General features: G+C 46.0%; 3 protein-coding genes, 1 long non-coding RNA gene, 2 other non-coding genes and 1 pseudogene across 11 annotated transcripts; 4 read left to right on the forward strand and 3 right to left on the reverse strand.

The window, feature by feature from the left end:
- The first annotated feature begins 2,328 nt into the window (after positions 1 to 2,328).
- Positions 2,329 to 103,437, forward strand: PAQR5 (progestin and adipoQ receptor family member 5). 2 transcript variants are annotated; one of them, XM_025389910.1, is made up of 9 exons: positions 2,329 to 2,430; positions 39,673 to 39,832; positions 57,010 to 57,175; positions 76,698 to 76,825; positions 80,878 to 81,083; positions 84,794 to 84,920; positions 93,121 to 93,217; positions 95,978 to 96,119; positions 100,337 to 103,437. In XM_025389910.1, the coding sequence occupies exons 3-9, from the start codon at positions 57,125 to 57,127 to the stop codon at positions 100,576 to 100,578; spliced, it is 993 nt and encodes a 330-aa protein (XP_025245695.1). In that variant the 5' UTR covers positions 2,329 to 2,430; positions 39,673 to 39,832; positions 57,010 to 57,124; the 3' UTR covers positions 100,579 to 103,437. The 2 variants fall into 2 exon arrangements, with proteins under 2 accessions (XP_025245695.1, XP_025245696.1); XM_025389911.1 differs by lacking the exons at positions 2,329 to 2,430; positions 39,673 to 39,832; positions 57,010 to 57,175 and adding an exon at positions 76,273 to 76,422 and having other exon boundaries at positions 100,337 to 101,331.
- On the reverse strand, positions 27,085 to 27,212 carry LOC112628184. Its single transcript, XR_003120355.1, has one exon. It is a non-coding gene; the product is annotated as a small nucleolar RNA SNORA77 (small nucleolar RNA).
- A 6,396-nt stretch (positions 103,438 to 109,833) lies between the features above and the next one.
- On the forward strand, positions 109,834 to 144,600 carry KIF23 (kinesin family member 23). 4 transcript variants are annotated; one of them, XM_025389906.1, is made up of 24 exons: positions 109,834 to 110,167; positions 111,742 to 111,811; positions 113,211 to 113,339; positions 117,569 to 117,674; positions 117,918 to 118,054; positions 118,246 to 118,355; positions 119,090 to 119,260; positions 121,195 to 121,236; positions 121,971 to 122,083; positions 122,233 to 122,354; positions 124,988 to 125,090; positions 131,643 to 131,722; positions 131,852 to 131,971; positions 132,342 to 132,465; positions 132,774 to 132,932; positions 134,449 to 134,606; positions 136,095 to 136,268; positions 136,499 to 136,678; positions 136,952 to 137,263; positions 141,009 to 141,260; positions 142,222 to 142,304; positions 142,499 to 142,577; positions 143,086 to 143,156; positions 143,969 to 144,600. In XM_025389906.1, exons 1-24 carry the CDS (start codon positions 110,157 to 110,159, stop codon positions 143,982 to 143,984), a joined length of 2,922 nt encoding a protein of 973 aa, XP_025245691.1. In that variant the 5' UTR covers positions 109,834 to 110,156; the 3' UTR covers positions 143,985 to 144,600. The 4 variants fall into 4 exon arrangements, with proteins under 4 accessions (XP_025245691.1, XP_025245692.1, XP_025245693.1 ...); XM_025389907.1 differs by lacking the exon at positions 121,195 to 121,236 and having other exon boundaries at positions 142,496 to 142,577; XM_025389908.1 differs by lacking the exons at positions 121,195 to 121,236; positions 136,952 to 137,263 and having other exon boundaries at positions 109,937 to 110,167; positions 142,496 to 142,577.
- LOC112628004 lies at positions 130,626 to 131,498 on the reverse strand (annotated as a pseudogene).
- A 4,249-nt stretch (positions 144,601 to 148,849) lies between the features above and the next one.
- RPLP1 (ribosomal protein lateral stalk subunit P1) lies at positions 148,850 to 151,286 on the forward strand. 2 transcript variants are annotated; one of them, XM_025389912.1, is made up of 4 exons: positions 148,850 to 149,055; positions 149,706 to 149,780; positions 150,914 to 151,031; positions 151,168 to 151,286. In XM_025389912.1, the coding sequence occupies exons 1-4, from the start codon at positions 148,984 to 148,986 to the stop codon at positions 151,245 to 151,247; spliced, it is 345 nt and encodes a 114-aa protein (XP_025245697.1). In that variant the 5' UTR covers positions 148,850 to 148,983; the 3' UTR covers positions 151,248 to 151,286. The 2 variants fall into 2 exon arrangements, with proteins under 2 accessions (XP_025245697.1, XP_025245698.1); XM_025389913.1 differs by lacking the exon at positions 149,706 to 149,780.
- Positions 151,287 to 153,931: 2,645 nt separating this feature from the next.
- On the reverse strand, positions 153,932 to 154,146 carry LOC112628213. The gene has a single exon (XR_003120376.1). It is a non-coding gene; the product is annotated as a small nucleolar RNA U3 (small nucleolar RNA).
- Positions 154,147 to 254,638: 100,492 nt separating this feature from the next.
- Positions 254,639 to 267,448, forward strand: LOC112627825. The gene is made up of 5 exons (XR_003120232.1): positions 254,639 to 254,780; positions 260,130 to 260,328; positions 260,616 to 260,830; positions 262,224 to 262,557; positions 266,607 to 267,448. It is a non-coding gene; the product is annotated as an uncharacterized LOC112627825 (long non-coding RNA).
- Positions 267,449 to 287,186: the final 19,738 nt, after the last annotated feature.

Here is a 287,186-nt window from a genome sequence, read left to right on the forward strand (position 1 = left end):
TCACCTGCTGTCTCACTGGGTCATTTGGGCGTGTGCCTCTCCCACGCCTGTATCTTCCCAACTGGTGTCAGCTTGAAACCCTCTGTGGTCTGCAGTGCTCCGCCTGGCTTTCCAGGTCTGGGCAGCTCCCTCCTTCCAGATCCTGCCTGTGATTCCAGCTCCTTTCCCTTGCTGTACAAGGTTCCCACCTCTGCACTTTGCCTCCCTCCTTCTTCCTGCCCACGGGTACGTATCCCAGTCCTTCCCGCACTTCAGGTCACCCTCGGCTGCACAGGAGGCCCAAATCCAGCATAGATTCTTGAAGTCCTGGGTCCAAGTTCCAGCTCTGCTACTAACTTCCTGTGACTGTGTGACCTTGGGCAGGTCACTTTCTCTCTCTGGGCCTCCATTTCATCACTATGAAATAGGAGTGTTGAACACAATGCTCTCTAAATGCATCTCCATGTGGTCTAAGTACCCCCCTCCCCGCCCCCTCCCTGCCCTTCCCCCTCCTCTGATCATCCTGTGTGCTTACCATCCACAATTCCCTTTCCTGGCTCCACGTTGTTCTCCAAAGGGTTCAGGTTCAATCATTCAGTTAGACTTTAAGCTCCCTAAGAGCAGAGGAGAGTGTTTTTGGCCAAGACGTGCAGATCGATTCGCTGGTAATCCACTGACCACCTCCATTTAGGTTGGGAGCCTCTTTGCCTTCCCTCTTTAGTTTCTTCAAGGTGCACACACAGATGCCTACAGGAGTCCAGGTGGGGCACCAGGCATCTCTGCTCACCTTGGCTGCTCTGCTGGTGGTGGGGTGCCTGCCTGTGCTGTGCATGCTGCAGCTTTGGCAGGGTGGTCAGTCAGGCCAGTGCCAGCCTTTGCCCCCAGAGAACTCTTCACACCCTATTCTTACCCCAAACCCATCACTGGCCCAGGCATCAAAAGGTGGCATCAAAAGTACATATCCCTGTGCTATTCCCCTTCAAAAAGCTTCATTTCTAATATCTCATTGAGTCCCCCGACTAGCCTTGGAAAGGCAAAACAGGTATTATTAATCTCCATTTTGTAGATGGTGAGGGACTTGTCCAAGGCTGCTCTGAATTCAGCACAGAGCTGGGACTGGGCTGCACTCTCCTGGTGTCCAGTCATTCTTGTCAAACTCTGGTCTGCGGAAAATACATGCCTGCCTCTGTGTAGGCCCCAGTCTCTTTCTCTTTAAGAACTCAGGTCTGAGAGGACAAGCGCATGCGCGCATGCATACACACCCTTACAAGATGCACAACCACCAAAAAGCCTAATAAAGCAGGGTGCCCAAGACCACGGTTCAGGATCCATAAAAACGGCCGGAGATAATTGACTGCAACCTATTCACTGCAAACGGGGCAACTTAGGCCCACAAAGGGCCAGAGACTTGACGCAAGTCACAGAGTAGACTAGAGCCCAGGTCTCCGGACTCCCAGTCCTGTGCTCTCTCCACTGTCTGCGCCCTCGGCAAACAAGGCAAGGCAGGGAGGAGCAGGAGCTCAGAGAGCCTGGGGCTGAAGGGTGGGAGGAAGGAGCCTGGTGGGGGACCAGTCTGCAGAGGTGGATGTTCCAGCCTTTCTCTAGCAGGGCCCGGGTGGGGGTACCAGGCAGCTGCAACCTGTTCCTTCAGCACCTGGGAGGACACAGAGTCTGGTTCCATGAAGCCAAATGTTTCTTCTTTGTCCTCTGTGTCCATTCATCTCTTATCGCTGTGTCCACTGAGTGGCAGAGGTCCAGGCCCAGCATCTTCCAGTCTAGGAGCCTGTGACCTGGGACAGGATCCTTGGAGAAAGAGTGAGGGCTGGCAAAGGGTCCACCCCCCTGAGCACTCCAAGAGACAGTGGTGGAACGCACTTCAAGGATTCAGAGCGGCCAGGAGCCTCTCCCACCGGCCAAGGGGACACTGCCGTGGGGCTGCGGATAGCCAGTTGTTTATTCCTCCTTCCCTGTGCTCCACCCCATGCACTTTTCCGAGGGGCAAGCTCCGCAATTCTCCCATCAGGGAGGCTCTCCAGGGTCCCTGTCGGCCTTCGGCTCCTGGGGTGGAGGTGGGCCTGGGGTACATGAGCCCTAGGAGAATGGGGTGTGAGAGACTCCCGTGGGCTCCTGGCTTGGGTTGCACCTCAGGCTGTGGAGTGCGGTGGCGAGTCTTTGGAGGTCACAGAGCCCAGGGTCGGTGACACGTGATGAGGCGCAGGCCTGGCTCAGGGAGTGGTGCCCACGGCCCTCGGCTCCTCCCCCGGGGCCGCCCCGCCCCATGCGGGAGGGGACGGGCGGGGACCGGCAGGGGTAGGCGCGGCGACCAGCAGGGCCAGGTGCAGGGCCCGAGAGTCCGGGGTCGCCGCAGCCCGGGAGAAGTGACCGGTCTCCGGCCTGCTTGTGCTGTCCCCACGCCCTGTCCACTGGACTCCCGAGACCCTCGGAACCCAGGTAACCGGGGGCGGGACTCCCCGCCGCGCGCCGCCTCCTCACCTCCTGGTCCACGCGCACCCGCCCTCCGCGGCCGCCCCAGCCGCTCTGCGCCCGTGGAGCCCGGGTGGCCACTCCAAGGGCGGGTCTGGGAAAGTTTGTGCCGGGGCGGCCCTGATCCGGCGGCGGCGCGGCGTGGCCACTTTCACCGCACGCGGGGCCGGTGTGAAGGTGGGGCGGCCGCCGCCGTGCAGAAGGCTCTCTGCTGCAATCGAGGCCGGTGAGGGGGACTGTTGCCTTCTAGCACCTTTTCTCTCAGTCTCCAGGGCGTTTGCGCCGCTTACCCTTCGTCCACCGCCCCCCTCCTGCCACCCCCACTTTAATAAAACCCTTGGATTGGGGCTGCACAGTTGGCGATTTCTTTACACCTGTGCTTCCCGCCTCCTGAGCCCAGATGCGAGCCTGGGCTGAGCAGGACCGTGTGGGTGAGGGGCGGCCCTCTGCCTGCGGGGGCCCCTGTTGAAGTGGGTGCCCAGCTACAGGGAGTTCCCCGTGCTCTGTCATTGGCCTACCCCCTGGCCACAGCCCCCAGCTGGACATCTCTTGGCTCCCCTGGCACTTCCCAAGTCCCAGTGGGATAAGCCCAGGAGAGGGGGTGGACCCCAGCACCAGTGGAGCAAGAATTCAGGAGCCCGGTAACTCTCATCCGTGAACAGAACCGGCTTCCTCCCGCTTAGGTTGGGAGGAGGGCTCAGCTTAGTGGGAGTTGGGGGTGACAACTGCCCCTTCCCACGCAGAGCCATAGAAAAGAGATGGGGAGAGGTCAGGGGATCTGAGAAGAACTAGCAGCCAACAGGGACACATCCCTGACTTCATTTGAACCTAACAAACCAATGGCAAGTAGATATTAGCACAGGGGCAGATGAGAAGACAAGGAGGCCCAACGAGACTCAGACATTTGCTGGAGAAACTGGTGGACTTTTCTCCACCACTGAGTGGCGGATTTCCCACCACATCCTTCCAGAGCCGGATGGTTGCTTCTGCATTCTTGCAGTGCCCTTGACTCAGCAGAGGCTGGTTTCTTTCCCCCTACTCCCCACCCCGCTAGGTTCTTCCTGTGAAAGAAGTTCAGGGGAGAGGGCACCTCCAAACAGGCACAAACTCCAGTCAGGAAAGTCCTCCAAGAGCCAGCCAGAGCCTTGCTAAGCTCCCAGAACTCCAGGAGGGCAGGGACCTGCTTTGTTCCCTGCCGTAGCCATAGTACCTGGCACACAGGAAGGTGCTCTGTGAGAATGGAATGATTAGTCTGCAACAGCAAAGCTTCTTTTCCAACTGCCTTACCTCTGCCCTTGGCAAGCAGAAAGGGCACTCTGAAAAGTTGGATCAGAAAGGTGTCCAGCCCCACCACTGAGATCCCTTGGCACCCTTACCCACGTGGGGCAATATTTTTCCTTTACACCAAGAGAATATCCTTAATCCCATGTGCTTTTCTTTCTTTCTTTCTTTCTTTCTTTTTTTTTGAGACTGAGTCTCGCTCTATCACCTAGGTTGGAGTGCAAGGGCGAGATCTTGGCTCACTGCCACCTCCGCCTCCCAGGTTCAAGCAATTCTCTATCACGCCTGGCTAATTTTTGTATTTTTAGTAGAGGCGGGGTTTCACCATGTTGGCCAGGTTGGTCTCGAACTCCTGACTTCAGATGATCCACCCAAGTTGGCCTCCAAAAGTGTTGGGATTACAGGTGGAAGCCACCTCGTCCCGCCCCCATGTTTTTTTCCAGAGAGACAGGGGACTTTTGCTTTACCCTGGTCCTGCCAAGGAGAGGCCAGGGCTGGTGGGTTCCATGCCCAGCTTGGCCCTACCCTAGATTGGAGGCAGAGCAACTGTGTCCCTTTATGTAGAATTCTTACGCATCCCTCCAGGGGTAAGAATTGGAATGGAATTATTTGGAAACATTAATCTTCATTGTCTCCTCTCTCTCCTCACCACTCCATGGGGCAGCTACTATTGGGGCAAGAGAAGGTGCTTTTCTGGGTCTCAATTTCCTCATCTGTAAAATGAGATCAACAGGCTTTGCGTGGTTTTAGGACATAGTAAGTGGTTCCAAAGGACTCTGTGGGCTGCAAAGCAAACTGTAAGTGCGGATTGCTATTTTCTCATGTGTGTTAGCCCGGCCTCCCCGGTTGGCGGTAAGTCCTTTCTCAGCATCTTGGTATCCCTTACTCATCCTGAATACACAGAAGGTTTGCAATACATATTTTCAAAAATAATCCCTACAGGAAGAGAAAAATTGTGAATTCATAAGAAATGGGGGGAGTTTTTTTTTGTGTGTGTGTGTGTGTGTGTGTGTGTGTGTATTTTTTAGCCCAGTGTTAGGAGCCAAGAATGGTGGCAGGAAACTGGGCAGGGCCATGCATGAGTACAGGGACAGCTCTCAGGGGTGGTGAGGATGCTAGGTTTGTGCACAGGCTTGAGCCCCAGTCAGTTTCTCAGCGACTTCCTCCAGGAAACGGAACTGACCAACTCTGGGTTGGTCAGATATATATATTCAAGACAGGGTCTTGCTCTGTCGCCCAGGCTGGAATGTGGTAGCATGATCTCTGCTCACTGCAACCTCCACCTCCTGGGCTCGAGGTATCCTCCTCACCTCAGCCTCCTTAGTAGCTGGGACTATAAGCATGTACCCTCATGCCCAGCTAATTTTTGTATTTTTTGTAGAGGTGGGGTCTCACTATGTTGCCCAGGTTGTTCTCGAACTCCTGAGTGCAAGTGATCTGTCTGCCTCTACCTCCCAAAGTGCTGGGATTACAGGTGTGATCCACCATGCCCAGCCAGAACTTTCAAATTCCTCTCCCTCCCTCCCCATGTAAGGGGAGGGGAGACCCTACCATGCAGAGGAGGATCAGTAGGAGGAAAGGCAGGGTCTGAGAGCCCCTGTAGTTGGAGGTGGCCAGTGTCTTGTTCATCGAAGGCCACGGTAGAGTGAGGGATGTAGAAGAGTCCCTGGCAGTGCTCTGAGGATGTCGCCCACCTTGCTTTGAAGAAATCCTCCCCTCAGTCAGGACTTTTGGGGCCCTGCCAGGAACCCTGTGTGACTCCTGGACTCCTCAGCAGACCCAGTTGCCTGCCTTTGAGGACAGGCCAGCATACCCGGAGTTGGTCAGTTCTGTTTCCTGGAGGAAGCCGCTGAGAGACTGACTGGGGCTCTAGCCTACCATCCCCACCACCCCTGAGCGCTGTCCCTGTACTCACGCATGGCCCTGCCCAGTTTCCTGCCACCATTCTTGACTCCTAACAAGGATCCAGCAGAGTAAGAGCTTTAGACTCAGAGTCTCTAAGCTAGACTAAGCCTTAGCAGCCATGTCCCCCCGCTCCTTCTCTGCTTCATTTTCCATGGCTCATATTCCCTTCTGACAGCCTATAGATTTCACTCCTTAATCTTGTTTGCCATCTGTCTTCCCTGTTAGAATATCAGCTCTGTGAGGGCAAGGCCTTTTGTCTCTCTCGTTCCATGGTCTCTCCCCAGAGATCAGAGTGTAGTAAGTGCTCAGTTAACATGTGCTGAGTAGATGAACACATCCAATGCACCATTTCTCAGTGCACAGATGGGGAGACTGAGACCCAGAGGTGAGGAGTGACTCTTGGAGGCAGAGCTGGAGCTTTTCCTAATTAGACTCAAGTTAATTCAAAGTTGGGTCTCTGTCCCCTACTTTGAATTACCTTGGTTGCTAGGGGTGCTTAAGAGGCCCCTGGCAAGAACCTTCAGGCCAGCTGCCTCCCGAGTTACCCAAAGGGGCAGCTCCCAGATTGAACGGACAGCTGCCACATGAGGCGATTGGAGAGTTCCGGGAAGGAGTCATCCCCATCAGACCTCCATCCTCAAAGGAAACCTCCCAGGGCTGCTCTCCCAAGGCAGCCAGTTCCTCTGCTAGTGAGTTCTCTCTTGGTGAAAATAGTGCCCTCTGCAGGCAGCCTTTTAAAATTCCCCAGAGCAATTAAATAAATAAATAAATAAATAAATAAATAAATAAATAAAATAAAGAAGCACATCCAATAAATAAATAAATTCTCCAGTGCACGAGAGAACTAAGGAAGTCCAAAGCCAGGCTCCTGGCAGCTGTGGGAGAAGGGGTGGCATTCTCATGGACTTGGGCTAGGGATAACCGACCAGTCTGAGAAGTGCAGCCAGAGGCCCAGGGAAGTCTTGGGATTCTGAGGCCTCACTTGGGAATCTGGCAAGACAGCCTAGAGGACACAGTGCTCAGCACGCCCCACAGAGGAGCAGATCTTGTGCGGGCCTCTACATTCCCTCCATGGGGAGCTTTGGCTTTTCCCCCCAAGCCCAGCTATTAACCCCAAACATCTTTTTCTGTCGTCATTGCGGTCTGCCAAATTCAGGGTTGGAATGCACCTGAACCTTGGAACTGGGGGAAGGACACCAGAAATTAGGCCTTGAAGGATATGTAGGAGTTTTCCAACTTGTTGGAAAAATTAGGGAGGAAGGGGACAGGCAGGTGAGGGAGCTGTGATAATGCTTTGCCTGAAGAAACGAATCTGTAATGGGGTTTTCTTCTGTAACTGAGGCCATTGTAGGCCCTCCCCTACCCCACCATCCTTGTCCCCACCACCCTCTATGGGCTTCCTGCTCCTGAAGAGGGTGAGGCCCTGACCTAAGACAGAGCTTCATGCACTGCTGCCCTGGCCTTCTCTTTATTACCGCTGTTACTACAAGTTTACTGACTTTCAGCCACAGTGGATGGAAAAGTACGCCTGTTGCAACATGACGTGAGTCAGTTGTTCATAAATAATGGGATTGCACCGTCAGCTCTGATGCCCTGGTGTCTGGCCCACAGTTGGAGACGTGGTGTTGGCTCCTTGGAGAAAAGGGTAAGGGTGACTCTAGACGTCAGTTTGAAATTACGCAGGATGGCAGTGAGGATCCAGCAGGTGCGGGAGATACAATCATTTTTGGCACCTAGGAAAAAAGATAGTGCCCCCAAAGCAGTGATCCAAGGTTTAATTCTTACCCATGCCCTGTCCTCCAATCCTGGTTTGCCTTACACAGTCATCCTCTCTTCTGACCTTGACCTCAGCCAGGACCACCCCCAGCATGCTATGGACTTAAAGGGTGGGTTTTGCCCAAGCCTCAGATAGGGTTATTCTGTCTGGACACACCACAGTCCCTTAAGACAGTCCTCCTCTGATTATTTGGGAACCCTGTGACCAAGATGGTCAGGCTCATCTTGGTGGGATTCATTTGGAGCCTGCCAGAGACACAGAGCCCAACTATGATAGCTTCTAGACCCCAGAGTCCCAAATTCAGCCACTCCACTAGCTTGCCACTTGTCTTCGAGTTGGTCACTGTACTCCTGGGAGCTGAAGGCTAGTGTTGGCTGGTAGAGAGCCCTGGATTCTAATTCTGACATTATCTAATGCATAGTGTGACTTTGATCCTGTCACTTCCTCTGCCTCAATTTCCTCTTCTGTACAGCTTGGATTCATCATGGTGTCTCACCCTCAGTACTGTTGACTTTTGGGACTGGATAATTCTTTGTGGGGTGGGGGGTGCAGAGGTGGGATGTGCTGTGCATTGTGGGAGGTTAGCAGTAGTCCTGGCTTCTACCCATCAGACACTGCACCATCACCTCCCCTTCCTTTCCTGGCAACCAAAACTGTCTCCAGACATTGCCCCATCTCTGGTTGAGACCCCTGGGTTCAATGATCTATGAAGTTTCATGAATGTGGACTGTGTGTGAATGAAGAGTCAACAGGTGGGGCGTGCAAGGACTTATGGGTGGAGGGGCCCCCTGGACCTCATGCTGAGTGCCAAGGCCAGTTCTCTTCGCCTTCCAGACCTTGGGTTACATAAGTCGGGGTGGGGAGTTGAGGCTCAGCATGAGGGGGAGAGAGGCCTGTGGTCCGGGCCCGCACACTAAGGTCAGTGACCCTCCAGTGCGGGGCAGCATGGTGACTAATCATCTATCCATGCCCTAGGACTCAGCATTCCCCCCACTTTCCCCTCTCACGCTGCCTGGGAGGGCCACAGGAAGTGAATCAGCCCACCCATCAAGCAGAGGAGGGAGAGAGGGTGGAGTGTGGTGTTGTTAGACGCAAGGGCACGCCTGCGCCGGCCTACGCTGGGTTTTATTTTGTTTATTCCTCCCAAGTTAGCTGTTTATTAACTTTGTCCGTGGAAACCCCCTTCTGACCTTGTTGCTCACTGGAAGGGCAGACAATCTTTGGCAGGGGGAGGGGTTTGTTGATGAATATTAGAAGTAAATCACCGTTCTGAGAATAACAGGCTGTGAGGTTTGGGATAGTACTAACCCAGAACTATTGGTTTGGGGGATTCATTACTTCACTGAAGAAACTCTGCTCTGGACTATGGGCTAGACGTGGGGCAGGAGAAGGGAATGAGACATAGTGCCTGCCTGCAGAACCCCTCAGTCTCAGAGGGCAGACATAACTGTCGGGCTGTCCCTACCGGGTACTGGGAATGTTCATGGAATGCATGGAGCGGGGTGTGGGCAGCTGCACCTGGCTGTGTTTCGGGGAATTGGGGGTGGGTGGCTGGGGCAGCACACGTGTTTGGGGAGGTGGCGGGAATGTCCAGGCAGCTTCCCGAGAGGAAGAGGTGGATTTTTTGTTGCATTATTTTGTTATTACCTTTTGTTATTATGGCAAAACATACAAAACATAAAATTTACCATTTAACCCTTTTTTTTTTTATTGATATGGTCTTGATCTGTCGCCCAGGCTGGAGTGCAATGGCACCATCTCAGCTCACCACCACCTCTGCCTCCTGGGTTCAAGCAATTCTCCTGCCTCAACCTCCTGAGTAGCTGGGATTATAGGCGCCCACCACCACACCCAGTTAATTTTTGTATTTTTAGTAGACAGGGTTTCCCCATGTTGGCCAGGATGGTCTCGGTCTATGGACCTCGTGATCCACCCACCTCGGCCTCCCAAAGTACCGGGATTACAGGTGTGAGCCACCGCACCCCGCCCATTTAACCATTTTTTAAGTCTGCAATTCATTGTCATTAAGTATGTTCACATTGTTGTGCAACTGTCACCACCATCCATCTCCACCCCTTTTTATCATCTCCCAATTGGAAGTTGGTACCCAATAAACAATAATTTCCCATTTCCCCTCCCCCAACCCCTGGCAACCACCATTCTCCTGTCTTTTTATGAACTTGAGTACTCTAGATAACTCTTGTAAGTGGAATCATGCTGCACTGGTCTTTTTGTGACTGGCTAATTTCACTTAGCATAGTGTCTTCAAGTTTCATCCATGTTGTGGCATGTGACAGAATTTCCTTCCTTTTTAAGGCTGCATAATATTCCATTATGAATACTCCACATTTCTTTTTTTTTTTTTTTTTTTTTTTTGAGATAGTCTCGCTCTGTCACCCAGGCTGGAGTGCAGTGGCATGATCCCTGCTCGTTGCACCCTCCACCTCCCGGTATATACAACATTTTGTTTATCATTTGTTACTGACACTTCAGTTGCTTCACCTTTTGTCTGCTGTGAATAATGTTGCTATGAACATGGAAATGCAAATATATGTTTGCGTCCCTGCTCTCACTTCCTTTTGATGCATGCCCAAAGTGGAGTTTCTGGGTCATATGGTGGTTCTATGTGTAAGTTTTGAAGGAACCATCATAGTATTAAGGAAGAAGTGTTTGATTTAGGTTTAAGGATGAGCGTGGGATCTCTGGGCACCTCAGAGGGAAGGGGAGGGGAGAGGAAGAAAAGAAAAAGCCCAGGCTGTATGAAGAAAGTGGCGCGGAGGTGTTCGTGCCTGGGGCTGGAGATGAGGCCATGAGTGTGGGAGGGGCTGGGGAGAGTATAGAAGGTCTTGCACCCTTCATCCCCTGCCAGGCTGGGGAACTTGGGCTCTGCCCTGTGGACAGCGAGAAGTGTCGAAGGAGTTTTCATCAGGAAGTGAGACAGGCCAATGGTCATCTTAGAAGGACATAGTTGGGAGGGATGTCCCAGGTGGACTGAGAGGGAAAGAGCCTTCAGACAAGAAGACCAAATGGGAGAAAGCTGGGGGACCCTGTGGCTGTCGGTGGGGAGGTAGAGGGAGCAAGTCTGAAGGGTGCTGTGCTGCACGAGGGTGCCCAGGATTCTGGTTTGTTGGCTGGGTTGATGGTGGTGCAGGCACCTGAGTAAGCTCACTGGAGGAGCAGCCGGCTTGACAAGATGAGGAGCGGATAAACTTGGGCCTGGTGGCTTTAAGGGGCCCACAGAACCACCTGGAGATGAACTTAGAGACGAGGCATTGACAAGTGTGAAACAGCACTGCAGAGTTAGTGGCTGAGTACAAGGTGAGAAGCCAGTCAAGGGCCAGGGCAAGGACTGCCGTCAGATGACCTGGAAGGCCCTGCGGAGTTGAAAGCCAGGACACAGGGTGGCCTCTGCTCAGTGTGGCTCAATCCCTGCCCTGGCTATGTCATATCAATCCACACATTCTCAGTGCCAAGCTCGAGGCTGCATACTTGGTTTGGGCACTGTGGGTAGAGACCCAGAGATCAACATGACCCAGTGACTTTAATTCATTTATTCATCCCATAAAGCTCAGAGAATGGAATCTGGCCAATACTTTTGCACAGCTAAAGACTGAACGTCTGCAGGAGAAATGGAGTGTGTTATGGAAATGTATCATGGGGACATGACAGGCTAGAGCAGGATTTCTCACCTTGGCCCTGCTGACATATTGGACCAGACAATTCTTTGTCGTGTGGGACTGTCCTGTGCACTGCAGGGTGTTTAGCAGCATCCCTGGCTTCTATGCAACAGATGCCAGTAGCCATACACACCCCCTCCCTGCTTGTGACAACCACAAATATCTCCAAACTTGCCAAACGTCTGCTGGGGAGCAAGACCACCCCGCAGTGAGATCCATTGGTCTAGGGGTCAAAAAAGGTTTCTTTGGGGTAGTTATGTTAATCTGGGTTCCAGAATATAGATAAGAATTAATTAGAGTACAGCAGGGGTAGAAAGTGGAGGAGAGTATTCAAGGCACAGGTTCCAGCAAGTACAAAGGCCCTGAGGTGAGAAAGAGCATGTAGGCAGCAGTGAGGAACCTGGTGTAGCTTCCTCACTGAATGAATGCGAAACGCTTTCATTAGGCAAGCAGTGGTGAAGGTGGGAGAGAAGGGTCAAATTCTAGGGATCTTCAAGAGGGAGCACTCTAGGTTCTGATGACCAAAAGGGTTTGGACATGAGATTACTAGGGAAATCCCCCAGGTGCAGAGAAGGAAACCAACTAGAAGCTGGTGAATTGCATTTGGAGCATGTTGGGTTGGAGATACCTGGGAGACAGCAGGTGGGGTCCTGAGCTCAGAAGAGAAGTCTGGTTGGAGATACACAGTTGGAAGCTACATGCATACAGGTGATGAGAGAAGCCGTGGGGTGGATGGGACAGCCCTGGGAGCGCCTGCAGAGTGAGAAGTGGAGCATGGAGAGGATGGCCTGGCAGGAAGCAGCAGGAGCTCCAACATTTAGAGATGGAGTACGAGTTCCGAGAGAGATAGTGGAGGACCGTATGGAGAATGGTGCTGTGGAGGCTCATGGAAGAGTGCTCCAGGCGCAGGGCCTCGCCCACTGTGAAGCCTGTGGTGCACGAGCAAGTGGATGAGGACTGAGAAGTGGCTGGGGATTTTGGAGTGCTACGAGGAGGAACCAGACTGAGATGATTGAGGAATGGGCAGCAGGTGGGAAGAGAGGCAGCTGGCAGACAGTTTTCCAAAGATGTGTCAGTAGACATGAGGAGAGAGTGAAAAAGCCAGAAAGGGAAGTGGGTTTAGGATCTCACTGGGAAGAGTTTTCATCCCCCAATCTCCCTGGATCTCCCCATTCCCTCCCACCTTGGAGGCAACGTTACCAGTTCCATGCACGTGTTAGGAAAGACATATATAGATTCCTTCCTCTGGATGGTGGCACATGCATGCACTCTGCCCCTGAGTCTTAATTTTTCCACCTAGCTACCTACGTGAGGCTTTTCTGTATCAGTACATAGAAAGCCGCTTCTCGGCCAGGTGCAATAGCTCACACCTGTGATCCTAGCACTTTGGGAGGCCGAGGCGGCGGATCACCTGAGGTCAGGAGTTTGAGACCAGCCTGGCCAACAAGGTGAAATTCCGTCTCTACAAAAATACAGAAATTAGCCAGACATGATGGTAGGTACCTGTAATCCCAGCTACTGGGAGGCCGAGGTGGGAGAATCACTTGAACTCCCCAGGAGGTGGAGGTTACAGTGAGCTGAGATCACTCCACTGCGCTCCAGCCTGGGTGACAGAGTGAGACTCCATCTAAAAAAATAAAAACAAAAAACAAACAAACAAAAAAGAAAGCTGCTTCTTTCTTGCTTATGGATGTCACATAACTTATTTAACTAATCTGTTTTTTGGACATGGAGGCGGTTTTGAGCCTTTTGCCACCATAAATGATTTCCCACAGGATCTCCTCGTACTTCAGTCATTTGGCAAATGTAGGTGGCTATAGGTAGGATAAAGTTCTAGAAGTGGAATTGGTGATTCCAGGGTATGTGTGTTTATATTTGGAATGATATTGGCAATGTGCTGTCCATAGAGTTTGTAAGAATGTACCTGCCTACCAGCAGTGGATAGGGATGCTCATTTACCACACCCTCCAACAGAGAGTGTTACCAAACACACCAATATTTGCCAATCTGGGAGACAAAAATGATTTCTTGATGTAGTTTAACCTGCATTTTGAATAAAGTTAAATATATTATTACAGATGTAAAAGTCATTTGAGTTTCCTTTTCTGTGAACTGTCTATAAGTTTTATCAATTTTATTTGAAGTTGTTGATCTTTTTCTTTTTTTTTTTTTTTTTTTTTTTTTTTTTTTTTTTTTTTTTTTGAGACGGAGTCTCGCTCTGTCACCCAGGCTGGACTGCAGTGGCCGGATCTCAGCTCACTGCAAGCTCCGCCTCCCGGGTTCACGCCATTCTCCTGCCTCAGCCTCCCGAGTAGCTGGGACTACAGGCGCCCGCCACCTCGCCCGGCTAGTTTTTTGTATTTCTTAATAGAGACGGGGTTTCACCGTGTTAGCCAGGATGGTCTCGATCTCCTGACCTCGTGATCCGCCCGTCTCGGCCTCCCAAAGTGCTGGGATTACAGGCTTGAGCCACCGCGCCCGGCCTGATCTTTTTCTTATTAGAAGAATCAGAGGGAATCTTGATGTATTGGGGAAACTAGTCTTTTGTCTGAAATAGACATTACACGTTTTTCCCTTCCTCATTTGGTCAATAATTTATTATTATTATTTATTATTGCTGTTACTGCTGTTTTTTAAGAATTATGAATGTTGATGGAAGAGATTCACCAGAGAGGGGATCTCCGATATGGAGGTCCCTGAGGAAGCATTGAGGTGAGTTCCAGAATGGACCAGGGCTTGTCCTTAGGCAGGAAGGGAGATACCTCACTGTCATGACAGGGAGAAGGGAGGGAAGAGGGAGCTGTGTGCCAGGAATTGGATGGCTACACGTTGAAAGAGTGAAGGAGATCGTGAGTTCGTCTACGGAAGGGGCTGCGTTCACGAGATAGGAAAAGTCAGAGGGGTGAGAGAGTTCACTGAGGCAGCAAGAGAGTGACTGGACTGCTGAAGCCTGGAACCTGAGTTAGATGAAGGGAGTGAATGGATGGTGTTCTGACGTTGTTTGCTTAGATTTTGTATTTGTTTGTGTGGCGTTTGTTAGTCACAGGGCCTAACAACCAGCCCAAGTTTTTCCCGTCTCCCCTGCAACTTAAAACCTATGCTCTCAGTCACTTCCTTATCGAACTCTGATGCACCCTGCCAATCTTTCCCTGCCCTTGGTCGCCCAGGCCTAGGTACCAAAAGACTTGGGACAGCTTCTATGCCCCAGTGCCCACGGGGGTTATTTAAACTAGCCATTCCTAACCTGCTCAACCTGCCCTGCTGTGCTTTTCCCATTGAAACCCAAAAAGGATCTGACCGAGGCCTCCCGCTCACTGACCAAAGCCTGGTGATTCCCCTGCAGCCATACACTGAGTTTGGTGTGCCCCCTCCTCTTGGGAAATGCAGGTAATACATTCTTTCAGCAGCATTGCCTCTCTCTGTTATCACTCAGTTGCCTCCATCAATTAAAATCCTGCAGGTACAATTGAGACCACAGAGGACCCTCAAACAGGAATAGAATGTAAGGGTCAGTAAACTGCAGGCCCAGTGAGGCTCCAGAGCCATCAGAGCATGAGTGGTTAAATAAGCAAGCTCTCTGGGAAGACTTCCTGGAGGAGGTGGGCTGGGGAGATGGGTTCTGAAGAATGGAGGTGAGGAGATGCCTTGTAATGGGACTGGGGGTGGCGGTGCAGGGGAGTGTGTGGGTGTGTTTGGGGGTCTGGGAGGACAGCAATCAGAACTGAAGGAGGCTGGAGGAAAACCTACAACGAGGAGGTTAATCTGATGGTGTATAGAGGAGGCAGGGACGATAGGGTCCAAGAGGTAGGGTGGAGCCTGCAGATGCTTTTTGAAAACAGAATTTTTCTTTCCAAGAATGATTTGATTTTGTGGTAACTCCTTCTGGGGGCTCACGGTGGCGCTTGAAGATGCCTATGATGAAGGACCTAGATGTGCATTCCAACCTTGCATTAGGTCCAACTTGACTCTCACTATATAGTAAACCCCTCTACCCCGCTACTTTTTGGTTATCACATTGACAAAACCCCATTTCTGGCTGAGCTCAACCGTCTGGCTTTGCCCTTCAACCCTGGCAAAAGTCATCCTCTTCTCTCTCTTCTGCTTGTTATAGCAGCAGGGGAACTTCCCTCCTATCTGAAGTGAGCCTCAGCCCTCTTGGTGCCTTCTTCCTCCCCATGAAAACCCCCCTTCCCCTGTCCAGTCCCCCACTCCCCCAGGATCAGCTGCGACTGCTGATCCAGGGGCATTTGACTTGAGAAAAAACAAAAAACAAAAAACTGAAAGACTAAAAAGTCTTTAAAGCACGAAGACTCAAGCAATCCTGGTTGGATGATGGGGGCTGGCATTGCTGTACTGAAGCCTGAGGCCCTGTTCCACACTGCCTCAAATCACAGAGACTCTTTTTTGGGGGTGGGGATTTGCCTGTTCTAATAACGGTGGCCTAGGTCACAGTCCTATGTGCTATAAATCAGTAAAGCCATGGGAAGTTCATGAACGCATGCACTTATTTGGCGATTGCTCATGCTACCTTGGGATTTCTCTTGTATTGTTGCTTACACAGTTATTTACCTTTTTAAGAGTGGAATTTGTGGGGAAATCATCTCATATTCAGCAAGTGCTTGCCTAGTTCTCATGAATCCTGAACTGGGCCAGGTGGCATGGATCTTAAACCTTTGTTGTACGTGTTTTACGTCCCCGGTAAAGACCCTGTCACGACTCCCTGATATGCCCTATAGTCCCCATTGCCAATGCAGAGAAAAGGGAATTCAGCCAGGCATGGTGTCTCACTCCTGTAATCCAAACACTTTCAGGGGCCAAGGAGGGAGGATCCTTTGAGCCGAAGCATTTGAGACCAGCCTGGGCAACATAGTGAGACCCCCATTTTTACAAAATTTTAAAAATCAGCTAGGTATGGTGGTGTGTGCCTGTAGTTCCAGCTACTCAAGGGGGCTGAGGTGGAAGGATCACTTGGGCCCAGGGAGCAAAAGCTGCAGTGAGCTGTGATTGCGCCACTGCACTCCAGCCTGGGCAACAGAGTGAGACTGTCTCAAAAACAGCAACAACCACCACCAAATAAATAAATAATAAAGGGAACCTAGATGGGCTGTGGTTGGCAGAGAAGATTTCTTGAAAAAAGGAAGAGCTTGAGCAGACAGTACGTCTAGAAAAGGTAGGAAAGGGGAAGGAAGAGAAAAGGAAGTCCACCAAGGAGGCCCCATTTCTGGCACTCTACAGAGCCAGGTATCCCCGAGGGGAGGTTGAGTGTCAGCCCTTCAGGGTGGCCAGTGGACGGCGACTGGTCACCCTGGGGTGGGGAGAGAGGGGGTGACAGGGGAGCCGCCTAAGAAGGAAAGGGACAGGAGGCAATGGAGTTCCTGCCAACAGTGAGGGTGGGGGTCTGTGAATGTGGCCCCCTCTCTGCCAGCTGGGGAGTCCTGGAGGGCTGCAAGCTGGATGGACCGGGTGGGGCGTGGGCGGACTCAGGGACCTTGCCTTTCTGTGAGGGACTGAAGTTCCTCCACAGCCGCCTCCCCAGGCGCCCCATGGCAGGGAACAACCGCTCTCCCAGATCAGGGCTCACTAAACCTCCTGCCTGGAATCCTGGCTTGCTGAAAGGGAGTGACAGGGAGCAGGGATGCCGAGAGGAGGGCTTCCGTTTCTGAAATAGGGGATGTCAATAGTTCATTTCTTGGATGTTTTTGGTACACATCCTCTCTAGAACCTGACTAATCATTTTTTACAAATTGTAAGTGGGAAAAAAAAATAAAAGGAAATTGTGTGCAGGAGGATGAAAACTTTGGCTTCAGCACAGGCTTCACCAAGCAGGAAGGGAAAGTGACTGGCCCAGTCGCCCTTCTCCCTCCTCTCCCTCCTAGTCTGGTTTTGTTTAATCTTCACCTTTGTCCTAGAGGCAGTTCCAGACACCCGGTTGTTGGAACATTACTTCTGGGTGTAGCTTAACAAGACCATGGCCTCTGGACTTACCCTGTGATCAGCTCGCTGTGTGGTCCTGCGCAGCCACCCAGCATCTCTGGGCCCTGGATTCCTACCTGGCCTCTCTTCTGGATGCATTTTTGCCTGTACGTATCTGGACTATTCCCTCCCATGGATGATAAAGTTTTTGCTTCACACCCTCAGGATTACCTTAAGGTCCTGAAAAGGACAGAGGAGGAGTCTGAGGAGGTGAATTCCAGCCATGCTCTTGCAGGCTGGCCGGGCAGTATGCTGGGGAGGAGAGGGAGCGCCGTGTCTGGCTGGGCCTCCACCAGGCCTGGTGTGCTGGGAACACCCCACATTGTCCCAAGGCCTCAGATTTGACTTTCAAAGGGAAAACAGCTCTCCTGATAAGGTGGGTCTTGTTCTATGAAAGATGGGTTTGTTCCAGTGTCCTGCAGGTATGTGAAGAACAGAGGCTGCACCAGGTCCCTAGGGGGTTAGATGACTCCTGCGGGCGGGGGGAGCCGAAGGGTTTCAGGCGCCCGGGCTGTGCCAGGTTGTGCCATCAGTATCGCCGTCTGGGCGCCTGCTGGTGCCAGGCACTCTATTAAACGTGATCTTAGGGACCACTCTGGAGGAGCAGAGCAGGAGTGGTCATCTCCATTTTCTCAGCCTAGGATGAGGAAACCAAAGGGTGTGCAGCTTGTGCAGAATCCCTTGGGCTTCCCAGGGGACAGCTCAAGTCAGACTTGAACCACGTCTTAGGACTCCTTGCCCAGAGCTCCTTTCCCCACAGACTGTTTACGATGGGCCTTCACATGACTGGGACTGCATTCTCTGCCCTTTCGCTCCACCCCTTCTGCTCTCATGCGTCCCCTACAGCATCAATGGTTGCCAATTATTGAGGAAATGAATGCACTTTGTTCAGCGAGGAAGATCTGGGTCTTTGTGTGAAAAAGAAAAAGAAAAGTTTGCTCTAATAATTCCAGCGAATCCCCACAACACCTCCCCTCTCCCCAAAGCATCAGAATGGCTTCAGGTTTTCCAGCATCCTTGAAGACCCAAGGAAATGGGTCTCGAATGGTGAAATCTCCAGTCTCAGGGCATAGGGGCTGGCCCCTGACTCACACTGCAGAGGTGACCACTTTTCTACCTTCTTACCCAGCCTTACCTTCTTACCACAGCCAGCTCTGTGTGACATTCCTGTGCCAGGAAATACAAGGACCTATCTCCAAGTGTGTTTCACCTTGACCGGCACTTTCCACCTCACATACCCAGGGACGCGTGTTTGGGAGAGCTGTCTAAACTACGGAAGTGATTTCTTTGCTTCTCACTTTTCATGTAGAGGCCCTGCTTTTTCTCCCTGTGCAAACTGAATCATTTCCCATGACAAGCAATGGCAGTTGGAGCTCTGGGGGGAGGGACTACCTGGGTTTAGGGACAGTTGTAGTAAGAGTCCTCCCCTCCCGCCCCTCCGCTGTCATGCACTTGCCAGTTCCATGCCGCTTCCTTCCCCTTGGGCTCTGGGAGGAACTTGGGTCAGGAGCTTAAGGCCAGCCTGGAACCTCAGAGGTGGTCCTGGGCTGTGAAGGCTCGGGCAAGGCGGAGGGCTTACTATTTACACCTTCTGGGCTCGGGCTGCACGCTATTGGGGGCTGATTTAGATGAACTGTTATTCTCATTATTTATAGGGTTTTTTGTTGTTGTTGTTTCATTTTTTTGAGACAGAGTCTCCCTCTGCTGCCAGGCTGGAGTGTAATGGTATGACCTTGGCTCACTGCAACCTCCGCCTCCTGGGTTCAAGTGATTCTCAAGCCTCAGTCTCCAGAATAGCTGGAATTATAGGTGTGCTCCACCACGTCCGGCTAGTTTTTGTATTTTCAGTAGAGACGGGGTTTCGTCATGTTGGCCAGGCTGATCTGGAACTCCTGACCACAGGTGATCAGCCCACCTCAGTCTCCCCAGGTTCTGGGATTACAGGCGTGAGCCACTGTGCCCGGCCATAAGGTTTTAAATAATGCATTTTGCCTCAACTCTTTGAAAAAAAGCCTGTGCTGAATAACGCTAGAATAATTACTGTGTGTCACATTTCAGCCACTGGGGCTCTTAATCCACCACTGCGTTCAAATATTGTGAAATGTGTTACTTATGACATTGGGTTAGCAGGACAAATAATGTCCTAGCAAGAAGGAAGGAGAATACATTTTCCATTCTATCTCGTAGCCTGGGACAGGCCAGAGAAGGCATGTCCCTGGTCATAAGTTAGAATGACAGTTGCTCTTTTTGAGAGTCCCAGTTGTGCCTCAAGGACTTACACATGGGGCTTATGCTTACTGATGCTTGAAATACCCCACAGAGGTAGTTGCTTTGGGGATTACAAAAGTGTCCATCTTAAAAAAAAAAAAAAAAAAGTGTCCACCTAAAGAGATGCTGTGAAAATTAAGTGGGGGTGTAAAATGCCCATAAGGGATTGATTTATTTATTTATTTTGAGATGGAGTCTTGCTCTGTCGCCCAGGCTGGAGTGCAGTGGTGGGATTTTGGCTCACTGCAATGCCCGCCTCCTGGGTTCAAGCAATTCTCCTGCCTCAGTCTCCCGAGTAGCTGGGATTATAGGCGCATGCCACCCGGCCCGGGTAATTTTTGTATTTTTGGTAAAGACGGGGTTTCACCATGTTGGCCAGGCTGGTCTGGAACCCTTGACCTCAGGTGATCCACCCACCTTAGCCCCCACAGTGCTGAGATGACAGGCATGAGCCACTGCGCCCAGCCCATAAGGGGTTTAGAATAGACTGAGTGCTCAGTAGTGGTGTTTCAAATCAAACACCATCATCTCCATTTCACAAGGGAGGAAAGTCAGACCCAGAGGGGCTTCGGGACTCAAAGCCAAGGTGAGCTGACTCTGGAGCCCAAAATGCCACACACACCAGGGGGAGTGGCTGTACATTATGCAGGCGGGGGCATCTGCCCAGGCTCCCCCACCCCATCTAAACTCCCCATTGGCTGTGGGGCCACTTGCAAGTCACGCCCTTTCCCATCTAGGTCCTGAGTCCTTCTCTGACCTCTAGTGCCCTGCAGTCTCTGCTGAGGGTCTGGGCCCATGCCAGTCCACCCCCCTACCCAGGTCCATGCAGGCTTCTTCCCTCTGCCAGTTCACATCTCCCTGGCTTCTTGGCTGCCCTGACCATTTTCCCCTCACCTATGAGGTATGCTCTTTGGGTAATGATTACGTGAAATGGCTCACCTACAGCTTTATAGGTTAACAATGCCCCCCACTCCCAGCAGGTAAAGCTCAGTTAATGATTGCTGGAAAAGCTTCCCACAAATGCAAATCATCTAGGGAGGTGCAGCGGCTCCCTGGATGGTCCCTCACTGGCCTGGCATTGAAATGTACCCATGGTGCTATGTCTTGGCCTTCTCCACGTGCCCACCCTCCTTTCCCCTTCTCCCCATGCTGTGCTCCCGCCTCTTGCCTCTCTGAGCTCAGCACCAGCAGGCCTCCCTCCTTGCCGTCTGCCAGCCTGCCTCCCTGCCTTGTGCCTCTGCTGTCCCTGGGGACATCGTTCCCTCTTCTGCCAAAGCAAGTCCTCAGCCTCTTTGGTATCCACCTAAAGCACCGCCTCCACCAGGAGCCTGCCCTGACTGCACCAGCATCCTTGCTCAGGGTTTCTTCTCTGAACTTCTCCGAGCTACCAGGCAGATCTTTTCTGAGTGCTGTCCCATACGTCAGGCAATGTTTAGTTGCGAGGACTCAGCAGTGAGCAAGGCAGGAGCCCAAGGAGGGGCATTAGTGTGCTCTGGGAGTACCCAGTCAGCCTGAGCCACAGCAGGGGCTCAGAGAAGAGGGGTGCGCTGGAGGCTGATGAAGTGGGGCTCAGGCTGAGACAGAGGGTGTGGTGGAATTGTCTAGGCAGGCGAGGAATGCATCTTGAAGCAGAGGGGTCAGCTTGTTCGAAGCACAAGGCAGGATTTGGTGTCAGATAATGACTCAACTGCAACCATGTCATGTTTGAGACACCTTTTTAACACCCAGGTGAAGGCAGGTGATCCCTCAGAGATGTCTGTCTCCCTCTCTCCTGTTACCTGCTCATGGTCCACTGGGTATGTCTGTCTCCTCAGAAAGATGGGGTTCTCTTTGAGGGCAGCCAACATTTCTGACACTCTGCCCAGCTCGGACCCCAGCACTGAGCACGCACTCACTGCCGAGATGTGGGACTGAATTTAAACTCACCTCCATCATCCATTCTGCCTCCTTCTTCTTGGGGCACCTGCTTTTCACCTTGTCCTGCTAGTACAGTAGTCCCCCTTATCTGCAAGGGAGATGGTCAACCCCAAGGGACCCTGATTCAGAAGGTTTGAGATAGGCCTACCTTGGTGGCTCTGGGTGCTGACAAGCCCCTAGGTTATTTGGATACACAGCTGGGCTTGGGACTTGCTGCCGGAGAGGTTTCCAGGCTCTTGTCTCTACCCTAGCTTTAACTAGTCCTCACCTCTTCCCAGGATTAGAACCTTAGACTCGATCTGGACATTTTTGGAGTGGGGAGCTCAGTGCCCATGGAGCAACCATCCTCATGCAGGTGGGAGCAGTGCCTTGCCTCTGTGGATTGAGCTGAAGCCTGTCTCCTAGAAGCTCTTGTCTGGGGGTCTTGGTTCTGCTCTCAGGGGCTGCATGGCCTCCTCCAGGTTCCCAGTCTGCTGCCCCTGGACATGTGAAGGCACTCACCCTCGCCCCAAGTCTTCTCTGGGTCTCCGTCCTTTCCTTCCTCTGCGGTCTGGTCTGGCTTCCACAGGCTGGCAGCTTTATCTCAGACTTCAAGTTTCCAATCAGATTAGAACTTGAGAGCAGGGTGGAGATAGGATCTCCCCTTCCCTAGCAGCCAGAGACTTCTCTGCTGGGGTGAGGGGAACTCAACAGTCAGGGCCTGGAGTCACACCTTCCATCAGCCTGGCAGGGGCTTCGCCCTTTCCCAGCCTTGGGGGAGGACCCCACCTGCTGCACTCACACTGGAGGCCAACTAGCTGGGTAGCATAGAGCCAGAAAGAGCCCAGGCTGGCGTTCGGCACCCTGGTGCTAGCTCTACAGGGCTCAGCAGCAGACTGGCTCCAGGTGGGCTCTGCTCCTCTTACCTGGGACTAGCTTTGCAGTCACTGACGTGGGTTCCATTTCCCCTCTCTTGACCCTTGGTGAGCTGGATTTAAATGAGCTGGGGTTGGGCCTGGGCATTAGTATTTTTTAACTTTCTGGGTGATTCTGATGTCCATCCAGAGAGGTGCCTAGCATCCCCTTCCAGCTCTGACAATGCATGGAAATAGTTATTACATGCTGGGGTACGAGCACCAGCGCTGATAATATGCGTATCATATAATGCTGAAATCAGAATTTTTATTTGACAAAAAGGTATTTAAAAAATGTAAAACAGGAAACCCAAAGATTTAATAATTTTAAATATAAAAATGCTTTAGAATACCAATAAAGGTTGACTTAGAAAAATACACATTCTCATTCTGGTCTATGTAGGCAGATAAAATAAACAAAAATGAAATATTCAAAACATTAAAACCTATCCACCTCAAAAACTCAAAATTCAGTCATGGAAAGTTCAAGAAGGGATACTATTTGATCCCTTTAAAGCAGAAATTTAAAATCAAAGGATGTTGGCAATATCATTATGTCACAAGTATGTTTTTTTCCCTGTAAAATTTTCTAGAAAAAGCTTTTCCTGACTCTACCCTAGTTGGGGAATAGTGAGAAGATATATTTGTGTGATATCTTCGAATATTTTCCGCTGACAAGGTCTTTTGGCTGTTTTTCAGAGACTGCCGTCTTTTATTTATAAGGAGCCACGATTTTTGTTTCTAAAGCATTTCCGATTTGCCTTTAAGTTCTTTGGTTTTATCTTGTTCAGATGGAGACTCTGATGCACACTTCCTGTATCAGTTTCAAAGCTGTCATGTTGATATCCCACATGTTAGGAAAGTCTGTGAATAGAGTGATAATTATTCTTGCAACAGAGTTTTGCTTTGTCTATAGGCATGCAATGCCTGAGAAGGACTCAAAAGCCATATTTCACATTTCAGGGTTTTTTCTGACATTGTTATTCTCTCCTTTTCAAAGCATATACAAAGATTGAGAGATTAGTATGATTAGTTTCCATGCCTGGCTCCAGCAATTACCAACTCATGGCCAACGTTTTTCATCTATACTCTTACCCAGTCCTCTGGATCCCTACCAGATTCTGTTACAGCCAGTCTGAGACATCATATCATTTTATCTGCAATTACTTCAGTATACATCTCCAACGGAAAATGGCCCAATAAAACACATAACCACAGTGTTATTACTGTACCTTAAGAATTGAGAATTCCTCATTATCATAAAAAAGTAAATGTTCACATTTTCCCAGTTGTCTCCTACATTTTGTTTTATAATTAGTTTGTTTGAGATTTCTGACGTTTAAACTTTTGAAATAAATATCTTTGGACCGAACAGATACACAATTTTGGCACCGAAGTGCAGTTTTCGTGAACACAGCATGGCAACCACTGGGTAGAAGATGCCAGACAACCGGGCCAGATCCTGCCTCTAGGGCTCAGAGTGCAGTGGACAGCAGAAGTCATTCAGTGGCTCAGCAAACATTCATTCACTGAACAGGAACACTGAACAGTGTTCCTGGGCTGGGCACCACGGGCACAGCAATGACCAAGACAAGCTCAGTCTGTCTTGACCCGATGGAAACCAGGACACTGGCATCTAATTGAAGTTTGCAAATGAAATGATAGATACCCTTGTACTGGAACCCAGAAGAGAGTGGAAGCTAATTTTGCCCTAGAAAACATTATAGAGCAAGTGACATTTGCGTTTAGCCATAAGAAAAGGAAGAACTTTGTCAAGAAGACAGGATTACATGCCTGTAATCCCAGCACTTTTGGAGGTCAAGGTGGGAGAGTCACTTGAGCCCAGGAGTTCAAGACCAGTCTGGGAAACATAGCGAGACCCCATTTCTACAAAAATAAAATAAAATAAAGTAAAATAAAAAATAAAACTAGCCAGGGCCAGGTGTGGTGGCTCATGTCTGTAATCCTAGCACTTTGGGAGGCCGAGACAGGCAGATCACCTGAGATCAGGAGTTCGAGACCAGCCTGACCAACCATGGCTAACATGGTGAAACCCCATCTCTACTAAAAATACAAAAATCAGCTGGGCATGGTGGTGGGCACCTGTAACCCCAGTTACTCGGGAGGCTAAGGAGAATTGCTTGAACCCAGGAGGCAGAGGTTGCAGTGAGCCGAGATCGCACCACTGCACTCCAGCCTAGGTGACAGAGTGAGACTCCGTCTCAATAAAACCAAAAATAAAAAACAACAAAAACCTAGCCAGGCATTGTGGCATGTGACTGCGGTCCAAGCTACTCAGGAGAGAGGCTATGGTGAGAGGATCATCTCAGCCTAGGAGGTGGAGGCTGTAGTGAGCTGTGTTTGCACCACTGCACGCCAGGCTGGGTGACAGAGTGAGACTTGGAAGAAGAAGAAGAAGGAGAAGGAGAAGGAGAAGGAGGGGAAGGGGAAGGGGAAGGGGAAGGGGAAGGGGAAGAATTTCATCAAGAAGAGATGGAGGAAGAGATGTCTCATCCAGTGCAAGTAGCAAGCACAAAGAGCACATGGGGGTGGGAAGTTCCTGGTGCACTAAGGACTGAAATGAGAGGTGGGCGGGTATATGGCAAGGCTGGTGGGAGGTGGGACTCAGGGACTGTGGAGGGCTTGAGGATATGCTAAGGAGTGGGGTTTCCAGGGCCTACTGCTGGGGACTGCACTATTCTCTTGTTTGAACATAAAGTGTGGACCATGGGGCAGGAGAAGAGAACCCTGCAGGAACAATGAGAAGGATTTGGATTTCCAAGCCCTTCCCGGAGCCCTCTGTCCATTAGGCTAAGAGTCTACCTGGATCTCCATGAGTCTCCAGGGATAACACAGAGGCTGGCACACAGTGAGTGCTCAATATAGGCCTACTAACAGATGGCCTCTGCCATTGCTCCCAGTGAGAGTGCTCCCACCGGCCTCCACCTTCACACAGGGTGGTGAGGGAGGGACCCTCGTCTTTATGCCTTTGGCTCAGGGAAATGGGGTGGCTTTTCCAAATGCATGAGCTGTTAGGCTTTCAGACTTGGTCCCCAGCTTCCCTGAATGGCCAGTGGTGCTCCTAGGCCAGCAGGCAGGATGGGAGCACATAGAGTAAGGCTCACCTGTGACCTTCTCAGGTGGGTGTACAAGCAAATGCCAGCATTTGCAAACCATGGACTGGCTGACACAATTAATCCCTTTAAGACTGGCCAAGAGTTAGAGGAGTCATTCATTTATTTTCTTCTAATAGCAATGGCTTAGAAGAAAGAAAGAGAAAGAAAAAGAAAAAAGAATTCACATGCTCATTGTCAGCAAATGAGTTCCTGTTGTTACAGAAACGGAGAAAGAGTAAAGCAAATCCCTAGATTTTCTGATCTACCACTACCATCTAGAGAGAGCCACAGTGAACAGCCTTCAAAATCTTCTTCTGTTCATAAATACGAAGCAGTTAAATGTAACACCATTTTATATAGACAGTATTACGGGATTTAGGCTGTTCTATAACCTGCTTTTTTTCCTTTAACAACTTGTCATGACACCGTTTCCTGTCAGTTACCACAGATCTGTGCCATTTTTAATAGCCCCACGGTACAGTTTTGCATGGATGTGCCGTAAGTTACCCAGCCAGTTCTCTGTTGCCAGAAATGTGGATTGTTTTCCGTTTTTCTCTGCAATGTGCTAGGGAATATCATTCAGCTTTTTCAGATGTGTAATAATCGCCTAGCAGTAAATATTTAGAATAGCTGGGATAGCTAGGGCTGAAAAAAAAAAAAGAAGAAGAAGAAGGAAGAAAAAAGGCTCAGTACACTCAGAGTCCTAAGCCAAGCTGGGAGGTCACCATGGCAACCCCTGCCATCCTCACACAGGGATCGCCCCTTTGCCATGGCTCCAGCCAGAGAGGTGGGTCAGAGCTGGAGGAGAAACAGTGTTTTCAAGTGGTTTTATAAACCAAGGGCAGAAGGCACAGGAGAGAGCATTAATGCATACCTGAGACAGCTTAAAATGCAATGGTGATAATAGCCCTTTATTGAGTCCCCGTCATTTGGTAGATACCATGGTTTTTCATCCTCACTGGAGCCGTTGAAACTTTTATGATGCTCATTTAAGTGATTAGAAACTCAGAGACTAAGGAATCTGTCCAAGGGCACACAGTAAATGATGGAGCCAGGGTTTGAAATTGGTCTGCATTCACTCCTCAGCATTCTCCTGGCCACCACAATTGGGGTGGCCAGCCTCTGTCTCATCACCATCCCTGAGGTTCAGGTCCTCTTTTCCCAGTCCCCCTAGAGCATTCATTCCCACCTCATTCATATGCAGCTCACACCAATTCTTCATCTGGCCTCTGTTTTCTGGGCTCCACTCTGGCCTCCTGCCACTCCATACCCTGTATACTTCCGTGCTGAACTACAGACAGGACCTCGAATGGCACACCCTCTTCCTACCTCCATGGCCCTGTCCTGCTGTACCCTCAACTCTACCCCATAACTGTGGCACTCCTGTTGACTCTTCAAGACTGATCCCAAGCTTTCTTTCCTTTTTTTTTTCTTTCCTGAGATAGAGTCTTGCTCTGTCACCCAGACTGGAGTACAGTGGGGCGATCTTGGCTCATTGCAATCTCTGCCTCCCAGGCTCAAGTGATTCTCCTGCTTCAGCCTCCCAAGTAGCTGGGACTACAGGTGCCCACGACCATGCCCGGCTAATTTTTGTATTTTTAGTAGAGATGGGGTTTCGCCATGTTGGCCAGGCTGGCCTCGAACTCCAGACCTCAGGTGATCCACCTGCCTCAGCCTCCCAAAGTGCTGGGATTACAGGCGTGAGCCACCGCACCCGGCCCCAAGTTTCATTACTTCAAGAAGTCTCCCCTGACTCCCCAGCATAACGCTCTCCTCTGTGTTCCCCTAGAGGCATAACCACTATTTTTTAAGCACTGTCTATCTCCAGGCAGCTGCATTGCCCTTATAAGTCAGGTGGCCACAGCACGCTGGAATGTTTGTTTCTCTGGAAGAGGGAATGAGCAGCCACCTGGTGATGCAGCCAGATGCATAGTGAGTCTGCCATAACCACTGCTTTACTATTAGATATGCCGTGTGGCAATTGTTAGTGCAGATCTACACTAGAATGTGAGCTCTTATGGGTTAGAACTGTTGTGTCTGCTTCTTCATCCCCATATCTTTCCTACCAGAGCTTTGGATATAGTAGGTATTCAGGAAATGTGTGCTGAATGAATGAATGAATGAATGACCAAGCATATTCCTGCCCGCTTTCCGTTTCTGCTACCAGCCCCAGGGCAGGTGCGAACTCAGACTACATTAACCCAGGCAGCCTATCAAGTTCCCTGCCTCTCATCTGGCTGGTTCCTGACCACTCCCCAAACACCTGACCCCTCCTGTCTCCTTAAGCCTTGTCTACCTCTCCTCCCACCACAGTTTCTACTCACAGCCATCTGCCCGGGAAACTAAGGTTCCGGGTGGACTCTTATCATCACCTCTACCACATCATCCCATGAACCTGCTTTTTCTTATCCCTTCGGCTCCCCTGTCTGTATTCCTCTCCTTGGTGGAACCTCAAGTATTCCCTGGGCTTTGAAAGTCACTTTTCTCTCCCTCTGAAATTTATCTGCAGCCTCAACTTCTCCTCCAAGATGCAGTCACGTATTTTTTTAACTGCAAATACGTGCAAATCAAATTCAACTTGTCTGAAAACTGTCCTGATTTTCCTCACTTTCTTCATCATTTCCCATTTGATATCATCATTTTCCAGCACCTGGGGAAATGGTGCTCCAGAGACCCCAGCCAAATTTGCCTGTCTGATTCTCTGTGATCAGACACCTGACTTTTATCACCAGGGCCCCAAACTCCCCAAAGCTCCCAGCCAAGCCTGGCAGGAGTAGTGAGGCCTCAGCAAACCTAAGGGTGACTACCCATGTGAAGGAGCTGTGTCTCCTGGGCTGCAGCCTGTTCTTTCCATGTGCAAATTCAGCCCAGGGCTGTAGATCTTCAGATTTCTCAAAAGGAACTGGGAGCAAGGTTTTTATGTTGACAGCTCTTGGTCTTTTAATACTGGCTTCTTTTTTTTTTTTTTTTTTTGAGAGGCAGTCTCGCTCTGTTGCACAGTCTGGAGTGCAATGGCATAATCTTGGCTCACTGCAACCTCCGCCTCCCAGGTTCAAGCAATTCTCCCTGCCTCAGCCTCCTGAATAGCTGGGATTACAGGTGCCTGCCTGTAATCCGGCTAATTTTTGTATTTTTAGTAGAGACAGGGTTTTCCTTGTTGACCAGGCTGGTCTCAAACTCCTGACCTCAAGTGATCTGTCTGCCTCAGCCTCCCAAAGTGCTGGGATTACAGGCATGAGCTACCGCACCTGGCCTTTTGTTTTCTTAATAGATTTTATGTTTTAGAGCAGATGTAGGTTTATAGAAAAACTGTGCATAGTTCCCATTCCCTCCCTCCCCACCCCCCTGTTATTAACATCTTGCATTAGTGTAGTATGTTTGTTAAAACTGATGAATCAACATGGATGCATTGTTATTAACTATTGTCCCTCCTTTACATTAGGGCTCATGCTTTCTGTTGTGCATGCTGTGGACTTTGACAAATGCTTAATGTCATGTTTCCACCATTACAGTATAACGCTCTCCTCTGTGTATTTTTTTAGACAAGGTGTCGCTCTGTTGCCTGGGCTTGAGTGCAGTGGCAGTAACATCGCTCATTCGACCATGTTACTCGACCTCAGGCTCATGTGATTCTCCTGCCTCAGCCTCCCTAGTAGCTGGGGCTACAGGCATGCAGCACCACACTTGGCTAATTTCTTTATTATTATTATTATTATTATTATTATTATTATTATTATTGCAGAGATGGAGTCTCACTATGTTGCCCAGGCTGGTCTTGAACTCCTGGACTCAAGTGATCTTCCTGCCTCAGCCTCCTAAAGTGCTTACGGGTGTGAGCCACTGCGCCCAACCCATGCGAATTATTTTTTAAACACTTTAGGCATCAGAAGTCTCTGCTTTCTACACTCTTTCATCCTAGTGTGCCCCTCCTTCTCATCTTATCTACCCCACAGTATTCAGCTCTTCCCCCCTCTCCCCACTCCTTAGAGTTTCCTGTCCTTACACACGGTCAGCTTTTCATTTGTGTCATCTTTCTATCAAACTCTAAGCTCCTGGAGGCACTTGGAGGTTTAATTTAGAAGTCTCAGTCTCCCCAGTGCCTAGGGTGCTTTTGAGATTCACTAACATCCACCTGCAGGCATATTGAGCAAATGCCTGCAGATGTGTTGGCTCTGAGGCTTCCAGGAAGATGCTTTAGGGCCTGTTGACAACAGAGAAAGTGGGAGCATGTGGCAAGGGATGAAGACTTGGGCACATCTCCAGTGGCAGTGGCTGCAGGGAGGAGAGAGGAGGTGTTCCAGCAAGAACAGTTTTAGAGAGAGGAGAGGTGAGGACAAACGGCTTTGAGTGGGAGGATGCTTAAATCCTTGGGAGCTGCCCCATAGAATGCCCAAGTTGGGATCGCAGCCTCCCAGGGCCCCCCCTCTCCTGGGAGAAACACTGAGGTCAGAGAGGGGAGGGGAGTTTATCCAAAGCCCCAGAGCAAGTTTGCGGCAAGCAAGCTCAGAACCCAGAGCTCTCTCTGCCTCTTGCAGCCTTCCTGGATGGAGACAGTCCTCCATCACCCCCACCTTCTTGATGAATGGCCTATAAGAAGGGGGTGCCCAGTGTGGGGCCGAGGTTTTCTCCCCAAGCAGAGCAGAGAGAAAGCCCAGGATATGGCCGGCAAGCCATGTGGGGCAGGACAGGGAGGAGGTAAAAGGGATGGGGTGGGGCCACGTACTCCACCTTCCCCTTCCCCTGCCTGTCCCCAGCAGCAGCCTCCTTCGGGAAAGTGAGTTTGAGAAGGAAAACAAAGGCAGAACCCCTCCTCCTTAGTGGGGCTGTCCTCCCAGTCTCCCCAGGCAGCCTGGGTTCTCTCCCACCCACAACTCACCCAGCTCTGCCCTAAGTAGCCAGAAGAGGAAACATACCTTCCAGTTGGCTAAAGGGACCCCAAGGGGTGAGTGGCTGTTCCCATGACATGCCCCCCACAGTCACACCTCTGTGCCTTTGCTCAAGCTCTCCCTTCGGCCAGCGTGCCCTCTCCCTTCCCGAGCTGACAGATTCTTCATGCTCTCCTATGCTCCATTCACACGCCATCTCCTCCGTAAAGTGACCCTAAGCCTGCTTCCCCCACACATGAAGGTGTCCTTGCCCGGATGCCTCCGCAGCACTTTTGTCTCCACCATCCACACAGCCTCTAGCACATGGGCTCACAAGTTTGTATGTCTCCCCTGTTCTGCAGGGAGCTCCCCCAAGGCCCAGGCTGTGTTTATTCCCCTGTGTCCCCAGCTGTCAGCAGCGTGCCTGGCACAGAGCTGATGCACCACATGGAGGAGTGGATGAGTGGACGGACAGATGGATGAATTGCCAGTCTCTGAGTAGAACAGTCAACATGTTCCATTGAGTCTCTTATTTTTTTTTAGACGGAGTCTCGCTCTGTCGCCCAGGCTGGAGTACAGTGGTATGCTCTCGGCTCACTGCAACCTTCACCTCCTGGAGTCAAGTGATTCTCCTGCCACAGCCTCCCAAATAGTTGGGATTACAGGCTCCTGCCACCACACCCAGCTAATTTTTTTGTATTTTTAGTAGAGACAGGATATCACCATGTTGGCCAGGCTGGTCTCAAATTCCTGACCTCTGGTGATCCGCTGGCCTCAGCCTCCTAAAGTGCTGGGATTACAGGTGTGAGTTACCTCACCTGGCCTAATTTTTGTATTTTTAGTAGAGACAGGGTTTCACCAGGTGGGCCAGGCTGGTCTCGAACTCCTGGCCTCAGGTGATCTGCCCACCTCAGCTTCCCAAAATGCTGGGATTACAGATGTGAGCCACTGTGCCCGTCCAAGCCTCTTCTTCTATAATGAAAATAGATCTAGGTCCTGTCTTTCAGGAATCTAAATTGTGGCTACCAAAATGATAACACTTAAAATAATCAGAGAATGATATAAATCAAGCTAATAATAATAATGATCTTTGATTGAACTGTTTGCTGCCAGCCACGCTCTATGCAAAGAACCTTATGTACATTATTTCATTTCATCTTTATGCAGCTTATAAGCTAAGGACAGAGAGGCTGAGAAAGCTAAGAGCAAGACTGAGAAACTTAAGCAACATGTTCAAGGCACCAGTCAGTGAGTAGAGAAGCCAGGTCTGAAACCCAGACCAGTGTGACCCTGAAGTCTGGTCTCAGCCACTTCCCTACAGCTAGAGGGTTCAGGGAGGAGGAGAGCAGCAGGAGAGGAGTCTCTGGAGCCTGTGTCCCTCCTGGAGGAGGCCGACTGTGGGCTGGGCCTGAAAGGCTGCCAGGGAACTGGCCAGCTAGAGGGTATGGGAGGCTTGGGGGCAGGCCTGCAGCCTGGCCAGCCTGGAAAGACTCCCAGGGAGTTGCACGGGATGGGAGTGGGGGTGGCCCTTATCCCAGCCTCACCTGAGTGGCCCACAGTGACATGGATGGCAACCCTTCCTTCGGGCCCTGCCAGGTTCCTGTTGCCTCTCCCTCTGTCACCCCTCCCTCTGGGTCTGCAGAGGAGAACCAGGCCCATTGCTTCCGGTGTGGCCTGGGTTGCCTTGGGTGCGGACTTTACCCAAGTTGGAGGGCAAGGCCAGTGCAGCCTGTAGAGCCACTTCTCCCTGGATCACACCTGCTGAGGGAATGCCTCTCCCAGCCACCAGACCAGTTTCCAGTTTCCAGGGTGGGGCAGCCAGGCAGAAACAGGTTTCTGTGAAGTGACACTCCCTTCATTCACTGACTGGTAGCATGACTCTGTCCCACCACTTGGAGCCATGCCAACAAATCCTGCCCTGGATTGGGGATTCCGTCTGGACGCCAGGTTACCCTGGGAATGTGGCTTTGCCCTTATTCACCAGGCACTGCAGGGGCTGGTGGTTCTGAACCTTTCCTGGCTCACAGATGTCACTGAAACTTTGTTGAAAGCCGTGGCCCCTGTCCCCAGTGACAGACACACACACACACACACACATTTACACTCACCCACACATAATTTAACCAATAATTTGATAAATTCCCTGAGGCCCATCCATGGATTTTCATGGACCTCAAGTTAAAAACCCCCATCCTTGAAGATAGAGAGTAGATTGGTGGTTACCAGAGGCTGGGAAGGAGGTGGGGGATGAAGGGCAGAAAAAAAAAATATAAATATATTTCCAATCACTGAACTAGATGGTAAATTATATATGTATATTTTACCTAAATTTCTTTTTTCTTTTTTTGGAGAGAGAGCCTTGCTCTGTCACCTCGCTCTGTCTGATTGTCACTAGTGCAGTAGTGTAATCTCAGCTCACTGCAACTTCTGCCTCCCAGGTTCAAACAATTCTTGTGCCTCAGCCTCCCAAGTGGCTGGGACTGCAGGTGTACACCACCACACCTGGCTAATTTTTTGTATTTTAGTAGAGACAGGGTTTCTTCATCTTGTCCAGGCTGGTCTTGAACTCCTGAGCAGGCAATCTGCCTGCCTCAGCCTCCCAAGGTGCTAGGATTACAGAAATGAGCCACTGCAAACAGCCTCAATTTTTGTTTTTTAAATCATCCTAAAAGTTTTTGCAGCTGATGGCTCACTCTCCTGAATGTGTTCTTTGTAGTAATAGTAGCCACAATAGTAGCCGTAGTGGTAAATACCACTGGCATTGAGTCAGTGTTTTGTAGTTCATAAAGTTTGTTCACATCTATTATTATTTCATTTTAGCTCCCCCATACCCCTGGCCAGGTAAGTATTAATATGTTTATTTCACAGATGACAAAAATGAAAGTCATTTGGAACAAGCCCAGCCAATTCATACCTAGGAGACGGTAGAGAGGAGACCTGACCTTGGTGACCCCAAATCCCAACTCTATGTGCCTCTCCCCATCTTCATAGAACATTCTCCAAGTTTAGGCAGTCCAGGGTACTTGTTACCATACACCAGGGAACGTTAGTGAAACCACCTTTGCAAAATTATGACTGAGACAGTGAAAGAGATCTAACTTAACTAACTCCGTCTTGCTTCTAACCCCAAACTGTCTTTGTTCATTCCTGGGCATAGCCTGAACTTACTTTGGGAGAAACTTGGTTTGTAGTGTATAGTTTAAACAAAAATGGTAACAGCCCTTTCCCAAAGCAGACCTCCTTCTTGCCTGGGGACTAGATTAACATTAGCCACAGGATTAGAAATTATGGTTTAGGAGTCATGCAGTTGGAGGCCACAAGATTCTGACCCTCCCTAGACTGCTCCTAAGATCAGTACTCGGGATATTTTGCGGACCCTGCATTTGATGGATCAGCTGGCACCACCCAGATCAATGAACTGGCCCCTCTGATCTTGTGGCCCCCACCCAGAAACTGACTCAGTGCAAGAAGCCAGCTCCGAATCCCTATGACTTCATCCCTGACCAGCACTCCTGGCTCATTGGTTACCCAGCCCCCCACCACCAACCAAGTTATCCTTAAAAATTCTGTTCCAGGAATGCTCAGGAAGACTCATTTGAGTATAATGAAACTCCGGTCTCCCACACAGCAGGCTCTTTCTCTATTGCAATTCCCCTGTCTAGGCAGGGGAATCGGCTCTGTCTAGGCAGAGGGCAATGTGAACCCCTTGGTCACTTACAAAGTTGGTGGCTCATCTGGGATTGCCCTTGTGGCTACCTGCCCATGGTTCAGTGGCCCCACTCCAGTGATGGATCGAGAAGCCAGCCCAAGCAGCTGCCTAGTTCTCTTGGACTGGGGCTGACTCTGGTACTCTCTGTACTGGTGGGGTGCTGCTGACCCAGTGTGCATGGATCTAATTGCAATGGAGAAATAGTCCTGGGGCAATGTCCCTTAACTGTAGCCCTATCACAGGTTGTCTATATAGCCCCATGAGGGGGTATCTGTCTGTAGCCCCATTGTGGGGTGTCTGGATTGGTGAGTATCCTAGATGCTGTCAACACCTCCTTTCTTCTCCCCACTGGTTCTGTAACCCTATGGTGTGGTGTCTGTAGCTCCACCATGGGGTGTCTTGTGTCTGTAGCCCCATTGCAGCATGTCTGTTCAGCTCCTGTGGGGTCTCGGTTGCTTCTTTCTAGCTAGTAGGAAGAGTCTTGGTTTGAGAGACTTATCCTCAATCAGGAAGATTTTGAGGAGGTTTCTCAGATGGATAATAGGAGGATAGTTTGGAAGGGATACTCTTGGAGTTCTTGGTTAGGGATCTGATTTGGAAGGCCTTCGGTCCGTCTCGTCTTTATGTGTGTTTGTATATGTGGAAGGGATCTCAGGAGGGGTTGCTAATGGAAGTCCAGCAGGTCTAACTCAGAGAACGCTCCTTATTTGTCTAGTTACATTTGGTGAGCCCTAAAGAAAGCTCAATAGGCCTGTCTCTTGGGGTGACTATCTGGTCTTTGCCTTGCCCAGAGGTCTTATTGTGAATTACCATTTGGAGGTCACCCCTCCCCACCTGGAGTGGATCAGAAATAGGGAGCAATGGGAAAAAGTTTGAGCTTTCCCTGGCTGATATTGGGTGCTGAATGAGGTGACTGATGTCTGTTTTGTTATGTGTATTTTGCTGGGATGGAAAATGTTAATTTGGTTCCACATGCAGCCCATTGGGCAGCATCTTGCAAATTAAGAATCTTGCCTATGGTTCCATAAAACAGCAAAGTGGCTTTTTTTTTCTCTTGTAAAGTGGCTTGAACCCCACAGCTATAGCACAAGCGAGCAGGGTCATCAGAAGCCACTCCGTTCTTCTGGAAGCTGCAGAGAAAGGGAACCCAGAAACCTGATGTGCCAGTAAAAAGGGTAAGAAATTCTTACCAGCCAGATTTCTGATCTCTCTTTCTCTGTCTGGGTAAAACAGTAAACTATTGGTCTCTTCTGCAAGGGTTTGATTAATAGAAAAAAGGATTTGTGAGATTAGTCTTAGGCGGTAGCCAATCTGCTATACTTTGTGCAAAGAATTTGTCTTTCTGTGTTCTGTAGTGGAGAGAGGGGTATCACAGGATAGAATGTGGGTTTAAGATCCCTATAAGCTCACTTTTCAAGCCAGCTTGCCAGGCTGGTCAGTTACAAACCTTGCTACGGGTCCCTGAAACCAATACTGGATGAAATTTCTCTGTCTTGCTTTGTGCCCTTAAGAGCTTAACTTTGTGACCATGTGGGGATACTTTCTCTTGGTTTCTGCCATCCAGAGGACAGGAATTTTGGGGTTCATGTCATAGTCCTAAAAAATGTTTCTTGAGCAGTTAAAAGCCTGTGCAAGCTTGAAATTGGTTTTTCTAATCTCCTTCTGGGGAGAGCGATAGAAACTGCTCAATGCTGTAACTCAGTAGTTGAGGCTTTGCCTTTTGACAATGGCGGCCTGGGTTTTAGTCTTGGCTTCTGGAATGATTCCTTTCTGGGTTTTATTTATGAAACTTTGCCATTTATCGAGGATCCCCCCCACCGCCCCACCCCAGCCAACCCATGGATAGCTTCTGATTCCCTGTCTTGAATTTTCCTTTCTCTAAACTACCCTGGGGGAGATTCTAAATCTTGTTCAAAAACAAAAAAACAAAAAAGAAACTGCTTACCATCTCCTTGAGACATGTATGTGTCTATGGTTAAGTTATAACCTTAGCTAAAACTTATTAATTTAGTGTGGGAAGTTAACTGTGGTAGAATTTAAAAGCCAAAAATATTGGTCGCTTAGTGTGGCTAAAGTTGGGTAATAAAAATTTTTTAAGGATTTTTTTTTTTTTGAGATGGAGTCTCACTCTGTCGCCCAGGCTGGAATGCAGTGGCCTGATCTCGGTTCACTGCAAGCTCCGCCTCCGGGGTTCACGCCATTCTCCTGCCTCAGCCTCCAGAGTAGCTGGGACTACAGGCGCCCGCCACCACTCCCGGCTAATTTTTTGTATTTTTAGTAGAGACGGGGTTTCACCGTGTTAGTCAGGATGGTCTCAATCTCCTGACCTCGTGATCCGCCCGCCTTGGCCTCCCAAAGTGCTGGGATTACAGGCGTGAGCCACCGCGCCTGGCCCTTAAAAGGATATTTTTTTAAAAATGCTATGGTTAAACATCAGCTTAAGTAAAAGTGGATAAACAAGCAATAGGTATATTTAAAAGGCCTTTATGTTTTTCTCTCTTTGGATCTTGTTTTTTTCCTGGAAATAGGTTTTTTTCTTCTCAGTCAACTGAATTACTTTTTTCCATTTTTTTGTCTTGCCACTCCTAATGCACACACGAGAGGCCCTAAGATAACTTCTGGTAGCCTGGGACTCCTTGGGAAAAACAGAGGAGGTGCCACAGACCCCGTTTTGGAAAAAGCTCTGTTTTTCTCATGGAGCCCCAGGAATTAAAAGCGGATAGATCCCTCTCAAAATCAAAGGCTCTGTTCTGTTTTGCATTGTGTTATCTGACAGTTTTGAGTTTTGGGGGTATCAGAAATTACTTCTCATTATGAGAGAGTTTTGGTGTGTAGTAACTAGGTAGGAAATACACTTTAGGGGATGGCTAACAGTAGTTGTGGAGGGATACTTGACTCTGCACACTTGGATCAGAGACGCCTGCTCTTGGCCACCTGGAAGATAAGGAGACATCCCTGCCCCGACTGGGAGATGAGACTCCCCTGAGAGATGGGCCGATTACAAAATGGGCTGATTGGCTTTGGCTGCCGTGAATGGAATGCAGGGTAGAAGCACTGCGCGGTCTTCTCCCACAGTATTTCCCTCCTCTTGGGGATCCAGGATCCAGTATAAAATGGCACCATTAATTCTGGGGATCTGTCTTTGCCTTCAGCTGCTTACTTGCTGCTTATTTGGCCCTAGAAACGCATGCTTTCCTGGCCCTGTTCCTCCAAGGGCTCCACCCTGAAGCCAGTCATCCAATTAAGAAACAGGCAAATAAGGCCAAGCACGGTGGCTCACGCCTGTAATCCCAGCACTTTGGGAGGCTGAGGCGGGCGAATCACAAGATCAGGAGATCGAGACCATCCTGGCTAATATGGTGAAACCCTGTCTCTACTAAAAACACAAAAAACTAGCCAGGATCGGTGGCGGGTGCCTGTAGTCCCAGCTACTCTGGAGGCTGAGGCAGGAGAATGACGTGACCCCGGGAGGCGGAGCTTGCAGTGAGCCGAGATCGCACCACTGCACTGCAGCCTGGGTGATAGAACAGGACTCTGTCTCCAAAAAAAAAGAAAAAAAAAAAAAAAAAAAAAAGAAAGAAAGAAACCGGCAAGCGAAAAATCTTACAAATGCTGAATCTTCTGTCTGTCTGTATTCATATGTGGGGTGTGTGTGTGTGATGTTTGTATAAAAGAGCTCTGATTAAATGGCTTAGAAATATAAGCATTTAAATCAAACATTTTAATAGAGAAATAGGAACTATAATACCTTTTTGTTCACATGACTCTAGTAGTCTTTTGGAAATAAAGACAGTTGTTTTTGTTTTTGTTTTTTCTTTGAGACGGAGTCTCGCTCTCTCACCAGGCTGGAGGGCAGTGGCACAGTCTCGGCTCACTGCAACCTCTGCCTCCCAGGTTCAAGTGATTCTCCTGCCTCAGCCTCCCAAGCTGCTGGGACTACAGGCGCCCACCACCATGCCTGGCTAATTTTTTTGTGTTTTCAGTACAGACGGGGTTTCACCGTGTCAGCCAGGATGGTCTTGATCTCCTGACCTCATGATCCACCCACCTCGGACTTCCAAAGTGCTGGGATTACAGGTGTGAGCCACCGTGCCCGATCCCGGAAATAAAGACAGTTTTAAAGATTATTGGTAAAATAAAAAGTCTTGAAAATGTAGACATTTGGTCTAAATTAAGGTTAGATATCAGATTTGCTAAATGCTTCATGGTCAAACTGTTTCTTTGACTTTTGAAAATTATTCAGTTTCCCGTGCTCGCTTCGGCAGCACATATACTAAAATTGGAAAATTATTCAGTTTCCCTACTTTGGAGCATTAGATGATAGATAAGGCCTGGGGACATATGGAGAGCCAGGCCCGCCAGCTATGCTAAGAGTCAGACCTTATCTTCATTTCTGGCTGATGTCCTAGACTCCACCCCAGTACATAATTAAAATCAGTTACTTATCAGGTTTTTCACTAAAAATAAAAGTTGCTAAGATTTAACATTGTAACATGTAGTTGAGACCACTGGAGAAACAGTTTTATATACTAGGTGTGTGGGGAATGTGTTTTTGGTAAAAGATGATAAGAAGGCATGGGAATATGGCTTTTGTGAAAGGGAATGTAGTTTTGTCCACTTCAGAGGGTTTTAAAGATTGTCTTAACCTAAAAGAGTAACGGAACAAAACTGAAGGTTTAAGCAAAGGGAAAAGTGTTTGTAAAGGTTTGATCTTGTAAAAAAAATTCTGTGGGTATAAACAAGTTGGCTAAGATTTAAAAGAAATTGGCTGGGTGTGGTGGCACTTTGAGAGGCCGAGGACGGGGGATCCCTTGAGGTCAGGAATTCAAGACCAGCCTGGCCAACATAGTGAAACCCCATCTCTACTGGAAAAAAACAAAAATTAGCTGGGCGTGGTGGGAGGCGCCTGTAATCCCAGCTACTCGGGAGGTTGAGGCAGGAGAATCGCTTGAACCCGGGAGGTGGAGGTTGCAGTGAGCCGAGATTACACCACTGTACTCAAGTCTGGGCAACAGAGTGAGACCATGTTGCAAAAATAAATAAATAAATAAATAAATAAATAAATAAAATAAAAAAGATTTAAAATAGATTTTAGCTTTTTTTTTTGAAACGGAGTTTTGCTCTTGTTACCCAGGCTGGAGTGCAATGGTGCAATCTTGGCTCACTGCAACCTCTGCCTCCTGGGTTCAAGTGATTCTCCTGCCTCAGCCACCCGAGTAGCCTGGATTACAGGCATGTACCACCACACCCAGCTAATTTTGTATTTTTAGTAGAGGTGGGGTTTCTCCATGTTGGTCAGGCTGGTCTCGAACTCCTCGCCTCAGGTGATCCACCTGCCTTGGCCTCCCAAAGTGCTGGGATTACAGGTGTGAGCCACCATATCCAGCCTTTTTTTTTTTTTTGAGATGGAGTCTCACTCTGTCACCCAAGCTGGAGTGCAGTGGCGCGATCCGGGCTCACTGAAAGCTCCGCCTCCTGGGTTCACGCCATTCTCCTGCCTCAGCCTCCCAAGTAGCTGGGACTACAGCTTTAAAAACTGTGCTATTGGAATAGAGGAAAAAAGGAAACTTCTAGGACTCTCATGGAGAGCTTGTGTGTTAAACATTGCTAATCCTTTTGTTTTCAGAGTCAAGGTTACTTATTTCTTTAGAGTTATTTGCAACTTTTAACAAGTGAGTAAAATATACTCCTGTGGAAAATTTTGGAGCATATTTGTTTCTCTCTACCTGATTGCTCTAGAATTTGGAAACCATTTGTGTGTATTCTCAATTTATGGCAGTATAGTTAATTGCATAAGTGCAATAAGAATCTGTTTTCTTTTGTAACAGGACACCATTGGAGAAACTGGTCGTTTTACCAAGGATTTGACTGGAATGGCATGCTTCCTTTAAAGAATTAAAGTTGACTTATAGAGCCAATTAAAGCCATTTGGGGAATCTGGCCTCATACCTTGTCCACAGAGTTCCTGTACAAGGTTCCTGAGTTGTGGTAAGTACAAAATGTCACTTTCTAACAGGCCCAGGAACCCCAAGTTATCTTGGGACCTCAAGAGGAGAGGACTTTGCTCAACTCATAGGTATTTGAGGGTACAAACTGATGGCTGGGCTCAGCTTTTAAAAAATTTTATCTGAGATTCTTCATGGAACAGAGTTGTATCAAAGCCAATTTAAAAAGCCTAAGTGAAAAATAATTATTCTTGCTGTACTTTATGCAAATAATCAGGCCAAGTAGAGTAAGACTAAAATTTATTTTGTAAACTGTAAATCAGTTCTATCATGATTTACTTTTAATAAAAATGGTGACTGAAATCCCAGCACTTTGGGAGGCCCAGGTGGGTGGATCGCTTGAGGTCACGAGTTCAAGACCAGCTGGCCAACATGGTGAAACCCTGTCTCTATTTAAAAAATACAAAAATTAGCCAGGCGTGGTGGTGTGCACCTGTGGTCCCAGTTACTTGGGAAGCTGAGGCATGAGAATTGCTTGAATCCGGGAGGCAGAGGCTGCAGTGAGCTGAGATTGCGCCACTGCACTCCAGCGTGGGTGACAGAGCAAGATTCTGTCTCAAAACAAACAAACAAACAAAGCAGAAACAACAACAACAACAAAAAGATTGTTGTGGGAGGACTAAGGCTACCAGGTACCCAGACAGATGCATGTCTGGACAAGAAGCCCCTCCTATTGTAACTGCCCAAGGGGTTCACCTTGTCCACTGCCTAGTGACAAAATTATGCTCCTAAAGAAAACTATAGTGTACTGTTGTTAGCTGTTCTTGAGGTTTTTTTGCTGCAGGTTAGACTAAATTCTAAATTCCTTGTGGGTTAGAAGTCCCCAAGCTAATGCTTTCAAATCTTTGCTTTTAAAATCCGGGATCGTACTCATCGTAGAACTCGTGATTTACCTTATAGGAGGCTGTTCACTTAAACACTGTAGTAAAACTATAGATGAAAACACTAATGTTTTTCACACACAAGCCTTGGAAGCCCAGCCAGGCCTGCATGAGTACACTTAGACAGTTACAAAGCGTTTCCATTCTTCTCACCTTGGGGTTCACTCCCATTCCCACAATGTCCCTCGTCAGCAGGAAGAAGCCAGAGCGATTGACAGTGTTTTCCCATCTTCACAGCCTACACCTTAAGATGAAAGTGTTACAAAATCCAAAGGGAGCGATTGAGACCGCCTTTGCAAAATTATGACTGAGACTATGAAAGAGATCTAACTTAATCGACTCCATCTTGCCTCTAACCTCCAAGCTGTCTTTTTCATTTCTGGGCATAGGCTGAACTAACTCTGGGAGAAACTTAGTTTGTAGTTTATAGTTTAAACAAAAATGGTAGCAGCCCTTTCCCAAAGCAGACCTCCTTCTTGCCTGGGGACTAGATTAACATTAGCCAAAGGATTAGAAATTACGATTTAGGCATCTTGCAGCTGGAGGCCACAAGATTCTGACCCTCCCTAGACTGCTCCTAAGATCAGCGCTTGAGATATTTTGCAGACCCTGCACTTGATGGATCAGCTGGCACCACCCAGATCAATGAACTGGCCCCTCTGATCTTGTGTCCCCCACCCGGGAACTGACTCAGTGCAAGAAGCCAGCTTCAACTCCCTATGATTTCATCCCTGACCAGTCACCACTCCTGGCTCACTGGCTCACCCCACCCACCAAGTTATCCTTAAAAACTTTGCTCCCCGAATGCTCAGGGAGACTGATTTGAGTAATAATAAAACTCTGGTCTCCTGCACAGCCGGCTCTGTGTGAATTACTCTTTCTCTATTACAGTTCCCCTGTTTTGATGAATTGGCTCTGTCTAGAGAGCTGGCAAAGTGAACCCCTTGGGCAGTTACACTAGGAGGGGCTTCTTGTCCAGTCATGCATCCGTCTGGGTACGTGGTGGCCTTAGTCCCCCCACAACAATCTTTTTGTTGTTGTTGTCGTTTCTGGTTTTTTTTTTTTTTTTTTTTTTTTTTGAGACAGAGTCTTGTTCTGTCACCCAGGCTGGAGTACAGTGACGCAATCTCAGCTCACTGCAGCCTCTGCCTCCCGGATTCAAGCAATTCTCATGCCTCAGCTTCCCAAGTAACTGGGACCACAGGTGCACACCACCATGCCTGGCAATTTTTGTATTTTTTATTAGAGACAAAGTTTCATCATGTTGTCCAGGCTGATCTTGAACTCCTGACCTCAAGTGATCAGCCACCTGAAGCCTCCCAAAGTGCTGGGATTACAGGCATGAGCTATTGAGCCCGGCCTCTCCACAATTTATCTTTAGAATGTACCACAGCATGTGTGACTCTAGGTAGAAAAAAAATCCATGGCTCTCCATAATCAATACAGGTGACCTGTGACATTAGCATCTTTTTTTTTTTTTTCTCCAAAGACAGAGTTTCGCTCTTGTTGCCCAGGCTGGAGTGCAATGGCACAATCTTGGCTCACCGCAACCTCTGCCTCCCGGGTTCAAGCGATTCTTCTGCCTCAGCCTCCCGAGTAGCTGGGATTACAGGCATGTGCCACCATTCCCGGCTAACTTTGTATTTTTGGTAGAGACAGGGTTTCTCCATGTTGGTCAGGCTGGTCTCAAACTCCTGACCTCAGATGAGCCGCCTGCCTTGGCCTCCCAAAGTGCTGGGATTACAAACAGGAGCCACTGTGCCTGGCCTCACATTAACACCTTTTTTCCAAGCTTTTTTGATTATGGCTTTTAGTAAGCCATACCTTTTGTCATAATCTAGTACACACATACAGTCATACATAACATAGTAAGCAATATCTATAAACATATATAACAAATATCACAAAACAGTACTTACCTTTACTCTGCAATACACTGGTATTTTCTGTCTATTCTTTTCCATACGATTCTACCTTTAAATGTTAATCATGACTCACTAAATAGATTTCATGATCCATTGAGAGGTTGTGACCTGCAGTTTGGAAAGCACTGCGTGAGCAGACATAATCATGGTTTTAATGAATGGCAAACTACTTGGGAGTTGTTTATGATCTTGCTGAGGTGGGCATTTGACCCATGCTACAGGGAGGCTCAAGTTCAGGCATGTGTCATTCAGCTGATGAGTGACCTCAGCTTTTCCCCAGCTCCCTGCCCTGTGAGTTGGTCCTTTTCTCCCCATGGTGGATTCACGCATTGGCATGGCAGGATGGACTTCTGGTCCTTCCAACTCTAGGACCCATGCACATATTCCCACTGTTCGTTAGAGACCTTCCTTATTTTTGACTTTGCCAGGCCCTCACTGAGTGACCTCAAACAAGTCATTTCCTATCTGAGGTTCTCAGATATAAAATAGGAAGAAGGGTGGATTGAACTAGCCTGTGCTTCTCACAATAGCGGGGGAGGCAGTTTGCAGCAACAGGATGTGTATAATATGTATTTTTTTCTGGAAGATTTGGAGAAAATAAATTTTTGTGTTAAAACAACTTTAAATTACGGAGCAGACTACAAAGAGCACATGCTTTTTTATGATACTTTTTTATTGTGGTAAAATATACATAACATAAAATGTATCATGCTAAGCCCTTAAAAATGTGTAATTCATTGGTATTGAGTACATTCACATTGTTGTGCAACTATGACCACCATCCATCTCCACAACTTTTTCATCTTCCCAAATAGAAACTATGTGTCCCTTAAACACTCATTCCCCATCCCCGCTACCCGCCTCCCTGGCCCCCATGCCAGACTGTCTTTACATAAATGTCTCTATAAATTTGTCTATTCCAGGCATGTCACCTTAGTGGAATCATACAATACTTGTCCCTTTGTGTCTGGCTTATTTGACTTAATGTTTTCAAGCCTCACCCACGTTGCAACACGTATTAGAATTCTAGTCCTTTTTTTTTTTTTCTTTTTTTAAGAAATAGGGTCTTGCTCTGTTGTCCAGGCTGGAGTGCAGTGGTGTGATCACAGCTCACTGTGGCCTCGTTCTCCTGAGCTCAAGCAGTCCTCCCACCTCAGCCTCCAGAGTAGCTGAGATTACAGGCATGAACTACCACATTGGGCCTTTTATTCTTTCCTAAGGCTGAGTAATATCCTGTAGTATAGATATACCACATTTTGTTCATTCATTCATCTGCTGATGAGCATTTGGGCTTCCACCTTTTGGTTGCTGTGAATAATGCTGCTGTGAAAATTGGTTTAGAAACACCTGCTTCAGGCCGTGCACGGTGGCTCACACCTGTAATCCCAGTACTTTGGGAGGCCAAGGTGGGCGGATCACTTGAGCCCAGGAGTTTGAGACCAGCCTGGACAATACAGGGAGGCCTCATCTCTACAAAAAATACAAAAATTAGATGGTGTGGTGGCATGCGTCTGTGGTCCCAGCTACTTAGGCTGAGGTGGGAGGATCACTTAATCCCAGGAGGTCAAGGCTGCAGTGAGGCACTTTCAGGCTGGGCAACAGAGTGAGACCCTGTCTCAAAAAAAGAAAAAAAAAAATATGTTTCAGCCCCTTTCACTTCTTTTGGGTATATACGTAGAAGTGAAATTGCTGGATTATATGGTAACTCTGTTTAACTTTCTGAGAAACTGTCATACTGTTTTCCATAGCTATTGCACCACTTCACAGTCCCACCAGAAATGCATTAGTTTCAATTTCTCCACACCCTTGCCAATACTTACCTTCTGTGTTTTTTGTTTGTTTTGTTTTTTGATAGCAGTCACCCTAATGGCTGTGAAGCGGTATCCCATTATGGTTTTGAATTGTGCTTCCCTAATGACTAGTGGTGCTGAGAATCTTTTCACCTGCCTGTTGGTTGTTTGTTCTTTTATTATTGTTATTATTATTATTTCTTTTATATTGGTTGTTTGCACATTTGGGGAAAAATATCTATTCAAGCCATTTGCCCATTTTTGAATTGGCTTGTTTGGAATTTTTTTGTCAAGTTCTGGGAATTCTTTATATATTCTGGATATTAGTCTCTTGTAGATATCTGATTTGCAAATCTCCCATTCTGTGGGCTGTCTTTTCACTCTCTTGATAGTGTCCCTTGATGCATACAGGTTTTTTATTTTGATCACATGTTTTAAGGTAAAATGGTCTGAAAGCAGCTGGGGCCCCTGCTCCTAGGCTCTGCCTCCCTCCATCCTCCCCCAGGGTGCTCTTCAGTCCTTGGAGGTGGTGAGGACTGCCAGGGCCTTCTGGCACAGTGATGGGATCAAGACTCGGCCGTGGTCACCTCCTGGGCTCTGTGCTGTTTTCTGTCCACATGAAGGAGATTAGACAGGAGCCCCAGGGGAAGGAGAGGATCAGAAGTGTGGCTCAGCCACCCAGAGCCCGCCTGAACGCAGGACCTCCCCTTCACCTCTCACTCTCTGTTCTTCTCCAGCCATGCTCGGACCCTGCACCTTGCAGCGCTGGCTAAAGAAGCCAACTCCTCCTACCACACGCAGGAGGCATTCAGACCACTCTGAGGAGAAGTAGAAAGGTGATGCTGGCTTCTCTCTCCCGACATCTCCTCGCTGCTTCTCACAGAACCTGAAACCCCTCTGTTAGCCTTGCCTCTTTGGGTCAAATGTATGACCACTTGTCTGAAAGGCCTTCAACAAAATCCAGACATCCAGTGGTGATTTAGACTGGATGGCTTCTCAGAAGCTTCCTGGTCTCGTGTTTCCATTCTAAAGCGAGCACAGAGAAATTGCCTACCAGTGTTCTTTGCCTTTGCTATGCGTTACCCGACTATGAGTTGAGTGTTTTGTTTTCCAATATGTTTTTCAGGAACAAGGAGGTGGCATTACAGCTGGGTCTATCCAGAGTTTTTCATATTCAGGGTCACTGCATTCCATTATTAGAATAGGCTGTCTGGGGGAACATGGGTGACCCTGGACTTTCCCAGTGAATACTTATTTGGAATCCTTTCAGAAGGCACTTGACACAATCAGGGAAAGAAATAGAGGCAAAAAAATGTAACACAGATTGAGATTTATTCCCAGGAATATGGTCTTCCAGTTGCAAATCCTGGTTTTGTGGTAAAAGAGTCTCTAAAGCTTCCTTTAAAGAGCTGAGTAGTGAGTTTGGAGAAAGTAATCATTGCAGATGAACTTAGGCCGACTGCTCATTTACAATGACTATTTCATCAATCAATTTCAACATGCACTTTTTTTGCGACATTTTAACAGCTCTGAAATCAAGATTCATTTCCTATCAGTGGTGCCTCATGATAAAATTGGCGACATTTGTGTGTGTGTGTGTGTGTGTGTGTGTGTGTGTGTGTGTGTGTTAGTGGTAGGCAAAAATAGTGGCATGACTTCCAGCTGACAGTGTCTGAAGTTGATTGAAATACAGTCCTAGGCTCATTCTATCTGCAGGCACCTGAGAACTAGAAGGACCCCCACAATCTCAGCACCAGGTAGCACAACACAATGCAACATTCAGGGTGAGTTCCATCATGCATATCTTTTTTTTTTCTTTTTTTTTAGCAAGCAGACAGAGAAACAGTATAATGACCTAGCAAACCCCAGCAAGCTACTCTTCCTCCTGTGGCTGGGACCACAGACACATGCCACCATGCCCAGCTTATTTTTGCATTTTTGGTAGAGACAGGGTTTCACCATGTTGCCCAGGCTGGTTTTGAACTCCTGGACTCAAGCAATTCACCTGCCTCGGCCTCCCAAAGTGCTGAGATTACAGGCGTGGACCACCATGCCCGGCTACAGCAAACTACTCTTTTAGGAACTCTTAGGCACACCTTGCTTGAAAGTTCGTGCATGACTGATGTGACAGCTGTCTTGTGGCAAGCTTCAGCTGAACTTCTAGTTGTATTCAAACCATTGACTCTTCCCTAAAAGGCTTATCTGGACTCATTTCGAGGAGTGGCCTCTTTGGGGTATACCATAGCTGTCACGCAAGAGAGAGGGAAGCTTCTCACTCATTCACATATCTCTAATTCCACTCATTTCTCCAAAGAAACAGCATTCACTCTGCTAATTAGTAAACCCTCTGGCGTTGATTAAAAATAACCTCAACTGAATCCAAGCTGTACCCTCTGGAATGTGTGTGTGAGTTTATGATTCGTCTCTCAAATGCTAACTAACCACCTCCACCAGGGGTATGGATTAAAACTAACATTTTCATATCATGTTATCTATGTGAAGTATTTGAAAGCAAACTGCAAACAGCATAATAATAGCGAATGAGGACTTGTGACTTGGGACACATTTTTCAGCAATTAGCATTAAACACAGCTTTAACAAGTATAGATTTCAAACAACTTTGTTGGCGGTGAGAGTATTTTTCAAGTAAACTGTGTGAAGTGACTCAAAAGAGTGGCCGTAGTTGTGAAGATGCTCTTGCTGATTTTGAATACACTTATTTCTACGAAATATGAGTGGAGGCTGGGCACCGTGGCTCATGCCTATAATCCCTGCATTTTGGAAGGTCAAGACAGGTGGATCACTTGAGCTCAGGAGGTAGAGACGAGTCTGGCCAACATGGTGAAACCTTGTTTCTACCAAAAAATACAAAAATTAGCTGGGCATGGTGGTGTGCTATAGTCCTAGCTACTTGGGAGGCTGAGGTGGGAGAAACTCTTGAACCTGAGAGGTGGAGGTTGCAGTGAGCTGAGATCACACCACTGTACTCCAGCATGGGTGACAGAGTGAGACCCTGTCTCAAAAGAAAAGAAAAAGAAAAAAGAAAAGAGACAGAAGAAAGGAAAGAAGGAAGGAAGGAAGGAAGGAAGGGAAATATGAGTGGAAAAGCTACTTTAAAATTGATATATTGAATATGTAATATTCAATACTCATATAAATATATGAATATATTTAGGGGTTCTGAATATGTATGCCTAACTAATTAAAAAATTAATGCTGTGAAGAGACTTTTTTAGTTTATTTGTATTACTAGAAGTTAGTAAGTTTTTGGACCCTCTCACTGGGAAAATAGTCCATAGGCTTATAATTTGGCCACCTTTTATGTAAACATATTTGATAGGTTATGAAGTTTGCCAACTGTGTCCTTCAAGGCCTAAGATCCACAGAGTGTAGGCTGAAGTTCACTGTTGGGGGATCTTTATGGATGGGCCCCTAGCCTAAGAGGAATGAGACAGCCAAGTGCAAATTTCACCTCTTAGTAATTTTGCTTGGTCTTGAATGGAAAGGTTTTAGCTTGAAACCTCCTGAGGGTGATTTTGCCGTTGATTTGCCTGTTTTGTTTTCTTTTTTAAGGCTATTTCAGGGGAGCTCAGCATGTCCTGGAGAGTGTATTAAACACACACCCTCTTTTTGTTTTGATTTTTTTGAAGCTATTTAAAACTTATTTTAAAGCTTCGGAACTCTCTTTTAAATGAAATCTTACATTCAGGATTTGTATCCTAGGTAAAAAAAGAAATCTTGCATAGCCGGGGGTGCCTGTAGTCCCAGGTACTTGGGAAGCTGAAGTGGGAAGATGCTTGACGCCAGGAGTTCGAGGCTGCAGCGTGCTGTGATCACACCTGTGAATAGCCACTGCACTCTAGCGTGGGCAACAGAGTGAGACCCAGGGCTGGGTTCCCTAAGGGAGGTGGACACTACTGAAAATGTATACTATTATTCTTTCTCCCAGCCTTTGCCAAAGGGACCTGTGGCCCAGGGTAAGGGTGCATTAGGAAAAGGAGGTAATCAGAGCTTTCATGGACGGCTATACACCAGCTCTGCGCGGACGTTGATTCCAGGAGGCCCAAAATGTTACTGTGGCCCTCTAGTCAGAGGCGAGGCTCATAGAGGTGAGATGATCAGCAAAGTTGTAGCTTGGGTCTGACTCACAGTGAGTCCAAGGGAATAGACAAACCTAGAGGCTGGCAAGAATCCCCACATGACTTCCCTAACCTGTGAGGGGAGGGCTATTGTGGTGGAAATGGCCGAATGAAAGCCATTAGAGCTGTCTCTACCTGGAAACATAATAAATCAAAAACAATATCGCATCCCTGGAGGGATTGCAGAGATTAGTGCTACTATCAAGGACTTGAAGACACAGGGGCGGAGATTCCCACCACATCCTCATTCAGCCTGTGCAAAAGACAGATGGATCCTGAATAATCCAGAAGACAGTGGATTATCATAAGCTTAACCAAGTGGTGACTCTAATTGCAGCTGCTGTACCAGGTATAGTTTCATTGCTTGAGCAAAATAACACATCTCCTGGTACCTGGTATGCTGCCATTCATCTGGCAAATGCCTTTTTCTCCAACCTGTCTCTAAAACCCACTGGAAGCAACTTGCTCTCAGCTGGCAAGGCCAACAATACACCTTCACTGTCCAACATCAGGGGTATGTAAACTCTCCCGCCCTTTGTCTTGATTTAGTTTGCAGGGCACTTGATCACCTTATCTTTCCACAAGGTATCATGCTGGCCCAATACATTGATGGTGTTGTGCTGACTGGACCCAGTGAAGTAGCAGCCACTCTGGGTTTATTTGTAAAACATTTGCTTACATAGAGGGTGAGAAATCTGACAAAATTGAGGGGCCTTCTACCTCAGTGCAATTTCTAGGGATCCAGTGGTGTGGGTCGGGTATCTTGAGATATCCCTTCTAAGACGAGGGATAAGTTGTTGCATTTGGCCCCTCCTACAACCAAGAAAGAAGCACGTGAACACCTTGGGCTTGTTTGGATTTTAGGGACGCGTGTTCCTCATTTGGGTATGTTACTCTAGTCCATCTACCAGGTGACCTGAAAAGCTGCTCGCTGTGAGTGGAGCCCAGAACAGGAGAAGGCTCTGCAACAGGTCCAGGCTGCTATGCAAGCTGCTCTGCCACTTGGGTCATAGGACCCAGCAGATCGATTGGTGCTTGATGTGTCAGTGGAAGATAAGGGTGCTCTCTGGAGCCTTTGACAGGCCCCTGTAGGTGAATTGCAGCAGAGGCCCTTAGAGGGCCTTTTGGAGCAAGGTCTTGCCATCATCCACAGATAAATACCCTCCTTTTGGGAGGCAGCTCTTGGCCTTAGTAGGACTGGGCCTTAGTAGAAACTGAATGCTTGACCATGGACCACCAATTTACCACATGACCTCAGCTGCCTATCATGAACTGAGTGTTATGTGACCCACCAAGCCATAAAGTTGGGCATGCACAGAAGCATTCCATCATCAAATGGAAGTGGTTTATACGTGACCAGGTCTGAAGAGATCCAGAAGGCACAAGTAAGTTATATGAAGTGACACAAATGCCCATGGTTTCTACTCCTCCCACTCTGCCTTCTCTCTTCCAGCCTGCACCTATGACCTCATGGGAAGTGCTGTACAATCAGTTGACGGAGGAGGAGAAACAGGGCCTGCTGTCCAGATGGATCTGCGGGAGATACAGGCCACCTGAAAATGGACAGCTACAGCACTATGGCCCTTCTATGAGGCATCCTTGAAGGACAGTAGTGAAGGGAACTCTCAGTTGGCAGAACTTCGAGCAGGGCACCTGGTCATGCACTTTGCTTGGAAGGAGAAATGGCCGGGTGTATACAGTATACTGATTCATGGGCTGTAGCCAATGGTTTGGCTGGATGGTCAGGAATATGGAAGAAACATGACTGGAAAATCGGTGACAAGGAAATTTGAGGAAGAGGTATGTGGATGGACCCCTCTGATTGGACAAAGGAGGTGAAGATATTTGTGTCTCATGTTAATAGTCACCAAAGAGTGACCTCATCAGAGGAGGACTTTAATAATCAAGTGGATAGAATGACCTGTTCTATAGATGCCAGTCAGCCTCTTTCGCCACCCATCCCTGTCATCATCCCAGAGTCTCATGAATAAAGTGGCCATGGTGGCAGGGATGGGGGTTATGCACTGGCTCAGCAACATTGACTTCCACTCACTGAGGCCAACCTGGCTACAACCACTGCTGAGTGCCCAATCTGCCAGCAGCAGAGACCACCACTGGGTCCCTGATGTGGCACCATTCCCTGGGGTGATCAGTCAGCTACCTGGTGGCAAGTTGCTTACACTGGACTCCCTCCATTGTGGAAGAGGCAGTGTTTTTTCCTTACTGGAATACATATTTAATCCAGATATGGATTTGTCTCCCCGAATGTGATACTTCTGTCGAAACTACCATCCATGGACTCATAGAATGCCTTATCCATTGCCATGGTATTCCACACAATATTGCTTTTGACCGAGAAACTCATTTTACAGCCAAAGAAGTATGACAGTGGGCCCATGCTCATGGAATTCACTGTTTTTACCATGTTCCTGTTATTCTGAAGCCGCTGGCTTGAGAGAACAGTAGAATGGCCTTTTGAAGTCATAGTTACAGAGCCAGCTAGGTGGCAATACCTTGCAGGGCCGGGGCAAGGTTGTCCAGAAGGCTGCACATGCTCAGAATCAGCGTTCAATATATGGTACTATTTCTCCCACAGCCAGGATTCACAAGTGCAGGAATCAAAGTGTAGAAATGGAGGGGGGTGGGGGGCACCACTCGCCGTTATCCCTAGTGACTCACAAACACAACTTTTGCTTCCTGTTTCCAAGAAGACTTGATGCTCTGCTGGTCTAAAGGTCTTAGTTCCAGAGGGAAGAATGCTTCCACCAGGAGACACAACAATGATTCCACTGAGCTGGAAGTTAAGACTGCCATCCAGCCACTTTGGGCTTCTCGTGCCTCTGAATCAGCAGGCTAGGAAGGGAGTGATGCTTTGGGCTGGGATGATTGATGTGGATGACCAAGAAGAAATTGCCCTTCTACCCGACGATGGGAGTGAGGAAGAGTATGTCTGCAATACAGGAAAGCTCTTTGGGCCTCTCAGTATTATCCTGCTCTGTGATTAAGGTCAATGGGAAACTATAACAACTCAATCTAGGCAGTACTAACAAATGGCCCAGACCCTTCAGGAATTAAGGTTTAGGCCAACCCACTAGGTAAAGAACCATGACTAACTAAGGTGCTTACTGAAGGCAAAGAGAATGCAGAAGGGGTAGTAGAAGATGATAGTTATCAATACCAGCTACAAACATGATCAGTTACAGAACCAAGGACTGTAATTGTCATGAGTAGTTCCTCCCTGTTTTGTTAAGAATATGTTTCCAGGTGTATGTACATATATTAATAAATAGCTTTGTTTTTGTGCTTCTTTTATTTCTTCATCATGTAATATAAGATTCATTGACCTTGTATCAGTAGTTAAGTATTTTTAATGTTATATCATAGTATTTAAGTCATGAGATATCAAGAGAAGAGTAAATATCACCCAAGAGCTTTACCTCCTCTTCTGTGGAAGGGATTAGTGCGTTTTGGGTTGTATGCAGGATGATTGTATCATGTTATGCAGAACTATTTTCTTGTTATTGTCTTTATTTGGAGATTAAATATGATTTAGGAGATGCAGATTGGTGCCAAGTTGACAGGGGGTAGACTTATGATGGTTAATTTTGGGTGTCCACTTGACTGGATTAGGGAATACCTAGAGAAATGCTACGAGTGATTTCTGGGTGTGTCTGTGAGGATGTTTCCAGAGGAGATTGGGTTGTGAGTCCATGGACCAAATGGGGAAGATCCGCCCTCGGTGTGGGCAGACACCATCCAATCAACAAGGGCCCAGATAGAACAAAAAGAGGAAATTCAAATTCTCTCTCTCTTTCTCCTGGAGCTGGGGCACCCTTCTTCTTCCCTTGGGCATCAGAACTCCAGACTCTCTGGCCCTTGGACTCTAGGACTTGCACCTCCACCCCACAGAGTTCTCAGGGCCTTCTGCCTCAGCCCGAGGGTTAAACCATCAGCTTTCCTCATTCTGAGTCTGTAGGACTTGGACTGAGTCACACTGCTGGCATCCCAGTGTCTCTAGCTTGTTAGACAGCCTGTTGTGGGAATTCTTGGCTGCTATTATCACATGAGCCAATTCCCCTATCACCTCTCTCTCTCTCTCTCTCTCTCGCTATCTATATATCTACCTACCTATCTACTTAGTTCTGCCTCTCAGGAGAACTCTAATACAGGTGTATATTTGTCTTATTTCTTCTTTCTTTCTCTTTCTCTTTCTCTTTCTCTTTTCTTTTCTTTTCTTTTCTTTTCTTTTATTTCCTTCCTTCCTTCCTTCCTTCCTTCCTTCCTTCCTTCCTTCCTTCCTTCCTTCCTTCCTTCCTTCCTTCCTTCTCTTTTTCTTTTTATTTTTTTTTCTTGAGACAGTCTCACTCTGTTGCCCAGGCTGGAGTGTAGTGGCTAGATCTCGGCTCACTGCAACCTCTGTCTCCCGGGTTCAAGAGATTCCCCTGCCTCAGCCTTCCAAGTAGCGGGGATTACAGACATTCGCCACCACACCCAGCTAATTTTTGTATTTTTAGCAGAGACAGGGTTTCACCATGTTGGTCAGGCTAGTCTCGAACTCCTGACCTCAGGTCATCCACCTGCCTCAGCCTCCCAAAGTGCTGGGATTACAGGTGTGAGGCACTGTGCCCGGCTTGTCCTATTTATTTATTTCTTTTTTATATATTTCTTGGAGACAAGGATAGTCTTATTCATCTTTTTTCCCCTGTGCAATGAAGCAATAGAATGATACAAAGCATGCCTACTTCCCTCTATTCTGCGTATCCCAAACTTAAACCATTTTTATATCAGTTAAATTCTCAGCTTTTCCTTAAATCTGCGGCAGCCCACAGAGAATAATCAGCTATTCACTTATCCCTTACCCTTTCTTGCCACATGATTAAAATGCAGTAAGCAGTGAATGAATGAAGAAATTAATGAATCCTACACTACTTTGTATTTCCCCTTAGTTTTGCATGGCTAATGTGGTCATCCTACCTAGATAGTGTGACAGGAGGGACTGTGTGTTTCTTATTCTTCCCATGATATTGAGTCAAAGCCAGGGAGAACTAAGAGACCTAGGTAGGCAGGTCTGTGGAGACCCAGCCTTGATTTCTATTGTTGTCTAAGGCTTCTCTGGTGTGTTTGAGTTTCCCTATTACTGGACTTTTGCCTCTTGTCCTGCCATTAAGTGGATTAGTGGTACTTCTGTGAGTGTGCAAGGCTCGGTGATTTAGCCATGAAAAACTAAGTGTACCACGGCTTATTTACATCAGTGTTGTATTTTTTGCAAAGTATTAACTTTCATTTTTTAACCTGGGCAAAATGTAGGTGAGTTTTAAAAAGTTATTTTCTTTATTATTCTATAATTTTGAAATCGTATGTCACTATTTTATTGGTATAAAATATACATAACATTTAGCATTTTAACCATTTTGAAGTGTGTAGCTCAGTGGCATTAAGTACATTGGTAGTGTTGTGCAACCATCGCCATCATCCGTCTTCAGAACATTTTTATCATCCCAAACAGAAACTCTGTGTCCTTTAAACACCAACTCCCCGTTCTCTCCCCCCAGCCCATGGTAACCACCATCCAGCTTCCTGTTTCTAGGAATTTGACTACTCGGGGTGCCTCGTGGAATTGTACAATATTTGTCCTTTTGTAAGTGGCTCACTTCACTTAGCTTAAGGTTTTCAAAGGTGTGTCCTGGCTGTAGCATGTATCAAAATTTCCTTCCTTTTTAAGGATGAATAATATTCCATTGTATGTATAGTTCACTGATATAGTTTGAATATTTGTCCCTGCACAAATCTCATGTTGAAATGTAACCCCCAGTGTTGAAGGTGGGGCCTGGAGGGAGGTGTTTGTATCATGGGGGCAGATCCCTCGTGGTTTGGTGCTATCTTTGAGATAGTGACTTCTGTCAAGATCTGGTTGTTTAAAAGTGTGTGGCATCTCCCCACCCACTATCACTTTCTTTCTCTCTCACTCCTGCTTTTGCCATATGACTTGCCAGCTGCTCCTTCGCCTTCCGCTGTGATTGTAAGCTTCCTGCAGCCTCCCTAGAAGCTGAGCAGATGCCAGCACCATGTTTCCTGTCCAGCCTGCAGAACGTGAGCCAATCAAACCTCTTTTCTTTATAAATTACCCAGTCGCAGGTTTTGTTTGTTTGTTTTCTTGTTTTTGAGGCAGAATCTTACTCTGTCGTCCAGGCTAGAGTGCAGTGGTGTGATCTTGGCTCACTGCAACCTCCACCTCCCAGGTTCAAGCAATTCTCCTGACTCAGCCTCCTGAGTAGCTGGAACTACAGGCGTGCACCACCATGCCTGGCTAATTTTTGTATTTTAGTAGAAATGGGGTTTCACCATGTTGCCCAGGTTGGTCTCAAACTCCTGACCTCAGTTGATCCACGCACCTCAGCCTCCCAAAGTGCTGGAATTACAGGCATGAGCCACCGCGCCCGGCCTCAGGTATTTCTTTATAGCAATGCAAGAATGGACTGATACCACCACGTTTTATTCATTCATCCTTTAACGAACACTTGGGTTGCTCCCACCCTTTGAGTATTGTGAATAATACTTCTATTACTGTTTTTAAGAAAGAATCCTATTTACAACAGTGAAATAAACAGATTGTATTTTGCTGCATAGTTCCAGAAAGCACTTGGAACATAAATATAAGAAGAAGCAAAAGTAAACAAACCACAAAAATCAGAACGACTTCAAGTTCAAACTGTGAGCATCATTGCTTCATTAAATAAGCATTTGCTGAGGCCCAGGGTGGGCCAGGCATACACCCCGAGTTTCCAGCCAGCTATGGGAGGCTTCTTCCTGAGGGAGCAGACAAGGCCTAGAGAGTTAGCTGTGACTATAGGTACGATGTGGTTGAAGTTAGCTGTGACTATAGGTACGATGTGGTTGGTGCCGCAGGTACATACAAGCAAGGTCTCTGCGTGTTCAGAGGTGGGGAAAGAACCCCTCTAGTTGACGGGGACTATGAGGAGGGCTCTCAGGAGGTGGTAGACTTCGGCCCAGTGATGATAGAGGTAGAGGAGGAAATTTACTACGGTCAATTTCCAACTCTGCTCTTCTTTGCTAAATCCAAGGTGTATTTTTCTGTTTCTTGGACCTGTTCCAAGGGTTCTGGGTCTCTGTGGTGCACATTACTCACAGCTGTTAAGTGGTCTTCATCCTGCATTTAAGCAATCTTGTTACTTACTCTTGAGTTGGTCTGTCTCCAACAAGTGCCTTGGATTTATTTGCTTGGCTTGGTTCTTTTGTGTGTCTCAGGGCAACCGAACTCTGGTCAGCTTTCTGGAAGAGTTGAGTTGCTTCTCCTTCTGGGATCTGGGGCAGCTCCTGGTCCTCTTCCACCCACTGGCTAGACACAGACTTAAGATCCCACTGTCCATCCAGGCGCTGCCTCTGGTGGAGTGGAGCAGTGAGCAGCCCAGCTCTCCCACTGCGTTGCTGCCTTGGGAAAGTTATTCCACCCCTCCCACCTTCATGTGTAACATGAGAAGACTGGGTGACTTCTAAGACCCTTTTCAGCTCTGTGGCTTTTTCTTTTTTTTTTTTTTTTTTGGAGACAGAGTCTTGCTGTATTGCTCTGGCTGGAGTGCAGTGGCATGATCATGGCTCACAGTAGCCTGGACCTCCTGGGCTTAAGTGATCTCACTTTAGCCCGCCCTTGAATAGCTCGGACTACAACACCATGCCCAGCTAATTTTAATTTTTTCTTTGTAGAAACAAGGTCTCACTATATCGCCCAGGCTGGTCTTGAACTCTGGGGCTCAACTGATCCTCCCATCTCAGTCTCCCAAATTTCTGGGATTACAGGCATGAGCCACCACATCTGGCCTTAGCTCTGCAATTTTATGATCACTGTCTTAGTCCATTTGGCACGCTATCACAAAATACCCAAGACTGGGTAATTTATAAACAACAGAAATTTATTGCTAATAGTTCTGGAGGCTGGGAAGTTCAAGGTCATGGTGCCAGCAGATTCCCCATCTGGTGAGGGCCCATTCCTCATAGATGTCTCCTTCTATGTGTCCTCACATGGTGGAAGGGGCGAACAAGCTCCCTCATACCTCTTTTCTATGAGCACTAATCCCACTCATAAGGGCAGAGCCTTCATGATCTAGTCACTTCCCAAAAGCCCTGCTCCTTGTCACCACAATGGAGATTAGGTTTTGACACATGAATTTTGGGGAGACACAAACATTCAGACCATAGTAATTGCCCATATTATTATTTCATTACTTCCCTCCAGCACTCTTGGAGTGGATGACTCAGCAGTCTGATCGTATTGCTGTTTTTAAGGAAGCTTGATCTTGTGCCATCACGTGTAGCAAGTATATGTTCAATAGTTGAACAAGCGGACTGTCCTGACCCAGCTGGAGTTAGGCTGAAACTGACTGGGTTTCTTCATGCTGTCCTCTTTCAGGGAAGCAGCACAGCACCAGCTAGGCAGAGACGCCCCAGGCCATGTCAGAGCTTTGATCGAGGCCTGGTAACAGGGAGGCTCTGTCACCCACTGGCCTTGCCAACCCAGCTCCAAGATGCTGAGCCTGAAGCTCCCCAGGCTGTTTAGCACAGACCAGATACCACAGGTATGTGCTCTATTTATTATGATGGTTCATTTCCAGGGTGTGACCAGGGCTTGGCCTCTGCAACGGGGGACTGTTGTCTTCACCTAGTCTGTTCTGTACAGGCCCATTCTCTTCAAGGATCCCCTCCCACACTTCCTTGGAGGATATTACAGCCTCCTACTTCCCCCACCTACCTTGAAATGGAAGTATTCCCAAAGTTGTTTAAGTTATAACCCTTCCTTATAACATCTGTGTTTTATCCAGAAGCAAAGTCATTACTGAGATTCAACCTGAAGAGATAAAGCCAGCAGCAGCTGGCTGGATAGGAGGTTTATTTTTTTAGGACCCTCCTATGGGTGCTTGAAAGCAGACTATGGGCAAAAGCACACGAGGGCATGGCTTTGCTCATCCCTGTTACTTGCAGGATGCCCAGGCCAGGCCTTCACTGGGGTGATGGGGAGGGTTGTTGAATGGGCCTTAGCACTGTCTTGACTTATGGGCCTGGGAGCTCATAGGCATGTACCCTGAAATATGTGAGACTCACTGATGATCTGCTTTAATAAGCCATAGGTGAGCCTGGTTGTGTACAACAGAGAACTGGTGCACTTCCTCCTTCCCTTGCAAAGGACACATCGTTGTGTTGCACCTCTTTGTTGATGTCAAATTTCCTTCCTTTTTGACTAAGAAGAGTGGGTGTCATTTCATGGTGGGAAGTTTCATTGGGAAGATGTGACAGAGTGGAGGAGAGTTCTACTTGGCTGATGGCCAAGCACTTATGACTTGCCCTAGAAAAATAATTTCAAAATAAACTCAACATCACCAATGGAAGGTTGAGGGGGAAACTGCCAAACCCTATCCCTAAAAGCCTGTGAAGCCAGGTGATTCCAGGAAGATGGCATGGGGGAAACCATAAGGGATGCAGAGTTGTTTGGTGGGGTGAGCTGAGGAATGTGGCAAGTAATAGGCAAGCTACATGTGTGGCTGGCTCCCATGATACTGGGCAGAGCGCCTGCCTCTGTTCTCACATGGCCATCACCTTCTCTTCTTGGTGCGCTTCGCTGGTTGGTTCTACCCACAGAGCATTAGCAGCTGTGATTAGTGGGAACACAGTGTGATTCTTGAATGTATTTACTCATGAAATTTGTATTGACTGCCTATTATGTGCAAGGGATTCAGTGAATAACTACATACAAATCCTGTCCTTGCCTGGCTCATATGCTGGTCAGGAAGATTTTTAAATGTGCATGAGAAATTCTTTCCTAAAGTGGGTTAGGGTCTCTCTTAAGACAGGGTGATTGTTTCAGAGAAGGGATTGGTCACTTCCATCACGGGGGAGTGTATTAGTTCATTCTCACATTGCTATAAAGAACTGCCTGAGACTGGGTAATTTATAAAGAAAAGAGGTCTAATTGACTCACAGTTCTTCATGGCTGAGGAGGCCTCAGGTAACTTACAATCATGAGGGAAGAGGCACGTCTTACATGGCAGCAGGTGAGAGAGAGCACGATGTGAAGGAGGAACTGTCAGACACTTATAAAACCATCAGATCTTGAGAGAACTCACTCACAGTCTGGGGGACAACACCCCCATGATCCAGTCACCTTCCACCAGGTTCCTCCCTCGACACATGGGGATTATAGGGATTACAATTTGAGATGAGATTTGAATGGGGACACAGAGCCAAATTATATCAAGCAGGAAGGGATCAGGGAAGTCTTCATGAAGGGGGTGATCTGTAAGACAGATTTTGAGGGATGGACAGGATTGTGGAGCTGGGGAGAGCATTCCAGGTGGAAGGAGCAGTGTGAGTAAAGGCCTGGAGATGGGAGATCATGGGACAGGTGGTGATGGCGGGAGGACTGGGGAGCCTCTTTCAGGTAGAGGTTATGGCAGTCTGCTTATATATCTTTCTGGACATTTTGGTCAGGGTTGGGTTCAGAGTATGTCCACAGGAAAGAAGTGAAGGGGGCAGAGTGGTATCAATAGGTCTTTTGGGTAACCTGCTGGGAATCTGAATGTATGGAGATGCTGAATGTCAGGACTGGACAACCAAGGCAGAGGCTAAGGGAGAAAGATGAATATGTCCTCTCTGTCCAGTTTTTCATAAGTTAGAGGATGATAACATCTTTTAGTGAAATGGCACTAGCTAGAGGCAGAAGACCAGCATCACACCTTGCATCCACCATTTGCTTCAAAATCTTCCTTGGGCTCCAGCATCCACTATTGGGTTTTTGGGCATCATACCCAGGGTTCATGAAGCCATAGAGAAAATACAGTGGCTCTGCCTGCCTGGAGGGTAGTTTTGCCTGAGGATTTGGTGCAAAGACATTTATTAGTATTAAAACAGATGCACGCATATTAAAAATGGAATGCACTATTTACATGAATATTTAAAATAGGATATTTCATACAATTGTTAAAGCTTACCTTTGGTGGGCTCTGTGGGTTCCAATACTTGGCTTTTAGAGTGGCCTCAAGCAAGATAATCTCTCTACCTCAGCTTTTGCTTCTGTAAAAAGGGAATGAAAATAGTATCTGCCTCCTGGGGTTTTGAGAATTAAATGAGATGACCCAAGTGAAGTGCCTGGCACGTGGTGAACAATTAATAATGTTGGTTGTCATTATTATCATTCTCTCCTAGGCTCTCTAGGGCACTTTGAGGGATACAGCATGCTGGCAGGAGACTTCAGAGGCCCTGTCCATAGACTAGAACCCCAGCTCCCCAGCCTGCTGTTCACCATCTTCACCAGCTTGATCCCTCCCCACCTCTTCCACCACGTCCCATCCACAGACCCTCTTCTTTTTATTCTCCCCAGCAGATGCAACCTTCACTTGTCTTGATTTCTGTTTGAAGAAGGCTTTCCTCTCCCCAACCTTTGCTCCCCCTTTCTGGCTTCCTTCTTTGTGGAGTGGCACGTGCTTACTCCCTTCCCTGAGCTCTTTCAGCTGTTGGTTGTACTTCTGCAAGCTGCTCTGTACACCTGCCTCTCCTGTTGTATATCAGCCAGCTATGTGACCTGGGCCACTTCACTACCCTATCTGGGCCTCAGCTATCTATAGGGAATGGTGTGCCCACCTCTCTGCATCATCAGAGTTGTAATCTTGGCCCATTCTTGGTGCATTCCTGGCTGATAGATTGTTCGTGGAAAAGGGCAGTTTCTCTCTTCCCTCAGAAGGCAGAACTTGTGTGTATGCCTAAATAAATAATATTTAGTCTCCCTTGTGTCCAAAACTAAGCCTGGGTACATTAGAGGGTTATTAAAGAAAAAAGACAAGTTCATATGCAACATGGCATGACACTTTGCCAGGAAACAAGAACATCGAGTGTCAAATTACTAATCTGTTTTTTTGTTTGTTTGTTTGTTTGTTTTTGAGACAGAGTCTCGCTCTGTCACCCAGGCTGGAGTGCAGTGGCACAACCATGACTCACTGCAACCTCTGCCTCCCAGGTTCAAGCAATTCTCCTGCCTCAACCTCCCAAGTAGCTGGGACTACAGGTGCATGCCACCACGCCCAGCTAATTTTTGTATTTTCAATAACAACAGCGTTTCACCGTGTTGGCCAGGCTGGGTCTCGAACTTCTGACCTCAAGTGATCCGCCCGCTTCGGCTTCCCAAAGTTCTGGGATTACAAGCGTGAGCCACTGCGCCCATCCAAACTGCTAAGCTTTAATTAACCACAGCCTTTACTCACAGGCTACAGGTAAACACATCCCATAGTCCCAGATGCCTTAGTTTAGGGGCATGGACAGGAGGATTCCCTGAGGCACTGGTCTACACAGAGAGGAAAAGCAACGCTGTTTCCAGACTTGCACTGCAGCTCTGCCACCCAGTCATAACCTCAGTCTCAGTGTTCTCATCTGTAAAATGGAGGTGACTCCTGTTAAGTCAGTCTCACAGGGCAATTGTGAAGATCCAAGAAAAATGAGATAGAACAGTGGGATTATTATGAACGAAGGAAGCATAGCCAGATCAGTGGCTGGCATTGGTGTTTGGTAGGTGGGCTCAGGCACTGGGAACAAGGAGCCATCTCAATGCGTAAATGGTTTCTCCAGCCCAGGGCTGTTCGGAGAGGGTGCTTAGATCACCAATATCAGAATCACCTGGTAGCTTACTAAAATATGATAGGAGCCGGGCTTGGTGGGTCACACCTGTAATCCTAGCACTTTGGGATGCCGAGGTGGGTGATTTTAAGGCAATCACCATTCTGTCTCAAAAAAAGAAAAAAGAAAAAAATATATATATATATATGTATAATAGGAGTTGTGATAGCAGGCATCTTTGTATTGTTCTTGGTTTTAATGAAAAAAATGCTTTTAACATTTCACCATTTAGTATATTTGCTGTGTGTGTATGTGTGTATATATAATAAATAATCTTTTCATCTTTATCAGATTAAGGGTATTTTTTTTGGAGATGGAGTCTCACTCTGTCACCCAGGCTGGAGTGCAGTAGTGAGATCTCAGCTCACTGCAACCTCTGCCTCCCAGGTTCAAGCAATTCTCTACCTCAGTCTCCCAAGTAGCTGGGATCACAGGTGCCCGCTACCATACCAAGCTAGTTTTTGTATTTTTAGTAGAGACGGGGTTTCACTATCTTGGCCAGGCTGGTCTTGAGCCCCTGACCTCGTGATCCACCTGCCTTGGCCTCCCAAAGTGCTGGGATTACAGGTGTGAGCCACCGTGTCTGGCCTTCCCTTATGAATTTTATTTTGTTATATTTTATTTTATTTATTTTGCGACAGAGTCTCACTCTGTCACCCAGGCTGGAGTGCAGTGGCACAATCTCGGCTCACTGCAACCTCCGCCTCCCAGGTTAAAGCAATTCTCATGCCTCAGCCTCCCAAGTAGCTGGGACTACAGGCAAGTGCCACCACGCCCGGCTAATTTTTGTATTTTTTAGTAGAGATGGGGTTTCATCATGTTGGCCAGGCTGGTCTCAAACTCCTGACCTCAGGTGATCCACCCGCCTCAGCCTCCCACAGTGCTGGGATTACAGGCGTGAGCCACTGTGACTAGCCTCCTTTATGAATTTTACAGAACTCTTTTTTCCAATCAGTATCTTTTGAGATGATCATATATGACTTATTTAAGTTGTTAACGTGGTGATTACATTGATTGATTTACTAATGTTAAACCAATTTTTTGTTCTTGTTTTAAATACAGTTTGGTTATGATGCAATATCTCTTTAATCTATTGCTAGAGTCAGTTAGCTAATATTTTGTTCAGGATCTTTAAGTCGATTTAATGAGTTGGCTTATAATGTTTTCTTCTTATGCTGTCCTTGCCTGGACTTGGGATTCAGATTATGCCAACCACAAGTGAGTTGAAGATTGCTGCCTATTTATTCTATGGGGAAAAATGTCTAATATTAGAATTATACATTCCTGAGTGGTTGGTAGAATTTATCGGGGAAATTACCTGGGCAGAGCCACCATATTGCCCAACTCTAAGGCGGCACCATTTCCCTTTTAGTCTATGCGAATGGCAACCTCTGGAGTTGTACAGGGAACAACTTGGCCCTACAGCTGAATTTTCTTGATGGAAAGATTTTTTTAATAACAGCCTTGTTGAGATACAATTCACATATTATAAAATCCACCCTGTAAAAGCGTACAATTCAGTGGGTTTTCGTATGTTGAACACAGATTATGTTGCACAAAACCATCACCATGATCACCAGTTTTTAGAACATTTTCATCACCCCAGAAAGAACTGCACTCGTTAGCAGCTATTTTATATCCCCTCAGTTCCTGGCAACCACCTAACCTACTTTCTGTCTGTATGGATTCGCCTGTTGTGGATATCTCACGTGAACGGAATGGTGCAATATGTGGCCTTTTCTGACTGGCTTCTTTCACTTAGCAGGATGTTTTCAGGGTTCATCTACGCTGTAGCATCTATCAGTACTTTGTTTTAATGGCCAAATCATAGTCTATTGAATGGATAGACCCTAGTTTGTTTATCCATTCATTAGTTGATGAACAGGTGAGTTGTTTCTCTTTTTTGCCTATTATAAATAAATATTTATAGTCATTTAGGTGGACAAGTTGTCAGTCTCTTTGGTGAACAACCCAGGAGTGGAGTTGCTGGATCATATGGTAACTCTATGCTTCCAAGTATATGGAGTTTTTATACTATTGATTTAACTTAATTGATCTTGGTCTGAGAATGCCCCCTGTGTTATTCCAATCCTTGATGTTTGTTCAGACTAGCTTGATGGCCTAGCATATGAATAATTTTCATAAATCTTCTCAGTGTGCCTATAAATAATGTATAGTCTCCAGTTGTTGGAGGAAGTATTCCATATTTGTCCATAAGATCAATTATCTTTATATTTTCACTAATTTTGTTCTACTTGATCTATGCATAATTGAGACATGTTAAAAAAAATCTGCCATTATAGTGGCAAATTTATAAATTACTTCTTGTAAGTTAATTTTTGCTTTATGTATTTTGAGCCTGTGTTTTTTAGGTATATCCAAGTTTATAACTGTCCTATTTTCTATCTTCCTGGTGATGCAAAGGTATGATTTTGTAGTGATTATCTTTATATCTAGTAATGATTTTTGCCTTGGAATGCATCTGATATTAATATAACCACTCTAGCTTTTGTTATCATTTGTTTGGCTTATCTCCTTCCTTTGACTTTCAATCCTTCCCCATGATTATATTTTAACTGTGTCTTTTGTAAACAGCACATGGTGAGATTTTATTAGTTTGACAATATTTGTCTTTTAGCTGACAGTTTAGTCTACTTATATTTATAATGATTACTGATATCCACATTTATTTTCATTGTCTTAAATGCTTTTGTCTTGTTTTCTCTATTTGTTCCTTGTTTCCCTTACTTTCTTGGATTGAGTTTTACATTCATCTTTTTTTTCTTTTCATATGCTATTTTTCCCTTCTACCTGTTTTATAATTAATGTGTTAGAAATATGCTCTGTGGATTAGTTTAGTGGTCACTTCAGCTATTTTAACATAAATAGCTGTACTAGACAGGGTCAGGCTATGCTGAGTTAAAAATTACCCCATATAGCTCAGTGACTTAACATAGCAAAGGTTATTTCGCATCACACTACGTAGCTAAGTGGTCAGTGAGGGACTGAGACATCTCCCAGCTGCAGCCTCCGAGGTCATCCCAGAAGGGGAAGCAAGGGTCTACAGCCATACCACCCTGAACACGCCTATCTCGCCTGATCTCAGAAACTAGGCAGGGCTGGGCCAGGTTCCAGCTTGGATGGGAGGAGAAGAGAAAGTTAGTTTCCCTAGAAACAGACTTTGAGAAAAAGATTCGGGCACAGGAAGTTTATGGGGGAGTATTCTCGGGAACACCTGCAAGGATGTGAAGGAGGCAGGATGTGCAGAAGGAGAAGCTGCGTTAGAAGCCTCCATCAGTCACTCAGGAGCTCTGGGGGTTAGCTGGCCTTTCAGAGTTGTCCCAAATGGGAAAAGGAGGCCAGGACCTTGATCCCTCATCAGTGGATGTACACAGCCCCCGGGGAGGAATATAACTAGTGCCCGTTGGCCAAAAGCAATTCCTGGGGCATGATGAGTGGCTCAGTATTGAAGAGTCCCTCCGAAAGGTCCTTCAGAAGTGTGTAGTGATATCTGCAAGAAGGCTTTCTGCTTTTTTTTTTTTTAGACCAAGTCTTGCTCTGTAGCCAAGGCTGCAGTGCAGTGGCACTCTCTTGGCTCACTGCAACCTCCGCCTCCAAGATTCAAGCAATTCTCCTGCCTCAGCCTTCCATATGGCTGGGATTACAGACATGCACCACCACACCTGGCTAATTTTTGTATTTTTAGCAGAAATGGGGTTTCACCATGTTGGCCAGGCTGGTCTCGAACTCCTGACTACAGGTGATCTGCCCACCTCGGCCTCCCAAAGTGATAGGATTGCAGGCATGAGCTACTGCGCCTCTGCTTTTAACTCTTCTGACCTAGAAGTAACATTAACCAGAAATAGTCACATGGCCCCAACCTAACGTTGAGAAAGTCTGAGGAATGTGGGAAAGCACATGTAATATTTGGTGAACACCAACTGTCTACTTAACCTCTTGGATCTGAAGACTGATGACTCAATAATTCCAGAAATGTATCAGTTATTTCTTCAAATAGCACATCAAAACCATTTATATTTTCTCCTTCTGGAGAAATGTTCTCTGTGTCTCTTATTAGATTTTTCATATTTTCTATCTATTACTCTCTCTGGACTGCATTCTGGGTACTTTCTTTGGATCTTTCAGTTGACTAATTTTCTCTTCAGACAGGTTTAGTGTATTGTTTATTCCTTTGATGTATTTTAAATTTCAATTATTATTTTTTAATTTCTAAAAGTTATATTAGGCTCTTTTTTTTGAGACAGGGTCTTGCTCTGTCACCTAGGCTGGAGTGTCGTGGTGCAATCATGGCTCACTATAGCCTTAAACTCTTGGGTTCAAGTGAAGCTCCTGCCTCAGCCTCCCCAGTAGCTGGGACTACAGCTCTGCTCCACCATACCCAGCTAATTTTTTTTTTTTTTTTAAATTTTGTAGAGATGAGGGTGTCTCACTGTGTGGCCTAGGTTGGTCTCAGACTCCTGGGCTCAAGCAATCCACCCACCACGGTCCCCAAAGTGTTGGCATTACAGGGTTGAACCACTAAGCCCAGCCTGTTTTTTCAAATTGGCTCGTTTCCTGTTTATCTTTATTTCTTTAAATATATTAAACACAGTTATTTTACATTTTAATATTTGTACTTTGATCTCTGTCTCTGCCATCTACTGTTTCTGCTGTTTCTCTCTCATGGTGTTTTATTTCCCTATGTGTGCATGCCTGTGTTAAAGTAGAAATCCGGCTGGGTGTGGTGGCTCACGCCTGTAATCCCAGCACTTTAGGAGGCCAGGGCAGGTGGATCACCTGAGGTCAGGAGTTCAAAACCAGCCTGACCAACATGGCGAAACCCTGTCTCTACTAAAAGTACAAGAATTAGCAGGGCGTGGTCGCACGTGCCTGTAATCCCAGCTACTCAAGAGACTGAGGCAGAAGAATAGCTTGAGCTTGAACTCAGGAGGCAGAGGTTGCAGTAAGCCAAGATCATGCCATTGCACTCTAGCCTGGGTGACAGAGCAAGACTCTGTCTCAAGTAAAAAAAAAAAAAAAAGTAGAAATCCTTCAGAGAGGATTTGTGTTTGCTTTTGTAACTTACCAGAGGGAACTACAAAATGTTAACCTCTTTCTATTTGTAATCACTTTAATTTTTTTCACTTGAGATTTCCTGGACCACAAAAGTAGTACGGGCTTGGACCACAAACCTATATGAAGACTATTTGATGGTTATGAATTTTGGGAGAGATTTTTTTTTTTCCAGAGAAACAACTTTCCTTATTGTCCTCTTCTGCCTAGTTGAATTTATTTCACACTCACTTATCTTTAGACTCCTAGCTTTATTGGCAAAGTCTCCTATTAGATTCCCTGCCTTTGCTGGGCCTTGGGTTTCATCCCTTGTTTACAAAATCTGGCAGCAGAGAATCTGATAGTGAATGCAGCTTACCTCACAGGGTTCCTGGTTTCCCTCTGTTTTGGGGCTTTGTGACTTCTTTACTTTTGTGTCATTTTGCTGATATACTGGCTTATGATGCATACTCCAGACAGCATATTAATTGCATTAATCAGAAGGATCCTTCATAACATCTAATCGACCATCATTTGGCCAGAACCGGAGTCCCCCAGTCATTCTTCCAGGTCCTTCCTTCATCCTCAGTGATTACTTCCTTCTGAAAACTTTCATGACCCTTAGCGTTTCTATAAAACATGTTTGTTTGTAGCAATCTTTAGTTCCACCAGCTGGGTGCTGTGAAGCACACAGGGGTTTTGCAATTTAAGACTAGGGTTTGCGTCTTGGTTCTGGTATTTATTATGACCTTGGAAACTTCGTCTCACTGAGCTTCTGTTTTCTTATTTCTAAAATGGGTCGACAGTCCCTACCTTGCCATGCTCTCATGATGATCAAATGAAACCAGACCTGCCCTTAATATATACTAAGTCTGAATAAGGAGGACAAATGCAGGCCATAGGCTATATGTCTAAATACTTAAAAGTTATAAATGAAGCCAACAAACAGTTATGTATAATGGTTCTATTCTACCGTAACAAATGCCCCTTTATTTATTTATTTATTTATTTATTTATTTATTTATTTATTTTGAGACAGTTTCGCTCTTGTTGCCCAGGCTGGAGTGGAATGGCATGATCTTGGCTCACTGCAACCTCTGCCTCCTGGGTTCAAGCAATTCTCCTGCCTCAGCCTCCCGAGTAGCTGGGATTACAGACACCCACCACCATGCTCAGCTAATTTTTCGTGTTTTTAGTGGAGATAGAGTTTCATCATGTTAGTCAGGATGGTCTCAATCTCCTGACTTCAGGTGATCCACCCACCTCGGCCTCCCGAAGTGCTGGGATTACAGGTGTGAACCACTGTGCCTGAGCTGACTAATGCCCCTTTATAAGGACAGAAAAAGTGAAACTTTGATTTTTATATAGCTAAAGTCAGCAAAATATGAAAAACAACTGAGTTTAATTATTATTGCACGTGTCTAAATGTTACATTGATGAATTACTTATGTTTGGAAGAGTAATAAAACAAAAGCATGCATAATTTATAAATTATTACGTGTGTTTATTCCATATAATTCATTTTACTTCTTCATTTCAGTAAAATTGAGTTATAGTGTTGTAATCAACATTACCATAAAATTTGTGTTCTATTGACAATGATGTTAAATTAAACCACTATTCCTGAGTCATTGTAGTTCTTAGTTTTGTTTCTTAAATTAATTTCATTTGGGAGAATCTTCTGCTGAGGTTCCATTCAGTTTTATTGAGGTAGAACAGCTGGAATTACAAAAAAAAAAAAAAAAAAAAAAAAAAAAAAAATTATTAAGGCCACATTTTGAATCAGAAATGAATTATACATTTTTTTCTTTTTTTTAAATTGAAGCCAGTTTGAGCAAGAAAATTATAAATTTTTCATATGAAGTTCAAACATTGTAATGAGGCTGCATCATATGATAATTATATTAAGCAGAAAAATTATTAAATATTTTAATTCCATACAGATTACCGTCTCATCTTGCTATCTTTACTCTCTCAAAGTAATGTCTAGATTAGTATTCATCTATTTTATTAAGAAAAATATAAAGAGATAGTATAAGGAAAACTGAAAACAGTAGGCCTTTACTCTGTCAAAATTATACCTTAGTCTACAATGTCCAGAGAAATAATCCCTACAGAAATTAATTTCAGGATGATCTGTATGTGAATCTTCTCTTTCATAGTCCAGAGACATTTTTGTTTCCTTTTTTGGATTTTATCTTATTGGAATGTCACCTTTATTATGTATTTTACGTGTGACTCCTTTGGTTTAGAGTCCTATACATATTTAAAATAATAAATATGTATTTTTAATCCCTTTAAAAATGAAATAGCCAGGCCTAGATTTTTTTGTAGGCTTTTGCTAACACTATCTCGTAACAAATATCAGTTGAGAGCTCAAATTCAAAATTAATGTTATTTCCCACTAAAAATAGAATATTCTGTTACACTGATTTCTTCCCATCATCCTATATCTTACCTAAATTAAACCTAAGTGTTTAACAGCACAGATTTGTTATTCCCATTGTGTGAATGAGAGTAGTTAAGGTCAAATTTGGTATGTGTTTCAGCAAGATGTCCCATTTGGGAGAAGATTCAGAGAATGTCATGTATAATCTTTGAACTATTCCATAGAAAATCTAATTGAGAGCCTAATCAATTTTAGTAAGCAATTCAAACCATGTGCTACCATACCCAGCACTAAGAATACTTTTAAAGCCGCCTTACATGTTTGACCAGAAGAAATTTACCATTGTCTTCTGTAAATAGTGTGCTGTACGTACAAAAAGCATTCTTGGCCAGGCACAGTGGCTCACGCCTGTAATCCCAGCTCTTTGGGAAACCAATGCAGGTGGATCACTTGATGTCGGGAGTTCGAGACCAGCCTGGCCAACATGGTGAAACCCTGTCTCTACTAAAAATATAAAATTCTCTGGGCATGGTAGCACATGCCTATAATCCCAGCTACTCGGGAGGCTGAGGCAGGAGAATCACTTGAATTCAGGAGACAGAGGTTGCAGTGAGCCAAGATCATGCCACTGCACTCCAGGCTGGGCGACAGAGTGAGACTGTCTCAAAAACAAAATAAAAAGCATTCTTTTGCTTGACTGAGTATTGGACACATTATTTTTTGAAAACCATCACACCACTGTTGTAAGTTGGCATTTTGCTGTAATTATTTCATACCAACAATGGCTGGTTATTAATTCAGCCTATTTAAAGTTCTAGTAATTGCATGTGTGTTGTGTATAAGTGATGTTTTATGTTCTTTTAATTGAGAGCACAATCAATTCTCCTAGTAAGCAATTCAAACCACGTGCCACCATACTCAGCACTAAGAATACTTCTGGATTTTTGGTCAAATTCTGACCTTGCATTAGTTTTCTGTTGCTGTTGTAACAAATTACCACAAACTTAGTGGCTCAAAAAACAAACAAACAAATATATGATCTTACAGTCCTGTAGGTTACAAGTCTGACATGGGGCTCACTGGATAAAATCTAGATTTTGGTGGATGTTGTTGGGGAGAATCTGTTTCCTTACCTTTCTAGCTCCTAGAGGCTGCCTGCTCTCCTTGGCTCCTAGCCCCTTCCTCCATCTTCACATCAGCAATGTTGCATCTCTCTGACCTTATTCTGTGGTCACTTTTTCCTCTGAGTCTCTTTTTCTACCTCCATCTTCCATTTTTAAGGACCTTTTGATTATACTGGGCCCACCTCGGTAACCAGAGAATCTCCCTAATTTAAGGTCAGTGTATTAGCAACTTCAATTTCACCTGGGACATTACTGCCCCTTTGCTGTGTAACCTAACATATTCACTGGTTCTGGCAATTACGATGTGAACATCTTTGGGGAGCCATTATTCTGCCTACTGCAGACTTAGCAACCATGTTATACTATTATCACAAGCTTGCCCATGGCAACTTTGGAAATCAATGCCTAAAACTGAAAATAGTTTTTCTACTTCTTAAATCAAAGACTGCATTTTTACAACAAATGTAAAACCGATGGAATTGCTCTGTTATTTCAACTTTCTTACTTTCTTCTGCTGTAGATCAATACTGTCTATAATGCTAGTCATTCAATAGGACTTTTCTTCCCTAGTACACACTACCTGAGTCCTATTTACTTTTCTTTTTTTGAGACAGAGTCTCACTTTGTTGACTAGACTGGAGTGCAATGGCATGATCTCAGCTCACTGCAACCTCTGCCTCCCAGGTTCAAGCGATTCTACTGCTTCAGCCCCCAGATTAACTGGGACTACAGGCAGGCACTACCATGTCCAACTAATTTTTGTAGTTTCAGTAGAGATGGGATTTCACTATGTTGGCCAGGCTGGTCTCGAACTCCTGACCTCAAGTGATCTGCCCACCTCAGTCTCCCAAAGTGCTGAGATTACAGGTGTGAGCCACGAATGCCCAGTGCTATTTACTTTTTAAAAACATTTTGTGTATCATTTTTTAACTTTATTGTCCATTAAATTATTAATATCCTTTGGTTCCTCCATCTCTGATATTGATCATTTATTTCATTACTTTTTATCCATCTTACATGTTCAGCCAGAAGAGACTTACCATTGTCTTCTGTAAATGTTGTACTGCATGTACAAAAAGCATTCTTATGCTTGACTGAATATTGGACATGTTGTTTTTTTAAAAAACATCACAGCAGTGTTGTAAATTGGCATTTTCCTGTAATTGTTTCATACCAACAATGGTTGGCTATTAATTCAGCCTATTTAAAGTTCTAGTAATTGCATGTGTGTGGTGTGCAATTGTTGTTTTATGCTCTTTTAATTGAGAGCCTAAGTATTTCTGTCCTGCAGGAACTAAGCATGGTCCTGCAAGTGACGTGGCATACTGTCCAACCTAGAGCCTGGTGCACTGCAGGTACCCAGCAAATGATATTTATAACCAGCAGGTTATAACTGCTGCAGCAAGGCCGGACATGGTGGCTCACACCTGCAATTCCAACGCTTTGGGAGGCCAAGGCGGGTGCATCACCTGAGGTCAGGGGTTCGAGATCAGACTGACCAACATGTTGAAACCCTGTCTCTACTAAAAATACAAAAATTTAGCTGAGCATGGTGGCAGGCGCCTGTAATCCCAGCTACTCGGGAGGCTGAAGCATGAGAATCACTTGAACTCAGGAGGCAGAGCTTGCAGGGAGCCGAGATCGTGCCACTGCACTCCAGCCTGGGCAACAGAATGAGACTCTGTCTCAATAATAATAATAATAATAATAATAATAATAATTGCTGCATCAATGCATGGCCTCCCCCTTTTCCCTCTCATTCTTCCCCTGCCCTCTGCCAGCAAACACCTCATCAGACTCCCCACTGGCCTCTAACTATTCCCTGTCCTGGCTTTCCCTGTCACCATGTCCCTCTTATGTAGAGGGATCTTCCTCTTCTGTAGGGAACTGGATTCTGGGCAGGAAGGTGACAGCACGATGCTAGGGTGGGAGTCTGGCTTTGAAGCCAGAGGCAGTTGTAGCATCAGCAGGCCCTGGGAGCTGATTAGAACTGCAGACTCTCGCCCCAGCCACCACACTGCAGTAAGGTGCCCAGGTGCTCTGCACACACTAGAAGAAAGTTTGAGAGGCGCTGGCTTGCACAACCTCACCGTTTGTGTTAGTTTGCTAGGGCTGCCACAACAAAATACCACAGACTGAGTGGTCTAAACAACAGAAAGTTATTTTCTCACAGTTCCGGAGACTGAAAGGTATTCAAGATCAAGGTTTGGACAGGGGGAAAGCCTCTATCCTTGGCTTACAGATGGCCACTCTCTTGCTGCCTCTGTACAAGGTGACCACTCTGTGGGCGCTCATCCCTGGTGTCTCTCTGTGAATTCAAATGTCCTCTTCTTGTGAGGGACACCAGGCAGATTGGATTAGGACCCACTCTAATGGCTTCTTGAAAGACCTTATCTCTGAATGCAGTTGCATCTGAGGTCCTGGGGGTTAGGACTTTAACTTAACAGATGAATTTTGGGAGGGACACAGTTCCCTCCCAGATTTAGTTCATAATGGCAGTTTAAAGAAGAAGAATCTAAGGCTCAGAGAAGTATGTCACAGTCCAAAATCACAGTACAGCTCAGGGGATAAGGGTTTTTATCTCTTGACAGAGCCCTCCCCAGGGGAAGCAATGAAGGACAGTGCACAAGAGGGCAGGGAATGGAGCCTGCTGTCTGCATTTAGGTTTCAGCTTTGCTTCTGTTACTTTTGAGAACTTGAATAAGTGCCCTAACCTCTCCAGGCCTCAGTTTCCTTTTCTGTGAAATGGGGACAACAAAAGGCTCTTCCTCACAAGCTGGTTGTGAGGATTCAGTAAGCAGGAATTACAGAATTCATGTGAATAGCGCCCGAGGCCCCCTGATCCCACTCTGCCTCTTCCCTTTCCCTGCTATCAAAATCTGCCCTTATTTACAGCTGGGCAAAAATGCCCAGCTATTTTCTCCAGGTGGTTTGCAGTTTAATAGCTAGAAAAACCAAAAGCTTTTAACTGTCACGGTGGAATTGTAGGCATCGGCTAGCAGGTGCATGCAAGTCTTGGCCATGCAAGAAGACTTTCCTCGATGCTGAGCCTGGGGCAGGAACTGAAAGGGAAAACTTGCTGATGTGCCCTTCCGCTCCTAGTTCCTGGAGGTTCTCAGTTCTAAATAATAGGCTTCATATGATTGGATTTCATTTCACTCTAAATTGCTCAGCCTGCAACTAGGGGTGCAAGGTGGAGTCCTACAAATCAATTCTGCTGTGCAAATAAGCAAGCACTTGCTTACTTGGGGGCGCTTAGAAATGAGGCCAAGCTACGAAGTGTTGAGGAAATGATTGCAGTTTTCCTTTGGGGTCAAACTGGGTTTGGAATACAAAATTGTTGTCAAATATTTAGTTTGTCCTTTCAATGTATGTACCCTGCATTCTATGAAGGTCTGCTCTAGGCAAAGCACTTTGCTAAGTGGGAAGACAGAGAGAATGTTTCTCCTTTCCTGTGCTCACAGGAGCTCAGGGCAGGAGTACAACTAAGAACTAGCAATGGGGTTTGATAGACAGAGGTTCAAGCTGGGGAGGGCAGGGACAGGTCAGTCTTCTTAGTCTAAGCTAGAACATCACTGTCCCGGGACAGAGGGACTCCTTTTACTACACTTTATCCATCCATTTATTTTTTTGGAAAGGCTGCTTTGAATCCTGCCCCTTTTGCATGGCCAGTATTGGGCTTCCCATCCTTTTCTGGGGTCAGCGTAGCAGGTCAGATGGAGGCAGGTGTTTTTAATCTGGGCCCAGCCCTGGCTTTGGTGGCAAAATATCCTCCCCAGGTCTGGGGCCAGATTCCTAAATGAGGTCAAGTTGTCCAGCGTATGGATTTCCCTTCTGTTCCCCGCTGGCTTTTGACGACATCAGTCCCCCGGTTTTGCCTGCTGGAATGCCGGGATCCACAGAGAGAAGGGAAGTCGTCACAGACTGTGAGTGACCTTTTCCTCCAGCTTCTGTTCAGCCACTGCCACGGTGGCTGTCACAGGGTCTGTGCTCTCCTGCAGCCCTGCCCGGCCTCCTCCCTGCAGGCCACCGTCCCCACATTCCCAGTGCTCTGAAATGTTTCTGCTCTCACTGGCCCCTTGTCACAAAGTCTCTTGGTTTATAGGATCTGCTAGTCTAATTCATATGAAGGAATAAATAGTGATTAATGGAGTCTGCATTGTAACCAGTGGCCAGTGCTTTAATAAATAATTATAAAACAACGACTTAAAAAGAAGAGAGAAAGAAGCTTGAAAGGTAGAAGGACAGACCCAGTGTGGAGCTCCTGGGAGCTGTTATTTCTGCTAGAAGGCTTTCTGAGTCCCGCCAAGCACATGCCGTCCTCCTCCACAGGGATCAAAGGCTGAAGGCCATTGGCCTATTTGCCTCCTTGTCATCAGCCTTGGTGGGGTGGAAATCTGCAACTCAAGATTCCTGCTGCCCATTATAGGAATCTGTCCACCATAAACCGGGGCGTCAGCAGAATTGAATGGTGAATCAAAAACTGGAACAAATCGCTTTAATTACCTAAGACCCAAACCGAATTCATAGTATTTCTTCATTGGACCATGAGCCAACTTCATTATATCCCCTCCCTCTAGTTGACCAGTTTAACCCAGAACTGAACTAAGAGTTCTCTAAAACTTGGAGTTAGTGCTGGAAGGGAATGTTCCGACCATTCAGCTAGCCAAGCCCTCTCATTTTACACAGAGGCCCTGAGAGCTGTGACCCAGGGCCTCAGCTTCACTTTTCTCAAGGCCACATGGTGCCTTGGGGGCCCAGATTTGACTCATTACTCTGGCAGCCCCTCACCTTCTGCACTGTTCCATGTGACTACTTGACTTGGAACCCCAAGAAATAGCACAAGGCTGGGCACAATGGCTCACACCTCTAATCCCAGCACTTTAGGAGGCCAAGATGGGAGAATCACTTGAGCCCAGGAATTCAAGATGAGTCTGGGCATCATAGTGAGACCTTGTCTTTGCAAAAAATAAAAAATTAGGCTGGGCATGGTAGCTCACACCTGTAATCCCAGCAGCACTTTGGGAGGTCGAGGTGGGTGGATCACTTAAGGTCAGGAGTTCGAGACCAATCTGGGCAACATGATGAAACCCCGTCTCTACTAGTAATACAAAAAATTAGCCAGGCGTTGTGGCAAGCGCTTGTAATCCCAGCTACTTGAGGAGCTGAGGCAGGAGAATTGCTTGAACCTGGGAAGCAGAGGTTTCAGTGAGCCGAGATCACACCACTGCACTCCAGCCTGGGTAACAAAGTGAGACTCCGTCACAAAAAAAATAAAAAAAATAAAAAAATTAGCTGACCACGGTGGCACTCCTGTAGTTCCAGCTACTCAGGTGGCTAAGGTGGGAGGATCATTTGAAGCCCAGGAGTTTGAGGCTGCAGTAAGCCATGATTGCACCACTGCACTCCAGCCTGGGCTTCAGATCAAGACCCTGTCTCAAAAAAAAAAAAAAAAAAAAAGAGATAGCACAAACTCTGGTATTATATATTGTATATTTTTTAAACAGAGAACCTCTCTTACACTAAGATGTTGGCACCCCAAATGAGAAACGGGTGGCTAGATTGAAGTTCCTCTAGCCTTCCCCTCACAGCCCTAGAAATTCAAAGGAGAGGCTTTGCAACTTATTGTGACCTGATTTAGGTTATGATTACTAACATTATCATTGTTATTATTTGCTTCAATTACCCTACTCATTTATAATTTACGTTTCAAAGGGTATGGCAACACTTATCTAAATCAGTGGTCCTTACCTGGGGGCGACTTTAGCCCCCAGGGGACATCTGGCAATATCTGGAGACATTTCTGTTTGTCACAACTTGGGGGGTAGGGTGCCGACAGTGTGTGCTAGTGGCGTTTAGCAGATAGAGGCCATGGATGCTGTGAAAGGATGCACAGGTTGGCCCCCACAACAAACAATGATCTGGCCCAAAGTGTCAATAGTGTCAAAATTGAGAACCCTTGGTCTAAATCAACAGAGAAGGGGAAAACAGGTCTCCTTCCATCCTACTACCTCAACAAATTAAACACCACTTTTCTATGTTCCTCCCAGCCTTTGCCCCACGGTGTAAACTTCAATTTCCCAAGCTCTTCTAACCATGGCAGGAATACAGTTTAAATTCCATGTTTCTTCCCTTCTTATTGCATCCTGGGCTGTTGTCCCTCTGGCCTCATTATCTTCTCACCACTTTTAGTGGATATAATACAATACTCCAGGCAGGTTGATACCCCATATTTCACCTGATCAGTCCAGGTTTCTCATTGGGGGTGTTTTTTGTGGGGGGACTTGCCAAATGGGCTGCATGGGGGTGGCAGTGGTTTGAGTAGCCGTGCTGTGGGCAGCCACCTCCTCTTCCTGCAGCCCAGGCATCAGCATCACGGTCCTCATCATCAAAAGCCCTTTATGAAGCACCTTGGTGAATATATCCTGGCACCGGCGACATCTTCTGCAGAGTTCTTCCCACCAGCCCCTGACATGCCGGGCTTGCCAGCTCAGACAGACAGCATCTATGTCAGCTCACCAAAACGGCGTCCAAAAACCGGGCTGTAGGCCCCAGGCAGAGGGGTAGGAAAACGGATTCTTAGGCAAGATTCATGCCAAGAGTAAGTACGCCAGGGAATGCAAAGACAGGCTGGATTCCCAAAGGGAGCCTGGCCCTTGAATTCCCTCCTCCAGCTGGCTGGAGGCTTCTTGGAGGATGTGGGATTTTAGAAGCCACTGTGAGGGAAGGAGAGAGTGAGGGGAACAGCTTAACAGGTCAAGGACTTGGGGTCAAGCGTTCCAGGCACACAGTGCACGGCCTGGAAGATGTCTCTCCAGAGACCTTCGTGCTGCCCTCTGGTCTCACCTCAGTGTCCTTTTCCTTTTGCCTCTGCAGGTGTTCCATGAGCAAGGCATCCTCTTTGGCTACCGCCATCCACAGAGTTCTGCCACTGCCTGCATCCTCAGCCTTTTCCAAATGACCAATGAGACTCTCAACATTTGGACTCACTTGCTGCCCTTCTGGTACCTTCTGGCCCCCTTGACCAGCCTGTCTCCTTCAGGAGCCCTGGAGATCAGGGAGTCTTAACACAGCTAGTGTTGAGATGGCTGAGATTCTGTGCTGGGGTTTGGGGATCCCCCATGGGTACACATGGGTGAAGGGGGTGTGTGACAGAGGGAAGAGACATTGGGTGTGCCACTGGGATGACCTTTAAGGCATGGACTGGGGTAGGATTTGAGGGAAAATCCCCAAATTGCCTCAGTCTTTCCCGGCTCCCTGCTCTCATGCCTGATATGATAGCATTTACCTTCACCTCCTTCAGTCTTGGAGACTTTCCAGGTTTTTCAGGAGCCTTGGTTAAAATGTCACTAGTTTGAGGAAGTCAACCTCTCTGAGCCTCACATTTTCCTACCTGCAAAGTAGGAGTGATGGTCCGCACCTCCCCAAGGGTTGCTGTGAGAGTTTCGGGAGAAAACATTGGCAGAGGCATCCGGCACAGAGCTGTGGGTGTTCCGTAATCATTCTGGGAACCATGGCAACTGGGAGGCACTTCATCTGGCAGCCTGTAGGTGGAGCTAGCTAAGAGCAAAGCTCCGGGAAGCCTGTGCGCAGAAATGGGAGTTGCCAGGGAAGCGAAGAGGGGCCTTGCTGAGAAAGGTGGGGGATGAAGGCCAATGTCACACACTGCGCACCTTTGCTTGATGAATGAAGGATGGAGACAGGGTCAAAGCACCAAATCACAGTGGATCTGAGCTGGAAGAACTCAGAGGCCATTCAAGCCAGTGTCCCACTCAGACCACCATTGGTCGACGTAGACACAGCCGAGAGAAGGGGTGGCTTCCTTATGTCATGCAGGGGCGCTGTGTCACAGGCTGGTCACTGGACTCCCTCTAGTCACGGTGAGAAGAGATTAGGAGTGTGCCATGCGTGCAGATGGGCCCAGGCTCCCCGCACAGGGGCAGCCAGCCCGACTAAAAATCAGAAGACAGACACAGGGCCAAAATGCAGGGGCAGGCTGTTTGGTTCCAGCAGCCAGCTCAGTGGAGAGAGGAGAGAGCTCAGTCTGGTGTGGACTAGGGTGATCTGTAAAGGGGCGTGGCAACCCTGGGCCTGCGGACTGGGCAGGGGTGGCAGCACAGCCCTGCTCCAGGGGCCATCTGTCATTTTTAAAAGTATACGTGCTTATAAATTATAACCCTTCAGAAGGGAATAGAGTCAGGCTCTGCCACTGGCCCCAATTCTCCTCCCTGGAGTGGCCAGGGGGACCTGCTTCCTGTGTGTCCTTCTGCAGCTTTTCTGGGGGCTCAGGAGCATCTGTGCTGTGAGTGTCCCCAGCATCTGCCTCTTTCCCCGCTGCCCTCCCCTGACTTTCCTCCCTTGGAGATCTCACTCTGTCAGCATCTGCAATCTGCATGTCTCCTGGACTTTGGAACATCTGCCTGGTGTTCCATTTTCTGGATGAATCATGGTTGATTTAGGCTGTTTTGAGATTTGAGCTGCTAAAAGGCTACCGGCCTGTCCATCCCTGTTGTGGGTCTTGTGCTGCATGCCTAGATCCCTGTAGGGTGATTTTTTTGCTATTTTACAGCTGAGCCAAGCTGGGTGAGCCGCACCCCCTCACCCCTAGCACTGCCTATGCACCTCTACACTGTGCCAGGCTCTCAGAGATGATCCTGACTGAGCAACAGAGAGTAGCAGGAAGGACTTGGGAAGGTCTGGATCAAGATGCCCTAGGGAAATGGGACCACCAAAACATTGAAATGACTGAAGGATACGTTTTGAGAAACAGCAAATAGCTTAAGCTTTACTTCTGCTGGGACAAAAATGAAAAGACCACAAGTGTAGCTGGAAGGATTTAGCAACGCTCCTTCAGCTCCTATATATGAAAAACTTTGTAGAGTCTCCTTCCTTGGAGGAGTTAATGGGAAAGGGAGCCAGCTCTCTAGGCGTGGGTTGTGGAAGTGAGGTGTTCTGCAGGTGGGACCTCATGTGTGGATTGCAGGTCAGGCAGATCTGGTGAAGAATTGTGAAGTGTCTCTGCATAGAGATCTAGGCTCTGCTGAGAGTCAGCTGTGGGACTAGCTATTCAGAAAAGTGATTGTACTCTTAGTGGAGGAACAGTGTGGAGGAGGAGGGAGAAAATAGTCCTCTTGTCCTCTGGGCTTGCAAGGTTCCACCTGGGGCATTGTTTCTATTTGAGGAGCCTTCCTACAAGAGGGACACAGATAAACTACATGGAGCAAGGACAAACCACAAGGATGGTAGTAACGCCAAATTTAGATCCTGCAAGGAATGGCTGAAGGAACTGGGGTTGTTTAATGTGAAGTTCAAGGAGGTGGGAGGGGGTTAGAAAGACTGCGTTAAAATATTTGATAGGCGGCCGGGCGCAGTGGCTCACGCCTGTAATCCCAGCACTTTGGGAGGCCGAGGTAGGCAGATCACGAGGTCAGGAGATCAAGACCATCCTGGCCAACATGGTGAAACCCCGTCTCTACTAAAAATACAAAAATTAGCCAGACGTGGTGGCGGGCCCCTGTAGTCCCAGCTACTCGAGAGGCTGAGGCAGGAGAATCACGTGAACCCAGGAGACAGAGGTTGCAGTGAGCCAAGATTGTGCCACTGCACTCCAGCCTAGAGACAGAGCAAGACTCCATCTCAAAAAACAAAACAAAACAAAACAAAAAAACAAAAAAACACATACACACACACACACACACACACACACATGTTTTCTGTGATCCTGGTGGAGGGAACTAGGCCAACCAAATGGAGATAGATACAAGGAGGATAGATTTGAGCCAATGAAGGAGAACTTTCCAGCCCTCAGAGCTGCCTTGGGAGGTAATGAGCCCCCCATCCCTGGAAGCATGCAAGCTGAGGCTGGAGAATCGCTAGGGGATTGGACTAGATATACATAAAGCTTCTCTTCTTACTTCACCTGCCCATTCCCAACATACTGCCTCCCAATTAAAAAAGGATGCCCCCCCACCTCCCTAACACACCATATTTCCCCAAAGTGAGAACACAAAGGAATTGGTCATCGCGAGGGAATGGAGACAGTAGATAGGTGAGGATCTAAGAGGAGCTTCTATCATGGAGGGCGAGTGGGCCCTCTGTGTTCATGATGGAGGGCGAGTGGATCCTCTGTGTTCACGATGGAGGGCGAGTGGGTCCTCTGTGTTCACGATGGAGGGCGAGTGGATCCTCTGTGTTCACGATGGAGGGCGAGTGGATCCTCTGTGTTCACGGTGGAGGGCGAGTGGATCCTCTGTGTTCACGGTGGAGGGCGAGTGGGTCCTCTGTGTTCACGGTGGAGGGCGAGTGGGTCCTCTGTGTTCACGGTGGAGGGCGAGTGGGTCCTCTGTGTTCACGGTGGAGGGCGAGTGGGTCCTCTGTGTTCACGGTGGAGGGCGAGTGGGTCCTCTGTGTTCACGGTGGAGGGCGAGTGGGTCCTCTGTGTTCACGGTGGAGGGCGAGTGGGTCCTCTGTGTTCACGGTGGAGGGCGAGTGGGTCCTCTGTGTTCACGGTGGAGGGCGAGTGGGTCCTCTGTGTTCACGGTGGAGGGCGAGTGGATCTTCTGTGTTCACGGTGGAGGGCGAGTGGGTCCTCTGTGTTCACGGTGGAGGGTGAGTGGACCCTCTGTTTATCGTGGAGGGTGCGTGATCCTCTGTGTTCATGGTGGAGGGTGAGTGGGTTCTCTGTGTTCACGGTGGAGGGTGAGTGGGTCCTCTGTGTTCACGGTGGAGGGTGAGTGGATCTTCTGTGTTCACGGTGGAGGGTGAGTGGGCCCTCTGTGTTCATCCTGGAGGGTGAGGGGATCCTCTGTGCTCATGATGGAGGGTGAGTGGACCCTCTGTGTTCATGGTGGAGGGCGCATGGGCCCTCTGTGCTCATCGTGGAGGGTGAGTGGGCCCTCTGTTTATCGTGGAGGGTGAGTGGGCCCTCTGTTTATCGTGGAGGGTGAGTGGGCCCTCTGTTTATCTTGGAGGGTGAGTGGGCCCTCTGTGCTCATCGTGGAGGGTGAGTGGGCCCTCTGTGTTCATCGTGGAGGTGAGTGGGCCCTCTGTGTTCCAGGTTCTTTGCATGGAGGTTTGTGACTGCACTGTATGTGACAGACATCAAGAATGACAACTACTCCTGGCCCATGCTTGTGTACATGTGCACCAGCTGCGTGTACCCGCTTGCGTCCAGCTGTGCACACACCTTCAGCTCTATGTCCAAGAATGCCCGGCACATTTGCTACTTCCTGGACTATGGCGCCGTCAACCTCTTCAGCCTGGGTATGTGAGGCCTTGTTCTTGCTTTCCTTCCCCTGCAAGTGGGCTGTTTGCCCCTTCTCCTGGGAGCTAAGGTCACTGGAAGGCTTCGATGAGCTTGCAGAAGAGTCCAGGGAATGCCAGTGCCCCTGTCCAGGTTCCCAGTGGGTTTTTTATAAGAAACTGTCCATAAGCACACTGCTAAATATTTAGCCACAACAGCCCTGATCTGTGGTGTTTGCCAGTTTCTATGGTGTAAATCTTCCCATCATGGCCAGCTTCAACCTACCAACATGACATCACAGAACACAAGGGTGGGAAGAGATATGCATAGCACACCATTATAGAAATTCCACCATGCAGATACAGTAGATGTAGTCATTGAGTACTCAGTACTTTTGTTAATAGGATTTATTTAATTGCAAGTTTATGTGATTTAATTTTTAATGATGGCTGTGTTCAGCACTCAGCTCTCTCACAGGCCAGAATGAACTGAATCTAGTACATCAGTGCTAGTCTCTGTCATGCTAGGCAAGAGGAGGAGGGTGAGCTCATAAGCCTCATATGTCCAGAGGCTTAGAGCAATCAGAGAGATGCTCAGAGTGTGCAGGAATAGAGCAGCAGCCTAAGCTGGTGAAAATGGGTACTGACTGTCCCCTCTTCCTTGTCTTTTTCTTTGACTATGATGCGCCCTCCTCCAGCCTTTTCTCCTCTCCTCCCCTTGTGGGCATGCATCTGTCCCTAAGGATATGAGTTCTAGATTCTTCCTCCAGGTCCCATTCTAGGTGAGAAAACCAATTATTGTCTTCCTTGCCCAAAAGGTTGTCCATGAGGAGCCTACCTTCATCCTCTTTCTTCATATACACACACTCACACTCACACACACACTCACATACTGACACACATACAATGCACTCACACATACACATACACTCACCACATATACACAATACACTTACATGCACACACTCCACACACACACACCACATGCCACACATACACACTGACACACACACAATACACTCACATACACACACTCACACCACATACACACAATACACTCACAGGCATACACACAGTCTCAGACACTACGCACACACCACACATACTGACACACACACAATACACTCACATACACACACAATACACTCACATACACACACAACACATACACACAATACACTCACATGCACACACACATACTCTCAGACCCTCCACACACACTCACATCCACATACACACCACACATACTGACATATACACACAATACACTCACAGACACACTCACACCACATACTCACATGCACATATATGCACACATACTCTCAGACACTACACACACATTCACACACTCACACTCTCACATACATCACACACACGCACCACACACATGCACATCACACACACCACATACATACACACACACCACACATACACACATGCTCACTCACACACTCACACACATACACACACATTTTCCCGCTTCACTGCCCACTCCTCAGTGCTCTGCTGCCCAGTCCGCAGCATTCACCAGACCTTGCCCCTTTCCATGTGAGCCCGGCTTACCCTCAGGGTTTGATGGGTTTGCAGAAGAGAGCAGGGAATGTGCGTGCCCCTGTCCAGGGTCCCAGCCTCCTGACTGCCGAGATTGACACAGGGGTACTTCAGGCCTCCTCGGTGCCCCTCTCTTTCTCTGGTCCCTGTCACATCTCTCCCTCCCTCCTGGGTCCCCTCCCACCCTCTGGATTCCCTCTTACCCTCCATGTCCCCCCTCCCCTGGGCTGGCTCCCCTCTGCTTTCCAGCACACATGGGCGGGGAGGCTCAGAAGTAGTCCTTTGACCTCTCCTCTCACATGATCTGGCTCCCCAGGGATCTCCTCCAAGCCTAGTGCATCTCTTCCCACCTCCGGAGAAGCCCTGTCTCCAGTGTAGACCTCTTACCTGAGGTCCACACCACCTCAGAGCCATGAGACAAGAACTGTACCTGCTCCTGCCCCTGCCCCTACACCTGCTACCATTCTGTATGTCCAGCCTGACTATGGTCACGCCCCTACTCCTTCTCCCCAGTCAGAAGCCTCGCTAATCCTCGGGGTCCCCTTCCTCTCACTCCTCGCCCACGCCCATCCTCTGGCCAATTGGTTATTAAGGCCAGGTGACTTCTCTCCTACCTGCTGTAAGTGGCACTGCCCCTTCGTCTTGACTCAGGCCCCGGCCTCTCACTTGCACAGTTATCACAGCCTTCTCCACCTCCCCCGGCCCCTGGAGGCTTCCACAACACCTTCTACCACAGGTGTTCCCAGGCTCCCAGGGGTTCCTCCCTCAGGCCATCCTGTGCGCTTTCACTAGGTTTTGGTCATCAAAATCCTTCATTGACTCCCTTAGTGCCTGAAAGAGGAAGTTCCCTTTCCCTAGCCTGCACCCAAAGCTGAAAGCCTCCCTGCCCTCAGGCTCCTGTCAGAATCCCAGATGACCTGCCAGGCTTTGTTCCAAGATCAGCTCCTGTGCCTTGTGCTCCACCCATCCTGAGCGCCTGCCCCACACTCCCTCAGGCTCTGATCTTTTGCTTCTGGCTGCGGTTCTGGGCAGGGACAGAGGCTCCCTGGCTCTTGTATGGCCCACAGCTTGCCCCAGGTGGCATCTGCTGAGCGAATGTGTCCCAGTCCAGAAGGGAACCCCCTCCCAGTATGGGGCCAGACGAAGGCCTTGCCTGTCCCTCTGGAGGCAGCTTCCCACTGAAATCTCGCGTGCTGCCTACTGGAGCTGGGAACATGGGACCAGGAGGCTTTGCTGTTCACCCTCTTTGCCTGTGTGGCCAGCTTCGCTAGATCCACCTATCAATGGGATAAAAGACAGAGATCAACCTGTATGGCCTAAGGCCTTGTTCAGCCCTGAGCTAGGACTCCATGGTTCCTGATGTCTTTGGAATGACAGGTGTCCTAGGCATGGCCATCAGGCCCTGGGCTGCCTCCCTTGGGGGAGACCTCAGGAGGTGAGGGTGCAGGTCCAGGCCCGTCTCCCCAGCTGAAGCACACCTGGCCCCTTTGAAAAGGACAGTGATCTCCCCTGCTCTTCCAAATAAATGCTTCAGCAAACAGGTCTCTAGAAGGTCCTTAAGCAACCCTTCTCTCACAAACTCCAAAACCTAAAACACAATGCAACACCCAGCCTCTCAGCTGGCCTGTCCCCCAGCTGCTGATATGACATCCTCATCTCAGCAAGGGCCCTCTCTCCAACACTGATCTTTCTACCAGGAGCACCCATGTCCCTGGGCAAGTGAGATGTGCACACTCAGAGTGGAGCTTGGCTCGCTGGGTCTGTCATCGTGGACCACAGCATGTGGCTAAAAGCGGGGACTGTCACTAACCTGCCTGGGTTTGAAGCCCGTCTTTGCTAACTCCCTAGCTGCAGGACCCTGGATGAGTGATTAAATTCCCATCTGTGCAATGAGGATAAGTACAGAGTTATGAAGGAGGATGGTTGAAGTGTTATGTGATGTCATATATGTAAAGCCCTTGAAGCAAAGCTAGGCTCACAGTAAACTCTCAGGATGGGATTTGGGTGGGCAGAGAAGAGAGAGGAGGACATCCTGGAAGGGGGAATGGCCCCAGCAAGGGCACAGAGCCGGGACTATGGGAATGATGGGGGCCAAGTCAGATGCTGGGGATGGTCTTTGCAAGGGGCCTACATGGTAGCAAGGCCTGGCTCCTCTCCCAAGGCTGGTGTTTCTTCCCCAGGCTCAGCCATTGCCTATTCTGCATACACGTTCCCAGACACGCTGGTGTGCACCACCTTCCACAACTACTACGTGGCCATGGCTGTACTGAACACCGTCCTCAGCACAGGCCTCTCCTGCTACTCCAGGTACTGAGTCGCTCTGACCTCAGATGGGAGGGGAGGGAGGGTCTTTCGTGCAGCTCCCTGTGCTCTTTGAGGGAGCTGGGGAAGAAGTGGGCTCAGTGGAAAAGGTGCTTGGGAACCTAGGACTCTGTTTCAGGTGGACTTCCTATTGCTGGCAAAACCAGCTTCCTGGGCATGCAAGCTCCAGGCCTCCATGCTCAGAGAGCCTCATACTTGCTGCTAATACTCTGCTGCCTTTTTTTTTTTTTTTTTGAGACAGAGTCTTACTCTGTCACCCAGGCTGAAATGTGATGACACAATCTCGGCCCACTGCAACCTCCGCCTCCTGAGTTCAAGTGATTCTCCTGCCTCAGCCTGCCATGTAGCTGGGATTACAGGCACCCGCCACCACGCCCAGCTAATTTTTGTATTTTTAGTAGAGACAGGGTTTCCCCATGTTGGTCAGGCTGGTCTGGAGCTCCTGACCTCAGGTGATCCACCCACCTTGGCCCTCCAAAGTGTTGGGATTACAGGCATGAGCCACCATGCCTGACTTGTTTTTGTTTTTTTTTTTTTTTGAGACAGGGTCTCTCTCTGTGGCCCAGGGTGGAATGCAGTGGTGGGATCTCAGCTCACTGCAGCCTCGCCTTCCTGGGATCGTCTGCTGCATTCTTAATAATTTGTAATAATTTTTGAACAAGGAGGTCCCTGCTCTTTGATTTGGTACCAGGCTTTACAAATGATGCAGCTGTTTCAATTGCTGGACAAGTCGCTTATCCACCTCAAACTTCAGTTTGCTCATCTATAAAATAAGGCTGTTACAAATACCCCTAAGGCAAATGGAAGAATTACAGGTAATGTACCCAGGACACTTAGCACAAGCCTGGCACAGAGGAGGTGCCCCACAAATGTGCGGTCACTAATGGTGACTAGGTGTGCCTGCCTCTGGGCATATGTGATGGATGATGGAGTTATTCAAACGCCCTATGTATCCCTCATCGCTGTGAGTCAGGCCCAACTCACTGGCTCTAATTCCCACTGGCTTTTTTTTTCTTTCTTTCAAGAAAACTCACTGGGGGCCGGGCGCGGTGGCTCAACCCTGTAATCCCAGCACTTTGGGAGGCCGAGGCGGGTGGATCACGAGGTCAGGAGATCGAGACCATCCTGGCTAACATGGTGAAACCCCGTCTCTACTAAAAAAATACAAAAAACTAGCCGGGCGTGGTGGCGGGCGCCTGTAGTCCGAGCTACTCGGAGGCTGAGGCAGGAGAATGGCGTAAACCCGGGAGGCGGGGCTTGCAGTGAGCCGAGATCGCGCCACTGCACTCCAGCCTGGGTGACACAGCGAGACTCCGTCTCAAAAAAAAAAAAAAAAAAAAAAGAAAACTCACTGGGGTGTGAGTGTAGAGAATGTTGTTATGTTGTTATGGGGATAACTACACCTGTTTATTCAGCTCTTTGTAGAAGAGAACTGCCCGGAAGTTCCTTTTCCCTAAAATACTCAGGGAATCTCCCAAATGGTTGTGTTGGGGTGACAGCCCTGGCTGAAGAGTGCCAAGGCCAGTACTTTTGGGCTGGAGGCCTTTGGTGCTGGTTGGGAAAGGTAGGCTAGCAGGTACATCTGAGTTCTCTGTCCTCCGCAACGGCAACTCCAGCGAGCCAGTGGAATCTCCCGGCCTCCACTCGCCCCCGTCTCCCCAGGAAAAAACAGGGAGGTGAAATATGCCCCATCCGGTAACTTCTCCAGAATGATTTTGTCTCCACCTTCCTTTGGGTGATCCTTGGGATGTGTGGGGCCAGCAAGTTTCACAAGGGAGGGCAGGCAAGTTTCACAAACAGGACAAACCAGTTTTTTTTGTTTTTGTTTTTTATTTTTAAATGGAAGGATAGATTCTGAAACAGCATCGGGAATACCTGTTCCAACTCGCTTTCCATTCGCCTGTGCTGAGGCGGGTTGGAAATATGGAGCTGCCTTCCATGGGAGTAAAAGTCTCTTTCTAGGAGTCCCTGCCATGGATGAAGGGAGGTGTAGCACACATAGAAAAGTAATAACGCTGGCCGGGCGCGGTGGCTCAAGCCTGTAATCCCAGCACTTTGGGAGGCCGAGACGGGCGGATCACGAGGTCAGGAGATCGAGACCATCCTGGCTAACACGGTGAAACCCTGTCTCTACTAAAAAATACAAAAAACTAGCCGGGTGAGGTGGTGGGCGCCTGTAGTCCCAGCTACTCGGGAGGCTGAGGCAGGAGAATGGCGTAAACCCGGGAGGCGGAGCTTGCAGTGAGCTGAGATCCGGCCACTGCACTCCAGCCTGGGCGACAGAGCGAGACTCTGTCTCAAAAAAAAAAAAAAAAAAAAAAAAAAAAAAAAAAAAAAAAAAAAAAGAAAAGTAATAACGCTGCAGAAACAAGTCCAGCAGAGATGAAGCAAGCCCTGGAGGCCTGGGTGCATAGACTTGTGGACCGGCCATGGTCCAGGAACCTGGACACTCTTGGACCTGGTCCTTGGACCAGTCACTACTCCTGTCTGTTGGCTCTCCTAGGGCTGTGTGACTCTGATGTTTGAAATTTAGGATTAGACAGGGAGAGCACCATAGGTTGAGAGGGCAAAGGAGGAAGAGAAGGCGTCGTGAGTGTGGAAGAAAGTCTCCAGAGTGAGGCTGGGCGTAGTGGCTCACACCTGTAATCCCAGCATTTTGGGAGCCCCAGGTGGGTGGATCACCTGAAGTCAGGTTTCAAGACCAGTCTGGCCAACATGGTGAAAACCTGTCTCTACTAAAAATACAAAGGTTAGCTGGGTGTGGTCGTGGGCGCCTGTAATTCTAGCTACTCAAGAGGCTGAGGCGGGAGAATCGCTTGAACCCAGGAGGCAGAAGTTGCAGTGAGCTGAGATCATGCCACTGCACTCCAGCCTGGGCAATGGAGCAAAGAAAAAAAAGAAATTGTCTCCAGAATGGATGATCCAAGATGGTTTCCCCAGGAGCTCATAATTCAGATTCTTAGAACACTTGCTGGTTTTAATTTTTGTTTTGTTTTGTTTTTAAGGAGAGACAGGGTTTCGCCATGCTGGCCAGGCTGGTCTCGAGCTCCTGACCTCAGGTGATGCACTCTCCTCGGCCTCCCAAAGTGCTGGGATTACAGGTGTGAGCCACCCTGCTCAGCCTAGATTGCTTTCTTCTAGCCAGGAGTCTTCCCTGATGGTTCAGATATAACAGATGGGGTCTTTTGGATGTGGCATGCCTGGTGTCTTTGGAGGAACTTATCCGACAGGGCAGCTTTGCCAGACATATCCTGGGTGCCTGAGTTTGGGGGCTTCTCCCTTTGCCAATGAAGTGGATTATTTACTTGTAGAGTGCATCTGTGGCTATTCCATCCATCCACGCATCTACACGCCCACCCACCCATCCAACATTCCTTAAATACCTGCCATACTCCAGGTACCACGTTAGGAGCTGGGGGTGCCAGAAGGATGCCCTTGCCTTCAGAGAGCACCCAGTGCTGTAGGAGAGAGACTGCAGATGCCCCTAGAGGCCCATGAGGCCATCATTTCCTTCAGAGTGTAGCGGGAGGGAGTGTAAACAAATAATGATAAGGCAGAATGACACCTGCTGAGATACACAGGGTTCTGAGAAGTGGCATTAGGACTGGATATTGAAGGAGGTCGAACACTTTAGCTGAAGAGGAGGACAGAGCAACCAGCCAGGACAAGGATGAAGATTACAGAGAGGGTGGGCCAGGGTCGGGAAGCAGCAAGGTGCATCAGAGTTGCCAGAGTCTGCAGGAGTGGATAGAGGAGAGCAGCTGCAGAGGGACTTGGATGGTGGGCTGGGGGCTTGTGGGTCCTATGAGGACTGGTCCTTTGCTCATGAAGGATGAGAGTCTCCTAGGGGAAAAAAAAAATCCTATGCACTCAGCTTCTGTGCCCTGAGGGGTTTCCAGGCATGTTAACAGCCACAGAAGTGGGAGCTGAGGGAGAGGGAGGTGGTGGGCTATGTTGGAAGCAAAAAGGAGGAAGGGAGCACGTGCCACACTTTTGCACCCAAAGGTAGAGTGGGCATTCCAGCTGTGGCCCTTCCAGTGCCCTTTGTACCTCGTCCTCGCTCCACATTCCCCTGTCTGTGGTTTTGCTGCTCTTACAAGCTGTCCTCCACTCTGTTCACTCCCTATCTCTGCCTTTAGTGTCTGGAGAGTGAGAAAGCTGACTCGTGCAGAAGTGATGCTGGCCCTGAGTAACTTCAGGAGAAGTGGGTAGAGAGGAGGGTCTGGGCATCTGGAGGCCTGAATTTCAACCCTGCTTCCCCAGACTTGCTGTGTGGCCTCAGGGCAGTCACTGTCCCCTCTGGGCCTCAGGGTCTGCATCTTCAGTGAGGGCATCTGAAACAACATCCTCTGGGTCCTCTCTGGTTTGGGCATCCTGCAATGCCAATGCCTTAGTGTCTTCTCCAAGCTTCCTCTCCCAGCTGTCTTCCTCCCCCAGGCTCCACCCCTGCCTCTCCCTCCTGCTCTATCCAGCTGTAGTTGGGCAGAGCAGGAGAGAACCACCTTCCCCTCCCAGGAGCACAGGGGGAGACCAGGAACCTCAGTATTAGCTTGATAGTTATCTGATGCTTGCCTGAAAATCAGGGTTGAAATGGCATTCGTTCCATTATAAGGCAGACCATTAAGGCCAATCTCAACATAGCTTTGTCGTACCCTGAGTGGTTTTTGGTTCTTACTATCATGGACTTTGGTTCAATTGAATATGTTCCAGAAAACTGCCTTCTCATTCTGTAGCATTTGAGAGGGGAAATGAGAGAATGCATGCCTTCATGGTTCTTGGAGCAAGGTGGGGGTGGCCGAGGCCCTGGCCTGCTCATGTCTGCACAGGAAAGGGCTGCCACTCCCTTCACGAATGTCAGTTACACAGCGAGTGCTATATATCACAAATCATTGTCCATCTCCATCCAATGCGTCCAACTATTGATTGCTTTTTTTTTTTTTTTTTTCAAAGAGCGGAGTGAAAAACCCGCTGGTCAGAGCTGTGAGGGCGAGAGATTAATTTTCACTCATGAGCTCTGCTGTAAGGACAGCTTGGCAGTTGCTGAGGCAGCTCAGAGGGGTGGAGCTGACCTGGAAGGGGTTTGAGGTCAGTGCAGGAGGTAGAAGGCTCAGCAGACATGGTTCTCAGAGGATTGGCCAGGTACGGGCATGGGGAAATGTCCACATTCCTGCAGTTCTCCAAAATAAGACAACTCCTACACAAGAAAACAACCATAACCACCGCCCTTATGTACACACACACGTGGACTCGTGCGTGCGCCTCTGCAATAAAATGATTTTTCCGAAGGCCCGCTATTTTCAAGCCCTAGTTTCCGGAATTCCAGTTGCCAGTCCTTTCAGCTGTGTTGTCAGGGTTTAGAACAGACTATTGAATCAACCCTCTCTTAACGAAGGCTTCTCCCGCAACTCAGTGTGCCTTGCCAACCTCGTTCTGAGCAGAGACCTGACTTCCTGTATAGCAGCCCCTTAGCCCTCTGCTGCGGGACTGCCCTAAGCCCAAGCAGGCTGGGCTGTGGGGCCGCGCGTGGGGCGCCTCTGAGGATGCTGTGGCTGCGGCTCTGCTCTGGCTGTGGCGACATCGCGTGGCCTGATGCGGAACTGCAACTTGGCAGCGGGCGGCCCTTCTCCCAAGCTACTGGCCCTTCTGCCTTTTTCTCTCTGTTGCTGTCTCTCTTCTATTCTGCTTTTTCTCCTCTTTTCCCTCTAGACTCGGCTTTGCAGCTGGAGAGGCTGGTCCGTTTGCCCCTGGGGAAACACTTTGTCAGGCCGAGCGAAATGTTGTCTCAAGTCACAGAAAATCCATGCTTTGGGGGATGGCCTTCGCCAGCCAGAGCCAGATTTCTTCGAGTGTAAGTGGCCACAGGGGCCCTTTAAGAGCCAGCCTCTCAACCCAGAGAGGGCAGGCCGTGGCAGGGCACAGGGCAGGAGGGGGCGGCCTGCCGCGGCCGGGCAGGGTCTGCTGGAGGACTAAGAAGGCCGGTGAGGCAGGTACCTGGCTCTCGGGATGGCAGGAGTGTATGCCCTCTGCTCCAGGGGCAGAGCGGGCAGGGAAGGGTGAAGGCTGGGCGGAGTCTGAGGCTACCCAGCCTACTGCCCGAGGCAGAGAGGGTGACACTTGGGAACCAGAAAGCCCAGGGTTTATATCCTAGCTCTGCTTCTTATTGACTCATCTGACTTCAGGCAAATCACCCAGAACCTGTTTGTTCCCTCCTGTTCCTATTTTCTGGACCAACATCGATACAAGGTGGGGCGGGGGAGAGAATGGAGCTCCACGATGCATGTTTTTTAAAAGCTGCTATTTAGTCTGTGTGACTGTACCATGCACAGTTCTAAACACCTCACGAGCATCGTTTCATCGAATCCATACAACAAGGCTGTGACGAGGCACAGTCATTGTCCCTGTGTCACCCGTGAGGATCAGGAGGTACACAAAGGTTAGTGACCAGCCGAGGTCACGTGGTTGTGAAGGGCAGAGTCAGGATTTGAACCCAGTGTGTCCCGATCAAGCTCTCCACATGAAATCACAGTGCTGCTGCCTCACCTCTCCTAGAGTTTGGTTCTTTTTTGGGGGGACGATGCATCCTAGTCCCTTCTCATTGAGCTTCTCACCTGGCACGTGCCATGTGCCATGTATGACTTACAGGGAGGCCGTGAGGCTTCTTGGGGCACACAGTGGTATCCCTTTCCCCTGAAACAGGAATCTCTGGGTGGGCCGTTTGTGCTCGGATGCCCTGAGGACTGAGTGGAGCACACTAGCCTGGACAATGTCCACATCCTTAGACCTGATTCTGTGCTGGGTCCCTGGGATCCAGGCCTGACCAGACCTGGCGCCTGCCTGAGGAGCGTTCCCTAACTGCCCGATGTGGAAGTCCCTGCATACTCCATGCTGAGGGATACAGGCAGCAGCCAGGTTTATGGTCAGGTAGCTTTACTGGCTCATACGAGATGTGAACAGCCTGGCCACGGGAAATGCGTCTGGGCTCAGAGGAAACAGCAGATGGCATTTGAAGGAGAAAGAACAGACTTGTGAACTGGGCCCGAGGTTCTTGGGAGCAGAGTGGGAGCCACAGCAGGACCCAGACCCCATCGCTCCAGTGTGATGAGGGGCAGAACTGTCAGCAAAGGCTGAAAGGGCCCAAATGCACGCATTGCCTTTACAGACTGCATCAGAACAGCCATCCCAAGAGCCTCAGCATGTGGCTCTGCATCCCCTGTGCTGGGTTCCTTACCCTGCAGCCCTGTGGGCCCTGAGGGAGGACACAGCCCTCCACAGTACACCTCAGCATTGATGTGGGGACTGTACCTGTCCCTACTACCTGGCCTTGGTGGCCCAGCCAGGGCCCATGAGCACTTCCTTACCCAGGCCTCAGTTCAGGGCTGTGGTTTTGTGCAGAGATCCTCCTTGCCCATCCCCATGTCCTCCCAGTGTGCAGCCTGCCCTCTGTGCGGCCCAGTTCCCCATACCCTGAGCTGCTGCCCCAGGCTGGGCCCAAGTCAGCTGAGGTCCTGTCATGTTCTGTCTGGGGGGACCTGCCTCTCAACAATCAACATCACTTGTTTTAATGTTGCTATCAGCTGTCTTGGATTGGAGGTTGGGTGAGGGTGGCAACGAAGGAGAGAAGGAAAGACTTCATGTTTATTTAGTTTTCCCAAGGCAAGTATCCCTGTGTGTAGTATAAATATTCCAGAAAGCTCTCCAAGGATCAAATGCCTACTTCAACCCAGGCCTCCTTCGTGATAATACCTGGGCTCCAACTAGATGGGTGCATCTCAGCCTTTGCAGAGTGTGCCTCCCAAGAGTCTGTGGCAGTGGATCCCCTGATGCTCCGTACTCATTCCCTGTCCTGGTAGCAACTAGAGTTTTAAAAGGCTCTTTGGCAGTTATGTAACTTGGCCCTCAAAGGGTTTCTGCCCAGCGCCTCCTTTCTGGCTTAGTCTGGACACCACTGCTTCCCATGGTCTGGAGATGGTGTCTCTGGAGATCTTTTTGCATCTGAAGTTTTGTCACTTCCATTGGGGTGGGAGGAATGGATGAGGCTGGTGGAGAAGCTGCTGGCCACAGGAGCTTGTACAAAAATGCTTGTCCTCTGTCGATGACCAGGCCCTCGGTGTGCATGCATGTGCGTGTGCAATTTACTGAGACTCTTTTCATTCCATTTCCTCCCCACTTTCCTTCCCTCATTTAGGTTTCTTGAAATCCAGAAGCCCAGACTCTGTAAGGTGATTCGTGTGCTCGCCTTTGCTTATCCGTACATGTGGGACTCCCTGCCCATCTTCTACAGGGTAAGGACTGGCTGTATCTCCTCTCTGCCTGTTGGCAACACCAGGAAGTCAGTTGTTTTCCTGAGCTTCTGGGGGTCACAGCACTGCAATGGGAACTGTAGAACAAAACAGGAGTCGAGACCTAGGTGAAGGGGGCCAGCGCCTCCACACCTGTGGGTATTCCTCGTCAGGTGGGACGAGAGATTGAGAAAAGAAATAAGAAAAATTTTTCTGGCTGGGCGCGGTGGCTCAAACCTGTAATCCCAGCACTTTGGGAGGCCGAGACGGGCGGATCACAAGGTCAGGAGATCGAGACCATCCTGGCTAACATGGTGAAACCCTGTCTCTACTAAAAATACAAAAAACTAGCCGGGCGAGGTGGCGGGCGCCTGTAGTCCCAGCTACTCGGGAGGCTGAGGCAGGAGAATGGCGTAAACCCGGGAGGCGGAGCTTGCAGTGAGCTGAGATCCGGCCACTGCACTCCAGCCTGGGCGACAGAGCGAGACTCCGTCTCAAAAAAAAAATAAAATAAAATAAAAAAAAAAAGAAAAATTTTTCTTAGTACAGATCAAAATGGAATTTCTTATGTCTTCCTTTTTCTACATAGACACAGTAACAGTCTGATCTTTCTTTCTTTCCCCTGCACCCAGGTGCTGCCTTGGTGGCACTTGAGGAGTGGTTAGGAGATGGCATAAGCACAGAGGCCCTGACTGACAATATGACTGGGGGCTCAGGAATGTCATAGAGCCAGGCAGAGCAGGCAGCCTGGGGCTGAGTGGAGTGAGCAGGAGAGTGAGCTCTGCAGGCAGGTCTCCAATGCTTGCTGTCAGTCCCTGGGCCAGTTCTCTATGCCTCAGTATCCCTCATCTGTAAGCTGGGCTTGATAACACCTCATGGGCTGTGGGGAGGATTACACGGAGAACATGTAAAGTGCTGACTGTTAGCAAGAGTTCGGGAATGCATTGTTCCATCATCAAGTAGTATACTGTTAATATTGAAGGAAAAGGCATGAACGAGGGTCTTAAACAAGCGATGGGAACGAGATGGAGAGCATAAAGGAAGAGGTTATAGTAGGGACAGCAAGTAGGACAAGAAGGGGAAAGTCCATGCACTTTCAAACCATATGGGCTTGAGTTCAAATTCTAGTCCCACTGCTCACTGGCTGTGTGACCTCAGGCAGGGCACACAACTCTCTGAGCCTCAAATTAGTTTCCTCATCTGTACATGAGGGTACCAGCCCTCCTTTGTAGGGGGTAATGAGGATTAATCAAAACAATGGATCTGATAGGCTCTGCAGTGCTTATCCAGTACCTGGTGAGTGAAGTTTCCTCCCAGAGGTGGTGTCCTGTGGGCTTGAAGAATAAAGCCCAGATGGCAGGGCTGAGGGACAAGGGGAGGGGCTGAGCTCCACCCAGCAGCTGGGGCATTGAGCACGTTCTCTGTGCTCTGCCTCTGTGGGTCTGGAGGAGCACCAAAGATGGGGCTGTAGCCCATTCCCCTCACTCCTTCCTCGAAGGCGCAGACCACACACAGGAAACCAAGAGCACTCAGAGCAATTCTGTCCCATGTGCCTCCAAATCAGGCAGTGTGAGTCCTGTGTTGTGACAAGCGTTGCGTGCTTCTGGCACGTGGCTGAGTCAGAGGAGGGCAGAGGGAAGGGGAGGTCCAGTTCTAAGTGCCGATGTTGATGCTGGAATCAGCCTGCCTGGATTCAGATCCTGACTTCACTTCTCACTAAGTGATATGCAAGTCACTCTCTGGCCCACTCTCCTCATCTGCAAAATGGGGAAAATGGAGTCTGCCTTATGATAATTGTGGCTCAGGTGAAATGATGCACGTAAGAGGCCTGGCTTGCTGCCCTCGGTAAGTGGCGGCTGCTATGACTGTTTATAACAATAATACAAAAACTACACTTAGCTCTGAAACAGTATAGTGGCCATGATTGATACTTTTGGATGACTCAGAAGGCCTTCCAGGGATTTCTAGGCCTTAAAGCCTTAATTAGGAGCACCAGTTCAGTGGATGTGCTGATAAAAAGTGAGTTCCAGCGTGAATCCACTATACAGTTGACCCTCAAACACGGGTTTAAACTTATACATGGGTTTTCTTCCACCTCCGCCACTCAGGAGACAGCAAGACCAACCCCTTTTCTTCTTCCTCCTCCTCAGGATTTTCTCAATAATACTTGCTTTTCTCTAGCTTACTTTACTGTAAGAATACAGTATATAATATATATACAAAATATGTGTTAATTGGCAGTTTGTTACAGGTAAGGTTTCCAGTCAACAGGAGGCTATTAGTAATTACGTTTGGGGGAGTCAAAGTTGTACATGGACTTTTGACTGCAGGAGGTCAGTGCCCCTAGCCTGTATGTTAAGAGTCAATTGTACTTACATTTTACCCCCAGAAAGAGTACCAATTATCTAGTAGGATTTTTGTCTTTCTTTTCCTTTCCCATTCCTTCCTTCTTTCCTTTTTCTCCCCGCTTCAGTAAGTAAATAACCCAAAAGACTCTCATGAGCATTTGGGGGACTGAAATACAATAGTCTCGAGTCTCAATCGACCACACTCAGGATAGGAGTTCCGCTCACATGGTGCCTGAGTTTCCTCTCCCAGGCCACAGACCTGAGGAGGTGAGGGCCTTGGCCTCTGGAGTTTGTGTGTGTGCTGACGTGTGTGGGTGTCAGAGCCCCCAAAGTCCCAGCTGCAGGTGCTGAGAAGGAAGAGGGCCTGCCTCAGGCCTGTCCTCTCAAGACCTGATGTTTCTTTAAACACCTGCAGCTATTCCTGTTCCCAGGGGAGAGTGCACAAAATGAAGCCACCTCCTACCACCAGAAGCACATGATCATGACCCTCCTGGCCTCTTTCTTGTACTCTGCACACCTGCCGGAGCGCCTAGCCCCAGGACGCTTTGACTACATCGGTGAGTGGGCAACAGCCCTGCTGCTCTGCTCATTGCCCACCTGGCTGGGCAGGGTCCTGTCCCTGACTCTAGCGCATGGAGCTGCAAAGGGCAGGGAGGGGCAGGGAGAGAGGCCAAGGTGAGTACCACTGCAAGTTGACAGAGGCCAGGGTGTCCGCAGCAGGTGCACTGTTAGGTAGTATGGGCAGGATGAAGGGCAGGTAGGCCCAGGAGCCTAAAGCATTCTGATGGGGTATGGAGCCAGTGTGTCCTACTGGCATCCAGAACATGGATCTCATTGTTAAATGAACATTGGGGCTGGGTGTGGTGGCTCACGCATGTAATCCCAGCACTTTGGGAGGCCAAGGTGGGCAGATTACTTGAGCCTGTGCTCAAGACAATCCTGAGCGACACAGCGAAACCCTGTTTCTACAAAAAACACAAAAATTAGCCGGGTGTGGTGGCGTGCGCCTGTGGTCCCAGCTACTCAGGAGGCGTTGGCTTGAGCCTGGAAGGTTGAGGCTGCAGTGAGCCATGATGGTGCACTGCACTCTAGTCTGGGCGAGAGAGATCCTATCTGAAGAAAAAAAAAAAGTACATTGGGGGCAGCCGAGGACAGGAAGAGGAAAGACAGGATGAAGATGGCTCTGAGGGTACCAGATAACAGGGGGCTGTGCAGGAAAGGGAAAAGGGGAAAGCATCCTTCTTTGTCTTGAGCATGGTGGGCAGGAGGGGGCCAGGAGTTCATGGTAGAACAGTGGTTTCTCAAGGGGTGGTCATCAGCCAGCAGCATCAGCATCATCTGAGAACATGCAGATTCTCAGGCCCCACCACAGACCTCCTGAACCAGAAACTCCAGGAGTGAAACCCAATACTCACACAGAGGCCGAGTCATCCTCCAGATGAACCTGAGCTCACTGAAGCTCCAGAGGATGTGGTGGAGAGAAGGTGTCGGAGTCACGGGGGTTTCCACCTGCTGGCAGAGTTCTTTCCCCGCTCTGTCTAGGGAAGGAGGGACGGGGCCCTGCAGAATGTGCCTCCTCTGCTCTGGCTCTGGGACTGGCTAGGAGGAGGCATCCTTGCATCACTTCTGGTGAGGATGACAAGACTTTGGGGTGAGAGTTCCTTAGATGAGTACCTGGGAATCAAAGGACCAGTCATTGTCCCCACCAGGGTGGGAAGCTTGCTTCTCTCCAAGCCCATTTTGTTCCTGATTTTCCATCTCCTCCCACTAAGAGATGTGGTCAGATGCAGTTTGTTTGATCTGATTCAAGTTTTTATCTCTTTTCCCACTTTTGTTGTGTCAGAAGGGGTTGTAACTAGCAAAATGCTTAGAGAACAGATTTCCAAAAAGGAGGAAAAGGAGAGGCCAGGGAATCGGAGTGATCAGCATCCTGACTGCCATGTCCATCTCCCCAGCCCCCTTGACAAAGTAGAGGTGTCTGTGTAGCAAGTTTTGGGGTTGCTGGAAAAGTAGCCCTGAGCCTTCTTTTGCTACCACTCAGGTTTCTTAATAACATTTTATTTATTCAACTCTGTCCCATCTTCTTGGGCCTAGGGATACAGAACTGAAAAACACCCCTCTGGGGGACATTTCCTAGACAATAGTTCATGACAGATCATTAACAAGATTTGGGACATTCTCAGTCCTTAACTGAGTCTGCTGGAGGTGGGAATCCCTCTCTGGCCATGAGCCCCAGGTTTCCTGGGAAGTGCTGGCCTGGCATGGTTTGGCTCAGAGGAAGCTCCTCCCTATTCCTGTTAGGCAGGATTGTTGAAATCACTCTTCCTGCTGCAGCCACATTTCAGATACATCCAATGCTGATGGCTCTTTCTGTCTTTTATCTCATGCCCCAGTGGAGACAGGTTTGAGCCTCAGCTGGAGAAGGTGGCTAGTTACCGCTCTGCTTTGCCCTGTGTCCTGAGAGCACAGCTCTCTGCTGGAGATGAAATCACTTTGCTGCATCACATACACATTTGGAAATCATACACAGCCCATTAGTATAGCTTGAGTAAGGCAGGCATGGCAGCTCCAGGCACACCTTCTTCCTGGAGACAGATACTGGGGGCCTCACAGCTCCCTGCTGTAGGAAACTTGTCAGACATCCACTTGAGAATCCTCAACCCTTCTACATTCTTATTCCTAACTCTGCTCCTGCTCAATAGTAGAGGTGGCCAGGCTGGATCAAGTCCTAGGACACATTTATTGCGTATTTCTTCTGAGATAGGTCCTGAGGGTGCAACACTACATTTTCAATTTTTCTAGAGATAGGATCTCACTGTGTTGCCCAGGCTGGTCTCAAAAATCCTGGGTTCAAGCAATCCTCCTGCCTTGGCCTCCCAAAGTTCTGGGATTACAGGTGTGAGCCACCATGCCCAGCCTTTTTATTTTATTTTTTTTAAACCAAAAGAGAATCCTTATTTAACTTTTATGTTGTATTAGTTTGCTAGGGCTGCCATAACAAAGTATCACAGATTGTTGTGGCCTAAACAACTGAAATTTATTTTCTCACAATTCTGGAGGCTGGAAATCTGAGATCAAAGTGTTGGCAGAGTTGGTTTCTCCAGAGGCCTCCTCTTTGGCTTGTTGATGGCCGTTCTTTCCATCTGTCTTTACATGATCTTTTTCTCTGTATACATGCATGTCTGTGTCCTAACCTCCTTTTTTTTTTTTTTTTTTGAGACAGAGGTCTCTGTCTGTCGCCCAGGCTAGCGTGCAGTGGTGCAATCTCGGCTCCCTGCAAGCTCTGCCTCCCGGGTTCATACCATTCTCCTGCCTCAGCCTCCTGAGTAGCTGGGATTACAGGTGCCCACCACCACGCCCGGCTAATTTTTGTATTTTTAGTAGAGATGGGGTTTCATTATGTTAGCCAGAATGGTCTTGATCTCCTGACCTCATGATCTGCCCGCCTCAGCCTCCCAGAGTGCTGGGATTACAGGCGTGAGCCACCGTGCCTGGCCTAACCTCCTTTTCTTATAAGGACACCAGTCACAGTGGATTAGGCCCATCATAGAGACTTCATTTTTACCTAATTATTTCTCTAAAGATCCTATCTGCAAATATGGTCTCATTCTGGGGGTTAAGACTTCAGCACATGTATTTTTCAGGGACATCATCCAGCCCATGACACATGTGATCTCCTCCTTACTCCTGGGGTCTGAGGGTTGTCCCCCAAAGCTGCCCCTGACCCTAGGCATTGGACTTGTTTCCTCGCCAACCACCAACCACCCAGCATGTCCCTGTCCCTGTCACTCCCACTACCCTCTACTCTGCTCCCAGGCTCTGTGATGAGCACCATGTAAGATGGGTCCAGCATGGCATTGGCGAGGAAGAATCCTAGTCATATCTGTGACTAACTGGCAGTAGGGAGAGGTCCACTTGGTTAGTGGCCAACAGAAAATTCAGCCAGCTTCTCCCTGAGCATTGAATGAAACTCTGAGCTGATCAGTGCTGGCTCTCCAGAGATGACCTTTGGTGCCTAATTTTTTCATCTGAAAAATGAGACTGGTGGATAGTTGTTTTAAAAAAGAATTTGGATTTGGTTTTCTCTGATGGACCTTTTATTTTTCCCATATTGCTTCTTAAAAATAAATTTATTAAGGTGTATATCACATATTCAATAATTCCCCAATGTCAAGTATACAATTTAATGATATTTCAGTAAATTCACCATACATCAGTTTTAGAACATTTTCATCCCCTCCATCAGACCCATGCACTGTTAATCCCTATTCTCACCCCCTGTTGAAGCAGCCACTAATCTACTCTCTGTCTTTATGGATTTGCATATTCTGGAGATTTCATATAATATGTGGTCTCCTGTCTGGTTTCTTTCACTTCGCATCATTTTTAGCATACATGCCATAGCATGTATCAGTACTCATTCCTTTTCTTTTTTTTTTTGAGACGGAGTCTCGCTCTGTCGCCCAGGCTGGAGTGCAGTGGCCGGATCTCAGCTCACTGCAAGCTCCGCCTCCCGGGTTCACGCCATTCTCCTGCCTCAGCCTCCCGAGCAGCTGGGACTACAGGCGCCCGCCACCTCGCCCGGCTAGTTTTTTGTATTTTTAGTAGAGACGGGGTTTCACTGGGTTAGCCAGAATGGTCTCGATCTCCTGACCTCGTGATCCGCCCGTCTCAGCCTCCCAAAGTGCTGGGATTACAGGCTTGAGCCACTGCGCCCAGCCAGTACTCATTCCTTTTCATTGCTGATCTTGACGGCCTTTTGTGTTTGCCATAGGTCACAGTCACCAGCTGTTTCACGTGTGTGTGATCCTGGCCACGCATATGCAGATGGAAGCCATACTTCTGGACAAGACTCTGAGGAAGGAATGGCTCCTAGCCACCTCCAAGTCCTTCTCTTTCTCTCAGATAGCCGGAGCCATACTTCTGTGCATCATCTTCAGCCTCAGCAACATAATTTATTTCTCAGCTGCTCTGTATCGGATTCCCAAGCCAGAATTACACCAAAAAGAAACATGACTCAGACCATAAGCTCTTCATGCCAAATGTCAACATAAAGCTGCAACACCAAGCCGGAGACGGTTACAACTTACCATGGCCTAAAATATTCATAATGGTTGGTGTCTTTTGAATGAATTCACGTCAAAAAGGTATTCAGCTGGTGAAATTTCTCCAAATGTACACTGGTTCTGTGTGTGTGATTTTAAAAGGAGAACATGGTTCAAGCAAGTCCTTGTTAAGGCAAACTACTGATATTTCATTAATTTTAAATTTACTTAAAATGGGGTTTTTTATTCTATTTAAACAATTGGATTAAGCATATTACCTTGGAGCTTTGTAATATTTTTTAAAAAATGAATCTTGCTTCATTTGATGAATTTCATGTCACAAAGCTTCTCTCAAGAGCTCTCGTAGTGGCCTGTTGACTTCTTCGGGAGAATGAGTCAGGTCAGTCACTGGGAGGACCTGTGAAAGGAAGTTGGTCACTGAGCACCTTGGGGACTGGGAAAACATTCCAGAATGAAGAGAGCTGTTTGGGGAGAGACCTTCTTCCCTTCTCCACCTAGTGAAGGGAGAACAAAAGGGGAGTCCTCTCTTCCCGCAAGTCCATTCTGCCTTCAAAGTGCAAGTTCTCATGTCATTATGGATTTGGAATTCGTCAGTTTTTTTCTTAAAAATCCACAGCAGGGTGTCATGTGTTCTGTTATGCTGTTTTCTGGTTGCCAGTTTGATCTGCAAAGTATTATTCGGTGCAGGTAAAATGTGTTAAACTCTAAGAATTGGCTGAGTTAATCCCAATTGGTTGTGCTCATCTGCCACCTTTTAAACCAAAGGAAATTGCTATATTTGGGGATGTCATACATTTGATATTGCTTCAAGATTTCAAATATGCTGCAAAATTCAGTATCCATATGCATAAGATGTTAATGACCTTGCCAGTGGGATGGTCACATATAATGTTCTCAAGCTTTACTGTGAATCAGAAACATCTAGTAAGCTTGTGACAAATGCAGACTCCTGGGGAAAACCAGGGGGTTCTGCTTCACTAGGTTAAATGTAGGTTTTGTAGAGGAGATCTGCACTGGAGCAAGTCTCCCAGATGGTTCTAATACAGGAGGGCCAGAGGCCAAACTTGAAGAACTGCTGGTGTTACACATTCCAGAAGGCACTGGACCTATCACCTTCGCTTCACCTGATCTCAAGTTTTAGCAACTCACCAACTAAGGCGTACCCCCCATTTTATGTTCCAGAGTTTTCTGCTCTGAATAGTTCTAAAACACTGAGCATTTTCTCATTTGTTGTATTACTGATTAAAGTTCAGTATTTCATGGTGTTTTCAGGGAACACAGAAATGCGGATGCAAAACACTTTTGACAGAGGCCCATCAAACCCTGATCTGCACTTGTTAATGACTTAAGGGGCCTTCCTCACAATGCAAGATCCTCTTTGCTGACTCAGGAATACCCCACATCTTAGACTACTGCCTCTACCATTAACTAGCCCAGACATTTGAATGCCCTTATAAATAGCTCACTGTCTAATCCTCGAAGGACAAGTAACAATTTATATTGGATGAGAGTGGTCAAGAAATATGATTTCGTTAGTTTTATTATCTGTTTACTTCCTCTGGGGAAGGCAGATGATAAAACTGTATGGGCTGGTAAATTTTCGGTACATTAATTGCAAGCTGCATGACAAAATTTGCTTTTTTGGCAACAATCTGACATTATTAGTGGAATTCCATACCAACAGGGCCGTGGGCTTCCATTTCATCTTACTGTAACTTCAATTTTATGGCAACAAAAGGTACAAAGTTTAAATACCCCTTTCTGGTAATGCCAAAGACATACAGTGTTTTAAATTCTCTACTTTATAGATAACAAAATAATGTTTAGCTCAGTAAGAAATGAAGTAATGAGTGATCAATTTGAAGGATTTTTAGATTATTTAATCTTTGCTTATGTTGCTTTTTCACATGATTAATGATGAAAATGAAATGTTAAATCAACAAAATAACATCCAGTGTTTCATAACATTTTTAGTAAGTTTGGTAAACTTTAGTCCCATTATATACTTTTGGGGACAGTGTTATAAATCAGAATTTTACAACAGTTTGCAGCACACTGATTTGAAAGTTTCCACTGCAAAATGAGAAAGGGTTCAAATATATTAATTATTATTAAGTATTAAGTGATAGGCATTAGATGTCTAATGTGAGTATAATTTCATCCAAGCCATTTCAGAAAGTCTAAAAGGTTGGCAGGGGTCAGCTGAAGACCTCACTGGAATGGGTCTCAATTTTTAAAAAGTGTCTGACTACACTTAAGAGATGTGACACATTCCCATTGGTAACAATTGCTCACCATGGCATTGTCTCAAAAAAGGCTATGGTGGCGAGGGTGGCACATTCCTAATGGAATGTACCTCTCCTCGCTCCCCTTGCTTAAGAAGCGCTACTCTAAAATTTACCAGACCTTACAACTGTGATAAAACTTGAATATGTAGGAATAAGGCCATTCAGTTAACTTTACCTCCCTTTACCCATTGAAGGGGTTCCATTGCTTAGTTTTTAGAAAATAATTCTCATCTTTTTTCTAAAGAAATGAATTTTTGGCTGGTATGAAGGTAGTGAGTTAGCTCAATTGATTGTTCACAGTCAGTTATAGGTCAAGCTCCTTGTTCTACTCTTCCCCTCTTCTCACTACTGCACTTCACTAGTCTTAAAATAAAGAACGAATGAATGAATGAATTAATCTGTAGCTGGATGCAGCGGCTCATGCCTGTAATCCCAGCACTTTGGGAGGCTGAAGTTGGAGGACTGCTAGAGCCTAGGGGTTTGGGACCAGCCTGGACAATAGAGCCAGACACTGTCTCTATTAAAAAATTTTAAAACTAGCTGGTTGTGGTGGTGCATACTTGTGGTCCCAGCTACTGTGGAGGGTGATGTGGGAGGATTGCTTGAACCCAGGAGTTGGATGCTGCAGTGATCTATGATTGCACCATTGCACTCCAGACTGGGCAACAGGGTGAGACCCTGCCTCAAAAAGACAAAAAAAGAATTTGCAATTGTTGGTAGGATGTTGTGGGAAATTTAGAGGCCTTCTGAGTATAAAGTGGTTTAAATACTTGGTCTGCTGAAGTCTTTCTGGAAGTGTTGTACAGCACTTCAGAACATATTATTTGAATGTCAGCCTCTGATTTTCTAGTCAACAATCCATTAAGGCAAAGACCTGTTTTCAAACTCAGATGTTCTCCAACTTACACTAATGTCTGGTTTCTTGAACTATGTGAGAGAAAAAAATAAACAGAATTTATTTATTATCATAAAGTCATCCTGTTTGCCACTTAATTTGGTTATGTTTTATCTACCACACTGCAAGCGTGTTCATTCACCATGAGAAACAGATCCCTGTACACATGTATATCAGTAAATCATCAATGAATAGTTAGTGCTTAGGATGTATAGAATGGCCACTGTCCTAGGAACTGGGGATACGCAAATGAAAAAAACCTATAATGTCCCTCCCTGAAGAGGCTAGTGTTCTGGTTGGGCAGGCAGACAAGATATATAGATGAATCCGGATAATAAGTGCTGTAAAGAAATTAAGCCTAGTAGGGGATGTGAATTGATGGTCACTCTGATAAGCTGACATTTGAAGAAGACTTGATGGGCATAAAGGAGCCAGTCTTGTCAGCTTGTCGGGGGAAGGCACTGCAGGTTGAGCTAAGTAGAGGGGTCCCAAGGCTGGCAGGTACTTATTCTACTGGAAGGATGTTAACTCCAGAAAATATCTGGATGACTTGACTTTTGAAGAATTCTGAGATTTGCCTGATTTTTTTTCCCTTGAGAAATTGCCTATAGGGCTTTCCTATGTCTCTTGGTACTTGCATGGAATGTGTCAACTCGTAAGAAATGAACTTCAGACAGTTGCCACGCTCATTCTTTTAATGCTAAGCAACAGATTTCTGAAACAGGCTGAACTTTTTTTGCCTCCTCCAGAACACAGAAGGAAAGGCCTTCTAAATAGTCACAGTTACCTGGGTTTTTTCCCCCTTTCTATGTATGTTATTTATTTGAAATATAGTTCAAGTCATTTGTTTCTTTTTGTGTAAATATTACAGTCCCCCAACCCCCCAACACACACACACACACACACACACACGTTGATTTTATTAATTTGTGTTTTGTGTATGTAAACATTAACATCTAACCATCCATGTTACAAATGGCCTGGTGAGAGAGATTCATGGCCTGGGAACCTGAGACAATGTTTCCAAGGCCACTGAGTGACCAGCATGCCCTGGGAGGGAACAGTGTGCGCAGCATGTCCAAGCTCCCAAGGCAGTGCTGTCTCCATTTTACTGCCTCCCCTCAAACACTCTGGGCTTCAGCAGTTTCTGGTCATTGGTGTTTACTGGGTTCCCACAGCTGGACTTGCTTATCTGGGTGTTTGGATTAACACATGGTTTCAAATTTGTGTAATGTCAGCCCCTCTTCAATGATTTGGATAAGACTCTCCTGGTCCAATTTAATAGTTTCTAATAAAGTTAAACTTACCATAAGACCCACAATCCCACCTAAGACAAATACAAACACACCTACATAAAGACTTTTACACAAATAATTATACCAGTTTCATAATCTCCAGAAAGTAGAAACAGTCTAAATGTCCAACTGGTGAATGAATAAATTGTCCTGCATTCACACAGTGGAAAAGACTCAGCAACAAAAAGGGAACAAATTACTGGTACATGCAACATGTTGTTGAATATCAAAGCATTATGCTGAGTGAAAGAAAAGACATGCTGGAAAAGGCAAAAGTATAGGGAAGAAAATCAGAAAAGTGGCTGCCAAGGCCTAGGAGTAGGGGCAGCACAGAGAATTTTCCACTGTGATGGAAATATACATTTGATGTGGTTACAGCATACTATATATTTGTCAAATACATAGAACAACACAACTAAAAAGGGTCCGTTTTACTGTATGTAAATTATACCTAAAATACTTGACTTTAGAAAGAAAAAAGCCCCTCAGTTCTCCTCTCCCCGCCCTCCTACCCTCACTCCTGCTCTGGATCTCTAATTCTGTGGTAAAATGCAAATCTTTTAATGGCTACAGGGAGCCCTTTGCTATTTTTGAATAGAGAAATGATGTAATTATTTGGTAGTTTTAAGGAAATTAATAAGCCAGAGAGCTTTAATACAGAAGTGAGGGAGGAAGAAGAAACTGACCTGAAGAGAAGCTGGAGGTGGTGCAGTGTAACTGGGTCCTCAACTGGAGTGTTCTTTGAAGGGATGATTCATTCATCCCCTTCAAGCCATGTATGGGGCACCTGCACTGCGAGGCACTGGGCATGCAACAATGCCATCTAGTGAGGCTGTGGGGATAAGCCAGTAGAGGAGACAGGAATGAATAGTGACTGCCAATTGGAATGTGAGTGCTGAAACAAGTCAACAGGTGCAGTGAGTGGGAAAGGGCAGTTTTGGGGGCATGGGGGCTGTACCACAGGACCCAGTATCCACAGCAGGGTAGCTGGCAGATCTGCAGAGAACTGAAGGCAAGGCATTGTCAGAGGAAAGCAGGGAGAAGAGCGTGTTAGCACAGAGAATGGCATGTGAGCCCAGCGTGTTCAGGGCACTGCAATTCAACATGACTGGAAGGGACGGGGCAGTGATGGGTGATGGGCCCCAGAGGAAGCGCCTCAGGGCCCTGTGGTGGGTCTCCAACAATGGGGAAGCACTGCAGAGTTTCATACAGGTGTGTGACATAATCAGATCCGTGATTTGGAGGTGAGCAAAATGGAAACTGGATTGGAAGGTGGCAGCAGAGAGGCCTGTTAGGACACTGCTGTCTTCATTAGACAAGAGATGATGGTGGCCAAGGAGATGGAGAAAAGTGGAGCGGTTTGGAGGTTTGGCTACTTAGTATGTAGAACTGTTAAGATTTAGTGATTGAATATTGAGACAGAAGAAGACAGAAAAGCCAAAAATGGTGCCTTAGACTCTGGCTTGGCAGATGCCATCCACTGAGAGGGAGCAAGTTTGGGAGAAGAGATTAGAATGTGTTAGGATGTGAGATGAGATTAGAATGTGAGATGCTTGTGGGATATCAAAGTGGAGACTCCAGAAGACAGTTGGATATATGGCTCTGGAGCTCAGAAGAGCAAACATGAATGGTATGTGAAGCCATATGAGTGCTTGAGAGTGCCTAGGGAGAAGGTACACCTAGTGACCAGCTCTAAACCCTGAACCACAACATTTAAGGGAGAAAAAAAGAACTCACAAAGGAGACTGAGAAAGAAGGGCTAGACAGCTAGGAGAAAAAATAAAGGCATGATAAGAAAGGAATGGGCAACATTTTTTAGTGTTGTTAAGAAGTCAAGACAGACAATAGTCAATTAGATTTAGCATCGAGGAAGTGGTAATTTTGGTAACAAAAGGTCCAATGGAGAGTCTGAGGTAGAAGCTAAACTGAAGAGCAACTAGGAGATAAGTAGTCAGCAACCAAGCCCAATTCCGAAATGATAAACATTCCAAACTCTAGGCCAGGCGCGGTGGCTCAGGCCTGTAATCCCAGCACTTTGGGAGGCCGAGGCAGGTGGATCACTTCAGGTCACGAGTTCGAGACCAGCCTTGCCAGCATGGTGAAACCCCATCTCTACTAAAAACACAAAAAAAATTAGCCAGGCATGGTGGCACACGCCTGTAGTCCCAGCTACTTGGGAGGCCGAGGCAGGAGAATCGCTTGAACCCCAGAGGCGGAAGTTGCAGTGAGCCGAGATCTCGCCACTGCACTCCAGGCTGGGTGACAGAGACTCCGTCTCAAAAAACAAAACAAAACAAACAAACAAAATAACACTCCAGGCTGGGTGACAGAGACTCCGTCTCAAAAAACAAAACAAAACAAACAAACAAAATAACACTCCAGGCTGGGTGACAGAGACTCCGTCTTAAAAAGCAAAACAAAACAAACAAAATAAACTCTAGCTTGACAACAAAATCCTAATGATTCAAAGACTTCCACATAAGAAGCAAAGCAATAAAAGCACTAGGAAACAAAAAATGGGAAATAAAATAAAAAACTCAGAATGGATGTATTTTTCTAGTATGACACAAAACAGAAGCCATAAAAGACAGACAAATCTGTCTACCTGAAATTTTTTCTAAGCTGTCACAAAACATATACAAATAAAAATAACCTAAATGTGAACAATAAAAATATTTAAACTCGTATTTTGAATAAGGACCAATTTTTTTTTTAATATAAGAACTTTCACAACTCATTAAGAAAAACTAACAACCGATAGAACAAAGAGGCAAAGAATATGAACACAGTTCATAGAGAAGGAATCAAAAGGGCTCTTAAATATATGAACAGACAACATCATTTATCTGAAAATAAATAAAAAGTTTAACTACATGTTTTTTCTCACCAGTTGATAACAGATATCAATAGATTGATATCTACTAAAAAGTTTGATAACACTTTGAGAATTGTGGAGAAATAGGCACTCTCATACAGGCTGGTGGGAGTGTACATTTGGACAGCTTATGGAGAACAATTTGCAATATCTGTGAAATGTTACACATGTGTATACTTTGACTCAGCAATTCTGTTTCTAGAAATGTGTCCTACATATTTACCTGCATTGTATAAATTTCCAAGTTTATTCACTATAGCTGTATCTGTAATAGCAAAAATTGGAACCATCCTAATGTGCAATGTAGGGGTGGAAAAGGTGTGATACTTTTCTTTACCCATCTTAAGGGTCACAGCTGACATTACCATAACAAAAGACAGGTTAACAAGATAAATGGATAACTAATTTATTGAATCACAGTTTTATGTGGTGTAAGTGCCTTCAGAAATGAAGACCCAAAGACCCAGGGAAAGCTGTCCATTTTTATGCTTACATGAGATGAAGAAAGGACAGCTGTGTAGAAATGTGATTGGACAAAAGGAGTATGATCTAATGGTAACAGACTGAAGGAGGAACCCAGCAAGTCCTGTCTGTTCAGATTCTTGTTGGCCTCTCTGTGTAGCTTTCCTTCTTCTTGAATGTAGGGCAAGACCCTTTTGGAACCAGGGTCTTATGACAAGGTACATCAAAGAATTTCTTTATGGCCAGCTCTTACACAAAAAGGTGGGGGAAGTCTAGATTAATATTTCTAGGTTTTTCTAGAATAATGTTTCTGGCTTGCTTGGGTGAAAAGGGGTTCTAGTTTCCATGACCCGCCTTGGGGAACAGAAATTCTGATTTCTATTATTTGCTTTAGGAGACACGGAGGGGTGGGAGACAAGAAGGCAGGAGAAAGTCAGAGAGAGACTTTGCTTTTAAGGCTTCTCTGAGGCACTTTCAATCTTCTTTAGTTCAAAGCACTCAGTGTGCCAAAGAGCCATACTTTGGGGTGTTGCTTCCTGAGCACCAACGATATGGGCCAAGGATATTAAATTGTGACTATCCTTACCAGTGCTGTGGTCCTTTAGGAAGTTGATAAGGGGCTAGAATTCAATGAGAGCCCAGGTGTAGATGTGTATTTGATAGTCATCAGCTTAGGGTCAAAGACTGAAGTGATACAGAATCAGTTCATCTAAGGCAAGAGAGTAGGTTCTATAGGGCAACCCTTCAAGGGTAAGGACCAAATTTTATTCATCTCCGTGAGGCCAGGATCAAACACAATCAAGATTTGATAAAATAGGCCGGGCGCGGTGGCTCACGCCTGTAATCCCAGCACTTTGGGAGGCCAAGGTAGGCGGATCACCTGAAGTCAGGAGTTCCAGACCACCCTGGCCAATATGATGAAACCTCATCTCTACTAAAAATACAAAAATTAGCTGGGCGTGGTCGTGCGCGCCTGTAATCCCAGCTACTTGGGAGGCTGAGGCAGGAGAAATGCTTGAACCTGGGAGGCGAAGGTTGCTGAGGTGAGCTGAAGACTGCAGTCCAGCCTGGGCGACAGGGCAACTCCATCTCAAAAAATAAAAAAGGAAAAAAAAGATTTGATAAAATAATGTACATATAGGACAGAGCTGGAGGGAAACCCAGGAAAGTTGAATCAGAGAGAGAAAAGAAGCCAAGATAATGTGGTGACTTGGAAGTCAGAGAGAGGGAGCCTGAGACTCGGAGCAGGGCACAGCACAGGAATACAACACTTTTCACCAGAACGACATTCCGACCTCTGAATCAACCCTGGAAAGGCCCCTCCATTGAACTTCTTGTGATGGAGGAAAAGAAACCCTCAATTTCCTCATCGAAAGGCGGAAGAGTTTAAATACCATACCTCAAGATCGCCCTCCAGCCCTGACACACAACTTCGCAGCCCTTTCAGCGTCGGTCGCCTAGGAGACAAACGCCACTTCCGGTAGCGCAGTCACTTCCGCGGAGGTCCTGCCGCTCCCTGCGGACGGGCGCTGATTGGCCCGTTTGAAATACGCCAGGCGGGAGCTCACCTGGGCTCTTAGCGCCGCCGCCGGCTTCTCCGAGCACCGCACTTTAGCCGCGGGGTCCCAGTTCTTGCTGCCGGTCCTAACGTCCGGCAGTCTTCGCCAGCCCGCCGTTCCGCGCGCGCGTTTGGGCAGCGTGGAGCCTGTTGCCATGAAGTCAGCGTGAGTACCAGGCCACCGAGCAGGGAGGGAGGGCGGACGGGGGCCGGGGCCGCGGGGCTTGGACAGGCGTCTCCACGCAGGCCGCGGCCGGATGCGGGCAGCGCGGACGGCGTCCCGCTCGGTGCTGCTGCGGCCGCGACCCCAAAGTGGGAACCTTCACGTGTGGCCGCTCCGCGGGAGCCTGGGCGCGGAGCCCCCTGCCGCGTCGCCCCCAGCCGCCCCGACTGGGCCTCCAGAGGCCAGGAAGCGTCGGCTTGAAGCCGGGGGTGTTTTATGCGGCACCCGGTTCCCGATAGCGGGGCTATCCTCCTCGGGTCCCCGGGACAGCCTTCCCCTTCTCAAGTTCCCCTTCTCCCTCGCTGGCTGCCGCCGCCGCCGCCGCCGCCGCCGCCGCCGCCGCCTCCAGAGCGCAGTTGGCCGACTGAGTGCGGATCGGGGGTGGTCTCGCGTGTGGAGCCGAGCGAGTGTGCTGGGCAGTGGTTAGGTGGGCTCCGTTTCTGGAGAGCCCTGGCACCGGTGATCGCCGCGAGCTTTTTTTTAGCCCAGCACCCTGTCCTTGAGGCCGAGCCCATCCGCTTAACACAGGCCAGTTACTTCTGCTGTATTTTGTGGCCGCAGAGAACCCCCGCCCACATTCCAAAGCCAATATTTTCGGCGCAGCATCGTTCCTGGGTAAAGAAGTATTTGTCGTGCAAAGGAGAGGATTGGCTTTATTACCATTTAGGGAGTTGTTTGCAAAAGGCCACTTGTTTATTAAGAGGCCGAAGTCAAAATCTTTAGATGAAAAAAATTTATATATAAGAAATATACGTTGAGTTTAAGTTAAGCCCACCACAATGTGTTTGCACTGAACAACACGAATCTGCTTGTGTTTCATCTGAGAATATGTTTTGAAAAATATTTTTAAATTACAGTCAAAGCCAATAGTCTCACTTAATTTTAATATGTTAAATGTATTTCTAGCCTCTAGGTAAATGTGAAGGGAAAAAGATGAGATGCTAGAGAAACGGTGAAATCAATCAAAATAACTTTTTGATTGCCCCTACTTAAGAAACCAAGAAATTGGCAGTTTGGGACCGGATTTTTTTGGAGACAAAGAGTAATCGTTTTGAGCATTCAATGACTGGTTGTTCCTTGAAAGTACAGGCATAAATCTTGTCGAAAGAATGGATTCCTCCGTGTGCATTTTTATAGTGTATTGAAGTTAATCGGTTGTCAGTCTGTAAAGTGTGGGCAGTTATTTGTAGATTTTTCAAATTTGTAGTGCCTCTGTTAAATTGTTGCTCAAGAAAATATGCAAGCTATTTTAAGTATAGAACTAATCAGAGAATAAGTAGGTACATTTGGTACCAAAAATGTGTTCTAAAGCAAATTTTAATTACTTTTGGATTACGCATGCCATAAACACTCTGCTACTATGATTATTATTCATGTTATTTGGGATGCAGTGTTTTGGAACTGCTAACGGATAATTTACAGATAACCTAGAAAGATTGTGTAAGTTTTAGGTGAGGCTTTTGTATTAGTGTTGAACTGAAAAAAAAGTTATTGTTATTTTTTGAATCTATGACCAGGAGAGCTAAGACACCCCGGAAGCCTATCGTGAAAAAAGGGTCCCAAACGAACCTTAAAGACCCAGTTGGGGTAAGGTCTCCCTGTGAATTTATGTGTGTGTGTTTAAGAAACTTATCTCTTCAATCCTTTCTGTCTTATGTGTTTGCTTGGAAGGGAAGGAAGAAGACATGTGGAAATATAATCAAAGAACAATTAGTTAAATGGATGTACTAAATTCTGTAAAACTAGTTCTAGCTGTGAAATTTTCTCTGTAAGATTAATTAGTCCAGTAAAATGAAGTCTTTGGTTGTCAACTGCATACCTTCTGTAATTATAATTTGGCGAGTTAGATAATTAAAAATCTCCAACTGGGTTCATATTCATCCCAGAGAATATGAAGTGAGTTCATATGAACCCAGTTCATGCCATACAGTAACTGACGGCATGAAGGAGAGTTCCAAACTTCTTGGGACCGAGTTTAATTCAGTCTAATATCTACTCCTAATTCAAGTACTTCACTAGTTTCTGGCTTGGGAACTTGCTTTTAAAAGCAAATGTTAAATTATGAAAGAAAAATGAAGCAGGCAAAAGGAATAAGAATTTTGAAACAAAACAGCAAATGGCAAACAAAAAGCGTTCTTTGCTCTGAGGTATTTGAAATCTACCCCTCGCTGCCACTGGAGTGGGTCGCTGGCTCTGACTTAGGGGAACCAGGTGCTTTGCACACACCTGAATGAGTTTTCCTCAAGCCCCCTCCCCTGCTTTCAAAAATGTCTCTGTAGGTCGGGTGTGGTGGCTCACGCCTGTAATCCCAGCACTTTGGGAGGCTGAGGCGGGTGGATCACCTGAGGTCAGGAGTTCGAGACCAGCCTGGCCAGCATGGTGAAACCCCATCTCTACTAAAAACACAAAAAAATTAGCCGGGCATGGTGGCACATGCCTATAGTCCAGCTACTCGGGAGGCCAAGGCAGGAGAATCACTTGAACCCAGGAGGTTGCATCGAGCCAAGATCACACCATTGCACTGCAGCCTGGGTGATGAAACTCTGTCTCTAAATAAATAAATAAATAAAAATGTCTTTGTATATTAAATGTCAGGTTAAGCTGACAAGTTTTTAAATTGACATCGATTTCCAAGAAATTCTAACAGTTTTAAAAATCTTACTGTGTGACATGTTGACTTTTAGAGATATTAGTATAACTATTATTTGTGTACAATATAGTAGTAAATACACTGCAATTTGATTTTTATTATCAAAATTTATTTTAATTTTGTGTGTATTTAAAGTCTTCTCGTATCTAATATATGTTTGTATTTGTCAATCTCAAGTAGCAGATTTTAATTTTCATAGCTCTTGGAGATACAGAGCTCTAAAATTGAGAGACCACAAATGTTTGTTGAATGAATGAAGGAATGAATGAGAAGCTTAAGTGAAAAGTCAGGCAAAAGATCAAACTTTGTTCTTTAAGCACCTTCTTATTTCTTCAGGTATACTGTAGGGTGCGCCCACTGGGCTTTCCTGATCAAGAGTGTTGCATAGAAGTGATCAATAACACAACTGTTCAGCTTCATACTCCTGAGGGCTATAGACTCAACCGAAATGGAGACTATAAGGAGGTAATTCTGATTTGAACCAAGTTGTTTTTTCTCAATATGTTGTTTCCTGAATGACTTACAGTTTTAAATGTAACAAAGTTCATTTGTGAGCCCATATTTTCGAAAGACTTATTTACTTCATTATAACCACTGTATCTAAAGTGTTTTTGACTTCTGCGATGCACAGACATATCTTTGGTATGCTGGAGTTAGAGGATTGCTTTTAGCAGATAATTTCTTACCCTGAGTATTATTGGTTTTTAGAGCATGTGTTAGGGATGATTTAGTGTGGAATGATACATGATTGTACTAGGCAGTTTTATATATACAACTTCATGTGTGGAAATTAAAGTAACATTTAATAATAGGCATTGTATGCTTGCATCAATCTCCTAGGCAGTGTTTTTATTTTTAGTAAAATTTTGAACCAACTCAAAAATATTTAGCAAATGTGCTAAGCTAATAGCTGGAGGCGGGAAGGAGATTTTAAAAAAATAAGCATGATATACTCCTTGCCTTTAGAAAGTCTATAACTTAAGACATATGGTAAACAAATAATTCTCATATAAATAAGACAGAAAGTTAGGTGTGCTAAAGATGAGGGGACCGTGGGAATGCAGTAGGATTAATTCAGGCAGGCTACCATTTCTACTTCTAGCTATCACTCACTCTTTTGTGCCTACTATTCCTGTGAAATTGCTCTTCAGAAGAATACCAGTGGCCTCTTTGCTGCTAAATTTGATGTATACCTCTTCATCCTCATTATAACCTGTTTGTCAGCAGCACTCCCCTGTTTCCCGCTCCAGCTCTCCCTGTATCTCCAGCCGAAACCTTTTCTCTGGCTCTAAACATTCAGCCACTTACTTGATATCTCTGCTTGGATGTCACATGTGCATCTCAAATTTTACATGCCCAAAAAGGAGTTCTTGATTTTTCTTATTCCCTTTTTAAATACTTCCTCCCTTGTTTTCTTCTCAAAGAATGGCACTGTCATCTGTCCAGTTGCTCAAGCCAGAAACCTGGTACCTACTGTTTACTTGCCCCTCCTCATAACTAGTTCATTAATAGCTCCTATCAGTTATATTCCAACATGTGTCTTGAAACTGTCCTTTCATTTCCATCTCCACTGCCACCACCCTAGTCTGAGCCCCATTATTAACCACTGAGACCAGTGCTACTGTAATGAAGGAATAGCTTTTTTATTTTTAATGCATCACAGCTGGGACTTTTGTACACTGTACCCGTGTGATTTAGACAACAGGGAACTAGTTCATAATCTCTTCATAGAGATGAGCCTATTGAATACGGGCTGAAATACTGATAATTGGGCAGTGTCAAATGCCTGTAAAACTTTCTAAACATTTGGCCGGGCGCAGTGACTCATGTCTGTAATTCCAGCACTTTGGGAGGCCAAGGCTTGTGAATCACCTGAGGTCAGGACTTCAAGACCAGCCTAACCAATATGATGAAACCCTGTCTCTACTAAAAATACAAAGAAATTAGCCGGGCGTGGTGGGGCGTGCCTGTAATCCCAGCTACTCGGGAGGCTGAGACAGAAGAATCACTTGAACCCGGGAGGCGGAGGTTGCAGTGAGCCGAGATCGCACCATTACACTCCAGCCTGGGCAACAAGAGTGAAACTCCATCTCAAAAAACAAACAAAGAAAAAACAACTTTCTAAACATTTAAGTAGTCTTGTAACAGTTCTCAGACAGGCATTGGTTTGCTGAGTGTGCTTTGGGTATCATTGACAAGACTGCCAAAGCCCAACTGCCTCCACTTGACATCTTCTCTAATCCATTTCTACAGAGCAGACAGTGTTCTTTTAAAACATAAAGTCTCATCATTTTCCTATTCAAAACCTTTCAAGGAATAAAATCTTTAAACAGACAAAATCCTGCTTCATCCGCCTCCCATCTGTCTCTCCACCCTCCACCCTCATTCATCTTTTAGTATTTATCCAATCCTTTGAGTTCCTTGGATAAGGCAGAATCCTGGCTGTTAGCTGTTGCCTTAACCCGGACTTTTCCTGGACCTTAGCATGGGTCATTCTTGGGTTTCAGCTTAAATGTCACCTCAGGTCGTATAGACTGCGCAATCAGAAACAGCACCCCACAGCCCCTCTCCCCTGATCTGTACTCTGTGTACCTCCTTTATATTACTTAACCACAATCTATTTATTTACCTGTTTATTGTCTTTACTATAATGTAAACTTCCAAGGAATATGTACCTTATATGTTCTGTTCATCAGACAGTAAATATGGCTTCAGCAAGAATGCATGGTCTGGGGGTGTTTTATGGAGGAGCAGGTCTTTGAGGATATAATATGGTTAAACACTGATTTACTGAGTTTTACTTCTTTAAGTAAATTTCAAGTATGTATAAATAAAGGTATCAAGTAGGTATAAAAAGGTTTGATGGGGATTAAAAATAATCACTGCTTTCTGACAGAAGGCAACATTATATAATGAAAAGAGCATTGCGGCCCGGCATGATGGCTTACACGTGTAATCCCAGTGCTTTGGGAGGCCAAGGCAGGCGGATCACCTGAGATCAGGAGTTCGAGACCAGCTTGGCCAATGTGGCGAAACCCCATCACTACTAAAAATACAAAAGTTACCCAGTGTGGTGGCAGGCGCCTGTAATCCCAGCTGCTCGGGAGGCTGAGGCAGGAGTATGGCTTGAACCTAGGAGGCAGAGGTTGCAGTGAGCCGAGATCCCGCCACTATGCTCCAACCTGGGTGACAGAGCAAGAGGCTGAGGCAGGAGTATGGCTTGAACCTAGGAGGCAGAGGTTGCAGTGAGCCGAGATCCCGCCACTACGCTCCAACCTGGGTGACAGAGCAAGACTCTGTCTCAAAAAAAAAAAAAAAAGAAAGAAAGAAAACAAAAGCATTGCACTGATGATGGCTTTGATACTAATTAACTCCATGAGCTCAGAGAAGTTTCACCTTTGGGCCTCAGTTTTCTTTACCTTGAAGGGAGGGAGTCATTCATGAGGACTGTGAGGTCATCTATCTTCTCAGTATTGTCCTATGTGTATCCTTTCAGTTCCAAGATTGTTTGTTCTTTTTGAACTCTAAAGCTGTTTTTACAGGATATTTTATTAATCGTATTTAGAGAGCCTTGATAATTGAAGTGTTCTTGCTTTCTTAAAGGTCACAATTTATTTAAAATGTATTTCATGTAAGAACTCAGAGATGAGATAATATTCTGATTTTAAAGTATAGTACATCAAAATGTGGTATTATGCTACTATGCCATTTTATTTTATTTGTCTGTTTTGTTTTTCTTTTTTGGGATAGGGTCTCATTCTGTTACCTAGGCTGGCGTACAATGGTGTGACCACAGCACACTGTTTTTTGCGGGTTTGTTGTTGTTTTTACTTTTAAAATTTTTTATTAGATGAGCTTACCCAGGCTGGTCTCTTAACTCCTGGCCTCAAGTGATCTTCCTGCCTCAGCCTTCCAAAGTGCTGGGGTTATAGGTTTGAGCCACTGTGCGCATGCTATGCTATTTTAAATGACACCTTTATAAAGAAAAACCAGGAAACAGTAAAGTCATGTGTGACATAATGCTTGTAGATTTCCACAAATCTGTGACCGTGACTCATTATAATACCTTTTGATCTTTGTCACTTAATTAAAACAAAATCAGCCTTACATTAGAAGTATTAGTGGACTTAAGATTTTCCTACATTTTTGGCTGGCTGCTGTGGCTCACGCCTATAATCCCAGCACTTTGGAAGGCTGAGGCAGGTGGATCACCTAAGATCAGGAGTTCGACACCAGCCTGACTAACGTGGTGAAACGCGTCTCTACTAAAAATATAAAAATTAGCCAGGTGTGGTGGTGCGTGCCTGTAATTCCAGCTACTCGGGAGGCTGAGGCAGGGGAATCGCTTGAACCCAGGAGGTGGAGGTTGCAGCGAGCCGAGATCGTGCCATTGCACTCCAGCCTGGGCAACAAGAGCGAAACTCCATCTCAAAAAAAAAAAAAAAAAAGGTTTTCTACATTGTCTTTAGTAGTTGTGACTGAAAACATTTACCAGTTTATAATTGGTTTAATATAGGTATGTCATGACTTTTTAGTAACTAAAAAACTAAGGGTTCCAACTGTAAAGACCATTTATATTTTTTCTTTTCATGCTTAGATCTTAAATGTCATAAACACCTTGAGTTTAAGTAGATGTATTTTTAGCCTAGATAATAGTGGAATTCCATTTGGTGCATTTTTTTCTCTCTCCACAGACTCAGTATTCATTTAAACAAGTATTTGGCACTCACACTACCCAGAAGGAACTCTTTGATGTTGTGGCTAATCCCTTGGTCGATGACCTCATTCATGGCAAAAATGGTATGATATGACTCTTGGAGTTTTGTTGGATTTTCCTTTTTCTCCTCTTCTGATAAAACTTTTTTGATATTTATATATTTGATTTATGTTTGGCATTGAATCCATTTTTAATTTGTTAGGGTGGTGCTAAACTTGCCTTTTTTGATTCCTCTGGCTAATTGTTAGTGTTTTCTAATGCAGTGAAGAAATATTGTAAGTGGGGAACTTCTAAGATACAACTCATTGTGACTTGTTACACTGTAGGTCTTCTTTTTACATATGGCGTGACGGGAAGTGGAAAAACTCACACAATGACTGGTTCTCCAGGGGAAGGAGGGCTGCTTCCTCGTTGTTTGGACATGATCTTTAACAGTATAGGGTCATTTCAAGCTAAACGATATGTAAGTATGATTCTTTTGTGTTGTGACTATCTTGCTGGACTAAGACACCTATGGATACAGAAGTAGTAAAGAAGAACCAAAGCACTGGATTCATTTTGAAACCTTAACTGTTCCTTAGTTTTTAAGCATGTTTCTTACTATTTAAGTTAAATTCTACAAAACGTGGTATGATTTTTTTGCCCCCACTTCAGGTTTTCAAATCTAATGATAGGAATAGTATGGATATACAGTGTGAGGTTGATGCCTTATTAGAACGTCAGAAAAGAGAAGCTATGCCCAATCCAAAGACCCCTTCTAGCAAGTAAGTAATTATATTTGTCTGCAGCACTGGCCTTAGGGGCACAGGATTCTTTCCTGTGGTTTGCCCAGACATGAGGAATGGTGAACATTAAATAGAGAAGTTGACTTTTGTGAGATTAAAGTTAAGGAATGTTCTAAGTTCTTTGCTCAGATGTTTTCTCTTTGGCTGTGAGCACATTTTGTTTCAATCACTGTTTTAAGAAGATGCCACTGTGGGTTGGGAGAGGTTATAAAAGCCTTTGTTGTGTGTTTGGGAGGACGTGGGAATACTGCTGGCAAACTGTGAGTATGAATAAAGTTGCTTTGTGTATTTCTGCTTGTAATTGCAGGTATTTATTGTATCTGTTAGTTTCCCCTTGGGATCATTTACTTTTTTTTTTTTTTTTTTTCTTTGAGATGGAGTCTCACTCTGTTGCCCAGGGTGGAGTGCAGTGGCATGATCTCGGCTCACTGCAACCTCTGCCTTCCAGGTTCAAGCGATCCTTCTGCCTCAGCTCCCCTAGTAGCTGGGATTACAGGCACGCGCCACCATGCCTGGCTAATTTTTGTATTTTTCGTAGAGACGGGGTTTCACCATGTTGGCGAGGCTGGTTTCGAACTCCTGATCTCAGGTTATCCGCCTGCCTCGGCCTCCCAAAGTGCTGGGATTACAGCCGTGAGCCACTGTGCCCGGCTGGGATCATTTACTTTTAAAATGGACTTACAATGTATACAATTGAACTTTTTTTTTTTTAGACGACAAGTAGATCCAGAGTTTGCAGATATGATAACTGTACAAGAATTCTGCAAAGCAGAAGAGGTTGATGAAGATAGTGTCTATGGTGTATTTGTCTCTTATATTGAAATATATAATAATTACATATATGATCTATTGGAAGAGGTGCCGTTTGATCCCATAAAACCCAAGTAAGTAGTGAAGAGAGACCCTTCTTAGCTGTTAATGTTGGGGAAGTTACTTTGCCTCAAGGAGCTTTAGTTTCTTCAGTTATGAATGAGAATAATGCTTGCATTTGTTTTCAGAATGAAATGATATAATTTGTATATCACATGGTTTGGTGTTTGAGTATGTTTATCATTAACTAGATATGTACCTGTATTAGGGAACTAGTGGGTTAAAGCATGTAAGGAGAAGAGGGACCCAAATATTCATCTTAGAGATTACTTTTGAAAACTCTGGGCCCTGGGCTGTTTTGAAAAGGATCTTAATTATATAAGGAAGTGTCCCTATTGATGTGTTCTGGGACTACCTTTCAAGAACCTGACACAGTAAAGGGAGTTTTGTAGCCTCTTTAACCACCTGTGTCTTGGTGATTTCTATAGACTGGAGCCTAAAGCTGTTATCTGTACAAGTAATAATTACATACCTTCTATCATTCGTTAATATGGACTGATATCTGCACTGTAATTCCACCAGAGTTGAAATACTACCTCCTAGATTTCCTTGGGTCTTGCCTTTCTGAGACGTAAGACTGGTTACCACTTGGCATCACAAATGATAAATCTGCATTTGTGCCAGAGTTGACCCCGGAATCTTATGTTTCATATTAGTATCTTGTTCCTGAGTTGATGGCTTTGTTTTTAAGCCAAAGGCTTGTCTTCAATGCTGTCTTTATTAGGGCCTCTCAGAACATAAATAATACAAGGACTTGTGTCTTATATTTAACTGTGTGTATATCTAATGGAACATTATTGGAGAAACAGCTGGATTTAGAAAATCATTAGACTGAGAATACATACCAGTATATATCCGCTTTTAATTACATGAAAAATTTGTGGACTCTGGTTGAGGCCATACTTGATACAGGTATTTCTGTGGTTCTTAGTGAGTCACATTTTGATACAGTTATCTTCACCACAGTCCTTGAATTTTCATCACATTGATTGGGAAAACAATTACAATATGGCTAAGTAAGCTAAATGTAAAATTATTAATCCTAGGAGTTTATGCCAAGGAAGACTCTTTTGCTCTATTTAACCTTTCCTCAAGTGAGAACTTTATTTACCCTTGGAATGTTGGTAATAGTAAAAATACTTGGGATAGGTTGTGGAGCAATACATGTGAGAGTTAAGACCTTGTGAGACAGTTACTTTTTTTACTTTTTTTTGAGACAGGGTCTTGCCCTGCCGTATCAGCTCACTGCAGCCAACCTCCTGGGTTCAGGTGATCCTCCCACTTTAGCCTCCTAAGTAGCTGGAACTACAAGCACAAGCCACCATGCCTGGCTAATTTTCTAATTTCTTGTAGAGATAGGAGTGATAGAGGTCTCACTATGTTGCCTAGGGTGGTCTCAAACTCCTGGCCTCAAGCAGTCCTCCCACCTTGGCCTCCCAAAGTGCTGGGATTACAAGTGTGAGCCACCATACCCGGCCTGACAATTACTTTTGATATCAAACTAATTACTTTCCCATTTGTTTTAAAGTGTCAATTGTCTTGACTCTACTCTTGAGTATATCCATTTTCATGTATGCTCACATGCCAAGTTTTTGTTTGTTCTAAATGAGATTATTTTCAAAGGATCATATCTTGGCTTTATTTAGTTATACAAAAGAAGATTGACAAAAATACCTTGTGTGCTTTGTAACCTTTTTGGGTAACTCCTTGAATGAACATACAAGGGTGCTTGTTTGGCAGTGAATTCAGATTTAATTTGTTAGGTTGGTGTTAGACCTGCTTTTTTAAGCTAGTTAACTTTTAGTAGTTTTTAATACAATGAAAAACTGTTACAAGTGGAGGGTTTTTAAGATATGACTCATTGTGAATGTCACGTAGTCTGGACTGAACATGTTGGTGTGAGATGGCTGCTGTAGAAACAGTAACTTCTACCTTATTCCTTTGGTAGGTGGAACAGTTGCAGCACACCCATGAGGAACACAGATTTTGTGTATGTGATGGTGTTGGCTCTTTTCTTAAGGAGAAGGGTGCAGTTATACTATGGTTGGCATTCCATGGCATGTTTGCATGTAGATTATTTTCCATTGTCACTGGGCTGGCTGCTTTCTCTAAGCCCTCCTTGCTTCCTGACAGATCTGCTATTGACTATCAGTGATGGTGGCTGGTAAATGTCTCTACCCTCACCATTCACAAAACTAAGAGCAAACAGGTAGCCACCTTCATCTTGTCATACAGACAAAAACTTCATAAGCCACTTTGGAAGGATTGCCACTCCTGGTATATACCAAACTCTTTCTGAATTTGTTTTCTGCTGTTGCAGAGGAGGTCAGAACCGGTTCTATCTGCTAGTCTTTTAAAATTAGGAAAATACTAGATTTTGATGCTTAACCTGTGCATGTGTTGTTGCTGTAATACTACTTTGGTCTCTAAATTGTTTAGTAAGTATTATTTCATGTGCTTTCTTAGAGTAAATTAGAGCAAAGCTTTTAAAACAAAATTGGTTTCTGTTATCTTGTTATGTAACTAATCTTGACTATTTAGCTTTACAATCTTATCTAAGTTTAATATTTCTCTGGAGTATTATACATTATATACTTATTATAAAATATATATAATTTTCATTAGAAGAGTAACGTCATGTCACTTGGCATTTTAGTCCTAGTCCTAAATGAAGGTACTGGCATCTCATAATTTAGGAAACTAATCTTTTTTTCTTTCCCATAGACCTCCACAATCTAAATTACTTCGTGAAGATAAGAACCATAACATGTATGTTGCAGGATGTACAGAAGTTGAAGTGAAATCTACTGAGGAGGCTTTTGAAGTTTTCTGGAGAGGTTAGAAACATCTAGAAATAGAAAAATACAGAATGATAAATATTACCTAGAGTTGCTACTAAATTTAATGGCAATCTTTTTTGACTTATTAGCATGTGTAATGAAATGACTGAGTTCAGGTTTGACCAATGATTTCTCTGTTGTCATAGGCCAGAAAAAGAGACGTATTGCTAATACCCATTTGAATCGTGAGTCCAGCCGTTCCCATAGCGTGTTCAACATTAAATTAGTTCAGGCTCCCTTGGATGCAGATGGAGACAATGTCTTACAGGTAAAGTTGTAGTATGTAGAGTTTTTCTGGTTCTAACTCTATCCTTAATTTTTGGAATTAGAGTAATCCCACCAACATGGTGAAAGCCAGTCTCTAGTAAAATTGGAAAAATCAGCCAGGCATGGTGATGCACTCCTGTAATCCCAGCTACTTGTGTGGCTGAGGCAGGAGGATCACTTGAACCTGGGAGGCAGAGGTGCGATGACCTGAGATCGTGCCACTGCACCCCAGCCTGGGCAACATAGTGAGACCCTGTCTCGAAAAAAAAAAAAAGTTAAATTAGGGAGGTTTTATTGCAATGAAGATTGCTCTAGAATAAATACACAGTTGGTTCTCTGGATCTGTGAGTTCTACATCTATAGATTCAACCAACTGCGGATTGAAAATATTCAAAAATAAAATGCTGCATTTGTGCTGACCATGTACAGACTTTTTTTGGTCATTATTCCTTAAACAATACAGTATAACAAAGTGTTACATAGTGTTTACATTGTATTAGATATTATAAGTACTCTAAGTATGATTTAAAGTATATAGGAGGGCTGGGTGCATGCGTGGCTCATGCCTGTAATCCCAGCACTTTGGGAGGCCAGAAGTTTGAGACAAGCCTGGGCAACAAAACAAGACTCTGTCTTTGCAAAAAAATAAGTAAGTCTAAAAAAAATTTAAAAAATAGAATTTTAAAAAGTGTATGGGAGGATGTACATAGGTTATATGCAAATACTACGCCATTTTGTACACGGGACTTGAGCATCCATGGAATTTGGTATCTGAAATTTAGTATCCATAGGAGACCCTACAGCTAATCCCTTGAGGATACCGAGGGATGACTCTGTATGTAGGTGATGACATTAAAAACTTTTTTTCCCCATTATTATAGTTTTGGGAAGTTGGATATTGAATCTTAGAGCCTGAATTTTGCTGTGAAAAAAGTTTGCAGATCTTTAAAAATCTCTTTGATAGAAGTGATAAAATAAGACTATGATTGTTTTCTCTCTGGTGACTTATTCTGTAAGTGGAAATTCAGTTAATGGTTTTAAAATGTCATTAATTCATTTTTCAGGGTAGGTATAGTTTAGGAAGTGGCCAGTGTTATAAGTTGTTCATCTCTTGGCTGATAGGCCAGTAGGGTCCCCCATATGCAGATCACTATTTACTGCCGGGCCTGCCACACTACAAGGCTTGTGTCAATTAGTAACAGCAGATGAGTCTGAGTATACATAATCTAATAACTGTAATGCATTAAAGTGTAATTTATTCAAACTGTATCATGAAGTTATGGCATTCTGAAGGTTTATAAGTGACAGGAGTGGTATTGAAGACCTCCAGGATTTGAATGCTGATTTCTATTTATTTACTGACTAGCTATAATAAAACCTTATAAGGTTGTGAGAATTAAAGGAGGTAATGCGTGTAAAGTTCTTAGTCCAGTGTTTAGCTTATAGTCAACACTCAATAATTGTTAGCTAGAAAATAGTTATAAGGGCCAGGTGCGGTGGCTCACGCCTGTAATCCCAGCACTTTGGGAGGCCGAGACAGGCAGATCACGAGGTCAGGAGATTGAGACCATCCTAGCCACCATGGTGAAACCCCGTCCCTACTAAAAATACAAAAATTAGCTGAGCATGGTGGCACGTGCCTGTAGTCCCAGCTACTCGGGAGGCTGAGGCAGGAGAATTGTTTGAACCAGGGAGGTGGATGTTGTAGTGAGCCAAGATCACGCCACTACACTCCAGCCTGGGTGACAGAGCGAGACTCTGTCTTAAAAAAAAGAAAAAGAAAAATGATTATAAGTCAGCCTTCCATATATACCTGATTTCCATTGAATCACATCTAATATTATAGCATCAGTTAGGTGCCACTTGGCTTTCACTTCTTTTTATAAGAATTATCTGCTGGGCATGGTGGCTCACCCCCGTAATCCCAAGCACTTTGGGAGGCTGAGGCAGGCAGATCAACTGAGGTTAGGTGTTCGAGACCAGCTTGGTCCACATGGTGAAACCCTGTCTCTACTAAAAATACGAAAAAAATGAGCTGGGCATGGTGGCGCGTGCCTGTAATCCCAGTTACTCGGAAGGCTGAGGCAAGAGAACCGCTTGAACCCAGGAGGGGGAGGTTGCAGTGAGTGTAGATGGCACCACTGCAATCCAGCCTGGAGACACAGCGAGACTCTGTCTCTCCTGCCCCCCCCAAAAAAAATTATTTATAGCATTATGAAATTAGGTTATAAGATTATTAAACATCTGATTATAGAAGAATTTAAGATAATCCTGTTCTAGACTCTTATTCAGCAAATATCTGTGGAGTTCCTACTGAGTGGTAGGCACTGTGCAGCATGCTGGTGATAAGGTAGTAAAAGACAGAGTCCCTGCTCTCAGGGACCTTACTGTTTGATGCAGAAGGAAGACCAGCCAGTTGACAAGTAATCATTAATGTCATGAGTATATTTATCAAACTCTTTTAGCAAACTCTTCGCTAAAATATGAACCCTTTGCCTATCCTGTGCATTTTGTTCTGTGCAAATGTTCATTAAGACTTAGCTTGTTGATATGAATCTATTTAAAGAACATTGTAAACCAGTTATAACCCATTTTAAGTTATTGGCTTTGTGATTGGCTTTGTGATCTTTTTAGGAAAAAGAACAAATCACTATAAGTCAGTTGTCCTTGGTAGATCTTGCTGGAAGTGAAAGAACTAACCGGACCAGAGCAGAAGGAAACAGATTACGTGAAGCTGGTGAGTAAAGCATAGTATTTATTTATTGCTCTAACTTTCAGAAACTTGCAACGCCAGTTTATTATCTGCTTATCAATGGGTGGGGTTTTTTTTTTTTTTTTTTTTTTTTTTGAGACAGAGTCCCGCTCTGTCACCCAGACTGGAGTGCAGTGGCTCAATCTCTGCTTACTGCAAGCTCCACCTCCCGGGTTCATGCCATCCTCCTGCGTCAGCCTCCTGAGTAGCTGGAACTACAGGTGCCCGTCACCATGCCCGGCTAATTTTTTGTATATTTAGTAGAGACGGGGTTTCACCATGTTAGCCAGGATGGTCTCGATCTCTTGACCTCGTGATCCGCCCGCCTCGGCCTCCCAAAGTGCTGGGATTACAGGCATGAGCCACTGTGCCCAGCCCGAGATGGAGTCTTGCTCTGTCGCCCAAGCTGGAGTGTAGTGGCGCGATCTCGGCTCACTGCAAGCTCTGCCTCCCAGGTTCACTCCGTTGTCCTGCCTAAGCCTCTCGAGTGGCTGAGACTACAGGTGCCCGCCACCACGCCTGATTTTTTGTATGATTAGTAGAGACGGGGTTTCACCATGTTAGCCAGGATGGTCTTGATATCCTGACCTCATGATCCACCTGCCTCGGCCTCCCAAAGTGCTGGGATTACAGGCCTGAGCCACCGCACCTGGCCAGTGGGTGGTTCTTTGTTTTTTGTTTTGTTTTTAAATTTTTATTTTATTGAGACGGTCTTACTCTGTTACCCAGGAGGGAATGCAGTGATGTGATCATGGCTCATTGCAGCCTCAAACTCCTGGGCTCAATTGATTCTCCCATTTCAGCCTTCTGAGTAGCTGGGACTACAGGTGTGCACCATCATGCCTGTCTAATTTTTAACAATTTTTTTGTAGAGATGGGTTCTCCTTATGTTGCCCAGGGTGGTCTCAAATTCCTGGGCGCTCTCTCACCTTGGCCACCCCAAAGTCTTGGGATTACAGGAATGAACCACTGTAACCGGCCTCAATGGATGGTTTAAGCATAATTGTCCTCCATTAGATAATTTAGAGGCTAAGTTTATAGTTATACTGGTTTGGTATCAATGTATTACAATACCCTGATTTCTTTAAGAATGAGGAAAGTTGTATTCAATTAGTCTGGGTGCGGTGGCTCACACCTGTAATCCTGGCAATTTGGGAGGCCAAGGCATGTGGATCACTTGAGCCCAGGAGTTCAAGACCAGCTTTGGCAACATGATGAAACCCCATCGCTACAAAAAATACAAAAAATTAGCTGGGTGTGGTGCATCTGTAGTCCCAAGCTACTTGGAGGCTGAGGTGGGAGAACTGCTTGAGCCCTGATCTCACCACTATACTCCAGCCTGGACAACAGAGAAGCTGTCTCAAAAAAAAAAAAAAAAGTCTATTTTTAGTATTGTAGGTCAGTATTGGGTCCTTGAAATGTTATTTCAGTATTTATTAGTGGTAAAAATTGGCTTCTAGAGATGGGAAAATTCTGAACATAAGCCAGTTGAAGGCTTTAAATAGATATCTAGCCAATCTATATATGTGTTTTTTAAAATCTATGCATGTTATGTCTCGTTACCTTTTTGTAGTTTTTTAAAAAATTAATAGAGTTGTACATACTTTTTGGGTATATGTGATATTTTGATAGATGTATACAGTGTGATCAAATCAGTGTAACTGGGTTTTCTGTCACCTTGCATGTTGTGTTTTATGTTAATAACCATGTATTGAGTACCTACTGTGTGCCAGGAATTAAACACAGATACAAAGGACACAGTCCTGCTGGGGAGAGCCCATCCTAGTAGAAAAGATCAGTAGATAAACTAGATTTTTTGAGTAGAGTATGATGGGAGTGCAGGGTAGGGCTGCCTAAACCAATCTGGGAGTGGGAAGGTGACAAATTGAGTAGGAGTGAGCTGTATGAAGAAGGATAGGATTAAAGGCAACATTCCTGTCCCAGGAGGCAGTTGCTTAGTCCTGAGATAATATGGCAGAGTCAAAGTAGCTGAAGTAGAGGATGTAGGTTGGTGAACTGTGAGAACTGAGGCAGGAAAGCAAGGCAAGGTCATGAAGACCCTTGTCTTTCATACCAAGAAGTTTGAATTTTATCTTGAAGGAATAATGTTAGCTGCCAACTATTAAGGGTCTAGTGTGTATTGTAGTATCTAGATACAATAGATAGGTAGGATTGTATCATACCCATTTTACAGATGAGAAAATGGGTTTGGGAAGGTTAAATTTCTCAAGGCTGGAGCCAGGTTGGTTGGACTTTCACAGCTTGTGTCTTTATACTGTGTCATACAGCCTCCCCTTAAAGAAGGATTAGTCTTTTAGAAAGATCATTTTGCCAGTGTAGAGAAATAATTTACCAGGGGCGAGCCTGAATATATGAAAGAGCAGTTAGGAGCCTTTTGCAGCAATTCAGGCAAGCAATTGTGTGACCTGGAGGCAAAGCTCAGACAACACTGAGAGCTACTTAGGAAGTAGGTCCACCTGGATGTGGAGAATAAGGAGGTGTTTGATTGAGGAGAAGCGGTTTTAGGAGCAGGTGTAGGCAGTTAATGAGTTGTGTTTGAAATGTTCAATTTATGCAAGTGAAAGTGCCTTGTAATTGGATGCAGAGGTACATGGATTTGGAAGGAGAGAGATTTGACTTGAGGTTTGTAGGTTTAGGCTTTGCCAATAGAAAAATGATTGAAGCAATTGGGTGAGATTAAAATAATTCATAGCGAATGGAGAGGAACAAGCTGAGAGCAGAAGCTTGAGGAACAACAGGCCCTTGATTATTAGCTTGGGAAGGACAGAGAAGGGTGATAACTAAAAGGGATTTGAGGGATTATGCAACGATGAAAAATACACACACACATTATATATGTATATTAGAAGACAGTAAAGACTTGAGTTTATTCATATGCTGAAGAGATGTTTAAGTCCAGCGGTGAGAAATGGGGCCTTTAGAGCTGCCCCTACCCTGGGCCAAAGGACCCTTACAATTTGTCTGAATCACTTGAATTTAATGAGAGTGGACTGTGTGTGTGCTGTCTGTCATTGTCTACCCAGTGCCGCTTACCTACTAGGTGTTAATAAACATGAAAGTGATGATTATTGGTGGAGCATGATCCCAGAAGTGGCAGGAAAATCTGAATCTAGATTCAAGAAGAAGGATTAACTTTGATGGGACAAGAGTTGGCTTGGGAAGAAAGTTAAAACTTGAAGTTTTGGATGCTTTGGGGAAAAGCTAGAAAGGACTGTTAGTGTAAGTATGGGTAAGGTGCAGGTATGATAAGGGTTAGGGAGTGAGAGCAGAAAAGGATATTGTAGTTGGGGCATATGGCAGAGGCTCCAGGTTCTTAGAGGTGGTACACTTCTGAGGGATAGGGTTTGGCCTGTCAGCTGTAATGGAATAGAGATAAAGATTTACCGGAGTTGGGACATTGGGACCCTGTGACTACAGCATATGAGAATGATTGTTGTTCTCATGGATACCGAAATAAACCAGGGGCTGGCATGTAGGAGGAACATTTCAAGGCGATAGGGAGGAACTAGGAAAATGTTGCTGGCCTCTCCCTCTGTTTACCATACTTGTAGAATGTCAGCCTTTAGAAACCAAATAGCTTTTTTTATTCCAAAAGTCTACAGGGCTGCAGCAGGGGATAAACGGTTAGGTTGCAGGGCTGTATGCCATGGATGTAGGGTGAAGCCTATGGACCTTTCCTGGTATAGTATTTCTGAAGGTATAGCACAGAGAGAATTACAGAGAAAACCAATTGCATTGAAATGTGTTTTAAAAGTATTCTTAAGTTTGTCATACAGAAATTTGTGTGCTTCTTTATTAATACCTTAAAGACACAGCAGCAGGTCTGATTAAATAAATGCAGTGTAATGATGAACATAAATATCTTGATGAGCAACAAACTGTAATGTGCTATAAAAATATCTGTAGTTTGTATTGATACCAATTACAGGTACTACTAATGCTGTGATTTTTGGCCTGCATTCATGATTGAAGGAACTAGTGAATTCCAGTTAGAGTTTGGTAAAAATAAATAATGTAATTTATTTTCCATCTAAGTATGCAGACACCCCATAATGTTCCCCTGGACAACGTCGACCTCAAGTTAAGAACCCCTGACCACTAGGGAAAGCTATCAATGGATTATTTTGTGAGAGATTTGAAGTTGCAGGGAAATCTGTTAATAAGAACATGAGTTCCTGAGAGCACAGTGGAAGAAGAAAGAACATTAGGAGTTTGGGTCAAGGAACATAAATCATGAATCATGGAATATTACAGAGGTACAGATGAGTTCTCTATTTTGGGAGTTGTATCAACGATCCTCTGTATCCTTGGGAGGCCAAGGGTAAAAGCATAATCGAGTTAGCTGACCTCAATCAAAGTTCCATAATCAACTCATTCTCATGGGGTCTAATCAGATGAGAGCTGCATTCGTGAATGCTTGATTAGACTGTTAGACTTGCCTTGGCTCAGAAATCCAAATAAGAGCGGTCAGAAGTAACAAGTATGCCACCTAAGAAATCCTTGCTGAGATGTAGAGGGGACAGAGTTAGCTGATTCCGAAGACATTTGACTGTTAGAAACAGCAGGAGAGCCCCTGTAGATGCAGGGAGAGCTTCAGACTCTTGCATGCTTCCTATGAAAATCTAATACCTGATTATCTGAGCTGGAATGATTTCATCCCAAAACCACACCCCCCAAGCCTCAACCCATCTGTGTGAAAATTGTCTTCTGTGAAACTGGTCCCTGGTGCCAGAAAGGTTGGGGACCTGCTGCTTTAGAGAATATTTTTTATTTATTTATTTATTTATTTTATTATTTTTATTTTTTAGCCACATAAAAGGCAGCACACAGTAATTTCAAAATCATCTCCTGAACTCAGAATCGATGGGTCAGGGTAGACACCCTAAGTACATAGGTGAAATCTTCATTAATTGTTCACTTCTTAAGTACAAATTTAAATTAATAGATTGTGTACAGCAGTGTTTTTCCACATTTCCCTGATAAGAATCATTTGGAGTGCTCTGTAAACACAACTTCACTGGAGATTAATCCCATCAAATTGATTTAGTGGCTCTGGAATAGGCCAGTAATTTGGAAATTTTTATTTTTACAAATGCTTCCTGATGATGACCAAGTCCAAGGAAATTTGGGAAACACTGATCTGGAACATAACTTTCGGTTTTCTCTAAAGTTTTTAAGTCTTGAACTACTGATCATCTTAGAGATAACCCACTGAAAAGTCTTCTCCAATCCAGTTTTATGAAAGAAAACTCTTTAGAACATTTGGTTTGATAAAATTTTTTTCAAAGCACCAGAAGTATTTTACTTTGGCTTTTTAAATTTCTGGCCCATCCGTTCTAGTTCACATTTTCTTGAAGAATCCATCTTCTTTGAGTTGAGCTGTAGCAATCTAATCATTTTTTAAAAATAGTTGGTTTCTTATTAAAGATTTGTGACATTTACTAGCTGTTGCTTGCTTTTGTCTTGCTCCCATCTCCCTGAAACTTCTTAAGAAATGACTCAATATTCTGGCCTTTCCACCTTAAATCTCATACTGACCATGCCGTGTATGCCAGCCTGGATCTCATCGTTTTCTTTAACCGGTCCAACTCCCTTTGGTGTCCCAGTCAAGATAATATTTCCTTCCAAGGTCATGATCTTAGAAACATGGTTGATGATGTAGGAGGATGGAAAAAATCATGGAGGATGTCTCACCCTCCTGTCTTGAGTTCGCCGTTGACTTTGAGTCACAGCCTCAGGTTGGGAGGATCAGGGATCTTCTCCTTGGGCACAAACGTGCTGACCGGGCAGGAGGCCGTAAAGCTCTTAGCCAGAGCCCAGAGCAGCCCCTTCTTCTCACACTCGTCCTGCACGTCCCTGGCAGTCATGTCCAGGCACAGGGCATAGCTACTAATGTAGTCCATAGCTGTGCGGCCATGCTTGCCTATCATCACACCCAACTCCAGCTTGTGTTGCAAGTTGGCGACTGTACGCGGGCATGCGGATGGGCGAGCCCTCAGGTGTATAGGCCATGGACAGTTTCAGGAACAGCATGGGCTCATTCAACACTGCGCTGTCATCTCCCTGGCATGGTCCCCGTAGTTCCTCCCCACGCAGATGATATTCTTCCCCACCCCAAGAATCGGGACAGTGGCCTGGGGGTCGCCATGATTCCTGCCAATTGCCTAGAGAATATATTTTAATATGAGGATATTAAACATCTGTATCAAAGATATTCCTTCAGAGAATTTAGGATTTGGAAGAAACCTTATAGTCATTAACTGTAATGTTGCATTTTGTGGAAAATCCTGTTGATAGAATCCCTGAAGGATGGCTGTTTAACCTTCCCAGAAATACTGCTATTGAAAGAGAGCCTGGACCGTGCATAGACATCTCTTTATATTGAGCCATAAAAATTTGTTATTTATAATTTCTATCTAATAGTTGTTTGAAGTTGAGATTTTATAGGCAAACAGAACACACTCTAGCTACTATATTGTTGTTCTAAAATAGTGTCTATGTATATTTTTCTGTCAGGTAATATTAATCAGTCACTAATGACGCTAAGAACATGTATGGATGTCCTGAGAGAGAACCAAATGTATGGAACTAACAAGGTAAGCAGCAGCCTTCTCTGATCTTTTGTATAGTTTCATTTGTGTGCATTTTTTTGCTCTGATCTTTTGTGTAGTTTCATTTGTGTGCATTTTTTTGTGTAACACATTTGGATTTGAATGTCTTTGTAGATGGTTCCATATCGGGATTCAAAGTTAACCCATCTGTTCAAGAACTACTTTGATGGGGAAGGAAAAGTGCGGATGATCGTGTGTGTGAATCCCAAGGCTGAAGATTATGAAGAAAACTTGGTAATTTTAATGTAGTTGTCCTATAAAGTCTTGAGTTTTTCTCGGGAAAAGTTATTTGGATGAGAAGAATGATATTTTGAATGTTTTATAAATTGATAGAGAACCATTGATTGTAGAAGTAAACTAGGCTTGGTGTGGTGGCTCATGCTTCTAATCTCAACACACTGGGAGGCTGAGGTGGGGTGATCAGTTGGGCCTACCCGGGAGGTTGAAGCTGCAGTGAGTCATGTTCATGCCACTGCACTCCAGCCTGGTGACAGTGAGACTGTGTCTCACATAAATGAAAATAAGCAATCTTTGTTTCATGTAGTCATTTCTGGGACTTGGATATCCTTATTTTTTTTTAAACTCCATTTGTTTTGTGTTTTAGCAAGTCATGAGATTTGCAGAAGTGACTCAAGAAGTTGAAGTAGCAAGACCCGTAGACAAGGCAATATGTGGTTTAACGCCTGGAAGGCGATACAGAAACCAGCCTCGAGGTCCAATTGGAAATGGTATGATTTGGTGTCGTATCATTTGTCCACTCATCGGTCTGTCTCTTTCTCTCTTTTTTCGAAAAAATTATTTCATATAAGAGAAATGTTTACATACCTTCTGAAGAACCAAGCACATAGTAATTTGAACAAAATTTAAATGAGCTTATTTTGCATACTATGATTCTCATTTTTAGGGAAGTAAACTTATATCAGCTCAAGAAATTGCAATGGTTAGTTGGACTGGGGCTGTATTCAGTGTTAAACTTGTTTAAATAAGCTCTTTCTCTCCTATGTAACTTTTTGTAATTTTCTGTAATTCAATACAGAACCATTGGTTACTGACGTGGTTTTGCAGAGTTTTCCACCTTTGCCATCATGTGAAATTTTGGATATCAACGATGAGCAGACACTTCCAAGGCTGATTGAAGCCTTAGAGAAACGACATCACCTACGACAAATGATGATTGATGAGTTTAACAAACAATGTAAGGGCAAAACTATTTGCAATAATTTTATTTAATTAATTTTTTGTTTTGTTTTTTTGAGACACAGTTTCACTCTGTCCCCCAGGCTGGAGTGCAGTGGCACAATCTCAGTTCACTGCAACTTCCGCCTCCCGGGTTCAAGCGATTCTCCTGCCTCAGCCTCCCGAGTAGACTACAGGCACATGCCACCATGCCTGGCTAATTTTTGTACTATTAGTAGAGACGGGGTTTCGCCATGTTGGCCAGGCTGGTCTCAAACTCCTGACCTCAAGTGATCCGCCTGCCTCGGCCTCCCAAAGTGCTGGGATTACAGGCATGAGCTACCACTCCTGGCCAGTTTGCAATAATTGTAACTTCTGAAATTGAATGTATTTTCAATGAATCTGAGTTTATATGGTAGATTGCATCTTTAAGAAAGTTAAAGAAAATTGTGTCTTGGTACCTTTGAAGGACTCAAGGCATTGTTTGATTAGAATGACAAGGGATTTTTCCACAGCTCTTTTTTGTATTCTAAGGAAGTCAAAAAGAAAAAAGTGAGCGTGTGTTCTTTCTTTTGTTTTTTACCAACAGTGGTGGAGACACAAAGAAATATTTTTTAGTTTCCCCTGTCTACATAGTAGGGATTGTAATTGTTTCTACCTTAGGATGTGTTGTAAAGATAAATAAGATAAAGTATGAAGATCCCGTAGAACAGTAAACTCTGGTACATAGTGAACGTATCTCAGTGAATGAATGTATCTACTTTTTTTTTTTTGAGACTGAGTCTCGCTCTGTTGCCCAGGTTAGAGTGCAATGGTGCAATCTTGGCTCACTGCAACCTCCGTCTCCCAGGTTCAAGCAATTCTGCCTCAGCCTTCTGAGCAGCTGGGATTACAGGTGCGCGCCACTGCACCCAACTAATTTTTGTATTTTTAGTAGAGACGAGGTTTCACCATGTTGGTCAGGCTGATCTCAAACTCATGACCTCGTGATCCACCCACCTCAGCCTCCCAAAGTGCTGGGATTACAGACATGAGCCACCACGCCTGGCTCTACTATTTTTATTATCATTATTCATTTGAATCTTTACCAAAAAGTTGTGAGATACAGTGGTATTTAAATTTCCATCCTGAAATGAAATTTGCTCAGAAATATTAATTAACTTGCCTAAGTCATAACTAGTAAGTGATGTACCAGGGATTTCAGCTCAGGTTTAATTAATCCCAAATACAGTGTTATTTCTATTTTGCATTTGTTGTTGTGAAGCAAAGTATCTGTAAGGATTGGGAAGAGAATGCTATAGTGACAATGAAAGACTTGAATATTTTTTTTAGCATTTAACAGAAAGCTTCTGTGACTATCTTGTCAATTTGAGAATTAAGCTCCTGATTTCCCTCTAAACTTGTTTTCTCATTATAGACTGATTCTCACAGAGATTTGCTGAATAACTACATTTTATCTAGTGTCTGCTAACAAGTTGATATCATTGTTTGTTTTAGAACTGGTGTAAAACTTGGCCTGTATGTTTTTGTTTCAGCTAATGCTTTTAAAGCTTTGTTACAAGAATTTGACAATGCTGTTTTAAGTAAAGAAAACCACATGCAAGGGAAACTAAATGAAAAGGAAAAGATGATCTCAGGACAGAAATTGGAAATAGAACGACTGGAAAAGAAAAACAAAACTTTAGAATATAAGGTTTGTTTTGACATTATTATGATAGATGTATGTGCTGGTGTTTTAGCACTGGTCTCTGAGGGAGCTATTGTGCTCCAACGGCCTGTAAATGCTGCTCATTAAGAGTTCTTGGTCGGGTGCGGTAGCTGTAATCCCAACACTTTGGGAGGCTGAGGTGGCCAGATCATCTGAGGTCAGGAGTTCAAGAACGAGACTGGCCAACATGGCGAAACCTCATCTCTACTAAAAAAGTACAAAAATTAGCTGGGTGTGGTGGCGAGCGCCTGTAATCCCAGCTATTCAGGAGGTTGAGGCAGGAGAATCGCTTGAACCCAGGAGGTGGAGATTGTAGTGAGCCAAGCTTGAGCCATTGCACTCCAGCCTGGGCGACAAGAGCCAAGACTCCGTCTCAAGAAAAAAAAAGGTTTCTCAGGCTGAGTGCAGAGGCTCATGCCTATAGTCTCAGCACATTGGGAGGCCAAGGCAGGCAGATCACTCGAGCCCAGGAGTTCCAGACCAGACGGGGCAACATGGCGAAATCCCATATCTACAAAAAAATTAGCCAGGCATGGTGGTGCACACCTGTAGTCCCAGCTACTCAGAAGATTGAGATGGGAGAATAGCTTGAGTCTGGGAGGTTGAGGCTGCAGTGAGCTGGGATTGCACGACTGCACTCCAGCCTAGATGACAGAGCAAGAGCCTGTCTCAAAAAAAAAAGAAGTTCTCAATTGGTTATTTACTAATTCTCATCCCATGCTAAGGAGGAAATGTGAGTGAAATGAAGAATCATATGTTCTTTAATTTTATGAGAGTTTTAACAGTTGAAAAGGATATTCTCTGACCCAAACAAGGGAGCTTTCTAGAGCTTAGCTTTGGTTGTAGCTTGCTTTTTGATTTATTAGAAATATTTCCTTAGTATGCTGTTTTTAATGAGATAAATGATTAAATGAAATGGTATAAAAGTGCCAGCATAGTACCTTGGACATAACAGATACTCAGTAAAGCTTAATTTGATCTGTATTTGGTTTACAAATCAGATTGTAAAAGTATAAACTCAGGATTAATCTCTTACTATGGGGTAGAAGGGAATACCATTTTGTTGAGAAGCATTGCAGCACTATGTAATATATGTTTGTTCTCTCATTTACAGAGGGTCATTTAGAGGTTTGGTGGGGGTACACATTCATAAGAGAAGTCAGTCTCAACCAATATAGTTTTTTTTTAATTCTGAAAATAGCCTAAAAACTAAATTTTAGGCATTCATTTTAGAAGAAAGTAATTTTCACATGAAATTAGTTATAAATGTCTCTGAGTGAGGAACTTGTTTAACGTGTTTTCATTTCTGAGAATGGGGGTGGGAATTCAGATGAAATGTTAGAGAAAAAAGTGCTTTCTCCATGATTTTTCTTTCCACAAATATGCTTGTATAAGCAAATTAAGGAAGATTATTTTATAGTGACATGAAATGTTTATATGCCAAATATTGAACATAGTGGTCTACCTTCCTAGATTGAGATTTTAGAGAAAACAACTACTATCTATGAAGAAGATAAACGCAATTTGCAACAGGAACTTGAAACTCAGAACCAGAAACTTCAGCGACAGTTTTCTGACAAACGCAGATTAGAAGCCAGGTTGCAAGGCATGGTGACAGAAACGACAATGAAGTGGGAGAAAGAATGTGTGAGTGTCATTTGGGTAGTACTTGCCTCAGAGTCGGATGATTTATTTTACATTGTAGTTAGGTTCAATATTTTGAATTATTGTATTTGTGGTAGGGTTTTGGTGATGGTCGTTAACTCTCAGGAAGAATTGGAGAACTGTCATTTTTAGGAAATAAAGTGATTGGCTAATCTGGTATACTCGTTTGCTGTGATTGAATGATAATATACATTGCCATTGATAATCTGTAGGAGCGTAGAGTGGCAGCCAAACAGCTGGAGATGCAGAATAAACTCTGGGTTAAAGATGAAAAACTGAAACAACTGAAGGCTATTGTTACTGAACCTAAAACTGAGAAGCCAGAGAGACCCTCTCGGGAGCGAGATAGAGAAAAAGTTACTCAAAGATCTGTTTCTCCATCACCTGTGCCTGTAAGTTATTTGTAATTGTGTAGTAACTTTGTACTACAGATATTTTGTTCAGATTAGATGACTATTTCTATGAGAATTTTTACATTTTATAATACTTACATTTCTGAAATTTCTCTTTAAAAATATTTTAAAATTTAGAATAAACACAAATTTAGCACAAAAAATTAATTATTTGTAATGTTAAGTCTTCATGTGCTAACATTATAGAAAAGTAATGAATTGTTTCTCTCAGTTTTTCAGTCTTGCTCATTAATTTTTCTCCAATTTTTCTAGCTTTCTAGTAACTATATTGCTCAGATTTCCAACGGCCAGCAACTCATGAGCCAGCCACAGCTACATAGGCGCTCTAACTCTTGCAGCAGCATTTCTGTAGCTTCCTGTATTTCGGAATGGGAGCAGAAAATTCCTACGTACAACACACCTCTCAAAGTCACATCTATTGCAAGGCGTAGGCAGCAGGAGCCAGGACAAAGCAAAACTTGTATCGTGTCAGACAGAAGGCGAGGGATGTACTGGACTGAAGGCAGGGAGGTGGTTCCTACATTCAGAAATGAGATAGAAATAGAAGAGGATCATTGCTGCAGGGTTAGTGCCAGTATTATTTTAACGCATTGTAGCAATAGATTTTATCTTCTTTGTTTTTTGTAACTTGTGTCTGAAAGTTTATTGGAAAAATGGTTGGGCTATAGTATAAAAAAGGTCTGATTTCTCAGTTAATTTGAAAGATTGACTCACTGAAATTGAGGCCTGGCTCTTCATCTGAAAAAGCCTAAACACATCTGGCAGCAGAAGTGTGTTCAGTGAATACAGGTCAATTTGGTGCATGCCAGAGTAGTGTGAGCTTTTCAGTTGCATAAGCTAATAAGCTTTGCACAAAATTGGTGACTGTGTTTTAAAGCATACTTTCCATATTTTTCTTTTGGTTCCCCTTCCCCAAATTAGATTTTTTGTACCTCCTTTCGAGCCCTAGTTTTAAAAATTGTTTTCCCAAATTTTTATTTTGAAAAATTTCAGACCCAAAGCAAAGTAGAAAGAATAGTATGGTAATGTCTTTCCCTCCTTGCCTAAGTTTACCAGTTGTTACTTGATGTAGATACATAAACTTTATTTCCCTAAGCCTTGTAAAAGGAAATCACAGACTTAGAGACACTTAATCTCTAAGAATAAGGACATTGTACTACCTAGCCACAATCTTTATCACATCCAAGAAAATCAACATTAATTAAATAATTATCCTCTATTGGGACATTATGCATTTGTCCCAAAATTGGCTTTTCTTTTTTAAGACAGGGTCTCACTCTGTCACCCAGGATGGAGTGCAGTGGCATGATTATGGCTCACTGCAGCCTCAGTCTTCCTGAGCTGAAGTCATCCTCTCACCTCAGCCTCCCTAGTAGCTGAGACTACAGGCATGCCACCACGCTGATTTTTTATTTTCAGTAGAGACAAGGTCTCACCATGTTGCCCAGGCTGGTGTTGAACTCTTGAACTCCAGCAATCCTCCTGCCTTGGCCTCCAAAGGTGCTGAGATTACAGGCAAGCCACTGCACCCAGCCAGCTTTTTTGTCAATCCATGATATGAAAGTGTATGCATTGCATATCATGATTATGTCTTTTATCTCTTTTAATATAAAATAGTCTCACCCTGTTCCCCTACTTTTTTTATTTTTATGACATTGACTATTTTCACTGAAGAGTCTAGGCCAATTATTTTAAAACTACTGATTTCCATGCCCAATAAATTGCTTTTAATCGAGGCATTTATCTCAATTAACAAGGACTTTGTCTCACATTCAAGGGTATTTAAATAAATTCACTTTCATATTTCTCTTCTTAAAGATTAAGGTAAAGTTTCTTTTGAATCTGAATAAATGGACCAAGTTAATGTTTGTGGATTTTATATTTAGTAAAATCTTAACAAAGCTCTTTTAGAATTTTTCTTCTAAATCTTACAGTAAACATTTACTTTAGATTTTCTTATATAAGTCAGGGTATAGATGAATGTTCATTTAGGTGGCCCAAATTCCTGATTATTAAGGGATGGTGATGAATCCCAAGTTATTTACCAGGGAAACCGATGATTCTAAGGTCTGTTAAGTTCTTTACTTTGCAGATTTTTCCTTAAACATTTTTAGACAGCAAATTAGGTAAATGGTCATTCTGACCAACTCTAGTAAGTCATTTTATGACAGTTTATAGGCTGAAAACTATTCAAGCCTTGCTTATGCCTTGCAAACAGTAATGAGATATCTAATTTGGCTATGAGATATTTAAGGGAATTTACTAGAGATTCTTATGTGAAATCAAACTATTTAGAAGTGCAGCAGAAAAGTTACTATAAGGTTAGTATCTGTGCATCTAAGTTTGTTGGTCAAAAATTATGTCAAGTGGACTAAATTTATACTTGAGTGAGGAAAAAAATTTAAATATTTATTTCATAAATGCTAGTAGATTGTATGAATTATCATCTTTCCGAAGCTTGTTTCATCATATGTTTACTGTTAAATGTTTGAAGAAAACCCTCGCTTTTGCTAAATGGTAGATGATAAGGACCAGACTTTCGTGTTCAACATTAAATAAATCATTGTCAGAATGAAATGTTTCCTGTTTGTCTTGAGGCTCAGCATCTTTAATGGCAAACTGTATTGCCCATGTCTTGGAGCTGTCACTAGTGCTGCATTTGTACGACTATATAGGGAAAATGATTCAGTTCCTCAGATGTGCATTTTGAAATTGAGGTCTTCATACTTGACTAGCTTTGACGGATTTGGCCTGTGATAGACTTTTTCCATTTGCTTTCAGTTTTGTTTTTTGGGGTATTTTTGTTGTTGTTGTTTGTTTGTTTGTTTGTTTTTTGAGATGAGGTCTTCATCTGTTGCCCAGGTTGGAGTGCAGTGGCATCATCTAGGCTCACGGCAGCCTTGACCTTCCAGGCTCAAGTAATCGTTCTACCTCAGCCTCCTGAGCAGCTGGGACCACAGACATGTGCTATCACACCTGGCTAATTTTTAAAATTTTTGTGGAAATTTACACAAAATTTAAATTTTTTGTAGAAATTTGTAGAAATCACCCGAGACCAAAAGACGCCCGAGAAATTCTTCTTACGTTGCCTAGGCTGGTCTTGGGTGATCCTTCTCCTACCTCAGCTTCACAAATGTTAGAATTACAGGTGTGTGCCACTGCACCCAGCCCCGTTTTCAGTTTTACAAACAGGAGATGTTCATAAAACACCAGAGATAATTCATTGCTTCAAACTATAACTATGGCATATATGTGAAATATTATTTTCTTAGGCTGAATGTGCTTAACTTAACTTTGCCAGATTTACATGACATTTGACCGGAAGCAACTTGTTTGTTTTTGAGGCAGGGTCTCATTCTGTTGCCCAGGCTGGAGTGCAATGGTGCGATCTTGGCTCACTGCAATTTCCACCTCCTGGGCTCAAGTGATCCACCCACCTCAGCCTCCTGAGTAGCTGGGACTACAGGCACGTGTCACCAAGCCCAGCTAATTTTTTTGTGTATTTTTTTGTAGAGTCTGGGTTTCACCATGTTGCCTAGGCTGGACTTGAACTTCTGAGTTCAATTGATTCCTCCACCTCGGCCTTCCAAAGTGCTGAGATTACAGGCATGTGCCACCATGCCTGGCCTGGCAACTAGTTTTTTATTGTATGATAAGAGACTGATTTGACGCTGTATTATTTATTTGTTTCTTGGAACCTGTATGAAATGTTTGGGGGAAAAATTAGTTGGTATATTGTAGCCATTATTGTATTTGAACTTTTCATGAAGTTCTGTTTTGAGGTTTTAAAATCTTAACTGAAAGCACTCAGAAGTATTTCACATTTCTTTAATCATTTTATTCATATGGTTCTTATTATACCTTATGTTCTTTGGATTGTTTTCTGTTTTGTTTAGAAACCTAGAAAATGTATAGGGCTTTCATTGATCTTATTGAAGATTTTAACAGAGTTGTGGACGTAATAGATTACCTCTCAATAGCAGGGATAAATAATGGTTTTTGATCAAAAATATGAAATGAGTTGTTTGTCCTGAATGACCCCCAAGCAGGAAAGACTTGCAGCATTACCAGAATTTTTTCTTTTATCCTTTGTTGAAAGGGAAACTCCCAGGTAGAATGTGTAACATACAAGTTGGCATTAAAGATGTTTGTTGGTTTTGTGTTTAAATGCAAAGATGTTTAAATTACTTGAATAAAATATTTAGCTTTGGAAAGGTTTGCTATGATACTGTCATCAACTAATGTAACCGAACCTGCTGCACTTCTAATAATACCCTTTAATTAATTATGGGTTATGCTTGTTTCTCAGTTCCTCTTTCAACCTGATCAGAACGCACCACCAATTCGTCTCCGACACAGACGATCACGCTCTGCAGGAGACAGATGGGTAGATCATAAGCCCGCCTCTAACATGCAAACTGAAACAGTCATGCAGCCACATGTCCCTCATGCCATCACAGTATCTGTTGCAAATGAAAAGGCACTAGCTAAGTGTGAGAAGTACATGCTGACCCACCAGGAACTAGCCTCCGATGGGGAGATTGAAACTAAACTAATTAAGGTAAACTAATTTTCACGGGAGAAAAAAATATATTAAAAAATTCAACAAAAGTCCATTTGTCCTGCTACTCCTTTAGTGGCACACAGGCAGTGTCAACTGGAACATCAATGAGTATTTGATATAACCTTTTTGTTAGCAGAAAATTAGTCACTGCTTAGGTTTTAAGTCTGCCAAAGTGGGACTAAGTATGCTTTAAATAGGTGTAGATTCTTCAGTTTCTTAGAATTCTAGATCCATGATGTACTTTAATTTTTAATGACTATATTTAGTTTTAACCACGACTTAAAAAGTAAATCTAAGCAAAGAACTCCCATTGCTCTCTGTCAGTTCAAGATAAAAAAACAAAAACAAAATAAAACAAAATCTATGTTAAAATTTGACCCATCAAAATTACTCAGTATTGAGCTGCCTAAAGCTGTTTTCCAGAAAGAAGAGACTTGCTTGCCTATAGAAGAATTCTCCTTTGATCATAGAGTCAGTGAATAATCAGGAAAGTAAAAGATAATACCAAAAAAAAAAGCTTTTTATTTCAAGTTCAATTTAGAGTTTTTGTTCTTATAATTAGCTACAAATGAGACTATACTGTCATTTGAATATGGGCAACAGGGGGCACTCAGAGAAGAAAGTGCCATGTCTTAGAGCATGTAGAAATTTCCAGCAAATTTCTTGATCCTTAGTGCAGTTTAGTTTTTAAATTACAGGTAGAGCAAAAGAAATATTTTTTTCTGCAATTATGAATGTTACTGATTACATTGTATTGGACTTCTTTTGTTTGTGAGAGATACGTACTCAAATTTCTAAATTATTTTGATAGTACAGACTCAGCAAGTACCAAGTACCATCTGATTTTGTGGATGGGAATTTCTATAAAATAGAATCATGGGAACAATTTGAAATATATATGTGTGTTTTTCATTTGGGTGTATCAATGTGTAACAGTGACCTTTTCTTTTGGCTTTAGGGTGATATTTATAAAACAAGGGGTGGTGGACAATCTGTTCAGTTTACTGATATTGAGACTTTAAAGCAAGAATCACCAAATGGGTAAGTAACCATCAAAAATCTCTGTATAAAAGTTGGTCATTTTCTTAGCTGCTTATTTCTGAGGAACAGAACAGCCTGTGAAATGTATCATTAATTCTCCAAAGGGATGTAGATAGTATTTCCCTACCTCTAATATTTTTCCTCTTCTTAGATGCAAAAATAATTGTTGCATCATGTTTCCCCTTTTTCAGTAGTCGAAAACGAAGATCTTCCACAGTAGCACCTGCCCAACCAGATGGTGCAGAGTCTGAATGGACCGATGTAGAAACAAGGGTAGGGGAAAAATTAAATATTTCTCTGCTTACTAAAATTAGGTTTGTCACGTTTTAAACTCCACAGCTCTAGATTTTTATGCTCTTTGAAAATGCTGAGGTATAATCTCACATTGCCAGTGCACCATGTAGGCCTATTCCTAGAATAACAAGAATCCACTTCATCAGGAACCCCCTTGCAACTGTTACTCCTGAGGAGAAGCTCTTGGAAAGAACATGGGAAGGTAGGGGTCAGGAGGCTAAGCTATGGCCTTAGCCACCAACTCTCTTCACGAACTTATCTAAAATGAGATGAGTTACCTAGATGACCTCTAAAGACCCTTCTGACTCACAACATTTGTGGCCTGTGCCAGAAATAAATTACAAGTGACTGATGTTTTAACATAAGAGTCTTTGCTGAACTAGAAAGCAATATTGCATTTCACTTAGGTGTAGAGCCCACTAAATAACTGTATTTTATAGACTATTGAGAGGAGCTGATCTTTTTCCTCTTGTCATTTTCCTCTCAGTGTTCCGTGGCTGTGGAGATGAAAGCAGGATCCCAACTGGGACCTGGATATCAGCATCACGCACAACCCAAGTGAGCACTGACTGTAACTGGGGTCTTGCTGTGTGCTTTTTTCCTCCTTTGGTCTTTACGTTATTCTACCATCTATCCACTTGTTGTTCAGAACAAATATATGGTTTTGGTTTTCCCCTTGGACGATCTGGGCCCCCACAGGAAGACTGCAGTAGGCAGCTGGAATACTGAGAGCCTCAGAAGGCTGGATAAGAGCAATCAGAGCTGCAAGGCAGGTGGTGGGGGAAGATTGGTGGCTCTTGTTCATATTCTGCCAATGCTCATAAAGCTTTCTGAGGCTGAACTGAGAGTACCTCTAAGGAGGGAAGGCTAAAGGCTTAAGTTGGGGACTAGACAGCTTTGTGTAAATCATTGTTTTCTGACTTGCTTCTTGGTCTTGGTGTAGCAATAAGTGTTCACTAAAATAAATAACACTGAATGGAAGAATTTATAGTAGGGAAGGAATTGTACATTTTCCTCTTCTGTTAAACTCATACTCAGGAGTCTGACCCAGTCTTTTTCCATGTTTTAATAAAATCCCCTCTTTACAAATACATGCATTCATATATAAAATGTTATAAACGTATATATACATATATACGTAGATATAACATTTTAAACATTTACATTCCTTAACGAGCAATTTAGAAGATTGTTGCAGCAGGATAAAGATGGAAATCCTGTTTTCTAAATTTAATACTAAGATAAGCATGTTTTATAAAAGTTGTTTGCTTTCTCAGAGGGACTTCTCAAAGACCTTCTAAAGATTGATTTGCTATGAATGTGTTACTAATTGCAAAGTTCAACTCTAAGTGCTGGTTGTTGTGTTTTAGGCGCAAAAAGCCATGAACTGACAGTCCCAGTATTGAAAGAACATTTTCATTTGTGTGGATGATTTCTCGAAAGCCATGCCAGAAGCAGTCTTCCAGGTCATCTTGTAGAACTCCAACTTTGTTGAAAATCACGGACCTCAGCTACATCATACACTGACCTAGAGCAAAGCTTTCCCTATGGTTCCAAAGACAACTAGTATTCAACAAACCTTGTATAGTATATGTTTTGCCATATTTAATATTAATAGCAGAGGAAGACTCCTTTTTTCATTGCTGTATGAATTTTTTATAATGCTTTGTTAAAATATATTTCATGTATACTTATAAACTAATTCACACAAGTGTTTGTCTTAGATGATTAAGGAAGAATATATCTAGATCATGCCTGATTTTTTTATTGTGACTTTTCCAGCCCTGGTCTGAATTTCTTAAGGTTTTATAAACAAATGCTGCTATTTATTAGCTGCAAGAATGCACTTTAGAACTATTTGACAATTCAAACTTTCAAAATAAAGATGTAAATGACTGGCCAATAATAACCATTTTAGGAAGGTGTTTTGAATTTTGTATGTATATATTCACTTTCTGACATTTAGATATGCCAAAAGGATTAAAATCAAAAGCACTAAGAATTACGTAGTTGTGTGATGGCCGTTCATTCAGCACGTCCTCCCAGCATCTGGCACAGTGGCCTGCATTCACCTGGCACTCATTGTTTGTGGGACAAATTGAAAGATAGCACTAAAAAATACAAGATAATATGTTAAATGGACAATGCCTTTTTTATGTGACAACCATAATTATCTACATATTAAGTATGACTTCTAGACATTTAAACAAAAAACATTGGCGACAACATAAATTAGAAAAAATACTGTCGAAACTATGGTGAAATATCCCATTGCATGGGTGAACACACATTTTACTTGAATTTAATTTGGATTTGAGGCTGATTTTTTTTTTTTTTTTGAGGTGGAGTTTCGCTCTTGTTGCCCAGGCTGGAGTGCAATGGCACGATCTTGGCTCACCGCAACCTCTGCCTCCCGGGTCCAGGCAATTCTTCTGCCTTTTGTATTAGTAGATTATTCTGCTAATTCTGTATTTTTAGTAGAGACAGGGTTTCTTCATGTTGGTCAGACTGGTCTCGAACTCCCAATCTCAGCCGCCTGCCTCAGCCTCCCAAAGTGCTGGGATTACAGATTTGAGTCACCGTGCCCGACCACTTTTTTTTTTTTTTTTTTAACTAAAATGATAGTTTAATATTTTGTTATTCATAATAAAAGTGTGGTATTAGTCCTTGCCAAAAGCTGATTCAAAAGTTAAGGGAGAAGATAAAATGCACTAGTCACTCACAGTATAGTAGTAAACAATGTCATATATGTGTTTGTGTGTGTGTTGAGTTTTTTTTGGTGGGGAGGGGATGGATTTTTGCTTTTAGTGCCCAGGCTGGAGTGCAATGGCGTGATTTCAGCCACCACAACCTCTGCGTCCCAGGTTCAAGCAATTCTCCTGCCTCAGCCTCCCCAGTAGCTGGGATTACAGGCATCTGCCACCAGGCCCAGTTAATTTTGTATTTTTAGTAGAGACAGGGTTTCTCCATGTTGGTCAGGCTGGTCTCAAACTCCCAACCTCAGGTGATCAGCCCTTCTCAGCTTCCCAAACTGCTGGGATTACAGGCGTGAGCCAACACACCTGGCCTATATGTGTGTTTTTAGAATGCTTCAGAACACTAAACGTTAAATTGCTATTGTAGTAGATACAGAATTTATTTCTTGATTTTCTTGTTTTTAAATTTTTTTTTAGAAACAGGGTCTTGCTCTGTTGCACAGGCTGAAATGCAGGAGTGCAATCATGACTCACTATAACCTGAAACTCCTGGACTCAAGTGATCCTTCTGCCTCAGCCCCCCAAGTAGTTGGGACCACAGGTGCTCAGCACCATGCCCAGCTAATTAAAAAAATTTTTATTTTTGTAGAGATGGGGTCTTGCTATGTTGTCCAGGCTGGCTTTTTTCTTACTTTTTTGAGATGGGATCTCATTCTGTCACCCAGAAGGGAGTGCAATGACATGATCACAGCTCACTGTAGTCTCAGCCTCCCAGGCTCAAGCAATCCTCTCAGCCTCTTGAGTAGCTGCAACTACAGGCAAATGCCGGCACATCTGGCTAATTTTTTATTTTTGTAGAGATGGGGCCTTGCTCTGTGGCCTTGTCTAGTCTCAAACTCCTGACCTCAAGCAATCCTCCCAACCTGGCCTCCCAAAGTGCTAGGATTACAGGCATGAGCCACTGTACCCAGCCTGCTTTTTAAATTATTATTTAACAGAGACAGCCTGGGCATGGTGGCTCACACCTGTAATCCCAGCACTACAGGATGGCTTGAGCTCAGTTCGAGACCAGCCTGAGCAACATGCTGAAATCCCATCCCTACAATTTAAAAATTAGCCATGCATGGCGGCACATACCTGTAGTCCCACCTACAGGGGAGGCTGAGGTGGGAGGATTGCCTGAGCCTGGGAGGCAGAGGTTGCAGTGAGCTGTGATGGCGCCACTGTGCTCCAGCCTGGGCAATGGAATGAGACCCTATCTCAAAAACAAAAAACAAAAAACACAAAGTAATAGGGACTGGGTCTCACTATGTTGCCCCAGGCTGGTCTTGAACTCCTGGGCTCAAGCAATCCTCCTGCCTTGGCCTCCCCAAAGTACTTGAATTGCAGGCATGAGCCACCATGCCCTGTCCCAACCCACTTAAAAAAAAAAAAAAAAAAAATTTAGCCAGACGCAGTGGTTCACGCCTGTAATCCCAGCACTTTGGGAAGCCAAGGTGGGCGAATCACCTGAGGTTAGGAGTTTGAGACCAGCCTGGCCAACATGGTGAAACCCCATTTCTATTAAAGATACAAAAAATTAGCCAGGCGTGGTGGCACGCGACTGTAATCCAAGCTACTCTGGAGGCTGTGGCAGGAGAATAGCTTGAACCTGGGAGGCAGAGGTTGCAGTGAGCCGAGATCGCGCCATTGCACTCCAGCCTGGGGAACGAGCAAAACTCCGTCTCAGGAAAAAAAAAAAATTTAAATGGCTTATTGCATAGTATTTTCAAAATATTAATGGGAAATTTTTACTATGATAGGAGAATATGGGGCAGTGGAATTTGTCTGAAGTAACTGTTGAATGCACTAAGTCCTTCAACAACACAAAAGGAAATGCATGAGTACTGACATTTTGCTTAGCTACTTCTCTTTAATAGCTGTGGTTAGTGCTTACTGTTTGATACCCTGTAAAAGTGCGTATACGTGGAGAAAACGACTATTTCCTCAGTGACCACAAAGTGCCACTTGCCAACCAGATCTGTTTTTTTTTGTTTGTTTGAGACGGAGTTTTGCTCTTGCTGCCCAAGCTGGAGTGCAATGGCATGATCTCGGCTCACTGCAACCTTCGCCTCCCGGGTTCACGCGATTCTCCTGCCTCAGCCTCCCTAGTAGCTGGGATTACAGGCACCCGCCACCACGCCCAGCTATTTTTTTGTATTTTAAGTAGAGACGAGGTTTCACTATGTTGGCCAGGCTGGTCTCGAACTCCTGACCTCAGGCGATCCACCCGCCTCAGCCTCCCAAACTGCTGGAATTGCAGGCATGAGCCACCGCGCCCGGCAGATCAGTTTTTTAAGTACACTGCTGGAGGTACACAGTATTTTGGACTGACTCATTGTAGCTTTGGAAATGTTTGGATTTTTAAATAGCTTTAAGCTTTCTTGACCAAAATTCCACTATAATGGCTTCTTAGATTTGGATGAAAACTCAGTAGCTTTATTTTTAAAAAGTTTGATAGCTTTATAAAAACTTTTTTAAAAAATTCGGGATATGAAAATATTTGTTTGTAGTTAAGATTGACCCAAATAGGACTCTAGATTGGTGGATTCCAACAGAAATGTTTCATCAGAGATGATTATTAAATAATGGGATGGACTAAATAAAGAAGGTTCCCGAAAAAAAAAATCTTGAACTAACCTTCCAGTAAAACTAAGCAAATTCCACGAGCAATGTAAAGGTGACCATTTTTGAAGGTAGGAATTTAAATTGGGTTCAGATAACAAATAACAGGTTGTATACAATTTACCCATAATCCCCCTTCCCCGAAGCACTAGGCGGTGAAGTTAGGCTTCTGGATTCCAACTCCACGCTCCACCGCGCGGAACTATGCAATCTTGGGTTAGTTACCAGGTCTAAGGCTTCTAGATTCCAAATCCACGCTCCACCGCGCGGTAACTACACTATCTTGGGCTAGTTACCGGCTCTAAGACTTAATTTTGCCATCTGCAAGATGGAGATAACATCCAACTCCTGCTGTGTGAGGATTACGTGAATCCTTGTAGAATGTGGCTCAGTGACTGGGATATAGTAAGCGCTCCACGGCTACTGCTATCATAATGCCGTTAGTTTGCTCGTCCTCCTACATCTACCTACATCTATCTATCTCACCCACGGCCCAGCGCTAAGCAGCGACCTCCAAGGTGGGACGCAGCCTTTACTCTCAGGGTCAGCGCCGGCTGGGAAGGCCGCGACGCCTAACTGGGAGATTACGAACAATGTCACCACGGCCACAGCGCAGCTCCTGCCAAGTCAGGCAGCTCATGGAACCAACGGCGGCGAAGTCCGAATACCTACGCAACCCTATCCTAAAAGTGTTTTTAACCGTCTCAAGTCCTATAATTTAACAAAATAAAGTGAGACCGTAACTGTTGGCGCTGAGAAACTTTCTCAACAGGAAGAACGAATCAGGCGCAGCGCGCAGGCGTCTTCAATCGGTCCTGGGTCCGCCTCTTCCGTCCGGTGCGGGCGCCGATTGGTCCGCGTGGTCACATAAGAGACTGCGCATAGGCGCGAGAACCCCTTTCCTCAGCTGTCGCGAAGGTGCTCGGTCCTTCCGAGAAAGCTAAGGCCGCGTTGGAGTGAGGGCCTCACTTCATCCGGCGACTAGCACCGCGTCCGGCAGCGCCAGCCCCACACTTGCCCGCGCTATGGCCTCCGTCTCCGAGCTCGCCTGCATCTACTCGGCCCTCATTCTGCATGATGATGAGGTGACCGTCACGGTGAGTGCGGGCGCAGGTCGGCGGCCGGGCTGCCTGTGGGCGGTGACTCCCGCCTCTCCATGCGGTTCCCGGCTCCAGGACGTTGGGCCCAGCACTTCCGGCCGGGGCCAGGCCGCGAAGACAGGCGGCATGGGGCGGGCGCTCCTCGGGACTGGGGCCTCTCGCAGAGCGGTGCCTGGGCCCCAGGGACCACGTGCGGGCCCGGGGGGCGTGGAGTGCGCTTGAGGCTGGGCTCTCTGGCTCCAAGATCCTTCGTGTAGAAAAGCTTTTCCGCAGCGCTTGGGCACCCTGACCCGCGCCTCGTCTCTCCCAGGGACACGTACTCGGACTTCTTTCGGTATAATTGCCTTGAATTCCCCGGGTCGTGGAGGATAGCGCCCCAGCTCGGCTCCACCTTCCAGGTTCTAACTTAAAAATAGCTGCGTGACTCAGGCAAGTCCCAGCCCGTGAAACAGCAGTGATAGGCTCGCCTCATTGCAGGGCGCCTGGCACACATCTCTTTTGCTTGTGATAGAATGTTTGATAGAATATTTGAGCTGGTTAAACATGTCCTGTACACTTTTTATTGAGTGAATTGCCTTTGACTTGCAGCGTTTTGGAGATACTACATACGCTACGTTTTGATGGATTGACGTTTTTATTTGTTGTAGGAGGATAAGATCAATGCCCTCATTAAAGCAGCCGGTGTAAATGTTGAACCTTTTTGGCCTGGCTTGTTTGCAAAGGTAAGGTGATGGTGGCAAAGTGATGTGGTAAAGCCTGCTGATTTACGAGGGCAGGTGTACATGCTGAAGTACCTCCAGCAGTGCCATAAGGCCCCACATGCCGCTGGATCTCCTAGGTGTATTTGGTTGCGTTTATATCTCTAGGAGCTAATAAGATTTCAGTTTCTCAAGTCTTATGTTTCCTTATCAGACTCTGGTTTCCCTTTTGCTCTGAAACCATGGTAAAAAAAAAAAAATCTGATTCAGGTCATTTATTCCCAAAAAGGATCACCCGGGAGATAGGTACTACCCATGTTAAAGTTGCAAGCAAATTCTTGCATTAAAACTATGGTTTAATGGACATTTGGGTTTAGCGGACTTCATTGACACAACAGTAAGTACTATGTGTTAGGATATAAAAGACTAATAAAGACGAGATTCCTGGTCATGGAGCTTGCACTGGCTATTTTCCATTGTACAGGTTACTTAATCTCTGGCAAGTTAAGCTGATAGCATCTAACTCCGGCGTTGTGTCCTCTAAAGAGTTTTGAAAGATTGTAAACATTGTACCTATGTCATCTTTAAGAGGCCCCTTTTGAAGTCCTATGTTTGTTTAGTAGACTGAAAATTTGAGTTCACTGTTAAGAGGAGACATGGAACTGTGGAAAGAATATTCATTTGAGTGTTTCAGGAAGTTTAGATTATTTTTTTGCCAACATGTTATTTGTAAAAGGAGGGAAATCAGCTACCTCAGGAGGTTCTTAACATATAGGAATGTAATTATCAGATTCAAAGCTGAACAGTAGTGTGTTGCCCTGTCTAACCTAAGTTTTGGCTGTTAGCAAAGAAAAGCCAGTGTCTAGGGTATTGATTCCAGGACCTTCCACTAATAACAAAATCCCAGGATGTTCCATCTCTTATATAAATGTATTTGCATATAACCTATGCACATCCTCCTGTATACTTTGGAAGTCTACATGTTTGGTACGCATGCTTTTCCACTGTTGAAACCATGGATGTGGAACCCACTGTATATAGTGTTAAGGGTTGATCACTGTAACCTGGAAGGGGGGATACTTTTTGTTTTTGGTACGTGAGCGCTGTGTAACAAGGACAGAACTGGGCATTTACCTATGCATGCACATGTATTGCAGGCCCTGGCCAATGTCAACATTGGGAGCCTCATCTGCAATGTAGGGGCTGGTGGACCTGCTCCAGCAGCTGGTGCTGCACCAGCAGGAGGTCCTGCCCCCTCCACTGCTGCTGCTCCAGGTAGGAAACATGGAGTTTCTAGTATTGGGAGGAGTGTAGAGATTTAAAAAAAAAAAGTATTATAGGTAAAATTGCCGTTAATTTTCCACAAGTAGATGATGTATGGAAATCCTAACACCTGACTGTTTTTTTCTAGCTGAGGAGAAGAAAGTGGAAGCAAAGAAAGAAGAATCCGAGGAGTCTGATGATGACATGGGCTTTGGTCTTTTTGACTAAATCTCTTTTATAACGTGTTCAATAAAAAGCTGAACTTTACTGCTGTTGGTCTTGCCCATAGCTTGGGAATGCGCTCTGCAAAAATGGTGTCAGTTTTGTAATGTTGGCTTTCAACCTATTCTGCCATGACACAGGCTGGATTTTCCCTGCCACTGTTGCCAGATGTGAGATCATAGACAATCCTGATGCTAACAAGAAGGCACCTCATGGTACAGTGTTAAAAACTGCACTGGGGTGGCAGGAGGAAGGATCAGAGCAGATGCTTTGTCCAGGTTACCTGTATAAACTTGAGGATTATAAGGTGTGTCCCCTCCACTGGGGGCAGAGGGTAATACAGACCAGCATTAGAAAGCCTCCTGGGTAATTACCCTATACAACCCTGCCTAATAATGAACTTTGACCTATGCTGAATTGACTGCTACATCCCAAGGTTGTAAAGAAACTAAGACCTAGCTGTGTAATGTCTCACCAAATGCTTGGGAGTTTTACGGTAACACTGAAGGAGTGCAGAAAGTTTACTTCATAGTTTATTAAGGTCCCCAGTTAGACAAAGTGGATAAAACAAGATTCAAACCTGGGTTCCAAAAGCTAAGAGCTTTTTTTGTTTGCCAATTAATAATACCATGAATGGAAATTTCGACTTTTCAGGCTTGGATTATATAATAAACCATGGGTATTGTGTATTCAGAGCAGCTAATGACATGCCAGGCACATGAATGAGTCTTATCCTTATCTGCATTAGCATTTAATAGATGAAGACATTCAGTGATGAAAAGCATGACTCCTAGCCAGGACTGTCATGTCAATGTGAAAAAGACCATTTGTATAAGTTACTGCAACTACTTGGGGAAAATGGCAGTTCTACTTCAAGAGAAACTACATGTGGACATGAGGATACATGCCTGGGAATGTTCAAAGCAACACTTTGAGCAGAGACTTTTTAAGTATATGCATCTGATAAGAGTAATAAATATAAAAGATGGGATGGTGAACAATTTAGGACCTTGAGTAAGGTGCAGTTAACAATGGGTAGGAGTATGTAGGTGTCAGTATTATAAGAGTTTTAAGTTTTTTGAGAGGGGTTCTAGGCTGGAATGCATTGGTGCAGTCATGGCTTACTGCAGCTTCAAACTCCCAGGCTCAAATCAATCATCCCACTTCAGCCACCCCCAAGTGGCTGGGACTACAGGCATGCCACCATGCCTGGCTAATTTTTTGTAGACAAACCTCAACCTCCTGGTGTCAAGCTATCTGCATGCCTTGACCTCCCAAAGTGCTGGGATTGCAAGTATGAGCCATCATGCCTGGCTAGTTTTGTGTTTTTAATATATGGCTTGAGCATCCCTTACCCAAAATCCAAAACATCAACATGACACTCAAAGGAAACGTTCATTGGAACGTTTTGGATTTTTGGGTTAGGAATGCCCAACCTGTATATTAAAACCATAGGCCAGGCATGGTGGTTCATGCCTGTGATCCCTGCACTTTGGGAGGCTGAGGCAGGAGGATCACTTAAATCCATGCCTGCCTCTACAAGAAATTTTTTTAAAAATCAGTGCAGCGTGGTGGTATTCGCCTGTGGCTTCAGTGAGCCATGTTTGTACCATTATACTCGAGACTGGGTGACAGGGCGGGACCCTGTCTAAAATTATCTAAGATCATAAAGTATATATAAAAACCTTAGGTTGGCCGGGCGTGGTGGCTCAAGCCTGTAATCCCAGCACTTTGGGAGGCCGAGACGGGCGGATCACGAGGTCAGGAGATCGAGACCATCCTGGCTAACACGGTGAAACCCCGTCTCTACTAAAAAATACAAAAAACTAGCCGGGCGCGGTGGCGGGCGCCTGTAGTCCCAGCTACTCAGGAGGCTGAGGCAGGAGAATGGCGTGAACCCGGGAGGCGGAGCTTGCAGTGAGCTGAGATCCGGCCACTGTACTCCAGCCTGGGCGGCAGAGCGAGACTCCATCTCAAAAAAAAAAAAAAAAAAAAAAAAACCTTAGGTATATACAAATGTTCCAAAGTCTGAAAAAAAATTAGAAATCTGAAACACAAATGGTCCCAAGCATTTCGGATAAGGGATGCTCAGCCTGTACTAAAGGGCAGTTGTGAACTAGTGAGGATGTGATAGCCTATATCCACATGTTAAGTGCCTGCTTTTCCTTCACCCATTAACAGCTAACATTAGCTAGGACTGCTCGTCTGTGTGGCATCTCATTCTTCACAACAGTCCCATGACAGGATGACCCCATGTTGGGGATGGGGAAGTGGAAGCTCTCAGGTTACAAACTAGTAAGTGGGTGGGTGAACCAGATTAAAACCCCACTCTGAGTCCCTGTTCTCTTAACAGCATGGCCCATGCTTCTGGTCGTGTCTCCTACCTGCATCAGCTTCCTCATCTGTAATGACTGTAGGGTTCTGGAGAGGTAACAGTAGGAATTCTTTGTGCTGAGTGAACAAGTGTCAGAGGAGGGAATACTAACACTTCACCAAGCTGAAGAATGGGTTAAAGAGAATACTAACAAGATATGGGAAAAGGACAGCATCTAGAAGAGCAGACATTAAGTGGTAAGCTAGGAATATTGTAAATGTCAAACTCAGCTATTCAAACAATCCAATCAACTAAAATGTTCACTAGCAAGACTCCAATGTTAACAGTCTGTAAGTGCATGGCCCAGGCTTCTCCCCCCACTCAGACTGCATTCTCTCCCTCTCCCTTGGAGGAAGAGAAGAACCATCATCAATGGCAAATGACAGTTGCAGCAAAGCAACACCAAGAGCCAACCTCACGCTCAGCAGAGAATGCTGTCCTGCCACCTCCTCATGGTTTCCAGTGCTGTACACATTGAGAGAAACTTCTCTAGTAAGGAACTACAGAATTGATGCCTGAAATTATACTCTTGGTCCAGCTTTTTTTTTCTTTTTTTTTTTTTCTCAATTTATTTGAGACAGGGTCTCACTGTTGCCCAGGCTGGAGTGCAGTGGCATGGTCATAGCTCACTGCAGCCTTTCTTGGGCTAAGTGATCCTCCTGCCTCAGCCTCCTGAGTGGCTGGGACTGTAGGCATGAGCCACCCTGCCTGGCATGGCCCAGCTTTTTAAGAAATCTTAATATAGCTAAAATCTTTCTAAAGAACAATTTGAAAATCAAATTAGAAGACCCACATACATACATAGAACTACTAACTTAATTCATCTGATACTGAATGAAGTCCTCTTTGTTCCATCTGCTTTCTAGTTCTCCCGAGCCTCCTTTTTTCTTTTTCTTTTCGGAAATGGGACTATCTACTTCATATTGGGGAATGAAAGAGGTAAGTGAACATTCAATACTTGTTACTTCCCTTTTGCATACAGTACAAGGAACACGGTTGCCATCCCTAGTTCCCCAAATCTCCAGGTCTAATAGGTCCAAGCCTCATGCTCCTCAAACCGCCTACCCCCCATTCTGTTTGTTTGTTTTTTGTTTTGTTTTGTTTTGTTTGAGACAGAGTCTCACTCTGTTTCCCAGGCCTGAGTGCAGTGGCACGATCTCGGCTCACTGCAGCCTCCGCCTCCAAGCGATATTCCTGCCTCAGCTTCCTGAGTAGCTGGGATTATAGGCACGCACCACCACACCTGACTAATTTTTGTATTTTCAGTAGAGACAGGGTTTCACCATATCGGTCAGGCTGGTCTCGAACTCCTGACCTCATGATCCGCCCGCCTCAGCCTCCCAAAGTGCTAGGATTACAAGGGTGAGCCGCTGCACCCGGCCCCCCATTCTTATCAATCAGGCAGGTTTGGTTTCTCATATTTCATACTTCTGATTGTTCACCAAGCATACATGTTACTTTGCTTACATTTCCATTGCTCTCAGCATTGTGTTCACATCTCCTGTAGCCACTGGTCCATGTATCCAGGTCCATGGCTGGCCAACTCACACCCCTTGAGAAGTCTATCAGCAGGAGCCCAGATTAGGCATGAAGGGCTCTCATGTTCTGGAGAACTGTAGGAACAGACATGCTCACAGACAAACCATCTAAACAACTTCGAAAACCTGTATTGTCACTGAATGTGTTGCACAATAGGATAAGTAAAAATATCCAAAATCTCCTGCCAATTGTTTTACTCTCTAATCCTTTTTTTTTTTTTTTTTTTTGCTGCTTCTCGACTGAAAATAAGGAGAGAACCACATGTGAAATTTTAAAACCACCTTTTGGAAGAGATAAACACTCTTAATTAAAATGAAAGAATTAGGTGCAGTGGCTCAAGCCTGTAATCCCAGCACTTTAGGAGGGCCAGGCAGGCAGATCACTTGAGCCCAGGAGTTCCAGACCAGCCTGGGCAACAAAGTGAGACCCCCATCTCGACAAAAAAGAAAAAAAGAAAAAAATTATAATGTCCAGATTATTGATCTGACCAGAACAGTCCAGGTTCCATGATGCATGCAGTGGTGTCTGTGATTTGACTTTTGAGAGACATCTGGCTGTGTTTCAGAAGAACTAAAAATACAAGTGCTGTAAAGCTTTAAAGCAGCCATGTTTATCTCAAGCTGAATTATTCAGGCTTGCTTACAAAGATGAGAGAGAAGTGGCCTGTAAAATGACAGAGAAAAACATGAAGGGCTGGTCGCTGTATCTTACAAAAGTATGCGTGTGGAGGGGACTCCGTGACATGGCAGAAGAAATGCTGGGTTGACACAGCTGAAGTGCCAGGCCTAACTTTACCCTGTCATAGCTGTGTGAACTTATGAAGGTACTCAACCTCTCTGAGCAAGTTCATTGTTTTGTTTAAAATTGTTTTGAGACAGAGTCTTGCTCTGTCACCCAGGCTGGAGTGCAGTGGCACAGTTTCAGCTCACTGCAACCTCCCAGGCTCAAGCAATCCTCCCACCTCAGCCTCCCAAGTAGTTTGGATTACAGGTGCATGCCGCCATGCCCGGCTAATTTTTTGTATTTTTTGTAGAGACAAGGTTTCGCCAGGTTGCCCAGGCCGATCTTGAACTCCTGGACTCAAGTTATGTGCCCGCCTCAGCCTCCCAAAGGTTTTGTTGGGCCAATGTGAGCCACCATGCCCGGCCAGTTTGTTTATATTAAGAGGGCTAATTGAGTTCTCCTGACAGGGTAAAGCCCTGAATGGGAGAACGCATAAAAGTTATCTCTAAAGTGCTACTCAACCAGATCAACAATTACCTGGCTCACATTGTTCCCTAAGAATTTTACTGTACATGCTCATTGAAATTATGGGGGGAGAAAGGATTTGGCATGTTTTATTTGAATTTATAGAAATATAGTAAACATTTTGCTGCATAATTATTTTAAATTCTTTCATTTTACTTTATTTTTTGACACAGGGTTTTGCTTTGTTGCCCAGGCTGGAGTGCAGTGCTGAGATCAGTGCAGTAGTGAGATCACACCTCACTGCAGCCTCAACCTCCTGGATTCAAGCCATCTTCCCACCTTGGCCTCCGAAGTAGCTGGAACTATAGTTTTAGTTCTTCTGAAACAGAGCCAGATGTCTCTCAAAGTCAGATGACAGACACCACTGCTTGCATCATGGAACCTGGACTGTTCCGGTCAGATCAATAATCTGGACATTTCCATCAGAAAACAGGGTCAGAGGTCTTCACATACGTTTATAGGATTGCTCAAATACTTAGGGGCTTTCAAAGAATTCTCCAAGGCCTTCTCAATTGAACTTGCTGAAGCTTCCACACCTCTGACTTGTATGCTTTTAAGAGTGCTTATAATGTCCAATTCAAGAAATGTGTGTGTTTCACGCTCCAGACCTTTGCAGTTGCTATGACCATGCCACTGCACTGCAGCCTGGGCAACAGTGAGACCACTTTGGGAGGCCAAGGTGGAAAGGTCACCTCCTACTCCACACTGTATGTTCTGGGGATCAGGGCTGTCCGTTTTGCTCACCTGTATCCCCAATACTTAATGCTGGGCTCCTTGTTGGCCTTCAACATATATTTATCAGAGTTCAAGTCTCCTTTTACACGTTAAGAAGTTAGGACTGGCCGGGCGCAGTGGCTCAGGCCTGTAATCCCAGCACTTTGGGAGGCTGAGGTGGGCAGATCACCTGAGGTCGGGAGTTCGAGACCAGCCTGACCAACATGGTGAAATCCCATCTCTACTAAAAATATGCCTGTCGTCCCAGCTACTCGAGAGGCTGAGGCAGGAGAATCGCTTGAGCCAGTAAGGCAGAGGCTGTGGTGAGCTGAGATCGCGCTCCGGCACTCCAGCCTGGGCAACAAAACTGAAACTCCGTTTCAAAAAACAAAAACAAAAAAGAAGAAGTTAGAACCCAGATGGGGGAGGAACTTATTAAGCAGCAATGATAAACGGAACCAGAACTGGAACCCATGACTCCAGACTAGCAAATGTTCTTTCCATTGTAGCAGCCCTACAGGGGCAAACATGCGCCCGCCATCCACCAGGAGCCTCATTCATTCATTTACTTTCACAGCACGCACCTTCCAGGCTCCCCAGCACGGGTACGGTTTGAGGCGGGAACCAGATGAGGACGAAGGCAGAGATGCTGTTGGTAGCAGATCTGGCCTTGCACTCCGGCTCTGTGAACGTAATGCGCAGTCTTGCAAGCCTAGCCCCTAGGCATCAGGGCCGATTGCCCTGGGTATGCCTGGAGAGATGAACAGGGAACTCATCAGATGCCACAGCAGAAGCAAAGGCGTGGTACCTGGAGGCCCACTTCGTTCAGACTCACACGGAGTCCCGCACTCAGGGTGACCTGTCACCTTCTCTGTCACGTCCAGCATCACCTAGGATGAAGCAGAAGATGCAGGAAGCTTAGAGGCCGAGGCTAGGAGGCCAGATGAAGTGTCGTCGCCTGCCCCGGTCTCGGCCCCAGGGAGCCTGGCACCTCTCCAGCGCTGGCGCGTGAAGGTCGCAGGCCCACAGTCGAGCTTTTTTTTTTTTTTTTTTGATACGGAGTTTCGTTCTTGTTGCCGAGGCTGGAGTACAATGGCGCGATCTTGGCTCACCTCACCGCAACCTCTGCCTCCCAGGGACAAGAGAGTCTCCTGTCTCAGCCTCCCGAGTAGCTCGGACTATAGGCGTGCGCCACCACGCCCGGCTAATTTAGTAGAGACGGGGTTTCACCATGTTGGTGAGGCTGGTCGCGAACTTTGATCCACCCACCTTGGCCTCCCAAAGTGCTGGGATTACAGGCGTGCGCCACAGCGCCCGGCCCACAGTCGAGCTTTCAGAGCCCGCTGCGCGCCCATCAACGCGGCGCTGGGAGGAAAAGGCGGGCCGAGAGGCGGGGCTGGAGACCGAGTGTGGCCGAGGGAAGCCGAACCTTCCAGTTTCACTGAGGCTTGTTAGCCGCTGGGGGCGCCTTCGGGCCCGCCGGCTTCTGCGCATGCTCTTGACCCTCAGTCCCCCGGAGGAATGTCTTTAGTCAGGAGCTGATTAGTGGATGAAGGCGGTTGATCTGTTTCGAAGCCTCTGTGTCGGGAAAGGCCAACGCTTTCATTAGCCAGCAGAAATGGGATGGGGCGCGTTTGTAGTTCGGAATCCTGAGCCCGAGCTGTTGCTTGGAGGACTCGGGAGCAGCAGTAGATTTCGGCGTTACCAGGAGAGGTCTCACCAGGTCCCTGTTCCTTCACTTCCCAGAAGTGGGTCCTGGCCGTTCCCGGCGCCTTCATTTCCAGAAGGCGATTTTACCCAGAGAAAGGAGAGGGAAGATTTGCTCTACCTTTGGCTCCTTACCAAATAGCTAAATCACGTGGGAAGCTGGTAAACAAAAACACAAAAATGAATGAAACAACTTGCCGGGCCCCTCCAAGGCCCACTGAACCAGCACCTCGGGGCAGCCACCAGGAATCTGCATTTTCATAAGCTCTTCTGATGAACCGGGGGATAAGTCAGTCAGGGCTGGAAACTCCCGGATCAGAGCAAACCCAGCTCCTCACTCAGCGCCTGAGGAAAAGATGCGTAGTCAATATTGTTTGAAAGAATGTGTTGTGTAAATGAATATATGAATGAAGAGCTGTCTTCAAACGTGGAAGGAAAAGTTAACCGTTTGATAAAAGGCGATATTGATAAACCTGGGAAAATGGACTGTTGGTTGATTTGGGTGTAAATTCCTACAACGTTTTTCTTTTTCTTCTTCTTTCTTTACTCCTCCTCCTCTCCCTCCTCCTCCCCCATCCCTCCTTTCCCCTCCTCCTCCTCTTTCTCTTCTCTTCTTTTTTTTTTTTGAGACAGGGTCTGACTGTCGCCTAGGATGGAGTGCAGTGGTGTGTGATCTCTGCTCACTGCAACGTTGAACTCTGGGGCTCAAGCGATCCTCCCGAGTAGCCGGGATTACAGGCACATGCCACCATGCCCGGCTACTTTTTTTTTTTTTTTTTTCGGTCTTTTCTAGAGATAGGGTTTCACCATGTTGCTCAGGGTGGTCTTGAACTCCTAGGCTCAAGTGATCCTCCAGCCTTGGCCTCCCAAAGTGCTGGGATTACAGGCGAGAGCCACCACACCCAGCCCCTTAATGTTTCATTCCACTATTTTATTAAAGACTGAAAAACCAGTTAATAATGTGGGGATTTTGAATTTCTTAAATTTAAAAACCACAGTTAATAATGTGGAGATTTTGAATTTTTTAAATTTAAAAACCACAGTTAATAATGTGGGGATTTTGAATTTTTTTGATTTACTTTTTTTTTTTTTTTTTGAGACAGCGTCTTGCTTTGTCACCCAGGTCGGAGTGCAGTGGTGCAATCAAGGCTCCCTGCAGCCTCGACCTCCTGGGCTCAAGCAACCTTCCTGCCCCAGTCTCCAAGTACCTGAATTACAGGTGGTGAGCCACTGTGCCATCACTACAAGTTCCAATTTTTAGAAAAAAATTTTTAATGTTTTCTTCAGCCTGTTTGAGTTTGAATTACTACAATTTTTTTTTTTCTTTTGAGATGGAGTTTCGCTCTGTCGCCCAGGCTAAAGTGCGATCTCTGCTCACTGCAAGCTCTGCCTCCCGGGTTCACGCCGTTCTCCTGCCTCAGCCTCTCGAGTAGCTGGGACTACAGGCACCTGCCACCATGCCCAGCTAATTGATTGTATTTTTAGTAGAGACAGGGTTTCACCATGTTAGCCAGGATGGTCTCGATCTCCTGACCTCGTGATCTGCCCACCTCGGCCTCCCAGTGTGCTAGGATTACAGGCGTGAGCCGCTGCGCCTGACCAAAACTACTACAATTTTTTGAGGGTAATTTGGTCCTCTCTCTCAAAAGTGCACTTACCCTCTATCCAGGAATTTCATTTGCAGGAACCTATGCTATGTACAATTGCATTGAAGTATTGCTTGTATTAGAAAAAAAGTGTATGATAGGCAGATTGAATAAATGTTGATGTTTTCATGTAGCTATGTATAGGAATGCTGCTATGGAAAGACATCCAGGACACCTTGTTAAGGAAAAAGGTAAGTTGCCCCACCAGTATGCATAACATGACCCTATTTGAGTTAAAAAAAAATTATGTGCATATGTTTATAGTATTAAAAAACCCTGGGAGGATTCAAAAGTAATTACAACGATTAATTCTGAGGACAGGGATTGGATGAGGTGGAAGAAATATTTTTACTTTCCAGTTTATCCTTTCTATATTGCTTGAATTTTTAAAGACCATGAACATGCATTACTTTTCTAAATTAAAAACACTAGTTTTGATTTTTTAAAAATTGGAGAGGGTTTCATGTGGAAGAGAGACTCAACTTTCAAGTAGCTCTAGAAGGAAGAACTCTGACCAATTTTGAGACAGTTTTAGGTCAAAATAAGAAAAATAAGGAAAAGCTTTCTGGGTGTTAAGCTGAGGCTGGGATATGGAAGACAGTGTTGCTTCAGGAGGAAGCGAACTAGATGCTTCCTCCAGCTATGAGATCATGTAAGTCTTCTGGGACACAGGGTTAAATGCTCTTATATCAGACTACCTGGGTTGACTCAAATCCTATTGCCGCTAAATAGGGCTGTGTGACTTTGGGTGAGTTATTTAACCTCTCTGTGCCTCAGTTCCATCATATACATAGTAGGGATCATGTTGACACCTACCTCATAGAGTTCTTGTGGAATTAAATGAGATGGCACATATAAAACACTTAGCACAGCACTTTGGGAGGCCGAGGCGGGCGGATCACAAGGTCAGGAGATCAAGACCATCCTGGCTAACACGGTGAAACCCCATCTCTACTAAAAATACAAAAAAATTAGCCGGGCATGGTGGCGGGCGCCTGTAGTCCCAGCTACTCAGGAGGCTGAGGCAGGAGAATGGCGTGAACCCAGGAGGCAGAGCTTGCAGTGAGCTGAGATTGCGCCACTGCACTCCAACCTGGGCGACAGAGCGAGACTCCGCCTCACAAAAAGAAAAACAACAACAAAAAAACACAAAAACACTTAGCATAGTTCCTGTTCAAAAACTGTTGAGCGTTTCTTTGCTATCTCATATAAATTGGTGGCTAAAAAGTTAAAAAGTGGCTGGGTGCGGTGGCTCACTCCTTTGGGAGGCTGAGGAAGGTGGATCACTTGAGGCCAGGAGTCAGAGACCAGCCTGGCCAACATGGCAAAAACCCATCTCTACTAAAAATACAAAAATGAACCGGGTGTGGTGGTGTGTGCCTGTAATCCCAGCTACTCAGGAGGCTGAGGCATGAGAATCGTTTGAACCCTGGAGCTGGAGGTTGCAATGAACTGAGATCGCGCCACTGCACTCTATCCTGGGTGACAGAGAGAGACTCTGTCTCAAAAAAAAAAAAAAAAAAAAAGGAAATCAAAGAAGCAGTTTCTACAATTAGAAAGGCTGTTTTATTTTTACACCCTTTATTTATGGGGAAGGTCAAATATTGGATTTTCAGAATTAATGGAATTTTTGTGTTGGTACAATTTCATGTACGCTGGATTGCTTTGCTGGGAAAAGGAATGTTTGTTTTTCAGATGCTGGCTCAGTGTTGCACCATAGTGGCCAACCCTGGGAAGGGCTACTGGGGTTGACCCCTTCACGCTAGAGTGCTTCTAGGCTGGGGTGTGAGTTCCACAGTCAGGACTGTGTGGCTGCTTGGCTGAGGGATGAGTGAGTCAGTCCACACCTTAGTAAGGAAAGCATGTTTGTGTGCCCTCCCATGACCCAGCCAAGAGGAAACCAAGAGCACTTTAATATGGTCTTCCCTCCCTTGTAATTTACTTAGCACGCTTGACTTCGCCTCTTAAAACGCTCATTTCTTGTTTAAAAACAAAGAAGGATGTCACTGAATCACTGTGCAATCTGGCGCACCCTTGGTTTTCCTCAAAGGTTGTTGGAAGAAAAGGCCACATGAAAACCATTTCTGCTTTTGCCAGAAAACTTGAGCAGGCTGTTATGTTGTTTGGTCTCCTAAATAAGGTCTCATGTGAAAAATTCTTGTAAAATTTAGGGGCAGGAGAAAGTTTGTGTCCTCTTGGGCATTAGTCTGCATCCTGCTGTATGATAATGAGAGCTCTGTGACTTCACACTCTCTCTTCTCTGCTTCAGCTGCTGAGAAATTCAGTACCAGACCAGATGCCCAATCTCAGTAATTAAATTAACCCAAATGGATAAGGTATTTACCTCCTCTTCCTTTTCTTGGCACCGATTTTTAAAATAAAAATTTTGGCAGCTCTTTTATTGACTTTACTGCATAGTTGTACTTTGATCTATATTCTTAAATTCTTTTGAGAAAGAGGAAAGGAATTCTCAAATTAAATGAAAAATTGAATATTGGAAGGTTTTATTCTGGTGGCACGTTAAATGAGATAATATTAAGTTAGTGGTTGTACTTGGGTTTTGAGACTCATAAACTTATAGGTCCAAGATTTCAGGTCATAATTTTTCTTTACTTGGAAAAATGAGAACCTTATGCATATCAAGCTGTCAAAGAAGTTGTAGGGTGTGGTGAAAAGATAGAAAACAGTTCAGGCTTGTTTTTCATTTGTTTGTTTGTTTGTTTGTTTGTTTTGGAGACGGAGTCTCTCTGTCACCCAGGCTGGAGTGCAGTGGAGTGATCTCTTCTCACTACAACCTCCACCTCCTGAGTTCAAGCGATTTTCCTGCCTCAGCCTCCCAAGTAGCTGGGACTACAGGCGCACACCACCACACCTGGCTAATTTTTGTACTTTTAGTAGAGATGGGGTTTCACCACAAGGCTTATTTTTTATCCACTATCACCAAGGATAATATTGAATCAGTGTGAACATTTAGAGACTGAAAAAGCTAGAAGCCCTATGTGGACCCAAAATATTTTCCCACTGCTGTCATTTCAGACATGCCACCATTAGGGCTTCATTTCCCTGTAGTCTTCTTTAAATACCAAAACTGCCCTGGGAAGGTTAAGACGTCAGTTTCTTCATACTTCAGAGCAAATGGGATTGATTCCCAGGTCCTCCTTTCTGTGGACTGGGTTTTTGCCTCCTCACCAAGAGAAAGGGCTTCCTGGGCGAGCAGAGGCTGCTGGGTAAGAGAGACTTAGTTCTGTTTCAACAAGCTGTGTGGCCTTTGACAAGCCCCCTGGCCTCTCTGGACCTTGGTGTCCTCATGTTGCCATGAAGGGCTTTTGAGGATGCTCCAGCTCCCACATGGCCAATCCTGACTCCCCTCCCAGGGCTCCTGATGGACCCTGCGGCCGGTGCCAGTGGAGTCACCTTCCAGCCTGGCGGGGCGCTTCAGCTCCTTGCTCTGTTGACTCTCAAGTAAAGCCTTTCTTGTGTTTACTCAGCAAAGATTCTTTTAAGACAGGCTAAGCACACGGTTTACTCTGCTAACAAGCCTTGGCATTTATTGTGAGGACCTGTGTTGACTTATTCTCGAATCTCCATTGACATTCACTGAGAAACGTTAACGCAAACACAAGGAGACATCCTGGGAGCTCTGAGGCCCGACGTTGTGCTGGGGAAGGCGCTCCAGAAAGGGCCATCCTTTCTGTTTTGGTTAGAATCACCTTGAGAGTTAAAAATAACAATAATATAGGCACCATAAGAGATTCTAATGATCTCCTTTTAGTTTTTTGGTTCAGTATCTGAACACTTTTGCTAAAGGTCTCTGGAAAGCTCCCTGTGTTAATTCTGGATGAGACTATGTCTGTGCCGGTCACTTCCTGAGCCTCCTTCCACGTGCATAGGCCTGCTGCGTGCTGGAGACCCACGGCACAGCCGCCAAGTGCCCCTGTGTAGCTCTGTGATCTTGGGACAGTCACTTCCTCCCTCTGGTTGTCAGTCTTCTCATCCTCAAGGTGAGGGGACGCTGTCTCCACGCTCATCTCCCCAGCTAGACCGGGGCCTCAGGCCTGAGCCCAGGGCCTAAGAGCCCTAAGAAATGTTTGCTGAATAAATGAATGAATAAGCCGCATTAGCCAGTCTCTCCGGGCTTGCTCTGACATCTTGCGCCTGAATCCTCCCCCATTGCAGGCTCTGCTTTGAGTCATAGTCTGACAAGATCTGCTAATGGGGTCACTGCAGACAACCACAGAGCCTCAGCATCTGACTCATACGCTGTGGCTGCCAAGTGGTTTCACCTGCCTCTGCCTCTCTCCTCCCTGCCTCTCATCCAAGCTGATGCTTGTAAAGGAAACAGCTTTCAGGTGAGGGGCCTGTGTATTTGGTTTGTCTTTGTTGCCTGGAAACTGTTGACATCCTGAGACATTCTGTTGCCTTCACTGGGTAATGAAAAATTGATTACTTTTCTCTCTGTCAACAAACTATAGCCCGTTCCCCTTGGCTGGGAATGGGTGAGAAGTGTGTGCGTCTTGCTCTGTGGCTGTTTGCTTGCTTTCAAGAAGTTGGGTTTGCTTGACTTAGAAGTGGGGGTAGGGCCCAGAGCAGAGGGACAGGATGAGTGGCCGTGGGGGAGGCTGTCAGGGAGAGGACTCTCCTTACTTCCCTTGAGTGTTCCCTCACTTCCAGCAAATGCCTTCGCCCAACTGACCCATGGCACTTCTCCCCTCTGCAGTGTCCTCTCTGCTCAGCCTGCTCAGAAGCCTTCTTGAGTCTCTCCAGCCCTGGGAACAGCCTAATTTCCTCTGTGTTCTGCTCTGTGTGGTGTTTCCTCTGGACTGTGCACTGGGCTGGCATCCCCTGCCTGAGGGGATGGGCAATAGATCTACCCAGAGGAGCTCAGCATGCTAGATTTAGAAGGGACCTCAGAGAGCATCCAGCCCTGTTGGTTTTACATTTGTGGAAGAGGAAGTTCAGAGCACAGGTGACGTGGCTGTGGCCACATAGCTAAGGTGATAACAGAGTATGGCTTCTTGACTCCCAGTCTGGTGGGATGAAGGTCGTCAGTTTGGTACTCACTGTCCTTGGTGGAATATAAAAGTCATGGGATGGCCCTCACTCCAGGAACATATCAAACACTCAGCAAAAGGGGACAGAGACTGGGCAAGAGTGGACAGAGGCCTGGGGTCTTTCCGTGGGGAGCGTGGTGACTTGGCCACTCAGCAGGGATGGAGGTGGTGGAGCTCATGTGAGAGAAGCTTTCAAAAGGTAGTGTTGAGAGAACAGTGAAGAACAGGCTTTGCGAGTGCGGCCTGATGTGTAGGCTTGGCGAAGTCCTCTCCTTTCCCGACTCCACCTTTGGTGCCTTCATGCCTTGCTCCCCAGAGCGGGGACAGTGGGTGGGCCCCACAGCCATAGGAGAGCAGAACTGCCCAGGGTAGGAGGTCACAGCCTCAAGCTGCCTGGTCACCCTCCTGCAGCCTTCTTGGCCCCAGGTGAGATCTGTAGATCACCCCATAGGCTCAGCCTTGCCCCCAGCCTCAGGGGAGCCCGTGCTTGCAACAGGAGAGGTAAGGGCTCTCTGAGATTCCCTGAGCTATCACTCCCGGCTGGCCCTACTTTAGACCTGCCTTGCTCCAGGAAAGGATCTTACACTTCGCTCTAGGGCCCCAGGCCTGCCTGGACATCTCTGAGTCAGCTTCAGGGGATCATAACTTTAAGCCTCTGGTTCTTCACTGATTCTTGTAGTCAGGCATTTCTTGAGTTCCTTAGTCCTTGGGTTTCAGGCTGGCTTAGGAGCAGCCAGTTGGAGGGCTCTGGACGTGTTTTGCTTGCTTTGCATCAATGGTGGACTGGGGCTGGGGCTGGGAACTGGGCTTTATCACTGATGTCATTTAGAATTGCCAGTGCATGGTCAGGATAAGAAGCAGACTAGCTCCTCCTCCTCCTCCTCCTCCTCCTCCTCCTCCTCCTCCTTCTTTTTTTGAGACAGAGTCTTGCTCTGTCGACCAGGCTGGAGTGTAGTGGTGTGATCTCGGCTCACCGCAACCTCCGCCTCCTAGATTCAAGCAATTCTCCTGCCTCGGCCTCCTGAGTAGCTGGGATTACAGGTGCCCACCACTACGCCAGGATAATTTTTGTATTTTTAGTAGAGATGGGGTTTTACCATATTGACCAGGCTGGTCTTGAACTCCTGACCTCAGGTGATCCACCCGCCTTGGCCTTCCAAAGTGCTGGGATTACAGGCGTAAGCCACCATGCCCAGCCCAGACTGGCTTCTACTTAGTTTTATCACTATTGTCACATTCTCTACAGACTCTTTGCCTGACCCTGAGGGATGGACCTTTCTGCCCCTCACCCCCACCCCAGGTATACCACTGGTAGGTATAAAGGTTTTTACATACTTATTTCTTTTTAAAATAAACCTTATTTTTTAGAACAGTTTTAGGTTTACAGCAAAATTGAGCAGAAGGTACAGAGATTTCCCATATATCACCTACCCCTACAACATGCACAGCTTCTCCCACCATCAAAAACCTACAGGGAGTGGTCCATTTGTTACAGTCCATGAACCTACATTGATACATCATCATCTCCCAAAGTCCATAGTTTCCATGAGAGTTTGCCCTTGGTGCTGTATATTCTGTGCATTTGGAAAATGTGGAATGACATACATCCATCATTGAGGCATCACAGAGCAGTCTCACTCCCCTAAAAGTCCCCTGCACTCCACCTGTTCATCCCTCCCTCCCCCCAACCCTGGCAACCACTGATCTTTTTACCGTCTCCATAGTTTTGCCGTTTCCAGAATGTCATCTAGTTGGAATCGTGCAGTCTGTAGCCTTTTCAGATTGGCTTCTCTCACTTAGTAATGCGCATTTAAGGTTCCTCCATGTCTTTTCATGGCTTGGTAGCTCATTTCTTTTTAGCACTGAATAATACTCCACTCTCTGGTTGTGACATGGTTTATCCATTCATTTACTGAAGAACATCTTGGTTGCTTCTAAGTTTTGGCAATTATGAATAAAGCTGCTATAAACACCTGTGTGCAGGTTTTGTGTGGATATATGTTTTTTTTTTTCCAGCTCCTTTGGGTGAATACCAAGGAGCATGATCAGTTTAAAATTGTAAATTTTAAAAATTTAAAAATTTAAAATTTAGAATTAAAAAAATTGGGAAGCAGGTGAGGCATGGTAACTGATGCCTATAATTTCAGCACTTTGGGAGGCTAAGGTGGGAGGCATGCTTGAGCCCAGGAGTTTGAGACCAGCCTGGACAACAAAGTGAGACCCCCATCTCTACAGAAAAATTAAAAAGTTAGCCGGTTGTGGCAGTACACACCTGAAGTCCCAGCTACTTGGGAGACAGGGGCGGGAGGATCTCCTGAGCCCAGGAGGTTGAGGCTGCAGTGAGCCATGGTTATTCCACTGCACTCCAGTCCAGGCAACAGAGCAAGACTGTCTCGAAAAAAATAAATCTGGAAACATTTCCCAAGTTGTGGGTTTCTGGTTTCTTGTTAAACATTGGAGGATCTGGATGGTATCTGTCTGATGGTGCAGTCAGGCACCGCTGCTGCTGTTCTTTTGGGTTGGGCATGTGCCGCCTCTTCAACTCCTCACAGCCCCCACCTCCTGTAGTCTTTACCCTGCCACGTCCGCAGTCATGCCTGGCCATTTGAGTTTGCAATCCCTGGAGGAGATAGTGTAACACTTCTCAGGTGGGGGACCTTGGGGATGGTCCCACCGCGTCACTACCTGTTCCTGGTGGTCCTGGATTTGGTAGATGTGGTTTAGGTGCCCTGGAGGTCCCTGTAGCAACGTGTGATTTTCCTGTGGCCTGGTTTTGACGTGAGCGTGCCACAAGGTTGGTAGAATGGAGTGAATTGCTGACAAGCTAGTGAGTGGGCCTAGCCTGCCACCTGCCACCCAGCTCTCAGTACCCCGGTCGGGCTTGGTTCCGTTCCCAGAATCCAGTCTTGATGATTTGCCTGACAGTCTGCTCCTTCCCAGGTGCAGGGGTTTGTTTCGTTTCTGCTTCCCTTCTATGGACTGGACTCATTCGTCTACTAACTCATTCACTCATTGAATTATTCAACATGTATCCACCAATTATCTATTGGGCAAACACTGCTTTAGATGTCAGAGATGCAGAGATTAATTAGATCAAGTCCTAATTCCTAAAAGTCTCTTATCTGGTGGAATAAAGACCCTTCAAGGGTTATACTGTATTTAGGAGGTCTGTGTAAGGAGCAGCAGCTGTCAGGAGGCAAGGGCAGGGCAAAGGGCTGGGCTTGTGTGGGAAGGTGTTAGGGAGGCTTCCTGGAGGAGGAGATGTTTTGGCTGCAGAGAAAGCTGCTCTTAAACAACATGGAGTAGCTAGATAAACATCCATGGAACTGCAGGGATGTGGTGTGGTTGGAACTGAATGTAAGGAGAGTGGCAGTGGGAGAGAGGACTGGGTGAGGGCCAAGCTCAGAGTAGCCCTGCCCGATAGAAATAGGACGAGCCGCCTCGGTGATTATAAACTTCCTAGGGCCACATTCAAAAACGCAAAAGGACACAAGCTAAATGACTTTTATTTTATTATTATTTTTTTTTTGAGGCAGAGTCTCACTCTTGTCACCCAGGCTGGAGAGCAGTGGCACAATCTCGACCCACTGCAACCTCCACCTCCTGGGTTCAAGCGATTCTTCTGCCTCAGCCTCCTGAGTAGCTGGGATTACAGGTGCCCTCCACCATGCCAAGCTAATTTCTTTTTGTATTTTTAATAGAGATAGGGCTTCACCACGTTGGTCAGGCTGATCTCAAACTCCTGACCTCAAGTGATCCACCCACCTCGGCCTCCCAAAGTGCTGGGATTACAGGCACCTGGCTCAATTTTTTTTAACATGGAGTCTCACTCCATTGCCCCAGCTGGAGTGCAGTGGCACTACCTCAGCTCACTGCAGCCTCCACCTCCTGGGTTCAAGCGATTCTCCTGCCTCAGCCTCCTGAGTAGCTGGGATTACAGGCACATGCCACCGACCATGCCCGGCTAATTTTTGTATTTTTTTTAGTAGAGACAGGGTTTCACCATGTTGGTCAGGCTGGTCTCAAACTCTTGACCTTGTGATCCACCCACCTTGGCCTCCCAAAGTGCTGGGATTACAGGCATGAGCCACCGCACCCGGCCTTGAGCCACTGTGCCTAGCCTACCTGGCTCAATTTTAATAATGTATTTTATTTAACTCAATATATCCAAAATATTGTCATTTCAACATGTGGCACTAGCCACATTTCAAGTGCTCAATGGCTACATGGACTAGTGGCTACAGTAGTGATGGGACATTCTTCTAGAACATTCTTTTTATTTTTATTTTTGAGAAGGTCTAATTCTTTCACCCAGGCTGGAGTACAATGGCATGATCTTGGCTCACTGCAGCCTCTGCCTCTGCCTCTTGGGTTCAAGTGATTCTTGTACCTCAGCCTTCCAAGTAGCTGGGATTACAGGCTCACGCCCCCACGCCTGGCTAATTTTTGTATTTTTAGTAGAGATGGGGTTTCACCATGTTGACCAGACTGGTCTTGAACTCCTGATGTCAAGTGATCCGCCCACCTCAGTCTCCCAAAGTGCTGAGATTACAGGCATGAGCCACTATGCCCGGCCTCTCTAGAATGTTCTTTATCCTCAAGCCTCAAGGAGGGAGTGACACAGTAGGGTTTTGTTGAAGAAATACCCTCCAGCTCCTGGAAAAGTGGGAAGGTACCTGAGGGAGGGAGGCGGGGAGGCCCGTGGAGGCAGTGCAGAAAGCACCGACCTAAGGCATGAGATGGAGAAGAAAGCTCAGGTATGAAGCAGGACTGTTTTTTAATGACTGTCTCCCAAGGAAGTTGTGATTCAGCCTCCTGAGAAGATGTGACATCAGCAGGAATCCCAACTCCTCATGAGAGCCCCAGAATTGTCTTGAGCCCTAAGATAAGGATATAAATTTAGGGAAGTCATCACAGATAATTTTGCCCTCAAACTCAGGGTCCTTGACTGGGCACGGTGGCGCACACCTCTAGTCCCAGCAATTCGGAAGATCAAGGCGGGAGGATCCCTTGAGCCCAGGAGGTCAAGACTGCAGTGAGCTGTGATTGCACCACTGCACTCTAGCCTGGGTGACAGAGCAAGACCCTGTCTATAAATAAAACAAAACAAAAAGCCACCCAGGGTGCCACCATCCGCAGCACCATGTCAGGTTCAGATCCCATCTCTCCCTCCCAGTCTGCATTTCCAGAGGCCATCTTGACTCCTTGACTCAGACAGCATCCACCTTTCTGCTCTCTACCTGTCCCTCACAGATGGAGAGGGCTGAGCTCAGGGGCTGACTTTGAGCCGCTGTCCCTGGGGCTCTGTCTTTGTCCTGAGCTACCCCTCAGCTCCAGCTGCAGATCTAGAGCTGCACCCTGAGTCAGCAGTGGGACCTGAGTCTCAAAACAGCAGAGGAGTCCTGGCTGTCTGCTGAGGCAGCACACGAGGAAATGGATTCCTCGTGCTGGCCGTGTGGCCTCTGGCCTGTCATTTGTCCTCATTGGACCCATGCTTCTCACAGCATAGTCTGTGGGCCGCATTGGCTCCCAAAATATTGTTACTTGTCTATATGGAGACAGGTACAGTAAGTCCCTGCTGAGAATGTAAAAGTAAGCATAGAGAAACTTTTGGCAGGGTGCAGTGACTCAAGCCTGTAATCCCAGCACTTTGGTAGGCCAAGAGGAGAGGATCGCTTGAAGCCAGGAGTATGAGACCAGCCTGGGCAACATGGCGGAATCCTATCTCTACAAAAAATAGCCAGGCGTGGTGGTACAGGCTACTCAGGAGGCTTAGGTGGGAGGACCCCCTGGGTGGGGAAATGGGGAGACATTGGTCAAAGGGTAAAAATTTCAGTTAGACAGAAGGAATACCTTTTTTGAGGTCTATTGCACAGCGTGGCAACTGTCCTTAATAATAATGTATTGTATATTTCAAAATTTTTAACAGTGTACATTTCAAATGTTCTTACCACAAAAATTATTTGGTAAGCGAGATGATGGATTTGTTAAAATTAGCTTGACTTTATCATTCCACATTGTATACATATATCAAACATCACATCAGATCCCAAAAATGTATGCAATTAATAATAAAAAATTATAAACAGGAACAAAAGACCAGTGGCAACCTGGTCGTTCTTCAGAGAGGGCTTGGGAAGTTCTGCCTCGACCCCCTTTCCAATGGGGTGAAAAGGGAGGTGAGCCTTGCAGTTCTTCTTTCGGGCAGGAGGGGGCGGCAGATACACGGGTAATCCATCTTTCCCTTCGGGACCGGTTCCTTCTTTCTCCAATCTTCCTCCATTTGGCACCTTCCGGATGCTGGGGACACAGGGAGAAAGAGAGGCTTTCTCCTTCTTCTTGTTTTGCCTCAGTCCAGGGCAACGCCACCAGGGAGAGTGTCCAGGAGGGCCATCTACATGGAGATGACACAAAACATGACCCCTGCCAGGGACTCTCCTCCCAGGAGGTGTAGCTACTTGACTTGAGTGTTTAGCAGAGGCCTGAGTCAGGCTTTCTGGGTTCGAATCCTGGCTCCTTCTCTAGTTGCTGTGAGACGTAGGAAAGTCAGTCACTCCAAAGCCCAGCTTCCTCAAGTGTAAAGGGGGCGTGTTAATGGTAGCTGCCCTACAGGGTTATTGGGGGATTAAAGGATAATTCTGTTTTTTGTTTTTTGTTTTGAGATGGAGTTTCACTCTTGCCCAGGCTGGAGTGCAATGATGTGTTCTCGGCTCACTGCAACCTCCGCCTCTCAGGTTCAAGTGATTCTCCCGCCTCAGCCTCCCAAGTAGCTGGGATCACAGGCGCATGCCACTATGCCTGCTAATTTTTTTGTATTTTTAGAAGAGATGGGGTTTCACCATGTTGGTCAGGCTGGTCTCAAAGTCCTGACCTCAGGTGATCTGCCCACCTCGGCCTCCCAAAGTGCTGGGATTACAGGTGTGAGCCACTGCACCCAGCAGGAGATAATTCTTAGAGAGCCCTTAGTACTGTGCCTGGCCTGTACAGACGCCTGCCCAAGCAATGTGTGCATTATTGTGACAGTCTCATCCTGCTTGCTTTCAGCTCCTGTGAGGTTGAGAAATGTCACTCTTCTCTGATAGGCGCTTTTCCTGAGGGCAGCCTGTTCCACCAGTCACTCTGATTGTTGGACCCTTTGACATAGTGAGATTTGGCTCAGTCCTAACCTCCTCCAGGAAGTCTGCCGAGATGAGCCCAAGTCCTAAGAGCCTCCTCGCTGTAGCCTCATTTTTTCAATGATTAATTTGTCTAATTTCTTCCTTCTGCATGTCTCCCCAGCCCTGCACAGACTCTGCACATTTCATAGTGTACAAGGCGTTGTCCTAGCCATCTTGCTGCTGGAAGACACTGTGAGGGTTGCAAGCCTGGCACCAGGAGCCAGGCTGTCTGGGTTGGAATCCTGTCTCCACATCTGGCCAGCTATGTGGCTTTGGGCAAGTTGCTTGACTCCTCTGGGCACCCAGCCCTCCGTTTCCCTATTCTATCTTGCATATTACTGTGATATGAGTGAAGTAGTGCAGGTGAAGGCCAGGTACCTGCACTGAGCAAGTGCCCAATAATCCCAGCACTTAGGGAGGCCGAGGTGGGTGGATCACTTGAGGTCAGGTGTTTGAGACCAGCCTGCCCAACATGGTGAAACTCCATCTGTACTAAAAATACAAAAATTAGCTGGGCGTGGTGGCAGGCGCCTGTAATCCCAGCTACTTGGGAGGCTGAAGCACGAGAATTGCTTGAACCTGGGAGGTGGAGATTGCAGTGAGTTGAGATCGCACCACTGCACTCCAGCCTGGATGGCAGAGTGAGACTCTGTCTCAAATAATAATAATAATAATAAATTTAAATAAATAAATAAATAGATAAAAATCAGGCCAGGTGTGGTGGCTCATACCTGTAATCCGAGCATTTTGGGAGGCCAAGGCACGTGGATTACTTGAGGTCAGGAGTTCAAGACCAGCCTACCCAATATGGTGAAACCCTGTCTCTACTAAAAATACAAAGAAAATTAGCCAGGCATGATATCACGTGCCTGTAGTCCCAGCTACTTGGGAGGCTGAGGCAGGAGAATCACTTGAACTTGGGAGGCAGAGGTTTCAGCGAGCCAAGATTGTGCCACTGCAATCCAGCCTGGGCAACAGAGCGAGACTCCATCTAAAAAAAAAAAAAAAAAAAATCAGCAGATGAGAACACTGAAGCTCAGGAAGGAGAAGAGCTTGATTATTAAGTACCTACCAAATGCAGGGTGCTAGATAGATACACTCTCTCATTTTTTCCTCCCAGAAGAAAGGTAGATACTTTTGTCTCCATTTTGCTCCTGAGAGACTCAGTTGCACAAGTCTGCAGGACCAGGGAGAACAGGAGTTGTTCCTGATATGAAGCATCTGACAGTATCTGATACAAAGTCTAGAGTTCCTCTTTGCCTGTTTCGTGATGGAAGGGTAAAAAGATGTGGGTTTTTTGGGGTCCCCTAGGCATAGACCTAGAAGGCCAGAAACAAACATTTATTTTCCTCTCTGTTTTGCCTGAAAACCCAGGAGGGCTTTCAAGAGGATAAAGGTGTTAGTGGGAAAGTGGGGGTCTCATTCGAGGACCCCCTAGGGTCTCTTGTAACAGGCAGTCCGGCAGCATTAAAGGCTCTTGCAGAAGAGCGTGGGAGTGAGCAGCAGGGGGCGCTACGACCTCGGCGGAGAGAGGCGGCATCCCTGGGGAAACAGACCCCGGGCTTTGAGTGCTTAGGGGCAAAGCTCAGCCTGAGATAGGCAGGCAGCAGCACCCCAGCCCGCTCACCCTCTCAGGAAACTTGAACCTGAGAGCTGAGCGCTAGAGAGGCCTCCGGAAATCAGGATCAGTATGGTCATTGCAAGCACTGGCTTTGGAGTTTGTGGATTTGTAATTGAAAATCCGCTCAGCACTTTCTAGTTATGTGACCTGGGCAGGTACTTAACCTCTTGGAGCCTCAGTGGCCTCATTGAACAAAAATGAACACCTGTTTCATGGGGCTCTCAGGAGGATCAAGGCAATGATGCGTGTAAATTTCTTAGCATAGTGTCTGGCATCTATGAGCACTCAGTGAAGGACAGCCAGTGTTTCTATTAAGGGTCATGTGATTTGCAGGGTAGTCCCAAAGAGGCGAGGCCCCTGCCCTGCAGTGTCTAGAGCCCCTGTGCTGCTGTGGACACCTGCTTTGTCTTCAGTGGGGCTCACTTTCTGGGATACTGGACTGTTTGAGCCTCTTTCTGCCAAGCAAACTGCCCATGCCCTCACAGCCCTGCTTGTCTCCAGATGCCTAAGACTCCCATTTGGGCCAACAGGTTTGCTGGAGGTCAGTGGGGAGGAGGAGGGCAGTGTGGTCCCTGCTCTGCTATGAACTTGCTAAGGCCTGTGTTGCCTGGAATAAGTCCCTTGCCCTCTCTGGGCCTCGATTTCTTCGTTTCGATCTAGAGGAGCTGCAAGAGATAAGTGTTGGGATCCCTCTCAGCCCAGCCTCAGCATCCTATGAGTATGTCCCCATCCAGGAAACATACGTGCATTTTAACGGAGCCCTTTGCTAGCTAAATGTGAAAGTGTGGTTTGAGGTAAAGAACAGATAGACTTCTAGCTAAGGCCCATGGACGAGAGAGCTTGTGGACAACTTTTCTCAGTAAAGAAGTGGCATGGGCCTTCCACACTGTCCAACATGCCCTTCCTGTGTCTCTCCTGAATGTCATTGTCCCCAGGATCACGGTCCCTATCCTCTCTCCACACCACCCAGCACAGTCTGCTGTAAGAAAGAAAAGAATAATTTTCCCTAAGGCACGAATGACTGGTAGGGCTGGAGCTACCCATTCTGAGGAGATTTGAACTTGGGCAGGAATAGAGTGTTTTATCCAGATAATTAGACTCTATTTATGGAATCCCTGCAAGAGACTTTGAAACTGGAAGGATGTCGCCTCCATTCAAGTCACAGCAGCCTCATTCCCTGGCTTTGCTTGGGCAGGTGCAGCGGCCAGCACAACTGATTCAAAAGAAAACCTGTGGCACACAGAACGAAGAAGAATGAAGACACTGGATGTCAAAATCACAAACTTTTGTGCTTCAAAGGACACTGTCAAGAAAGTGAAAGATTTTCCCACATAATAGAAGAGAATATTTGCAAGTTATGTATCTGACAATAAACTTGTATCCAGAATATATAAATAACTCTTACAACTCAACAACAAAAAGACAAATGCCCAATTTAAAAATGGGCAATGGACTTGAAAAGACATTTCTCCAAAGGAGATATACAAATAACCGACAAGCACATGAAAATAGCTTGGTGTCATTAGTCATTAGGGAAATGCGAATTGAAACCACAATGAGATACCACTTCATACTCACTAGGATGGCAATTATTAGAAAGATGGATAACAATAGGTGTTGACGAGGATGTGGGGAAATTGGAGCCCTCAGTGGGTGTGACTGCAGCCACTTTGGAAAAACAGTTTGGCAGTTACTCAAAGAGTAACACAGAGTTACCATATGACCCAGCAATTCACTCCTAGGTGTATACTTATGAGAATCAAAAACAGATCTACACAAAACCTCCTATGTGAATATTCATAGCAGCATTACTCATAATAGCTAACAAGAGGAAATACTGTCCATCAAATGACGAATTGATAAATTAGTATATATCCATACAATGATTTGAATAAATGAGTTTGGCCACTAAAAAGAAATGATGCACTTTTACAGGCTACGACGTAGATGAATCTTGGAAATATTATGCTAAGCGAAAAACCCAGAGACACAAAAGGCCACATACTGTATGATTCCATTAATGTGATGTCCAGAATAGACAAATCCATAGAGACGGAAGTGGATAAGTGGTTGCTGGGGCTTGAAGGAGAGGGGGATGGGGCATGACAACTAATAGGTATAGGGTTTCTTTTGAGGGCAATGAAGATGTTCTAGAATTAGATAGTAGTGATGGTTGTACAACTTTGTGAATGTACTAAAAACCACTGAATTGTACACTTTAAAGAGCAAATTTTTATGATATTAGAACGCTATTGCAATTTTTTTTTTTTTAAAGAAAGCTCATGGAAGCTGGATGTGGTGGCTCTCGCCTGTAATGGGAGGCTGAGGTGGGAGGATTGCTTGAGTTCAGGAATTCAAGACCAGCCTGGGCAACATAGCAAGGCCTTGTCTCTGCTAAAAATTAAAAAAAAATAGCTGGGTGTGATGATGTGTGCCAGCTACTCAGGAGACTGAGGTGAGAGGAGTGCTTGAGCCTAGGGGGTTGAGGCTGCAGTGAGTCATGCCACTGCATATAATTGTGCTTGTAATTCTAGCAATTTGGGAGGACAAGGTGGGCAGATCACTTTGGGTCAGGAGTTTGGGACATTAACAAGCAGTTGCTCTGTAAACAAGAACCTGGACTCTCTTAGTGCCAGCAACAGCCAAGAGGTACCGCCCATTTCATTGTCACTCCAGCCTGGGTGACAGAGTGAGACCTCGTCTCAAACTGCACCCACGTCTCACAAAAAAACAAACTAACAAAGCTCATGGAAAGAATGGGGAAGTTCTTGAAACCTTCAACAAATAATAAATGCCCCATCCCCACACCCAACCCACAGCTACCCTAGTATATATGGTGACTGTTCTTTAGGGCACATTTTCCATGCAGACGGAAATGCCCTGGGCGGCCCTTTAAAAATGTATGTGTAGGGTATTTCTGGTGGGCACGATGTTAAGAGACAACTGCTGGCATAATTGAGTGACCTGTGAGAAACCAAGGGTATGAGACACTGCAATGCGTGGGCCATCTCACAATGAGGGACTGTCGTGCATTCCACGTGACTTTCGAATGTCTCTTAGGACACTGATGTAGATTAGATGATTATCTAATCTAAAAACTCAACTTTGCTTTACATAATAAACGTCAGACATATGTGCAAGGCTTTAACACACACCAAATTTTCCAAGAATATCGCTGCCGTGTCAGTTGGGAAGACCGCACGGCATCTCCTGTTGAATGTCCGTAATCTATCCCCCAAAATAAGTTGTTCTGTGTGAAAATGCTTCTGGGAACATATTTCCTTTCCTTTCATCTCTTTTTGTTTATTGTCTTTCCATTATTCTTAAAGGGAAAAAAGTTATATTGTTATTGGTTAACCCAGTCCCTTAACCAATTTCCTAACATCTGACTAAAACACAGTAAAATGCTTATATTTGTAACAAACAGTCATACTAGGTTGTAAGATGCTTAAAGCTTTGCTTCTTGGTCACCACGTAATTGATATAGACATGAACAAGCAGGTACTCTGTAAACAGGAACCTGGACTCTCTTAGTGCCAGCAACAGCCAAGAGGCACTACCCACTTCATTGTCACTCTCATGTTATTTATTTATTTATTTATCTATTTATTTATTTATTTATTTGCGGTGGAGTCTCGCTCTGTCAGCCAGACTGGAATGCAGTGGCTCAATCTCAGCTCTCTGCAACCTCTGCCTCCCGGGTTCAAGTGATTCTCATGCCTTAGCCTCCTGAGTAGCTGGGATTACAGGTGTGTGCCAACACACCCAGCTAATTTTTGTATTTTTAGTAAAGACAGAATTTCACCATGTTGGCCAGGCTGGTCCCAAACTCCTGGCCCAAAGCGATCTGCCCGCCTTAATCTCCCAAAGTGCTAGAATTACAAGCACAAGCCACCGCGCCTAGACACCACTTTCATGTTTTTCAAAACGTAACTTAATTCAGACAGTCTACTAATTGTATTTAGACTGTACCTTAATTATCTTCCTGTACATTGTTTCTTTTAAAAAAGTTATATTGAATTTTGGAGACATATACACATATTTTTCCCCATGTAAATACCAACCAGAAAGCACTGGAGTGACGATACGTATGTTCTGTTAAGGAGTGGTTGTGCAGGGAGAGTGTTAACCGGGGTGGAGTTCTGCAGGTAGACCTGAACTTTGTTTCTCTGAGCACAGGAGGGAGTATGATTCTCTAGTCCTGTTGCAGCTTGAAGGACTTTGGAGAATGTCTCATTCTTTTTCAGTTCACAGGGAAAAGACAAAGAGGCCTGGAGATTTCTCCAGGGTCATACAGTGCCCATGGTAGAGCTGAGCTGGGAACCCAGGCTCCTAGCATCCAGATGGGCAGCAGCTCTGGGCTTTACACCAGGATCTCAGGCTCGCAAATTGGAGCGGCCTGTGGAAATACAGGCCACCAGACAGGTTTGGTGGATCAGTCACTTTGCCTCGAGCATAGCAACCTCCAAACATCAAGTAACTAATCTATCGTGTTGTCCCTGCTAGTGGAAGGTTAGTGCACTCTTGGTAAACACACCTACTGGCTATTTACAGAACTCAGTCTGGGGACCAGACTGGGCCTTTCAACACAGTCAAGTCAGGATGTGGGAGCCAAGCAGAGAAGCTGGGAGGTGGGGCCCAATGGTCTGCAAAGCCTGTTTGTGCACCTGCTGCTGGGGATGGGGAGGTCAGGGCAGTCCTGGCTTCCAAGAAAGCCAAGCCCACAGTCCCAAGGTGCTTCTTCCCAGATGGCACTGCAGATTCATCCTGATGAGGGTGTCCTAGCCTGGTTTCCCCCAAGCAGGGCCCAAATCAGAGGCTTTTGTGGGATGAGTTCTTTGAGTACATTCCCAGGAAGCTGGGAAGGGGGTAACTGGTCCAAGGAGGCATGCTGGGCTTGCTTCTGCTCAATGTGGTGGGGCCTTATAAGAAGCCTCCTGAAAATGAGTCCCAGAACTGCCTGCCTGGGAAAGAAGGGGTGCCATTTATTCATCCCCGCTGTGATCCGGGTAACTCATGAAGTGTTTATGCTATGTTGCATTTGGGTGAGCACCAGGTGGGTTCGGGGCCATTCAGTCAGGAAAGCCTGGGGCAGATGAAAGAGGACAGGGAGGAGTCAGAGGTGAGACTGGGACAGTTTGCACCTTCATAAAATGAGCAAAGCTGCATTGGAGCTGGTAGCTTCAGGGCTGACTGGGACAAGAAAGAAGGCCAAGGATGTCTGCAGTGGTGTCAAGAGGGCATTGGTACAAGCGGCTGGGGAGATGAAACTAGGAGCAGATTAGCAGTTGGTGGGAGTCCAAATTCCAGAACACGTGCAATGTGTCTCTTGCCCTGTGTGCGGTACAAAGGGAGAGGTATAATATATCACAATCAAAAGATAGAAGATTTCAATCTCCCCAGAAAGTTCTCTGTGCCCTGTTTTAGCTGCCCTCCACCTGCTTTCAGTTCTGGTAGCAATAGTGTTATATGGTCCCTTTCCCCACTCTTTTTTCTCTCCCTCTACCTCCGTCTCCTTCCATCATCCTCTCTGTTCCTTCTGTGTGCCCCTTTCTACTCTCCTAAGCTTTCTGGGAGCCTGGCTCACCTGCTGAACTACACACTGGATGCTCTTTGAGAGTAGGAGACGCACCATGTTCGCTTTTCCATCTTCTCCCATCCCCTGTGAACATGTATCTCAGATGACAGCCAGTGGCCCCAGCCCCTGAAAATCGGAAAGAGCGTGACTGAAGTCCTCATTTCGTGCCCAAGGGAACCCAAGGCCCTGTAAGATGCAAATTCCTGCGAACTATCCCCATCCACTCTGGCTTCAGACTGCTGCCTCAGTGGGGTCTGATTTTCCTTTCACTGTGAGTTTCAGTTGTTTCTTTATCTCTTCCCCACAGTTGACCCAGTTGTAGGGCCTGGAACTTTCTCCGTAATATTCCCATTCTAAAGACACCCAGGTAGTAGAAAAGTGACAGAAGATTCTTGGGTCACCAGGAGGTGTCTCATTGTGCTCCGAACAGCGATAACATCAAAAACCTTTCACCTTTTACGTTTTACTTTGAAAAAGTTCTGCCAGCCTTCATGTCAACTGGTTATTCCTTCCCCACCCTTTTGAGAGATGAACTTCCCCCAACCCCTCTGGGTCCAGGCCATCGCGCTCTGGAGCAAACCAACCAGGTTCTTTCCATTCTGGACCAGCTCTGCGGGACCAAGGCCACCTGTGTTCTCAGTCAACCCAGGGGTCTGGTCTGTAACAGAGTTCATTGTCAGCAGGAGGTACTGGAGCTACGGCTCCCATGGGACCCCAGAACCTCCTCCATGGTTCCCTCAGGATTCTGGAATCTCCATCCTGTTAGGTTTGGCCAGAGGCCTCCCTGCCTCAGGGGCCTTCTCTCTCCAGTGGGAACTGGCATAGCTTCATCCTGGGATTAGAGTCAGATCTCAAACAAACCGCCTTTCTCAGGGAGACAAGCACCCCAGAATCCACTAATCTCCTTCTCCAGCGGCATCGTGTTGCTCTTTGCGATCTTAATCTCTCCTGGCAGGCCACGCTGGAAAAAGTGCCAGGGGAAACAGGATCTTTCTGGGCAAAACCAGGGCTACCTCCCAGTCCACTCCCTCACACCGCTGGGGGTGCCCTGCCCAGGAAAGAAGCGCTTCCTTACAATGGCGCCTAGCCACAGCCCCACAGTTACAAGCTCACAAGTTCTTGGAGCTCCCTCTAGCTCTCTTTCTTTTCAGCTCTGCCAGCCCAGTGCTGGGCTCTGGGCCCTTGGGGTTCAGTGAATGGTCTCCCGGTTCATGTCCCCTCTGCGTGGTGGAGGATGTGTGGAGAAGAGGGAAGGGAAAGAATTGGGCTTCCAGAGCAGAGGACCTGGGCTTGCCCGCTTTGCCCAAGCAGGGTAGGTCACCGTGTAACTGGCTATGTGACCTTAGACCTCAGTGTGTGCATCTGTAACTGGGTATAATATGCCACAATCAAAGGATAGAACAGTTCAGTCTTCTCTTTTTATTTTTATTTTTATTTTTATTTTTTTTTATTTTTTATTTTTTTTTTTTTGAGACGGAGTCTCGCTCTGTCACCCAGGCTGGAGTGCTGTGGCCCGATCTCAGCTCACTGCAAGCTCCGCCTCCCGGGTTCCCGCCATTCTCCTGCCTCAGCCTCCCGAGTAGCCGGGACTACAGGCGCCCGCCACCTCGCCCGGCTAGTTTTTTTTTTGTATTTTTTAGTAGAGACGGGGTTTCACCGTGTTAGCCAGGATGGTCTCGATCTCCTGACCTCGTGATCCGCCCATCTCGGCCTCCCAAAGTGCTGGGATTACAGGCTTGAGCCACCGCGCCCGGCCAGTCTTCTCTTTGATTGAAGTTCTCTTGTCTCCCTTTGTACCTGCCCTGCACCTGATTTTGGTTGGGATAGCTGGAGTATTGGATGATGGAACCATACAGATAGGTTATTTTATGTCTGGCTCTGGCTTGGTGTGATGTCTATGAGACTCATGTATGTTGTTGGGTAGATCAGTTGTTTGTGCCTTTGTCATGCTGAGGAGTAATCCATTGTACAGATAGACCAGAATTTGTTCATCCATTCACCTGTTGTTGGACACCTGAGCGATTTTTGGCTTTTTCCCAGTTTTTGGCTATTATGAATAAAGCTCCTAGAAACTGCCGTGCACAGATTTTTGTGTGAACATAAGTTTTCATTTCTCTAGGGTAAAACCAGGGAGAGCAATGACTGAGTCATAGGTTGAATATGTGTTTCATTTTATATGAAATTGCTGAACTGTTTTCCGAAGTGGCTATACCACTTTGCATTTCCACTAGCAGTATATGAGCGTTCCAGTTGCTCCACATCCTCGTCAGCACTTGGTACCGTCTGTCCTGATTTCTTCCTCCTCCTGTCTCTATCCGCAGCCATTCCCTGTGACCCCAGGCCTGCCAGGGCTTCTTATCCTCTGAAGCTCTCCTGCTGTCTCCCACGCCTGCTTCTCAGGCCTGGCTGAGGCCTTAGCATGGGTGGGGACTCTGAGGAGATGCAAAAACTTTCAGGTCACTTTTATTTGAGATCTGACCTGAGATATAAGTTTAAATGTAGCCTTTTAACTCTACAAAGCAAATAGCTTGGGACCTTTTCAGAATCTCTTGGCTCCCTGTCTCAGGGCCAAGAATCTTACTTTGCTCATTTTAATGGTTCCTTTCTAATTATTCAGGTCCATGCTCAAATGTCACCTTTTCAGAGAGGCCTTTCCTGACCTCTGGGAGCAGAGGCAGGCTTTGTGGAGCCTGATGCTTATGTAAGTTTTGAGAGTGGTCTTTAGGAAAAAGAATACACAATTGTGAATAAAAATTTGGTCACGAAGCATTAATCATGGGAACAAGAAGGGACCCAAATGAACAAGGGGCCCTAAAACTTAGCTTTATTACGTCGGGGTAAATTCACTTCTGCTGACCTCACTACACGAGTTCCCGCTCCCCCACCCCTCTCGTTTAGCCCTGTTCCTTGGTGTCTTCATTTTCACAGCATGTGCAGCTGCCGATGTCATATTCTATTTGCTCTCTGTCTGGAGAGCATACTCTATGAGGGTGAGGGATCATTGGTTCACTGCTACACCCCTGGCCCCCAGAATAGTACCTGGTGCATGGTGAGTACTAGATAATTATTGATTAAACACATGAATAAATGCCTTTTGAGTGCTACTGGTTTTCTATTTGTGGAAGTGAGATTGAGTTTTTAAAGTGAGTCAAGTTATAGAAAAATATTAAGCTCATGGTGCATGGTGGTGATGCACAGAAATGGCCGAGGTCACAGTGAAGGAAGTATGGGGGCTGTGGATGACAGCCTAGAAAGCTGGCATTTGGTGAGTGCATGCTATGGGCTGTATATTTTCTATCCATGGTCTTCTTGAAGACTCTCGCAGCAACCTGTGAGGTGAACATCTCTATCCCCATTTTGCAGGAAACAGAGGCTCAGGGAAGTGAAGTCACTCAACCGAGTGTCACACCACCGGTAAGTTTGCACCCAGGTTCTCCCTTTCTCTTGCCCTGGCATGACCCTTGAAGCTCCTGAATCCATGGTCCCTAAGGGGATGGTAGAGGTCTAAGAGGGTCAAGTACTCAGAGCTGAACGCTGGGGAAGTTGGGGTTACAGGCATGGAGAAGAGTCATTGCATCACATTTTCTGATGGGCACCAGAGAGGGAAAAGGAAGGCTCTGTGCTCCTTCACCCACCTCCCCAACAACATCCCTGCTCAGGTCAACTTGAACTAGGCCAGCTTGGAATGAAATCATGTTCATTGTTAAACAAAGGCACAAGGGCCTGGCTTCTGAAGAAGGTGAGCTTTGAGCAGCTTCCAGGACTTGATTTGATTTAGAGAATAGGGAGAGTACCTGGGAGCCCAGAAATCCTTCCTGCATGAGATGCCAGAAATTCCAGCAGTTATAACACCCCTGAGAACCTGGGTGAGCAATTTAACTTGTTTGTGTTAATGTTTTCTCTTGTAGACATGGGCACAAAACCACCCACCTCTCAGGCTGACATGAGGATTAATTAAGGTCATGCACATAAAAGTACTAAATATGTGTGAATTCTCTCTCCTCCCCCACTTTTATTAAAAGTCCTTGAACTATAGGTTTTTGGCTAAAGTCAGCCTGGTAGCCCTTTGCTGCCTTTGCTCGGAACACTCACCTTTGCCTCAAGTTCTGCGTCAGGTGTCATTTTCATCCCAGCATCTTCATTTTAGTCACAACAGCCTTTTATTTAGCACCTACTGTGTGCCAGGCACTGGACACTCGTCCTCTCTTCTTCACCCCAGCTCTGCAAACTAAACTTTATGACTCCCATTTTGTTGCTGAAGAGAATGAGGCTCCACAGGTAGTAAGCAGTGCAGCTGGGGTGAGGAGCAAAGCTCTTGCTCTATTTTCTAAGCCACTTGCCTCCTCTCCTGTGTTCCTCTCCACTGCCTACTCCAAGCCCAGAGTGCTACATGACTTGACTTTTACATAATGGAATATTTATTTATTGAACTCTTACTCTGTGTGGGGCAGGGTCCTTCCCAGCACAGGACCGAGGGAGAGGACAGCCTCACTGTTGCCTTCAGGTTGCTCAGAGAGTAGCAGGGAGACAGATGAGTAGTAAGGAGTTCTGGAGGAATGGGGCAAGTTCGGATTAGCAGGAGGGATGCAGTGCTATGGGGCACCTGTTTCTGTCTGGGAGGCAGGGAGTCTAGAATGTGAGCCATCCAAATGGGATTCATCAATACCCTCTCAGTGCTTTATGTGCATTTGTGTGTGCATGCAAGTGTAAAGTGATGGTGATAAAGATTAATGAGACATCGTTGCTACCTCAACTTATGGTTATGGTTGTGCAGTGCCCCCAGCCATCTCCCTCCATCCCGAATGTCAATTTTCACATCTTTAAAATGGAAGTTTTGACACAAGCATAGGTCTACAGACTGGAACTTGTTGATGGCAATTTGGCATTTTTTAAAATCCATAGGCAAAAAATGTTTATAATGGAAGTGCTTACTTCTGACACATTAATTTGAGAAACAGACTTAAAAATATACATATGGTTTCAAGTTTTTACTATGGAATTTTAAATATATAGATAAAATAGAATAAGATCATGAAGCCCTATGTACCCAGAACCTGGCTTCATTAGTTATCCACATTATGCCATTCTTGAAGAAGTGGAATCTTGATTAATTAAATAAATAGATATTTTGCAAAACATTGAATGTAATTCGTGTAATGCCTATTTTTGTTTTTCTCTGATTAAAGAACTAGAAAAGATTTAAAACTATTTACGATGTTTGTTGTAGAAGCTAATATAGACACGCATCTGTTATCTGTCTACAGTAACTTTAAAGGTGCATGGTGGAGAATTCAGATTCTTTGGCTAGAGGGATCTGGCTAGGGAAACACCCCACTAGTCCGTCTCTTGAAGACCTAACATTCTGTGGTTCTCTTATCTGTAGAGAGAAAAAGCCCATTTATAACTTTTCTAGTCTGGTTTTAAATGTAGTGGCAAAGATTCAGGAATGTGTTTGCTTGGAACTCGTAACCCTTGGAGATTCACTTAGAAAACAAGGACTCGTTGTCTCCTATTCTGACTCCCAGGACACATTTTAATGAAATGCCCTGAAACCCAAATTGGCTTCAGCCTAACTCACAGCAACCGCAGTACGCTGGGGAAAAAGCAGAAACCAGGGGGGCAGAAAATGTGGCTTTGAGCCTCAGCTCTGTACCCATTAGCTGTGTGGTCTTGAGAAAGTTGCTTTCCCTTTCTGAGCCCCCATTGCCTCATCTGTAAATGGCTTTTCACCTGGGCCTTCTCTGTGGATTCTTCCAGCTCTGGGTGCCTGTGGTCTGTGGCCAAGTGCAAGAAAGGAGTGTTAAACACCATGCAAGACACAGTAGATATGTGTACTTGTTCATTTATTCTTCAGGAGATGATATGCTAGAGGGCTTCGATGTACTTTAGAAAGGTCAACAGTTTTCTCTGAGTTTATTAGATGCTCTGCACTTAACAAGTGTGAGCCAGATGTCAACTGGGGGCACTTAAGGTCTACCAGAATGACTTGAGCCCCCATTCCAAAGCCCCCCTCACTCCTGCAAACATTGCTATGAGTCCCTGAGGGACCCTAGGTTCTCGAGGTGCAAATCCAGTAACCCTCTTTCTCTCTTCACACGGCCCAGAAGTGAAATCAGTCCATTGCTGCTCCACCCCCAAGAGACCCACATACATGAAGATCTGGGAGCATGACAGACTTCCCTTTGGGAGCCAGCCACAATGAGCATCACCCCACACGTAATTTAGAATCATGCAGCAGCCTTCCTTGTTTTAAAACGTTGACTCAGCTCTTTGCCCTCTGCACCGCCTAACCTTTCCCTACCTTTCTGGTTTCCTTCTTTCCTCCTTTTGTTTTTGGATGCCCTCTTCTTCTCTCCCTTGAATGTCCAAATACATTTCATTCTATTTTGCAGAGCAGTTCAGCATTGCTCCAACCTGCAAGTGCACACACTCAAACCTGTCAAGGTGCTCATGAGGCAAAAAGCTTTCCACTTAATAGGATCAGCCTTCCAGAGAAAGGACTTGTCATACAGATTTTAAAAAAAAAGAGTTACCCAAGAATATAGCCCTAAAACCATTTGGGTAGGGTTCAGGGGTGATGGTACTACTTCTGGTTTATGTCCAAAAGATCTGGCCTTATGCTATGAGAACATCCTGCAGCATTCAGCATGACTGTTTCCTCCCTGGCAGCTACCTGCACTTGCCCTCCTGGTTCTCCCCTTTCCTCTGCAATGGCACCTTCTCTGCCTCCTCATCTTTGGACCTCTGGGCTGCCTGTGTGGGAGTGAAGGAGAACTCAGGAGTTTGGCTTTGAGCATCCGTGCCATTGGCTTCTCTTGGGGGCCAGAGCTGGGTATGCTTCACTCTTCCTGATGCTCTCACACAATGTATCTTTAGGCTTAATTGGTGAGTCTTTAGAGCTGGTGCCAGAAACTGAACTTGATAAGGGATGCAGAGAATGGAAGTCAAGAAGCAGTCATAGAAAGTGATGCAGTTTGACAAGGACAAGGCTGGGAAGGGGCAGTTGCACCTGGGAGAGAGAAGCAGCCTCCTACCCATGTCCAAAACTCTCCAATGTGTGCTAGTCTACATGAAGAGCTGGAAAGAATGGTCTGTGCTGTTGCACAGGGGTGGACTTTGGCTCTGAGTGGGAAGTGACTTGCCTTGGTTCCCACACCGAAGAAAACCTGGTCTTGTGCCTCGAGATGTGGCTGGAGGATTGCCGGAGAAAACAAAAGAATAGGAGAGTGGGGAGTGGGGTGTGGGTGTGTGTAAATTTCTTCACAGAGATTTGTGAGCTGAGCCTTGAAAGATGAATGTGGACACTTGCCAGGCTGATCCACTTTGATAGGCGAATAAGTCTGGGTGGGACGGGGCTGCAGAGAGAAAAACTCACTCCAGGCCAAGAGAGCAAGTCACACAATCAAGGCCTGGAGGCTGAACAGCTGGCATGTCTGGTGAACCACAGACAGTCCTGTGAGGCTGCATTGGAAGGGTTGTTGGGTGAAAGATGAGGCTTTTTAAGCTCTGCTGAGACATTTGGGCTCTGTCTTGTAGGTCTCAGAGAGTCATGGGAGGGTTCTAAGTAGGCAAGTGACATTGTCAGACGCATGTCTTGGAAAGATGCCTTTGGCTGCTGGGTGACTTCCAGGGGCCGATGTGGAGCAGGGAGCCCAGTTATGCCTCTGTTGCATCATCTAAGCAAAAATTATGGCAGGGCCTTGGCATAGAGGGAATGCAAAGGAGCAAATAGACATCAGGGAGGTAGAATTTGTAAAGTGTAGTGGATAAATGTGAGAAGTAATATTATACATCTGGTTCATTTTAACTGCTGCATTATATTCTATTGGGTGCATGAATCACATTTTAGATTTTCATTCTCCTAGTGATAGTTTTTTCTACTTCCTCACTATTACAAACAGGACTTGGATGAACACCTTTGTACTGTGCACATGTGAGAAACTGTCTTTAGGGTGGTTATTTATAATTGGTTTTTCTGAGTTGAGAGGTTTGCACGTCTTTAAATCTACAGGATATTCTCAAATTCCTCCTTAAAGTGGTTGTACCAATACACCCTTCCATCAAGTAGAGGCACTCGCTTTCCCTGTTTCTTTTAAGTTTGTTATCAGACTTGCAAGATTTTGCCAATCCAATTGGTGTGAAATGGAATCTTTCTGTTGTTTCAATTTGTTTCCCTGACTATTGGTGACATTAAGTTTATATTAATATATGTCACTATTTTCTTCTGTAAATTGCCTGTTCATATGTTTTGCACAATTCTCTGTTGGTTTGTTTGTCTTTTTCTTACTGATTTGTTGAAGTTCTTTATATATTCAAAATACTAATCCTTTGTTGGTAAAATACCTTTTTTCAATCAGTGACTTTTCTATTTCATTTATAAAAGACTTTGTTAGGCAGAAATTTTAAATTTTAATATATTCTAAAATTTCACAAATTTCCTTTATAGTTTGTAGTTATTGTATTTTGATGAAATTTTTTATGCTGAAATATTCTTCTGTATTTCTAATATTTATTTCTTCTCTAAAAATTTAAAAGCTTTGATTTTTCACATTTGTATCTTTAATCTCCTTGAATTGTGTGTGCGTGTGCCATGTGATGAAAAGGCCTAATTTTACCTTTTTCTTAAGTGGTTAGCCAGTTTTTCCAGTACTATTTATAGAATAATTCCTTTCTTCATTCATTATTTGCAGAAAAATTCATTATACTGATTTGTAATTCCACGTCTGTTACATATTGCCTATGTTTATGGGTTTATTTCTGGGCTTTATGTTTCATTCCATAGTATATTTGTCTATTCTTAGAGCAATATCATGTTGTTTTAATTACAATAACTTTATAATAATTTATTTTATCTGGCAAGATAAGTCTCTCAATTTTGGTTCTTTTGTTTCAAAGTTGCCTTGGCTATTCTTAGCCCTCTTTACTTCCATATTAATTTTAAGATCATTTAATCAAGTCCTGTGAAAAAAATTCTTTGGGATTTAAGTGGGAATGACATTCAATTTGCAGCCATAATTTGGCGGAAATTGCTGTTTTTAAGATATGGAGTTTTTCCATCTGTAGACATGGTATACCACTCTATTATTTAAGTCTTCTTCAATACCCTTAAATATAGTTTTATATTTTTCTTGCTATAAAGGTCTTGAGAGCTTTTTATTAACTTTAATTCTAGAAAACATGATTTCTCATTTTAAAGAAAATATGTCTAATGTTTTACCACTGAGTACAATATTTTCTACATATTTTCAAAGATGTCCTTAATCAGGTTAAGGAAGGTTCCACTTTCCCAAATTCTCTATGAGGTTTTTCTCTTTTTTTTTTTGGCTTTTGTTTTTAACATGAAGATTTGAATTAAAATATATATTTAAATTTTATCAAAATGTTTCTAAAGTATAGTTTTTTAATTTGTTAATTGATAAATTATGTTAATCATTTTTCTAAAGTTAAACTCTCCTTGCATTTCTGAGGTGTTACTTGGATAGATAGATAGATAATAGGTAGAGAGACAGCTAGATATGTGATAGATAGGTAGATAGCTAGATATGTGATAGATAGGTAGATAGCTAGATATGTGATAGATAGGTAGATAGCTAGATAAATCATAGATAAATAGAATCATGAATAGATTACCATGTTCAATCTGCAGGCCTCTGTCTCAGGGAGAGGGGAGTTGTAAGGAAAAGGGCACAGTTTTAAAAGACAGCTCTCTAAACTCAATGGATGTCTAGCGCTGGCTTTCTCTGCTTGGCATTTCATGGATTTCTCTGAGCCCTGCCCACCCCATGGGGAACTTCCAGCTGCAATGCCTCTGGCATGGTGATGTCATGACTCCAGCTAACCATCTGGCCTTCTCTGCCAGACCCTCTCTGTTTGCTCCCATTCCTCAGAGGGCAGACTCCTTATCCTCTTCCCTCTTGCCCTTTGATAAGCTCATATGTCCTTTTCCACTATCAGTATGACAGCACTTTCTCCCTCCTGTCCACTCTACTGTGAGGCAGGTCCCATCACTGTGATTTGCCTTTAGATTTTTCAGGCATGCCATAGAGACTCCCCAATTCTGAGGACTGATCAAATTCCCTAAGTGGGCCTCTTCAAGCCCCTCTCACTTGGTTTGAGCACCTGCCTACACTCCCATCTTCAAAGGTATCTTTCCTTCTTCCAGTTCTCTCCAATTTGTGTCCTTTCAGCAGCTGGGCCTGGGGATGGTCAATGCTGGCAGAACTGGTTTCCAAAGCCTTAGCCTGTCCTGTGGAGGCAAGGCAGTTTGGCATCTTGTTTAGGAATGGGAAACATTTGGTAGCTTGTTCTTGGTCTCCAGAGTTTCAGCTAAAGCTGAGATGGAGGTAGTCCCATTTTAATATCCTGCTACACATTTTTCTAGACCATTACTTATTTTGTCTGTTTTCAAATTTATTGGCATACGGTTGTCCATAGTATTCTCTTGGGAGTTAAAAAATATCTACCGTATCTCCAGTTATATTGTCTTTATCATTCTGAATAGAGGTGCCTTTTTTTTTTTTGAGACAGAGTCTTACTCTGTTGCCCAGGCTGGAGTGTAGTGGCACGATCTTGGCTCACCACAACCTCCACCTCCCGGGTTCAAGTGATTCTCCTGCCTCAGCCTCCCAAGTAGCTGGGATTACAGGCATGTGCCACAATGCCTGGTTAATATTTGTATTTTTAGTAGAGACGGAGCTTCACTATGTTGGCTAGGATGGTCTTGAACTCCTCACCCCATGATCCGCCTGCCTTTGCCTCCCAAAGTGCTGGGATTACAGACATGAGCCACCACACCCAGCCATATGGGCCTTTTCTATTTCTTTTTGATCAAACTTGCCAGGGTTTTGATTGTTAGTGTTTTCAGAGAACATTAAAAATTCTCTTTGGTTTCTTTGTATTCTAATTAATTAAATTTTCTTTCTTCTTTTTTTACTCTCTGTCGAATAAATCATACATACAAAAGAGTGCATGAAAAGTGTCTGTGTGCATTACAAATAATAATAAAATGAACAAGCATGTATCCATGGCTGAGTTTAAGAAGTTGAGAGCCAGAATGTTGGAAGCCTCAAATGCGTCTCCCTTCTCACCCCAGTGCAGCCACTGTCTTGTCTGTTGTGTTAGCCATACCTTTACTTTTTAGAAACATGTTTCACTTGTGTATGTATTGCTAAACAATAGTCCAGTTTAGCATTTTTTAAAAAGAATCCCAGATGACCAAAGTGCAATTAATCAAAATCCTTACTTCATGGCATAATCTGATAGTTGACCTATAAACTTCTTTCTCCTCCCTTCCCTTCTTTCTTCTATCCATTTTTGTTCCCTTTCATATTCCTTCTTTTAATGTGATAAATACCTGCGAATCTGGCATCTAACAAAAGCCAGTCCCTTCATAATAGCACATATTAAACTATAAGATGACTTTCTCAATCTGTGTAACTGTCATCCTGAATTCTGTGATATATTTTCTCAAAAAGCCTTTTTTTTTTTTTTTTTTTTTGAGGCAGCGTTGTTCTGTCACCCAGGCTGGAGTGCAGTGGTGCGATCTCAGCTCACTGCAACCTCCGCCTCCCAAGTTCAGGTGATTCTCCTGTCTCAGCCTCCCGAGTAGCTGGGATTAGAGACACGCACCACCACACCCAGGTAATTTTTGTATTTTTAGTAGAGACGGGGTTTCACCATATTAGTCAGGTTGGTCTCAAACTCCTGACCTCAGGTCATCCACCTGCCTCGGCCTCCCAAAATGCTGGGAGTGCAAGTGTGAGCCACTGGATCCAGCCACAAAAAGCATTTTTTTAATTTTAGTTTTTTAAACTTTATTAAGAAGATATGCTCTATGTCATCTTTGGAAATTTCTTTTTTCTTAATATTATCAAATATATATCCATATTCTCAAGTTTACTATAATTAACTTTTTATTGTAGTAAATATGCATAACATAAAATTTGCCATTTTGACCATTTTTAAGTGTACAATTATGTGGCATTAAGTACATTCACGTTCTTGTGCTACCATCACCAACACGCATTTCAGAACTTTTTTCATCTTCTCAAACAGAAACTCCAATCAATGTGTTTTGACTGTCGTACATGGTGAGAACACACCACAGTTTATTTATTCTCCTGCTGATGAACGATAATTGGTGTTTCCAGGGTTTCGCTATTGTGAACTGTGCTGCTGTGATTATTCTGGTAATGTCTACTGCTGAACATGTGTTCATTGTTGAGTTTTAGATATCTAAATGTTCAGCTTTAAGAGATAAAGTCACACAGTTTTACAAAGTGATTGTACCAACTGACACTCCCACCTGCGATGTGAAAGAGACGCCATGAATCCACATCCTCACCGACACTTGGCTGTGACTGCTTGAAATGCTGCCAAATGCATGTAGGATGGCGTCTCTTAGTGGCCTTGACTTGCATTGCTCTGATTCCTGGGGAGGTTAAACATCTTTTCATATGTTTATTGGCTTTGTGTGTTTTTTTCTTCTGCAACTTACTTTTTAATGTCTTTGTCCATTTTTTTTTCTCTCTTGCATTGTTTGTGCTTTTCCTGACAAGTTGTGAGTTCTTTCTATGTTGCTCATTCTAATCTTTTGGCATTTGTATGTATCACAAATAGATTTCTCCAGTCTGTAACTTGTATTTTTTATTTTTCAAAGTGTATTTTGATAAAGAAAAGTTCTTAACTTTAACATAATTCTCAATATTTTTAAATAATGTATTTTGATGTCTTGTTTAAGAAATATTTTTCTCATCAATGGTGAAAATATAGTCCCCCTTCCCCTTCCCCCTCCCCTTCCCCTTCCCTCTCCCCTTCCCCTCCCCCTTCCCTTCCCTTTCCTTTCCTTCCTTCTTTTTTTTTTTTTGAGACACAGTCTTGCTCTGTTGCCCAGGCAAACTCCTGGGCTTAAACAATTCTCCTGCCTCAGCCTCCCAAGCATCTGGGACTACAAGTGTGTACCACCATACCTGGCTATTTTTTATTTTTTTATTTTTAGTAAAGACTGGGTCTCATTATGGTACGTAGGCTGATCTCGATCTCCTGGCCTCAAGTAACCCTCTGGCCTTGGCCTCCAAAAGTGCTAGGATTACAGGCGTGATTTCCAGTGTCAATGATGCTGTCTTCTGTTGCACCCTGGGATTCCACATGCAAAGTCTCCTAATTTCTTCCCCTTATTGGCAAGGGTCTACTATGGCATATTCCCTCCAGTGGGACATGGGAGAGCCAGCACTTGCTTCTCCCCTATCCCATTCCCCAGGGGAAAGGGGCCCTAGTCTCACTGGAGCAGGGGCTACAGAAGGGTCCTTAGCAGGCATCCTGGTGAGGAGACAAGACAGAATCAGCCCCCTGGGCTGCAGCCCAGCACTGTGCAGCTCTGGGGCACCTTCCACACAGACTGTAGCACCAAATGGCACCACAGGAGTTGTGCGACACAGCAGCCCTCTTATTGACCTTTAGTTTGGGTGTCTCGTCCTATTTCAAGCCCTTACTCAGCTTGAAATAATATGCAATTGGAATATGCCTGTTTCTTAAAGTAGAATAAATGAGAGAGTGTGAATAACCAGAAACCATCCCATTTCTACTTCCTGCCTGTGCCTTGTGCCATTGCCTGGTGGGTTTCAAAAGAAGTAAAGCCATGAGCACCTTTGTTCAAACCAAACTCTAGCTGGAATAGAAATCAATCTTGGCCCCTGGAGTCCTCTCCAGAGAATGCTTACAGCTCCAACAAGCATAGCTGGAGGGCCACCGCAGCAACCCTGCTGGCCCCATGCACTCTCCCTACCTCCTCACGGCCTCACTAGGAGGACCCCAAGCCCTCTTGTCCTTTCCCCTGCAGATGGTTAACCAAGAAATGGGCCTTGGCCAAGGCCTTTTCACCTGTATGTAACAGGATTCTACTCAAACTGGCTTCAGCAAAAAAGGCGAGTTTATTGGAAAAACAGAGGGGTGGGTTACAGCACACAAGGACTTCACAAGGCCCAGAGCCAGGTGAACCCAGGCAGCCTCTATCTGTGACTCTGTCTCTGTGTCTCTGTTTCTGTCTCTCTGTCTCTGTCTCCCTCTGACTCAGGCTTTCTCTCTCACATTTGGACCATCTGACCCCATCAGCATGAAGCCCCAGGTACAGCTTGAATAAATGTTGCTGGCTGCTGGGGGCAGATCCCATCTCAGAGAGGTGTCTGTACATTTTTTCTGCCTTCTGGAGTCCACATTCTAGACCAGAGACAACTGACACGTTTGTACTGCAAATCTGAGGCTCAGGCCATCAAGGAGGGCTGCTTACTCCTGTGGGTAATGCGCAATTCTCCGTGCGCTGCCTGCTAACCCCACTCCTGCTTTTCCTGTGTGAAAGACGGGGGAGCACGTGGGATTAAGATGACGTAATTACAGGTCTAACCTTGAATCCGTTCAGATTTCTTCAATTCAACAAGCCACTCCCAGACTTTGACATCTTATCGTCAGTAGTGAATTATTTGCTCCGTACTTCACAACTGATCACTACACACCACACCTCGCCTGCGAATTCTCTTTCTGTGTGTCTGAAGGTTCAGTGCGACTGAAGGATGGGAGGTTGGGTCCCAGCTCTGGCCTATACATATTGAAACGTTGTATATTTTAAATCACACATGGAGGAGCCATGTGTGTGTGTGCATGTGTGTGCATGTGCGTGTGTGTGCATGTGGACGTGTGTGTGTGTGTGTGCGTGTGGACGTGTGTGTGGACGTGTGTGTGCATGTGTGTGTGTGTGCATGTGTGTGCATGTGCGTGTGTGTGCGTGTGGGTGTGTGTGTGTGTGAGTGTGGATATGTGTGTGTGTGTGTGTGGATGTGCATGTGGATGTGTGTGTGTGCGTGTGGATGTGTGTGTGCATGTGCGTGTGTGTGCGTGTGGACGCATGTGTGCATGCGTGTGTGTGTGCATGTGTGTGTGTGCATGTGTGTGCATGTGCGTGTGTGTGCATGTGCGTGTGTGCGCGTGTGGACGTGTGTGTGCGCGTGTGGACGTGTGTGTGCACGTGTGGATGTGTGTGTGTGTGTGTGCGCGTGTGTGGACGTGTGTGTGCACGCATGTGGACGTGTGTGTGCGTGTGTGTGCGCGTGTGTGTGTGTGCGCGTGTGGACGTGTGTGTGTGCACGTGTGGACGTGTGTGTGTGCGCGCACGCGTGTGGACGTGTGTGTGTTTGCACTGCCAGACTGCCTGGAAGAGTTTTGGTGGATCAGTCCCTTGACCTCTGACGACTTTTCTGGGTGCAGATGGAGGGCAGGTGCTGGGACATTGGAGCAGAGGGAACCAATTATAGTTTTTTTCCCCCTCCTTCTCCTTCAAGGAAACTCACTTTTAATTTCCTTTGTGATTATCCTGCTTATTGCCAAACATAAGCTGCTGGCCGGCTCCCCTTTGATTCCTTCTTTCAGTAAGTCCCCTGATATGTGCTTTCTGCCCTTTTCCACCTCCTTTCATTTTTTATGCTTTTATATTTAGTTCCAGACAATTGAAAAATATGCAATGCGTGCAACCATGCAGGTCTCATTGCTTGTTTGGGGTTGATTTTGGGCACTGGCTCAGCATCCTGCTGTTGAGGCAACTGGACCCCTTGGGATATGAGAGAGTGAGGCCTGAGAGTTAACAGGCGCAATGCTCACGTCAAGGTCTGGGGACAGAGCAGACCCTGTGTTTAAAAGTTTGTATCAAAGTATCCTAAGAAGTCCTCTGATCCTTCCATCCCACCTTATGCATCCTGTTGCAGTGTCTGAGACCGATGTTCATTCATTCAACAAGTACTTCCTGAGCCCTGCAATGTGTCAAACCTGTAGCTGGTGCTGAGTAAATGCCATGGCCCCTGTTCTCAAGTAGCCTTCCTCCTTTTTAATTGCAAAGCCTAAAGAAAGGGTTATCCGCACCCTCATTATTACCTGATTAGTTTTCCAGATTTCTGGTTGCTGCTTAGTAGAGCAGAGCCTGGGACGGGGAGCGGGTGGGGTAGGCAGGGGAATAGCAAGTTCTAAGGACCCAGTCAGGGATGAGAGGTCTGGAGTGCATGCATGAAGAAGGGCTGGGAAATCAGGAGGCAGCATGAGAGTGCAAGGCCCCCGGCAGGGTGTGGGGTCCCTGGAGTTAGAGAAAATTGAGGCAGAAAAGGCCTTGGAGATAATTGAGTTGATCTCTTTCATTTTCACCATGAAGACAGCTGGGCTGAGGGCCAGCCTTGCTGGTGAGGGGTGAGAAGCCCTTTCTTGCCCCTGCACTCTGGGTGTTACTTGCTAAAGTCCTTTCCTGTCTCATGTAGCTGGCATCTTCCTTTGTTCACAGACCTCAATTACGTTTAGCCCAGCAGCGGGGAGAGCAGTGAGCAGAAAGGTCAGTCACATGGCGCCCCATCTATGCTGACTTGATGGCCCTGCCGCTCCAAGCGAAAGCTCCCTGGGCTCCTGGGCTCAGAATGGGCTGAGGCATGGAATTCCACCTGGGCTCCAGGTGCCTGGGTCACTGTGCTCTGATCGCTTAGATGACTCAACCTCTAGGACAAAGGCGGCTCCTGTTGCCGTGGGGAGCAGCTTGTTCTTGGGGGGGCTTGACCCAGAACCCTTCAGAGTGGAGCCTGGTCTGGAGTGAGAGCTCAGTGCCCCACTGAGCTCACTGGAGCACAATGGGCTATTTTTAGGGCCTGCCTCTCCTGATGCAGTCAAACACGCTGGCTGACCGTTTGCATTTGACGCTGTCGGCTGGGGGCCTAAGCAGCTTGTCGAGCCCCTGTTGCTTCCCAAAACCCACTGCCCTAGTTCTGCCTGTCATCTTCCTTTTGTTCTGCCTGCTTTGTCATTGGTGCTGGCACTGTTTCTCCGGGAGCTGGAGAGATGAGGTCTCAGCAAATATCATCGAGGTAGCAGCTTCCTATAGCAGTGCATTCATTTCCTGGGGCTGTTGTAACTAAGTAGCACTAGCTGGGATGGGTTAAAACAACAGAAATGTATTCTCTCACAGTTCTGAAGGCTGGAAGCCAGAGATGGAGGTGTGGGCAGGGCCATGCTGCCTTGGAAGGATCTAGGGAAGAATCGGTTGCATTCCTTCTCTTAGCTTCTGGGGTTTGTTGGTCGTCTTCGCTGCTCCTTGGCTTGCAGCCACAGCACTTCCATCTTGGCCTCTGCCCTCACGTGGCCATCTTCTGCTAGGGGTCTGTGTCTTTTGAGTCTCCTCTTATAAGGACACCAGTCATATTGGATTAAGGGCCCACCCTGCTCCAGCATGACCTTATCTTAACTTAATTCATGACATGTACAAAGGCCCTACTTCCAAATAAGGTCACATTCTGGGGTACTGGGGATTAGGTGTTCAACATATCTTTCTGGGGGACACAATTTGACCCGTACCAAGCAGATTCCCACTGAGTGGATGGTGAGGGCGTGGGTGGATGTTCCACCCCAGGGTGTATGAACCCACCTGTTACCACATTCCCATGGCCAAAAACCACCAAGGGACAGGGGCATCCAGGGTTTGTGGGGCCTCAGGCACATGCAGCTTGGGGACTTTCTTTAAGAAAAAGAATACAGGCTGGGCGCGGTGGCTCATACCTGTAACCCCAGCACTTTGGGAGGCCGAGGCAGGCGGATCACCTGAGGTCGGGAGTTCGAGACCAGCCTGAACAACATGGAGAAACCCTGTCTCTACTAAAAATACAAAATTAGCTGGGCCTGGTGGTACATGCCTGTAATCCCAGCTACTCGGGAGGCTGAGGCAGGAGAATCACTTGAACTCGGGAGGCGGAGGTTGTGGTGAGCTGAGATCACACCATTGCACTCTAGCCTGGGCAACAAGAGTGAAAGTCTGTCTCAAAAAAAAAAAAAAAAAAAAAAAAAAAAAAAAAAAAAATTACAGCTACTGGAAATCTGGATCAGCACAGTGGCCGAACCTAATGTCCCTTCCAAAGGTGGAAACGTGTGGGTAAAAATAAATGACAAATGAAGAAAAGGAGGAATAATAGCTGAGGGTAAATAAATGAATAAATGCAAATGGGGGTGGTGGCTCACGCCTGTAATCCCAGCACTTTGGGAGGCTGAGGCAGGTGGATCTCTTGAGGCCAGGAGTTCTAGACCAGCCTGGCCAACATGATGAAACCCTGTCTCTACTAAAAATACAAAAATTAGCTGGGCATGGTGGTGCGCACCTGTAACCCCAGCTACTTGGGTGGCTGAGGCAGGAGAATCACTTGAACTCTGGGAGGTGGAGGTTGCAGTGAGCTGAGATCATGCCACTGCACTGAAGCCTGGGCAACATGAGTGAGGCTCTGTCTAAAAATAAATAAATAAATAAATAAATAGTCTCAGAGCAAGAGATGCCACTGTCTCAATGATCTCGGATGCCTGAAAGGGTGAAGCTATCTATAGGTTTGCTGAGATCACTCCTGCTTTTGGAACTCAGATGGGATTGAACGGAAGCCTGTATACCTGAGTGCCTTCAGCCTAGGAGACATTCACACAACATGACGGACTAGGCCTAATTACTAACGACCATGTATATTCTTTTGATGTAAAGGGTCCACGTTCAAAAACCAGGAGGTGACCTGTGGTGTTATGATGTATACGTATATGGGTTTTTGTCCACGGTTCCTGGCTTGCCACTCCCAAAGCACTTGTTACAGGCTTAACATTGGGTGCATCAGGCCTCAGGAGCAGGACTCAGGAAGCAGAATCCCTTCGACCTTCTCCTGCCCTCCCTTCAGCAACCCCAAGGCAGGACTCTAATCTTCCCCTGTCTCTCCTATTACAGGTTATAAGACTCTCCCTTCAGAGGGTCCTGCCCTATGCCCTGTGGGAAGGAATGTAGATGTCATGAAGCTTCCATAAAAAAACCAAGAGACCTGGGTTTGGAGACAGCTGGTTTCCGGACAGCTGAACAGGTGGAGGTTCCTGAAGGCGGTGCCCCAGGGAGGGCATGGCAGCTCTGTGTCCCCATAGCTTGCTCTATGCATCTCTTTTTTATCTTTTGAGACAGAGTCTGACTCTGTTGCCCAGGCTGGAGTGCAATGGCGCCATCTTGGCTCACTGCAACCTCCGCCTCCCAGGTTCAAGCGATTCTCCTGCCTCAGCCTCCTGAGTAGCTGGGATTACAGGCGAGCGCCACCACGCCCAGCTAATTTCTATATTTTTAGTAGAGATGGGGTTTCACCATGTTGACCAGGCTGGTCTTGAACTCCTGACCTCATAGTCTGCCCACCTGGCCTCCCAAAGTGCTGGAATTACAGGTGTGAGCCACCGTGTCCAGGCTATGTGCCTCTTCATCCTGTTTCCTTTGTAATATCCTTTGTAATAAACTGGCAAATGTAAAAAAAAAAAAAAAGGAAAAGAACAAAAGAAAAAATATATAGTTATGAACACAGACTTAGGCATGAAGTGAACGTGCTGGAGCTGCTGCTGCCCCGCTGTGGGTCCCTCTACCGGGAAAGGTGACTGGGGTTGTGGGGGGATTTGGAGGGGACGCTTAGGGGCAGTGGCTATTGACTACCTGGTGTGGGAGCGTTTTAAGATTGGAATGCTGGAAGTGGCTGTACTGACACATGCATAGTGGCCACACCTCCATGCTGGGTGCTATGACGAAAGTGCCCTGCACTCAACCAAGGCACTGCCTGTAAGGGCAGCTCCGCCGTGTTTCCCATGCTGGCTTGTCCTCAGCTGAAGGTAGGCCGGCGGGGCTGTGTGGGCCAGGCGTGGGGACTTTGGCCACCATGGCAGCTGATGGAGATGGAGGCCACCTGGGATGGGCCTACGGGTTTTTTAATACTAGGAGGAGGTAGGTCTGCAGCAGAATCTCTGAGGAAAAAAATTTTTTTTCCAGGAAATTAACAGAACAGAACAGTATTGCAAACATGATGGAGGCAGGAAGCCCTTTGTAAGTCAGAAAGAACCAGGACTTGGACGTATTAGAAGGGAATCCAGGGGGGCTGCTGTTTCCCAGCCTGCCTAGCAGCTAGTAGGGGGCACGTGAGAGGAGAGAGGTGAAGAGAATGGAAGTCCAGCCTAGACTCATTCAGTGTTAGAGTTGGAAGAGTCCCACCTCCACGTGGACAAACTGAGGCCCAGAAAGGCAAAGTGGCTTGCTTCACATCATGTAGCTTCCTATTTTATAGGCACATTTGGGTTTTATATGTGAGTTCTTCTTTATAAAGTGGTTATGTGGAAGGATTTTTTTTTCTTTTTTCTTTTCTTTTTTTTTTTTTCCGAGACAGGATCTCACTCTGTTACTCAGGCTGGAGTGCAGTGGTGTGATCACAGCTCACTGCAGCCTCAACCTCCAGGGCTCAAGCAATTCTCCTACATCAGCCCCTGGAAGGGATTAAAGTAATTAAAAATGGGTACCCCTTGGGGTGATGTAGAAAGGGTGTTGGGCTTGCAATTCTCTCACATTCCACTGGCAAGAACGTGGTCACATGGTCACACTCAAGTACAAAGGAGTCTGGGAAATGTGGTCCACAGCTAGGTAGTTGTGTGCCAACTACAATATTATTACTCTAGAGGAAGGGAAAAGGATTTTGGTGGACAGCTGACATTCTCTGCCACAAGCTAGAAAATGTGCACACACACACAAAATCTTTAGGGTTGTGGTTGCCTTTAAGCTCTTCTAGGTTTGATTCGATTCAATATCAGATTAATAGTGACATACTCCAGGAAACTAAAAAAATGCAATAAGGGCAAGAAAGAGGGAAGAATGACTCTTGCGTTTATCAGGCACCTACTACGCTCAGCTCCGTGCCATTGATTGAGAAAATATCTAGGAAAAGGCTTCACCCTTCAAGTTCAGTTAGTCCAAAACACAGTTGGCAAATAAACAGCCCCTAAATCGTGTGTTTAAGACCAGGAATGCTATAGAAATTCTAGAGAGGAAGGCATCAAGATGGACTGGGATGGTCAGGGAAGGAAGGTGCTCTTGAGTTGGATCCTGGGACTTAACGAGATGGCACAGATCAGAGTCAAGTTGTTCCAGTGTGGAGTGGGGGTGGAGGAGAGGAATAACATCTATCGGGCACTTGCTGTACGCCATTAACAAGAGGTTTCAATTAATCTTCACAGCAACCCCAGTATCTCCCTTTTATAGATGAAGGATTGAAGTCATGGTGGGCTAAGCTCTTGTCCCCACAGCTTGATTGAGGAGCTTAGATTCGAACCCCAGTCTAACCCCAGGATCCTAGTCCTCACCCCTCCCTTTCCCCACTTCCCCAAATCATTTAGATCCAAATCTCCTGACTGTTTCTTAAATTAACGTTCTGTTGGCGTCTTGGGCTCATTGTAGATGCTTCTTAGAGGACACAGCCGGGTGACAGGACAAGGCTATGTGTGCTTGTGTGGGTGTCTGTGAAAGAGGAAGACAACTTTAAAATTAGTATTTCATTACAAATGTCTCAGCATTGGTTAACTAATTTTTCCCAGGACCGTTATTGATCAAGCAAATAAATTCAACAGCCATTTTGGGGAAAAAAAACAGAGGAAGACAATTTCTAGCTATTTAGCTTTGGATAAGCTATTTATCTTTCCTGGGCCTTAATTTCAGCCTCTGAACGATCTGGTTCATTGTCCCTGCACAGAGTGTTTGGTGAGGTTTGGATGAGGTCACAGATGACTGCATGCCTTGTTCATCACAGGGTACTGTGCACACTGCCAAAGTGCTGGCGGGCCCCAAAGGCCAGTGAGCCGTTGAATATCATTGGAAGGAAAATGGAAAGAACATAGAAAACATCACCCCCCACTGTGTAAAACTGGGTGTCCCTCAGGAATGCCTGGTGCAGTTGGTGTCATTATCTCCTGAGAAGCACAGGGCCCAGATGGCAGGTCATGGAGGGCAGCTGGATGCATGCTTGGAACCTGGTGCTGCAGAGTGAGGGCCTCCCCAGTGCCCAGGACATGAACTCCTGTGATGTGGCAAGCTCCTTGAAGCATGCTCCTGGCCCTCCACTAGCTCCTGAAGTGCTCTGCCAGACCTTCCAGCCTTGAAGCTTGTGTGGTGGTAAATGTTACAACTAAATGGAAGATCTGCTTTCTATGGCAAGAGATAAGCTGTTGGATTTGTACTGTGCTTAATGGTTCTATATTATTCAGTCTCTTTGGTGATAAAGGACACAGGGCCTTGAAACATTCTCCAGAAAACGGGAGCTTATGGTGAGAACTGGCAAAGCCAAAAGCCCAGAGAATGAAGCTGATTTTATTATTATTAGTATTGTTATTATTTTTTTTGAAGACGGAGTTTCACTCTTGTTGCCCAGGTTGGAGTGCAGTGCCACGATCTCGGCTCACTGCAACCTCTGCCTCTCAGATTCAAGCGATTCTCCTGCCTCAGCCTCCCAAGTAACTGGGATTACAGGCATCTGCCACCATACCTGGCTAATTTTTGTATTTTTAGTAGAGACGGGGTTTCACCATGTTGGCCAAGCTGGTCTTGAATTCCTGACCTCAGGTGATCCGCCCGCCTTGGCCTCCCAAAGTGCTGGGATTGCAGGCGTGAGCCACTGAGCCCAGCCAGAAGCTGCATTTATACCCATAATCTCTTTGTTCCTTGAAATACCCCTGCAAGTGGGCGTTATCATTCCCATTTCACAGTGAAAGAAACTAAGGCATGGCGACGTGAAGCAATTTTCTCAAGGCCAGTTACGTGGTCTAGCACATAGTGGCACCAAATATGTGCTTTTTGAATAATATTATATGTGATTTTTTTTTTGTTTGATAGTGATCTTACCACGAGGATTTTACCGTGAGAATTTTACCATGAATCACAGAGGAATCCTATCCCAGCCACCATAGTTCAACTGAATGGGCAGAGTGTGGAGGCTGTTGGTCCTAGCCTGAACTTGAGATGGTCAATGTTAGTCGCAGATCTTGCTTTTCCCTACACAACCTCTGGTTGCTAAGCCCCATGTGACCTAGAAGCCGTCCTGGAGTGCCAGACGGATGCCCCTGATTGCCGCGGTGATCTTGGTCTCTGGCTGAGACATGTCAGTTTCAGCCTCCATCAGAAGCCTGAGCACCGTTGCAGTCCTCCTATTTATACTTAAAACTTGGAGACCCAGCCAGGGTACATCTCCTTTCCACCACCTTTGAAAGAACTCTGTCCTCAGACTCCTGGTTTTTCACCCTTGCCTGACCCGCTCTTGCTCCGAGGCATCTTGTTAGATTTAATTGGTCAGCAGGCAATATTGATCGCCATGGAGACCTCTGAAATGAAGTTAGGAATCTGTACTCATTTATGTTGGCTGATAAAAGGCCAACATAAATTGCGTGTTTCTCTTTTGTTTCTTGATGTAATAAAATATATATTAAAAAGAGAAAGCATCCTGGCCAGTGAGATGAAAGCTTTGTCAGAGTGCCCAGGGCAGATATGTTACAGACTAGCCCCAGCCCCAGCCCCAGCCCCCAGCCTTGTTCTCTCTCTTTCTTTCTTTCTTGCTTTTTTTTTTTTTTTTTTTTTGAGATGGGGGCTCGCTCTGTCACCCAGGCTGGAGTGAAGTGCTTAGTTCACTGCAACCTCTGCCTCCTGGGCCCAAGCTGTCCTCCTACCTCAGCCTCCTGATTAGGTGCACATCACCACGCCAGGGTAATATTTGTATTTTTAGCAGAGACAGAGTTTCTCTATGTTCGCCAGCCTAGTCTTGAACTCGACCTCAGGTGATCTACCTGTCTCGGCCTGCCAAAGTGCTGAGATTACAGGTGTGAGCCACCGCGCCTGGCCTCTCCTCATCTTTTCTGGTCTTTAGCACAAGTGTTCAAGTCTACCAATCATTCAGCAAGGGTTTGTTAAATGCTTAGTGGCTAAAGCCTGGGAAACTAAGCCTCCTGAAATGGGTCCTGGCCTCAAGGAGCTGACATCTGGGCCCTTGAGGAAACAAGGTGCAGAACAATTGACAAATTGACAACCAGGTTAAGTGCTAAGTGGGGTAGAGGGGTTTTGGTGGTGAGGGAGCAGCCTGGCTGTGACAGATGAAAAAAGGCTTAGGCCAGGGTCTTGAGTACATGAGAGGGGGCTCATGGAATAAGCTTGCATTTTGATCTATTCAATTTTAGTTTTGAATTCCAACTCTATTTCTTGTTAGCTGTGAGACCATGAATAAATCACTCAACCTGAACCTCTCTGAGCGTTTTGTTTTATTTTTAATTTGAGACAGGGTCATTCTCTGTCTTCCCAACCTGGAGTACGGTGGTGCAATCTTGGCTCACTGCAACCTCCACCTTCTGGGTTCAAGCAATTCTCATGCCTCAGCCTCCCAAGTAGCTGGGATTACAGGCATGCACCACCATGCCTGGCTGATTTTTGTATTTTTAGTAGAGATGGGGTTTCACCATGTTGGACAGGCTCCTGACCTCAAGTGATCCACCCGCCTCGCCCTCCCTCTCAAAGGGCTGGGATTACAGGCATGAGCCACCACGCCTAGCTTCTGAGTGTTAGTTTTCTCATCTATTTCTATTTCATCTATAATCATGTCTACCTCTTGGGGTTGTAATGTGAATTTAAATGAAATCATGAATGTGACATCATTTGGTACACACAAGCTTACTAAACTTAATAAACAGTTTCTTTCCCATCCTTCCCTGTGTCAGTTATGATCAGGCTTTGCTGTGAGTAACAACCCCCAAAATATCAGTGGCTTAAGCAAGATAGACAGAAATGTTTTTCTGTCTCACGTGAAAGACGGCAGGTACGTGGTGCAGGACTGGTGCTCTGTGGTGTTAGGAACTCCAGCTCCCTCTAGTTTTTTGTGCTGTGTTCATGGTCTCCATTCCCAAGATTGTGTTATAACCCAAGAAGGCAGCCCCAGCATCTCTGCATTGCAACTGGTAGAAAGGAGAAAGTTACACTTTTTCCTGTTAAGGATACATTCTGGAAGTTGCGCATGCTACTTCTATCATAGGGTCTCATCTAGCCCATTACTTCTTCACAGCAACCCCATTTTCTTCCTTTTAAAGTGAAGGATTGAAGTTAGGACAGGCTAAGCTCTTGTCCCCACAGCTTGATTGAGGAGCTGAGATTTGAACCCTAGTCTAATCCCAGGATCCTAGTCCTCACACCTACCTCTCCCCGCCTCCTCTCAAGCCATTTAGATCCAAATCTTCTGACTGTTTCTTAAATCAGCTTTCATTAGCATCCAAAATATCTTGGGCTCATTGCAGATGTTTCTTAGAGGACACAGTAGGGTGATGGAACAAGGCTATGTGTGCACATGTGGGTATCTATGAAAGAGGAAGACAAGCAAGGGAGGCCGGAAAATACAACCTCTAATCCAGATGGCCCAGCTAAAACGTGGGGTGTGGTTACTTTAGAAACAGGGGGAATTGGATATTTCCTTACCACCTTCTCTTTCCTTGACAAAGGCATTTTGGAGGCAGTAGAACATGAACTGGGGATTGAAGGATAATAGGATTCAGTTACCACTACTACCGTTACTAATGGTGGCTGAATTATTTATATGGATCTGCATAAAAAATTACCCCAAAATGTGGTGGTTTAAGACAGCAATGAACACTTATTATCTCATACAGTTTCTGTGGGTTGGGAATTCAGAGCTCAGGCATGACTGAACTGTGTGATCTGGCTCAGGGTGTCTCATGAGGTCGTAGTGAGGATGTCAGCCAGGGCTGCTGTCTCACAAGGTTCAGCTCAAACTGAGGCATCCTCTTTCAAGATGGATTGTTCACACAACTCGCAAGTTGGCACCAGTCATTGGCAGAAGGCCTCAGTTCCTTCCCACATAGGTCTCTCCGCAGGCTCCTGTGGCAATGTCCCTTATGACCTGGTGTCAAAGGTCACACACCATCACTTCCTACACACTCCATTTGTTAGAAGTGAGGCACTAAGTCTGTCCCACATTTGAGGAAAGAGGAATTAGGCTCTATCTTTTGAAAGGAGCAGTGTCAAAAAAAACACCACAGTGGCTAACAGTTTTTGAACATTTACAATAATGGCTGATATTATGCTAAACATTTTATATGCATTGTCTTAATGATGTCTCACAACAACCCATGAAGTGGGTACTGTTCTTATTTCCTTTATTGCAACTGAAGAAACCAAAGCCCTGGCCGGGCGCGGTGGCTCAAGCCTGTAATCCCAGTACTTTGGGAGGCCGAGACGGGCGGATCACGAGGTCAGGAGATCGAGACCATCCTGGCGAACACGGTGAAACCCCGTCTCTACTAAAAAATACAAAAAACTAGCCGTGCGAGGTGGCGGGCGCCTGTGGTCCCAGCTACTCAGAGGCTGAGGCAGGAGAATGACGTAAACCCGGGAGGCGGAGCTTGCAGTGAGCCGAGATCGCGCCACTGCACTCCAGCCTGGGTGACAGAGCGAGACTCCGTCTCAAAAAAAAAAAAAAGAAACCAAAGCCCTAAGGCGTAAAGCACCTTGCCCAAACCCACTCTTTTGTTAAACAGCTGAGCTGAGATTTGAACACAGGGAGGCTGACTCAGGAACTTAACCACTAGGCCATTGTTGAGCAGGTGGGGAGACATTGGGGAGGGTCAGAGCTGAGACAGAATGACAGGGCAGATGGAGGCACAGTGAGAAAGAGCTGACACTCTGTGCCTCCTAGACAGTGTATGGACTGGGCTGGACTTAATGTGCAGTGGTCTGTCTTCAAAAGTGAGCATGATAAAGAACAAGTGAGAAAAAAAGGTTATTTTCCCAGGCTGAGGTCAGGTTACTGCTTTTCCCTCCTGCTTTTGGCTTTGATTTTGGGCTCTAGAATGTCAGGAAAGCATTTTCCAGAGAGCTATCCTCTACTCTTGTTTTCCCTCCTAGGAACATGGAAATCAACCTAAAAATCAAGTCTTTTTGGGGGGAAGGGATCTTGTTTCAACTTATCCCCATTTTATGGATAGGGAAAGGAGACCAAGAAAGTGAAAGTGGTAACTGCAGTAACTTAGAGGCAGAGCTAAGACTAGAGCCCAAATCCCCTACCCCTCAGCCCTGGAGAATGATGAGCTAGTGAGAAGGAGAGAAGAAGAGCAAACAGTGGGAGAGAGACCTGGACTCAACAGTCATCAATAAGTGAAGTCACAGGAATCAAAACAATGTAACGTTGGTGTATGGATCAACAAACCAATCCATCAAACAGACCAGAAAGTCCAGAAACAGACTCATACTTATCTAGTTAATTGATTTGTAAAAGTACCAAGATAACCAGTGATAGCCTTTTCAGCAAAAGATGCTGGGACAATTGGATATCCATAGGGGAAAAAAATAAACCTTGACCCCCTACCTCACACCACACACAAAAATGAAGATGGATCATTTGAAGATGGATCAAAAATGAAGATGGAATGTAAAAGCTAAAATGATAATGCTTCTAGAAGGGAACATGGGCAAAAATATTTTCACAACTTTGGGATGGGTAAAGACTACTTAGACAGGACAAAAATGCACTAACTATAAAATAAAAAAAATATGGACACGTTGGACTCCATCAAAATCAAAGATTCTGCTCTCCAAATGACATTCCTGAGAAAATAAAGAGGCAAGCTACAGGTGGGGAAGGAATATTTATTTACATATATCTGACAAATAATCCATATTTAGAGTCTATAAAGAACAACAAGAACTCAATAATAAGGCCAACAATCTTATTTAAAAATGTGCAAAGGTCCTAACAGATACTTCACAAAGGAAGATACATAAAGCATATGAAAAAGTGTGCAACATCATTGATAATCAGAGAAATACAAATTAACACCCACTGGAATAGTTAAAATTAATGTGCCCAACAACATCAAGTGTTGCAGAGGATGTGAGCAACTTTGCTGGCATGAGAGTAAAATGGTACGACCATTTTTGGAAACACTTGAGCATTTTCTTAGAAATATACACCAACCTCATTGTGATGGTTAATATTTGTGGCAATTTGGCTGGGATCAGGGATGCCCAGATAGCTGATGAAACTATTTCTGGGTGCATCTGTGAGGGTGTTTCTGGAAGATATTAGCATTTGAGTCAGTGTACTGGGTAAAGAAGATCACCCTCTTCATTGTGGGTGGGCACCGTGTAGTTGGCTGAGGGCCTGGATGAAACAAAAAGATGGGAGAAGGGTGAATTCTCTCTTTCTCCTTGAGTAGGGGCATCTATTTTCTCCTGTCCTCAAGTATTGAAGCTCCTAGTTCTAAGCCTTTGAAATCTGGGACTTATACCAGTGGGCACCCCTCCCTGCCCACTCCCCCTTCCCAGGAATTCAGCCTTGGACTGGGAGTTACACCATTTGCTTTCCTGGTTCTCCAGCTTGCAGAGGCATATCATGGCACATCTCAGCCTCCATAACTGCATGAGCCAGCTCCTCTTGTACATCCATATATAATCCTGGAGAACCCTTACAAATACACACATGACTCAGCAATTTTACAGCTAGGTATTATTTACCCAAGACAAAAGAAACATATGCTTACAAAAAGACTTGTACAGACATATTCATGATAGCTAAAACTGAAAACAATTACCATTAACCAGAGGATGCATTAGCAAATTGTGATACATCCTTGCAATGGAATATTACTCAGAAACAAAAAGGAATAAACCGATGTATACTGATATATGTAACATGTATGACTCTCATAGAAGTTTTGATGAATGAAAAAACTAGACACAAATATATTGAATGCTTTCATTTTATGCAGTACTAGAAAATACATAATTAACCTATAGTGATAGAAATCAGACAGTGGTTGCTGAGAGCATCAGTGGGGGTAGGGTGTGACTTTCAAAGGCACAAGAAGAAACTTTCAGGGGTATTAGAATATTCCATGTCTTCACTGGGGTGGTGGTTACATGAGTGTGTACATATGTCAAAATTCATCAAACTGTACATGTAAAATCTATGCATTTTATTGCATGTAAATTATACCTCAGTAAAAACACGTCTATAAAGAATTCATTATCAAATGCAACATTCCTCCTACATAGGCTGATGTATTGTTGTTGTCTTGATTTCAACACAAATCTAACTCATTGACTTAGAACAGGCTGTTAAGGGAGCCAGGAGAGATGCTGATGGGGTCATGAATTTGATCCTAGTGAGTGGAGGCAATTTACATTGCTGTCTTGAAGAGCCTTGCATTTAGGTCCAGCCCTAGTATTGGGTGGTCACTCATGTGCTATGATTTTATTGTGACCAGAAGTCAACCCATTCCAAATTCCTTTGCATACTGGAGTCTGAAGTCAGGTGGGTGAAGCCCTGCCTTTTCCCTGTCTTCTCTTCACGAAAGGAGTGGCAAGATGCTGAAACCCCACTTGGAGGTGTGAGTGAATGTATCAGAAGCTGTCCACCCAGGGCTGGCTACATAATTTGCAGGGCCCACTGCACAATAAACATGCAGGACTCTTGCATGTTTCACAATGAAATCATGAATTGCACGATGGTGTCAGCAGAATATTAAAACAAGCATGAGCCAAGGAAATTGGGCACACTGGGCAAGGGTGGAGATACTCCACCAGTTTCAAAGCTGTTTTGGGTTGACCTCTGATGTGACCAGAAGGTGGACATAGGCATATGGCACAGGGAGAATCTTCCTTCTATGGACCTCCTTCATGTGCATCCGGCTTCTTTGCACACACTGTGCCCTGTGCTCAGCCCTGGAAATAAGAGAAGCCATGGGTCCTGCTTTCTAGGAACTCATGGTCTCATAGGAGAGGGTGACCCAGGAATATGACAAGCTTCAATATGTGGTAGAGAGCCCTCAGTGCCACCAGAGATGCACGGATGGTGTCATATCCAGATTGGGAGTAGGGGAGGCAGTCAGGGAAAGGCTCCTAGAAGAGGTGGTATTTGATTGGTCATTCGAAGGCTGATCCAACTGGCTATGAGGAGTGAGGGCAAGGCATTCCTGGGGGGGAGAGAGAGAGAGCAGAGTTGGAGTGATGGGAGAGCCCCGAGTGGGTGTGGGATGTGGAGGAAATGTTGCTGTAGCTAGGGTGCAGGCAGTGTGTCTAGGAATCAAAGGCTCTGTCTCTCCCTGTGGAAGCAAAGAGAGCCAGACTCCCCTCTACCTGGACCACAGTGATGAGGCTGCAGAAAGAGGCTGTGCTTTGTTGGTTGGCCACTCCCACCTGGGATGGGGCGGGGGGGTGGGGGGGTAGTGAGGAGACTGATGTGAGCGTGTGGGGACATTTAGGTATTATTCTTGGAGGCTGTGGGGCTACTGAATGGTGGAGAGTGGCCAGTACTGGAGGCACCAGCAATGGTATTCTGGCTGGACAGTATCTGGACATGCATGACTTTTATCTCCGCCCTTTGCTGGTCAGCCTCCCTGGCCTTCCTACCAATTCTATGAGCTCTCCAATGTCCTCCTAGTAGATTATTTCTGGCTTAAGTTAGCCATGGTCACTTTCTGTTGTTGGCAACCAAGAACCCTGATGCAGGATGGTCAGCTGGAGCCAAATGATGAGACTTTAATGCTGGCATAAGGAGGATGGCAGACAATGGGGAGCCATGGGAGGTGCATGAGTGAAGCAGAGCCTTGATCCACAGATCCAGAAAGAGTCACTGTAGAATGAAATGGGGAGGAACAAGACTGTGTGTGTGTGGGGGGGGGGGGGGGGGCAGGCAAGCTGAACCAGGGCAGTCACAGTGACAAAGGAGGAAATGGCACTGAGACAAGGGGCTCAGGATTGACAGGATTTCACAATGGGCTGGATGTGGCAGGACAGCAGGGATGACTTTTTGCAGAGAATACACATTGTGGCGTGTTTCGTCTCTGGTCTTCTGAATAACTGGCTCATCTGTTTCAACTATGGATTTGGGGGAGGTTATAGACCAGGGGTCTCCAACCCCTGGGCCACAGACTGGCACAGATCTGTGGCCTGTTAGGAATGAGGCTGCACAGCAGGAGGTGAGTGGCAGGCCAGTGAGCATTACCACCTGTGCTCCACCTCCCGTCAGATCAGCAGCAGCATTCGATTCTCACAGGAGCGCGAACCCTATCGTGAACTGCACAGGCAAGGGATCTAGGCTGCGTGCTCCTTATGCCTGATGACATGAAGTGGGCCAGTTTCATCCTGAAACCATCCCCCACCAACTCCTGTCCATGGAAAAATTGTCTTCCACAAAACTAGTCCCTGGTGCTGAAAAGGTTGGGGACTGCTGTTCTAGACCAAGGGGTGCTGGCCTGCCTCTTCAGCCTCAGCTGGGAGGTGACTTCCCCTCAGCTGTGCTCTGGAATGAGCAGACAGGAGGGCTTAGGAGCGATTAGCTTCTAAGGGGAGGGAAGAGAGTGACCCTTACTTCCTCTTTAATAACATATGTCAGTAGGTAACGTTTTCAATATGTCACTGTATTTGCAGCTCTGGTCAGCAGGTCGCTATCATTTTTGAGCAATAAACAAAAGACTGCTTTTAATTACTTCTGTGAAATTGCTCGACCCACGCATGATTAAATATTCATTATGTAGAACGAGACATTTTCTTTGTATATAGATCCATATTAAATTTAGCTGGCAACGCACTGACCGAACAGCACTAATAAATTTCTGGTAATGGGCTGCAGCTTTTCCTGATTGCTCCATCTCTTCCCTCTCAGTCCCTCTCTAGGTCCCTGTTGCTGTCCTGGCCTGGCTATCTCTGTTCCTTCCTTTTGGAAATTGAGGTGAATCTAGTCCTGGCCTAGCTATCTCTGTTACCTTTTTAGGAAATTGAAGTGAAACTTACACAACATACAATTAACCATTTTAATATGTACATTTAGTGCATTTACAATGTTGTGCAACCACTACCTCTTCCTAGTTTCAAAACTTTTTCATCACCCCAGCAGAACACTCCATACCCATTAAGTAACCGCTCCCCAATTCTTCCTCCTCCCATCTCCTGGCAATCACTAATCTGTTTTCCGTCTCTACAGATTTGCTTATTCAAGATATTTCATATAAAAGAAAACAGCAGGGCATGGTGGCTCACACCTGTAATCCCAGCACTTTGAGAGGCTGAGGCAGGTGGATAACCTGACGCCAGGAGTTCAAGACCAGCCTGGCCAACATGGTGAAACCCCATCTCTACTAAAAACACAAAAAAGTAGCCCGGTGTGGTGGTGGGTGACTGTAATCCCAGCTAGCTGGGAGACTGAGGCACGAGAATTGCTTGAACCTGAGAGGCAGAGGTTAAAATGAGCTGGGATTGCCCCACTGTACTTTAGAGCAAGACTGTCTCAATTTAAAAAAAAAAAGAAAAATCATACAATATGTGATCTTTTGTATCACATGTAGCATAATGTTTTGGGTGTTAATCCATGTTGTAGCATGTATCAGTACTTAATTCCTTCTTATGGCTGAGTAATATTCCATCGTATGGATATACCAATATTTGATTATCCACTCATCAGCTGATAGATCCTTGAATTGTTTCCACCTTTTGGCTATTATGAATTATGCTTCTATGAACATTCGTGTACCAGTTCCTATGTGGACATACGTTTTCATTTCTCTTGGGTATGTACCCTAGAAGAGGAATTGCTGAGTCATGTGGTAATTCTATGTTTAGCACTTTGAGGAACCACTATACTATTTTCTGCAGCTGCTGCACCATTTTATATTCCCACAAGCCATGTTATGAGGGTTCCGATTTTTCCATACCTTCACCAACACTTGTTATTTTCCATTTTAAAAAATTGTTGGCTGGGTGTGGTGGCTCACGCTTGTAATTCCAACACTTTGGGAGGCTTAGGTGCGCAGATTACTTGAGCCCAGGAGTTTGAGACCAGCCTAGGGAACATGACAAAACCCGGTCTCTACAAAAAATAGAAAAATTAGCTGGGTGTGGTGGCGTGCACCCGTAGTCCCAACTACCAGAGAGGTGGAGTTGGGAGGACTGCTTGAGCCGGAGAGGTCGAGACTGCAGTAAGCCATGATTGCACCACTTCATTCCAGCCTGGGTGACAGAGTGAGACACTGTCTCAAAAAACAAACAAACAAACAAACAAAAAAATCATAGCCATTCTGCTGGGTGTTAAGTGGCATTTCATCGTGGTTTTGATTTGCATTTCTATAATAACTAATGATGTTGAAATTTTTTCTTCCTTTTTTTTGGAGACAGTCTTACTCTATTACCCAGGCTGGAGTGCAGTGGTGTGATCTTGGCTCATCGCAACCTCTGCCTCCCAAGTTTAAGTGATTCTCGTGCCTCAGCCTCCCGAGTAGCTGGAATTACAGACGGCACCACCATACCTGGCTAATTTTTGTATTTTTAGTAGAGATGGGGTTTCATCATGTTGGCCAGGCTGATCTTGAACTCCTGAACTCAAGTAATCTGCCCACTTTAGCTTCCCAAAGTGCTGGGATTACAGGTGTGAGCCACCATGCCTGGCCAAGAATTTTTTCAAGCACTTTTTGGTCACTCATGTATCTTTTTTGGAGAAATGTCTATTTGAATCATTTGCCTTTTAAAAATTGGGTTGTCTTTTCATTGTTGTAAGAGTTCTTTATATATTCTGAATACTAGATCTTTATCAGATATACAATTTGCAAATATTTTCTCCCATTCTGTATAGTGCCTTTTCACATTCTTGTTACTGTCTTTTGGTGCACAAAAAATTTTAACTTTTATGAAGTCAAATTTACCAATTTTTATTTTGTTGTTCGTGTGTTGGGTGTAAAATCTAAGATTCCATTGCCAAATCCAAGGTCATAAAGATTTACCCCTATGTTTCCCCTAATAGTTTTATAAAGCTTTAACTCTTTCATTTAGGTCATTGATCTATTTGAGTTACATTTTGAGTATGGAGTGAGGTAAGGGTTCAACTTCACTGTTTTGAGTGTGGTTATCCAGTTGTTCCAGCACCATTTGTTGAAGAGACTCTTTCTTCTTTCGTCGGAGACATTCTTTCCCCACTGAGTAGTCTTGGCACCCTTATTGAAAATTCTGCCATCTTTGTCTCATTCAACTTCCCTGTCTCCGTCTTTCTCACTTTTTGCAGACTTACACTTACATCCACATTCCTTACCTGTTGTCTTGTGATTGTAGCATTCCACGGGGAAGGGAAATGATGGAATTTGGGGGAGGCCTGGGGAAGTACTCAGTCAAAGGAGGGATGCTATGGAAGGAGTGAGGCTGGCATCAGTTGCCAGCCAAGTGCTTTGGCACAGAGTGGCAGAGGGGGCTCAGGGCTGGCATGGGAGTAAGAGTAGGACTGATCTTTCCTTTTAACACCAGATCGGGGCTATTGTAAATATCTGAGCAATATTTCATTACACTCGGAGTCCACATCTTGATTTTCCATTTCCATTAGACCTTGTGGGAAATTAACTGTATTAAATTAATATATGATTCAAATTTTTTGAGTTTCTTTTTTCTCATTCCCTCTATTTCCCCTCTCTTAACTAATTCATTATTCCATGGTGACCACATAGCATTTTGGGCAGCTGAACTGGAATTCATTTTAATCCAGACCAGGTATACTATTTACTGGCTTAGCTAGGGGCAAGTAACACCAACTTTCTGGGATTCAGTTTTCTCATTTGCAAAATGAGGAATGAATGTGAAAGTATTGTACAAACTGCAGCACAAGGAGTTATTTTTATAATCATTATATTACAAGTTATTTATTATCGTTTTAAAGGCGCAGGGGTGGAGAACTCAGAGCTGCAGGAAATCACAGGGACTTTTTCGTCAGTGATCTAGAATGCCGCAGAGCAGTGATGTGGATATGACCTGAAGCTGAGACCCTCATCACCATTCCGGCCCTAGGGGCTCTGTGCCTGTGCAACCTCTGACTTCCTTTATGGTCAAAGGGCTCTCAAGATTATCAAGTTCTACCTGCGTATTTTACAGGGGAGGAAACTAAGGCCCGTGGAAGAGATTGTCTAGGGTCCCACAAGCATCAGTGATGAAGCCCACCTTCCCATCCAGAGGCCTGACTCCCAGTTCGGGGCCCCTTTCTTCCTCTTTAGACATGCTGTGGCTGCACTGCTTATTGCTTATTCTTAGCATCACCTTCCTGGGAAGCTGGTATCTCCCAGGGTACAGAAAAGAGATGGGGCCACTGTGGGCCCAGTGAACTCAATAAGATCCCAAAGGCTACCCACCCCCTGCCAAACTCCAATTATAGCTGGAGGGGAGTTACTTTAGTGGGAGTATGCTTGGGGCCTAGGGTATGTGTTCTTTTTTCTTGAAGACAGAGTTTCACTCTGTCACCTAGGCTGGAATCCAATGGCATGATCTTGGCTCACTGCAACCTCTGCCTAACGGGTTCAAGAGATTCTTGTGTCTCAGCCACTTGAGTAGCTGGGATTACAGGCATGCATCACCATGCCTGGCTAATTTTTGTATTTTTAGTAGAGACATGGTTTTGCCATGTTGGGCAGGCTTGTCTCGACCTCCTGGCCTCGAGTGATCCGCACGCCTCAGCCTTCCAAAGTGCTGGGATTATGGGTGTGAGCCACTGCACCCAGCCAGGTATGTGTTTTTTAATAAAATATTCCAGGCATGACAAACTGTGTACCCACCACCAAGCTTAAGAAGCAAATAGGAAAAAGTGAGCTTGGCAAAGTTGCAATTTACAAAATCAATACACAAAAATTAGTTGCATTTCTATACACTAATAATAAACCATCTTAAAAACATTAAGAAATTACAATAACATAAAAAATACAGTGATGAGACACATAATGACATTTTGGTCAACAATGGATTGCTTATGTGATGGTGGTCCTATAAAATGATGACACTGTATTTTTCCTGTGTCTTTTCCATGTGTAGTTATGTTTAGGTACACAAATATTTACTAGTGTTACCGCCAACTATAGCATTTAGTAGAGTAACATGCTGTACAGGTTTGTAGCCTAGTAGCAACAGGCTATACCGTATAGCCTAGCTGCATAGTAGACTATACCATCTAAGTTTGTGTGAGTACACTCAGTGATGTTTGCACAATGACAAAATTGCCTGATGACACATTTCTCAGAACATAGCTCCATCATTAAGAGACATATGTCTGTACTTAGGAGTAAACTTAACCAAGGAAGTGAAACACTGATACACTAAAAACTCCAAGATGTTGCAGAAAGAAATCAAAGAAGACATAAATAAATGGAAAGACATCATGTGTTCATGGACTGGAAGACTTAATGTTGTTAAGATGTCAATACCTCCAAAAGTGATCTACAGACTCAATGTAATCCCTACCAGAATTCCAATGACATTTTTTTGCAGAAATAGAAAAGTCCATGCTAAAATGGACCATGAAATCTCAAGGGACTCCTGATAGGCAAAGCAATCTTAAAAAAGAACATTGCTAACCAAGAATATGTTAAATATATAATTACATTTTGGAAAAGAAGAACAAAGGTGGAATTCTCACATTTCCTGATGTAAAAACTTAATACAAAGCTATAGTAACTGAGTCAGTGTGGCACTGGCAAAAAGACAAACATACAGACCATTGGAATAGAAGGGTGAGCCCAGAAACAAACCTTCACATAAACAGTCAAATGATTTTTGGCAAGGGTTCCAAAACCATTCAATAGGGGAAGAACAGTCTTTTCAACAAATAGCACTGGGAAAACTGGATATCCACATGCAAAAAAAGATGACATTGGACCCTTGCCTTACACCATATACAAAAATTAATTCAAAATGGATCAAAGACATAAACGTAAGAGCCAATATAAAAGTCTTGAAAGAAGATATAGGGAAAATCTTCAAGACATTGGATTTGGCAGATTTCTTGGATATGACTCCAAAAGCACAGGCAACGAAAGAAAAAAATGATAACGTGAACTTCATCAAACTTAAAAACTTTTCTGTATCAAAGGACACTATCAACAGAGGGAAAAGGCAACCCATGGAATGGGTTTGCAAATCACATTTCATATCTGCCAATTATATATCTGAGAAGGAACCGATATCTAGAATGCATAAAGAACTCCTGCAACTCAACAATAACAGCAACAAAACAGCCCAATTAAAAAGTAGGACAAAGACTTGAATAGGTATTTCTCCAAAAAAGGTATACAACTGGCCAATAAACACGTGAAAAGATGCTCAATATTACTAATCATTAGGGAAATGGAAATCAAAACTACAATGAGATAATTTGTCATACCCAATTGGATGGCTACTATAAAAAATCCCCAGAAAATAACAAGTGTTGGTGAGGAGAAAGATATGGAGAAATTTGAATCCTCACGTATTGCTGGCGAGAATGTATAATGCAGCAGCTGCTGTGGAAAAGAGTATGATGATTCTTCAAGAAATGAAACATAGAATTATCATATGTTCCTGCAATCCTATTTTGGGTATAAAACCAAAAGAAGTAAAAGCATGATCTCAAACAGACATTTGTACATCTATGTTCACAGGAGCACTATTTACAATGCTCCTATGAACCATTTTTGTTGCTGTTGTTGTTGTTTGTTTTTTGAGACGGAGTCTCGCTCTCACCCAGGCTGGAGTGCAGTGGCGCGATCTTGGTTCACAGCAACCTCTGCCTCCCGGGTTCAGGCGATTCTCCTGCCTCAGCCTCTTGAGTAGCTGGGATTGCAGGTGCCCACCACCACACCCAGCTAATTTTTGTATTTTTAGTAGAAACGGGGTTTCACCATGTCAGTCAGGCTGGTCTTGAACTCTTGACCTTGTGATCCACCTGCCTTAGCTGAACCATTTGGTTTTACAACCAAAATGTGGAAGCAACCCAACTGTCTACTGATGGATGAGTAAACAAAATATGGTGTATCCATACAATGGAATCTTATTCAGCTTTAAAATAGAGGGAAATCCTGACACATGCTACAACGTAGATGAATCTTGAAGACATTATGTTAAGTGAAGTAAGCCAGTCACAAAAGGACAAATATCATGATTCCGCCTATGTGATGTACTTAGAACAGTCAAATTCACAGCAGCAGAAAGTAGCATGGTGGTTGCCAAGGGATGGAGGTAGGGGTAATGGGGAATTAATGCTTGATGAGTAGAGAGTTTCTGTTCTACAAGATGAAAAGAATTCTGCAGATGGCTGGTGACGACGGTTGCACAACAATGTGATACACTTAATTCCACTGAACTGTACACTTAAAAATGGTTAAATAATAAATTTTATGTTATGCATATTTTACCACAATTTAAAAAATGATAAAAGAAAGAAACAAGCAAGGGAGGAGTCCATTCTTGGATCATGGCGTCCTCTCTACAGTATTCTTCAGGAGCTCATGGACGTGAGGGTTGGCTATGACAGTAGTGCTTGCTAGGAAAACTGAGTCTGGAGGCTCCTGCAGAAGGGATCAAAGGCTTTTGAGAAGGTGTTGCTTCCCCTGGCAATCCCAGGGAGATGTAGGTTCTGTTGGCCCTCCCTGGCCCCAACTCTAACCTCTCAGCAGAGTTCGCTAAGGCTTGGCTAGACTGTAATTCCTATTCTTGTGTCCCCACAACAAGCTTTTTGGAGTCTTCCTACCCTCAGAGGATTATAGGAAGATATGTGGAGAGGGTCTCGGTTTCTTGCCACCCACAGCATGCAGACCAGAAGAATAGTGAGAGGAATCAGGGTGGGAGACGTGTGTGTGTGTCAGAGAGAGAGACAGCGTGCGGTGGGTGGGGGGTGGGAGGGAGAGAGAGAGAGAGAATTCAGAGGATTTGGGAGACCATCCCAACTCCTGTGAGCCCATAGAGATTTCTGGATCTTTCTTCTGTCCTATCCTATGGGGTTAGGTCTTGAGTGAATTTAAGGGAGGTAGCTGCAGGCCTTGTAAATTTGGAAGTGGTTGGTGAGTGGACACACATCTCTGGATTATTCCTTCCCAAGACAGGAAGACAGGGACCACAGCTGTGTTTTCCTGTACAGCAGGCACTAGCCACATGTGGCTGCTGAGCATATGGAATATGCTAGTGAGACTGACGAACTCAATTTTCAACTTTATCTAACTTTAATATATGTTTACAAACTAATAGCCCAGTTACTGGAAAACTTTTAAACACGTTTGAAACAATTTGTGTATGTGAGTTTGCTCCCTCATCAAGAAGTATCCTCTTGGTCCAAATACAGATCAAGTATTTCCAGTGAGAATGTAGTATCTGAACTGAGATGTGCCGAAAGTGTCAAATATACATCAAATTTGGAAGATTCAGTATGAAAAAGAGTGTGAAATATCTCGATAAGTTTTTATATTGATGATATGTTGACATGATCATATTTTGAATATATTGGATTAAGCAAACTATTGTTAATATTGATTTCACCCATTAAATTTTTTTTTAAAGCAACTAGGCTGGGTGCAGTGGCACATGCCTGTAACCCCAGCACTTTGGGAGGCTGAGGTGAGCAGATCACTTGAGCCCAGAGGTTTGAGACCTGCCTGGGAAACATGGCGAAACCCCATCTCTACTAAAAATACAAAAAATTAGCCAGATGTGGTGGCATGTTCCTGTAGTCCCAGCTATGCAGGAGGCTGAGGTTGGAGAATCACCTGAGCCCAGGAAGTCCAGGCTGCAGCGAGTCATGATTGCCCCACTGCACTCCAGCCTGGGTGAAGGGACTGAGACCTTATCTCAATAAATATAAATAAATAGGCAGCTATTAAACTTAAAATTACATGTGTGGCTCACATTATGTTTCTTTTGGATTATGTTGGACTAGAGTGTCCCAGGGAAGCTCAGGTTCAGATCAGTTGGGAAACTTGCCTAGCTAATAAATGGCAGAACCAAAATTTCAACCTAGTTTTCCAAAGCTGTAATGCTTTCTTTTTTGGTTAATTGGAAAACAGTGGGTTTGATCGAGGACCTCTAACAAGACCCATCTGGGAAGGAGGCATTAGTTCTCACCCTGGGCTCTGTGACCAAGGCACTGCTCCAGGAAAGAGGCCTGAGAGAGGCTGGTGGGCAGGGCCAGAGCTCCCCCACCCCTTGTCCCTTGCCATACCATCACCAACCAATTCCATCAGAGAGCTGTGCTTTTATCATTTCTCTTATACGCGGGACCTGAGATTTCATTTGAGAATGCAGTTTCTACTTAAAATAAAAAAGATTGAAAATCATCTGTGAAGAGGGAAGCCTTTAGACCCAAACAGACCATATACTTGTGAATTGTTGGACTGTGAGCAAGTTAACTACTTGGGTCCTCAGTTTCATCATTTGTAAAATGGGTGTTGGTGATAACTGTCCTGAGAGATCATGATGGTAATGAAATAATGAAGGATCTAATGCATGGCTCATAGCAGGTGTGCAATTAATGCAACTCCTCTCTCTTTTCCCCTCAAGACTGGCCCTGGACTCAGTTCTGACTCGTGTGTGTGTGTGTGTGTGTGTGTGTCCGTGTGTGTGTGTAGGTGGTGAACTTTCCCTAGGAGTTTCTTGCCTCATATTTTCCTTATTCCTGGAATGATTTGCTTTCAGTGGTAGTTTCATATTCATCTACAGACATGGAAGGACATGGCAGAATGAGATAAAATGGGGGATGAATGCTTCTAAATATTGCCTTTGTGATTGTATTCAATTACACGGGCTTTTTCTTTGCCCGTTTGATGAGAAAGGTGATGAGAAAGGTGATGAGAAAGGCAGGCCTGCAGGGGGCAGCACATGGCCAGTACTTCACTCACGAGGGACTGGCTCATGGGACTCCTGGCTTTGCAAGAAATCAGAGCCTTCTCAGGCATAGGGGAGCCTTGGGGATTTCTGGAAGGAGCCTCAGTTCTGGTGTTGAGATATTTATTATGCCCTGCAAGATACTGATGCTGGTGGAATTAGGTCCTTGGGCTTTTTGGTCTCCTGGCCTCTGTGGTCCAGTCAGCCTCTTCCCCTATCCCTCAAGGATCACTTCTACAGTCTCCAAACTTCAGGGCTGAGAGGGACTTAAATGGTGATCTAACCCTAACATATGTTACCAATACAGGAGGCAACCAACCCTGCAAGGTGGGGGTGTGTGTGTCTCCCATCTTACAGGAGAGAAAACAGAGGCTCAGTGAGGTTAAATGACTCTCACCAGTTCTCACAAGTAAGAAGTGATGGATTAAAGCTCTTTTGTTTGAAGGCATCAGAAATGACTAGTGAGTTTAAGCAAAGGAGAGGAATATGGATCCTGGGGGATTTCACAGAATGGCAAGAAAATCAACTAATGTGGCCTCCATGGGTGGGGCCCAGGGTAGCTCAAGATTGGCAGCAACAGTCTGTGGCTCTTTCTGTCCTGAAACTGCTCTCAGGAATGAGCACCAGCCCCAGTCCAGCCCAGACCCGGTATCTCTCAGACCTAAATTCAGGTTGCCGGGATAGAGGTTCTAGATGGACCCACCTGGATCACTCAGCAGTGGTCAGAGGTCAGGGTTACTAGCATAGATTTGGAGGATTTGTTTTGAGTTCTGTAGTGAGGGCCTGACAGGAACACCACAGGTGTCAACACCTGGTGGATGTTAGTCTTCCAATGCTCAGCCAGGGCCTCTGCTCTGTGGCACAGTCGTGCTCTCCAGTAGCTGCAGGCTAATCCCAGCTGTAAGGTCAGCCGAGGAAACGGAAGGTGCTATTTGCATTTTAATAAGGAATCCAAGAGACCAAAGGCCTCTGGGTCCTAAAAGACTGGTTTTCTCAAATGGTGCAAAGTCCAGGTATTGTAACTGATGGGGCACCAGGGGTAAGGAGCCCTCCCTGGTACTTCCCGTCACACCCACACAAGCGTGCCTCCAACTTCTAAAGTTCACCTGTTCTATCTTGCTGCCCCTTGTTCCCCAACTCCTTTCCATCTCCCTCTCCAAGGATTCAGTAATATGTTGTCTAGACACTACTGCTGCTGTTTCTCCTCCATTAATCCATTTTAATTGGAAAGTTATCATAATGCAAACTCTCTTTGGTATTATTTGCGGCTCTGCATTATTAGAACCTCACCAACTCGCTTTCCCAGCAAATTAAACTTGCTATGGAAGCAATGAGATCAGCTGCTCATATTAAATCAGGCTGCACGTTGTTAAGCGGGGCTGGGAATGGGGCTTCCTCAGCTGGGTGGGGCGCCATGGCTGGAGGAGTTTACAATGGCACCACTGTTTTTATGCTGGGGATTTGGCCTCTGTGCTCAGTTCTTCTCTTTTTTTGGCACTGTGTATTGGAAATCAGAGATGGAAAGAAAGAGGGGACAAAAAACCCTCTGGTGGTATTTGGCCTCTCACCCCAAACCCAGGACAAACAGCAATGATCAGAATGCACATGGCTCTAACCCTGGATGAATTACAAAGCATATTGCAGTAGTCCTAGGAGCCTTGTGAAGTAGCAATGATCAATCCCTGTGTATGCGGCTGGAAATTGAAGCTCAGAGAAGGTAACTGAACTTGCTCGGGGCTGCACAGGCAACACATAGTAGACACGGACTCTAAGCCAGGTCCTCTACGTCTAAAACCAGATGGCCCAAAGGGATGAAATGCCAACCAGAGTGAGCCGACTCTTTTTACAGATCAGATCGTGGAATGAATTCATTTCTAGCTGATAGTATGGAAAGCAGTTAATAAATGACCAGGTTTCCTATTTGTGGATTATCACCACCTCAGCATCTAATTTTTCCCAGTCACCCACTCAGTAGAACAACATGGTTGACACTCTTGCCTGCCCACCCAACAGCCATTTCCCCCTACTGCCTTGCTACCGGAAACCTAATTTTGTTAAGGCAGAAATGTGCCCAATCTCGAAGGAAGACTCATGATTGGTCTAGTCCAGTCACAGGAGTCTGTTTCCTCTTGTCAGTGATTGGTCTAGAGGCAAACATGTGACTCAGTTCTGGCCAATTACACCTAAGGGAAAGACTGCCAGTGACTTCTGGGAAAAACTTTCTCTCTGATGGTGGCAGAGCAGGGAGGAACCTTTGCTTGAGTTTCTCTTGTCCAGTGTGGGCACTATTTGTTGTAGTTAAAAAGTGCCCCAGTTCTTTGACCTTGCTTCCAAAGGCGGAGGCTATTTCCCGTCCTGCCGAGCGTGGGCCACACTGGAGACTGGCTTTGAATGAAGAGAATGCAACAGAGGTGAAAGTGTGTGGCATTCGAAGAAAGGCCGTGAAAGACATTGGTGTTTCAGCTTTGCTCTCGCGGCTGTCTGGCTCTGGGGGAAGCCAGCCATCACGTCATGAGGACACCCAAGTAGCCTACGGAGAGGCGCACCTAGGGAGGAGCTGAGGCCTCCTGCCAGCAAGCAGCCCTAGCCCGTCAGCTGTGTGAGTGAGCGAGCCTCTTTGGAAACGCATCCTCCCGTCCCAGTCCAGCCCTCAGATGGCTACAGCCCTGCTAGCGTCTTGACTGCCGCCTCATGAGGGACCTCAAGCCAGAACCACCAGCCACGTGGTGCCAGAATCCCTCATCTGCAGCAACCGTGTGGGATCATAACTGTTTATTGCCTTTTTAAGCCACTGAGTTCTGGGGTCATTTGTTACTCAGCAGTAGATGATTAATATGCTGTCATACAACTGTCTTGGAACCAGGAGGGGCAAGACTGAGGATAGAAGCTGCTATGGTGAAACTGGCAGAGAGATGGAATCTGGATTCCTGGTGATGTGAGCTAGTGAGCTGCCCAGCCAACCCTGGGTTGCCTGTTTTGGGACTTTTTGTTACATGAGCTGATAAGAACCCTTAATTCATTGTTAGTCTGGGGTTCCATTATTTGTAACCGGCTTTTTACTGTCTCAGCCTTGGGGGAATATGTGATCCTTCCAATCACATTTGGTGGCCAGCAGAGGTCACATGGTCTCCACCCACAGTCACATTGGGATGGAGAGGAGGGAGAGAGGGCCCTGCTAAAGGGCTTCAATGCTGCACGTACATTTGCATGTTGAGATTTAATAGAGGCCTTCTGGAGACACAATGCCTCCTTCCAGGGAGGGCCTAATTGCAGAAAGTCGGGCACTGTGATGGGCCTGGGGGCTCTTGTGACCCTGGGTAGGCAATTGTCTGTGTGACAGTTGAAGTGATGGTATGTTAATAGCTTCTCGATGAAAGGCTCAATCTCAAGGGGTTCATGTTTCTCAGCAGCCAAGACAGCGGGTCTCTGCAGCAGGTGGTTCGCAAATGGCATCCTATCAGCATGGCCCCAAAGTAACCGAAAGCTGCTCAGACTGTCCCGCTCTCCCCGATGCCCCCCACCTAGGTGAATTCCAAAGGAGGAGGAACCAATGGGTCTGTGATGGATATTACCCTTCCCCATTAACTCTACAAGTTAGTTTTCTTCTTTTTCTTTTTTTATTTTTTCTTTGTGACGGAGTCTCGCTCTGTCGCCCAGACTGGAGTGCAGTGTTGCGATCTTGGCTGACTGCAACCTCTGCCTCCTGGGTTCAAGCGATTCTCCTGCCGCAGCCTCCTGAGTAGCTGGGATTACAGACATGTGCCACCATGCCCGGCTAATTTTTGTACTTTTAGTGGTTTTGCCATGTTGGCCAGGCTGGTCTTGAACTCCTGGCCTCATCTCATCCACCCTCCTTGGCCTCCCAAAGTGTTGGGATTACAGGCATGAGCCACCGCACCCAACCTAATTTTCTTCTTGAAACTGCTCTTTCCTAACCTGCAGCATAGGCACAGTCACACCATGAAGGCAGCATGCGGAGTTCCTGGCAGAACTGCCAGAGGTTCAAGGTTCTCAAGAGGGTGTCCCAAACACACAGATCTAGGGAGGGATCTGTGATATCAAGTCTCTGGGGGAACGGCCTGGGGTCAGCATTTTCCTATACACTCTCCAGGTTATCCCGGCCCACTTTGCCTGTTTGAGAGCCACTCAATGATCTTGTCTGTCCCCTAGGACAGCTGTCGCTGTAGGCAGGGCAGTGAGAATGACCCACATGGGGAGCTAAGGAAGCAGAGGCACAGTCCTGCTGGCACCCGAGGGCAGGGTCGGGGCTGGAATCTGATTACCTGCCTCTTTTCACTGTCTGTAGTGACGTTTCTCACCCTCCTAGAAGGGGGCAGGAAAGAAGAGACCCCAGGAAACCCAGGATCAGGGAGTGTTTGCAACTGGGGGAAGCAGGAGCCCTCACTCATTCCATTCATGGCTGTCAGCTCCCGGCTGTCCCCTAGCCCATATTCCTGGTTCTGGGAATATCAATAGAAAATGAGAAGCGTTTATATAACACTTCATATGTACCTGCACAATGCCTTAAGCACTTTACATCCACAAACTCAATGAATGCTCACAATTACCCTATGAGATAGGCACTGTTATTATCCCCACTTTACAGATGAGGAAACTGGGGCACACAGTAAACACTGAAAGTCCATCCAGACTCTCAGCCCCTAAAGCTGCTGAGTGGGCATTCCCTTGGGGTACTTCCAGTCGAAGCCCTTTATTTTATAGAGAGAAACCGCCCAGTGAGAGAAGGGCCATTCTGAATCATACACGTCCATGGCAGAGCTGGGCCAGGTCCCGGGTTCTGGCCGCTGGGCCATGCTGCCTACCTTGGAAAGGGGTGCTTCTGGGCTCTTGTGACCACAAGGCTCATTACCAATGCTGCAAATTGAATGAAATAGCTGCTCAGTTACATATTAATAACAGATTTGTTTGTCATTAAGGCAGCATTGTTTAATAAAATCAGTTTAGCTGAGCATAATTACCTTCATATAAAATTCCCCATTAAAAATTACTTTGATAAATCTAAGCCAATTAGGTGGTGTAAAGACTGGGGTGTGTGGGGTTTGGCTCTGAGCTTTGATTGGGTCCCTAAAATGACATTCCCAGGTTGGGAGTTCAATTGCCAAAGACCTTGGGTCATCCCTCTGTGGACCACTTGAAGGCCCAGTGGAGGACATGTAACTCAGCCTCTCCAAGGCAAAACTACAGACAGCCTTGGATGGTCCCTTTTGCTAAACTCAAAATACTACTGAGGCCCTGCGTTCTCTTGCCGCCCTGCCAGCTTTTCACATTCCCTCCTTAACTCTGGGGCTTCCAAGTCATTTCTCTGCTTGTAGGTTTTCAATGACTCCTGATTGCCCATAAGCTATGATCCCAAATCTTGATCGTATTATTCAATGCCCTGCAAATCTGGCCTCGTGGTAATTTAGTGAAAATGATTACCAAATTGGGGATCAGGAGACTGAGGTCTTAGATCCAACTCTGGCCCCAGCTCATGCTGGGTGTTCTCAGACAAGAAGGCTTACCTTTTTAGGCTCCCTATTACTTATCTGTAAAATAGGAAGCACAGTATTTTCCTTCCTAGGCGGTAGTGAGGCTCTCAGGAGATCATGGCTTTGGTGCTTTATAAACTGCAGACCCCCATCCAGGCCCCACTTCTGCTCTCTCCGCCTCCTCAGCAGCTGTCTGCATTCTCAGCCTGGCCACTCAGCCTACTGTGACTCGGGATTGACTCTGGGTCCACCTTGTTGCTGGGACCACACGTAGCCCTTTCTGGAACATCTGTCCTGCTCCTTTCTGATTAGTTGGCTTCTTGTTGTTGTTTGAGACAGGTCTCTGTTGCCAAAGCTGGAGTGCAGTGGCATGATCATAGCTCACTGTAGCCTCGATCTCCCACCTGAGCCTCCCAAGAAGTTAGGGATACAGGTGCATATCACCATGCTCAGCTAATTAAAAAATGTAGAGACTGGATCTCTCTATGTTGTCCAGGCTGGTCTCAAACTCCTGGCCTCAAGCCATCCTCCTGCCTTGGTCTCCCAAAGAGCTGGGATTACAGGTGTGAGCCACTGTGCTTGGCCTTGGCTTGGTTTTTAAGGTCCAGTCAATACCCTCCTCTCCTGTCATTCTCCCCTGACTGCTCTTCAGGCTCCGAGTCTTCTCCCTGTCAGTTCCCTGAGCTTGCCCCTGAAAATGTGTCCCCAGACAGGGGTGGGGAGGAGTGTGTGGAATCACACCCTACACGGTTAACTTCCAGGACTCTCTTTCTGCTTTTACAGTTGGATTGTAGTTTTATGTCATTGTTTCTACAAACAACTCTCTGTGAAAATCTGCTCTAGAATCAAAAGATGCTTATGCCTGCCCTCAGAGATTAGCAGGCCCAATCTCCTCATTTACAGATGGAGAAATGGAGTCACAAAGCCACTGAGTGGTAGTGCCAGGTCTGGATCTCCCATCTCCTCATTTCCAGGCTGGAGCTTACCCCCGACCTCTGTTTTCCATTGATTTCTGCTTTGCTGCAACCCCCGTTGGCCCTTCCTGAGCCTGTTGGTCATTTCCTGAACAACACTGTTTTTACCAGATGCCTGAATTTCAGCCCCGAGGAGGTGGTTAAGGGGAGTTATTCAAGCAGAAAAGCTCAGGTTAGATCCATAAATCTTTGCTGCACAACTTATAGGCCCAGATCCCCAAATGGCCCTGAAGGAAGGCAGTGGAAGGAAAGACTGCTGAGTAGGGCGTAGTGCTGTATAACTCCAGGGGACACCATTCACAGACTGCAACACCTCCTGGCATTGCACAGTGTACAGCCTGCACAGCTGTACACTGTGCCCTGGGGCTGAGGATCAGGAAAGATCTAGGCAGGCATGTAGGAAAAGAATCCAGCTTAAACTGCAGGGAGGTGGCTGAGACACAGAAGGAAGTGGGGCAGACACTCAGGTGGCAGAGGACAGCCTCTTATCATAGAAACCCCTGGATCCATCTGGCTTGTCATGGAGAACAGCTGGGTCTTCAGGCCTCAGTTTTCTCATTTGTAAAATGGTGAAAACAATCTGTACTTCATAAAGGCATGTAATGAGAAAATAAATGTCAACGTGTTTCAAAAGTAGAAAGTGAAATCTGAAAGCTGGGGGCGATGTTAAAGCAATGACTGGATGTCGGAGCACAGGGTGTCTGGGAATGGGGAACCTCAAGGAGCCCCTCCCCTCTGTTCCAGCCCGAAGCCCTGGCTGTTGGCCTGGGAGGAGAAGACCCCATTTCTGATTGGAATTCCAGCATCCACCCAGGAAGCCAGAGCTTTGGTGACAGTGGTGTGTTGAGTGTTTTGGGGGTGGCAAGAACGCTGGCCTTGCTTCCTCTGCAGAGAGAAGGGAGGACATGCCCCATTTCCCTCAGTTTACCCTCATGCGTTCACATTCCCAAGACTCATACTACTGGGGTGGCCCCTCCTGAAAGGCTTCACCAGTCCCCCAGCCAGCGGGCTTGGGCAGGGGAGGGGGCTCGGACACAGCAGCACACACAGACTGAAAAGTTCTGAAAATGCGTCTCCTGAGCACTGGCCCCCTCCTCGGTCCCCCAGCTCCCTCTAAAGCCCCTTTTGAAGGGGACCTCGGAGCTCTAATGAGTTGAGAGCTTTTATGGGAGCCCAGGCAAACCAATTAGGTTTGCTTAAAAATATTGTATTCATTAGCATGAAAATAAAGCTGAACTTTTTAGAGATAATTGCATCTTTTAAAATGTGGTAGTCTTTGTCTGGGCTTGTCTCATAAATATGCATGCTGCATAATCCTTTTGGAACCATGGTCGCAATCATGAGTAACACACAAATGCATCCAGGGTGTTAATATTCTGACAAGAGTGGGGCCTCTCGGGCAGGGGGTGCCACCGGCGGCGGCCTCCAGAGGCGTCCCTGTAATCCCCAGCTGCAGCCTGCACAGCTCACGGGAACAGAGCCCAGTCCGGGCTCCCTGATACCATAGACCAAGGCTCCAGTTCTAAATCGCTCCCTTTTATGCCGCTGCCTCCAAGGGTGGGTTGGAAGATTCTGAGGCTTTGCTCAAAATGCCGGGAATGGTGGCACAGAGGTTGAGCTCCATTTACAGCTGGGGGAAATGGAAGCCCCGGGGGGTTAAGTGGGTTGCCAAGGTCGCCCCGCATGGATAGGACCAAGATGAAGCCCAGTTTGCCATGGCAGACTGATGCTTGTTATCTGGTCAGGCGAGGGCCCCTGCCAGGGAAAGGAATGCGTTTACATTTAGCAGGGGAGGGATGCATTCCAGCTTGGTTAGCCTGGGTGCCTGGGGAAAGGGTTGGCATCTCTAGCCCCACCCACTTCCTTTCTGTCGGCTAACTTCTAAGCCTCCCCAAAAAACATGCCATCTAAGTTTAAGGAGGGAGCTTGCTACATCGGTGCAGCTTCAAGACAAGTCCTCAGCTCCACCTTCCCAACCAAGAATGCCCCCTCAGCCCTTCTGGGTAGAGATTCCTCAGCTATCACTGGTCCCTGTCCTACTGGGCTTCTTGAATTTCCTCCTACCCCACTTCCTCCCAAATGCAAAAGCTTTATAAGATTGATATCCCCCTTCTTGGTGGAACATGGGGACTGGCCCCAGGGAAAACTGAGCTTGGTGAAGTTTCTTTTCAGCAAACATTTTCTAAGTGCCTGCTCTGTTCAGGGCCCAAGCTAAGCTTTATGGGGCTACAGAGACAGTTAGACGAGGCATCTGCCTGCCCAGGCTCACCATCTATGGGAGACAGACGCATTAGCCACTACTGCTGATAGAAGGCAGGCTGCTGCCTAGGCCTGAGCCCCGGGCTCCTTCCAAGGGCATACTGTGGGGGTGTGGGGAGAGCACACATCAGTTGGGTGGGGGAAGGCTGACTGGGGCCAGGCCAGCTGGCTTTTGAAGAGTGAGTGGGATTTGGGCAGACTTTGGGGAACACCTTGAACAGAGGAAGGTGTAGGGTTTGGGGTGTGTTTGACAACATCTGAGCCTAGTTTTTCTTTGCTACTTTCTCATCTCCCTCCTGAGACTCATCTGTCCTGTGGCCAGGTTCTTAGCTGTCCCCTGGCTTCTACTGCCTAATAGCTTCTCAGGCCTTGGCCAGACCTGCCAGGACTCCAGAGTTACCTCTCCTTCCAAATAGGAAACCATCCAGATGTCACCTGGACCTGATGGGTTGAGAAAGTGTGTCATATTTCTTTATAGCCTATCAACTTCTGTCAAAAAACTTATTACACTGAACCACATGAAACTGCCCATATTCAGCCATTTTGGAATAAAATCGTGATTGTAGCCTCTATGGAATGCTTTTTGTGTTAGATGCAGTATATGCATGATCGCATTTCATCAACAGGGAAAACCTATGAGGAAGATACTGTGACTACCTCTCCCCTATTGTACGGACTGGAAAACTGAGGCATAAAGAACTTAACTTTCCCTGGTCTTGTGGAGTGAGGCGTCCCGCCTAGGCTGCCTGGGCCATATGGAAGTACAATGAGACAAAAGGCACAGTAGGTTGGAACCTCAAAATGCAGAAGAAAGACAAAACTCCAGAGAGTTAGCTGGGAGTAGAAAACTGCATCCAGTGACCGACTGAGGGACGTTTTGGTTGAAGGCAAAATATGATTCTGAGCGTCCTAACAGAAGAAGCAATTGGTGGTGGCGGGCCGGGGGTGGGCACGGATCAGGGAACAGGCTCATTGTGTTCTCCCTGACTGTAGGGAAGAGCCTGCCTGTGCAGTGGGACTGCTCCCAGGAGAGGTCCTTAAGGTGCAGTTTCCCTAAGGGGCATGATGAATAGCGTAAGGTACACATCATTGGCCCCAGTTTTTAGAGAAAGAGCAGAGGTTATATTGGTGAAGGGCAAACCATAGTGTTAAGGTCAGAGATTGGGGGAAACATTTCTGTTTAGAGGAAGGACACCAAAGGCTTGATCCCCAGAACACAACTTCCTGGTGATCTGACTTAACGTAGGGACATAATCCGGAGAACCGAGGAAAGGCTTGAAGTGGAAAGTGCTTCTATTGTCAGATCCGAGTTTCAATCCCTGCTCTGTAACATTTGGTGGGTGGCCCTAGGCCAGTTAATTATGTCATTTTATACCAAGGTTAAGTGACACTAGAGCCCTTTTCTTTCCATGCTTAAATATTCCAGAAGAATTTGTATTGTAATAGTAGGACTTTTTTAAAAACTGAAATTGATTTCTAATTTGTGAAGTCAGGTCTGGGTTCATGGAATGAGGTTGGGCACTCCACTGAGCCCTCTCATTGCCAATAAGGCTGGTATATCCTGGTCTTACTTGGCTCTTAGGATTCATTAAAACTCTGTTAGAAACGAGAGTTATAACTCTATTAGAAACTTCCCACAACCAATGTATCACGAACATCTTTCCTTTTTCCTTTCTTTTTTTTTTTTGAGACGGAGTCTTGCTCTGTCACCCAGGCTGGAGTGCAGTAGCGTGATCTTGGCTCACTGCAGCCTCCGCCTCCCAGGTTCCAGTGATTCTCCTGCTTCAGTCTCCAGAGTAGCTGGGATTATAGGCGCCTACCAGCAAGCCTGGCTAATTTTTTTTTTCTTTTTTTTTTAGTAGAGATGGGGTTTTTCACCATGTTGGTCAGGCTTGTCTTGAACTCCTGACCTCAAGTAATCTGCCTGCCTCGGCCTCCCAAAGTGCTGAGCTTGCAGGCATGAGCCACCACACCTGGCCATCATGAACATCTTTCTATGACCGTAATTACAACACTGCCTCTCATTTTCTAATGACAACACAGCATTTCATGACATGGATATATCTGATTTCTTAAAGCAATATATGTATTTTTCTGCATTTAAAAGAATTTTGTACCAACAGTTCTGTAATGATCAACACGGTGCATATATAATAATATAATTGAAAATATTGCAGCAAATAACATTTTATATGATAGCATTATGTATATATATTTTATAGTATTTGTAGAATTTAGAAGAATTGGTGCATTAAATCTATGTGCATTTAGCACATTGATTACTCTAAAAACAACAAAAAAGGAAAAACTGGTTTACATTTCTAACAACAGTTTTGAGGAAATTTATTTCCCCAAATCCTCTACCCAAGGCTATCTACCAGGTACCCATTTTTCTGCATGTTGAATCTTCTTATTCATTTCCAGGTACTCTTTGTATATTACGGATATTAACTTTTCATCAGTTACATATGATGGTACAACTATTTTCTCTGTTCTGTCACTTTATCTTCATTTATAGATTATTTTGCCATGCAAAAATTTTACACTTTTATGCAATTAAATCTGTAATTCTTTTCTCTTATGGCTTCTGGGTTTAATGCCTTGAATAGAAGGCATATTCCTCTCCAAGATTATATATAAAGAAATCTTTCCTCATACTTTCTTCAGCTTAAAAAAAAATCATTGAAAATACTTCTTTTGTGGGGAGGGGGAGGGGAATGAGATGGTGAAAGCAGTGTGTGGTTAGTGTCCTCTTCACCAGATATTTCTGGTTTTCTTCACTTTGTAGCCTGGGGCAGGATGCACATCTTGTGCTCCTTGCGGTTGGCTGGGGCCGTGAGACTAGTTCTAGCCAGAGTTGTGAGCAGAAGTGATGGGGCTCTTCAAGAACGGGTACTTGATTGTGGATTCAGGACTTTCTGGTCTGTGTCTAGACCTTCTCTGGCAGCGTCTGAGATGGTGGCTTCTCCGTCAGCCTGGCTCCTGTGTGATTTCAATGTCCAATCTCAATGAACAAGTATCCTGAGCCAGAAATCAGCTTTCACTGTGGTGAGTCACTGAGACTGGGGGGATATTTTACCACAGCATAGCGTAGTCTATCCTGGCTGATACCAGAAGGGACCTAACTTTTGCTTTTTCCCATATAGATGGCTGGTGATGGACTTTCCTTTTTTTAAGCAGCCCATCTTTCCCTGCTGATATAAAATGCCGTGTTTATCATGTCCCCAGTTCTCATAAATACACAGGAATATATATCTGAACTCTTTAGTCTATCCCATCAACCATTCACCTATTCTACTTTCATACTAATTGATGAAGCTTTATGACATATTTTCATATTTAGCAGAGCGGGTTTCAAGCTTATCTTGTTTATCCTTATGAATTTACTCTTCAGACAAACTTAGGAACTAGTTTTTCAAGTTGCATAAAACCTCATTAGGATATGGGTGGGAATTACATTGAATTTGTATATTAATTGGAGACTTTCTGTCTTTACATAGCATATCTTCTTCTTATTTATTTTCATGTGGCAATTAATCTTTTTATACTGTTCAGAAAAATTTTTCTGAGCTCCTAATGTATACCAAGGCATTTTTCTAGCACCAAGGGTAAAAGACACAATCCATGCCACCTGGTGCTCACATTTAGGGGGAGATGGACAGACCATTGACGGTGGTCCTAAGGGAGGAGGCACACAGCGCCGTGGGAGCCCAAAGACAGGATGCAGCAAAGCTCAGTCTCACAGTCTGAAGACAAGTTGGCCAGGATGACAGGCAGGCAAAGGCCCCTGTGTGCCATACCAAGCAGCTGGAAGTGCGTGACTAGGAATTCCAGGTGGGAACATGGCAGGAGATGAGGAGGAAGGGAGGGGCCAGTTCATGGACTTGATCCCCTGAACAACAGGGAGCTGCTGAAGGGTTTTAACTGAGCCTGACCCCATAGCCTTTAGTGTAGCATATATTTGGGGTATGATCTGCCAATTTAACTGGGAAAAAGAACCCTGTAATTCCTATGTTTAATCGATTAACCAATTTGGAGCATAAACCAAGTCAAAGGATATCAAATCAAGTGGCTAAGAAAAAAAGGACTAAAGTCTAAAGTCTAGAAACTATTAACATTTATTGAGTGCCTACTGTGTGCCAAGAATTTTCATAGGATAGTGTTCATGTTGTCAGTGTATTGTGAGATATTTTTACATAATATAAAACCTCACAATAACCCCATTGTCCAGGTATGATTTCTACTTATCGATGAGAGAAATGAGGTTCAGAGGTTTTTAGGTGATTTGCCCCGCGTCCAAAAGCTACTTAGAGGCAGAGCTGGGATTGTGCTGCAGATTTTGTGTTTCCAAATCTGGGAGTCTTTCTGCCTCTCTACAGCTGTGTGTCCTTATAAAAAGGATATAGTTCCCAGCCTGGGGAAGAGAGGGAAGGCTCGCTCTTGGCCAAGTTTCATTTAATTTTCCATCAGTAGGTGTCAACTGTGAACTAGTCAGAAATGCTAAAATAACAGCTTAAAAACATAGGAACAGAAATGGAAATGTAATTTTAGCGTGCCTTACCAGCCCCTCCTGAAGATAAGTGCTGCTTATGGAGTATCTGTTACAGAAATGTAACACTTAAGGACTAAACTCACAGGAGTTGCTGGCGATGTGCAATTTAGCAACTTGGGCTGTTAAAGAAGAAGGGAGGGAAAAAAAAAAAAAAACAAAACCAACTCCACAAGCAGAAAATTGAAAACAAAAGGAAATGGAGAAAAAAAGCAACATAGCGTTTCTGCCTCTGGTTGTAGTTCCTCCTAATGGCCTGGGAAATAGCTTGTTGGATAAAAAAGGCTTGCCTGGGAGAAACATTAACTCAGAGATGGCGCACTTGATGGAAGGGAGGCTGGATTTAGCCAATCAGGCATCAAGGCCTTTGACTGGTAAATTAGCAAGTACCTTTCAGCCCCTGTGATTAGCCAGGTGTGGAGCCAGGCCCAGTGGGACTCCAGGATGAGGGGCGGTGGCTGGCATTCTTCCCTCAAGGGATTTGCTGCTTGAATTGGGGTGCAACGTCTCCTGGAACCAATGAACTGATAATGCAAATGCAGGACAAGAAACGGATGTGTACAACAGGGACCTCACACTGCTGCTGACGGAGGGAGGGGTACAGCTCTGGTGTGGGAGGGCGCGGGACGGTGACTTGGAGAGGGAGCATGGGGCCACAGCTTAGGAGTGAGGATCGCCATTCCAGTCTCAGCTCTCACCCTCATTTACAGTGTGAATTGGGACAAACCATTTCACCTTTCTGAGTCTCAGGTTCTTCACACGGAACAGCAGAAGCTTTATCAGAAGGTTTCTAAGGCCTGTCCAGGCTCTGACACCTATGATTTTATGAATTAGAATTCGCATTAAGGTTCTTCAGTTGCCAGCTTAATTTTAAAAGTGGCATTTGTTGGTTTAGGTAATTGTGAAGCCCAGAGGTAACTCTAGGTTCAGGCATGGCTGGATCCAGGGGCTCACAAAGGATTCCTTGGGCTGTCTCCCCTGGTTCTGCCTTCTTCTCTCTGTGCTTGCCTATCATTCCACTGTAAAGGGATAGTCTTATTTGATAGTTCCAGTGGACTAGCCCCTAGGAGCTCAGCCCCATCCAAACCACAAGGAATAGGTTTCTTCCAGAAAAGAAGGCCTCAGGCAGCAGCTGAAAGGGGACAGGATTGATGTGGGCAGGCAGGAATGACAGATGCTTTCCATATGGCCCTTGAATGTATTTCAGGTCAGATAGAACAAACAGGGGAGGGGAGGAGCATTCCAAGATCTACAGGGTCAAAGTTGTGCCTTAGGCCTGGTCAGAACATTCATGGGGCCCAGGGTAAGAGTACACATGGAGGCCACAGATCATATGTCTCAATATTAAAAAGTCATAACTCACACTAACAATCTGTTAAGTAGCATAGGTTTATCTGCTTATCTGGACACATGTGTCTTCATGATGACCTGGAAGGTGGGTTCCAATTTAGAATTTTCAGAATCCTTGGAATTTTGCACCAGAATGAGATGGAGCAGGGAGAGGCTGTAGCGCATCCCTTCTCTTCCCACCCCTGACTGCATCCACATTGTGTGGACCCCTCAGCCCACACATCCAAGCACTGAACACAGTTCCAGTAAACAGCTGGCCAGGGTGTGCATATGAACCCTCTGTTCACCCTCAGCAGGGCCAGCTGGGAGAAGATTGGTGAGGGCTCTGGAAGGGGGCTGGGTCCAGTTGAGCAGTGAATCCAGATACTGGAGCATGGTCTTCAGGTGAGAGGGTCAGTAGACTTTGGGCTTAGCCCTACAGATGCTTGTTGCAAGGTGAGGGGCACGGCTGGAGGAACGGTCAGAATGGGGCTGTTTATAGACTGGGTCCAGAGCAGGAGCCCGCTTGCCTGAGTGAGGATGGCCCAGGTGGTGTCACAAAGAAGAGGACTGGGAAATAAAACTGAAGAATACTTTTGGGCTTAAAGGAAGGAGAACTTGGACTTTAGGCTATGAGATTGGACTTGTTCTATGGGCAATGAGAAGCCTTGAGGGGTGGGTCTCAGCAGGTGACCATACCCATGTCCAGAGTGACCCCATGGTCCTGCATTTGGGGCTGCTGCCCTCCCTCATACCCTCTGGTACTTACAGGAGCTCCTTGGATTTAGGGCTCCTTGAGATTTAGCTTTGATGTGAGGACAAGTCTTTCAGGGGAACCTTTCCCTGGATTCCAACTCCTGCCTCAGACTCTTCCTCTCAGAGCCCCTTGGGTTCCCTTCATCACAGAGCACACCATATAGTCCTGCAGTGGCTGGCTCGGGGCTGCCTCTTGTGAGCCGATCTCATTCCTCTAGTATAGGGACTTCTACAATCAGGTCCCCCAAAAGTGTTGTTGGAAGGAAGGGGATTCATGCACGTGATTAACCCAAGGGAGGTGAGGTTAGGAGAAAGCTTTTGTAGACAGTATTTTGCTTACTTAAGCCCTCAGTGATGTCTCCCCTTCGGAAATCTATCTAGAACCCGACCCCTTCCAGCAGCTCTGTGGTGACCGGCCTGGGCCATCAGCTGCTGTTACTGCTGACCTGGACAACTGCTGGCCTGTCCTTAGTGCTTCCCTCCCTGCAGCCTGTTAAATGTGAGAGTGCATCATCTGTGATGGCCTCCATCTCACTCGGAGTAAACTCCAAAGTCCTCGTCAAGGTCTACAAGGAGCTAATGAACAGCCAGGTCTCCTGGGGACCTTGAAAAATGCAGATTCCCATTCAGAAGCTCTGGGGTGGGTCTGAGAGTCTACATTTCTGACAAGCCTCCAGGTGCTGCAGGGTTGCCCGGGGCGGGGGCACACCGTGAGTGAGGAGATCCTGCAGGATGCTCGCTGTCCCCCTCTTCTGACCTCATCTACCACCCTCACCCTCGTGATAGGGTGACCAGCTGTCCTTGTTTGCCTGGGGAGTGTCTTAGTTTTAAAACTGAAAGTCCTGTATCCCGGGAATCCCCTCAGTCCCAGGCACACTGTTGCTGTCCCCCGCTCTGTGCCTCCGCTCAGCCTCACTTCCTTCAGGTCCTTTCCTGCCTCTCAGGGGGACTTCCTAGTCACGACTGCCCCTTGCCCACCCTGACGTTCTCTACTCCTCTGCCCTGCTTAATTTTTCTCCTTAGCAGTTATCACCCACTCGCATACTATCTATTTTATGTATTTATCTTATTTATTGTCTGTTTCTCTCCACCAGACAGCGCCACAAGAAGTGGAATATTTTCTCTGCTTTGTCACTGAGGAACTCCAGTGCCAGGCATGTGGTGAAGGCTCAGGAAAGATGGTTACATGATGAACCGAATGCCTGCTCTCCAAGCCAGGGCTTCTCAGACTTCAGTGTGCACCTGGAGACTGTTTAACTGCAGATTCTGATTCAGGGATCTGGAGTAGGGCCTGAGAATCTGCATTTATTCCACAGATGGAGGCTCTACTTGGTGGTCTGTTTTCTTCTCTTCATTTATCTCCTCCCCTCGCTGGGAAGGAGGCAAGTTTGGACTTGGAGATGGAGCAGGGGCTCCTTAGAAGTGTGAGGAGCAGGTGGGCCGTCCAGTCCCTGTGAGGAGGGGTATTCAGCACTAGTGTGGCTGGGTGGACAACCAGCTGGCCCGTCAGACTGACGGACTCAAAGATGAAAATGGCCAGGACCAAACTTTCCCTGTTCTGTGCTGTCTTTCAGAAAGAACTGCCCCCTCCCACTTCTCTTCACGGTCCCTACAGCTGGTTCCAACAAGCAAAAGATTTCTCTCCAGAGCCGGGCTCTGTTTGGCCTTGCACCTGCTGCCGGCAGCTGTTGCCGGGGCTCCCGTTAATGGCACAAATGGAGCCTCTAATGGATGGGACCTAAGCCCTGGCTGGCAGCGGGGCTGGAAGGATGTGGGCTGTGTAGACGGATGGGAACTCTGCCAGTGACTGGGATCCAGGCCGTGCTGTCAGTCACATGGACGGCCAGACAGTGGCTAGCCAGACCCCTAGAGAGCCACACAACCAACTCGGAAGACTTCACCCTTACAGGCAGCTTTAGGGGACTCAGGGAAGTGTGGACAGGCTCTCAGCCCTCTGGGAGTTCACGTTTTAGTGGAGGTGAGAACACTTTGAGGTAGAAAAGACTCAAAGACTGAGCCAAGGACCCTGGGTAAAAACCTGGGCCCAAGTTGTGTGTGTGGAAACCACCAGAAGAACTGCAGGAATTCTGATAAACTGGAATATGTCTTTTCTCCTAAAGATTTTGATTAACTCTAATAGAGTGTTTTAAATTTAAAACTGAGATGCTGTCGACAAATAATGTATGTACTCATTAGAAAATTGTGACATGTAAAAGCTTTTTAATTTATGGAAGCAGAATAAAATCATGAGTGGCACTGACTGGCCATTATCTACTATTGCTAAAACTGCTTAAGGATTATAAGGGCTTACATTTGCTTGTGTTGCTAATTTTTGGATTTCTAGTTTTTATTTATTTATTTAGAGACAAAGTCTCGCTCTGTCATCCAGGCTGGAGTGCAATGGCATGATCTCGGCTCACTGCAGCCACCACCTCCTGGGTTCAAGCAATTCTCCTACCTCAGCCTCCCAAGTAGCTGGGATTACAGGCACGCACCACCACGCCTGGCTGATTTTTGTATTTTTAGTAGAGACAGGGTTTCACCATGTTGGCCAGGCTGGTCTCGAATTCCTGACCTCAGGTGATCCACCTGCCTTGACCTGTGCAGGTGCTGGGATTACAGGTGTGAGCCACCACGCCTGGCCTCTAATTTTTTAAAGTATCAATGTGCTGAAACACTTGCCTACAAGTTAATGACGCTGATGTTGATGCAAGATGACGCTGATGTTGGTAATAGTGCCCTTTTTTTCCCTTTTCTTTTTAAATCCTAAATGTGATAGTAAATAGTGACTTTTATTGAGAGTATCTTATATGCCCAATTTGTAATCTCAATGCATCCTCATGACACCCTGTGAGATAGTGGTAGTCGTTGACCATGGAGCTGCCCAGGTGCCATTGGCCCTTCATCTGGTCACTGTGTCCTGATTCCCATAGAGGGGACCCCATCCTACCCCACTGCCATTCCTTGCGCATCTGAGAGGTGACTCTACCGCAGTGCAGAGGTGTGACGTGAACTCAGGCCTGGCCCATCAGAGCATTTCCTTGGCCATTGTGGTTGATTCAGGGATGGCCACTTGACCCAAAGAGAGCCAGCGATGCTTGGGAAGAAGGTCTTACTTTCCCCTGAAGGATGTGAAGCTGAGAGAATGTAGGACCAGGAGTTTCTGCCTGAGGAGAACCTTATGCCCTCCTGAGGAGAACCTGTCTGCGAGCCGTGGGTAGGGGACGCTTACCCAGGGCAGACAGTAGAGCTGGGCCTGGAGATGGAAAGCAGGGCCTGGCGACATGTGTGCTAGTTTTTGCTTGAATAAGTGTGAGCTATTTGTTTGTTTGTTCCTCACACCTTAGTGTCTTAGTGATGTGAAGGCAAGTACCTTTTGTACTTCCACCTGCAGACAAGAAGGCCCTATCTAGAAAGACGGGATGATAAGAGCTTGAACTGGCATCTACAGGGTGTCTTATCAGATCTGGGCAGAGCGAGAAGGCGGAAGGATGGATGATAATGCAGTTTCTGATGGGATGGCTGTGTGGATGGTGGAGCCCTTCCTTGAGAGAGCCTACGGAAGAAGAGCTGATTTAGAAGGAAGGTAACGAATTCAGTTTGTGCAATACCCAGGTGCGAATGGAGTCTGGAATTCTCGAGAGTGGGTTGGAGATGGGGGTTTGGTTGCAAAACAGAACGAGCCAACCAACCAACCAACCAAACAAAAAACCAACATAATTATCAACAACAACAAAGCAACCATCCCGAAGAGAGCTGTGCAGTAGGTGGCATCACCCTAGCTGATCCAGGTATAGGGAAGTGGTCTCTTTCCTTACACAAGGGTTCTTTTGGGTCTCGGGTGCAGCGTGTCGGGTTATTTCTCAGGTCTTGACACCCCATAACTACTGGTTCCTTTAAGGCCCTATATGTTTATTTACTTATTCCTTTATTCCTCATTGCCCTCTCCCGTTCCTACTCCACCCCCATAGATCACTGTTCTAAAATGTATTTTGTTTTTAAGTGTTCCTACAAAATGTATTTTGTTGTTTTACCTGTGTGTATCTTTAATTGATATCAATGGACTGGTGCTATAGAGCTCATTCTGTATTTTATCTTTTTCGCACAGCACCATTTTTAAAAATATTTATTTATTTATTTATTTATTTGAGACGGGATCTCACTCTGTTGCCAGGCTGTAGTGCAGTGGCGTGATCTTGGCACACTGCAACCTCCGCCTCTGGGGTTCAAGTCATTTTCCTGCCTCAGCCTCCCGAGTAGCTGGGGCTACAGGTGTGAGCCACCGCGCCCAGCTAATATTTTTGTATTTTTAGTAGAGACAGGGTTTCACCATGTTGGCCAGCATGGTCTCGATCTCTTGACCTCGTGATCTGCCTGCCTCGGCCTCCCAAAGTGCTGGGATTACAGGCATGAGCCACCGTGCCCAGCTGAGAGCCAGAAGCAAACAGCAAAACTGCTCTCAAATTCCTGACCCATGGAAATGGAGATAATAGATGTTTGTTGTTTTAATCTACTAAATTTTGAGACAGTTTGTTATGCAGTAAGAGATAACTAATATTACTGGGGAGGGAAGTTGCTGGGCCATAGAGTGTGCCTGTACAAGTTTTGATCATGTATGTGGTTTGGAGAATCAATATGGAAAACTGTAGTAAAGTTGCTTATTTATTTGGCCACTTCTGCATCTGGGTGGTGGGAAGGAGGTGATAGGTTCACCTCAGCGTAAAGCCCTAGAAGGGTGTCAGACTCCATTAAATGCTATTGGGAAAAGATTGGCTGGGCCAGTAGACAGCATTTCCAGAGAATTCCCAAAGGATTGTCCCAGAACCCAAATCCTAGGGAGCTGTCCGTTGTGAGTCAAAGTACTGGGGCCAGCAAGAGCCTGGGGCCCCCTGGTGTGAGCTGATTCCTGTCCTCTGGACCTGGCAGCATGATATGCTGACGTAAATGCAGTGACATTTGGCTGGGCAATTGAAGAGCTTCAATCTGCACATAGAAGTGACGGAAATTCATTTTCTCTTATGTTTCCAATCTTTGTCTGTAAAATAGATTCCTGCAGTGTCATTTCTCTGTTCATTCCAATCTTTGTTAAGGAAATGAAGTGCTGGAGTTGAATGTCTGTTCAGAGTGCTTTAGCAATCTCCAGGTACCTGGATACTTTAATATCCCAGGCCATTGGAAATTGAGCTGGTCTGGCCAGAGATTTTTCCATTTCAAGTTGTGCTTCCTCTACAGGTTTTATTCACAAGGCACAACAGAGTTCCCACTGAAGGCAGAAGAGACAAGAAGAGCCAACTCCCATATAATGGCAATAATGTCCTCCCATTACAACACCCCCTAATGCTCCTCAGATTGTACAGTGCTTTGTGATAACAAAGCTAGTATGTGGCAGGACCAAGAATCTTAGGGAAGTGACTTGCCCAAGGTCAGCCCACTAGCAAGTGCAGAGCTGATAACTAGCAAGTGCAGTAGGAGATAACTAATATTAGTTATCTATATTAGGAGCCCCTGGGCTCCTGACCCCCAGTGCTCTCTGCACTCTAACCCTGTAGCCAAAAGAGTGTGGACTTTGGGTTTACTGAATCTAGATTCTAACCTGGCTGTGCTTTTTGCCAGCAGTGTGACCTTGAGCAAGGCATTTACCTTGGTAAAACTTCAGTTTCCACATCTGAAAAGTGAAACGAGAGAGAGAGGATTTCAAGAAATTCAGGAGAGTGGGAGAAGTGGATTCAAGGAGTAGGTGGCTTGAGTGGGAGCTATAAAGGCAAGGAGGGGTTGGATCTGCAGGCCTTGTAAGACACACAGAAAATTTCGAACTTTATCCTAGGGCAGTGTGGAGCTATAGAATACTGGGGAGCCAGGGGGTCATATTTGAACTGAGAAACTCGATATTCACTGCTGTGTGGGAGTTGGTGAGGGACGGCTCAGCTCTGTGCCAGGTCACATGGCTGGGTGAGTGTAGAGCAGGCTAGCTTTCAGCCCCTCGTTTCCCTCTTGAACTGGTGTCCTTGTCCAGTCCAGAAAGTAACCCACACAACTATATGTGACACACCTGCTTCTGTTAGAAGCATTTGCTCAGACATCACTTCAAACCAAGGCAGATCTTCCCCTAAGAGGGGCTCTGTGCCAGCTGTGAAGGCGCTGATCTTCCTCCACCTTGTCACACGTGTTATCCTCACCTCACTCCTAGGAGATGGAGGGATTATCTCCACTCTGTTCATGAACAGACACAGAAGGTCAAGTCGCAGATCCAAAGCCACAGTAAGGGACCAGGTGGGGACTCTGACTGGTTCCTCTGAACCTCAAGTTTCTGTTCTTTCTCCCGTCCTCCTGTGCCCTCCCCGCATCCTTCCATCCATGTGCCTCACATGTTCCTCAGCACTTCCTCATTGAACATAGAATCCTCCTGTGACTCCTCAAATAAATACTTTACATTAATGTTCATAGCAGCATCATTCACAATAGCCAAAGGTGGAAACAGCCCGAGTGTCCATCGGTGGATGAGTAGATAAACAAAATATTGTCTATCTATACGAGGGAATATTATGCAATCACAAAAAGGCATGAATAAGATAAATAGTGTTTGATAGCACAACAGGGTGACTACAGTTAACTATAATTAATTGTACATTTAAAAATAAAGGATTCCTTTCAAATGCTGAGAAAAGAAAATATCAAAGAAGAAAAAATAAAAAAAAAACTCCAAAATATAATTGGATTGTTTGTAACACAAAGAAAGGAGAAAGGCTTGAGGTAATGGATACCCCATTTACCCTGATGTGATTATTATCCGTTGTATGCCTGTGTCAAAATATCTCATGTACCCAGTAAATATATATACCTACTCCGTACCCACAAAAATAAAAAATAAAATAAATGAAATCCTGACATGCTGCAACATGGATGAACCTTGAAAACATTATGCTAAGTGACATAAGCTGGGCATAAAAGGAGAAATATTGAATGATTCCACTTATATGAAGTGCCCAGAATGAAAAACTCACAGAGACAAAAAGTGGAACCAGGCTACTAGGGGCTGGTGGGCTGGGAGGGAATGGGGGATGATTACTTCATAGGTACAGAGTTTCAGCATGGGATGACGGAAACATTCTGGAAATAGATAGTGGTGATGTTTGCACAGCATTGTGAATGTACTTACTGCCAACGAATTGTACACTTAAAATGGTTAAAGTGGCAAATTTTATGTTACATATATTTTGCCACAATAAAAGAAATTTAATGAAAAGATGGGCTTCAGACCACACTATGTAATGACTTTCTTTAGAAAAGAGTCTTCTAACTGGGGCCATGGGCTTCTCCAGAGCAAGACCATCTTGTCTTGTCTTCATCTATGGGAGTCCTGGTGGCTTTCAGGCGAACCTCCCCCCCTAGATTTGCCTTTTATATTAGGGTGGGGAATGATTCACTGAGTGTCAGCTCTGTGCCCCTATTACCCTGGAAACTGGATTTCTTCCTGTGGTTCAGCAGACCTGGGGCAACCAGCTTCATGGTCTGAGTGTAAATAATGCCTTTTCTAGCAATGGTTGAAAGAGTAGGGTTTAAGCCCCTACATGCTCAGATTTCCTAGGAGTCTTGTCTCTCTCTCAGACTCCCTTCTCCCAAATGTCTAGGCATTTCCCAGCTTCACACATACTCAGATTTCCTAGGAGCCTCGTCTCTGTCTCAGACCACCTTCTCCCAAATGTCCAGGCATTTCCTAGCTTCACACAGGGTCAGTTTAGTCTGTTCCCAGAGCTGAAACAAAGTGGCAGCTGCCTGAGGCCAGAGGATGCTTCACTGGTCTGGAAGCTGCAGCACCAATGGGACCTGCCACGTCAGGGACGGCTGGAGTCTAGGGTGGGTGCTCACAAAGATGCCCTGTCGCCTGTGGCTGCTGGCCCTGGAGGGTGACATCTCTGATCAGGTCTGGAATGGGTGGAACAGGGACCCTGGTGGCTGCCCTCTGCACCAGTACACATTCCAGTGCAAGATTTGGAGATCCTCGGAGGGTGAACACAAGTAATGCCGAGATCCCACTTTTTTTTTTTTTTTTTTTTTTTTTTTTTGAGACGGAGTCTTGCTCTATCGCCCAGGCTGGAGTGCAGTGGCGCGATCTCAGCTCACTGCAAACTCCACCTTCCGGGTTCATGCCATTCTCCTGCCTCAGCCTCCCTAGTAGCTGGGACTACAGGTGCCCACGACCACGCCTGGCTAATTTTATTTTTGTATTATTAGTAGAGACAGGGTTTCACTGTGTTAGCCAGGTTGGTCTTGATCTCCTGACCTCGTGATCCGCCTGCCTCTGCCTTCCAAAGTGCTGGGATTACAGGCGTGAGCCACCACGCCCAGCTCGAGATCCCACTCTTAATGCCCCACCTGGCCAAGAAGTTCTAAGTGCCAATTGGTGGGTAAACTGTTCAAGGCAAATTTGTTTGAAAGAGAGGGCAGAAAGGATTTTTTGGCTCTCACCAATAGCTAATTCACAGCCTGGTTTCACACTGTGGAACCAGGAGTCAGGTGAAGTCATCAGATTCTATCTTTCTCCTCTTGGCTTTTGTGGTCTCCCGTTGGCTTTATCCTTCATACAAGTCTTTTCTGTGGAGGAGGCAAGCTGGTGACTGGTGGTTTCAGACTCATATTCTCTCAATTTAGCAATAACAATTGAGGTTATTTTTCCCTGTTACCTCTGGCAGAAAAGTCCCAGGGCAGCCTCTTACTGCCTCACCAGGATCACCCATGCCTCCCTGAATTAATCATTGTAGTTTCCTTCAGAGAGTACTCTGGTTGGACCTGGCACTGGACCTTTACCAGTGGAAGGTAGGGTTGCATGATTGACAGGTCCCTCAGGACCACCAGAATTGGGGGAGCCATGTCAAAGGAAAAGTGGCTGCATTACCAGAGGAGGGAGTCTTTGATGGGCCCCAAAACCTTTGGAAACCTGAATCCATAGTCAAGGGCTGAGCTCCCAGTGGGGCTCTTTTGTGTAGATGCATTCTGAGGGCTCCTTTCCCAGAGTGTGGGGCTCTCCCAGAGGAGCCAGCTTGGGCCAGGTTCTGGGGTCCATAGCCACACAAACCCAGACCTCTCATTTCTCTTGAGACCACTTTGTTTTTGTTCCAGCACACAAGAAGCCCTTCCTTCTCTGGCTGGACTTATCGAGTCTGGACTCATCTCTTGTCTTACACACGGATGGTTGTTTTAAGGAAAAGCCCCTGGTTGGACTTGCAGACTGGGCACAGCCCTGGACGTACCACAGGTGCTCAGCAAAGACTTGCCTCATCTGTTTACCCTCCGGGTCATGCCCCTTCCTAACTCTACACCCTGTTGCGTTGCAGGCATGGCCTCTGGAAAAGTCAAACATGGCAAAAGGGAGCGTGGCCCAGAGCTGGCACGCCACAGGCAAGTGCGTGCATGAGTGAGTGAGTGAATGATTGCTTGGGTGGATGGCCGACAGTGCTAAACTTCAGAAGGAGATGAAAAAATAAGACACTATACCCAACAGGGTTTGGCAAAAGACGTTTCTGGCCAGCTCAAGCCTGGGATCTATCACATCCCAAATCAATTTTCAGACTTAGAACAAAAATGCATATCTATCCCCCTCCCGTTCCCTCTGCCTCCCCTCCCAAAAGAACGCGTCTGCGGGGACAGATGGCCCTGTGTCAGCGTCCCTGTGTGATATTGATGTGAACAGCGAGGGAAGGCGACGTGTCTCATGGCTGTAAAAATAGACGTGCATTAGGAATGCATGAAGTCAGACTCCTCCTCCGGCCACGCCAGGCGTGCTATTCTAAATCCAGTGCTCATGGGCTTGGTATCCAACCACCCGGCAAGGCAAAGCAGTGGTCTGGAACTTGACATTTAAAGGGTTTGAAAGAAACAGAAAGAGGCACCAAGATTTCTTTTTTTAAGTCAGTCTGGCTATTTCTGAATGGGGCATGCCAATGAAACTGGAGACCAAATCCACTGCATTTTTGAACCATAGCGTCTGAGAGATGGAGGGGGCTGCAGGAGCTGTTCGGTCTGGTCACCCTCCCAATGCAGGGATTCCTTCCACAGAGCCTCTGATGGTTGTCTAGTTTCTGCTTGGATACCTCAAGTGATGGGGTACTCTCTACCTCGAGGGGCACAGTTTCATTGCTGGGTGTTGTTGGATGCCGCTGGCTGCTACTGCAAAGTGCTTTTAGGAAGAGATTGAGTTGATATCTAATTTCTCTGAAATGTTCCTCCACTGACCCTGGGGTTTAGGACCATTTTATACTCTTGAAATTTATATCCACTGCTATTTGCTGGGCTCCTTCTATGTGCTCAGCCCTGCAAAAGGAGCTGTGGGGGATAAAATAGAAAACATCATTTCCAAAAGCCAGCTAACACCGATCTGGGGAGATAATGAACATGTGCAGAGTAATGAGATAGGGCATGGCGACAGGATCTTATTAAATTTGACATCGTGTGATACTGCCTGTTTCCTTCCCAGTGAAAATCAGTGGCAATTTTTGCCACCCCCATATTGGTTAATGAGAACTACATTTTAGCAATGGCTCTGGCTGTGGGCTTGGAATGACCTTGGCTTATTTTAACTTGCTCCAGACCCAGCCAGCCCCTCACTGCGTCCTGTGGAGTGATCACTCACAAGAATCTCTCACTGTCCCTCTCCTCCTGAGAACACTCTCGTCACCATCCCCAGCTTGGGGTCCTGGGCTCCCTTGTAGCTTGCCACTACATTGCTCCCTTTGGGCTCTGTGTTCTACTCAACACTCCTCTTGAGCTAGCTCTAGCCATGCACTTGCACCCACAGATGCCTTCGGCTTCCTCCTGTGCCTCTCTTTCTTTCCACATGTCCAAGTTCCATTGCCTCTTTGAAGCCAGTGGCAATTTGCCTTCTCTGTGTTCTCTGCATCTAGGTGTAAACTATTTGCTTATTTCCCAATGGCTGCAGTTTTCTCTATAGCAAAACTACTGGCCACCCCTTGAACCCTCTCTCTCTTGGCTTTTAAAGCTCACAGCCCCATATGACAATAAATAAATAAATAATAATAATGGGCTTGGTGTTGCAAGACTTGGGTTCAAATCACAACTCTGCCACTTACTAGCTGTGCTCTCAGGCACATCACGGACTCTCACTGGTTCTCAGTATTCACACTTGCATTGTGGGATGAATTCCACTCTCCTCTTTGGGTTGCTGATTAATCAAGACAATGAATGTAGCTAGTCTTTACCAAATACACACTGCCTTACAGGTAGTGGTTATTATCATTGTCCTGCCTTCTTTTAAAAGAGAAGGAAGCTGGGCTTAGGCCCTTTTTATGTCCTTGGAATGTATATCAGCAAGTATTTTGGGGGCACTCGCTGTTTGTATAGCCTTGTTTGATGCCCTTAGGGGGTTAAATGCAAAGGCATGGTTTCCAGCCAGGGAGCTCACACTCTGGAGAGAGAATGAACTCATGTGAAGAAATGAGCCTGTGGGATTGGACAGGGTATTATTAAACTTGACATTGTGTGATCCTGCCTGAAAGTAGCGTAGGGTTCTGAGAGGGGGTTGCGGACAGCAAGGGTGACTGGGGTGGGCTTCCTGGAAGGGATATCCTGGAGCCAGAGCATGAAGGGTGGGCGGGTAACCTCTGGGAAGGTGGCGAGGAAGTAGGAGGGCAGTCGGCAGGGAAATTTCTCTGAAGAATGCAGCCCACCCTGCCTGCATTTGGATGAGAGAGAGGGACTCCTCTTCAATCAGGTGCTGTGCTGGGTGCTTATTTGCATCTCACAACTCTGAAATCAAAGCTAGAGAGCTGCTTATAGACAGTTCCTCATTTACAGATGAGAAAACTGCAGCTAAGGGAGCTTTAGTGACTTGTCCAAGGTCCCACACCTAAGAGGGGATGGAGTGGAGGTTTTCCATCAGGTGAGAAGCAACTCAGAAAGTCTGTTAGACCCTTATAAGCGGAAAGGCCAACTCTCAGCCCCTGTCCCCAGTCAGCCTTGAAACCATCTTTGCAAGCATTACGACAGTGAGAAAAATCTGACATGGGAAAATTATGACAGTGAAAGAAATCTGACTTAACCAACACCATCTTGCTTTTAACCTCCAAGCTGCCCTTGTTCATTCCTGGGCATAGGCTGGGTGAAATATAGAAGGAATTTAGTTTGTAGTTTAACTTTGAAACAAAGACGGTAACAGCCTCTTCCTGAAATAAACCTCCTCCTTGCGTGGGAACCAGATCGCCTTTGTAAAACTAACAAATGAGCCGCAAGGTTACAAATTACAGCTCAGAAGTCATGCAGCCAGAGGCCACAAGATTCCTAACCTTCCCACTTGCTCCTGTGGATAACGTCACTACTGTAAAACCCAAGATCGGTGTTCTAGATATTTTTCAACCCTGCATTCTAATGAACCAGCTGGCACCACCCAGATGGGTAAACTGGCTCAACTGGTTCTGTGATCCCACTCAGGAACTGAAGGCAGGGGGAAGAACTTGCTTCAACCCCCTATGATTTTCTCCCAACCCAACCAATCGTTGTTCCATACTTCTTGGCTCTCTGCCTCCCAAATTATCCTTAAAAAACCCTTGTTTCTGAATTTTTCAGGGAGACTGATCTAAGTAATAAAACTCCAGTCTCCTGTTTAGCTGGCCCTGTGTTTATTAAATTCTTTCTCTGTTGCAATAACGCTGTCTCAGTAAATTGGCTGTATCTTGTGCCATGGGCAAGAAAAAGCCATTGGGCCATTGCAGCCTTGTGACTGACCCGACTGACTCCAGCAGAGCTGGGAACCTGACCCAGCAGCATCAATCTACAGAGTGACCAGTAACTTAGTGTGTGGCTTGGTGTGAGAAGATAGGCCAAGCAGATTCAGGCTCTTGGGAATTTGAATTAAGAAAACCAGAGAGAATAAGGCAGGTGGAGTCAGAGACAGATTCTGAAATGATATCTGTGGGTAGAGGCAAGGCTACTTTTGCAGGCTGAAGCTGGGAGACCACAGAAATCATAAAGAAGTAGGAAGTGGCTCTCAGGCCTTGAGAAGAGAAGGCAAGTAGGGAAGCACTGGTGGAGATAGATCAGGGACAATATGTAGAGAGGCTGTGAAGGAGAATGACCATGCAGCCATGCGAACAGACTGGGTTCTTGGGGTCCCTCTGACCACATCCAGTTATGATCTCCATCCACAAATGAGCTCCCTCCCATTTCCTGCCACTTTTTCTGAAGGGGAAACGTTTATGGTTCCAAGTGCCTAACCATAAACCCTCTCGCCCCTCTGTTCTGTCTCAGGAAGAGGACTGGATATACACTTGCTATTCTTTTGGGAGGCATGGTAGTCAAACAATAAGACTGAGGAGTGATTGCAGAGTCAGATGTCTTCTCCAGCCACAGCACACACGTCCCACCCTAGCTGAGGCAGAACTGTGGGCTGGCCTGGCTGTGAGCCTTGTGGGACTATGAGAAGCTTCCAGCTTAGGACCCAGAGTCTCAGAGGCCCTGGGAGAGAGGAGGAGACTGGAGAGGCTAGCAGGCACAGTGACTTGTTCCAAGAAGGTCCCTGTGAGGGATGCAGGGGTAGAAATGAATCAAAGGGCCCAGGTGGTGGAGAGGAGGTGCAGAGCATTGAGGGCCCATGGGCACAGAGCATCCCAGCTCTGCCTGTCACTCACCTTTGCCAAGGCAGGACCCCACATTTGGTTTTGGTTTCTCATGAAGTGGGAGTGGATCCCAAGGGCTGAGGCTAGCATCCCCTGGGCCAACCAAGAGTATGCATGGGTAAGTGGGGATCAGAAAGGAGGAACGAGTCAGGATGCCATTCTCCTAACCCCTAGCAAGTCAATTTAGCCCCCACAGGCTCATCCATCTCCTGTCACACATTTAACACTTACATTAAACACACCTTCCTTCTCTTTCTGCAGAAGTATATTGGTGGCAGGAGTGTGGGTTTGAGGCCAGGCCTGTGATGACTGCCAGCCTGGCCACTTTCTTGCAGGAGGGCCTAGGGAAAATGTTGTGAGTGTCCTTATCTGTAAAACAAGATCATCACACGTCACTTAGGAGTGCGAGAGGACTAAAGGACATAATGCACGCCTGGCACACAGTAGAAGCTCAGCCAATGGAAGCTGAGCCAGGAGCAAAGCCATCTCCCCTCCCTCCTTCCTTCTGTAGCTTTAGTCCTGGCTTTGGAAGGGTCTGTTTGAGGGGATGAAGTAGACGCCGCCGTTGGCTTTTACACCGTCCTTGATTAGAAGCCAGTGATGAGGAACTGACTTTACCTGGGAGAGCCCTAGACAGGGCCCCTCTATCCTCATTATTCTACACCCCCAGTCATCTGACCACCTGGGCCTTCCCACCAAGATGAAAAAGACTGAGGGATTTTTCACCCAACCTTTTTCTGGAAGGGTTTGTTTGCAATACAGATTTTACAGACAGACTTTACAGTTCTGGGACCATTGACTCAAAAGAGTCTCAGAGGCTGGATATGAATTGATTCTGCCTTCACCCTGCCTTTTCTTCTTCCTTCTCTTCCTCATTTTAAGAGAAAGGGTCTTTATTGGTGGCAATTCATATAGGTCAGTGAACCAGACTCCTAACCTCCCTATGTGAACTCTGCCTCCCTTGCTTGAGCCGAGAGCTTTCATGCCAGAAGCAGTGGCTGGAAATTGTACTCCTAGGAGCTATAAGCCACAGGTAGGCTGAGTGGCAGGTTCATCCTACAGGTCAGAAAGCAGACTGCAGAGTTCAAAGGACGGGGGGCAGGGTGCTTGCTGGTGCTAACTGGATTTGATATCCTGAGAAAAGTCATATTTTGGATCCAGCATTCTCTGATTTGTCCTCCTCTAGCTTCCCCAAGGGTCATACAAATATTGGGGGACTCACAAGCATTGTCCCCCACTGGTGAACTCCAGGAACAAGTGGGCAACGGGGGCTGCAGAGTGTTTCTAGAGAAGGAGCTTAGGGGTGGCCCCTGCCTGGGTGGCACAGCGAGCGCACTGTACTCCTAGGTAGATTGGATATGGACTTGGAGAGGTCTTGAAGAAAGGCTGATGAAGGTGATGGACAGCCTAAATCTCCGAAGCCATCTCCTGATGCAACCTCTGACCCAGCAACCTCTGGGTCTTGCTGTTATCAGCTCCATCAGTTTTACTGGGTGAGTAATTCATTTACCTGCTGTTATTGCCAGGGTGTCATCCTTTTCCTAGTTCCTGGTGGAGTTGGAGATATGCTATCGGGAGTCCTTTTAGAAAGTGCCTTGTCTCCTATCCCATCTTTATAGCCCTGCATCTTACATCTCCAGCGACCTTGGCCCACAGCCTGTTAAGGGGATTGGTGCTGAAGGCTGCTAAGCTCACCTTGAGAGCCCGTGATAGCAAAGGCTGGGGTGATGCTCAGAGCCTCCTTTGTTCTTTTATTTGCCCAGCCCTGAGCAAACAAGCCTCAATAAACTAAATGGCATTTGGATATTGAAAATGCAAAGAGAAAGTGTCTGGAAGAACAATAAAGGAGTTAGAGCAGAGGTTGCGTGCAGGAGGAGATTACATTGTCTAATTCCCCTCAAAGGCACCATGGTTTTCCAAACAAGAAGTGTTTATCTGAAGCCTGGGTGAGAGCCCAATCAGAGTTTTGCTCTAACAGCATCAACCTTATTTGACTGGATGGTGACTCAGAAGCTGTGATTTTTGCAGGCAGGACATGTGCGCACAGCTTAGCTAGGCCCCAGGAATGATACAAAATGATGCCAGGTCACAGAAGACCTTGGCCTCAATGGGGAGGAAAAATGGATAAGAACAAAGCAACTGGGGGACCATAAAGGCTTGAACCAAGAGGCAATGGCTCCATATGCTTCGCTGCCTCTTCCAGGAAGCTTCTGGCCTCTCCTGGAAATCAATTACTTCTTTCTTCCCTGTGAATCCACAGCATTTGGCTAGGGCTTCCATTATTGCACAGAATTAAGTTTCTATCTTTGCATAGTGAATTATTTATATTTTTGTTTCTCTCATTAGACCAGGGGGTCTGCAAACCATGGCCCAAGTAGCTTTTGTAAATAAAGTTTTATTGGAACATGACCACACTTATTTGTTGATACGTTGTCCGTGGCTGAATTTGTGCTTGAAAGTCCGAGTCAGGTTATTATTGCACCAGAGATGGCCTGCAAAACTGAAGTATTTACCATCTGGTCCTTTACAGAAAAGGTTTGTTGACCTCTGATTAGACCATGGGCTGGTGGAGAGCAGGGACTGGTCTTACTCATATTTCAATCCCTAGGCACAGTGCTGCGCACAAGATGGACTTCTATAAATGCTTAATTAAGGAAAGAAGTGTCCGAGCTGGAGAGAATGAAGAGCATCAAGGGGAAACAGTTAAATTACTTAAGAGCAAGAGCCAGTTTTCCTAGGACTTTAAAAGCCTTCATTTACATATACAGAGTTGATAAGCTAATTACACAACAATCTTGTCCTAACCGTTAAATCAGCCCCCTAAGGTCTTGTTAGATAACACCTTGTTAACCTAGTTCAAGGAAACCTGCTGTTTCTCAAAAATAATAAAAGCTCAATTTCTGCAATCCAAACTCGACTCCCCCAACCACTCCAATCTCTCTTTAGTCTGAATTAGATATTAAATTGACATTTCCACTGAATTGGAAACGACCATGAAAATAATCAGTATCGCACTACGAGTATGGAATTTCTCGAACTGTAGAGGCTGGCTGAGTGCAGCCCTATTTTATCCATCCCACACTGTAGGCCTGGTCCTCAGGGCTCACATGCTTTCCCAGGGCCTAAGAAAATGATCGTGACATGGAAATTTAAAAAGTTTTGCCTCCAAAATTAACATTCCTTGCAACTGAGCAAAACCAATATGAAAGAATGTTTAATTACGAGTCTACTAAGCAAATGACATTATGCCAGCTCCAACTCAACTCCTACAGTTATTTATAAATTAGATTAAATGGGGGATGTGGGCGCATGTTAAGATGTTAGGCATGACGTAAGGATGGTGCCTCCAGATGTGAAGATGGATGCAGAGGAGGATGTGCATTTTGTGAGGCCCAAAGCTCACACAATCTTAGGACCTTTCTTTAAGAAAATGGATACAGCACTTGAACCCGGGAGGCGGAGGTTGCAGTGAACTGAGATTGTACCACTGCACTCCAGTCTGAGCAACAGAGCGAAACTCCCTCTCAAAAAAGAAAAGAAAAGAAAAGAAAATGGGTACAGCAATATCTTACTTCTGCAAATTTTAGCCAAGCACATGACCAGGCGAACACTCTGTAGGGGTACTTCCAGAGCTCTGCAACGACCAGGGGAGGTGAGAGGCTCTGAAGTCCAGGTTCCTCAGCCTGATGTTAAATACTCCCCAGGGTGGATAGGTTGTAACATCAATTATGGTAGAATGAGCTTGGAAAGTGCTGTCAACCCAGGCTTGGAGAGTCACACCATTCCCATTAACTCTACCACTCTTTAAAGGTTCTGAGAAAGTCCTCCAGTTCAGAAAGTTAACTTTATTTGACCCAGAGTTTTCAATTTTTTTTTTTTTTTGCTATAGAGACCCTCTCTGGGCGAACATTTTTGAACATCTCAGAAAGGGCTGGGAAAGGCTGACTTAGTCCCTTCTGCCTTCCCCTGCCCCCGCAATGCTCTTTCATTTTATGGAGAAGGAAACAGCAAGGACTCTGACTTCTCTGTTATCTCAGGGCAGCTGAAATTATTCCTCAACCTCAACCTCAGGTTGCAGACACGGCAGGTCAGAGAGGAGTTTTACTGCAGAGGGTGGTCAGGGAGGAGAGGGGTTAGCTTAGAGGACAGGGCCAGACCTACTCATAAGGGATTTCTAATGTAATGAAACACCTCCTCCAGAAAAAAAAAAAAAAAATCCGCACCTTTCTCTTTTTCAGAATTTTAAAAGAGTGGGGCATTTTGCTTCAGATGAGGGCAAAAGTGGCTTGATGTATGGATTCCTGTGTCTCACTTTCTGTTGCTTTCTTCTTTAAGAGTTTAGCCTAAGACTGGAAACATCATTTTCAGGTCCCTGTGCAAAATGGAAATGCTGGGGCTCCCTGTTCCAGAATTATTCAGAATTTCAAGAGAGCATTCATCCAAGCGGGGGGTGGTGCCCTTCGGAGCTCCGGCCCTGAATAACTAGCTGTACAGGTTGCGTGCCCATGAAGCCAGTCCTGGTTAGTGCGTATTCATGTTTATTTATTTCAAAGTTCAAAGTTCTGAAGATATTTAGAGTCTGTATGGAAGGCAAAGTGGCGTAAGAGATTTTAACATAATGAGCCAGATCTGGGCACCAGTGTGGAGATGCATTTTTATAGGGTGAATCATTAATTGGGCATTCTAAGAGTCACTCAGCCTTTTCAATGATTCATCAGCCATGCTGATGCTGTTGTGTGGTTCATATTATTGTTGTAATTAACTGACGCTTGTCAAATGTAAACCTGGCTCTAACCTGGGTGTTTTCAAAAACAACGCTAGTTACTGTGTATCCAGGTAGAGGGGGTCAGCATACTGTAACTCTCTGTTTTCCTGACTTGTAATAATGAACCCCTTCTCTCAGGGGACTTAGTCTCATTGTCTTTCCTGTAAACAGTTGGTAACTGTGAGTGGAGCTCTGGAGTGAGAAACGGGGTACTGCTTTTCCTGCATCAAGGGCCTGCATGTTCAGAAGCAGCAGTGTGGCATGGGAGCTTTTACAGCAGCACAGTCAGGGGTCAGTTCTTTCACTGCCTGGTAACTTGGGCTTTCCAAGGGAAAGGGAGGTAGTCACTGCAAGTGAGACAAAGACAGTGCTTGGTAAGGGATTTCTGGGATCCTCGAGTCCAGAGTGGATTAGATGGGATTAGAGACCCACTCTAAGCTGTTACTACCTGCATCTTAGTCCACTCCAGAGCTGAGGCTCCCTGATCCCTTTAACCAGGTGCATGCTCACTGGGCTTCCAGCTTCCAAGCCTTCTACCTGTGGAATGCTTGGTCCAATGTCTGGGGCACCTACTCTTACTCCAAACTCCTCCACATCTGCAGAGTGGCCCAGCATATTCTCTTCTGGAAAGGAGGTCTTTGTCTAACAGAAGTGAGTCTGTAACCCTAGGCCAATTGGAGAAAGGGGTGCGGTGTGCATGTGACCTGTTTTCTTGCCTCCAGGGCAGGTCAAGGCATCCTTCCTTGACCCTTAAAAATAGCAGTGGTTGGCTGTGCGTGGAGGCTCACACCTGTAATCCCAGCACTCTGGGAGGCTGATGCGGGTGGATCACGAGGTCAGGAGATGGAGACCATCCTGGCTAACACGGTGAAACCCTGTCCCTACTAAAAATACAAAAAATTAGCCGGGCGTGGTGGTGGGCACCTGTAGTCCCAGCTACTCAGGAGGCTGAGTCAGGAGAATGGCGTGAACCCAGGAGGCAGAGCTTGCAGTGAGCCGAGATCCCGCCACTGTACTCCAGCCTGGGCGACAGAGTGAGACTCCATCTCAAAAAAAAAACAAAAAACAAAAAACCAGTAGTGGTTTTAACAAGGTTTCCCCTTTTTGCTTTTCACTTTTTCTTGGTTCATAGTTTGCATGCTACTGTCCCATGGAGCCAGGAAGAGAGCAGGAGTGGGGCAAAGCTGGGGTCTGATGGGGGCTGGGAACCTTGTGGCCTCTGCCTGAGCTCTGTGGGACCACGTCAAGGCAGGGATGGGAGTGCCCTGGGCCCGGAAGCAGGTTGGCCGTGGCTCAACACTCACCAAATGTACCCAACCCTGGCTAAGACTTCTCCTTATAGGGGGATCATCAATACCATATCTTCCAGGCCTATTTTCCTTACTTAACCAGATGTTAGGCCACGCAGACTGGAGAAATATAGTTATCTCTACTTAACACATCATAAATTACCATCATAAATTATCCCAGTGTTTGTATGCCCTTGTTCCCAAAGCAAAAGGTTCTGAAACAACCTTAGTTGAGATAGACGTTTCCAGTGAGGGTAGGTATATCAGTAGGTTGAGAGGAAGCATGTCAACGCAGGTACAATTTACTTATTTGTTTTTAATTGCTGTAGAGAAACCCTAATTCATAACTATTTGCTGGAGATGAATTGGGTTCCCCATCTGCTCCACTTCTAAGGCAAGCTTAAACTTCTTCCTGATAACCTGTCAGTGGTTTTGCCTTCAAAGACCCAGCCTTATCAGCCCATTTTCTTATTGCCACAAAAAAACCTGTGCCACCACTGACCTCCTCTGTGACCTTGGGCAAGTCCTTTCCTTACACTGGGTGTCCACTGCTCCATCTATAAGCAGAAGGTAATAGACCAGCCCATCTCTATGCTGGATAGCTTTGTCTTCAAACCCCACAGCCTTCTCTTCGAGCTGAGGGCAGGGCTGCTGGTTGATGCAGGAGGAGGAAGCCTTAAAGAGGTCCCTCTGATGAGGAAGCCCATCTGAGCGGCTCTCACAGGCCACACACTTGAAACCAAGTGCGCGTCTCCCCCACTTGTATGGTAAAATTTCGGTGCTGACGAAGGCTCTGATGGTAGGTTTTCTAGGGAAGGCTGGTGGGTTTCCTCATTGGGAGCAAGGCATCCTCTGCAGTCACATATTGGCAATGACAGCTCCTCCTCACTAGGGTCTAGGGTCTGTCCTGCCCACATCACAGAAATAACCATAAAAGTCCCTATTATTTACTGAGGGCTTATCATAGGTGAGGTGCTGCACTGAGGGGCCGTCCCTCCAGGGGTACTATTTTCATTTCACAAGGAGAAGTGTTGTTGAAGTTCAGAGAAGTTAGGTAACTTGCCTAATACACTGTGAGTGGCAGAGTTGGGATTCTACCCCAGGCACTGAGCTCTGAAGCCCGAGCTCTTGACAACTTTGCCTGTATGCTTCCATAAATGTAATCTTTAAGCTGTGGCTGTTCCCTGTTAAGCCCCTGTTTAAAGATCCATCAAAATAGATGGCTCCTTCTCTGAGTCATAGCCTTCTCTGATTCTTCTTATCATCATGAGACCAGATACCGAGAGGCAGAGATGGCCAAAAGGTTTTAAGTTCCCTCTGTTCTCTTGTAAAATGCAGTGCCCAGTAATATCCTGGCATTACCCACACTGCTATGGCCTCTAGTTGAAGATAGGAGTGCTGTGGGTTTTTTCTTGGCAAGAAATTGTGGACCAGACGTGACATTCAATCACAGTCCTCTGGTCTCATTTGGGACCCAGCGGGCAAGTCTTTTCTTAACCCTATTATTTTACAAAAATATTAAAAGGCAAGCAACTGGGTATGGTGGCTCAAGCTATAATCCCATCGTTTATGGGAGGCCGAGGTGGGGGGATCACTTGTGGCCAGGAATTCCAGATCAGCCTGGATAACATGGTGAGACCCTGTCTCTACAATAATAATAATAATAATAATAATAATAATAATAATAATCAGTCGAGTGTGGCAGGGCACACCTGCAGTCCCAGCTACTTGAGAGACTGAGGCAGGAGGATCACTTAAACCCAGGAGCTTGAAGCTGCAGTGAGTTATGATCATGCCACTGCACTCCAGCCTGGGTGACAGAGCAAGATTCCATCAGACTGGGTAACAGAGTGAGACCCTCTCTCAAAATAACAGCAAGTAAGCAATCATGGTTTTTTGACTTTTCAAGGAATTTGCAAACAACATATATTCCCTTCACCCATCTAGCTTTTGGGGAAGGACACCCAAATTCTAACAGTCACCTACCTAGAAAAATTCGAGACCATCCTGGCGAACACGGTGAAACCCCGTCTCTACTAAAAAATACAAAAAAAACTAGCCGGGCGAGGTGGCGGGCGCCTGTGGTCCCAGCTACTCGGGAGGCTGAGGCAGGAGAATGGCGTAAGCCCGGGAGGCGGAGCTTGCAGTGAGCCAAGATCGCGCCACTGCACTCCAGCCTGGGTGACAGAGCCAGACTCCGTCTCAAAAAAAAAAAAAAAAAAAGAAAAATAGATAACCACAGCCACGGTCCATTCCATTGCAACTTGGTGATGCCAGAAGGTCTCAGGCTCAGGAGGGGCACCCCCGAGGGCCTCTCAGCAAATATCCCGATTCCTTAAACTGGGACAGTGTTTTCTGTCTGCAGAGTGTGCTCCCACCTTGGAGTGGGCTTGTCTGGCTTGACCCTGAATATGCCCAGCAGGGACTGCATCCCTCAGTTCATAGATACAGAGGTTGAAGGTCAGGGAGGTAAAGACAGAAGGGGCAGCCAGTCAGAGCCAGTAGCTGCAGCCCAGATTTCCTGGCTCTGATTCCAGGATTCTTTCCACTCCACCGGCTCTCATGTATGGACAACTCAGGGGTCAGAGTAAGCACCTTTATTTCTGAATTTTCTTATTCTCTCCTGTAGACTTATGACCAGTGTTCAGAAGATTTATCTCTTCCTAGCTTGGGACTTGCACCCAGCAAGTTTCCATGCAAGGCAGCTGCCTTTAAGAAGAACAGAAGAGTCCCAGTTGGGCTTATGGGGAATGAAATCAGTCGCAAGCCCCGATCTCTCTGAAAAGTTGTTATTAAATTCTGTGCCTGGCCCTGACCTGGATTTAAAGATTTGCAAGAAGACAAATTCCAAACAGATGCCCATTAGGGCCCTGACAGCCGCAGCTTAAAGATAACATTTACATTCTGCCGGGGTTTGTATCTCTCTGTTCCCTACTCGGCCCCTCTCTCTCCTCCAGTGGGATCAATACCTCGGTTGAGGTTACGTGGAGGTGGCCACATTCTTTTAAGCTGTTTGCTCAGTGCTTGGTTTGCTCTGCTAACATGCTGGGCACTTCTTCCAACAGCCCTGTTTGCCCAGCATTAGGGCTGTTTGCCGAAACACCTAGCCCAATCCGAGGGGGCTCAGCTTTCTAAACAGTTGGTCCCCGAATCTGTCAATCAATAACACCAATTGGGTTCCTGATACGAACAGCAAGTGTGGCCAAGTCCAATATTTGCGCAAACACTACCCCCTCCCCCTGCACCTGACTGTCCCCCAGCTTGCCTAAAAGGACGATCACCAGACGCACAGGCTGCTGGGAAGATACAATGTTGGCAAACAGGGAGCTGGTTCCAGGAAAGAAGGGCACATGAGCAAACATGATGGCCCCTTTATGAGAGGTAATTTACTGAAATGCACAGCGATTACCTGCTCATCCAGCCCTGGTGTAATTAAAAATGGCAGGCTAGGGGCTCTGTTTCCCCCGGCGCTGGCAGAGAAGCCTGGGTTTCGACTTGTGAAGCTTGAGGTTGGATGTGGGAATTGGCTTGGAGTCATAGGCGATGAGAGGGACATTAGGATATTATCAAGCCCGTGAACCCAACTCCCGGGAAGGACACAGCAGAGCGAGAGAAAAGGTACCTTCAAAAGAGGCTGGTGTTCAGTGGGTACGGGCTTTTTTTTGGGGTGAGGAAAAAATGTTTTAGAACTTGTGAGAGGTGTTGGTTGTGCAACATCGTGAATGGATTAAATGCCACCGAATCGTTCACTTTAAAATGGTTAATTTTATGTTGTGTGAATTTCATCGAAAAAAAATAAAAAGGGTGAATCCCAATGAACCCAGGTCGTTTACATTTCAGAAGCTCTAATGCCTAACTCAGGGTTTGGCTCAGAGTAAATGCTTAATAAATGTTTATTGAAAGAACAACCTAACATTTGCACAGTCAACAAAGCTCTTTGTTATACATTAGCTCATTTCATTTTTAAAGAACCCTCTGAGGTGGGCAGGGGTAAGCATTCTCGTGTTGTAAAGGGGAAGCTAAGGCTTTGAGAGGAGTGTGGTTTGCACAATGTCACGTAGCTAGTGACAGCAGTGCCAGAATTCAAACCCAAAAGTCTTTGACTCCAAAGTCTGTGCTTGTAAAGCAATACTATTTTGTCTACCTCATGGCTTTCAGGATGGGAAACAAAGCAATAGGGTTTTAAAATATGTTCTCCCCCCTTCTTTTTTTTTTAGGGTATTTATTACTAAAAGTGTTTTAAAACTGGACCATTGAGTAAAGTCACTCCATCTCCTACCATTCCTAGCACAGCGCTTGATAAATATTTGCTGGCTCATTCAGCTGCAGCTGCAGAGACCTACCTGTGGTTGCTGTGGCGACTGTCCGGGCCAAAGCTCAGGCAGCTGGAAGTATCAGTGAAGCCAGAAGATTTCAGCTGTTCAGGGTCTGTGAGGAGGAGTCAAAGTCTGGGGTTTGTGTCCTCTGCATAGCAATGGCACTGCAATGGACGAGCCTGGTGCAGGGCTGAGCTGTCTCGCCACTGTCACCTGCCTGTTGAGGGATGATGGTGGTTGTTGAGAGGCTGGATCAGACCCCAGAGGTGGCATGGATGTGACATATTTGTTGGACTTACACAGTCTTGTATTTTATTTCCATCTCTGTTCCTTCCTTCCATGAGATCTTGGGTGTTGCTTCATCAACCCTGAGTAATCGTTTCTTCATCTGCAAGATGGAATAAGAAGGCCTACCTCACTGGGCTCGTGTGGGTGAGGAGAACTGAAGAGTCTGAGAGCACCAGCGTGGTGCTTGGCACGAGCCAGAGGCTACAGAAAACACTGCCCTCCCACACTCCACCTGGGAGAGACTCAGAAAAGAGCAAGCTTCATTTGAAAAAAAGGAAAACAGCTCAGGCAATGGGGTGGCTTAGAGTGAGTACCCTCAATGGGCTTGATCAGACCTCTGGCCAAAGACCCTTTTGGGGATGGGGTGAAGGTTGGTTGTTGCAGGGTAAAGGAAGTTGCTGTCTTTGGGAGGGGCGCCTGGCTGTGAGGTGACCTCTAGTCGTATTTGGCATAAGGGGAGAGGAGGGAACCAGGATTGGTAAGGAAGAGGGCTAAGAGACTGCCAAAGGTCTCCCTGTTTTGCCAGGGTTCTGGCTGATGGGAAGCTGGGCCAGGAAGGTAGGGACAGGAGTAATCATCCTCTATGATTGCAGGGCACTCTACTGTGCACACATGCCTTCCACTTCTTCCATCTGCCATGTCTTTCGAAGAACCCCTATGGCCCTGGGCTCAGAGCAGAGCTGAGTGCAGAAATGAAAATCTATGGCCCTGTGTTCCAAAACAATGAAGAATTTCAAGATGGTGGCAGTGGCAAAATCCTTCTCCAGGAAAATTCTTTCCTTGGCCCAATGTGTAAACACTTGCTGAGGTCCTGTGGAGTTCCGTAAGTGCTGATGATATTGATGATGATGATAAGTATATAAGCTTCATGTTAGGACAGTTTTTGTTTTTGTTTTTTCTGAGACAGAGTCTTACTCTGTCACCCAAGCTGGAGTGCAGTGGCCTCCATTATGGCTCACAGCAGCCTCGACCTCCCAGGCTTAAGCAATCCTCTTACCTCAGTCTATCGAGTAGCTGGGACTACAGGTGCATGCCACCATACTTGGCTAATTTTTGTATTTTTTTAGTAGAGGCAAGGTTTCACCATGTTGCCCAGGCTGGTCTCAAACTCCTGGGCTCAAGCAATTCTTGCCCGTCCATCTCTGGAAGTGCTGGGATTACAGGTATAAGCTACCGTTCCTGACCTTATGACAATTTTATTTTTTTTATTTAATTTAATTTTTTTAGATTTATTTTTATTTATTTATTTTTATATTATACTTTAAGTTCTAGGGTACATGTGCACAACATGCAGGTTTGTTACATATGTATACATGTGCCATGTTGGTGTGCTGCACCCATTAACTCATCATTTACATTAGGTGTATCTCCTAATGCTATCCTTCCCCCATCCCCCCACCCCACGACGGGTCCCAGTGTGTGATGTTCCCCACCCTGTGTCCAAGTGTTCTCATTGTTCAATTCCCACCTATGAGTGAGAACATGCGGTGTTTGGTTTTCTGCTTAGGACAATTTTAATACTTATCATTTAATAAACACTTTATTGCACATGGAAGTTACTTTGGGGGAACTCCTAGTTGTAGAGTTGGCTCCCGAAACAGACTCACTCATAGGCATTTATTTCTAGAATAATGTTGTCAGGGTACAGAATTGTACCCTTTAGGTGGGACACAAAACCTAAAATGACATCCTTTTCAGGTGTAATTTGTGTCTGGTATCTGGCATCAAATATTGTTGCATTTAAAAAGTAGATTCAAAATGAACAATGATAGCACAGTGATTGTGAAGATGAAACAAAGTGACTTAAGTTGCCTGACTTGATCATTCTAGGTGGCCGTCGGAGTTTATTTTTGTTTAAAATCTAAAACAATGAAACAGAGTGTGAAATGTGAGGTGTCATATTTGTGTTTCGTAAGTGTATATTTTAGTTAATGCTTGAATTTTTTACTGAATTCAATAATGTTTTTAAAATTGAAACTTACTTTTTAATTATTTTAAAATGACAGAACAAAATCCAGATCATGGATTTATCAATGTTGTACCATTTGCTAACATTTTGCACTTATTAAATCCTCTCATTGGTCTCTGAATAATTATTTACATAAATTATTGTATTAGAATGTCACCAAAGGATCAAAGTTCAAACTGATAGGTATATTTAAACACAATTAAGTAAATAATTGTGCCTTGTTGTCCTGTAGGAACTTGTAGTAACTTGCAGTATCTTGCAGTATTGTGAAACCAGCAACTTGTTCACAATTCTTCTGAATTTCTCGGGAAATTTGAAGTGGAGTACCTGTACCAACATGAAATGATACGAATTTAAGTGAAGCTCAACAACAAAAAGCAAAAAGAACCAAAGAGGAAGCAACTGAAACAACATCTGGATGTATTTAAAAATATACAGTGCCTCTAAAATCAGGTGTCATTAATGAAAATTCTCAAGAAATGCCACCGGACATAGCCAATGCACCCATACTATTGTTATTCATTTCCTGCTTTTTACAGAAAACAATTTTGTTGCATGGAAGATTGGTGAGTTATAAAAAGACCTGCCCTGGGAGAATGGCGTGAACCCAGGAGGCGGAGCTTGCAGTGAGCCGAGATCGCGCCACCGCACTCCAGCCTGGGTGACAGAGCGAGACTCCATCTCAAAAAAAAAAAAAAAAAGAAAGAAAAAAAAGACCCGCCCTGGGTGTCAAGCACAGTAGTTACACCGCTGGTTCTGGCCCCTCTGCTTGGGATACGTGGGAGGGTGCCCTGGTGGTAGGGCCTTGGTCACCAGCCAAGTCAGTTCCCATGGGATTCTCTTTCTGAGCTGATGCCCACTCCCTTGAAGAAGGGACTTCTATTCAGGCCTCTCGTTGCAAGGAGCAGAAACCCACTTAGACTGGCTCAAGTCAACTGTGTTCAGCTGTTCAGCATCCTGTTTCACAGGCATGTCCCAGCCTCTCTTGGGGTATGACTCGAGGCTGGCAGGGGAGACCCAGGGAATGTCACCAGTCTTTGGGGTTGCCTCAGCTCAAAACAGTCCCTCCTTTCAGCTATTTTTCTTTCTTTCTTTTTTTTTGGGGGGGGGGATTGGGTCTTGCTCTGTTGCTCAGGCTGGAGTGCAGTGCTGTGATCTCGGTTCACTGCAACCTCCACCTCCTGGGCTCAAACAACCCTCCCACCTCAGACTCCTGAGTAGCTGGGACTATAGGCATGTACCACCATGCCTGGCTAAGTTTTAAATTTTTTTTTTGTAGAGACAGAATTTTACCATGTTGCCTAGGCTGGTCTCGAACTCCTGAGCTCAAGCGATCCACCTGCCTCAGTCTCCCAAGGTGCTGGGATTATAGGCGTGAGCCACCTCGCCCGGCCTCCCTCCTTCCACTTTTAGGTAGCTGTGTTCAGAGTGGGTCATCCAGCAGAGGCAAACAGGTACAAAGTTGCTTCCAAGGCCCTGTGGGAAATTCTTATTAATTCAGTTGACAAATATGTGTTAAGTGCCTTCTTTAAGGACAGACAATGTCAGACCAGACTCAGAGGCTGTCTTCCTGGGGGAGCTATGGCACACATGAGCATGGCCAGAATTCAAGGAAGGGTGGGAGAGGGGCTCTAAGAGAGAGGCAGGTGAGTTGTTAGGGGTATGTGAAGAAGGGTGAGAGAACTTTGCCCCAGGGGTCTCCAAGAGGGGCTGGGGGCCTTTGTAGAAACTGAGATGTGCCGGGAGAGAACGTCTTCTAAAGAATGGCACGCTTGGCTGGGCGCAGTGGCTCACACTTGTAATCCCAGCACTTTGGGAGGCCGAGGCAGGTGGATGACTTGAGGCCAGGAGTTTGATACCAGCCTGGCCAATGTAGGGAAACCCCGACTCTACTAAAAATACAAAATTCATCTGGGCATGGTGGCACACACCTGTAGTCCCAGCTACTTGGGAGGCTGAGGCAGAAGAATTGCTTGAACCCGGGAGGCAGAAGCTGCAGTGAGCTGAGATTGCACCACTGCACTCCAGCTTGGGTGACAGAGCAAGATCCTGTGATTAAAAAAAAAAAAAAAAAAAAAAAAAAGACTGGCATGCTGTGTTTATTTATACCAGCTCTGTGACTTTGAGCAAGTCCCCCCTGCCTTCTGGGACACAGCTCCCTCCTCTGATGAAGCGGGGTGAGCGGGCCAATGGTCTGACATTGACATTATGGGCTGAATGTAATGAGGATAAAGCCAGGCAATCGCAGATTGCCAGCCCCCATCCAGAGTTAAGTGCTTAATAAACAGTGGCTGATGGCATGTTCGCAGGGTCTCCCAGGAACTTCCCCTTCGCTGGTGGTTTTCTGCCCTGACGCAGAGTAGAATCAAGGGCTTAACTCAGACCTTCACTCAGAAAAGGTCTTTCTGCAGGTGCTGAGCTAATTCTGGGGTTCTCTGATGAGTGAGCCCAGTCCACGCTTGGAATTTCCAGAGGAACAAATACCGTGGCCCTTGCACAACCTTCCTCAAATATACACTGTCTCAGTGGAGCTTTTGAGAGAAGTTGAATAGCTCTTGTAAAATATAAACTGTCATTTTTGTTGCTAATAATAATAATGACAGTAAATTCCTAGGCTCCTGCCTTGGAATCATAGCCTATCTGGAGGCAAATTTCATCATCACCCAAGGACTGGCCCAGCACCAGGAATAATAACTTCAGCATTCCTTATGCCTCAGAGGTTCATTAGGTCCGTGTACGTGCCTTTCTGACTCACCTTTAGATATGGTGGTGCCTCTGCTGCAGGACGGCTTGCTCTTTCACTGCCGTTCACGACTATTTCATGTCTCTCAGGCACTTTAGCTGTATACCTAATTTAATCCTGTAGCAACCCTGTGAGGGAGGTCATCTTAGGGATGACTGGGATTGGAACCCGGTTCTGTCTGCGTTCAGAGCCCAAGCTCCTAAGCACAGCCTCTTTGCTGTTTGACGGAAACAGTTCCAGCTCTGGGAGGTGCAGGCCAAGATGAGCATCCTGAAACAGGCTTCTCTGAAAGGAAAGAACGTAAAATAAGGGCCTTGACCTAACTCAATGAAATGTCTTATGCTCAGTCACCACTGAGTGAGAATCTGTTAAAATCTGGTCAGTCCTGTGCTGAACTTGCCTGGAGCACTTTCCAGGTAGAGAGAAACTGGTGAATGAAGAAAATGCATCATGATGATTGCAAAGGAAACACTTAATCTATGGAAGATAGTACCTTGTTTTGAGGCATTTGCAAATACTTTCTGAGACATCCTGTTCCACGCTAATAATGGATGGACTAATCTCAAATTGTTCTTATTTGTTCATTAACGCAAGTCCCCCAAGGGCTTGCTATGCAACACTTTATTAGCCTGGACCGAGTAATATATTTTAAAGTAATAAAACTACATTATTTTAAAATTATTTTTTAATGTGGACTTTCCAGCCATTGACTGCCCTCTCTGATAGGTCTGAATTAGTGAGTTTTAATTGTGTGTAAAAGAGCAATAAAATCATCATTATGAAAATGATGGGGTGCCTCCTTCACAGCAGGCACTGTGCTGGGCCTTAACCCACTCAGCCTCACTAAACCCGCCATGTGGGCGCCACATGCCCTCACTGCACAGACAGAACTCATGCTCTGAGGGATTCAACTCCTTGCTAATGAATGGGGGAGCCAGGACTGAAACCCAGGCGTGTCAACCTCTGTTGGGGCTCAGAAAATGATACTCCTCAATATGATGCTTTGACATGCTGGACTAAAGAAGTAGCCTCAAGGTCTCTTAACCTTCCCTACCCCTCCTACCTTCCTGTTTCTCAACCCCTTGTCTCTCCCAAAACACAGGACAAGACTGTTCTCTGAAGTTCCCTCGTTCACCTAGAAACCGGATGGCCAAAGAGGAACACAATTGCCTTCCATCCCTTCCCTGAAATTTCATTACCCAGCGGATTAAAACTCATATCACAGAGGAAGAGATTGAAAATTAAACATCACACCGATGACCCATACTTCAGAGCATTGACCCAAATTGTCCGTTTTTAGGTCCCACTCCATCTCCAAAGATAATTATTTCTTAACCATTGTCTGAGCATTGGGCCCATTCATTCCTCTTAAAAATCATTTGCTGGGCCAGGCCAGTGGCTCACGCCTGTAATCCCAGCACTTTGGGAGGCCGAGGTGGGAAGATCATGAGGTCAAGAGATCGAGACCATCCTGGCCAACATGCTGAAACGCTGTCTCTACTAAAAATACAAAGATTAGCTGGGCATGGTGGCACATGCCTGTAGTCCCAGCTACTCGGGAGACTGAGGCAGGAGAATTGCTTGAACCCAGGAGGTGGAGGTTGCAGTGAGCCGAGATCATGCCACTGAACTCCAGCCTGGCGAAAGAGCGAGATTCCATCTAAAAAAATTTATATATATATTTTTTCTACCCCTCAAAACAGCCATTTTCTCCTCCATCTCCTCTTCCCTGATGAAGAAGGGTATATAAGCGTCTGGATCTCATTGGGTTTGGGTCATCATGTTCTTGCAATTCCCCTGTGCTTATGCACATTAAATAAATTTGTATGCCTTTTCTTCTTATTAATCTGCCTATTGTAAATTCATTTTCAGTGAACTTCGAAGGGCAGAGGGGAAACTCTCCCTTGGCCCCTACCCCTCCAAGGTCCCACTTTTCCGACAACACTCCTTGGACACAGCCGAGGTACGAACATAATATGGTCCTGAATGAGGCTGAGTTTTGGGTGCAGAAGACCTGGGTTAATAAAAATAGGAAGGTAAGAAAAGAAAAGAAAAATCAAGACACATCATAGGACTAGCTTCCTATTATTTATCAACTCAGGATTGACCACCCTTATGGGCCAGACAGTTGTACCCCTATGTACCAAGTGGGTACACGAAGACACAAGAAGCGCTGTGGTGGGTCATTTTGCATGTCAGCTTGCGTGGAGTATGCCGACTCATTGTTTGGTCAAACACTGGTCTGGACATGGTGGTATAGGTATTTTTTAGATGAGATTAATGCTTACATCAGTAAAACAGGTTACCCTCCATACTATGGGTGGGCCTTGTCCAATCAGTTGAGGGCATTAAGAGCAAAGATTGAGGTTTCCTAAAGAAGATGGAATTCTCCTTGAGACTACAACATAGAAACCCTGTCTGAGTTTCCAGCCTGCTGCCTTGTGGAATTCTAACTCAGGACTCCAGTCTATGGCATTAACCCTCACTTAAATTTTCAGCCTGCCAGCCTGCCCTGTGGATTTCAGACTTGCCAGCCACACAATTCCTTAAAATAAATCTCTCTGTCTCTGTCTCTTTCTCTCTGTCTATATACACACATGCATGCATATACACATATATATGTATGCATCTATATATTTATATCTGATCTCACATTGCGTATTGGTTATTCCTCTGTAGAACTCTGCCTAATACAGCTGAAGATGTGTTCTCTTACTTCAGAAAGCTTGCATATTACTGGGGGACAATCAGTACAGAAGTCAACAATTACAGAAAGGGGACTAGGGTAATATGGTGGCCAATGTCCTTGTGAGTAGTGGTGACAGAGGGCTACAAGTTAGAGACTGCCAACGGGAAGTCAAGAGCAAGGGAAACAGAGATGAAGGAGGTTCAGCCAGGCCCCATCACCTACCCACACTAAACCTGGAGTCTCTTTTCCCTTCAGTCTTAAAAATATTTTATTTCTGTACTTCAATGGATGCAAGCCCCTAAGTCCTGAAGGATCTGTTGTTTGTTGTATTATCCCAAGCAAGGATTAGCCTAGAAGGGACCTCACCTCCCAACAATGAAATGCAGCTCTTACATTTTACAGATTGGGAAACCAAGTCCCTGAGAGCTTTCTATTAAAGGGACAGAGGTGCTGGATCATGGTGAGCAGGAATATGTACCCACAGGAGTAATAGCAGCTGTTCGTACAAATTTTATTCTAATGCGCCTTCTTGTGATCGTGTTAAATGAATTCCAGGATTTTTACCAAACTTGACTCTTTTGAGAAAGAACCAAAGGAGCTAAACCTAACAACTCTTGGGGACTGATGTGCAAATGCCACTCCTGAGCTATGGGGGCTCCAGGTCCACCTCACATTGCCCCCTGCAGTCACCCTAGTCCAGCCCTATCCCCCGGGCAGGTTGTCCCTGCAGACTGGCAAAGTCATTCCAGGTGTGGTCTCAGAGAACCTCTCTTTGGAATGGTAGAAGGGTTTGTAGCCATAAGAGCTGATATCAAGGAGGCTTCTAGAAATCTAGAAAATTTAATTCCCCAGAAAGTGCCTGAGAATTAGTTTCTCCTCTAGAGTCCTTTTTTTAGGAAGCACCAGAGTCCATGCTTGTTCTTATATTTTTATCCATATATCACCTCAATTAAGGCACCAAAGTCCTGTGAGAAACACCAGCTCGTGCCGTCTTGTCCTCCCCCACTCTTACTGGATAGTAGGGACAGAAAAGTGGAGATTATTCCGCATTTTACAGAAAGAAAAACCAAGGTGCAGAGGAGGGTGGAACTAGCTTCTGATCCTGGGCTACACCCATGGCAAACTGGGAAAGGTGTGCCAGGAGGAGTCGCCGCAGGCATTGGCCCCAGGGAAGCCCTGCTTTGTCACTGTGAGAGGACAGGGCACCACCTAGGCTGACCTTGCCAATTAGAACCAGTTCTGCTGCTCCAAAGACACCCAGGCCAGTGAGGGGTGCACATGTGGACAAGCTTTAAAATCATAATTCTTCCCTCTGACAGTTCCCTGAGGTCCAAGACATCATGTGTGGTAGTGATGCTCTGTGACCCTCTGGCTCCCTATCCCAAGGATGTGGGGAAGAGTTGCACCCTAAGTCTCTTCTTGCTGTGGGCAATAAGGATTGCAGCCATTAGCCTGACTGGGTGGGAGAGACATCATCTGCTAAAGTAGGAAGGGCATGTGGTCTGGATACCTGACTTTTAATCCCAATCCTTTTTTTTTTTTTTTTTTCTTGTGAGATGGAGTCTCGCTCTGTGGCCCAGTCTGGAGTGCAGTGGCGGGATCTCAGTTCACTGCAAACTCCACCTCCTGGGTTCAAGCGATTCTCCTGCCTCAGCCTTCCAAGTTGCTGGGATTACAGGCACCTGTCACCACGCCCAGCTAATTTTTGTGTTTTTAGTAGGGACAGGGTTTCACCATGTTGGCCAGGCTGGTGTTGAACTCCTGACCTCAGGTTATCTGCCTGCCTCAGCCTTCCAAAGTGCTGGGATTGAAGTTGTAAGCCACCATAGCTGGCCATTTCTTTTCTTCTTCTTTAAACTAGCTGTGTGACCTTAGGTAAGTTACTGAACCCTTCTGAGTCTCAGTTTGTGCCTCTGCCTCTGTAAAACAGAAATAGTAAGAATAACTACCCCCAGGGGCTACCAGTGACTTCACACAAAGTCATGAATGTGCTCATGTTCTGTAGACTGCAAAGCACTCTACCAACATTCACTGCCATTCTTTCTTAATATGCTGTAAAGGAGATGGGGGAAAGGAAGGATCCAGAGCTGGGAAATTCTGCTTTCTCGAATCCTTTGTTGTTACAGTGAGGCCATAGTCCAGAGAGTTTAAGCAGCCAGCTCTAAAGCACAGAGGGCAGGAGGCAGGGTTTGGGCTGGGCAGTGAGCGTGGGTAGGGAATGAGGGGGACTGTGCTAGTGCCCAGAGACTGGACCATGATGAGACCCTGGAGGAACCCTGCAGGAGGGTACTAAGGGCAGGGGCATCGAGGTAGGGGGAGGCCAGGCCGGCAGTGGGCTAAGGACACAGTGCTGTTGAGTGGGGATATGCCAGCTCTGGTTACCAAAACCCATGTGGGGGTTTCTGAGTACAAAGGCATGTGGCTGGTGCAGCTCCCGCTGAGCTATGACGGCAGCTTTGGAAACACGATAAAATAAACACACGACGTGGGTCTTCAGACCACCCCAGATTAGCAGCTAAAGAGGTAGATGGGTAGAAGAAAATGCAGAGGTTTTCAAAGAACAAAAACACAACAAGGCAGCGCATCCATCCCCGAGGTTGAGAAATGTGGGCTACGAGTTACCGCATCATCAGAACTGTGCCCGAGTCAGCTCTGGGGAGAATGTAGAGCACGTGGGGCACGGAGGCAGGGCGCGTGTACCTATGAAGCGCTGCCCCCACACACACCCCTTAAAGGAGAGTTTCCCTAGAAATGACCCGAGAATTCTGGTAACAAGAGTTGTCATTCAAGATAGGCCTGACTCATTTCTCCCATGAAGGAGGAACTGAACAGTCAGCAGCAGAGATTAGAATTCTTATCCAGGCAGATCTCGAGTGCTTCCCTCCCTCCTACCAAAGTATTCTCTCTTTTGGCATCTCTCTGCCTCATATTTCGCCATTACAGATTGATCCTTTTGCCTTGTCAGTCTCCAACAGTTCTCTATACAAACGCAAATGTTTCTGGAGAGGCAGGCCACAGGTCAGTCCAGACTGTGAACCCAGCTCAGGCAACCAGGAACCAGGACTGGTTCCATCAGGGGCATGAGGGCCCACAAGAGTGAGCGAGGGAGAAGGGTGAGGACAGTGATTTTTGTTGTTTCCACTGTACAGATGAGGAAACTGAGACTCAGAGGAGTAAAGAAAGCAATGAGCAATCTGAGGGTGGGGAAGGCCAAACCTCACTTCCTCCTCCAAAATTGTGTGTCTTCAGAATACGTTCAAGGGCAACTCCACACTCTGTGTTTCAGAGAAAACAATCCTTCATGGCTGTGCCCACACTCTCCTCCCATGCCATCAGATGTGCAGGCAGCGTGGGCTCTCTCCAGCGACCCCTGTTCAGATGGCCCATTCAGAAACTGGACATAACTGTGACTTGCGTGGCCCTGAATAATCAATTAGGCCAGTGAAATGGGAGTCTTTCTCTGTGTCTGGAATTGGAACTGAGACCCTAAGTTGGAGTCACTCAGAAGTCTGGGAGACTCAAGAGTGAGGTGGCCATTATAGAGCCACACACAGCCCAAGGTGCTAAGTCAGGAGAAACGGAGGCAGCCAGACAGACAGGGAAGGGAGCAGGGCACAGAGAGAACCAACGAGAAGAGATACCCAGGGGAGCGACCAGAGCTGCCTGATCAAGGACGATGCCCACCTCCAGGGCAGGGGTAACCTTAACGTCTGCCCAGGAATGGCAGGGCTTCCGTGGAGCAGTATCCCCTGAGATATGACTCTCATTTTCCTACTTTCCTACTGGGTGTGTTTTTTGCCACTCTTTAGCCCTGGCTGTACCACTGAGGACTGAATTTTAGCAGGAAGCAGAAAACTGGGATTCTTAGGTTGCAGGTCACTGGATCAAGAGGCACCACATCTGTGTGAAGCAGGGATTACTGCCCCTCACTGCTGATATGGGATGCCAACACACCACCCCAAGACCCTGCTCCTGAGGACGATGCTGCTCCCAGGGGGATCTAGGGCTGTGTTCCCTGTGGAGGGATGAGGTACTTTGCTTGCAGGAGGGAGAATGAGCCGGAAGCCATCAGTAGTCAGGAATGTGCCCTCTCAGTGTCCCCAGCTCCTGACTTCTGAGCACCTGGTGGGAGAGCACTTTCTGCCTCTTTTGCTTGGGTGGGGCTGTGTGATATATCCGACCAGCAAGCTGTGAGTGGAAGGCTTCACCCTCTGTGCGAGGCCCTCAGTCTCTTGCTCTCAGTCACTGTAGCCAGCATCATTCCAGATGGTGGTGGCTGCTGCCTCAACCTGGTTCTTAGAGAATGGACACAGAGCTTGTCCAGCTAAATAAACCTGCCTTGTTTGGAGCTATTTCATGTTGGGGATTGTTTGTTACTCCATCACACCCTGGGTGATCTGGCGGGTGCGTTGCCTTAGCCAGGGCTTCAGCATCACACATTTCCTGGATCCTTCTGGGAAGTAGATGGAGGGTTGCTACAAGCTGGGGCAACCCCAGGGGCTGGAGACATTCCCTGGGTGCCCCCTACCAGCCACAGTGCCAACCCTCAGGCTGTGGCACAGGAGTGCTGAACAGCAGAGGGCACCAGAGGCCTGTCTCTGCCTTCCCCATCCTGGTGCCATCATGGGGGTTGGTGGCATCAGTAATACTGGTATTGTAGGCGGGTAGCATTTGGACCTACAACAGAGAGCGATCTCAGGGCCCGCTCCTCTTTTGTGTCACTGTGGTTGTGGACAAGTGTTTGTAAGATGCAGACTCACCCCTCAGTAGGCTTCAGACAACATCTAGGGACCAGGGTCAGGACACCCACCAGAACTTCCTCTGGCCCTTTCTCTCTTAGGCTGGCCCCGCCTTCAGTTGTCATCTGTCAGGCCCAGGGGTGTGGAGGAAAGCCAGGAGCCAGGATGCAGCAGAACAGGCACAGACAGCCTGACTCAGCACACAGCAGTGTTTTCAGGCCATCCCCTGTGGCTTTTCCTCTTCCATGCCTCAAATCCCACCACTATACTTTTTCCCATTTAGCACCCTACTTTCAACTCTGTGAAAATGCAGCCCTTGTTTTTTTTGGGGAAAGGGAAAGTATGGAGGCTGGAGAGGGTGGGACTAACAGCAGATGTTTTCAGGATCTGAGAGCTTCGTCAGTACAAAGAGCTCTGTGCTAGGAGCCTGGAAGCCACGTGATCTGCACTAGGTCTTTTTCCTTCCTTGGGCCTCCGTTTCCTCCTCTGCAAAAGTGGGTTGTGGGACAGCCAAGTTCTAAGCCCTTTCCAGAGTTTGTAACCTAAGATTCAAGTTTTGCTGGTCAAGAAGAGAGAGACAGCCTGGTCCTGGGGTAGGGATGGGAAGGAGGAGGAGGGGGCTACCTGTAAGGTAAAAGGGACAGGTGGGGGAAGCTTGGGTCACTGGGAGTTCCTAGCTGGACCATGACACTTTGCCAGGAGTGGCTAGCTTCCCTGCACCTGCTGCTTTACTGTTGACCTGTGTTTCAGTATTTACATTTCTCTGGATCATATAAGACCAAGGTCAGGTTAAGTCCATTACTCCTAACCCTAGTTGGCCCAAAGTCAAACAGAAGAGGTTGCCTGTGCACCTGCATCTCTGCCCTCCCTGCCTTCTCTAGGTGCTCCTGGCTCTGGCCCTTTCCTGTGGGGGCAGGAGGTCAGGCCTGACTCTGAAGCCCTAGTAGGGCCTGTCTTCCAGAAAGACAAGCATGTAGACACTGCGGGAACCCACCTTGGGGTGGGGAGAGGAACACCTGCCTGGCACCTGGCTGTTTGCTGGGTGGGGATGCCTCTTTCTGCTGCCTTTGTTATCCTTTTCCCTCACCACTGCCAGCACTCAGGCTCCCTGGTTAAAAGGCGGCACCAGGTTCTTCCCAGCAAGAACCCCAGGAGCTCTGGAGGCAACTTCTGAGCGGGCTTTGGTTGGCTAAGCAAAGTATCTCCTTCAATCCTTCCACCTCCATTCTGCTCAGTCCCTGGAAGGTCAGGTGGTAGCATGGGAGGAGGCCACCTCCTAAGCTTCCCCTGCTCTCCCCAGTGCCCCTGTTTTTCTGAGCTCTGGAGGTCACCAGGGTGCTGCGGAGCTCATTGCAAGCTGCCCTGGCTTGTTATTGGTCTTGAGAGACTCGTCTCTCTCTAGCTGCCTGTAAACCTCTGGGGCCTGATGGATGGGTTTTGTTGTTTTCCTTCCCCCTGACTTGTTGATGTTATCACCTCCAGTCCCTGGTGGATGGATGTCTTTTTATTCCACCAAGCCCACTACCTGTACTACCCATTCACTCAGTCATTCACTGAGTGAATGGCTCACCATTGGCCATAAGATCACCAGGGGCTAGGCACACAGAGGAGTGTCAGCACAGAATGCAGTCCTTGCAGGGCTCCGGGTTTCGTGGCTGTGATATGTGCTTCAGGCCTGCCAATTCAGGGTGACAAGTGCTCTGATGTTGGCTGCACTGGCTCATATGGGAACATTGCCGGAGGCGCATGGGGCCGGCTTCTCAGAGGAGGCCATATTTGAGCTGAGTTGGAGGAAAAGCAGTATGAATTCCCTAGATGGGGGTGGAAGGCTAGGAGAGAACTTTCTGGAAAGGGCACATCAGTCTGAGGGAAACACCCACATACAGGCTGGCAGGTGAGAGGACAGAGTCCCTTCTGGGATCAGGACTGTTTGGGACCACTGGAGTAAGTGCAGGAGACTGGAGACAAGGCTGGGGAGAAGGCGGGACTTTGGTCATGGAAGTCCTTGGAGTCTTTATCCTGTAGGTGGTGTGGAGACCAGAGAGGAGGCTGTTGCACCACCTCCTCTCTGGAAGTCGTAGGAAGAGAAGAGGAGGTGGGCAACAGAAGTAGAGGCAGAGCTCTGAGGGACCTTGGGCAGATGGAAGCCACCCAACTCGATGGCCATGAGAACAACGTGAGGAGGAGGGGGAGGTGAGGAGGAGAGGGAGGAGAAGAGGAGAGGGAGGAGAAGAGGAGAGGGAGGAGAAGAGGAGGGGGAGGCGAGGCTGACTCCTGGGCTCCTACTTAGATGGCTGATGGCTCGGGACCACTTGCTGCTCACCAGGATGTGCAGAGGAGGAGCAGATATGGTGTAGGGTGCAGATGTGAATCTAGTTGTGGTGATGCTAAGGTTTGGATGCCCAAGGCCGCTCAGGAAAGGACGTCCAACAAGCATTTGGTGTCAAGTTTGGCAAACAGATCTCTTCTGGAGAATCGACCTGGGCACCATCTGCATTAGGCAGCATTTGAACCTCTGTGATGTAGATGGTGTGATTAAAGGGCAGTGCATAGAGATAGGAAGAAGGCCTATGAAAGACCTGGGTACTGGCATAAGAGGGGCTAGGAGGGCAGGGTATGACGGAGGCTGAGAGGAGCACTGTGGAGAAGGAGCAGGTAACATGCTTGAGTGCTGCGCAGACTAAGTCAGACAGGACTTGGTCTGACCACTGGCAGGAAGGTGGTTGGTGCCCTTGGCCCAAGTTCAATGGCAGAATGGCAGAGGAGGGTGTCGGCTGCGAAACTGATGCAGGAGAGGCAGGCTGCCTCATCCACTCCCGACGGCATGGCTCTGAGCTCGGCGCTGAGTGTTCAGTGCTCAGGATAACACATGTGTAGTAAACATTTCTAGAATGACCCACTTTGGGGTTGAAGAGAGTTTTTGTTTTGAAGATAGGTGGGACTGAGCATCTCACTTCTCCCACCTCCCAGCCCCTAAAGTGAGTCAGAATCAGAAAGGTAATGGATAGGAAGTTTCCAGTTCTCATCCAGATCTGGAAATTCTGATCTAACCCGGGACAAATGTTGAGGTCTGTTTGGAAAGGCATGAGTGCTCCCTGGGGGCAAGAGAGCTCCTTTTCTCTGGGGACTTTCCAGTAGCCCCAGCCTCACCGGTCACCTTTAGGTAGTGAGCTGGGCATTTAGGGAAGCTGTGCCTTTCGCCGTTAAGCTGCTGGTTTTGCAAGATTGGGAGGCTGGAGATCTTTTCTCAAGTTAGCAGCCATCGCAGGGAAGGAGGACCAGAGTAGGAGTGCTGGGCTAGGATCCTAGTCCAAGCTCTGCCATTATCGTGTGTGAAACAATCATCTCTCTGGGCTTCAGTTTTTCCATCTGTAAAGCAAGAATTCCAACACTACATTCACAGAAGTATCTGAAGGATAAGATGAGATAATAGATGCAGAGGTGATGTGAAAAGTAGGAAGTGCTTTACATGTGCCAGTTTTCTTCATTCATTCGTTCTCATTCACGCATGTACTAATTTAGCAAAAAATGATGAAGCATCCATTAGATGCTATAATGGCAAAATGCTAAGTGTTCAGGGCAGAGCAAGTGGACGGACTTTGTAACAAAAGCCTGCTTTTGACTATTTTACTCCTGCCTCCACTGTCTGCAGAAGAAAGAGAAGGGTAGAGCTGATGGGTCAATGGGCATCTGTGCCCTAGGCTGGGGGTCATCACTAGCCCTGACTTTGCACTGCAATCAGTAGACTCTGTGCGTGGGATTCTGTGATGGGAGGAATTTCCTACCCTCTTTGTTGTGGTAGGGAAGAGTTTACAGTGAGTAGGGTCAAGGGTTGTTTTTTGCTTTGTAGTGTTGATTCCAGAGGCTGCCTCATCTGTTGTCTGGCAGCAACGGCATACTGGCCATTGACATGGGCAAAGGTCACTGTCCTGAGATGTGCGTGCAACAGAATAATGGGGCAGCTTTAGCAGACCATCATCAGACAGCTCAGTGGATGCAGCTGCCTTCTGAGTATAAAATATTTGGATTCAACTCGGGTGGGTGAACTTGGACAAGGTACTTAACCTTACCGAGACTCAACTTCCCCATCTGCAATAGGGGACTCTTAATACCTACCCTTTGTGCCTGGTGAAGATAAAGTGAGAGTCATGAGAGAATGTCCTCCTCCCCTTCTTCCACTGATGTCAATTCATGATCACTGACCTCATTGGGCAGTTATCTGACTCAGGTGTATCAGATCTAGCAGGTACAGTGACCTCTGTGCCACTCATACGTCCCTCAGTTATTAGGTACCCAGCTTCTGGTGATGTGAAGAGTGTCTGTTGTAGGCACTGTTTCTGAATTGTTAATAAAATAAGACAGCTCTGGTCTGGAGGAGAGTTGGGGAGAAGCCCAGGAGTCAGATTAAAGCCCATGTCCAGGCGGGCATCCCTGACTGCTCTTCTTCCCTCCCTAAAGGTTCTGAGGATTCAGCCTGTTGCAGCTTCCTCATTAACCCTTTCACCCATCATGGTGCTCGTAGTGGGGATCTGCCCCTGAGCCTGGCTGGGGAAAGGAAAGCAGCCCCTCAGCATGCCACCACCCACCTCACTGCTCCCAAAAACAAGCACTCTGGCCGTTTGCATAATAGGGGCTTTATCACTAATCAGAGAAGGTGAACACACCAGGCAGCAAAACAGTAAGCACAGAGAAAGGCAAAGTCTCCAGCAATCTACAAATCCCTGATGCCGCAGGCCCTCACACATGGAGGCCCTACTGGACTTATTCTTTCTGTGCCAGGCTGGGTGAAGAGAACAGGAGCTAGCAGCTTTCATCTGCTCTACCATCACACTTGCAGTTTCAGGGGACTTCCAGACCAATCAACCACTCACTCCATCCCCTTTGCCCACCCCAACGCTAGCACCTCTATCCCAGCATTGTCTGGATCTATACTTTGTCTTTGCCTGTCTCTGGACTGTGGGCTCCTTGAAGGGAAGAAGAAAGGTGTTTTCTTCCTTCCTGGGTCCTCAGAGCTATCACGTGTTTCCAAGAAGGGGATGGGGAAGTTTGGCCTCAGGTGTGAGGAGTAGTTGCCTGGGTCATTGGCTCATAGTGTGGGTGTTTCTGGGGTCCATGCGGTTACTCAGATGGTGCTCACCTTGCTGGGCTCTGTCCCACTCTCTCCTTCTTCTAAAGCATGCTTCTGGGGTGTGAGAGGTACACTCAGAGGGATAGTCATTGGAGTGCATTCCTAGCTTATCCTTCCTTCCATCGAACTGCCTGCTGAGTGGTTTGCCCCAGTAAGAATTTGCCAATTTCTTGTCTTAACTGTATTCTATTACACCTCATAAAGGTTGTAGCCCAAACGACTCTGAGTTTCAGGATCACAAAGCATCAGTATAGGAGGAAGCCTTGGAGAGTGTGTGGTCTGTCTGAAAAATAAAAAGAAAAAAAACAAGTGGATAAAAAATGGGATGGTGCCTCCTCAAACCTGAGTGGCTTTTCAATGATCCCACCAGCCTTCTGGGCCACAGCCAATATGGAGGGCTAAGATGGGCATGGTTCTAGTGCAAGTCCCTGTACAGGTGCACACCATCTGTCAGCAGGCAGCCGCAGATGTTCAGATTTGGGCAGCCTCGCAGAAGATTTTGGGGTGCAGGCGATGGTTGGATTTTTCAGCTTAAACTTTGAGGTTTAACTACCCATAAATGGCTTCAAGGTCTATTGCATGCCACCATTTGTAAACTGACTGAAGTGGAATGTGAATTGTTGGTGTTTGAGGCTTATAAAAGGAAATGAGATTTGGCCTGGGAAGGGTCTTGTCCATTGACCAGTATCTCATCCCAATTTGCCTTCAAATGTTCAAACTCGTGAAATGATAACCAAGAAAGCCAACTGCTGGGGTTGTGGTAGCAGTGTGGAGGAGGAGGCCATGAAGAATAAGAAAGTGATGATTTTAAGCCAGAAAATAGAAACTTGAGGTAACTTAAAATTTTCTTTTTCTTTTCTTTTTTTTTTTGAGATGGAGTCTCACTCTGTCATCCACTTTGGAGTGTAGTGGGGCAGTCTTAGCTCACTGTAGCCTCCATCTCCCAGGTTCAAGCAATTTCTCCTGCTTCAGCTTCCTGAGTAGCTGAGATTACAGATGCACAACACAACCCTGACTAATTTTTGTATTTTTAGTAGAGATGGGGTTTCACCATGTTGGCCAGGCTGGTCTTGAACTCCTGAACTCAGGTGATCCACCTACCTTGGCCTCCCAAGGTGCTGGGATTACAGATGTGAGCCACTGTGCCTGGCCATTATTTTCAGGTATATATCTGAAATAAAAAAATATATATTTTATCATATGAGATAAATTATGTGTTATACTATGTCTTAGTCCATTTTCTGCTGCTATGACAGAATACCACAGACTGGGTAATTTATAAAGAAAATAAATTTATTCGTTGCAGTTCAGGAGACTGGGAAGGCCAAGGTTGAGGGGATGGCATCTTGCAAGGGCCTTCTTGCTGTGTCATTTCATGGCAGAAGGCAGAAGGGCACAAAAGCCTAGGAGAGCAAAAGAGAGCTTAACTAACTTTTATAACAATCCACTCTTGCAACAATGAATCCTTTCTCATGATAATAACATAAATCCACTGATGAGGACGAAGCCCACCTGAATTAATCACCTCTTAATTATCCCACCTTTTAATACTGTCATGATGGCATTCAAATTTCAATGAGAGTTTTGGAGGGACTTTCAAACCACACCATGCTGGTTTTAGTAAATTTAGAGATTCACAAAATCTTTGGGATATATTCTTTGGAAACGTTATAGAAAACCTAAGGCAATAGCAAAAATCTAGAAACAACTGAAATATTCCTCAGTAAAAGTGGTTATACAATAGGATCAATACATAATGTTTATGTTAATAACAATTAAGCATGATATTACTGATATGTACTAAATATATTATGGTACTTTCATATTATAGAATGTATTACAATTGTTAAAAAAATTTAAGTGATGGTTTAATAAATGAAAAAAGCAAGGTGCAGAGAAGAATGTGTTAGTGTGAATCCAAATCCATTTATGTATTTCTTTTAAAATCTTATGCGCATTTATCTCAGGAGAGGCTCCATTTTTTTATTCTGGAAAGATACATAGGAACCTGTTGATGAGGGCTACCTGCAGAATCTGCACATCAACTCTCTGAGCCTCCGTTTTCTCACTTGTACAGTTGGCTTTATAATCTCATATTCAGGATGTTTGTGAAACTCCAAAGAGACACCTCCTGGGCATAGCTCTTTGCCAAACATACAGCCTAATAGAAACAGCAGCTATTGGTGTGTGCTTGAGGCAACGTGATGGGGGGAAGTTCCATGACCTCTGCAGTCAGGCAGATTATGGCCTGCTACCCTTTACTTGTATGGATCAGAGGGGAGCTGTCTCTTGCTTCTGAGCTTCAGTTTTTTGCACAAATTCTTAAATGTAAAGATCCTAACATAGCCCCTGGAATAGAGCATGTGTTAGCTCTGCTTCTGCACAGCTGTGGAAGTCACACTCTGTAGGACTTCCTGACAACTGTCTGTGGGCAAAGGGTGCTTCCTATGAACCCTCCTGGGGCTCCACTGAGCCTGGAGGCCCCTCTCCTGATTGGCAACGGACAGAGTCCTGCTCTGGGAAGTGTTCCCACCCACCAGGCTCCTCACACTTCACTGGCTAGTGGATAGCCTTCCGGGAGCAGGCCTAAACACCCAAAATCAATTTGCTAAAAGCCAATTTGCCAAACGATCAATTCACTGAGTGACTAATTTGCCATAGGACTAAGGATTTGTTTTCTAAATTTCAGTTTCCCTGTGGCTTTGCATAGAAGTTCTGGTAACAGAATTTTGCATGAGTCTCAAAGTTCAGATGCTGAGCCCAACTCCAGCACTCAATATTTTATATAGAAAGGATAGGCTTGCTCCATCTCTCAGCCTCTGCCCCTGAATCTGCCTCTTCTTTGCTTTTTAAGTAAGTCTTTCTTTCAGATGCAGTTTCTATCTTCTCTTTTTTTTTTTTTTTTTTTTTTAAATTTTGTTTTTTTTTTTTTTTTTTTTTTTTTTTTTTTTTGCAAACCTGGCTCTCTGTTTTCTTATGAACAGACATCAGCAATGATAGATTTTTGATGGAGTGGAGGCCCAGACCTTAGCCCTAAGGGGGTTCAAGACCATGCACTGGGGTAATTAGTGGAATGAAAGAAAGGGACATTTCTTGCAAACCTGAGTTTGTGATCTAGGACTTATATCCACTTATTATTATTATTTATCATTTTAATTTAAGTTGTAATAGACATTGAAATAGCATTTCCAGGTGAAAAGATCTATTTATTTATTTATTAGATTTTAGACTCTGAAGCTTAGTTTAGAAGCATCTTATAGCCAGCACATAGGTGGATAAAGTGTGTAGTCAGTCCAAACCAGTAGTTTAAGATCTTGAGTTATTTTAACCCTTGATTTCCCTACATTTCTTATTTATTTCTGTCTCTATGTCTATCTACTTAACCTTATGCCTATACCTACTTATGAACAGGCAATTCAGAAAAGCAGACTGATCCCAAATGTTTTCATATGCTTTGGAATATGTGGTACTTTTAAAATTTCTAGATTTTCCCTCTTAGTAGATTCAACGTCTTCATCTGCAAAGTAGGCTAAAGACATCTACCCAATGAGTGTTCTGTGAGTATGAAAAGAGACAGTGGGTGGAAAACGCTGTCATTATTCATGGAGTTGAGCAGATGCAGGATGTTAATCTGGGTTGACTTCCAGAGAGGAAGAGCAAATCTCTACGTGTGCTGCTGCTTAGAAGAGAGATGGTCTAGGCCAGGACGATAAATCGCCATAGCCAGGTTGAAAAGCAGAGAGTTCCTTCTTTGCTGAAACACTTCCTGGATTCCCCACTTGCCCAGATCAGGTTCTTTGCTGGCCTGGAAGTCCCTGCTGCTGCTTCAGCCTCATCACAGCCTCCTCTTACCCGTGTGACTCTGAGTTCCAACCGCATTGACTATCTCCAGATATCTGGAATGTTCCATGCTTCTTCCTGCCTCAGGGTCTTTGTGCAGGCTGTTTCCAGTTTCCCATTTCCCTACTAAAGACCATCTTTAGGTTTGAGCTAAAATATCACTTCTTCTCTGAACTTTTGGTGACTCTACCACAGCTATGCTCCCACTGACAAGTGTTCGGTCTTAGCACCCTGCATTTACTTATTCTTCCCAGCATCAATTCTAACAGCAGTTAATTAATTCATTGGGTAATTATTTGGTTAATGTCTGCCCTTTTTACTGGTCTATAAACACTTTGAAGTCAGAGGCTGTGTCTGCTTGTTCATGGCTGCATCTCAGCCTTTAGCACCGTGCCTGGCACGTAGTAGCACTTGGTAAACATTTTTTAAAATGAATGAACGATCAAAGCTGGTTCAGGGTCTCTTTGGAGGCAGGAGAGCATGGGACGACGAATGTCTGCCGGAGGACCCTCTTGTTTCTTATTTTGGCACTCCCTAGTTCGGCTTGTTTTGATGTTTCCCTCCTTAGTCTGTCCCCTAGCCAAGTCTCTGCTTCTGCTCTGGGGGCTATAGTCAATCAGTCAGTTGGCAAACATTGTATGACGTGGAACAGCAGACAGCCTGGGTGACACAGAATGTAAGGTCTGTAGGCCCTCGGAGGAGGAAAATAGCTTGGGGGCTGGGATGACTGGGGGACTGCAGGGAGTGGTGGAACTGCGATTCAAGCAGATAAAGGTTGGGGGAGGCCTGAACAGCTCAGGAGGTAACCCTGTGAGGACCTCAGCCAGTCCCATCTGCCATCAGGGCAATGGCTGGCCTGGGCATTGGCAGCCTGCGTGTGCAATGCAAGAAGAAGGCCTGGAGGTAACATGGCCCTCCAGGGAGAAAGGTCGCTCAAACCTGGGCAAGCCCCAGCCAGTACCTGCAGACAGAGCAGGTGACAGCTCCCAGATTGCCCCAGGGACTGGCTCGTGTTCTACCTGCTTGCCCAGGTCGAAGGGTGAGGGCAGACTGAGCTGGACTGCATGGGTCTCCAGCTCATAGGCATGGCTGGGAACTGAGAAGCTCCAATTCTCTGACTTTTCCCAGGAACCCCACCTCTTCAACCCTTTTCTGGCCTTCAGTTTCTTCAGAGGTCAGTGCACTTGTTCTGCCCCCACCTCACTAGAGTCAGTGGATATGCCTTTTTGGTCCTTTTCTACCAGTCCTTTGACCTTACACTTATAAAAAAAGAAATGAATATTGCATAGAATTTCTTGTGCCCCACTTCTCCCTTATTAGAAACATTTTATGGGACCACAGAATGTGGGAGCTATGGGGAAGCTAGTTCAACTTGACTTTTGTAAGAGGAGGCGGCTCCGACCCCAGGAAGTAACCCGAAACTCCTTGACCCACTTCATCAGTGCATGCCTTTGGTCTAGAATGTTGGACATTTGCTGATGCCGAGAGGTGAAGCCAGCTGGACTTCCGGGTCAGGTGTGGATTTAGAGAATTTTTCTATATTGATTGTAATATGCACCAATCAGCACTCTGTAGCTAGGATTGTAAAATGCACCAATCAGGGCTCTGTGGCTAGAGGTTTGTAAAATGGACCAATCAGCACCATGTAAAATGGACCAATCAGCACTCTGTAAAATGGACCAATCACACCCTGTAAAATAGACCAATCAGTGCTCTGTAAAATGGACCAATCAGCAGGACATGGGTGGGGACAAATAAGGGAATAAAAGCTGGCCTCCCCCCGCCAGCAGGGGCCACCAGCTGGCGTCTCCTTCTATCCTGTGGAAGCTGTGTTTTTTCACTCTTCACAATAAATCTTGGTGCTGCTCAGTCTTTGGGTCCGTGCCACCTTTAAGTGCTGTAACACACTCACTGGGAAGGTCCCTGGCTTCATTCTTGAAGTCAGTGAGGCCAAGAACCCACTGGAAGGAACCAACTCCGGATACAATGCCTTAAGCCATCATTAGGTGCCATACTGAGTGGAGTCACTGGACAAGCAGCTAAAACTGGTCCCCATGGGGATGGGAAGAAGGATAGAACCCAGAGGTGGAAAAGCACTGGCGCAAGCATCACGAGAGTACAGTACTCTTTCTCTATCACACCCTGGCTTGGTGCCTCTATGAGTGGCCCATTCCTCGGGGGTCTCTTTTGTCATCTGCTGCATGGGATAATAATCTTGTCCCTGGACTGCTACTTTACCAGGAAGGTTGTGAAGGGGTTTATGATAAGATAGAGTTTGGAATGCGTTATGGATTGAATGTTTATGTCCTATCAAACTTCATATGTTGAAGCCCTAACCCCCAGTGTGACTATAGTTGGAGACGAGGCCTTTAAGGGAATAATTAACATTAAATAAAGCCATAAGAGTCGGGCCCTGAGCTGATGGAACTGGTGCCTTTGTAAGTAGCAATCTCTCCCTCTATCCGTGTGTGCTCCTGGCAAGGAGAGGCCGTGTGAGAACACAGTGAGGAGGCAGCCCTATACAGGCCAGGAAAAGGCACCTCCCCAGAAACGGAATCCACTGGAACCTTGATTTTGGACTTCCAGCTTTCAGAATTGGGAAACAATAAATTTCTGTTGTTTAAGCTGCCCAGTATTCTGCAGTATTTTGTTATGGCAGCCCCAGCAGACTAAAACAGAATGCCTGATTTCTGTCCTGGAGCCTGGGCTGGGAGTCCTGGGCCTGAAAGCCTGAGAGACAGCAATGTGGGAGAGGCCACTCTCTAGGCAACGGAGAGAGAAGGAAACCTCTCGGAAACATCAGCTTCTCTTGGGATGCTCCACTCTGGGCTGCCTGTCCCGAGCCTCCATGAGCCAGGCTGACTGTGGACCCATCTCTCAGAGTAGCATGGATCCTAAGCCTTGAATACTCAGCATCATCACTAGATTCCTGTTTAAAAAGTCTATTGAGCAAAATTATATGGAGTTGTGCTTTCTTAAGAAAAATCCAACATTTCTTCTAATGTTTGGCGAGGGAGCTGCTGAATGTGTCCTAGCACCTTGTGAACCCTGTGTCCTTGCCCCTCCATGTTCTGGAAGTCCTGGCTTTGCAAAGCCAATCAGGGGTCTTTGATAGCCAATCACTGTTAGCTCAGATTCACATGAAAGAACCTGGTTTTGCCCAATACCACACCTCCAGCCTCTCCTCCACAATCCTCCGGAATGTAGAGCTCCAGCTCTGCCAAGACTCTCCCACACCAGAGCAGGCAGCATACTCTAACCTGGCTCTATCAACCCTCCCTCCCCTTCCCCCTGGTTCCCTCTTCCCTAGAGCACAGGAACGCAGTGCCAAGGCTGGAGTTGTGACACATCTTTCTCTCTCCTATTCCACAGTCTACCTTCCCTTCCTTCTCTCTTTCCAGCCCCCGTGTGAGAGCTAGTGAGCCAATGCATGGAAAAGCAATGTGGGTGGAGAAGTGAGAGAGGCTGGTGGGTCTGGGATAGTCAGGGAGGCCTTCCTGGAGGAGGAGACCCCAGGCTAGGCTTTAAAGGATGGATAGGTTTGGAAGCACAGAGAGGGAAGGACAAACTATAGAACTCAGAGTTTAAGGATGGGTGTGGAGACCCTGGCTTAAGACTGTGGCATAGGGTGGAGGTCAGGGGTGTGCATGTGGAACTGGGAGGGGACTGGCTAAGAGAAGTTTGGAAAGCCAAAGCCCAGATATTTTCTTTGACGCAGAACCCAGTGGTCCCTGGCTGCAACCGCTGTAGCTAAATAAAGCAGTCACTGATTTTGAAACCACAGTGGGCTTGTTGCACTGTGATGGCAACTAATTACGGATTGTAATTTGTCTAAACACAGGGAGGTGTTTTGACCTGAATAGTAATAATGTGACAGGCTTCCTTTGGTGTCTTCCCACAGCTGGTCCACTAGCCAGGGGCACGTCTACATACCCGCCCTGCTCTGGATGCCTGGCGAGGACAAGGGGAAGCGGGGGCGATGTCCACCCTGGCACAGGGAACAGTCTTCTCTGGATCTTCAAGAGGCAGGCCCTGGCGGTGGTCAGAGCCACGGAGGGACTTGGGGTCCAATCCTTGTCTGTAAACTTGGGGCCGACAACTGGGTTGTCATGGAGATGAAACAATGCGGAGGGGAAGGCACCTGCGCATTGTAGGTACTGGATGCATGGGAGCTGTGATGACTGTCATTAGCACAGCAAAGGTGACTTCATTTTACAATGAGGAAACTGAGCCCCAAGGGGACGCTTGGCCGAAGTTCCGCAGTCACAGGCTTTGGGGCTTTCTGAGGACTCCCCTCAGCATCCTCTCATCCATGCAGCTTCCAACAGTATGAGTTTCCTCTCTCCATGTTGTCTGTATGCCCTAAGAGAATGGGGCTGTGGCATAAAGTGCTGTGCCCTCTCCCTGCCCCAGCATAGCCTAGCAGAGGTCCTGATAAATATTTCACAGTCACTCAGAATCATCATGTGGACAAGTCACTTTATCTCCCTAAGCCTCGGCTTCCTCATTTGTGAACTGGAAATAACGACTGCCGACCTGATGGAGCAGTTGTGAAAATGAACCTGCAGAACGTGCTCGGTGAGTGGTGCTTCTCCCCATTCCCCCACCACCATCCCAGCCCCACAACGCGGCTTCATCAAGAATCACGTCCAAGGAGAGGCCTGCAGGGATGTGTGCAACCATTACCTCTGTGCCTGCAGGGAGAATGCTGGCCCGGCAGTGGAACATCCCAGATGGATGCAAGGCCATGTCTGACCCTGATGGTGTCCAGATATGAACTCTGAACCCTCCTTGGGGGCTTAGTTTCTGTGCCTGATCCAGTTCTCTCCTTACAGCTTCCAAACAGTATGAGTTTCCTTTCTCCATCTTGTCTGTACGCCCTAAGAGAATGGGGCTGTGGCATAAAGTGCCGTGCCCTCTACCTGCCCCAGCATGGCCTAGCAGAGGTCCTAATAAATATTTCACAGGATCTGAGTGCAGAGTTCTCACTTTACAGCTGGAGAGGATCTGAAAGGAGCATGATGTTCCTGCACAGCCCGGACTTATAGCCAGGTCTTCTGACCCACTCCACAGCTCTCTCTGCTGCCCTGTTGAGCTCATATCAGAATTGTCCTCTGCCTAGAATTCTTCCCAACCCCTCTGCTTGTCTCAATCTCATGTAGCCTTCAGGCCTCAGCTGAACTCTTACAGCCTTGACTTCCAACCTTGACTTGGTTCAATCAATCCCCCTATGCTTTGTTCTTACATCCTCTGGGGCAGATTTCTGGTTCCTTCCTGATGTCCATGATTACCTTCTTCTTCTGTAACAACTCCTGATTTAACGAGGAAGAAATACGTACAGTTAAAAGACCACATTTTGCAGCCTTCCGGGCAGCTAGGAAGTTGCCGAGTAAGCCTTCCAGGAAATTGAGAAGGAGTCAACTCACTTTTTCTCTTTGCATTTTGTTCTTTGGACCTTTCCTTCATTTTACCCAGAACACAAATGTGATGACTGGAGCCACAGCACCTATTTTGGGCTTGTGCACTAAGGATATGAGAACAGAAAGATAGGAAAACCCTGAGGACTTTGTGGGAGCCACTGTTCCCACCCTGGGCTCCCCTTTTCTAGACTTGTTTTATGGAAGAGATAAAGCCTTCATTTGTTTTCATCACTATAGTTGGATTTCTGTTACTGGCAACCAAACCCAATCCCAATTGATAGGGGACTCCTTGTAGTTCATGATAAATTATGAACTATAGCTCATAGTTCATAATTTTCATAGTTCATGATAATTATGGCCAGAATCATTTAATGCCTCCCTTACTAAACTGTGTGCTCTGTGAGAGCAGGGATCCCATCTGCCTTGTTTACTTCTGTATCCCCAGCAATCAAAACAGTGCCTGCCGCTGTTAGTGCCAGTAAATGCTTAACAAATCTTTTTGAGTGATTACATCCTAGTGAATATTTGGTGGTCTAGCAGAAGTCCTAAGGGATCATTTGAGGAAAGAGTGGCTCTGATAGTGGCCTTTGTACTCATTGTGACAGGCTGCCCCAGCTGCTAGCAACTACCTTTCCT

The sequence above is a fragment of the Theropithecus gelada genome, chromosome 7a, assembly GCF_003255815.1.
Source record: "Theropithecus gelada isolate Dixy chromosome 7a, Tgel_1.0, whole genome shotgun sequence".
Classification (NCBI taxonomy): Eukaryota; Metazoa; Chordata; class Mammalia; order Primates; family Cercopithecidae; genus Theropithecus; species Theropithecus gelada.

Bases quoted from the DNA above. Each gene is read 5' to 3' on its own strand.
- PAQR5 (XM_025389910.1), top strand. From the start codon at position 57,125: ATGCTGAGCCTGAAGCTCCCCAGGCTGTTTAGCACAGACCAGATACCA. The intron at 57,176-76,697 runs GTATGTGCTCTA...TTGCCTCTGCAG, and splicing joins GCACAGACCAGATACCACAG to GTGTTCCATGAGCAAGGCAT. The intron at 81,084-84,793 runs GTATGTGAGGCC...TTTCTTCCCCAG, and splicing joins CGTCAACCTCTTCAGCCTGG to GCTCAGCCATTGCCTATTCT.
- KIF23 (XM_025389906.1), top strand. The intron at 121,237-121,970 runs GTATGTGATGGT...TCTTTCCCATAG, and splicing joins ATGAGGAACACAGATTTTGT to ACCTCCACAATCTAAATTAC. The intron at 136,679-136,951 runs GTAAGTTATTTG...CAATTTTTCTAG, and splicing joins TTTCTCCATCACCTGTGCCT to CTTTCTAGTAACTATATTGC.
- RPLP1 (XM_025389912.1), top strand. From the start codon at position 148,984: ATGGCCTCCGTCTCCGAGCTCGCCTGCATCTACTCGGCCCTCATTCTG. The intron at 149,056-149,705 runs GTGAGTGCGGGC...TATTTGTTGTAG, and splicing joins ATGATGAGGTGACCGTCACG to GAGGATAAGATCAATGCCCT. The intron at 149,781-150,913 runs GTAAGGTGATGG...CATGTATTGCAG, and splicing joins GGCCTGGCTTGTTTGCAAAG to GCCCTGGCCAATGTCAACAT.